Raw genomic sequence first — 288,358 nt, 5'->3', positions numbered from 1 at the left:
ATGTGCCACGTACAGCTGGCACCACTTTGCTCAGCAAAACAGTTCCCCAAGTGTACGCAATTTTCTCTGTAAAAAGTAGAGCCCTGACGCAGGAAGCTGGCGCAGAGCTTAGGAGAGAGTGAACTGAGGACTGCACAGCCATAGGGCACTAAAGTGCAACTACAGAGCTCTGGCTGCTGAGTCAATGACCCTCCAAGGAGCACCCTGCCCTGTCCCCACAGAAATGCTGTCTGATGGCTACTGCTTAACCAACACTGATAAGGCTGTTTTTCTCAACCACAGCTATCAGTTACACAGTCCACAAAGTACACACAGAAATGAAAACCTACAAAATTGACTCTGTTGATGCTGTAATTTCACATGAAGAAAAAAAAGAAGGCAACAACAAAATAATACTTTCCAAAGCATGAATGAATCCCATGCCTCCAGCTACTCTGCACCATCCTTTCTGTGCTTCAGCACCCATCCACACTCGCCATTGCTGTTCTTCCTGCTGCCAAGAGCACATTGAGAATTCATGAAAGACTTTGCAATTTTTATGTAATACATGTGAGTTTTTTTGGTTTATTTCTCCTTAAGTCTCTGTCACGTTTCAAAGTCCTGGTTCTCTTGGCCCAGCTTCCATTCTTCCTCATTGCTGTTGTCGATCCCCACTTGGGAACATGGGTGTGAAAGAGGGAACCATGCAAGGGCAAATCTGTTCAAAAGTGTATGTTTCCTAATGCCCCTAAGGAATGACAGGTTTCTTGTTTCTTTATTCAGTTGGAAAGCCAAGGCTGCGGTGTGAAGACACCTGATAAAGTCTTGCATTTTTAGGGGGCTTTGCATTTTATCAGATCTCAAAACTATTTTTAAAGCTGGGGGGGGATGGGGTGGGAAGGAAAAAAAGCTTCCAACAAATGTTCTGGCCTTTTGCTTCTTCTGAATTTATGATGTATAAAATCACCTTTTATTGGTGGGTGTCAGGAGGTTGGGACATCCCTTTTTTCTATTGTATTTAGCAACAGGACAAGGGGTAACAGGATGAAGCTGGAACACAAAATGTTCCATTTAAACATAAGAAAAAACTATTTCACTGTTCAGGTGAGGGAGCCCTGGCACAGGCTGCCCAGAGGGGTTGTGGAGTCTCCTTCCTTGGAGGTCTTCAAGACGCGCCTGGACATGTTCCTATCCAACCTGATCTAGGTGAACCTGCTGCTGCAGGGGGGTTGGACTAGATGATCTCTAAAGGTCCCTTCCAACCCCTACCATTCTGTAATTCTATGATTCTATGACTTGACACTTGTCATGCCACGCTGGTGCCACTCGGCCTTGCCAGTGTCCCAGGGGCTGCGGGGCCTGCCATCACTCGGGCTTGCCCTTCTCCTGCCACTTCCTTGGGCAGCTCAGACAGCTGCAAACACCGCAGGGAAAACTCCGCTGGTTCTTCAGAAAAAGCTCAGTTTGGGAATTCAAGCACCCTGCTCTCACGGAAAGCGGCCCCGAGGCCCTCTGAATGCCCAGCCACCTCCCGCGCCTGCTCCCCTTCACTCGGCCGCCGAATCAACCCACGCACCCCTCAGCCCTCTTCCTCTCCAGCCGCCCCCCTCAACCTGCCGGCGGCCAGCTCAGGCGAAGGGAGGAGGTCGGGTGCCCTGCTCCGCCCCGCTCCCCTCCCCTCCGCTCCGCCTTACCGGCGGGAGGGAGGCCGAGCCGCGGCACCGCCCGCCGCGCAGGGCAGCCGGCTGGGAGGGCGGAGGGAGCCGCCATCTCTGCCTACCGCCGTGCCGATCGCTCCTAGGGAGCGGGGGTGGGCGGGCCTGGCAGCCCGGGCCGGCTGAGGCGGGAGGAACGGGGCGGCGGGCAGGCCGTCCGACTGTGGAGCGATGAGGAGCCGCAGCAACTCGGGGGTGCGCTTGGACGGCTACGCCCGCCTGGTCCAGCGGACCATCCTCTGCCACCAGGTGAGGGCAGCCGCCGCCGCCGCGGGACGCCTGTGTGGGGCTGGGAGCCCTCGGCGCCATGGCGCCGGCCGGGGCGGGGGGCCCGCGGCGGAGCGGCTGGAGCTGCCGGGGCAGCTGACCGCAGCCTCAGTACGCAAGGGGTACGACGGGGCTGGCGGAAGAAAGTATGTCGTCTGGCCGGCGCATAGCATTGTTTCCCCTGGCCGAGAAGGAGCGCGGGGGAAGCCAAGGCGGTGCGGATCCTTGAGGGTGCTCGTCAGCGCTGATATGAAAGCAACTCTGAGCTTGCAAACAATAATACTGCCCGTAGAATGTGTTCACGGTCATATAATACACACCCACCCGCTGTAAGGCTATATGTGTACACTCCTGTAACACCGTTAACTCCCAGTAATGTTGCTCCCCATCGGGGCCTCTGAAATATGCCTGTCAGCATCAGCTCGTTGTGAGTCCAGGACCGGGTGAGGGTTCGGGGTGGTACTTTGTGCGGTATGTGTGTGCAGCCGTGCACGTCCAAGAGATTCCCGTCCCCGGCCTGGTGCCGGTACAGCTTGTGCAGCGTTGGGTTTAGCATAGCGACTTCTCCTCGTGTGACACTGCCCGGGCACTGGCTCATCTGGCAGGGCTGCCTGCCTGTGTGAGCAGTGAAAGAACGAAGATGTCAGGGCCGGTAGGGAAAAACTCTTGCCTCTCTGTGTTTTTTGGCCAGCACATTACGCATAAGCATGTAGCACAGTTGTGTTCTGCTTAGCGCTGTCTTTGCCCAGGCAGGCTCTGAGGACACAGAGTGCCCTGCAGTATCATGTTGCAGTCAAAACAGTCCAGTAAAGTTAAAAGATTCTGGAAGGCAGTGAAAGAAGAGATCAGGACCCAAATCTGCTTAGGTCGGTAAGATTTTTGTTGCTGTTGTTGTGCACGCAGGCTCCAGATACCAGTGTGTTAACGTTTGTGTACTAATTATTGTAAACTCATTAGAAACAAGTGTATGAATGTGGGATAGGCAGTGTGAGAAGATAATTTTGCTCTCTCACTGTGCTACGGTGCAGGAGATGCTTTGAGTTGTGCTGCCATCTCTGCCTTTTGTCTGTGGGATGACCTTGGATGTATCTCTTTGGCTTCCAGTGCCTGCCTCGATTTCCATGTTGATAGGATAAGGATGCTAATAACAGCCTCCATTAGAGAAGAGATGGAGCCTCTGAGATCCATAGATCAAACATGCCCCATGAAAGCTGTATGTTAATGACATTAATATTGTTAACAATAAGAAAAAAGATAATACAGGAGTTTATACAAGTGCCTTAGAATTTTGAAATTGCTGTTTATGCTTGGAGGTATGTTCATGATTCAGTGCTGCCGTTTCCACTAAGTGCTCAATGCTGGAGAGAATTCAGAGGTGGGAGAAAGAGATAAATGAGTTTTCTAGAGTGTGTGGAAAGCAAGTGACAGTCTAGCGGTCAAGGCACAATAGGGCCTAGAGGGATGCTGCAAGGCAGGTTTCTGGATTTATTTTCTCTACTTGTACTCTTTATAGTTTTCTACTGCAATGGACTGAAAATTACTAGTGCTTGCTTGGGCAAGTTAGGGTTGTTTTCTTTGGGCCACGTGCAGCCCTGTTTGTTTTGGGAGCAGAATAGCCCATGGTGAGATGATCTGGGCTGCTGCTTCACTGCTGCATGTGCCTTAGAATCATAGAATCACAGAATGGTAGGGTTGGAAGGGACCTTTAGAGATCATCTAGTCCAACCCCCCTGCAGAAGCAGGTCTACCTAGACCAGGTCACATAGGAACATGTCCAGGCGGGTCTTGAAGACCTCCAGGGAAGGAGACTCCACAACCCCTCTGGGCAGCCTGTGCCAGAGCTCCCTCACCCTCACAGTGAAATAGTTTTTTCTTACGTTTAAGTGGAACTTTCTGTGTTTCAGCTTCATCCCATTACCCCTTGTCCTGTTGCTAGCTACTATGGAAAAAAGGAATGTCACAACCTCCTGACACCCACCCTTTAGATACTTGTAAATATTAATAAGGGCTCCCCTCAGTCTCCTGTCTTCTAGACTAAACAGCCCCAGTTCCCGCAGCCTTTCCTCATATGAAAGATGTTCCAGTCCCCTGATCATCTTGGTGGCCCTGAGCTGGACTCTCCAGAAGTTCTCTGTCCCTCTTGAGCTGAGGAGCCCAAAACTGGACACAATACTCCAGATGAGGCCTCACCAGGGCAGAGTAGAGGGGGAGAAGAACCTCCCTTCTTGGTACCTTTCAGTTCACAGCCAGGGAGGGGAATTTAAGCCATAAGTTTGCTCAGGAGTAGCCTGACAGAAGAGCCAGAAGGCATTTAAGATACTTCGGAGGGACTGCCACTCAGCACAGGGGTGATGTGTGGCTGTGACACAGGCATGCCTTCTTTGCACATTTGGCACCTCAGCTGGTATCCTCTGATGGAAGGCAGTAACAAGCTTGTGTTCACAAGGGTGCAGCAAGGAGAACACATAGTGTTCTCAGGAACATTTTGCTTTGATAATAAGGTGTTTAGTAGACCAGGGGTCATGTTTCTTAATAGCAGCAATCGATCTGACGTTTATTCTGATCACTCTAAATCAACATCATTTTAGAGGCAAGTTTTACTTTGTAATATGTGTGCTGCCAAGCAGAGATCCATTCAAAGCACAGGTCTGGACCCCTCAACAGGGCTGAGTTTTCAGTTTGCACCACTTTGCAGGATGGATCAATTTCTTGTTTTGCAAGCATCGCAGTCTGCTGATCAGTCCCTGCAGCATACACAGTGATAGGGACAATCCTGAAAGGAGCTGTACAACGAGGCTAAGGCCAAACTACTGACTCCTGTCTTGTGCCCTTGAATCGGTTATACTGGTCTGCTGCGGCATGGGATCTGCCAGCTATTGTGTGTGCCTCTGGGGACAGGAGCCAGAGGGATGCTTTGATGCTGTAGCTGAGCAAGCACTGAAGAGCATCACCAGAAAGTTGTTCTCAGCTTCTTGTTATACTTGTTAATTTGAATAAAATTAGAAAGAATTGTGCATCTTAATCTTGTTGACAAAACAGCAGAACTTAATGTCTTATGCATTTTAAGTATTGCTGGGGTACTATAAGAGAAGAGCCTGTGGAGCTGATAAGGAAAGCACATCGGGCATACATTTATGGGCAGCCTCTGTTGTGTTACGTCTGGTTTCACACAGTCTATTTGCAGACTTTGCTAGAGCTTACATCAGTTTTCCTCTGACAGATCAACAAGATAGATGCAAATTAAATGGACTTTCAGGGAGATGCTAAACGTGGGCTTACTTGTACTGCTGCTTTGGTTTGAACCCTGCTATTTTTGTGCCTGTACTGCTGAAGTTCTTATTAGCCTACAAACCGGGATTATGTTATGATTTTCTTTGGCTCCAGACAAACTGATAGTCTTAAAAATGAGATCAGGCATGATACAACAATTTAAAGTCTTAGTCCAGCAACAAGCTTGCTATTGCAGTGCTCTCAGCTCACAGCGCCTGTGAGTGCTGGTAAAATTCTTTGCTCTGTGGACCAGTAATGTGCAGTGTGATTTGCAGGATGAGACACACTAGTCCAATTAACAGTCACTGTGTAGATGTAATGCTTTGAAGTACTGGCAGAGTGAAAACCCCTTTGACATCTTTGGGGTTAAGCACACTCAGTGTTTTTTCGGGTTCTTTAGCAATGTGTAAGGGTTGTAATTTTCATATGATTTCAGTAGCTATCAGAAGAAGAGTGTTGAAGCTTTTAAGAGTAAATATTTTCTAAAGAACCCTCCCCAAAAATGCTTAAAATATTAATTAATTTATTGTCTTTTTCTGCTAACATTCTGAGTGTGCTAAGGAAACCCATTAAAATGTTGTCAGTCCACGGCAACCAGCCCCAGTGACCCCCAAGAGCTGGGACCTTCTGTTAGATGAGCCAAAGACACTGAAATGGTGATAACTGACCTTGAGTGTGCTTGATGCAGCCTGTTGAAGGTAGGCACGTCCCTCCATGGGGACTGAATGGCCTTTTAAATTCTTGCGTGGGCTATTTTTCTGGGATTTCTGTCTCGGTGCTTGGGGCCATTTTTATTTTGCAAGTGACAGACAGCCCAGCATGGAAGGTGGTAAAAAACAAACAAAAATGATAGTTTCTCAGGCAGCAGGCCTGTCTCTACCAAGCCAGGGCTGCAGGTACATAGAAATTTGTAGTGCTGCATGGGAGGATGGAAAAAAAGTGCCCCTTAAAAATACTGGGAATGTGCTGTCTGCCTCCTGAAATCCTGGTTTTTGCAATGCAGATGCAGTGCTGAACTAGGAGTGGGGTCTCCTTGCTTTCACTTGCTTTTCTTCTGTAACCCCTTGGTGTGATTTTTCGAGTTCAGAGCGAATTTTTTAAGCTCTTTGGGTTCATATGTGCTCCTTACCCTAGCAAATAGATTAGTAGGTGATCCTGCTGTTACCATTTGGTTTGTGGGGACCGTGCTGAGGGACTGTTCCAGCAGAACTACACGTTTCTGCTCTCAGCGAGCCACTAGACATTGCAGTATTTCAACCGTGACAATAGCACTGACTCTGCCCAGTCATGTGTATCAGGCTGTCACCCGAGTCTTGTTCAGTTGTCACGTGCAAAGCCCAGGAGATTGTAGCTAAAGCTCCTCCCCCTCAGAACCTCTTTCTTCAAAGTAACTACAGAAGGAGGTGAGCGAACCAGTGTGAGAAATTGGTGTATGTGTTCTTTTTAATTTTACTTATTGTAATCTTTGCTCCTTGTCACACCAGCCCTGGCAACTGGTCTTTTTTGCCCTGGTGTTTGCTCTAAAGGCTTGATTTGATTGAAAGTTCTATCGACCTCTCTGCCTCTTTTTTTTTTGATAGTGAAGAACATAAAGTCTTCAAAAAACAATGATAAGTGATGGAAATTAGTGATGTAAAGAAAAAAATAATGGGGTATTTGGGATGCAAGAGACTACTCTGTGTGCTGCTTTTCAGACACGGCTACTTTTCAACACCCTTAGAATTTGTCTTTCTGTACGTTTTCCAAAGGAGGATATAAAAAAGCTTTTCATGCAAAGGCTTTAGCTGTCATAAACCAAGCAGGTAAGTAAGTAGAAATACTTTTAAAATTTTCTAGAAGGGAAGTAGTTTTTTTTTTACTTCCTCAAGATTATGCCAGACAGTTGCACAGAGAACAGCTCCCAGACTTTGTTTTTAACAACTCAGTACCCTCTTTTCCTTACAAATACATTTAAGTTCCTGTTTTCCCAATGTATTTCAAGTTTTACTCAGTGACTTAGCTAACAATCCTGTGTGGATGAGCATTCCCACGTGGGTGCCATAAGCTTTATACCCTGAAGTGTTCAAAGAAAGTTTGCATTTCACTTGGGTGAATTTGGGAAAGAAAGACAAGACTAGACCTAACTTCTGTTGCAGAATTGTGAGCAGCCACCGTATGCAATCAGTGTGAAATCATCTTTGCTTTCTCTTTGTTTCATTACACTTTGATAAGGATAGGTGAGATTTCAGGCAGTAATGTTTGTTCTTATTTCTTCTGACGTGGTTAGAATCCAGTCACGGGACTGCTTTCAGCTGGTACGGACCACAAGGATGCCTGGGTACGGGACAACGTCTACAGCATCCTGGCCGTGTGGGGGCTGGGGATGGCTTATCGGAAGAATGCGGACCGGGATGAGGATAAGGCCAAAGCCTACGAGCTTGAGCAGGTATGTCAAAGTCTGGTATAAACCAGACTTAAAACAGTTATGCTATTTTGTTGGTACAGTAGTGGTTTTGAGCAGTGTGTTCACATTACTGCTGCATCTAGGATCTGGCAGGGTTTTCCCAGCTTGGAGTGTGTGTCTTGTTCCTGTCATGTCAATATCCATGCAGCACAGGGTGTACAGCGTTCCCAGCAGCCTCCTGGCAAGCAAGATGTGGAGAACTGTGTCAGAGAGGCTAACATCTGAGTTAAAATGTAAATAAACCAAATACTTCTAGGCATCAAACTTCCATCAGTTGTCCAATTATTGAAAATCAGGCTTCTCATAGACTTTATGCAAGCCTCTCATTAAACCTTGAGGTCACTTGTGAGATGTATTATGAAGCAGAAAATCAAGCCTAGGTTGCTTGCATCCTAGGATAGCAATTTATCTGCTAGACCGTTCTTCCCCACAGGAAGAAACGTGCCAGCTAAAGTAGCAGTCTTTGAAATGTTCACTTTGTATCATCACATGGGAGTCATACATGGTGCATGGATAGATGTGATGGAGCCAGGCAAAGCAACAATCTCCAGGCTGGTAAGACTCACCTGCTGGAGAACTGAAAGGGGGAGAAACTGACATGGTTAGGTTTTATAATCTGCAGCAGGAAAGGGGGATATCAGAACTGAGAGTATAGAGGTGGGTTATATGGGAAGTGAGGGAGTGTTAGTGTCAGTGTCCTGTGGTTGTTTTGAAGGCACTGGCTAAATTTTATGCTGACACATACTGCTCAAACCAGGGAGGTCTGTGGTGACAGAATAACCTCGACTCAGTTTGCGTGATCATTATTTTGAGGCTATAATAGGTCTTGGTTAAAAAGATGGGGTTGACTTCTTCATTTAAGACAAAATCTTGTGCTTCTCTGTATGTACTTGCTGAAGGCCCTTTCTTTATGTTAGTTGCCTTATTTCTGTTGCACTGTATAAAAAGGGGAAGAGGTTCCATAGGTTTTCCAATTATGTCAATGTCTTACTGTCATCTACCAGTGTTCCTTGGATCTACCCCTCTAAAAATTGTCGTCATCATTATTATTACTCTTACAAGATGTAGCATTCCTCCTACTTCCTTAGCTGGATAGAAGGACCACAGGCTGTTATTCCACTGGTTATTGAGAGTCTTTGGGAAAAGATTTCTTTTCCTAGGTAGGAGTGTGGGAATATCCTTTGGCAGAATGTTAGTAGGGAACATGAACTTTGTCACTTTTGAATGTTGCTTGTGACATCTGGTGGGGTTGGACTTATGAGAGTGTCACTGGTCTGTTTTGTTCCTGCAGAATGTTGTGAAGCTGATGCGGGGACTCTTACACTGCATGATGAGACAGGTAACATCATATGTTGGAGCTGAACGTGTTGCATTTACAAAGCATTTAATCTGAAGCCTATATCCCTCGTGTTTTTTCTGTAAAGTGGGTTTTTTGTGTTTGTGTAGATGGTGGTGTGGGGAGTCTTTGCAAAACTCCGATCTTACTTGCACCTTTTTGAGATCATGCTTGTAGCAAAAAACCCCGTTTTTCCCTTTGCAAATGGTTTTTTACCAAGGTGCATACCTGTAACCAAGATCTGAACTCAACAAGGTAATTTTGCCTTACTCTTTCCTGAAGACATGTGGATTTAGCTGGAGCAAAAAGTCAGAATTGCGTTTAACCAACCTGATCAATCAAAATGCACTGGTGGGAGACTTCCAGTTTCTCCTCAACTAAGAAACATTGTTCATTTTGAAATAGTTTGGAGACTTTCTTTCAAAATGTTTCAGATTTGAGATTTGTGGTGTTTTTTAGGTCGGGAAGGTAGAGAAGTTCAAACACACACAGAGTACCAGAGACTGCCTACATGCCAAGTATAACTCAGCAACTTGTGCCACGGTTGTTGGGGATGACCAGTGGGGACATCTACAAGTGGATGCAACTTCCCTTTACCTGCTCTTCTTGGCACAGATGACTGCATCAGGTAAGCACAAGATATTTAGAAGATATTAAAGATATTTAGTTCTAGCTTCAAAGACCTTTACATAGTTATTACTCAGAAGAAAGTGATGTGACTTGAGATTTTATTTATATAGGTTTCTTCAGAGTGGTGGCATGCAGTCAAGTGCCACCAGTGGCCTCCGAGTTCCTCTCATTGCTGGCACTGTTTTGTCTTGTGCTCTTCTCCACTGTACTTCGCCTGTGAGGAGAGGATTTGTTTCCTTATGTGTTTTTCTGTCCTCAGAGCCCCTTGCATTTGAGTGCTGGTTGTCCTGGTGGTCCCTTGGTAGAGCGCCAAGTGGGTGGGGAGCTGCAGGAATTGGGATACATTGCTCTTGGAAGCAAGAGCTGGCTCAGCTTTATCTGCTTTGTAGCCACCATGTCTGAATATCACCCTCCCAGGAGTGGTTTTCAGTTGATCTTTGAAACCTGTGTGTATTGGTGGCGTTTGAAGTATTTGATCAGCAGTGACTATTAAGGCTTGCTGCCTGATTTTTTTACTTGTTCTTTTGAAACCAGCATGACTTTTTCCATAGATTTCAGTGGGAAGGAGCTAGTAGCAGATAAAGACAAGCATGAAATTCACTGATGAGAAAATATTTCAATTCTGATACATCATAATTACTATCTTCCCTTTTAATCAGGGTTACGTATTATCTTCACCCTCGATGAAGTCTCCTTTGTTCAGAATCTTGTGTTTTATATAGAAGCTGCCTACAAAGTTGCTGTAAGTAGTCATTTGTATATAAATCACCTGAACACTGCTCAGATGTGGGTGCAAAATAATTTATTGATGGAGAGGGCAAATACAGACTTCTTTTTCCACGAGAAGAAGGCAGAACCTGTCAGTACTTTACATTGTGAGCAGCATCTTTGGAGATGATGGGAGGACTGTGGAGGATTCGGATGCATTAAGAAGAGTGTAGCCAGCAGGTCAAGGGAGATTCTTCTCCCTCTCTACTCTGGTGAGGCCTCATCTGGAGTACTGTGTCCAGTTCTGGGCTCATCAGCTCAAGAGGGAAAGGGAAGTGCTGGAGAGAGTCCAGCACAGGGCAGAGCCACCAAGATGATCAGGGGAATGGAACATCTTTCATATGAGGAAAGGCTGCGGGAACTGGGGCTGTTTAGTCTGGAGAAGAGGAGACTGAGGGGTGATCTTATTAACATTTATAAATATCTAAAGGGTGAGTGTCAAGAGGTTGGGACATCCCTTTTTTCTACAGAAGCTAGCAACAGGACAAGGGGTAATGGGATGAAGCTGGAACACAAAAAGTTCCACTTAAACATAAGAAAAAACTATTTCACTGTGAGGATGAGGGAGCCCTGGCACAAGCTGCCCAGCGGGGTTGTGGAGTCTCCTTCCTTGGAGGTCTTCAAGACCTGCCTGGACATGTTCCTGTGTGACCTTATCTAGGTGACCCTGCTTCTGCAGGGGGGTTGGACTAGATGATCTCTAAAGGTCCCTTCCAACCCCTACCATTCTATGATTCTATGATTTAGAGCTGCCTGGATGAGGTATTGCTTTATAATGACTTTTCCTTTATTGAAAATGGATAATATTTCTTGGTGTCACTTTAAAATCTTATGGGCCTTTCCAAACAGAGCAGTGTTAACAAACTTTTTGGAAAGTGGTGAATTGAAAGGAACACAGGGAGAAGCATGCACAGGGGGAAGGATAAAGGACTTCTGTGTATTTTATGGAGACAGTGATTCATGATTGTAAACCTGATACTTCTGGGGTGTATTTTTATGTGCTGCTCTTTAAACATGAGGAGGGGCTCTTGGGAGACTTGGAGCTTTGTTGTTTGTTTGTTAAGGTAAATCATTTCATGCAGGGATCTGGTTTTGTTGTGGGACAAGGGAGAAAACATCAGTTTTGTATGTAATCATGCCAGTTTTTTCTTTATGATGTTGTTTTTGCAGGATTATGGAATTTGGGAACGTGGTGATAAGACAAACCAGGGCATCCCTGAACTGAACGCGAGCTCCGTAGGAATGGCCAAAGTGAGAATGTCTTCCTGACACCTCCTTCATGGCTGTTCTATCATACTGAAGGGTTCTCACAGACTTGATGGCTTCTTTTGCATAGGCTTCTTGGTCGCTGTGATAGTTAACCGATTGTATAAGACTCTTTCTTTGTGTGTGAGTGTATTTTTTAGTGTAAAATCCTTGAGATAATGACTTTTATTGAAGAACCTCAGCACAGTTATTCCAGAGATTGCAGGAAGGGTACCAGATTCACTGAGGCATGAATCAGATTCAGTGAGGTACAGTCTCATAAAGTGGCCTCTGGTTTTCTATCCTTCCTTCTTATTTCACCAGCCCTGGTATTACATGTGATATTTTCATGGTAAGATTAAATCAGATGTAAATTCTGGAAAACAGCAGAATATCAGTGTAAGAAATTATTCACAAGTAATTTAGAGAGAAAGATAAATTAACATATATTTTAAAAAAGCTATATATTTCTGGTTCCCCCATAGCACAAGGACACAAAGTTACTAAGTGGAGCTCAGAAGGCCATAAATGTAAATGTATAATTGTCAGCTACCTTTTCACCTGGTACCTGAGAGGCTTAAGCCAGATATCACTAAGATCAAAGGTGTAGTTGCATTTCCATGGGATTTACTAGTTACCAAGATTCTGTGTGTCTGCAAGAGGGAGAAACTGCTGTTCTTGGCCACAGTTCAGGTGAATAGTGATGGGGCAGTGTCTATGGAGGAGATTATTCCTTAGCTGTCCAGTGTGAGATATTTTGCACGGAATAGTCTGGCACAGGTTGCTGTGGTCTCTGCACAACTTCCAGGCATGTTGATATCAGGATGATGTGCAGAACTTGCCAGCTTTGCTTCTCTGTGACTCTGTGCTCAAGAAAAGTGCTGTTCAGGGTGGGGACTCAGGGAAGCAGGCTGGAGGCCCTGCTGCAGACGATGGGGTAGATGCTATTTTTGGAAATCTGCTTCAATTTTCCTTCTTAACATTTCTCTCCCATACCTGCTTTGCATGGCTACTTATGGCAGAAGTACAGCACAGAGCGTACGCCTTTGAGTGGATCTCAGTCCCTTTTCTGCACCATTAAGGCTGTCCATGATGCTGGCTGTCAGTTCTTCAAATAGGGCTCTCTGCTGCCATCAGGAACATCTGCTGCTCTTTTACTCAACTAGAGATGGGCTCTGCAGAGCCAGTAAACCCATGCTTGTGTTGGAAGAGGAAAAATACCCTTGCCTCTCTGCAGAGAGATAAGGCAAACCATGCTGTGCAACCCTTTCTTTGTCAGAGATTAATGTTACCATATATATATATGTATATATGAATATTCATTTCTAAGGCAGGCTCTGCTAGCCTGGCTCTGGTGGTCTGATCCTTGCTGCCTTCCTGCCACATACTCTGTGTTGTGCTGCACACCCTACTTCTGCTAAGCCAGGTTTTGTAGCCTACTTGGTTCAAGTTGGAGTGCCCAGATGGATTTGGAGATTGAGCTGATACTGTCTTCACTAGATGAATGGATAATGGCCATGATGGTATGCAGTGATTCACTCTTTGACGTGGAGCACAGTGTGCCTTGATTGACTGTGCAGATGCATCTCATTTGTCTTTCCTTCAGGAAGTGATAATATCAGAGAGATGGTTCTTGGGGCAGTGACCTCTGCTGGTTCTGGGGTGCCTTAAGCAAGCCTTCCTCTTTGGACAGCCCTTCAGGCAGGATGAGTGAAAGGCCGCTGAGTGGAGGTTATTTTGGAATGTAGGACAGGAGATGCAAGTACTTGAATATTTAGATTTTATCTCAGTGGAAGGCCAGCTCCCCATTGTTTTGCATTGTCTTTAAATTGTAAGAAGGATCACTAGCACATCAATCCTGTAGCTTGCTAGTGGAAAGACAGAAATACTTAGTTCTTCTAAAATATTGACAGACTTCCCTTTTCTAGATGAAGAACTGTCTGTGGAGCAAACTTCTGAGTAATTTACTTCAGAGAATAAGCAGAGGTGCTTGGCTTAAAAAGTAATTAATGATTTTACTTGGCATAAAAAGTAATTAATTATTTTGGGTTGTTTTTTGGTTTTGTTTTGGATTGTTTTTTTGAAGGCTGCTTTGGAAGCAATTGATGAACTAGATCTTTTTGGAGCTCATGGAGGACACAAATCAGTCATTCATGTTCTTCCTGATGAAGTAGAACATTGTCAGGTAAAAACTAGTCTTCTGTTTCCTTTGCTAGGGGAAAAACCCACCACTTCTGTGTTTTGTTTTTAAATTAAATATTGATTAACTGAACCAAGAACTTAAATGTAAGAAGGATGGCTTCAGACTATACTGTTTGCCCTGTTTCTGGGAGATCATGTGAAAGTGAGTGATGTGAAGCACTCTCATTCTAACTTGGTTAAAAAAATATGCAATGAGTTCTTTGTTTGCAAATAGTATAGTCTGTTCCATTTGCACTTGATATAGTCTTTTGCAGTAAGTAGTTTTACACCTTTCTCTTCTGTTCTTATTTTGCCCAGTCTATCCTATACTCCATGTTGCCAAGGGCATCCACGTCAAAGGAAATAGATGCTGGCCTTCTCTCTATTATTTCTTACCCAGCTTTTGCAGTGGAGGATCTAAGCCTTGTTAATGTAACCAAGAGTGAAATCATATCCAAATTGCAGGTGAGGATTTCCTTTATTTTCCAGAGGGAAAGCGAAGCAGAATCTTCCTTTCTTAACCAAAACTCCTAGTTAAACAAGCGTTGCCAGATGCCATTCATCTGTGCATGGAATAGGCTGAGAAAATTCCCTAAGTGAGACTTAAAACTCAGCACATACTTTTATGCCTGTGTTAGTCTGTGTGGGAGACCAGTATGTGAAGTTTCCTGTATTTTCCTCTTCTTTTTACAGGGCCGCTATGGCTGTTGTCGCTTTCTCCGAGATGGTTACAAGACACCCAGAGAGGTACTTCTGTTGTGTATTCTCAGTAGGCATTAGGAAGAATTTCATCTCTCATTTATGGAGATTTTGTCTAGGGAGCAATGAGTTCAAGACTGAATGTGAAAAAGAAGTCAAGAGACTGCATGGAAACTACTTCTGGTGGTTTCAGTGGTTTTAATTACTTGCATAAAATAGGCTGCTGTTATGATTGGAATATAAGTGACTAATTTACCACTGTGGCTACATGAGTATAATTGAATTTCTAGGATCCAAGCAGGCTGCACTATGATCCTGCTGAACTCAAGCTCTTTGAGAATATTGAATGTGAGTGGCCAGTATTCTGGACATATTTCCTAATTGATGGAGTGTTTAATGAAGACAAAATTCAGGTAAGGAAAGAATTTACTTGTGATGAAAATGCAAAACCGTTTACCCACAGTATTTTATTGCTTTGTGCCATGCTTATTTTGGGTATCAACTGGATACCCCATCAGCAATATGGAAGTAGTCTCCAGCCAATCTCACCTTCCTGGGAAGTTCATGATGTGGTAGAGGCTGCAGTATTGTGCACAGCAGGGCCTCCTTGCTCTCTCTCTAGCAGGTTGAGTGGCTGTGTTAGCTGGTGTGTTCAAAGTGAGCTGAATGGGATTTATTTGCCTGGTTTTGTCTTATCACCATCCTTGATGCTCCTTTCCCAGTTACTTCAGGAAGAGACCAGCTATTTTTTTCCCCCGACCTCTATGGCTTGTCTGCTGAGAACAAGCTTCGTAGCGTGTTCAGTCCTTTTGTATATTCAGGGAGTTTTGCAGTTGGATTATGAGGAGCCATTTTAGTTTTGCTGATTCCCAAAGCTGCTTCATTCCTTTACTGTGTCAAGCATCTAGTGGTCAGGGGAGCTAAATAGATTGTAGCCCTCCCAGGTTTATAGCAGAGCCTGGAAAGTGTTGGTGAATTAGAGAGCAACATGTAGCCAGGACTAAATGTATTCAGACCAGGATTTCTGTAGATTGATGGCTTGAAGGAAGTTGTAGGCAGAGGGACAGGAGGTTGCTAAACAACCCCTTAAAAATAAAATGGCATCAGAAATGGAATTTGAGTCCAAAAAGCCCTTTTTCTGTACCAGGTGTTATAAATCAAGTGAAATACTTACCGACACTAGAAATAGAAATTGCTTTCCTTAAGGCAGTAAAAATAACCTGGTGGAGAGAAAAATGGTGGCATTTCCTGAGGGGGAAAATCAGAAAGTTGATTGAAACTTCAGTGGTGTCAATAAAAAGCCACTTGACAAAGCAATCTCTAGAACTTAGTTGGATTGTCTGAGACAGTATGTACCTGGTTGCTTTTATGATGTGCAAACAGGCATTGCCAAACATAACTGAGTGAGTCACTGAGACACTCAGGTGAGTGTCTAGTCTTCCCTAATTACTGCTGCAAACAAGTGGTTGCAATGGCAGCAACTGTTGGAAAAATAGGCACCCTGAGGACTCACAAAGAGTGGAGAAAGGGCAGGCTATCAATGTACCATAATATAAGCCTGCGAATACCTTGCTTTGCATGTTCCACTCTTCTCAGAAAGGGATAGCAAAAATAGAATTTCAGAGGTGAGTGCTGGTAGTGCTTGAAAACAGCTTCCCTGTAAGTAAAAGCTTAAATGAGATAGTTAAATGGAACAAAATAAGGGATCTAGTAAAAAAAAAGTATGAACTGTCTGTTATTCCTGCTCATAAAAATATAATCTAACATCTTCTTCTGTTCCCTTTACTTAGCTATTTGTAAACAGTTTAAATCTATTTTAAGTTTTCCATGGGGCAAATTTTGATGCCAGTGAGTTGAGATACTGCTTTCCCAGTCCTGCAAAGCAGAATTCAAAAAATCATGGACAAATGTGTGTGGTAGAAAGCTTAGCAATTTATACACCTTACACTTTTATGGATATTGACAATCCTGACATTCATTTCACTGCACTGTCATCCGTTGCAAATCTCATGTAGGATTAGTTCTTGTGACTTCTTGATAGGAATATGTTAGAGGTTTTATGCTGTGGTGGTGTGTTATAAAGACGTGCATTGATGTTTCCGGGGCTGATCCTATTGAGATGCTGGAACAGTCTCTTAAGAATTTGAAAGGTGATCTTTCATCAGCCAGTTGTGATTTCCCCTCTAATCCTTTTTGTTTATTTGTTTTTAAATGAACTTGGAGCAGAAAAATACTGCTAGAAGGTAGTACAACTTTACTGTTTCAGTTTTGCTGGCTGTAATGTGAATTCTCACTCTCTCTCTCTTAACAATACTTTCAGGTACAAGAATATAGAGAGGCTCTGGAAGGAATACTTATTAGAGAGAAAAATGGAATAGTGCTAATGCCTGAACTGTATGCAGTCCCTCCAGAAAAGGTACTGTGAAAATGCAGCATCCACTTTGGTGTGCAAAGTTATAGATATCAAGATGAATGATGGTTTTACCATTTTCCTGTAGCTGATAAATCTAAAGCAGCAAGGAAAAAAAAAAGACTACTGCCTATTATTTAAAAATTAAGAGAATTCTCACAGCTCTGGCTGAGAAATGGTAAACTAGAGGCTTCAAAATGGTCACGTTTTTAACTTGGATATCTGGGTGCCTGTGGAAATGTTAGAGCAGGTCTAATGTTTTAAATCCTGAGAGCAAGACGTATATTTAAGACATGCTGATGCTGACTTAGGAACTGAAGCTCAAAGGAGAAATAAAGCATAGACTGTCTTGGCTGTCTAGTCTATTGATTGATGGTGCTTTCTTTTCCAGAGCTTGTATGTGAGAGAGAAACACATTTCAGATGGGTCAGGGTTTGGGTTGGGGTTTTTTGTTGGATTGCCATTACTCTTTACTTGATTCTCCCCTTGAGACAGAGAAATTCAGCTGAGCTTATGTGCCCTTTTTGCGTTTGTATCTCTCTCTGCCAAATTCTTAATCCCTTCCAGACTTCTCAGCCCACACTCACTAAGGATGTGCAGCCTCCTGGGTTGGTCTGAGTTTGGGCAGGGGGTGTTGGCAGTTGATGTCTTGTTCGTAGATCTGAGGTGGAAACTGAGTTGCCTTCTTAGTGGGAAGAAATGTGTGAGAGTTCAGAGCCTTCTTGAGAATTTCTGTATGGTTATGTGGATCTGATGAACCTGCCAAATAAACAGGGCAGATGTCACCTGTTGTTTATATGTTTTTAAATGGCTATGGTAAGATGTTGTCTAGGAGGGTTTTTCCCCTGCCCTTAATAGGTCTGTATAGTGCAAAACCAAGCCAGTTTTTCTAAATTAGTAACTCTACTCTTATTCCATTGACCATTCTTGATAACACAGGAAAGGTGGAATAGGTTTCCTTTCTGGAAAGCACCTGTCCTTCAGGAAGCTAGGTAGATGTCAGTGAAGTGCCCTCTTGCAAGGGGTAGAAGGCAGACGCACAATTACCTACAAGCTGTCCAGAGGGAAGGCAGCAAAGGTGTGGTGAGAAGAAAGAGGAAGTGCTATCACCGAAGCTGTAATTGCATGCAGAGTCCCCATTTAATCTCCAGCTTCAAAGGGTGTGGCAGTATACAGAATGAAAGCATGGTTCTTGTGCTGTGAGGTGCGCTGCCTTAGAAGTATATCTAAGAGATCTCAATGTCAGTGATAGTGGTAGGTTAGAAAGGGTAGATGATAGATCCAAGAGATCTCAATGTCAGTGATAGTGGTAGGTTAGAAAGGGTAGATGATAGATTCTTTTATGTTTTTTTTCCAAGTACTTCCATGTTATTGATTGTTCTTCACAGCTCTATGGTAATTTTTCTTTTTATTTGTTCATTTTCAGGTGGATGAGGAATATGAAAGTCCTCACTCAGTGGATCGTGTCCCAGTTGGAAAGTTGCCTCATCTTTGGGGCCAGTCATTGTATGTCCTTAGCTGCCTATTAGCAGAGGTAATTGCTTCTTGTACAGTAGGTGAGCTTGTATTTCATTTTATTTTGAGCTGGCTTGACCTTCAGTTACAGTTTGGTTGACAGCTAAGGGACAATGTTTTTTCCAGTAGAAACATGTATGTGAACCATAGAGGAGTGACTTTTTTTGTGTGTGTGTGTATAGGTATGCAATTGTTTCTAATCAAGCTGCATAGATTCCCAGATGGACTAGATATATGGTTAAGCTAGAGGAATATGCCCAGGCTGCCATGACTGTGCCACAGCCCAGATTTTGCAGTGTTTCTGCTAGGCTGTGCCTTACTGTGTGGCATATGATGCCTATGGAGTTGTCCCATATTAGTCATGGCCTTGTTAAAGGAACCACTGCATATCTCTGTGGAGCTGCAAAATAAGTCACCGGCCTAGCAAAACTGTGTCAGTTGCTGCAACTCTAAAACAGGGAACTTGAAAATGTAGGTTGTTGTCAGTCATAACCATTTTCTTGTTAAAAAAAAAAATTACAGCTATTGTTTTATTCAATATACTACTTAGTAGAGGGGCTAGACAAGCCAGATTTTAAGTCCTGCTCTCCTGATAAAATATAAAGATTGGGGAAGATTTCTTCTGAATGTCATCAGAAACCTTTTACTTAGTTTTTGTTTGTTTCTTTTCTTTTTTCTTTCTGTTATGTTTATTCCAGGGATTTCTTGCTGCAGGTGAAATTGATCCCTTAAACAGAAGATTTTCCACTGGATTTAAACCCGATGTTGTGGTACAAGGTGAGGGAGTCTTTTGATCATTCTGGGTCAATTGGATCACATGATGGCAAAGTCCCCATGTAAAGAAGAGAGGACAAACATGTTTAAAAGTAATGTGGATTTTTGCATGGGATGTAGATGCTTTGATGATACTGTGAGAAGGAGTATGGAGTTGTTTGCCTAGCTGCTTTTTTCCAGTAGGAAAGATGAGTTTTAACAAACTTTAAAAAAAATATATTTGTTAAAATTTTAGGTCAGTTTAGTTCGGTTTCTCTGCGTCTCCTTTTTAGAGGAACCGGAGAACAGTGACTGGGGAGGATCTCTGTACATAGAGGTGAGGCAGCCAGAGGTAGAGAGGCAGGGAACGGCTTCTTTAGTCAGTGCAGGAACACTCAAAACCAGAAAATTAAGTAGAGGGCAAGCACCAGCTAATCAGGGCTTCAGAGTTATTCAAGGGCCTGTATTGTTGTGGAAAAGCAATTAGCTTGTTTGTCAGATGCAGGATTTGTCAATGATACCATAATCTGGGCAGGTGCTTGTTTACTCCCTGCTGGTGTCTCATGACAGTGACATTTTGTTATTCTGAAGTGCTTGCTTATTTTTAGCATTCTTTGACAACTATTTATAATGCAAAGAATTCTGAATTATTAATCCTAAACTAGTAAGCCAACTGACATGAGGAAAACCTCAGACAAGACAACAGGATGGATCAAGGCCTGGACTGTAAAGTCCTCTGATTTGGGGACTATTTTTAACTACCTCTGCCACTTTATGGCTGCTGTTACATTTATTGCTCTGCAGGTAACAGCACCTGTTCCACCCTGACTCATCTGCGTCATTATACTGTTCTGTATTAAAACAATGGTAATTTTCAAGTTATGTTTCCTCTTCTTTTATTGGGAGAAAAAGCTTTAGCGGCTGAAAGAGACTGCATGATCCAAAGCAGTAGTACTGAAATAAATCAGAAGAAACTGATCAAGCCCCAGAGAACCTTGTCCAACCTCAGAGCTGACTGCTTTGAACAGGAGGTTGGAGCAGAGACTTCTTGAGGACTCTTGAATTATTCTGTGGTCCAAAGTGGACAAGAATGGCAAGAGGCATTGAGAAGCAGAGAGCGTCTGTCTGATGCCCTCTTGCAATCCCTTTTGATCTCACTGGCTCATAAATTAAGAAAGAAGTGAGGCCTTTTGCCTTTTTAATCAACTGAATGCATTTGAGACCGCATCAGAAATATTGTGTCTAGTTCTGGGCCCCTCAGTTCAAGAAGGACAGGGAGCTGCTGGAGAGAGTTCAGCGCAGGGCCACAAAGGTGGTGGAGGGAGGGGAGCATCTCCCTTCCGATGAAAGGCTGAGGGAGCTGGGGCTCTTTAGCTTGGAGAAGACTGAGGGGTGACCTCATTAATGTTTACAAATATGTAAAGGGTAGGTGTCAGGAGGATGGAGCCAGGCTCTTCTCAATGATGTCTGATGATAGGACAAGGGACAATGGGTATAAACTGAAACACAAGGAAGAATTTTTTCACTGTGAGGGTGATGGAGCACTGGAACAGGCTGCTCTGATGGGCTGTTGAGTTTCCTTCTCTGGAGACATTCAAAACCCAGCTGTTCAAGTTCCTCTGTGACCTACTCTAGGTGGTCCTGCTTCTGCAGAGGGGGTTGGACTAGATGATCTTTTGGCATCCCTTCCAACCCTTAAGGTTCTATGATTCTGGGATTAGTTGAGAGGTGACAGTAGAGACAGTCATGTAAAAAGAGGAGCATGTTGGTTCTTACTAGTGGTTTTGTTTTCTGTTATGCAGTAACTGTTTTGGCAGAATCTAATCAAATTAAGAATCTCTTGCAAGACCATGGCATCAATGTTCAGAGCATCGCTGATATCTATCCGCTCAGAGTGCAGCCAGCTCGCATCCTGAGTAACCTCTACACCATGCTGGGTAGGTGTTTGAATACGGAAGCCTCTCTCTAATGCTGTGCAAGGTATTTTTTTGAAGAGTAGTGGTTTGGTTCTTTTGCTTTTCTTGCTTCATTCACACTGTCTCATTTTCTTTGATTTATTTTCTTTTAAGTAAATTTCTTTGATTTTCAAAAAATGGAGTTGTACAAAGAAACTTAACAAAATTAGAACTTCTGTCTTAAGTAAGGAACTCCAAGAGGGGAAAAAAAAAAAAGGAAAGCCTCATTAGAAAAGGTGGCCAAAATGCAAGTTTCCCCATGCCCTTGGAGTTAGGCATGAACTGATGCTTTTTTTTTTTTGTCCTGCGGGAGCTACTTTCACAGAGAAACTGACTTTAGAAAAAAATGCCTCGAAAAATTCAGAAAAAAAAGTGAAATGTTTTTCAGAAGTCAGACTACTTCTGTTTTAAGGCTGGAAACTGAGCGGTGTGGTTGCCATTCTACTACTAGATGGCCTGGGAAATTTTCTGCTCCAAATCAGGGCAGGATCAGAATACCTTTGGTCTGTCAGGTTCTTGCTAATGTTCCTTCTGACCCTGAGTTGAGTCGAGCCAATGAAGCTCTCTGTTGCAAACCAGAAGCCTTTAGGACTTTTCTAAACACAAGACTTCAAATATGTTCCTCAGCAGTGGCCCTAGAGGTCTGTTTTACTGAGACTCTGGCACTCGAATGAGATAAATGCCCCAAATGTCCCACTGGTACTAGTTCTGGTTCTTGAATTATGTTTTTTAACAGTCTCTTTTGATAATCCTTACTGGAATGAATTTTATCTTGGTGAAAAATTCATTACATGTATTCCTAATGCAACTTAGTTTTACTACTTCAAGCATACCAGCAACTCACGAGTCAAAACTGTGGATGTTACTACAAAGTAAAATTGAGATGGGATAAATCATCAGTGGGAGATTCCATTACAGCATTGACTGGGGCAGCTGTATTGTCCTTCTTAGTCAGTCTGGACTTTGTTCTACTGGCAGTTTCGTTACAGATAGTGCTGAGGGAGAGCCTGAGGCTCTTCATAGGGTGGGCTTGTTTTTGGTTTTTTTTGTTATTGTGATGATGGGGTTTTTTGGGGTTGTTTTTTGTTTGTTTAACAGGATGTTGTTAGGAAGCCTTCAAATAAGTCTTAGAAAGTGTGCCCTTTACATGGAGAAGGGAAATTGCATGTGCCACTTTTGGAAAAGAGTCTTTATCACACAGAACATGAAACATTTGCAGGGCTTTACTGAAGCTTTCATTTACTTCAAAATAATTCATAATAGCTTTCTTTCACTAGTGGGAGGGTGAGTAGGCTGATTTTACACATTGGTATATTGTTTTTATCAGCGACTTCTTTGGGAATCTTCACGGTGGTATTTTTTCATGGTTGGTTGGCTCATATTCCTTATCAGACAGATGCAAGTCAGCTCCTTGCTCCTGGAGCAAAGACTGCAGTGCAGATCATTCACTAATAAGCTCTACTGAGAAAAATGGAGCTTACTAGCCTGATGAAAATCTGTCTTTGTATTTGAATATTGAATGAATGTGTTTGGATTTACCCTTCTGTGGGCAAAAACTGGTAAGGCTCTGCAGTGAAAGCACTGCAATTTCTGTTGTATGTTGGTGGCCTTGTTTTTGAAACGGCATTCCTAGTGTCTGTCTTGGTGGAGAAGCTTTGGATGCTGAGCTTTGGGTGTAATTCAAAGACCCCATCCCATGGATCATGAAGCCAACATTTTTATTTTTAATCAGACCTTTGAAGAACTCTGGCTATTACATTGTTGCTGGTTACAAAACAAACCAGTCTGTAGCATCTCATCCTGTTACCTGTATACTGCCTTGCTGATATCAATAAAGGAAACCTTCTTGTCTAAAATGATTGTTGTGGAAAACCACCCAGGAAATGTTAGGTGAGGCTTTTTTTTTTCTTTCTCTTTTTACAGGTCGGAACAAGAACATGAAATTGAGTGGACGGCCACACCGACATATTGGAGTGTTGGGCACCTCCAAGCTGTATGAGATAAGAAATCAAATATTTACTTTCACCCCTCAGGTGAGCATGTAAAACTATCAGGGAAATCACTGCTTACTTCATGGTTCATCATTAGTGAAGTACTTTGCTTTGACTTGTTGTTGCTCTACTTCAGATAGAGCAGGGCTGATAAAGCAGATGTGCTTTGCTTTGTGGAGTTTTATTTAAGAGTGTTGGGTGATGAGCAAGGGAGGACTGCTTATAAAGCTCTCTTCTGTCACAGAGTCTGGCTCCTGACATAGGAGAACACAGCAAATCGATAGTACAGAGTTCTTACTGATCTCTGCCCGAACCAATGTTCTAGCTAATGAAATAATAATTTCTCCAGAAATTGGTCACTTAAATCTCTTTCTACTGATTGGTTTGATGGAAAATTTCGTGTCACATAAGCGTGCCAAGTACTGTAACTCCCAAGAGACTAAAATATAATCTGTTATTTTATTGTTGAAAGGGTCAGTGACACTGAGAAAGGGATGTTCTATCTTTGTTTTCTATTTAGTGTCTTTTTGAATGTAGCTGTAAGCTTGAATCCTGACAGAATGAATGGCTCTTATTTATAAGTCTAATGAAATAAGACGCATATTCCTGTAGACTTCTTCTAGAAGTTGCTACTACAAGGCCAAGGGGTTACTTACTCCAATCATGTATAACTGGAGCAGGGTTAAAAATGCTCACACCCTCCTAAATGGAAGTTTGACTAGTGAAGTCTTTAATTTCCAGTGGATGGCATTAAATGGACTCCATAGATGGCTTCTCCATAATGTGCAAACACCATCAGATTTACTGCAAAAGAGATGGGATCCTTTCCTCTTCTTCCCCACGTCAATTGATTACAAGCAGCTCTAGAACACGTGGCTTGTTGTGTTGTTTCCCCAGACCAATTTTCACTTTTGCAAATCAGGAGAAAGTTCCTTCGAGTTGCAGGTTTTTTTCTAAATATCTCTTTGTCCATATCTTACTATGTAAGTAGGACCCAATATTCCAGCTGAAATCTTGCCCTGTATCAAGTATGGACGTACATGGTAATATATTCCAAAATGGCATTTATCTTTGCATTAGCAACACATTGACAGTTTCTGCTTATTCTGTGTTTGACTAAAACCTCCATAAATTTTTCTGTTGTACTTTGTAGCCAGAAATTTCCCCCCAAGGTCTGGTTTTTTTTGAGTGGGGTGGAATTAATGTTTAATTTCACATTAGCAGTTAGCTCATCAGTGTTGATCTTGAGTAACAGCTACAAATTCTGCGGGTTTGTAGTTTGTATTTCATCCTGTTCTCTAATAAAAATATTGAGCGCAAAAGGTGACCCCATTTGACATACACTTTTGGTCTGAAAATATGGTTAATAACTACCTTTTCAGAATTTTTCCAGAAGTTCTACCTCCTCATTTGTTTTTTTCTTAAAAAACCCTGCAAAATGTTGAGAGATGTCAGCTCCTTACTTCTACCTACCATCTAGTTGCTCCCAAAGAACAAAATTGGACTTGCTTGCAGAGATTGTTTTTGACGTGACTGTTTGGCCATCTTGCTGTATCATTTTGTGATTATCTTGGGAGTCTCAAATTGGCTTTGTTTTCTTGTGCTTCCGGGCACTGAAATCGGTTTGACTGTTCTGTGTTATCCTGGCTATTCCTTTTTAAAAAAGACAAGCAGTGTATTTGCTTCTCTTTGGATTTCTGGGACTTACTCTTCCTGAATTATCATAGAATCATAGAATGGTAGGGTTGGAAGGCACCTTTAGAGATCATCTAGTCCAACCCCCCTGCAGAAGCAGGTTCACCTAGATCAGGTCGCATAGGAACATGTCCAGGCGGGTATTGAAGACCTCCAGGGAAGGAGACTCCACAACCCCTCTGGGCAGCCTGTGCCAGGGCTCCCTCACCCTCACAGTGAAATAGTTTTTTCTTAAGTGGAACTTTTTGTGTTCCAGCTTCATCCCATTACCCCTTTTCCTGTTGCTAGCTACTATAGAAAAAAGGGATGTCCCAACCTCCTGACACCCACCCTTTAGATATTTGTAAATGTTAATAAGATCATGTTAATTATCCAAACTAATTGCAAGTAGCTCAGGGATTGTTTTGGCTAGTTCCTTTAGTTCTGTGAAGTAATTTCTGTGGACTTTGCTAGCTTGAATTTTAAGTGCTCACTCCTTCCCAAGGCTTATGTGCTTCCTTTTGTTGTGGCTGCCTTGACATACTTTCCATGGTTTGCCCAGCTTTTTTGGTTTCCAGCTCCTTAAACAGCCATAGTAGACTGTTAGTATAGTTCTTAGGTTTCCTTTGTGAGAATGTCCTGGATTCATCTGGGATAAGGTTAATTTTCACAGGAAGCTGGGAGAGGGCACAGTCAGGACAGCTGCTCCAACTAGCCAAGGGGATATTCTCTACCATGTGGTGTCCTGCTCAGGATATAAACTGGGGGAGCTGGTGGAGTTGGGAGAAAGGAAAGATCAGAGCTCAGGAGCAGGCTGAGCATTGGGTTCTGGGTCGTGAGCAATTACCAGTGAATATGTCACTCACTTTGTATATTCTTTTATTAGTATTACTGTTATTACTACATCTTCTCTCCTTGTGTTGTCCTATTAAACTACCCTGATCTCAGCCCACAGGTGTTTACCTTTTTTTCTTGATTGTCCTCCTCATCCCACTGGGGCTGAGGAGTGAGTGAGCAGCCACATGGTGCTTAGTTGCTGGTTGAGCCTAAACTATACCATGGGAACAGCACACTTTACATTTACATTTAAGGTACCTTTTTTTACCAGTAACTGCCAGCTTTTCTGTCTTCTGCTGGACTTTCAGATTGCTCCCAAGAGACATACACTTATTACTTCCAAGTCCCCAGCATGCACTTCAGCCTATTATTCATTTTGTTGCTATTGTTTGCTTTTTATTCCACATTTAGAGTACTTCTATCTTCCACATCATAGGTTGCTGTAATTCATCACTGGGAAGATTCTGCTTCATGGATTGGATTGTCTACTTTTTATCTGTGTAACGTACTTCTTTCACAGTCAGCCTACAGGTGTAAAAATGGACTCTGCACAAGCATGGATTTTTTTTTCCCCACAGTCATAGACCTTACAAGGCCAATTCATGGAGTCTGAATTGTGGACAAGAATAGTTCATACGACTTTTGTGAATAATTTAAGGGAAAAAAATTAATGGGGAGGGGGGGAAAGAGAGCACTGACAACTACTCATGTACTGTATTTCTCTGTTCTCTAGTTTACTGACCAGCATCACTTCTATCTGGCTCTAGACAATCAGATGATTGTGGAGATGCTCAAGACAGAGCTGGCTTACCTCACTTCTTGTTGGAGGATGACAGGGAGACCAACCCTGACATTTCCTATCACCCACACAATGCTTGGTAAACTTGATTTTCTGTGTTTCAAGCAGAGTAGATTACTGCAGGGGTGTAGGATGGAAGTCGGTTTGAGAGGAGACAGGTGACATGACTGTTCCGACATCTTTCTAACATCAAAACCTCCTCAAGGGAATGCTGAATTGTCATGATGTGGTAATATTTCATTTTAGTTTTACATCCTTACATCTCTCCATCATCTCCTACTATTCCTGTTCATAGATGTTTGATAGAAATCCCTTTGGAACTTGAGTGGGTTGGGTTTTGTCTTGAGAAATCCCTTTAGGACCTGTCTCAGGGTTATTTTTTGTTTGCCTGTTTGTTTGGTTTTTTTAATAACCTAGTATTGATAGCAGTTGTGGGTTCTGCTTTAAATTTGCCTGTTTTACTTTGTAGAGAACACTCAGTAGCCCACTCTGTTTGGACACGATAATTTAAGAATGTCTTGGTAAGCTTCAACTCTTCATTATTCTTTTTTAGTTGATGATGGTACTGACATTCATCCAGCAGTTCTTGCCACCATAAGAAAATTAGAAGATGGTTACTTTGGAGGTGCAAGGTAATGTCAGAATCCCCAAATGATTGTCTCCATGACTTTTAAAATTAAATCCTATACAAGCCTCAGTTTTGAACTTGTGGTAATGCACAGACCTTGTACTAGAACTCTGCATAGTGAGAAGTTTCAGCTTATGTTATTATGTTGTAATCAGATGGTAGCTGAACTTCAAATGCAATGGGAAGGTTCTGTCTCCTGAGAGGTGTATCATCTCTGACTGCACTTAATGGATAAGGAAAAACAAACCTTTGGAAATACAAAAGCTTGATTTTGGTTGGGCTTTTGTTTTTAAGAAGTGGTTATCTTTCACATGTCTTTGTTCAAGAACTCTCTTCAGATAAACATAGAGCAGCCTGCATAATTCAGCTTTGAGTTAGACCTGTACCATAACACAGTTGTGTTCACTTAGTGGCTGGAGCAGTAAGTACGCAGCTGGATCTGCAACTATTGTTTTGCATTTGGTGTTTTCGGTTTTCTGTTTCTGCTGCTTTGTAGTTACCAAAGGTGGATTTAACATCAGGTTTCATACATTTTGGAGAAGTTGTTGAAAGCTCAGTGAACATTAATCAGTATCAAAATGGTGGATGTTAAAGCTCTTTGGTGTGTATTCCTGTCTGCAGAGTGAAGATAGGCAAGCTGTCAGAATTTCTTACTACCTCTTTCCATACACATCTGAGCTTCCTGGATCCAGACTGTGATGTGAAACTGTTTGATGACAATAATGAAGACTGTAATAGTCCTGACAGTGAATATGGAGGTTATCCAGAAGATTTCTGTGAAAGAGGTAGTGTTTTTTCACTTTTTCTCTGTCAAGGTCTATCAGCAGAGCCTGACTCTACCTACAATGCAGAGTCTTATTTTTTGTGCAGCTGATAGTCATTCAGATTTCTCATCCCATCAGTCTGAGGACAGTACCTGCAAGACTTAATCAGGGAAGCAATTTGTGCGTATTCTTCCTATGACTGTAGTATGGCATTGACCAGTAACTGCTGCAATAAAGCAGAGTCTGAAGAGTTAACAGATGGGAGTGTGTGTGGAGGAGACTGGAGTGAGGAAGAAACTGAGGAGTTATAGACAAGAGCTTTTGTAGAAGAGACAATAGAATCATAGAATCATTTAGGTTGGAAAAGACCTTTAAGATCTTTGAATCCAACTGTGCTGTGGACCACTGACATGATAAAAACCCTTTTACTTCCTTTCAGAGAGAAAACCAGCTTCTTCATGTAACTGTTTTAAAGATGTCAAAAACTCTTTACCTTTTTTTCTTTCCATTTTGTTCAGTTTAAAGATCTCTTGCTTAGAATATTCTTGCATTTTCTTATACCTTGTCTATGTAAGCAAGAATAGAAGGGTATGTTTTAAAAAGAAAGCACCGATAAGTTCTGATTTTACCTTTAATAAACCTTTTCTTTTATGTATGTCACACTAGAAAGCCAGGATGAGTTGGATCAGTATATAAATGATATCCTGCAGAGTACAGCACTGAAGTCATACCTACCTCCCATTTCAAGGACTGCGAATCAACCACCTGTGTTCAGTGCAAACCATTCTACAAATGAGATACTGTCAATAATGGCCAAGACAAAAGGCTTGGAGGTTCCAGGTATTCCTCCCTAATATTTAATAATAGAAGACCTGGTTTGGATGCTATAAGGGTAAGGTCAAGTATTTCAAAATTCCACCATTTAAAAAGAACCAGTGGCATAAATGTGTTGTAGTTACCAAAAAGAAGAATGAGCCTGAAGCTGTTACTGCCATGTTCCCACAGTATCCCATGTCTGGGTGTATACGTAGATTACCTGCCATGAAATGTAACATAGTGTTATGGTAACTGCTACAGATTCTCAGATGGATAGAATTTTAGAGCCTGAATCAGGGAATTCATGTTTTTGGTCTCTATATAGAATATTTTTTATTTCAATCAACTTGTGGTGGAATCAAATGTTTCAATGCCAGAAAATCCTAAACATGCACATGTGCTTTTGAAAAAACAAATGGAATAGAGAGGGAGGACAGTATTCCTAACTATGCAATATATTTAATAGGCTGATTGGAGGATCTATCCCAAATTAATGCTCTGACTAAATTTGTAAATAGATTCCAATACATGCATTGTTTTGTATGTAGGCATGTAGTATTCCATGCCCTGGTTAAGGGAAGGCTTCCCTTCAGTATAGATTAATAACTTTCAAGGTTTTTTGTTAACCTTTTCTCCTGTCTTTCATGTGCCACATCATCTGCTGCTCTATTAAATTCAACCAGTGAAGTCAACACAGCATTAGCCTGCTTTTTGCATTGTCATTTTAATTAGGTTATCTTACCGGTTAGATCATTTTCTCCACATGCTTCCTGTTAAACTGTTTAAAACACTTAGCAGGGGCGAGTTGCTGGGCTGTAGGATCTCTGAGGCATGGGCCATTGTAAGAGGTATCAGTTGAGCATGGAGCACCTGAGCCTTTGACATGCTGATCTCAGAAGCCCCTGAGCAAGCCTGCAAAGAGATGAGGTTCAGAAAAGGGAGCTTGTTGCTAGGTTCCACATGCAGCATCTCAGAAGATTTGCATCTATACTTTGACTCTTGGAAGTATTTTTGCTGCTTTTGCCTAGTACAATTCCTTCGTGTAGGCATTTTCAAGTAACTGAAATGAACCTTTTTCTGGTGGCTTTGCTTTTCAGCTGTTTCTATGTCTCTTCCCACTGAAGTTCTGAACAGACACAGGAAGTCTCTGAATCTTGTTGATAATCCCCATTTCTTTGAGACAAAGGTAAGCTGTGGGAATTTTTATGCTGTTTTATGTTTTTAGGACCTAGTACTGTGGCCTTTCTGGTGTTTCCCAGCCAAACCCTGTGCTAGTTCTCATTTTCCTTCACAGATGAGCCATTCTGCCCAAAGCACCAGGTAGCTAATCCCTTGTTTTGGAATATTTTTGTTTGGCTAGGTGAAGGCTTTTTCATTAAACAGACATTATCAAGTGGAAATTTTCTAACTGTATGTGCCAAACAGAAAATGATGTAGTAGGTGCTTATTTTTAAAGGTTAAGTCATTTTATCTTTAGTTCTAACTGAACACACAAAGGGAAGGATGTGATGTTTTCATGGCCTTTAGAGACAGTCTAACTGGGAAGATATCCTAATTCATGGCCTTCAGAGATGTTCTCCAAGAAAAGCTACTTACAGTAATGTCTGGGCAGGAAGGAAGTGTATGAAAGGACAAGGATCTTTAAGGCACCAGCCAAATCCCACTACAAGGCATCAGGATGAGGTTGTGGTGGGAGCTTGTTTTGTCCAGCCTTCTGAAGGATTCTGCTCTGTAGGATCTGTTTGTGGAAAAGGTATTTTAAGACCACATAAATGACTGAATAGCTTATGAAACAAAACTTGTCTTCATCCAAGAACTCACCACAGGTTTATGTCATCTGAGTAGTTAACATGGTAACTTCATAGCCTTGGAAAGTTTATGATGGCTACATCTGCATTCATAACGCACCACATATATGGTGAGATGGAACCCAAAAACCTCTGAATTATTTGAACCTAAAAAAAAGAGGCAACATCTTTCTGCTTTTCTCCCAAAAAGTGACAGAAAATGACGGAAAGTGTGCAAATAATTTGTTTTCCTTGTTTGACAAAATATTTGTTTTGCCCAAAAAATGGCTTTCCTTGTTGATCAAACCAAAACCAGAGACAAAGTTCCATTCTGGGTGTTGTATCTCCTGAAAGTGGTCTCCTTTTCATGTCTGCAGTAGTCTGGCAAGAACTATGTGATGTGCCTGTATTTCAAGTGCAGAGTTATGTTACAAGTCTGTTATATTGTTTAATGGGTAGTTGCAATTTGAATTTGACCTGCAACTCTTTTTCAAGATCATCTCTTTGATTTTTTTCATCCATCAGTGTTATCAGGGCCGTGACAGTGTTTTGCACTTACCTGAAGATGCTCGTGGTGATTTGGATTGCAGGAAGCTTGTTGAGCAGCTGAAGGAATGTCCAACACTCCACGATCAAGCAGATATCTTGTATATCTTGCATATACTAAAGTGAGTTGCCTGAATATAAACTTCAGCATCTTTAATTTTGGTCACAACTGTCTGATTACTCTTGTGCAAAAGCTTTCCACTGTTGAGGGTTGTGCTGTGTGTTTGAGGGGAGAGGTTAAAATATTTTCTGCTTTAACAAGAATATGTTCAGTTACCTTGATTACAGAAATAATTTGGAATTTTTGCAAAAATTTGCAAAAATGCTGGTGCAAATTTCAGAGTAGAGATTTGGTGTGATTTTTATACACAAGAAGTGGAGGGAAACCTCATCTTGTCGTTTTCTAACTTAAAAGCAAATTGCACTATTAAATGTGCAGAGGGATTAGAGTTAAAAATACTGACTACTTATTAAGTGCACCCCTGGTTAAGACTTGGTGCATTTCAAAATCTTCCTGGGAGCAGTCTTACCCCAGCTGCTGGAGTAAATAAACAGCTGCTATTTAAATAGCTTTGGTAGGAACAAAATGCAAATACAAACCAACAGACTCGTCTTCTGGAGTGCACATATTGGGCTTTTTTCCCATGCAGGAGAGTCCTGCAGGAACCTGTCAGGAAGTTAGTTTTGGATGCAAAGACAAGTCTGTATTAATCACAGATGTTCTTCCTTACTGCCACAAAGATTGTGGATTTGTTTATTTCAGTCTTTGTCCTGTGAAGACCTTTTCTTTGATCTTCTTGATTTCCCAAGCAAAATGTTTAGCAGCATCTTTTAAAGATACATTCTGAAAAACAAAAAGTCATTTCGTTGTTTAACTACACGTAACACCCTTATTTTTCTGTCCTGGACTTGTTTCACCATGGGAGTCTGTGTTGGGCAAGCAGGTGGACTGCTGGTGGACTCTGTCCCTCCAGCAGAAGTTGAAAGGCTGTTCTATGATGCTGCAAAACGTTATCAAAGAGAAGCCGTAATGCAGTGAACTTCAAATCCAGAGGAAGAACAGAAGTCTCCTTTGCTTTTTCAATAATGGCATAAACAGTGTGGAAGCTCAGTTAATAGCTAAGAAAGAGGCAGGGCAAAATAACTTGGAGCACCCAGAGATACCTAAAAAATTGGTGTAGTCTTCAGCAGTACTGAATATGTTTCTGAATTTGGGTCTGAAAAAGCACCACATGGGGTGTTCCTCCAGCAAACTGTGTGCATGGTCAACTCAGAGCCAGGTGGGAAATCCATTGGATGGTTGTCTTGAAGTCACTGGCTTGTGGCTGAGTGAGTGCTCAAGTTCATGTGAAGGTTCCTGATACCAAGAAGGTTTTGTCCACATGTAACTGATCTCTGTGAAGGCCCACGTGTCCCATGGACTACTTAATTCTGTCACCAGAAGGGGCAATGCCATCAAAATCAGGCTGCTTGATGTGTGGTAAGGTTAAGTGGTACAGCATTTTAGGTGGTGACAATTAACCTTCTCTCTCTTTTCTGGCAGAGGTGCTGACTGGGACACAGAGCTGGACGGCCAGTACGGTGTCACTGTTCATTGCCTCCTCAACGAGCTCTACAGAAAAGCCGGCCTCAATCAAGAGTGGGGCTTAATCCGCTACATTTCCGGTATCCTCAAAAAGAGGGTGGAAGTCCTGGCTGAGGTATGAAACACAAACAATGCTGGTTCAGTTTCCTGCCTGAAAACAGAGATACAACTACCAGTATGCTAGTGGAGCTTGCACTTGCCCTTCTCCCAGTCTTACTTCACAACATACATAGTGCAGCTTTTGCAGTAAATGTTGCAGTAAACGTTGGTTGCTTTTCTGATCTAAAATCCTATTATGAGATCTTTACCTTTCATCTGTACTGCAAACTGAGCTAATGTTGGTGTGGACTGGTTGTGGAGGCTCAATTTAACCTCTGTTTGTCAGAAAAGCTTAATTATGTGCTTTGAAAGCTGTAGTTGTCATTGGGAATTGTCTATTGCTGTTGTGATAGCATGAACACTTTTGGAGTACCAGTACGTCAGGGCGCTAGCGATGATGCAAAAACGTGTTCTGCTGATTTATGTCCCATTGGGCAAACAGCCTGCTGTGTGCCTGGATGTTCAGAGGATGTTCATATCTGAGACTATTAAATGGTAACAACAAAGATCCACTGTAGGGGTAGAGATTAGATTTTGAACGCTACAGACATGTTTCCTCTCACATACTCTAAATTATTTGCCTTCAGACTTATTCCTGCATATTTCTGAAGAGCTCTCTCTCTAATTCCCGGCCATCTCCAAAGCTTTGACTGTCACACTTAATATGCCCTGTTTTAGTGACTGTCCTATCTATGGGGAGCTTCGTGTGATGATCTCCCAGTGTGTTGCTTCGTTAGGCACGTCACCTTTTCCATCCTTGAGACATGAGCAGTACAGACATGCTCACGGAGAGCCATGGATGGTAAATAGAGAAGATACTAAGAAAGAATTGGGAAGGTGGAGAGCAGAGATGATCTCTCCCTACCATGTTAAAGGAGGAGAAAATAGACTTTTCAAGTTCAGAGGAACATTGCTCTGTGAGGTCTTTGGGTCAGAATGCTAAAACAGATAAACTGAACAACCACTTTTAAAGGAGGTTGATGTAAAAGAGTAGACACTGTGGTACTGGGTGAAGCATCTATTTTAGAATTTATCGGAATGCCTGATTCAGGAATGTGATGCAATATGTTCAGTGTTTAAGAGATGTGTTATTCCACAGGATTTCTTTTCTTGGCTAGAACTGACATGTTTTTCATTGATTAAAACTGGGTTTTGTCTTAAACAAAGAACAAATAAGGATGATAAAGGTAAAGTCCTTTATTGATCTGCTATCTGCTAAACATTATGCTGCTGATTTCACTGAACAGGGAAGCATGCTTTCAGCTTAGGCAAACCATCATAGCCCTGATGACCTCAGGGGATCTTTGGCAACTAGTTAACAGCATTCTACTGGATCTGCATGTCTGGTAGCTAACAGAAATGCACTTAAAAGTTGCTAAAAAAAGAAACTTATTTTGGGGAATTTAAAAGCAGTAACACTTCCAGATGACTAAGAGAAAAGTGTCTTGCTTTCTGTTCTTTTGTGGTAGGCATGCACAGACCTTCTGTCACACCACAAGCAACTTACAGTGGGCCTGCCACCAGAACCCCGTGAGAAGATCATTACTGCGTAAGTTGGAGCTCTACCTCAGTTACAGAAGCAGCTTGCCCTTCATTGTCCTGCCAGTGCCCTTCTGCTGCTGTTATCTTGGTTTTATGGACAGGCTGGATCAATGGACCAAGGCCAGTAGCATGAGGTTCAACAAGGGCAAGTGCCAGGTCCAGTATTTGGACCATGATAACCCCATGCAACACTATAGGCCTGGGGCAGAGTGGCTGGAAGGCTGCCCAGAGGAAAAGGACCTGGGAGTGTTAAATCGACAGCCCTCTGAATGTGAGCCAACAGTGTGCCCAGGTGACCAAGAAGGCCAATGGCATCCTGGCCTGTGTCAGACACAGTGTGTCCCCTGTACTCAGTGCTAGTGAGGCCACACCTTGAATACTGTGTTCAGTTGTGGGCCTCTCACTACAAGAAGGACATTTGAGGTGTTTGAGTGTGTCCAGAGATGAGTAACAAAGCTGGTGAAAGGTCTAAAGAACAAGTCTTACGAGTAGCTGAGGGAACTGGAGTTGTTTAGCCTGGAGAAGAGGAGGCTGAAAGGAGACGTGATCACTCTCTACAGCTACCTGAAGGGGAGTTGAAGTGAGGTGGTGGTCAGTCTCTTCTCTCCAGTAATGAATGATGGGACATGAGGAAATGGGTTCATGATGTCCAGTCTAAACCTCTCCTGGAACATTTGGAAGAACTTTTTTACCAAGAGGGTTATTAGGCGTTGGAACAGGCTGCCCAGGGATGTGGTGGAGTCACCATCCCTGCAGAAATTCAAAATACACATAGATGAGATGATGAGGGATATGGTTTAGTTTAGTGACGGGCCTGGCAGTGTTGGGTTAGTGGTTGGACTCAGTGATCTTAAAGGTCTTTTTCAGCCATAATGATTCTTTGATTAAAACTCATTTCTCACCTTCAGAAGAAACAGCAGCCACCCAGGAAGAATCTTTGGCATCTTTGTGGTGCAAAGATGTTTCTGGGTGACTTGGTTGCGGTGCTTGTTCAAGAGATTAACAGCAGGTGCCTGAGTCACTCCTAACCGTGGTTTGCTTTCTTGCAGCCCAATGCCTCCTGAGGAGCTCACAGATCTCATTTATGAAGCCAGCGGCCAAGACATCAGCATTGCAGTGCTGACACAGGTACGCAGCTTGTATACAATAAAGAGCTCTTTCAGCTGTACCTGGTGTGGCCCCAGTGTGGCAGGGGAAGCCAAGAGAACCTGCCCTGAAAGGATGCTTTCATGAATTTGTCCTTATAGGAGATAATTATGTACTTGGCGATGTACGTCCGGTCGCAGCCCAGTCTGTTTGTGGAGATGCTCAGGCTCCGCATTGGTCTGATAATTCAGGTGATGGCCACTGAGCTGGCTCGAAGTCTGAAATGCTCAGGTAAGAGCAATTTTATCATAAGGGTGCTTAATGGCATTAGTTCTGCTTCACCTCAGGGGCTGATTTATCATTTATAGATGTTAAAGTCCTTTTATTAAGTCCTTTGTTCACAGCATACCCAGTTACAGACTTTGAGAGTAACTTTTTGACTGAAGGAAAGAGTCCTTTCCCCCATCCCCCAGTTATTCGGACTGAAGTGGATATTAAATGCTTAAGTCCCTTGACTTTCAGTGATTGAGGTCCAGGCCATCAGATTGCACATGTATCTGTATTTAGGGACCCAGTGTCACTAATGTCAATGAGAATTAGGACCCTAGATGTCTTCTGAATATTTGAACCTTTATTCATAGTTCCGGTCTTTTTCATTCAGAGTAACTTCTGATCTTCTTCCCTTTATGGGCAAGCCTTCTCCCCTTGAGTGTACTTAGATTTAAGCTAGTGATACATTATTTTGCCAGGAGGTCAGTAAAAAAAAATTCATAGAGGCTCCCAAGACATTGCATATGGCCTACAAAAGCCTAGGGAGTAACAGGGATTGTGGAGTCTCCTTCCTTCAAGATCCGCCTGGACATGGTCCTATGTGACCTGATCTAGGTGACCCTGCTTCTGCAGGGGGGTTGGACTAGATGATCTCTAAAGGTCCCTTCCAACCCCTACCATTCTATGATTCTGTGATAAGTAACAAACATGTGATGCATGGCAAAAATATTTTAAATCTCATTTTGGAAGAGAAAAAATGAAACTGAAATAATGATTGAAGAGAGATCTGAAGACTCTTCCTCATCGAAAGGGACCAGAAGTCTGAGGAGAGGAGCAGTCATGAAAAGTAATGAAGTTAATGTGACAAATATATAGTTAGATGCTGATGCTTAGGAGCGTGATCTGGGCAACATTTTGGTAGTTCAGCTGTTGTAACTGTTTCTAGCACACCTTAAAGGGGGATAATTTTGTGGAAGCATGTTTTCTGGTCTTCCTGCTTTTCACCATCATGGAGTAAAGAGAGGACCTGTGATAGCTGGTTAGAGGAATCCCACTCTGGATGCTGCTGCTCCTTAACTGGAATGGCCAGCTGCCACTTGGGAGTAGCAGGTTTTTCTCTTAGGGGAAGTTGGCAAAAGGAGCCAAACAATTTTCTGAGATACTTCTAGCTTTGTATGAAGAGTGTACAGAAAGGCCTTGTTTCCCCCAAACCTGTAGCTGACTAGCAGAAGCTGTTTTGTTCACAGTGCAAAGTCTTTCCCGAGATCTCTTTCATTATTCCTTACCATTAATTGCCAGATGCTTTGTACACTGCTCTCAGATACATTGCTGCCTTTTCCGTGTTCTCCTATGGAGGATTTGTCTGTGCATGTCTGCAGAGAGGGACCTGGGAGTCCTTCTTGATAAAAAACTAAGCATGAGCCAGCAATGTGCCCTCATGGCCAAGAAGGCCAATGGCATTCTGGGATATATTAAGAAGAGTGTGGCCAGCAGGTCAAGGGAGGTTCTGCTCCTCCTCTACTCTGCCCTGGTGAGGCCTCATCTGGAGTCCTGTGTCCAGTTCTGGGCTCCTCAGCTCAAGGGGGACGGGGAACTTCTGGAGAGGGTCCAGTGCAGGGCCACCAAGATGATCAGGGGACTGGAGCATCTTCCTTATGAGGAAGGGCTGTGGGAACTGGGACTGTTCAGCCTGGAGGAGACTGAGGGCAGACCTCATCCATACTTAAAAGAGTTTAAAAGGTGTATGTCAAGAAGATGAGGCAACACTTTTTTCTGTTGTCTCCAGTGACAGGACTAGGGGTAAGGGATGTAAGCTGGAACACAAAAAGTTCCACTTAAATATAAGGAAAATCTTTGCTGCGAAGGTGAGGAGGCCCTGGCACAGGCTGCCCAGGGAGGGTGGGGAGTCTCCTTCTTTAGAGGTTTTCACCTGGACACGTCCCTGTGTGACCTGATCTAGGTGAACCTGCTTTGGCAGGGGGTCTGGACTAGATGACCTCTAGTGGTCCTTTCCAGGCCCTGCCATTGGTTCTATGTGTGCTCGTGTCTATGTATGTTCTGTCTCTCTCTCACAGATGTGCTCCTTTAACCAAATAAAACACAATCTTTCCACATACATGCATTTCTTTCTAGCTCTCTAATGTAGATTTTACATGTCATCTGCTGCTGGGAAATGGCTATAATACCTTTCCAAGTGATCTTACTCTACAAAGGAGCAACTGCTTTCTCATCATCAACTGCAGTGAGATTTTGTACAAGCTGCAGCATAATATTCACTAATGCAAATAGTGTTGTTTCTTTGCAGTGCTTTTTAGTCCTGAAATGTATTTTCTTTGAAATGTGACACTACCCGTTAGCTTTTTTTAAAGGAAGCATTAGCCACAAAGGTAAATGTGAATTTCATTCATCAGCAGTTTTCCTTTTTTTTTTGTTTTTACCTTAACTAGGTGAAGAAGCTTCAGAGAGTTTGATGAATCTAAGCCCCTTTGATATGAAAAATCTCCTGCACCACATTCTCAGTGGAAAAGAGTTTGGAGTGGAAAGAAGTTGTAAGTTGTCCACTTGGGTACTTGTGTATGTTAAGTGGGAACTACAAAGATAAATTGTCTGATAAGTAGGAATCTACTCTCTCAGCATGTGAAATAGAGATATAGGTAATGTATTAATCATGAGTGGCCAGTACATGTGTATGTCCCTTTTTTCTATAGTAGCTAGCAACAGGACAAGGGGTAATGGGATGAAGCTGGAACACAAAAAGTTCCATTTAAACATAAGAAAAAACTATTTCACTGTTCAGGTGAGGGAGCCCTGGCACAGGCTGCCCAGAGAGGTTGTGGAGTCTCCTTCCTTGGAGGTCTTCAAGACCCACCTGGACATGTTCCCATGCAACCTGATCTAGGTGAACCTGCTTCTGCAGGGGGGTTGGACTAGATGATCTCTAAAGGTCCCTTCCAACCCCTATCATTCTATTATTCTAATAACAAAACAAATATAATAGAAGCTGTTGTGCACTGAAATAATATTGTGTCAGGTTTTCAGTGACATGAAGGCAATTTTTTTAAATGAAGAGACATTATGTGACCACAATGAAAACCATAAGAAGGTCCTATCTAACCTGCCTTCAAGAAGTACATCTGTGATGCACAGATATTCCTAACTGGAATATCAGCTGTCTCCTGGGTTCATTCTTAGGCCCTCATTGACTCACTGCAACTTTGACTTCTTTTAAAGCTACAATTGCTCAGTGTTTTGGAAAATCAGGCCCCGGTATCCAAGTATGGATCAAGGGCCCTTACTTGGTGCAGTCAAGTTTTAATTCTGGACATGATTTGAAAGGACACTGTCACCAAGAGCATCGTACACTTCTGAAAGGATAATTTATTTATCTTTTTACAATTTCAGATGGTTTTCAACCTCTATAATTTTTTAAATGTCCATTTACTTCTTTTAGTGCGACCTGTAGACTCCTCCTCTTCTAGCCCTGCAATTTCTATTCATGAAATGGGACACTCTGGAGCAACCAAAACAGAAAGAAGTGGTATTACTAAATTGAAGAGTGAGATGAAGCAGGTGAGGGTTTTCTGTTAATGCTCTTCAGAAAATGTGGCTGTTCTGGAACTGTGTTATGCTAGGTTTTGCTCTCTGTAAATGATAGAAGTTTCCAAAGGTGCTTTGATTTAAAGCTGATAACTAAATAGAAGGCAGTAAGAGGGTGTTTTGTAGAAAAGTGTGCTTCCTTTTTTGTTGTTTCACATGCTGAATACAGAAGAACTTGAACAAATTCTAGTGCATATGTGACATCAAGTTTAAAACAGCTCTTTTATCATCTTCAGCTAAGGAAAAGGCAGATGTACAAAGTGAAGCTTTCGTGCAAACATTGTTCAGTCCTGTACTCTGCCTAAGATGATGAAGCGATCCATCTGACTTTTGGAAAAGATACACTTGGAAAAGAGATCTTGTTTGTTTTCTTCTATTTTGTTCCTTCAGGAGTGGGGGATGATAACTGCTGGAAGAGATATATATATAATTTTATATATATATATATATAAAATTATATATAAATATTTAAGTTTGATACTTTAAATTACACAGCAACTGTGTATGTGGAGAGATATCATGGAAAATGCAAAGAAAATATTCTGAATGAATGTGACTGATGGTTTTCTTATGAGTGGTTTTGATTTCTCTACTTTATGTCTCTATTAGTAATTTTCTTTTGCTCTGCATAAGTAGGAAAGTATTGGTAAGCTAAAATCTGTTTAGTAAGAATGGTCCTGTGTTATTCAGCCTGTGTTATTCAGCCTGGAGAAGGCTCTGGGGAGACTTTAAAGCAGCTTTTCACTAGATAAAAGAGACTTTTAAGAAATATGAAAAGGTTTTGGTTTGTTTTTTTTACCAAGGCCTGTAGCAACAGGACACAGGGCAACAGTTTTAAACTGAAAACAAGTAGATTTAGGTTAGGCATAAGGAAGATGTATTTTACAATGAGGGATGTGAGGCACTGGAAGAGGTTGTCCAGAGAAGTTGTGGATGCCCCATCCCTGGAAGTGGTCTAAGTCAAAGTGAATGGGGATTTGATGATATTTAAGATGATAGAATCATAGAATCGTTTCAGCTGGAAGAGACCTTTGAGATCATTGAGTCCAGCCTTTGTCCCAGCCCTATCAACCGCCAGACCATTTCCCTAAGTGCAACATCCACCCATCTCCTAAACACCTCCAGGGACGGTGACTCCACCAGCTCCCTGGGCAGCCTGTTTCAAAACCTGACAACTCTTTCAGTAAAGAAATTCAGTAAAGAAATGCTCTTTAAAGCTCCCTTTCAAAGCAAACCATTTTATAGAAGAAACATACTAAAGACCCTGTTAGCACGCCAGCCTGTTTCATTGAATCTGAGGCCGCGTCTGTACAATTCTAAGGAAGCACTGGATGTTTTCCTTTGATTATATGAAACAGGATTGCTCCATAAGCCTTCAGGAAGGAGCAGCACTTCGGCTTGTTCTTGCCATGGAGCATTTGGTGACAGTAAAGCTGAGTTAATGATTCTGGTGGAAGCACAGATGCCTGGCAGTGGCGGCTGCCTGACAGGAGCTGGGCCGCTGCCTAAGCACGGCCCTGGGCCAGCCCCGGGGGATGGGAGAGGGGCGGCTGGGCAGCTGCTGCCAGCTTCCTCCCTCCCACCCCGAAGGGGCACTGGAGACTCAGCCTGAGCAGGGCTCGCAGCTGTAGGGCCGGTGGCTGCCTCCAGAGCCTAGAAGGACTGGGCACTGGGTGGCAGTGTGATTTTGGTTGAAGCACAGACATGAGCCTCAGCCGAAACACGGGCCTGTTGTTGGGGTTGGAGTTCCTCAGTCTTGCTTTTTGCATGAGATGGAAATGATTTGACACAGAGGAGGAGTCGGCTGGTTTTATTTTCATTTCCCCCCACCTTGCCATTCATGCTGCTTCCTGCCACCTCTCACTGCATTCTCTCAATAATTCTCTAGTTTAACGTCATTTTAACAACATTAATTTAATGCCAACTCTCTGTTACACAGAACACTTCAAATCCTCTTTGCAGCAGAGCATTGAGGGGCTGCAGCTCTCTCATTTGCTGCTGCTGATTTCTCAAGTTTGAACATCAAGCCTCTGCCTGAGTCTGAACCATTAACTCCTAATTAGGAGACATGGCTCAGGGTGGATGATTACCAAAAGTATTTTAAGTCTGAGGTGCTACATCTACATTTCATCCAAAATTTTGCCTTGCAGCTGTTTGTTTAGCACTGCCCAAAAGTTGACAGCCTGCAGCCTTTCTGCAGCAAGACCTTCTTGTGCAAAGAGAAGCTGCTGACATTGCAATGAATGGGAAATGGGGAACTTAGGGAACTGAGTCAGAGGGCAGCTTTTGCCTACATCTTAAATTGTGGTGGGATGTGTTGGCTATGCTTGGAACACAGAGGATGGCATGGGCAGGTCGTGGCTGCCCAAGGGGCTCCTGGCACAGCAGGTTCTGCGTCATGGTGGCCCTGGGAATTGGCAGCAGCTGCCCCAAAGTCAGCTGAAGTGCAGCACCATGAGGGGCCAGGGGCTGACATGGTTTTCCCCAGAGTACCTGACCTTGTTCCATGTTTCTTGTCTTTGCATGGATGGTTACTTAACCTTGTTTGTGTCCTGTTCTGTCATGGCTGTCTGTCTCACGTGTTGGTGTCTGTTTTTCTTTTGTAGTTCTTTCGTGAGGGCCACTCCATGTCCAGCAGCATGTTCAGTTCCACGGTAAAACACTGTCTGCAGCTCTGCACTTGCTCGTCACCCTCTGTGTGTGTGCAAGGCTCTTAGCTCTAGACACCTCCTGTGACTTCTCCTGTGTAAAAACTTGTTTTCAAACCCTACCTCTTTGTCCTATTCGTCTTTATTGGGAACCAATTCTCATTAGTAATCTAATACGGAGTTGAGTCTCGCATTTAGACCCACTTAGTTCTTCTGAAGCTTAAGCATTCGTAGCAGATAAAGCCCCATATCAGATTTAGCTGCTTCATGGTAGATTATAAGTGTTGTCAGTATTCAAAAGTAATGTAATGTTGATAAATGCTGGCAGTCTCTGCACACTAATGAACCCAGAACAGCTTCAGGTTGCTGAGACAGAAGTTTTATGGGCATGGGTGTCTCCTCAGGCAGTCATCTTCTTTCAAGGCAGAGAACTGTAGCTCTTCCTTAGGCTCTGACAGTTAAGAAGATAATTGATTAAGTGTTTTATCATCAGGGACCTCGGAAATTTCAAGTAAGTCCGAGGCTCCAAATCTGTCATGAAGAGACAAAGTTTGCAGCAGCATGTGTGCTTTGTGATTTGTGGTTCCCTGCATCTGTAGACTTGCTGCTGATGGCACAGCCCTCAGGTGTCCTACACACACACAGCTGCAGAGCACCAGAGCCCTGGGGCCAGGCCTGGCAGCTGCCAGGTGGCTGTTGCCTCTCTCTGCACACATGCTAGTGCAGAAAGCTGGGCTTCACCTGCGTGTTTGATTCAGGTGCACAGAATTGTTCAAGGAGATCTTTGCTTCTCTGAACCACGTGAGCAGACAGATTAATCATTGTATGGAAATAGATTTCTCTACTTTGGTGCTGACCTCCACCATCCCTTGGCTCTGTTTAACGTGCTGGAGGGAGTTCTGTCTTGGTTGGTGTGTTATGGAAAGGAATAGCAAGTATCAAGACATCAAGGGAACACCACTCATACCTCACAGACACCAGCAGCAGTGGAAATGCACTGTTATAATTTCCTGGTCTTTCTGCAGAGCTTCACTGTGTAGAGTCAGTGAGCCCCCCCATTGCAAACATACAGTTTTCAGTCTTATTTTCCTCCTTCCCCAGTACTTTGCTCAGGTGGTTTCTTACTCAGAAATGATGGGGTTCAGGGTGAGGCTGTCAGCAAAGTCCTTTCTGGGCTGAAAGTAATATATATGCAAAAAGGAATGAGGAAGCAGAAGAGCACAGTCTATGGGAATGCAGAGAGCAGGCAGACTGCCTGTGTGGAAGTGGGAACAAGAATTTGGTGGCAGTGCCACAACTTTGAAGATGATTTGCTACCTAATTTAGTCTCCAAGTCTGGTAGAGTAAAATAATAAAGCAATAGTGACCATAAAGGAAACAAGACAAGTGCTTACAGAGAGGCAGACATGATGATTACTTGACCACATGAAGTCATTTTTTCATCTGCTTACTTTAATAGATATTTTTGCGTGGAGCACCCTTCTTGCTGGACTCATGGACCTTTTGGTTCTCTTACAAGACTGAGCCTCAAGTCTGAGTAAATCAGTCTCACCTGCAAGTCCCACCATCTTGCACTCCAGTGACACTGACAGCTCCTGCTTGTTGAAATAGTCAGGCCTTGTATTAAACCAAGCAGTGAAGTTTACTGAGTTCTGACTTGTTGAGCTGCTTATGTGCTCTGCTGAGAAGTGATTGCAGTCCTGGAGAAGTGACAGTCATTGTAAAGGGCAGAGAAAGGGATCAGTCCTTCTTCATCATCTTGTATGACATCAGGGCCTATGTTTTTAGCCTGATTCCGAGGTAGCATTGTAACAGAATGATGTTACAGCAGGAGTAGCTCTTGGGGTGTTAGAAAGCAACTAACCAAGGCTTGAATGTTTCTTACAGAGGAGCAGTACTCCATCGTCTCCCACCAGTACTTCTCCTGCTGGTTCCAGTGCACAGACGAGCTGGGGTGACCGAAAAGGGCAGTGGCTGCGCAGAAGGAGGCTTGATGGGGCTATCAACAGAGTTCCTGTGGGCTTTTATGAGAAAGTGTGGAAAATCCTTCAGAAGGTGAGTGGGCAGCTGTGGAGGGCAGGAAGCCAGCAGGTTGTACGTGGTCACGTGGGGAGGCGGTGGTTTAGAGGCGGCCTGTTGCCAGGAGTCAAAGCTGGTCTTCACCTGGAGCAGCCTTGGAAACCAGACACTAGGAGAGTGTCCCCTGAACACAAAGAGGGCTCCATTAGCACAGGTTGATGTGTGTTTGCGAGAGTGTTTTACCTGTGCGACCACCAGTGCCGAGTTTCAGCCCAGCAGCTCTGTTCCACCATTCCCTGTGTCAGGTTGCCCCTCATGTTGTGGCCAGTGCTGCTGAGGGGCTCTGCAACACAGGGCAGGTCCTGGGTTCCAGGCCAGGAAGGCAGCAAGGAGTGATGTGGGAAACTGCTGGGTACAAGATGGAACATAAGAGGTTCCAAAGAAATACAAGAAAAAATGTCTTCCCTGTTCACGTGAGGGAGCACTGGAAGGGGCTGCCCAGATGGGTTGTTGAGTCTCTTTCTCTGAAGACATTCAAAACCCACCTGGATGAGTTCCTGTGTGACCTACTCTAGGTGGTTCTGCTCTGGCAGGGGGAATGAACTAGGTGATCTTTTGAGGTCCCTTCCAGCCCTTGAGATTTTGTGATTCTTCCAAAATGTCTTGTATAGTACGCATAACATTTTTGTTTGGTTGTTTTTCAATGAAAAGTAAGTCCTTGGCAGCACCTTTGGAGGTCAGTGGTACAGAAATGTTTTGAAGCAGCTCTCCAGCAAGGAAGAGAGGGGAATTACGAATTTTTACTGATTTCAGAGTGATTAGGCACATGTTCTGCTTTGCTGGATAAAAGCCAGCATTTGGGCCCTTGCAGCACCGAGCTGTTCATGCCCACACAGCTGTGTCACCAGCTCAGGTTGTTTTTTGGTTGACTTCCTAAAATTACTTACGCTAAAGACATTAGTGTTGGTGTCAACCAAGATGAGTCATTTATGACCTCGTGGCTATTTACTAATGGGATCTTTCACTAGAGTGAACATCACTTCTGTCCTGATCTAGCATAATAGCTGAGAGTATTGAAGTGTTTTTCTGGCTGTTAAAATCATAGAATGATACAGTGGTTTGGGTTGGAAGGGATCTTAAAGATCATCTAGTTCCAACCCTCCTGCCAAGGGCAGGGACAACTTCTACTAGATCAAGTTGTTCAAAGCTCTGTCCAGCCTGGCCTTGGGCACTGCAAGGGATGAGGTATCCACAGCCTCTCTGGGCAACCTGTTCCAGTGCCTCACCACCCTCACAGGGAAGAACTTCTTTCTTACATCTAACCTAAATCTCCCCTCTTTTGGTTTAAAGCCATTACCCTTGTTGCAGCACTACATGCTCCTGTAAAAAGTCCCTTCTCAGCTTTCCTGCACTCCAACTTTAGGTACTGGGAGGCTACTATAAGGTCTCTCTGGAGCTAGCTCTTCTCCAGGCTGAACAGCCCCAGCTCTCTAAGACTGTCTTCACAGGAGAGATGCTCCACCCCTCTGATCATCTTTGTGGCCCTCCTCTGGACTCACTCCAAGATGTCCATGATCATGTTGGGGGCCCCAGAGCTGGATGTAGGAGGGCCTCATGACAGCAGAGTAGAGGGGGAGAATCACCTCCCTTGACCCACTGGCCGCGCTGCTTTTGATGCAGCCCAGTTGGGCCTTCCGGGCTGCAAGTGCACATTGCTGGGTCATGTTGAGCTTTGCATCAACCAACACCCCCAAGTCCTTCTCCACAGGGCTGCTCTCAATCCAGCCTCCACCCAGCCTGGATTTGTGCTTGGGGTTGCCCTGACCCTCTTCAGGACCTTGCACTTGGCCTCGTTGAACCTCCTGAGGTCTGCACAGATCCCCTTCTCAAGCCTGTCCAGGTCCCTCTGATGACATCCCTTCCCTCCAGCCCCTCAGCCGCACTGCACAGCTCCGTGCTGTCAGCAAACTGCTGAGGGAGCCTCAGTCCCACTGGCCGAGTGGTGCCGACAGATGTGAAATAGCGTCAGGCAGCTGCTGACCACAGCAGTGGCCATCCAGCCCATCCCTTACCCACCCAGGCATCCATCTGTCAAAGCCACGTCTCTCCAATTTAGAGACAAGGATGTTGGCAGGGACATCATCAAATGCTTTGCACAAGTCAACATAGATGATGTTAGTAAATCAGTTATACTAATTTATCTTCAGTTATTTGTTCTTAAACTGTCTTTGGGCTATTCATAAAAGTTCTTCTTGGTGCATTTTTGTACATCAGATACCCAGGTGTGTCATTCCTTAGCCTGTATTCTCACCATTTAGGTTTTGACATGTATACCACCTGATATTCCTAACTTCACCTCTCCCCAGCCTCCACACACCACAACACACTGACAGCCTTGAGTTGTGGTGCCATGGAAAGAACACTCAACTAAATGTCATTTCAGCAAAAATGAAAAACAAAGGTCCTCACTTTTGTTGTGCTTTTGCATTCTTTTATTTCTACATCCTTTCCCACAGAATGTTCCCTTTGGTGTGTTTTCCTCTTGCCATAGTGGCTCTCTAAAGTACTTCCCTTCAGGAGCAGGACTGGAACACCGCACAGTCTCTGTGTGTCATGTCAGGCTGTTTCCAACATTTGCCAGGTTACACAGTAATTTCTTCAGTGAAGGGGAAAGAATATTTTTAACAGGTCTTGTTGATTTTGTCTGAGGGGTGTTGGTTGGGTTTTTTTAAGTGAAAGTTATTGCAGATGGGTGTAGAGCAGAGAACCCTCAGGTTTACTTGCAAGAACTGTAATTTCTGTTCATTGTCAAAATGTTGTTGTTTCAGTGCCACGGTCTGTCCATTGATGGGTACGTCCTTCCTTCTTCAACCACCAGAGAGGTACAGTAAAATGCCAATGGTTTTCTGTCCCCATGACTGGGTGAACCTGCTTTGGCAGGGGGGTTGGGCTGGATGATCTCTAGAGGTGCCTTCCAACTCCTGCCATTCTGTGTGATTCTGTGACTGAGTGTTTGGTTTGACAGCACGAGATGCTGTGGTGCTGCTGTTGCAGATCCTTGGGTTTCAGGTGGTTAAAAGATCTGGACCTTCCCCCAGGGTCCTCTGCCAGAGTCCCCAGGGCTGTGCAGCCGGGTTCCTGCCAGGCAGGTGTTGCCCTTTGCCTGCCTCCTGCACACCCTCGCTGACCCCGTGTGTGCACGCACAGAGCAGTGCTTGAAGGAGTGTGGCTGATGGCAGTCCTTTGCTCAGGGTGAGGGGAAAGCGCAGCCTCCTTGGAATAAAGCAGACACATTGCTTGCCACTTAGTTGGGGTTTTTATTTTCATATGCTGTAACATCAGCCAGTGTATTTTGGCATCCCAGTCTCAAAAGTAAATACCAATTAAGGATCATATAATTGTTTTGGTTGGAAAAGACCTTTAAGATGAGTCCAACCACTAACCTCACACTGCCAAGCCTACCACTCAACCATATCCCTAAGGATGATTGTTTCTAACCAAAGCTTTGACTCTTTAAATCCATAACCTTTCCTTACTTTTGCTTTCCTTAGTAGGATTGATATTTAGGTGCTCTGACAAGTTTTGAATTCACATCTATAAAACGACCTCTCATGAACAGTAATCTGTCAGAACAAGAGAAGTGCTTTTGTGCCTGAGACTGTCTTCCTGTCCAGTTCCCCCAGATTTGTCTCTGACTTCTCTTCTGAGGTGGTAACAGCTGAAGAGAGAAGCTGGTGTTTTCTGCCAAATTTAGACCCTTTTTTTCCCAGAATGGAGAGTTTTGTTTATTTCCATTGTGTAGATAAATAGACTTCTATTTTTGGCCTGTCAGATCTAGAGAGTATCTAATTTTGCTCTTTAAAGGAATCAAATGAAACAAGCACAGACCTCCTAAGGCAGCAGCCTTTCACAGAGCATCCACAGAGCCACGCCAGCGCAAATTAGGCTGCTCTACATGCAATACAGCTATGTCTCTGGGGGAAAAGATCATTCACTCTAAGCAGGGGGCTGTGTTTAAAGCCCAACAGTAATTTTGGCTTTGCAACTCACCCACATTACAAGGCAGTGTGTTTGAGAGTGCAGTGCAAAGAGTTAATGTGCCAGCTAAAAGCACAGTGGCCCAGTAGGTAACTCTGATGTGCATGAGGTGGATTGCAGGGCTGGACTAGATGATCTCTAAAGGTCCCTTCCAACCCTACCATTCTATGATTCTTCTGGAAGTTGCACAACTTGTTTGCAGGATCAGGGCCAAGCAACACAAAAGAGTTTCTCTAAGTGCTAAAGCTGCGCAAACACTCCATTTGCCTCCACTCACGTGCAGAGAGGAGCGCGTGCTGCGGCGCCTGCAGGACATGGGGCACCAGCCTTGTGGATGTGTCAGCCTTTTTTCTTTCCACTCAAACTCGCCAGATGACCCCGTGCGAAATCAAGTTTGCTGTGCACGTGGAGTCGGTGCTGAACCACGTCCCCCAGCCCGAGTACAGGCAGCTGTTGGTGGAAGCCATCCTGGTGCTCACGTTCCTCTCTGACATCGAGGTGAACAGCATCGGGGGCATCATCCACGTGGATCGCATCGTGCACGTGGCCAACGACCTGTTTCTGCAGGAGCTGGTGAGTTCAGATGGGCAGCGCTGGGAAGCCTCAGCGTTTGGAAACTGGCCCCTGCTCCTTTTGTTAATAAGCATGATGAGCTCAATCGTTTCCTTATTCTTTCCCTTCCTCTGATGGACCAAATCACTTTGGTATCTTCTGGAAATATATTTGGAAAACTAATGTTAGGAATTACCAAGATGATCAGGGGATTGGGGCATCTTCCTTATGAGGAAAGGCTGCGGGAACTGGGGCTGTTGAGTCTAGAGGAGACTGAGAGAGGATCTCATTGATATTTATAAATATCTAAAGGGTGGGTGTCAGGAGGCTGGGACATCCCTTTTTTTTTGATGGTATCTAGCAACAGGACAAGGGGTAATGAGATGAAGCTGGAACACAAAGTCACATTTAAACATAAGAAAAAACTATTTCACTGTGAGGGTGACGGAGCAGTGGCACAGGCTGCCCAGAGGGGTTGTGGAGTCTCCTTCCTTGGGGGTGTTCAAGACCTGTCTGGACACATTCCTGTGTGACCTGATCTAGGTGAACCTGCTTCTGCAGGGAGGTCGGACTAGATGATCTCTAAAGGTCCTTTCCAACCCCTACTGTTCTGTGATTCTATGAATTGTGGGTGATTTAAAGGGAGTAAAATTGTAGTGGCTGACAAGCTCCAGAGGAAGTGAGTAGACGCAAGTTTTGCCTTCCCAAGGCGTTAGAATTGCCAGTGTTTGAGTGATCCCACCCCCCAAAGGACAAAAATCTCTGAAGTTACGCGTTCCTCCCATGCTTACGCTGATCCTGTAATAACAATCCTGACAGAGGTTTCCCCGAGGGAAAGGAGAACTGCATCCAGTATTCAACAACAGTGTGTCGTGTTTTTTCCCAATGCATAGGCCTGCACACCTAACTTCTCCCGCTTCTTTGCTTGTGTCTTTCCAGAAATCGTTCGGAGCTACCGGCAGCATCTTGGAGAAGGACGCAGCCACGGGAATTTGCCACTTTTTTTACGACAGCGCTCCCAGCGGGGTCTACGGCACCATGACGTACCTAACGAAAGCCATCATCATCTATTTACACGACTTCCTGCCGAGCACGGGCTGCGCGGTGCAGTGAGGGGTGCCTCGCGGCAAGAGGGGAGGCTCGGGGAGCTCCTTCTGCCCCTTGCCGCGGCGCCAGACTCGCGCCGAGTTGCTGTGTGTGTGCGCGTGTGCCAGGCGCTGCCTCCCCATTGTGTGCCGGCCGCTGTGCCACGCACAGGCAGTGCTCAGCTGCGGGGAGCCGGGCGGCTGGAGCTTGGCCTGGGTTTAAGAGAGTGTGTGTGAAAAGCCCTGAAGTGCATAAATGTGATTCATATTAAATGAGCAAGAATGACGCTGGTTCTGCTGAGGGGAAACAGGGTTGCTCCGTGGAGATCAAAAGGCATAATAAAGCAAGGGAGCTGTATCTCGGGCATAAAGTGTCCCGAATAAGGGAGGTGATGGGATTCATTAATTTTTTTGCCCGCTGTGTGTAAATGTACATCATTGTGAATCACTAATGCGCAGCGTGAAACATCCAGAGAAAGGGAAATTAGAGGAATAGGGATGACTTGAAATAACCAGGTGCTGCTTTTAATACACGTTTATCCTGATTCTCATCTCATTGGCGCTGAGTCGGTGCAGAGTTAACGCCAGTAGAGACAAATGTCTTAACAATATCCCCTAATTTGAGAGGATTCCCCCTCTCGGGCAGCTCCATCTGTCTTAAGTCTGAATAAAACAGCTTCCTTCTCTGCCTCCCCGAGGCTTCTGAGGCAAAATCTCAAGACTCCAGCTTCTTGCCAGTGACAGACAGTTTTATGCCTGTAAATCCTTTCTTCTGAATGGAGCAAGATAAACCTCTTCCACGCAGGCATCCTTTCCAAGTCTCCCGCTCCTTTCCCTTGCAAATAGCCTCAGAGTTAAGAACGACACAGTTGCCACCCTTCTGGTGCAGCGGGTGTTTATGGAAGGCTTTGATGTTGCTCTTTTTTGGTTTCTTTTGAATTTGAAGTCACACTTGTTACGTGTAGATGGAGATGGGCTGCCTGGAAGTCTCCCTCCCAGGTTAGTGCCTGTGCCTTAAATCATCTGTCTACTGGAAACTAGTTGCTGCAGCTGCCCCGAGTTGCTGCAAGGGGAATAGGTGTGTCCTGTGGGGAAGTGGCTCTGTGGCTGTTTCAGCTGAAAACCGAGTTGCCTGCCTCTGGAGGGGAAAGCCCTGCTTTGCCCCAGCAGTCAGAGGCCAGCACTGCTGCTTCTGCTGCCAGCCAGCCTGCATCTGGCTCATGGCTTAGGAAGGTGGCTGCAGGTGCAGCCTCTCCAGTGGCCACGGGCTCCCTCAGCAGCATGGAGGTGTGCTGGCACTGCTGCCCGCAAGCAGAGAGGATCAGAGCGACTGTGGCTTGCCAGGTAGAGGGGAAAAGAGCAGGTATGGCTGTAAAAAGTGGTTTTGTGTGCCAGTAAGCCTGATAAGCATATTTCTATGAGGCCATCCCTCCCACTCTTTCAGAAGAGTTTTTCTTTTGGGCTCCCCAGCTCAAGAGGGACGGGGAACTTCTGGAGAGAGTCCAGTGCAGGGCCACCAAGATGATCAGGGGACTGGAGCATCTTCCTTATGAGGAAAGGCTGCAGGATCTGGGGCTGTTTAGTCTAGAAAAGAAGAGACTGAGGGAGGGATCTTATTAATATTTACAAGTATCTAAATGGCGAGTGTCAGGAGGTTGAGGCATCACTTTTTTCTATTGTAGCTAGCAACAGCACAAGGGGCAATGGGATGAAGCTGTAACACAAAAAGTCCCATTTAAACATAAGAAAAAGCTATTTCACTGTGAGGGTGACAGAGCTCTGGCACAGGCTGCCCAGGGAGGGTTGTGGAGTCTCCTTCTCTGGAGGTTTTCCAAACTTGCCTGAACACATTCCTGTGTGACCTGATCTGGGTGGACCTGCAGGAGCAGGGGAGTTGGACTACATGATCTCTAATGGTCCCTTCCAACCCTAACATTTAGTGATTTTATGAACATTAACTATACCATTCTTATTTGAAACCTGCTGTTTTTATAAAACTAGTACAGGGTGCTTTTGAGTGTTTTGGTTCCAGTTTTATACAATCTCTGTGGTACCTTAATTAAAAGGAGGCAAGTCCCTGTCTTGCCATCACCAGCACCTGTAGTCCCAGGGGAGGCCGAGCTCCTGCTCTGCAGAGGCACTTATGACAGGCTCAGGAAAGTGGAGGTGTGGGAGGCCCTAGAGAGACCAGGAAAGAGCAAGTGCTCTGAGAGGCAGGTATTGTGTTCTCCACCACAGAACTGGGGCTGTGGTTCAGGTACAATTAGAATTGGGAAGTCATTTGACTGGCATGGTGCCTGATTGTAGTTTTGCCTTGGTTATGGTGTTTTGTTGGGTTTATTTTTCCCTTTTCATATATATTGCGAGAGATCTCTTCCCTTGTTTCCCAGTAACTGACAGTAGAGTCCTTTGTCTAGTTTAAGCAGGAAAGTGTGACAGTGCAAAGTGTGAGCACACGAGCTGTGATGGTTTCTTGTTCTGTCCAGTATCATAAGAAGAGTCAGTAGCAGCAATTAATTTTGCTTATCTTGTTGAACCCTAGATATAGATGCAAGATGATTTTTCCCTCAGACTCTCACTTATTTTCCTTTTAGAGTGTGGTCTCATTTTCAGGAATGGGAGGGGTGATGGCCTTGGTTTTACATGCAGCTGCCTCAAAGTCTAAAGCAATCAACGGCCAAACATACCTGAACCCCCCTTCACTACTTTTAATGGGAGTATCACTGGTATCTTTAATTACCCCTTCATCATGTGACCTAAGTTGTGGTGTATCAATGATCATCATTGCCAGTTGTCCCATGGAGTGCAGACACTTGGAAGTATTTATGTGGTCCCTTGAAGGGTGCAGGTAGCTGGTGCTGAAGGGTGGGCTTGAGAAACACAAGGTCCCCTGTCAGGGAACCTCTTGTTACCTCCAAGTTAGGCACTTGCTGCTGTGTTCCTGCTCAGCCCAAACAAGTGTTCCCCTTGGTGGGTGATGTTTTAGTGCAGCCCCGAGTGAAGCACACGGGGCTTTGTACAGAGCCCCTGCTTCGCTGGGGATCCACCCACCATGTGCGAAGCTGTTGCAAAGCAGGGACAGCGGTAGTGGCAGTGAGGGGCTGTGTGCTCCCCGTTGCAATCCCTGACATGGTGCAGTTTTGGGGGGAGACGACGAGGTGGTTGACAGAGGTGCCTGCGGGGGGCAGCAGAGGATGACAGAGTCTGCTTTCAGGTGCCTTGGAACTCATCCATGTGACGCAGACCAAGGCAGACAGACACATCCTGTGCATCACAACCCAGGGCATTAACGAATTAAATGAGCCACCTGCCACCAGGTCTTTCCCATGGTATGGGACACAAGTTTGTCAGACTAGACAGTCAGAAGGGACATTTATCTTTCTCAGCTACTGTTCGTACAAGGAAGAACTTAATGATTGTGGTCCAAAGTTTGTCTGGCTTCTGTCCTGCTAATTGTGGTCTCCCTCCTTGGGGAAAGAGCCTTGCTTGTTCTGGGCAGGTGAAAGTGAGCTGTGCAGCCCTGGCACTCCCATAAAGGGGTGGTCTCTTTCTGTGCTGTGTAGTGCACCACTGGGGCGGCAGCACAGTGGGGCTGTCACCCCTCTGGCAGCAGCCAGGGGCCAGAGTGAAGTGAGAGTCTGGGCCAGTCCAAAGCCAAGACTGAGCCCTTTCTGGGGTGCTCCAGAGGTAGAACAGAGCTGCCCAGAAAATGGGAGGAGAGATGCCACCAGCAGTGTCATCTGTATGTATAGGGCAAGGGCTTGGGCACTTCGCTGCCAGGTGCTTCTGTTCCTGCTCAAAGGACCACTCATGGCTGTAGCTCGCAGCTGTAATGTCAAGTAGCTGCTGCATAAAATGGTGGGATGAAAAACAATTCAGAAGGGAGGGGGGTAGTATGGAAGAAGAGCTTCAGCTCAAGCCGTTCAGATCTTGGTACGAATCACCAGGCTGTCTCCTACTACCAGTTTTAGCCTTGAGTGGCCCTTATTCCTGCCATAAGATGTTTCACAGTTACTCCCCCTGCCACCCCCCTCCTTCTGCTGGGGGCAAGGAGGCTCCTGTGTGGTGCAAGCAGCTGACAGGGCAAGCTGCTTCCTTTTTGGCTCGGTGACTCAACTCCTCTGTACCTCAGTACTGTGTCCCAGAAAGCCTCTTCCAACTGCCCGTGGAGCATCCCCCGGTGAAGCGATCCCTCAAGGCATGCACCCCTCAGCCTCATGTCAGGAGAGCCGTAGGAGCCTTTCATTGGAGGGGGACATCACAGCTGGAGGCTGCCAGCTGTGTTTCTGAGTGCCCTCATCTTGTTGCCCACCTGAGCTGTGTCCCCTTTTCTGGACTGTCCCATTCCACCCTGTCACTTCGCCCCCAGCAAGGGGTCTGATGGTGGGCAGTGAGATCTCACCACACACTGTGGTGTTTGTCCATCCTGGGTGGAGCCTTTTTGTCACTCCACTGGAATAAGGTGGGAACAATGCACGTCGTATTCACTGTTCACTGAATCAGACAATATTGCTTTCCAGAGCTCCTGCCTGCCTTGGCCAGGCTCACTTGATAAGCAGGTGCGGCTGCGAGGACACAGGGGAGCTGGGTCTGGACCCCACTGCTGTCCCCTGCAGGGGCAGGTAAGGGAGTGGTGCAGGCCAGAGGCACTACACTCCCATCCTCCTGCTCCCATTCTCCTAAGTTCCAAAAACTCAATTTCAAAATGCCTCAGTTTTCACTTTACTTGGTAAAGAAATGATACTTAACTATATGCAAGAAGGTTTAGGTTGGGTAGTATCAAAAATTGTTGACTTTTGTATTTATATTCACCTCTTTGTTTTAGAGAAATGCAGCTGATCTGCAGGAAAAGGTGTGTTTGTTGTGCTCTGATAGGTGTGGGGCACCAAAATACAGGCCCAAAGGCACCATGCTTACACCTTTCTGTGACAGCGAAAGCTTTATTTTTTGCTCTGTTGGGAGTTACATGAGCGTGCTGTGGATTTAGCCTTCATGACAGTGACAAGTTACCACTTAGCTCCAAGCCCAAGCAAATGTAGGCAACAGTAACAGTGGCAAGAGGAAACAAGTACAAGTGTAGAGGCCTTTCAGCTGGGATCCTTTCAGTTGTGCCTGTGAGCTTCAAGGACAGATGGTAACCTGGAATGTTTTCATTTTGCTGCATCATGCAAAGAGCAAGATAAAATGCAGAACCACCTGTTGTAACTAGATGGTGGTTCCTCCCTATTTTCCTCTCCCGGATGGGGCAGGAGTGACATTATGCCATGCCCATAATGTCACTAGGGAAGAGGGTCTGGTATGTCCCCTGTGGTCACCAGGGCCAGTTCCCAGCTGTGGCTGAGGACTGCTGGAATAAACAGACCAAAGTGTCTTTTTTCCAGGGGGCTGCAGGCACTCCCTTGGCGGTGTGCAGAGATTAGACTGATGGGGGAGGATAAACTGCAAGGTACTGATGTGGCAGTGACACGTTAATACTGTAAGTGGTGGAGTTTTGTCCCTTCTGCCCCATTGCTATCAGGGGTAGCCCATCAGAAGGGACCAAGTAAAGCCTTAGACAGTGACTGTAGTGCTTACCTTATCGAGTGGCCCATTTATTGTCAGTCTGGACATGGGTTTCTCAGGCTGCTTATGAGTAAGGGTGGCAGGGGAGCTGCCAAGGCAGCCCACCAGGAGTTCTGCCTTTTCAGGAGTTTGCCTTTTTCTCCAGCCTATGAACCACATGAAAGGCCTCTAAAAATTCATTGAAGTCGATGTAGCCATCTTTGTTGTAGTCTATGCTGAGGACTAACTTGTCAAGGTATTCGTCACAGTCATCCATGCCCAAGTGAGATGTGAAGAGCTTCCATGTCTGGCCAAACTCCTCCAGAGAAATCAGACCTACAAAGACAGACAGAGGCTGCTTCTCCCAGTGCTGTTGCCCCCTCTTGCACACACACCCTCCTTCACTGCGAGAGGCACCCGCCTGCCGGGGCTTGGGAAGGTTGTGATTTCAGGGCTGAAGGACAGTTTTACTTCAGGTCGCGACATAACTGCTTTCAACAGTGGAACTGAGAAAGCAGTAAATGCTGAGAGTGGGAGAAGAGGCCCCCAAACAAGCCAAGCCAGTGCTGGAGATGGGGTATGTGAGAATTTTTCAAGTTAGGCTCTGTGCACTGTCCCTTATATGGTTACAGCCTGACTGCTTAAATTAGTCTTCACTAAACTGGAGAAATGACATCACTTTGAGTTCCTCTGTATTTAGAAGCCTTGAAGAGGAAAGAGAGTGGGGAACGACAACTAGTACAGGCTTCCTAGAGCTGGCCTTCTGACGTTACCTCGCCTTACCTGAGTGATCTTTGTCTATGACGTTAAAGATGATCTCCAGATCTCTTCTGTATCTGCACAGGGTATCCACCAAGGCTGGCTGAACCTGGTTGTGGAATCACATACGGGAAAGCATTCAGCCCCTGGTTTGAGTTAGTCTAACCAACAGAACTTGGGCCATCTGCATCTATTTTCCTAGTTTGTCAATTTCTTTATATATATATATTTTAAATCCTATGCTGGCCTTCACTGGAATGATACTTTGTGTGCTACTTTGTGCCTCACCCCGAGGAAGAAGCAGCAAAACGCTGTCACTTTCAGATGGCAGGGCAGCGGGGAAAGAGCCCATCCCACCTCCTACCTTCAGTAATTATTTGTAGCAGTAGGAATTATTTAGGGAGGCTGCTGTAGGGCCATGCACTCACACAAAGATACTGCTGTACAGCTGTGAATGGATGTTGCTGCTGAGAGAAACTGTGGTGCTGGCTAAGTATGGAGGCACCACACAGCCACTCGCTAAGGACTGGGCTTTCCACCACTGAGCTCGGCTACCGTTAAACATAAAAAAGTCCATCCACAAATGTATCTTCCTGCTAGAGGTGCCCCAACTGGCTCTAGAGCACATTTGGAAAGCTCCTTGCAAAGCTTTCGGGGTGCTTTGTCACATCTCTTTAGCTACGTTACGGAACGCCCCCTGAGAGGCAACGGGAAGGCAGCAGCAGTTTGAGCATGTGAGTCATCCAACCTATTTTAAGGCTCTACCTTAGCAGGGACGATGACTCGTACCCTGCCAGTGCTCGTTTCCCTCCAGTGACTATAAAAGGAAGCACGACAACCAGTTCAGCTGTAGATGTCTATGCCCGATTGGCCAAACCACTGTCTTGTGCCTCAAGCTGCTCCAAAAGCTGTTCCTCCAAGACTTGCAAGGCAGTGTTTTCCTCCTTACCTCTTTTATAGGTTGACCTATTTTCAAATCGTAAAAACATGACATGAAGTCAACTTCTCCATCTGAGTTCATCTGTGCTAACTGAGACCGCAGCATCCTCCAGGGCAGCTCCAGCTGCAGGACAGACTCCATCGCTGCAGCCCAGTCATGGACCGAAATCCTGCCTGCCAGAAGGGGCAGTTGGTGGTTACCAGCAGTATGACATAGCACACATCAGTCACCAGCCTTCTGCCCTTTTTGAGAAAGGCTGCAAAACATCAACGCCTTCTCCTAACCCTGGGGTGAAAACCTCTGTAACAATGAGCAGCAGGGTTGGACTGGATATTCCCACCGCTCCTATCCAACCTCAACAACTTGGTGATGCCATTATTATGTTCAGCATGTTTTAATACCGTGAGAGAACCAGATTACGCCATGAAGAGTACTTCAGATTTGAGCTGAGCTGTAGTTAGAGACACATATGTGGCTGAAACCCCAGTGAGACAGAAACACCTTAAACAGTTGTTTGGTGGCCAAAGAAATGGTGTCACCATGTTACTGATTGCCTTTATGGGGCACAGATGGCAACTCAGTTAATTAAGAAGCAATCATGAGGACAAGTTGTATTTTTGCTAGAAACCATTCACTCCTTGCTTCTGCATGAAAGATTCATGTATCAACCTACCACTGACTTCTGCTGATGGGTGTGTGTCTGCCAGTGGTATAGTCAGTCAGCTTTCCACAGGTATCTCCCAGACTCAAGACACTAGTTCTCCTTCATCTGAGACTCCAGTGCCCTGTCTGACATCTTCTGAAGACATTCCTAAGTGAAGGTGGTGACCTTTGAGCTTCTGGCACGGGATTTTCCCACCCAAACTCTCTGCTTTGCAACAAACACCATTTCCATAACTGCCTGTGTGGTCCACTTGTTTCCTACTTGCTATGCAAAGCTTCATTCCCTCAAGGCATTTTCTGGGGCTAAGCATTTGCTAACACCCATCCTCCTCTGTGGCTGGGAAGAGCATAAGATCAACTAGCCTCTGCTGCCTCCAGCCCTGGGCAGGACCCCTCTCCTTGGGGTTTGTCCCCTCTGCCCCCACACAAACACAGAAGCTATTTTCCCCACAGCAGCAGCTGGACAGAGAAGGGAGTGTTACCTGTGCCATTGGGGTCATACTGCATAAAGGCACTTGTGAGTTCAGACCTGTGAGCATAAATCTTCTCTCGTAAGGACCTTAAGGCAGATGATTCAATTGTACCCACCCTAGGAGGAAAAAAATGCAGAGCTGATCATGAAAGGGTTTAAATCCTCTAGTATTTTATGCTTTTCAACATTCATTATCATGTTTGTATATCCTTTAATGTGTAGTATGCTTAGGGTCATCCTAAAAGACAATACTGGCGGAAGGGGAAACCCAAACCAACAAAACAAACCAAGCCTCATAAGAATAATCTGAATTAATGTGATAATCGAGTTTATGCAGGTAATTCTAAGCTGCTTTGCTTCAGTAAATCTGACCACAGTGCTAGGCATGGCAAAGCTGTCATGATAAACTTTTTGGACTCAATTCATAACAGGATTTTTCCAGATTAAGGCTGTAGCCTTAAAGCAGACCTGACAGACGCAGGCACCTTGTAAGTCCCTGACAATTGTCTGCTCTAACCACTTACCATGTCTCATTACCTTTGGGAGTGTCTCAGGAAACCAAGTGAAAGCACTCAGAACATGTTTTGTCTGCTGTCTTTTTTTTTTGAAATTTAAAATAGAATCATAGAAGAGTTTAGGGTTAGAAGAGACCTCTAGAAATCATTTAATCCAATCCCCTGCTAAAGCAGGTCCACCTTGATCAGGTCACACAGAAACGCGTCCAGGCAGGTTTGAAAACCTCCAGAGAAGGAGACTCCACACCCTCCCTGGGCAGCCTGTGCCAGGGCTCCCTCACTCTCACAGGAAAGAACTTTCTCCTCATGTTCAAATGGAACTTCCTATGTTCCAGCTTGTCCCCCTTACCCCTTGTCCTGTCACTGGCCACTGGTGAAAAGGAGTTCGCCCCATCCTCTTGACACTCACCCTTTAGGTATTTAATAAGCCCTGATAAAGTCCTCCCTCAGTCTTCTGTCCTCCAGGCTAAACAGCCCCAGTTCCCACAGCCTTTCCTTTTAAGAGAGATGCTCCAATCCCCCGGTCATCCTGGTAGCCCTCCGCTGGACTCCCTCCAGAAGTTATCACTGTTGAGCTGGGAAGCCCAAAACCGGAAACAGTACTCCAGAAAAACAAGGAAAACCAAGGCAAATGGATGGCTATTCAGTTCTTCAGTCAGGCTATAGATTTGTGGCAGGTACTCACATGCTGAGTGAGTACACGCTCACTGCACACCACACAGAGCTTTACCTCTCCCGAAGGTTCTGCCTGCGCGTGTACTTGCTGACTTGATACTGTACGAAGCGAGGAATCAGCTCAGGGTTCAGTTTGATGTAAGCTCCCCGGTTGCTCCCCTCTTCGTAATAGTTAGAGGCAGAAAATATAGTGATAACCTGGTTGCAAGAAACAAAGAAACTGGATTGGCTAGAGCAACACTTCTTAAGACTGATTTCTGAAACTGGCCTTAGAGAAACATGCATTTGACAAAATTGTCTCCACATGAAACCAGAGATCAACAGCTATGATGTTCTAGGCCTGTATTTTTAGCTGGTCCCAGGAAGACCTCGGTTCAGAGGGCTGTGTGATGTAACATGCTGTTTAACACAAACCTCCTTCTAAGACAGACCTGCTTTTCAGGATTCTTGCTGGCCTTCTGATACAGCATGTCAGAAAGTAGGGCCAGAAGAGAGATTATTAACTGCTTTTAGAGCATCTCTTGCACTGTATTTACACATAACTCTCCTAAAGGGTTGTGTTGATGTTCGTTTGTTTTCATGTGAGTAATAGGCCAGTCCCCACTCCCTGAAGCTGCAAAGAATTTTGTCTGTCAGAACTGCACAATCTGTGCTAACATCTGCCTAGCACACGGTTTCCCCAAACCCACTTTAAAGAGGTCATTAATTTGCAGAATACAAATCTACTGTGGATGTGCCTGTGAAATTCACAGGAGAATTCTGCTTTACATGGAAGCATCTTACCTTCCCATCGTGACTGATCTCATAACCTTCTGGCTTGAATTCATGAGACCTGATGAGCATCTTCAGATTATACCTTTCAAACAGCTTGGCAGTGACATCGGGACCAAAGTAACAACCTCCACCTCGACACTTGTTTGGTGTACAGCCATTTTGGTTTCTTGGATCGCTCCAGAGAATGTCAAGGATCTATAAATAGCAAACTCAAGTGAGGACTGACAGTAGGTAAGGACTGACAGGCTGTGGTTGGCTAAAGTACCAACTACAGCAAAAACCCCACAGCACAGGGAGAAAACACCCCTGAGCTTACCAGGTCTTGTGTTTTCTTCCGTGCAGCAGGGCATGCTTTTGGGCTGAAAACTTTTGTTCTACTCAGGAAACAGTATCTATATTTTGGGTGAAGTTGTTTCAGATGGAATACCATTTCAGAAATGTGCCTCTTTTTATAGCTGAGATTTCTGGACTTGGGTAGGTGCATCAGGATTGGTACCTGAGCTACTTCAAAGAGAGCAAGAGCTGCCTTTTTGCAAGTAGGATCTTGAGTAATCAGCCTGTAGGGCTCAAGAGATGGATTTTTTTGGACAGTATCAGCATTCAGCTGCCAAAACCACAGCCCAAAAAAATGGTGCTCATTATCACCAACAACTGCAAAGCCTGACCTATTTAAACTGACAACCACGTCTGTACCAACAGATCCAACCACACGAGGGCATGCAAACACATTTCATACCAGCAGTTTCCTCCTAGGCTTAAGAAAAGAAAACACTGGGTAAATTGTAATCATAAGGTATAAAATCTCAAGCCTTTATTACCAAGTCTACAAAAAGCATCAGAATCATTAATAGCTGGCTTGTATACTCCCAAGACTGATAGGTTTCTTATTAAAGAGATGCCTCCCTCAGACTCAAACACACTGCCTGAACAGAGCACCTGCTTGCTGATTTTGTACAGGAGTGGTTTTGTACCAGCCTGTCTTTGGTTTCACCTACTTGTTTCCATTCCTTCAGGGCAGGGTCTGCAGACAAATTGGAGCCTGACAGCTCAGTGGAGCCGGGTGAAGAGATTTTTGTTTTCCCTCCAATATTCTGGTTGTCAATGTGTTTACCGAGTCTGGTTGTGGGAGTTCTCTCCTTCGCTTGGTCCTGTCTGTCTCTCACTGACTTAGGTGGCCGCATCAAAGATTTCAACTTAAAAAAAAAATTAAATGGAAAGAGTTAGCAGAACATGAACATTACTGAACATGACCAGAACTTGATCATTAGGGCCACCAAGATGATCAGGGGTATGGAACATCTTTCATATGAGGAAAGGCTGCGAGAACTGGGGCTGTTTAGTCTGGAGAATGGGAGACTGAGGGGAGATCTTATTAACATTTACAAATATCTAAAGGGTGGGTGTCAGGAGGTTGGGACATCCCTTTTTTCTATATTAGCTAGCAACAGGACAAGGGGTAATGGGATAAAGCTGGAACACAAAAAGTTCCATTTAAATATAAGAAAAAACTATTTCACTGTTCAGGTGAGGGAGCCCTGGCACAGGCTGCCCAGAGGGGTTGTGGAGTCTCCTTCCTTAGAGGTCTTCAAGACCCGCCTGGACATGTTCCTATGTGACCTGATCTAGGTGACCATGCTTCTGCAGGGGGGTTGGACTAGATCTCTAAAAGTCCCTTCCAACCCCTACCATTCTATGATGGTGATACAGAGGTGTCAGGTGAAAGGTACATCAGTTCCTGTTTCCTGTGTTCAGTAATGAACTCTTATAACTCACAGGTCTGATGGAACTCACAGGTTTGGTGGAAGCTGCAGGTGTTTGGCACTTGTGGAAATTTTGCTTTATAGCCATCAGTGACCAGCATCTTCAGAGCTGCTCTCACATTCTTAACCTGACACACAAGTTCATTCCAAGCCACAGTCAATCAAGGCCTCACTACACAGCAAGCCTCGTCCAGGCTCAAGGATGACACTTAAGAGCCCTGCTACACTGGAAACTGAAAATACACTTCTATCCTGCACTAACAATGAAATGACACTCACTACTCTTCTGATGCAGTAGCATGCTGCTCGGGTGATTTGGCTAAAATAAATGCATAATAGTGAAACTGATAACAGTATAAGGGCTTGATGTAATTTTTTAACTCGGACTCCAACATACACGGGCACTTGCTTTTTTGTAGCTGTGTGCTATGGCCCACAGAATGCCCATTAACACAGACTCTTCTCCAGGAAGTATAATTTCTTCTCATTTTAGATTTTGTACTAGCTTATTTCCAGAACAAAAAAGCCTCAACAACAAAACACACATGCCCCCGCACACCCCCAAATTCTATTCCTCACCAAAGAAAAGGGCTGATGCAAAGTGAAACTCACAACACCGGGTTACCCCCAGTGCACTGACCAGTGAGACCTGTCAGTTGCCAGCTGTACCAATTAAAATACACCAGTTGGCCTTGAGTGGTACCGCCCTGCATGGTGGCTCACACATGTCTCATTAGCAACACTCTTCCGTGGCAGCAACTCTGCCGGGACAAGGAGTAAGGGAAAGAAGCTGAAACACAAAAAGTTCCATTTCAATATAAGAAAAAACTATCTCATTGTGAGGGTGAGGGAGCCCTGGCACAGGCTACACAGGGAGGGTGTGGAGTCTCCTTCTTTGGAGGTCTTCAAGACCCACCTGGACATGTTCCTGTGTGACCTGATCTAGCTGGACCTGCTTCTGCAGGGTGGTTGGACTAGATGATCTCTAAAGGTCCCGTCCAAACCCTATCATTTTATGATTCTATGAATAGCAGGTTGAGCCCGGCCTTGGTGAACATGTGGGCATAACTAAAGCTCAGAGTTAAGACACCTACATCTGTACTTAGGCACCCAGTCTCTGTGTACAGTGTTACAGCCAATAGAGCCCAGTGATGACCAAAAGTACCATGTCTGAGTTAGAATGAGGTGGGCAGACCTCATTCTGCCAGGAGACCTCATTCACTAGGAGACTGGTGGAGGGGACCTACAAAAAAAGGCTTTCTCCAGAGGCAAGCAGAGGCCAGAGGGGACATCCCTAGGCTACAGGGTGTTTCCATGAACAGCACTGGAAATCTATGCCTAAGCAATGTAAGACCTGGATCTCCATCAGGTCTCCTGGATCTCCATTGATTATATGGAGCCTAAGCATCCCCAATCACAAACAGACATCTCAATTTAGTTGTCCAAATCAAGACTAAATTCCCACCACTTCCTACTGATTTGAAAGAGCTACATTTGCTCATCATTTCAGAAAAAGGGAAACATTTCTGTCTTCTAAAAATCCCTGAAAACCTGTAGTATGTGTTCTCTCAAGGCTAAGTCTTGAAAGTTGGACCTGCTGGAAGGGCTCTCCCACCTGCTGCAAAGCTCAGCTGCTGCCAATGCAGCGGCTCACAGGTGGAGAATTTCCCCCACACAATGGATGGCAGAAGCACAGCCCGAAAAAGCACAGACAAAAGGCTGTGCTAGAAGGATGTGACTCAATTGATTTCTAAAGTGTTTAGAAATGCCTGAGAATTAAGTACTTTTCATACTCTCTGGCTAATGCGCATCACTGCAGGAAGGAGATCTCTGAAGTGGTTTTAGCTATTTTAAAGTCAAAAGACCCACGTTATTCTACAACAGCCAAACAATTGGCTTTCCACACCTACGGAAATCTTCCTTTCTAAACTCTGATATTGAAGAAAAACAACTTATTTTTCCCTCGTATGCCATTTCCTTTCCTAATGCAAACAACTTGGATCTTACCATTTGTACTGCTACACTTTTTAAAGAAAACAAAATTACCCCTAAGTGAATATGATCTCTTACCTTATTTCTCTCCAGTGCATTCAAGAAATCCAAATCTGTGGTGTCTGAAATCCCTCCATGTAGGATAAGAACTTTGCTATCAATTATAGTGGCGAGGGGAAGCCAGCTAAACACGTCTCGCAGAAGACACAAAATCTGTTTCCCATGATCCTGTAAAATACACTTGTATTAGACTCTATTTTAGGCAGATTCTGTTGCTTCTAAGTTCCAGAATTTTCTGAAGTGTTTGCTGCAGTCTGGGTGAACAGCTCTGTCCAGGTGACACCCTGAACTGCAACACTGACAAACATGTTCTGACATTTACTGTAGGGCCATTTGATTGTCTCTGTAGTGTTCTGGTTTTGCTTCATGTTTACCTTTTTTAATAGTCTTGAGTGGCCTTAAGGATGTTATTTATTTCACCCCACAGATCCCTGAGCATAAGAGGCTAACACTTAACATTGTTCTGTCAGTTATGCCACTGATAAGCCAAAATAATTTCAACTACATTACTAAAGTAATTCTGTACTACACCTAAATAAACTGGTTGGAAGTTTTCTTGCTTATACAGATTCCATTTTACATGTGCAAGACTACAAAGAAAATATAAGGGAAGGAGCAGGAATCTTACCTTGTACTTCTTTGAAACTTCTTTTGTGAAGCCATACCTGAAAATAGGACAGCATCATGGACTGCTTTTCAGTATGCCCCCTCTGAATTTGTTTCTGTGGTAGACTGTTTGCCAGGAGGGTTTTAGCCCTCTTTTTTCTCCTGCCACTCTGTCCCACCTCAGTTTAAATGTGCCACCTTCTGCTCTGTTTCAAGAATTGAGTTAAACTGGTTTCTTGTACATACAAGAGATTAGGAACAGAATCCAGACTAATAATTACTAAGTGGCCTTTTTCCCACCTAAATGAAACAGCTTAGCAGTTTTACCTTTTAGATACCAGAGAGAAATTTGAAAGGAACCTAACTGATGATGGGTGAAAATTCCCACAAAACCTCCGCAGAGTTTTCATCCTAAATCACTCAACTTTATCAGACAATGTTGTCTATCATGTCTTTCCCCCTCAAAGGACAAAGATTTCAATACCTCATTCCTTCAACACCCTTGGTGCAAGGGACATTTTTACAACACCCTAAGTCTCAGCTTTCAAATTTACTCACTTGCAGCACTGCAAATCAAAATACCCAGCAGAGCCATACACCAGAATACATCTTTGCACTCTGTACTATCACAGATCTACTTAATATTTTCCACTGTTTTGGGTGGGAATTTTCCTACCATGTAGATACAGTAACTGATCTTGCTTTACATCCTGGTGGTTTGGGTTTTTTTTTTAAAATTAAGTGCTGAAAAATGAAGTATCATATGAAATTTATTCTCTTTGATACTCTGGAAGCTGCAGGGAGCCCACTGACTTCAGTGGACTGTAATCAGGTCAGAGACAAGACACAACTCCCATTCAAGTGTCTGTCTGTAATGAGGATGTTCTTTGCCCCCCTCACAAAACTACAGCTGAATAACTAATAAAAACTATTATTTCTGTTTTAGAGTGGCACAGTGGCTAAATCTGCATTCAAAAGCTCCAATATTTCTAATGAAAGGCAAGATACTCCCTCCCACCCTGATCCCTAAAAACCTACCTCAGGTTCATGATGTAGTCTTCATGGTTTCCCCTGTTCAGATGTAAATCATTGGGGTAGATAAGAAGAAATGCAAACAGGATTATAAGTATTTCCATAGAATTTTTCCCTCTGTCAACAAAATCACCATTAAAGACATAAGGGTTTTTTTCTGAAGGCAGACCATTCTACAGAAGGAAACAAAAACAAGGACATTTAGAGACACTGCTATGCTCCTGCAATCAAGGAAATAGCATTTAAATGATATTACATTGCTAGAAAAATCACAATACAGAGATCTAAAACACAGTCTTTCTTTCCTCTTCTTAGAACAACACGTATGAGCCATCAGAGATGACCTCTGTAGCCATTCTTACAATGCCATCTCTAAGCCTTTCCTCTAACTATTAAATTAAATTGAAAGGAACCAAAAGAAACATTATTCTTGTAATAAAGTGTACTTTTCTGTTAATGTAAATGCTGACAGGAAGGATAAATAGAATGGAGTAATTCATTTTGAAGGGAAGATAAGAAGTCCATGAAAAATTATCTTCTGAGACAAGTCTAAAGGCCCTTATGTTTCCTTACACAGTAAGAAGTATTGACATTGTTTGCAGTGTGTGCTTCCAAAATTCCTGAGAAAGACTACAGTCCAGAGGGCATCAGATCTTAATACAGAACTCTAAAGAACTTGATTCCAGTTGCTTTATTTCTGAAAGCATTCCTTAAATTTTACTCACATTGCACTTTGCCCTCACCCAGGGCAAAGACACACTTCATCACTAACAAACCTGAGAAGCTGTATATACAGGTATTTCTTGTTTTTTCTTTCTGAGCATACAGAGCAATGCTCTATTATGAATGGTGATTCATTAAAACCTAGTATTGTGAATTGATGGTATGTTTCATTAGATTAGTTATCAACATGTCAGTGGGTGCCATCAGCTTACAGAATGGCAACAACTATGCGTAGCTTCATTTCCAATCATGTGTATCAAAATTATTTCAATTTTGACTTGCCAGAAATGGGAAACCTTTGTTTTCAGAATTGGAAGTATCAACACAGGAAGTATCAATACGGCATCTATAAAATCACATTACAACTGTGGAAAGCATTCTTAACAGGTTTGGCAGCATCACAAGATATCCCACTTCCTGATTATACCCACTGTGTCAGTGACTGGCATTTCCTATGTACCTATGGCATTCCTGGTGCCATTAGCACCAGGGAAAGCCTTAGAAGGTGCATGATCTGGCCAGTGACTCAATTAAACATTTAATATTAATCCATTAGGAAATATCTTTGTCTCAATCTGCATCCTGTGCTGTTTTGTGCCCCTCGACTCCCACAGCAGCACAATCCTGACTGCAGTAAATACAGCTTGCTTGGATTTTACCACAGCCTCTCCCCAGCTCCCTCCAAGTTAATTTATGAGAGGCCCGTGGTTGCCCTGTTCTCACAAGAGTGTCAGTGACTCTGCTAATGCAGTGAGTTGTAGCAGTTTTAAAAGAGAAAGGACGGATTTTCGAGTGGAACAGACAGCAGAGACTCAGCAAAAACTCCTGGGAAGATGAACTAATAAAAGCTTTCCCTCAAAATCCATAGGCATGTGAATCATCAACAGATTGACAGGATACACATAGTCGCTCTAACTGAAGTCCTCATGGAATGGCCCATCTCCTGAAGCGCTCTCCAGACGCCACCATTCTTTTGGAAGAGCTTACCCACAACTCCTAGTTTCAAATGAGAATTTGTTTTGGATTTCCAACCCTAATGTGACATTTCACTTTTGTTCTACGTTCTTGCAAAGTTATTTCTTTTGGTGTGGTTTCAACCAACAAACTAAATTAAAGGCTGTTGCAGCCTCTGACATGTCAGAGGTAAACAAGGCCCACTAATGATCAGCAAGCTGCTGCTGGGCATCGTTACTGTATCTACTGGGTTAGTTATTAGCTCCCCGTTTTTGGTTTGCATTTTCTACAGCTTTGGGCTATTTCTATCCATAGCATCCATTTAACAATCTAACTTAGCAATACATAATCTAAAATTCAGGGGCTTCAAGGAATTTCAGGAAATGCTGTAATTTAATGGAGAGTAATGCAGGGACTGAATGTACCTTACAAAGTAACTACTGAGAAAAAAAGTAGCCTCACCCAAATCAGTTTTAAGAATTGTACACACTATTAGAACCAGCACTGTATCAATAAGCTGTAGATTCCTAGCTTCTGTATATTTGCTGCTGGCAGTTTGTAAAAGGGCTGTGATAAAAGTTCCCTGGGCAGAGCCCCATGCTTAAGGTGCTCAGTTTCCATGTAGGCCTCCAAAATGCTTCAGCAGCCATTTCACCTCTATGTGGCTCTGCCCAGACCTGAGGTCACTACAATCTTCATGGCACTTTTTAGGATTGTGCCTTCTTGCTTAAGGTTACAGATGGTTCATACTAACTTGAAGGAAGAAATCCCTTCCAACCAAAACAGTTAAGGAAACAGAAAAAATAGATCCCAGAGGCTGATTAGGTTCACTGATCTGAGTAAACTGCTTAGAGGAGACAGAAAATACTGTGCCATTTAATTTGTATATTTGTATTTAAATAACTAAGAAGCTCACTCATGTGCTCTCTATATTCCCAGCCACTTTGAAATGGCAGAATATTTGTCCATCTTATTCAGTTCGGCAAAAGGACTCCTCTAGATGCTTACAGAGAATGACTGGGGTTAAACTTCAGGGACTGTAGGAGTTTTTGCTCTGAATTTACTGAAGTCAGGATTTAGTCCTTGCTGAGATTTTTTTTTTTTTAAACTCTTTGTAAAATTCATGAAAGAAGGTTAAAAGGATCTTATTCTGTTTATTCCTGAAAGAAAAAAATTCAGGCTGACTGCAGTTATAAATACAACTGTATCTTTTATCTTCAAAATTGTTCTCTTTCCCATTCTAGGTTCTGTGTATGAAACCAATCTGTATCATACCTTTCCTCCAGTTTCAAAAAGGAAGATCGTGTAATTAAAATAACAGCTAAAAGACTACAAGACAACGACCAGTGATTGATAAATGCATTGATTGATAAGAAAAGCAGAATGGCTTGATTATAGTTCAACAGGCTTCAGGTATGCACTGGGCAAAACAACCAAGTTTCCCTTCAACAAGTGTCATTTAAAGTCTTAACAAAGTTGGAAGCAGGGGGGAATCACACCTTTTAAACACCTGGTTGAGCTCACTGAAGTCTCTATTCAGTGCAGATGAATGTGTAAGGGTCAGATAGAAACTCTTCCTCCCTACCCCTTCCACCCCTCCCATCCCCGGAAAGCTCAAATCAACCAATGTGTCTGCTAAATGAAAGGTGGTGATTCATGCTAAAGATAAATATGAAACTAAATACAGGGTATTTCCCACATCTTCAGTTAAATATACAATTGTGGAAAAGATAGCCTGCAGCTTATTTTTTATTTTCACATCAGTAAAAGAAAGCTATGCTTTCTTAAAACTAAGTGATCAGCTATTTGAGCACATGCAAACGGTGCCTATTTTGTGTAGACTACATGATTGCTTCCAAGACTTAAAAAGCTTTTAAACAGATAGCACTCTTTTTATTTCCTCTAAACAAATAATAATTAAAACCACTTTGCAGATATCAATGTAAGGCCTAGATGAAAGCTGCTGCATTTTTTCTAGAAGGCAACAATTATCCATGGTGTAGTGTTACATAAGGAACTAAGTTAGCTCCTGATTTTAGAAGACTTTAGTCAACATGGAATATAAAATAATGTCCAGACTTTGGAGACATTGCAAGGAACTTTACTAAGTTTTGTTTCAGGTTCTAGTTCAACATTTAGGCAGAGAAGGAAGTCCTGGATCTCCTTCACAGCAAACAGGAAGATACAGAATCACTGAGTTGTTTAGGTTGGAAAAGACTTTTAAAATCACCAAGTCCAACCATTACCACAGCACTTGACACGCCTACCACTGAACCACGTTCAGATGTACCACATCTACACATCTTTTCAATACCTCCAGGGATGGTGACTTTACCGCCTCCCTGGGCAGCTGTTCCGATGTTTAACAACCCTCTCAGTGAAAATTTCTTCCCAATATCCAACCTAAACCTCCCCTGACATAACTTGAGGCCATTTCCTCTTGTCCTGTCACTTGTTACTTGAGAGAAGAGACAGACCCCCACCTTGCCACAGCCTTCTTTCAGGTAGCTGTAGAAAGTGATCATGTCTCCCCTCAGCATCGTCTTCTCCAGATTCCAAACACTCCCAGTTTTCTCAGTCATTCCTCGTAAGACTTGTGCTCCAGATCCTTCACCAACTTTGGTGCATATCTCTGGACAAGCTCCAGCACCTCAATATCTCTCTTGTAGTGAGGGGCCCACAATGGAACAAACTGTTCAAGGTGCGGCCTCACCAGCACCAAGTACATAGTTACAGGGGTCCTGCTGGCCACACCATTTCTGATACAAGCCAGGATGCCATTGGCCTTCTTGGCAACCTGGGCACGCTGCTGCCTCATGTTCAGCCAGCTGTTGATTAATATCTCCAGGTCCTATTCCTCCAGGCAGCTTTCCAGCCACACATCCACAGGCCTGTAGCATTGCATGGGGTTGTTGTGGCCCAAGTGCAGGAGCCAGCACTTGGCCTTGTTGAACCTCATGCAATTGACCTTGACCCATTGCCCATGGATCCAGCCTGTCCAGGTCCCTCTGTAAAGACTCTGCCCTCCACACCGGCCCAACTTCATGTCATCTCCAAACTTACTGAGGATGCACTCGATCTCCTCATCCAGATCACTGATAACGATGTTAAACAGAACAGGCCCCAACACTGAGCCCTGGGGAACACCACTGGTGACCAGCCACCAGCTGGATTTAACTCCATTCACAACCACTCTCTGGGCCTGGCCACTCAGCCAGTTTTTTACACCATGCAAAGCCACAGGCAGACGGTTTCTCCAGGAGAAATATGGAGACAGCAAAGCTATGACAAAGACATATGGTCCAGGATTTGTGTGTGTAGTACATGTGCACTGCAGGTTCTAAAACTGATAAAACTATCAGACATAAATATGTGTTCTTAAATTGTGAAGTAAAAATGCTCCATCACAAACTACCTACTTACCTTATAGAATATCAGCAAAAGGTCATCCAGGTTTCCATGTAAATCCCCTACAGGAAACAAAATCATTACTTATTAGTCAGTCAGTTAGTCTATATCTCTGTTTATCTATCTATCTATCTATTTTCTCACAAAAAAAAGGAAAAAACTGGAATTATAAAATTGGATATTAGTCTTAGCAAGTTTTCCTTAGCAATTTGCCTTGTATTTGGATTAGCTTCATTTTAAGGTACATGCTGAAGATGCTTGTAAAGTCTGTCAATACTTAAAAGAGTGTACAATTGTCTTGCATAAAGTTTTTGTCTTTCCAGCTGGAACTGAAGATTAGACCAGTCACACAGCCAAAGGTTCACTCAAGGAAATAGGATGAACAAACATATTATGAACCTGAAAAACAGAAAAGTTCACTAAAAGACATTTAGAAATATACCTTTTACATACTAACAGGTTTAAATTTACTAAGCAGCCCACTATATAGAGCACAATTGAACAGCTATCTGATTCAGGGCCAAGGTTTGATTACTAAAGGCAGGAATTGATGAGAGTGTCAAGAACTCTCTATGTTTGTATGCCTCAGTGCTAAGGACACACAAATGAGATCTGGCCCTTTCTGAGAGGTTTGTTTTCATCCCAACACAAAGGGTCACTACAGCATAACTCCTGTCTGCATATGACTGAATTTCATGCTCATAGAATGAACCCTCTAACACCTGTGACTCACTACTACAAAGTCATAGAACAGTTTCAAAACATACCTTGTCATAATATACTTTCACCACCACCCAGTAGGAAAAGTACCCCAGCTACATGTTTTCTGTGCAACTTTTTATTAATTATGAGTCTGCTGAGGTCATTCTAAGGAATCCTTCAAGCTATGATGTTCAAGCACGTGTGTTGAATGCACACGTGCATATGGATGCAAACATTTCAGGTGTGTGTTTTACCTGCATTATTAATTTGAAATTAGAAGAAAATGGGGAGAGAGATACCTCATTTTAAGGAAATCCATATTTTTGACTAATTGTGTCTAGAAATTGGTCTTTCATCTTCTGCAAAGGATCTTTTTGGCTACAAAAGCTATTCATTTAAATGGCAGGAAAGGGACTCCTTTAGATGCTGCTTACATAGTGCAATACAAACATGAAGAATAAGAACATGCTTTGTAGCAAACATCTATGAATCTGTTTCCCTGGTTTGGAGAGGGATTTTTTGGTTTGGTTAACAAGTAATTGTTTCTACAAAACCTCACTTAAACAAACCCTTTCCAGGCAATCAAAGTAGGTGCCCAGTCACATTTTCAAAAACATCATTTGTTTTGCATGTGTCATAGTACTCTCCTTTATATATAACAGCAATACTTTACTATTACACACAGCACACACCACTGGCTGTCAAGAGTTAACGTCACCATTACTGTTGTGTTTTGTAGCTACTGTGTTCTGTGAGTGAGGATACTGCATCTCTTTATTCATAATTTACAAAAGTGTAAGAAAGCATAGATGGGCAATGAGCTCTTTGTTCTTTACCTTGTGACACATCATATCATTCTGTGAGACTAATTTGTTGGTTGTCTAAAGACTGATCTATCCTCTTGGGTCCCTTTAGAAATGAGGGGTTATTATAATTTCAATTTATTCTAGATAGTCATGCTGTCAATGAAAGGTCTTGTTTGCCACCTCTATTAAGCCCTCATTAAAATCATTACTGAGTAAATTATGATTGTAAAGTCTTTTTCTCAGTAAGAGGAGAAAGTGGTGAGACTTTAAGGCAGGGATCAAAATACTTGGTGGCATTTTAGAGACGGAAGTGCAGGAATATTTAACCTACATTACAGTTTTAGCTGAATTAATACTGACTCACTGTGAAATGTTTAATGAGAAAAGGAAAGAAAAGGTGAGAGGCTTTCCCAAAATATTCTTAGTGTGACTCAGCAACTTTTTTTTGGTTCTATTCTACGCATTTAGAGGGAAAAAAAAAAGGCAAAAAAAAGCATTGAGAACTTATTATGGCAGCAGTTGGAAATGTCTCTATCATTCTCTACCCACTCAGAATATTAGCTCGTAGCCCAAAGCAGTTATCTTCTCTGGCATCTTACCACAGACTGTTATCTCCTTGGAGTAGGAAGTTGAAAGATGGGTGATATTTGGCATTTCTTTGAGAACCCTCCTAGTTTCATATAGTAGCTGAAGTACATAGCGGGCATGAAGCAGCTGGGAGGAAAAAAAAAGCAGGGAGAAAAGGCAGACCTATTAGAAATAGCAATATGTCTGTCTGCTTTACTAATATCAGACATGTATTGCCAAGATTATTTATACTGCAGACCTCCAGAAATGATTACAGGCTGTATGGTTTAGTGGCAGGAATCAGGAGTGTTCATTTGCACTTGCTCACCAGTTAACAGATATAGAGCCCTTAATGATCTTGCTTTACATCTTTTCCCATTTTATTTATAGTGTCCTGATTCTACTCTTCCCATCTACAAAAAGGATAAGAGACTGAGTTACACAGCACTCAGATGCATTGAATAAGGTCATCTGTTCAAAGTAACTGGGGAAAAAAAAAAGAAAGATGTAGTTCTATATGTGAGTAAAAAAACCTCAAACGTAAACCAACCAAAAAAAACTCTCGAAGGCCATAAATAATATTTCAGGAAACTGCAAAAGTAATGAGAGTGAAAAAGGGAAACTTTAGCACGGATTGCCTTGTTAAGAGTTATCCTCTTGTTCATTGTGAAGATGTTATGACAATGCAACACTGAAGCTTCTGGTCTCTGCTAACAGGTTTTATAAAAACGTTGTCTGATGGTGATTTTTATGGCTTTTAATTCAAAGACAGCTCTGGAGGAAGTTTGGTAGAAGAGACAGATAAACTACAGACTGACTTTTCAAGATTCACATTTTTAGAGTGAACAAAAAAGCCCAATTACAGATAATAACTTCCTTTATAAAATGCCAACCATAGTAAGAAAAGAGAGAGCTGACAGTAAGGGGCAAAGTTTGGGTGGGCTCGTTTATCCTGTGCTTTATATTTTGTTACATCTAAGATTAGCCTCCACAGAAAATTACAGAACCCTGCCCCACCACCATTATCTAGTTAAATAAAAGAAGATGGACCCTTCTCCTTTATATACAGTACATAGTTAAGCACAAATGATCACAAGTTTAAACAAAGCTGTGCCATGCCTCCCTGTTCCACTCTCATCTTGCAAGTGAGCAGCAAAAGGCCTTGCTCAGGAACATGGAGAATCAGCAACAGCCTTCACAGCTGCCAACAGCAAGTGGTGGGGATTTGTGCAGTAATGGAATCATAGAATGGTAGGGGCTGGAAGGGATCTTTAGAGATCATCTAGTGCAACTCCCCTGCCAAAGCAGGTTCACCTAGATCAGGTCATACATGTCCAGGCAGGTTTTGAAAACCTCCAGAGAAGGAGACTCCACAATTCCCCTGGGCAGCCTGTGCCAGGGTTCCCTCACCTGAACACTGGAATAGTTTTTCTTACGTTTAAACGGGACGTTTTGTGTTCCAGCTTCATCCCATTACCTCTTGTCCTGTCACTAGATACAACAGAATAAAGGGATGTCTCAACTTCCTGTCACCTTCTTCTGCTACGTTAGTGATGCGTTGTACTTGCTCTTCTATTACAGTGGAGCCTTGCACATTGGAACAAGATGATTAACCTCTATACCTCAATTCCTCTACAAAGAAAAGGGTGGAAAACAAAAAAAGGACAACACAAAAACCACGTTAAACCCAGAAAAGAATGATCACTAGTTTCTAGGTTAGCTTAGGATACCTTCCTCAGTGCTACATCTTCATTGACAACCCTTGCCTTGCAGCTGCTAAGGATTCACATTTCATGATCACTCATAATCTCAATGTAGAAGAGGAGGTCCCCATTAGCTCCTGCTTCCCCACCAATGCTGGCCGTAGTGGTCACATAGCCAGGTGGTGGATCAAATCTGGGAACTCGTCTGTCTGAGAACTGTCTGCATTTGATTTTGTTGTGTTGGCTTCCAGATTGGTTTCCCAAAACAGATCACCATGTACCTGTATGATCACATGGTGCTAGCAGGAAAGAGTAATGGGATGGAAAGAAAGGGTGAATTACCTCCTTAGGCACTAGTTTATCCTTACATTGCGTCCAGCTCACTGTGCAGCTACAATTTGACAGACGTAAAAACGTGGGCCACTCACTAAAAGAAAGATGTTGAAGTGCTGGAGCATATCCAGAGACTGGGAATGAAGCTGGTAAAGTGTCTGGAGCACAAGTCTACGAGGAGTGGATGAGGGAGCTGGAGGTGTTTAGCCTGGAGAAGAGCAGGCTGAGAAGAAAGATGAATACTCTCTAAAACTACCTAAGGTGGTCATCAGTCTCTTCTCCTAGGTGACCAGTGGTAGGTTGAGAGGAAATGGCCTGAACTTGTGCCAGGGGAGGTTTACATTGGAGAAGTTTTTCACTGAGAGGTTTGTTAAACACTAGCACAGGCTGGGAGGTGGTGGAGACACTATCCCTGGAGGTATTCAGAAAATGCACGGATGAGGTGCTGAGTGACATGGTTTAGTTTAATGGTGGACTTGGCAGTGTGAGGTGAGTGGCTGGACTTAAAGGTCTTTTTCAATCAAAATGATTCTATGATTCTATGAAATCCAAGTAGTTGCAACTTACTTGTTCATTCCTGAAAGCATGAAGAAGAGCATTGGCATCTTCAATAGTGAGGGGGAATGAAAGTCGTGGTCCATAGTAGGAGTCTGGAACATCAATTTTCTTTTCCAATTCTGTTAAACACAAGCCTTCATCCACCACCTGAGAAACACCAGGGCTGGCGAACATATGAGAAACTGCAACAAGAGGGTGGAAAACCAGTAATGTAGAAATTCTACCAGTTCCCCATCGGGCCATTGCATCATGACCAGAACCAGCTGAAGGTAACTAATGCTTTACTTGCTGCAGAACTACAGTGGCTAACTCCTGCTTTGTAAAGTCAAAGAGCTCCAAGTCTCCCCATATTTCTTCAAAATAAAATCAACTAACCAACCAACCAACACCCCAAAATGAGCAAAAAACCAATCAAACAAAAAAGCTGGCAAAAACTGTCCCAACAGCCAGTAGCTGTGGTCAGGATGCAAAACACTTTGCACTTAAGTTGTGAAGCCACCTGCTGCCATAACCTGTTACAGACTTTCTTCCCCTTCCCCCACAAAGCAAGGAGATTCAAAAGTCATGACCCATTATTCAATATCCCTCTTCTGTTTAAAGTTCAACATTACACTTTTAATACAGGTTTTAAAGATTAACTTTTCTTGCTTTTATTTTATATGTACAATTTTTAGGCTAAATACCAACAGGTCAGCAATTATTTAAAAAGTCATAATCAAAATCCCACTTATTCCCATTGGATTGCAAAGCACTCCTTTCTGATACAATGAGGAGACAGTCTGGTCAGCTTTTGGTCGGCTGCCATAAAAACATTAGATGAAATAAAGTAAACAAAAACACAGCGGTAAAAGTAGAGCACAGCTTCTAATTTTCCTGCAACATAAAGAAAGCAGGAACATTGCCAGTTGCTTCAATCCAGTATTTGCTTGACATATCCTTGAAATGTAACTGAGGGAACAGCAGATTTCAGTGTTTTCTTCTTGCAGGTTATCTCTGGCAGCTGCTGTTGTAGAGTTGCTCTTGTGAGATGATTGGTGCAAAGACTTTTGGTTGGACTACAGGTAAGTTTTCTGTAACCTTGATTAGATGCAGCTGGAAATAATGTATTATTTACTGCTGGAGGAACACCTTTGGCTGTGACTCAAAACTCACAGCAGCCAAAATCAGCATGTGACCTCATAAGTTATGAGATTCACAAAGGCCAACTTGCTTGTAACTGTCTAAAATCCATATTAAAGAATTAAATACATAAAAATACACCTTTTTATCAGCTGTGGATGAAAAAAAACCCATCTTTTTATCAGCTCTTATGCTGTAAGCTGATTAGCATATTTAGTGTACAGCCATGTAAATGGAATAAGGCATCAAGTAACAGTAAGGTGCTCAGAGTTCACTGTTTCCACCAAGTACTGCCTGATTTGCAGTCTTCCACCACAGTTAAGCTTTGTCTGGCTGGACGGCACAACATCACCCGTGCACTGGAACTGCTTGTTCTCACATACTGGTCAGCCAAGCACATCTGCATGAAGCCTTGTCCCAGCTCTAGCAGCAGATTCCTGGACAGCATCTCCCTCTGTGCCCTATTTTCAGGAAGTGGGTGGCTGCAGACCATGGAGCCAGTTCCTCAGATCACCCAAATTCTTCCTTGCTTGCCTGTTATGGCCAGACGCTTTCCTCATCTGACACGACTCCTTCAGAACTAGCAGTCTTCTCAGCAGTTCAAGCCAGGTGGATATCTATCCATGCCTGCTCCTACTCTAGCCCTCCCTGCATGCAAGAGGCTACCCATACCCTTACCACTGGACATGAACCTGCCTTCCTCATAGCCTGGCTTCCTTTTTGGCACGCACCCAGGCTAGAAAACCCAATCTCATTCCCTGTAGGTCACACCTCTTCAAAGTACACCTCATTTTCCATTTCTGGATGAGCTGTCAAAAGCCAGCCATGGTTGTTAGCCTTACAGTGTGCTTAAGCCTCCTCAGGCAGTCTTTCAGATGGATTTTAAGGCTCCTGCCTCCACAGGATGACTATCTCATCTCAGAGCAGTCAGTAATGGATGCCCTAATGCAGCCCAGAGACTGGTGGCCAATTGGCACCTCAGCTCACCACAAGCACAGTACCACAGGCAGGACTACTTCAGAAGGATTTGGCACCCCTCTCATTTTAGTCATTCTCTTTCCACTGAAAGGTTGAGGGGGTATGCAAATTTTTTCAGGGAGGAAGGGAGAAAAGTGTAAGGTGATAAAGGTTTTAATTCTTACTTCTCACAAATCCTTTGAAAATAGCCTTTAACAAGAAGCAGAACAAGACACACAGCTATATAATATCCCAATCACAACTTAAACCGCACTGACATCTTAAGCAGATTGAGAGGATGTATAAAGCTTCAGAGTACAACAGATAAACAATCACATCAAAAGCACTGCTGTGTTAATGAGATGGTGGCTCCTTTCTTTCTTTGAAAAACATACTCTGAAAACGCAGATTAAAAAGAGGAAAGTGACAAGATGGGCAGTGAAGACTGAGTGGCTTATAATGTAAGGAAAACCACAGATCATAAAATATTAAGGTAGCTCTCTCATCACATACTGAGAAGAAAGGCAATCTATTCTCTGGTAAGAGTATTATACACTTCTTTTTAATTTAAGTGAAGACATTCTGATGAAAAAAAAAAGAGACAACATTTAGAAAATACTTGGGAATAGCAAAGCCAATTTGAAGCCTCTCTGCTTATGATGTTTACGCTCACCGTCGCTCACATCTTAAGAGTGTGATTCAGCAAAGTGGAAGCAATCCATTAAGAATGACTATACTCAGCACAGATTTTGCTTAAATCAGTGGGGTATGGATGCTGCAAACGTTACTTAGAGGGGTAAGGAATCAAGAGCTTGAAGTAAAGACAATACACAAGGAGCAGCTGGACAAGGATAACCACAAACCACGCAACACAAATTTGAGATGCAATTTCTCAAAAAAAACCTGAGGTCAGCTCCTTAACATAGGTGGCCTCAGTCATCTTTCTATTAAACACATACCTATGGAATCTTTCAGTTTCATTTTGGGTTCTCGTATATGTAACATGGGGTGTTAGAATGAGGGAAGTAACAAACCAAAACAAAAAATAAAGCCTTTGGAGCAGCTATCAAGTCTTCACATTTTCAGTCCTAACAGACAGACAAAGGGGAGCTTTACCACAAACCATACGTTTTAGCACGTGTCTCAGCCTTAACCACGTCTGCAAGTCCCAATATCTGCATGACCGAGAAACAAGTCACCCGCACAGTAGTGATGAGGGACAGCCCACAGAACTCTTCGTCCCTCCCTGTGCACAGGCAGGGCCTGGATCTTCACCTGCCCATGAGCAGCCTGTGAATGTAGCCGTGTGCTCTGTACCAGCCATGTCCTGAGCCCTGGCACATCACCTGAGGCAATCCATCTTTGCTCCTTCTGTCAATAGATATAGTTAATAAAGGTGGATAAACTGTTATCTACAATAAGCAGCTGTACATTCTCTTTTAATATTATAATGAACACAGAGATTAACACTTACTTTTCCAAATCTCAGATCTGGCTCTATTGTTTGCTTTCCCACACAGGTGGAAAAGCTGAACTGAACTGAAGTATGCTATCAGCATGTAGAAGTAGATTAAGTGAGCAGTGTCTAATTTTCTTCAAGTTTCCCAACTCCTTCCCAGAAAGTTTAATGACTGAAGCAGTTTGGGGTTTTTTTTGCAGGATGTGGTGGTAATGGAAAAAAAAAAATCAAAGGAAGGACTATTGTTGTCATCTTCCTTGGCTTTGGAGCAAGGCTCAAACATAATTTCTTCTGCAGAGCACAGAGAGCATCGGGTACTCTAAAGCACTTAAGAGAGAGAAATTGCCATTTCTAATGGTTGTCATTAGAATATTGAACCACTTAAGGTTTTGATGGTGGGTTTATCCTGCTATCAAAGTGTCTTGTGCAAATTTTAATTGGAATAATCTATGGCTGGACCACATGAAAGAGAAAGGACATTCTCTTGTAATTAAATAAGAAGAGAACAGCTTCCTTTTTAACTCCACTGGAATTAGATCAGTTCTCAATTTCTTCAGGGAAGCTGTGTTTGTTTTTCAGACTTAGGGATCGCTTTCAGTCTGTCCTTCTGTTGATCTTGACCTCAAAACTAAGTTTTGTCTGAGGATCCCAAAATATTTCAAAAATCAAAGGTTATTCTTTGAATAAGTGAGCTTTAACTGAAACAGTTTCTAAAGATTTATCTTCAGCAATTTAAATGTATTTAATTTTTAACAATTCACACACTAAGATATGTTTTGCGGTGATTTCTACAACAAATTCAATTCAAAAGTGGCTCGGAACTGCTTCAGGAAAAAAATGTTAAAAGAAAAAGAACAACCTCTTTGAATATATTTGCCCTAAACCAACCAGACAGAGTCCTTCTGCATAATCACATCTCATAGTTTAAGAGAATATGCATAAAATTGGAGTCAGGAAGACTACTATGAGAATAACTTAAGAGCAGTAACAAATAAGAAAGTACTCTGAGCACCTCTGAGTATTCTCATAAGGTTCTGCTTTGCCTCTTGATTTACTGAATAGATAGTAGCAGAGTCAATACTAGCCAGATGAAATTCTTATTATAGCATTCGGTAAATCAAACCTCAGCCCCAGCATGTGCCATAGACAGTAAGCAACACATTGAAAATTAACTTTCATCAGGTTTTTTCGGACAGAATCTCCACATGATTTTGATACTTATCCTTACCTGAATCAGGATGAGTACAGTGATCCAGCATGAACGTAAAAAAATTGGATAGCTGAGTATGGAATAGAAAACAAACACACACTGATCAGTTTAGGGGATCCACAAGCATTAACATTCTTTTCCCTTACTCAATTGCTGGCAGTCTGAGGTGATCTAAGACACTATTGTATGTTACCATAGCATCAGCTTGTGTCTTACTACAAAAATGGCTTACTCCTTTCTTTCTTTGCTATGAATTAGCAAATAGACACTATACGAACACATAAAAAGTTCCAGGACTGTATCAATGCTGCTGACATTTTTGGGTGTAATTCATTTTGCCCATCATAGAATGGTAGGGTTGGAAGGGACATCTAGATTATTTGTCTACATTTCCTCTGTGTATTGCCACAGTGCACCAAACTGACTTCAGACACTGGTGAACACAAAGCCCTAAAAGCTCCTGATTCCCTGTAATGACCCTAAAGGAAGCCTGGACTGACCTGGTGAGACACTGATATTTCTGTTGCACACATCTTGCCTCACAGACATGTTTAAGATCATCCACAGTGGGATGACTTGCAACCTCTGGCTAACAGAGATGTTCTCCAGGAACCTCTAACATAGATGTTGTTGTATAGGCAGAATGGTGCACTGCTGCTTATGTAGTGTTTTGCATATATATATATACACACACACACACACATATAAACACACATACACACAGAGCTTAATTAGTTCATATGTGAGGCAGAGAAGCAGTTTTATCACACAGGACACAGCGTTGTAGGGAAAAATAACCCCATACCCATTTTGTTTGTGCAACTTCAGTCCTCTGGGAATAACATAACTGCTTGTACAAGAATAATTGAAGATTACAAACCTGTAGTTGATCTTGCTCATCAGCATATTCGATTGACTGAAAGATACTCAGAGAATAGCGGCGCCTCATCTCTAGCCGGGCCATTGTAAAACGGTACCAATTCTGGATGAGGATAGCAGCTCTAATAACTGTCAAAACAGAAAGCAGTGGAGTACACATGGGTGCAGGGTAATCTACAATGGAAACACACATTCTACCTTTGCAGAATTTTGCAGACAGATGATGGCATGTTCAGTCCACTGTGCACAGTTGACATTAAGACAAAACTGTAAAAAGGAGACTGAAAAAGTGTCTTCTGATAATGAATACACGATGCATTTACAGTTACTGTCTTCAGGGACAGACCCCAAACTAGCTGACTTGCTCAGGCCTGTATTGTTTGAAACTTTCCCCATTTTATTGTCTTTAAGAGAGTACCCATGTAAGAAGTCAGCCATATTCAGCTGACAGGCAGTATATTAGTTTTGGGAAGGTGAGGAAAGGAAAAAGAGCAGTTTGGCCTACCAATATAATGTATTTCTTTACCAAGCTGTGGTAAAAAAACTTCAAACTTTGCAAGCTCTAACATGAGCATCATGTAATGACAGGGTTTGTAACGGCCTCTTTTAAGGGAAAGTTTTTGCCTGCACACCTATTAACAGCAAGCCATCAAAATTCAAAATGTCAACAAATGGTACTGAAGGGCAGAACACATTGCTTAAAGAGACATATCTTTGGCTAGTTTGGTGAACAAAAGAACACTCACCCAAAGAATTCAATGGGACATGTCAGAAGACTGTGTTGGACTACGTGCTGAATACATATCCCACTTAGAACTTTAAGAAGTTGTGTCTACTCTTGTCCCAGTCTGGAGAACTGCTGAAAACATCACCGAATATCAGTCAACAAGACTGCAGCCTACAGGCCCTAGTCAGACCACAGACATATCACAGTCTTTTATGTGCTCAGAACAACATCTGGTAGCACAAAGGAGTTCTAGGGTGGGCCTTGTCCTGTGGGGAGAACTTCTCACACCTATGTCAAACAGTGCTGTGTGAACAGTGGTTATTAGTGAGAGCTGTACAGGAGGACAGGAGCTCCTGGAACTGATGCACACTTGATCCTTCCCCCCCATGCTGACAACTCCCCCTGATATTCCTGATGCCCAAAGGATCCACGGTGTGAAATGTGGGTGGCAGTAGCACTGCCATCAGTAAGACAAGAGGAAAGGTGGGCAGGCATGCCCTCAGCATTACAGTTGATGGCTGCAGCTCTGACAGATCTGGAAGGAGGTGTGAAAGCAGAAGGCTGGAGGGGCTGTGCTCAGCCTCAACAAACCAGGAGCTTGGGAAAGGAGGAACAGATGAGCTCAGCACTACAGCAGTAATTGCTGCTGCTTCACAGAGCTCTGACTCTCTAGTGCTTTAAAGGTGCTTACCCAGAAAGATCCATCAACTTTGAGAAAAACATTCTTCACTTGTTAATTGTTCTTTTAAGATCAGCTAGAGAGAAATAAATGCACATTTTAGATACTAAGGGATATGTAAGTATGGACTTACAATCCAGAGGAGGACACAAAACCGGAACAAAAGCAGCTACTGCCTTGAAGATCAAGCTGCTGAAATAATGGCAAATTCAAATCTAACCATTTGCTTAAATTATGGTCAGAAGGGGACCGTGCATTGATATGCTTAGCCCTACAGAGCACTAATAAGGGTAGTCAGGAGGCATTACAGGCATCACTGCATAACAATTAAAGGAATACAGAGCACAGAGGTATTGGATCCCACATCTATCCCAATGTAACTATGTTGTCACCATCACATTCTTGCCCAGCAACAAAAAATAGAGCAGGGTAAGAGGCTTTTCTTTACTCACTTAAAGTTGAATATAAACCTTTCTTTCCTGGTTCCTTACCTCTTTTTTCCTATATCTTTTTCCCTGTACTCTCAACAGGATACCTGTAAATAAGAAGACCAAAAATGTCAAGCCATTGCCTCCAGCCCTGCAGCTAACACCTCATTTCAAGGAGCTTCCCAACCCCGTATAGCTCAGCACAGCACACAGGAAAAAGGCCTTATGCTTCTGATCCTGTGGGAACAAGTCAAGAAACTGCAGGGCCACTCTAGCAAAGGTACAAGGACTAAAGGAATACATTGATCTTAGCTCCCACCGCTTCCAAGAAGTGGAGCTCATTTCTGTACAGATGAACAAATGATCAAGAGAAGCACAGAAACCAAATGGACACGTTCTCCTGAATTCCAGAGGCTGACACAATCAACACTTCATGGGACTGCAAACTCACAGAATCATAGAATGGTAGGGGTTGGAAGGGACCTTTAGAGACCATCTAGTCCAATCCCCCTGCAGAAACAGGGTCACCTAGATCAGGTCACAAAGGAACGTGTCCAGGCGGGTCTGGAGGACCTCCAAGGAAGGAGACTCCACACCCTCCCTGGGCAGCCTGTGCCAGGGCTCCCTGTGAAATAGTTTTTCCTTATGTTTAAATGGAACTTTTTGTGTTCCAGTAGCTTTCCATTACCTCTTTTTCTGTCGCTAGATACAACAGAAAAACTGATGCCCCAACCTCCTGACGTCCACCATTTAGATATTCGAAAATATTAATGAGATTCCCCCTGCAGTCTCCTCTTCTCCAGACTAAACAGCCCCAGTTCCCGCAGCCTTTCCTCATAAGGAGGATGCTCCAGTCCCCTCATCATCTTGGTGGCCCTACACTGGACTCTCTCCAGAAGTTCCCTGTACCTCTTGAGCTGAGGACTCCAGATGAGGCCTCACCAGGGCAGAGTATAGGGGGAGCAGGACCTTCCTTGACCTGCTAGCCATACTCTTCTTGATGCATTCCAGAATGCAGCTGGCCTTCTTGGCCATGAGGGCACATTGCTGGCTCATGGTTAGTTTGCTGTCTACCAGCACTCCCAGGTCCAAATACTAACATCTTAACATGAACATTCTTCTATCTTATTGCCATTGCCAAGATAAAGAGTTGATACTGAAAACCAAACCAAAACAAGAAATAATGACCAACTCATACCAATGTGTTTTCTCCCTGACAAGCAGAAAAGAAAAGCTCTGTACTAGAGAGACAACAGTTTACACTAGACAATTATTTTTTCTGATCTGAAATACCAACTATTTTGATACTAGGATGAGTGGCAGCCCTGAGTGACAATGACTTTTTTCTTAAACTGATAATTATGCAGACAAATAAAGACTTCCATGGAAGAGTGGTTCTATTAATAAATGGGTAACATTAAGGAAGTTTTTTAATAAAAAATGATTACAGGTGCCATAATAGCATGTTGTTTGCTTTTTTCACTAATAAGTATACGGTAGAGTTAAAAGTGGTAAAGTTTCTAGTGCAGACAAGGCCAAAATCAGTAAAGCACCACACCCTACAGATATCAAATCCCTCCAAGAAAAATTCTTCTGCCTGAAGCAAATGTAATCCCTCTATGACTAAGAGTATCCTTTGTTCCCTACATGAACTCTCTCTTATTTTCTGCCCTTTCTGGAATTCCTCTTGACCACAGACCCAAAAGCCTGACACATGACAGCAAGGCTGCCATCAACTTTTCTATTTAGAAGAGTACCCCAGGGGCAAGGCACAGTCACCAGCACAGAAAGTGATTTCCAGCATCAGGACCATTAAACTTCCCATTAAAGCCCCCCTGGGTTGCTTAATGGTTCTAAGTACTTAACACAGCACAGTTTCCCTGGTATCACATATGGCAGATATATATTGACAACTACAGTTAATGTTGCAAATCTAATAGAATATTTCCTATCATTGTTTTTTTAATTGTACTTATTACAGCAGTGTTATTCTCAGGACTGTATCAGAACATGTTTTTCACACTAGGCTAAACTGCATCTGTAAAAGAAATTGTTATCAGTTGCAGAAGGTCTCTCCACCAGCAAGTACCTGTTAAATTCATGTTATTAATGCATTAGAGGGATGTACAGCCTCAGGCTGCAGATAGAATGACGGTTCAGCACCATTTGACTCCTGCTGAAGTGCAGAAAGAATACCACACAGCAACTGGAGAGGACAAAGCATTGTCAAACAAGCACACAAAATTGTCAGTCAGCTCTGGGGTAGCGAAGTCTGGCTCCACACCAATGTGTATAGATGACTGTAGACTGAGAAAGAATACAGCTCCTCATGTCCACTCCAAGCTTTTGCACCCTCAGAAATACTCCCAACTCACTCATCTCCCAGGACCTGCAAGGCACATACATACACAGCATGTAAAACCAAAGAAGAAGGACCGCTTCCCAATTACAGGTATGTCTTGGACTCCAGATATTTCCGTTCTACTTCCATTGCTGAGATACAGAACTGATGCTGCTGTGATGGCCAAACAGCGTACATACAGCTGAGGGCTACCCTTAAACCAGTCAGCTTGGATCTCTGTAGCCATGACTAAGGGCTCCTGCTTCCTAGTCACCTGTTTCCTGTTACTCATCTCCTGCTTTGATAGCTAAAAAGAGCCTTCCTTTTCAACCCTGGTTGTTCAGCATAATAATCTCCTAAGACTATGCACTGTGCCATGTCACATGGCAAACCATGTCACATGACAAATGTTGCAAGAGAACACAAAGGGTCTGAATTGAGTCTGAGCGGCTCCTGGAACCCACCTGCTAGTGCAAAGTCTGGTGTGTTCACACCAGGGTGCTGCATGATAAAAAAAAACAAAGCAGGGAAATGACGGATTAGACTTTTAATTGAACATTTAACCAAGTACTGTGGAGACATTCAACTGACAGCTTCAGTGACTGTCATTGAGAATTTCAGGCCAGGAACTTGGTATGGTAGAAAATTGATTCTGAGAGTCATCGTAACAGCTCTGCATTATTACGCTTGTTTCATAATCAGGGTCACAGAGTAGCTTGGAAATTGGGTCAGTTTGTACAGAAATCCTGTGTTGTAGAAGGCCCTAAAAGGCTCTCCTCAATACATTACCCCATATGCTTTGCCAGTGACAGAGCAAACACAGACATATCTGATAATTTAGCTTCTGTCCCAGATGCTGTGAATCCTTTTCAACCGAATCTGTAGATGTTAGAGGTGCTCTACAGTTGCCTCCTGACCTCAGCCAACATCTAAAAGCTATGCACTCCTTTAAAAAAGCAGATAATTTTCTCCAAACAAGTATTTTGACAACAGGACGGAATGGAAACATTACCTTGCAGTCCTCTTCTGGTGTTAGAGAGAGAACAACCACTGACCTTGAAGACAAAGACAGCACTCACCTTTCTCTGACCTTCTGTCAGCTACAGAACTGCTGCACCCCATGGTTCCAATGATGCTGCCATCAGTTTTAACTGCTGTTGATACGACGCATGTTTCTCTCAGCTGTTAGATTAACACGTTTCCTGTGCTGTTCCTTCAGTTATGAAGACTATACTCCTTTGGGTTACTCCTAAGAGGGAGAGGACTGGAAGAGAGGAAGGGAAAGGAAAAAAATAGTTAAAAAAAAAAAGTTTTTGAGAACACAGAATCTACAGCTCATAACAAATTACAGTATAACACATCCTACACACACTGGACCAGATGTACCATACTAGGTTACTTTTTGACATCTGATTGCTATCAGTTGCATTCAAGACAGACAAACTCAGTAATTAATACAGTTTAGTCCTCATATGTTAACTGAAAGTTAATGTATACCAGGGATTTCTTAATCTGAAACACAGCAATTTAAAGCTTTACTACTAGGGACAAGGGACCACAGAGGCATGCTATCTTCATTCTTGTGATTTGAAAATCAGAACTGCAGAATTTGAAGGACTGATACTACTGTTTAAAAAAACTCAAACATCAGCCTTCCTAACACTCTATTGATTTGAAAAGGTGCTCTATCACCCTACTTTATCCCTCAGCGTCACCACCACCCCACTTTCAAGGAGACACAGTGCCATAGCAAACTGCGTCATTATAAAAACTCATTTAAATAAAACATCCCATTTTCTGTTGCATTGCTACTGAAATATTCTAAATACATTTAGCTTCATTAAATAAATGAAGAAAGTACATTTTGTGGTGTGGCCTTTTGGGTTTTTCTCCTGGCACTTAGCTCATCACTAAATGGTATCATTCACTAATGCAATATACTTCCTAACCAACAAGTTCAAATGAATACAACTCCCCTGAGATAAAAAATGGGTTAATTTCTAAGTAACAAGAAAGTCACTGATGCTCTTAAAGAGGCTGAACTTTATTTTAGCTAAAGATTTCTTATATGATCCCACTGACCTCCCTCTCTCCCTGTCTCCAGGGAAACATGCTTCTCTCGAGCATGTCTGATGTCTAAATGATTTCATTTGCTGTTTTGTTTCATTGATATTTTTTTTCAACTTGAGATTTAAAACAAAGAAGAAAATCATCAGCATAAAATGAATGTTTAGCTGTCGTTCTTTTCCTTTGGCTTAACTAGCAGAAGTAGAAATAACAGGATGATAAGACAGAGGAAAACACCAATGCATAACTAGTCTACTTTTAATGTCAATAGTTAGAATACATCTATCATTGTGAGGCTATTTACAGTTTTATGTACATATTATGTCATGTCACATTAAGATCTTTATAGTTGTGTGGCTGTTTTTCAGGGTCCCACAGTACAAGCACATCCTACACTTGAGCTGGGTCTGCTATCTTCTGAGTCGGTATTTATTTCAGGAACGAAGGATTTTAGGGTTTTTTTTCCCCACAATGGACTGCTTTTCTTCTTTCTGAAGGAGCTATCTTAAAATCTAAAAAAGTTACATTGATTTTGAGCCAATCAATGGCTTTGACAGCATCAAATACAGCACTAGTATTGCTAATAGCTCAAATCTGTCTTCTCTCCAAATAATTGTTCTCCTGAATACCATTTCTTTATTTGCCCCCTTAGCAGAATCTATCAGCCCATTTAGTTCATTAGTCCAACTCAAACCAGCCAGTCATGATTTGAATTATGATCTAAAGACTAGGACTAAGAGCAAAATACAGCTTATTATCTAAGTTCTATTGCAGTGAGACCATCTTCATTAAAGGGCATGTAAGCGTGTACCCAGCAACTGGGCAACAGGAGCCCCAAGCAGAACCATCACACTTCTCAGGATTTCATCCTAGCCATAGCAAACAACGAGCTGACCTGAGAAATAGGGATCTGAATCACTATTGCACTCTACTTTCAAAAAACTTAAGGGAGAAACCTAGTAATCCCTACTCTTTCCTCCACCTACCTCTAAATTCATGTCCTTCTAGCACATCCTTGAGCAAAGAAATAAAAAAGATTTAGAAACAGGGAAGGAAATTTTACAGTGATAGCAGTAAACAAAACCTGAAACATACACTCAAAGCCTGAAGAAAAACTTGCACAAATCATACATCCAATCATTAAATATCTTTAAAAAGTCCAAATCTGGCCATCAAAGAATTAGTCCAGGGGAATAATCATCACCTTAAGTCCCAAATATCTGCATCGTAAAATGCTAACAATGAACATTCAAACTACTACTGCATTTCCTGATGGCTTCTCAGGTGGCTACAGAGCCATCCTGGCGGCCAACCTGCATGTCCAGACTCTGACCAGCCATACCTGTGGAAGATTCCAGCAAGCAGGATCTTCTCTCAGGTCCAGCAATTTCACTTTCTGCCCTTGTCCTACTAAAGAATTAAAACAAGGGGAACAAGCCACCATGGAAAGAGCCAGTGCATCCCTCAGGCCAGGGTTCTTTATTGCTCCTAACCAAGCAGCTCCAAAGGAAGAAATCATTCCCCTCCTTCCCACCAGGTGTGTTAGTTCAAGCCAACTCCCACTCCATGTCAAACCCTGCCTTCCTGGGCAAAGGCATAGAAAAATACCAGGCAAAGGCCATGATGTCCTTCCATGGTGAAGAAGGATGAAAACCAAGCATTTAAAACATTGATTTCTGTGAGCAGTCTAGCAGTGTTTGGCAAAGAGTCACTTGCCATTACAAAATTCCCCCAAATGTTGGCTGATGAAATGCAAAGCTGAGCTTTCACCAAGGTATTGAAAAAGGCTTTAGAATGAGAATTTGGGATATGATGCTGTGTTAGCATTCTGGACACTATATTCTTGATTCACACTTAAGAGAGACTCTGTCATGTTCACTAAAAACCAGGCAGTAATTCAATGTCTACGAGCCAGTCATCTGTCCCATTTTCAGATATAACTCCAAGAAATTGCTACATTTCTCTCACTTCAGCAGAAAGGCAAGTTTGTGATGGACTGGCAATGAGCACACCGTCCATCCACTGAAGCAAAATAAAACATCATTCCAACCATGCCAGCAGACATGCATCAAGCTAAGCTGGAGTGGCATATGCTGCTCTTTTTTTGGATAGGAGCCACTGAAGGTTACACTGCAGCAAGCACTCAAAATTTGGGTTTCAGAAGCCGAGCAGTTGAGAGCCTGATTTAAAGAGATAATGAACCAGCACCATTTGATCTGAACGTAATAGGTGCTGCCCAAAATCAATCATGCTTCCAGTTTGTCAGTCACGTAAAGACCAGGCTGCCTCAAAAATAATGGAAATCTTGTAGAGATTTATAGCTGACTTTTAATGAAATCAGGCTGCAGGTCCTTTGGGCAGAGAGCCATCCTTTCAAGCATATCTTACCTTTTAAAATTAGATGAGCTCTGCTACTGACAGAGAAGTGTAAGCTAGGTCAACCCTGAGGATATGGAATCCATATGAATGAGAGTTACCAGGCTTTAGCTTCCTTTTCTTGCTTCACTGCATTTGTTTCTTACCTTTGCTTAAAAAATGAAAGGCTCTTCTCCTTAATTCTGTTGGGATGGGATTTTCAGTGTTACACTACTTCGTCTACACATTGCTTTAACATCTAATTCATGCAATGTGCCTCCTTTCCCTACTCATCTCTTTCTTTTGTGAACAGGTAGTTATGATAGTAGAATAGTTTGGGTTGGAAGGCACCTTAAAGATCATCTAGTTCCAACCCTCCTGCCAAGGGACCTTCCACAAGACCAGATTGCTCAAAGCCTCATCCAACATGCCCTTGGACACTTCGAGAGATGGGGCATCCACAACCTCTCTGGGAAACCTGTTCAAGTGCCTCACTACTCTCACAGGAAAGTTTTTCCTTACATCTAATCTAAATCTACCCCCTTCAGTTTAAAGCCATTACCCTTGTCCTGTCACTATCTGCACCTGTAAAAAGTCCCTTCTCAGCTTTCCTGCACTCCAACTTTAGGTACTGGGAGGCTACTATCTCTCTGGAGCTAGCTCTTCTCCAGGCTGAACAGCCCCAGCTCTCTAAGACTGTCTTCACAGGAGAGATGCTCCACCCCTCTGATCATCTTTGTGGCCCTCCTCTGGACTCACTCCAAGATGTCCATGATCATGTTGGGGGCCCCAGAGCTGGATGTAGGAGGGCCTCATGACAACAGAGTAGAGGGGGAGAATCACCTCCCTTGACCCGCTGGCCACGCTGCTTTTGATGCAGCCCAGTTGGGCCTTCCGGGCTGCAAGTGCACATTGCTGGGTCATGTTGAGCTTTGCATCAACCAACACCCCCAAGTCCTTCTCCACAGGGCTGCTCTCAATCCAGCCTCCACCCAGCCTGGATTTGTGCTTGGGGTTGCCCTGACCCTCTGCAGGACCTTGCACTTGGCCTCATTGAACCTCCTGAGGTCTGCACAGATCCCCTTCTCAAGCCTGTCCAGGTCCCTCTGATGACATCCCTTCCCTCCAGCCCCTCAGCCGCACTGCACAGCTCCGTGCTGTCAGCAAACTGCTGAGGGAGCCTCAGTCCCACTGGCCGAGTGTTGCCGACAGATGTGAAATAGCGTCAGGCAGCTGCTGACCACAGCAGTGGCCATCCAGCCCATCCCTTACCCACCCAGGCATCCATCTGTCAAAGCCACGTCTCTCCAATTAAGAGACAAGGATTCTATGATTCTATGTTGGTGGGGACAGCATCAAAGTAGTCCGTCATCTCCCATAACATGTCTTAGAAGGTACATGTGCTGGAGAGGTGATGATAGGAACAGTTTTTTCCACAAAGATCAGATGGATTGTTAGGTGTATACTTCCAACAACAGGGTCTTTCCCTTTGATATCTTCTCACTGTCAATTTTCTAATTGTTTGTGACTGACAGACTTTCTTGAGAGTTGTTTTATTTAGGAAATAAGGACTGCAGAGAACTGAGAAACAAATACTATAACATGAGTTTACGATGGACTTGCTTCTGTGCACTGCTGAAGGAATAAAGCAGGAAAAGAACTCAGACATTAAATCATAGCATACAGTTTAGTATCTGTGGAGGGACAACTCTTCAAAACTGTCTTATTGCCAGAGTTGAGACTGTCAAGGAAGGAAATCTAAAGATGAGTTCAAGATTTCATTAGCTAAATGGCCCACCCTACAGAAACTGGGATGAAGCAGTCAGTCAACTAATAGAGGGAAAGAATACATGGCTATGGCACACAAGAGCTGCAATTTTGACATCAATGCTGAATTTGGTCTGCCAAGGGGATGATATGAGAACCCCAAACATAGGCAAAGCAGCACGTGTCAAAGTCTGATGTTTCACATCCATGGGACAAACTGACATTTCTATTAAGTGACTTTCAGTGATTGTATATGTATGTGAAAGAAAGGTACCTTTTTGTTTACAGATAATTTCTTCAGCCTGCTTAGAGAAGCAAAGCTAAGCTCAATATAGAACTGATGGAATAATATCTAGCAATGGCTCTTGATAGATCTTAGTGTTTGGGCCAGGAATCAATGGGGAATAGATATAGAAAGATACCAGAAAGCCAATAATGCCAAAAAGAGAACAGGCTGAAGCTACACCAGCTCATTAAGGTGAATTAGTACTCCTGACCACAAAAATGTACTGCAAAAAGAAATGAAAGCAAGAGCTACAAAGGTGTGAACATGCGGACACTGTTCAAGGAATTGTTGAGTCCAGGAACTGCATGCAAATCCAAACAGGATCTGTAGAAAAATGTTAGGGGAAAGACAGTTCATATTATTTACAATCAATAAAGGATAAAATTACACAAAACATTTGAGCTTTTATGGTGCAGATAAAAAACCAAAGCAAGTAGCCTCATTTTTTGTGAAGCAACACTTTGTTTTTAAAAAAGAGAGGGCATAGCAAACACAAGTGCAAACAAGGCGTTCATATCACCTTGAAGTATAAGCAAAGCCATCATACAGAAACATTAAATACCTCTAGAGGGAGATTCCTTCAGGAAGTAAGGAGAAAACTAAAACTCCTGAAGCAAAGTTAGCTCTAGTAAACTAGACCAAATCGGAGCATAAAAGTCAACAACAGTTGTAGCTTATTATCCTGCAGGAAAAAGAAAAAATCACACACTATCCTGCAGTTAACGAGCAGGGTCTTAATGACATCCCATTTAATTCTCCTTACTTGAAGGAGTAAAATGGTGGGGGAAAAAAAGCTTCAGAACAGTGAAAACATATGTTGAAATCTGAGCCAGTTTAAAAATGGAAACCATGCCTCAGCTGAAATTCTTATCGGTTGTAATAAAGTTTAAGTTAAGCATCAGAACAAGGTTCAAAATTATAGTTATAAAAATACTTTTTCTTAAACAGTAAATGAAATATGGCAGTCTCACAGCTATCTCATCTGAGAAGTTCTGGATAACTCATCCAGTCCAGGCCAAACTTTATAGATTGAAACACACCAAGTTTTCTCAGGGTAACATCATAGATAGTCCTATGTACATCTGTCATTCCCTTCACAGACTTAGGATGAAGTAAATTTGCTCTTTAAAAGCAAGCTAAATATATATATATATATATATATATATATATACACACACACACGCCCCACCCAAAGATATTACCTGTTTTTCCTTTCTGCGTCAGCAATACAGAGATGGAAGATTCAAGAGAAAGCAGCCCCTTTTTGGAAGCAGAACTGCACAGGGGGTGAAGCTCTGCAGAACAGGTGCTCCAGTTTTCTCTGGGGCTCTGGATCTCAAAACTGCAATTGCACTAGGTCTCTACCTATTTATACAGCTTCCCGAGAGGAAAATTCTTGAGCGCTGCTCTTCTGAAATAGTCAGGGGAAAACACTGTTTTCATCGCCCAGCCTGATGTGAAAGCTCATGGCTGCAGTTCTCCAGCTGAGCTGTATGCACGCTGCTGAAGAGCTGTTCCGTCACCATGCCTCCTGAATCTCAGGCAGAGGAAGGGATGGGCTGAAGTTATCTGCTTTGCATCTGAAGTCACATGATCTCTTCCAAGAGGAATGGCCTTTCTGCTGTGTTGAGGCAATGATTTGCATTTTAGCAGATCTAGCACATCAGACAAAAACACAAGGGCTGTCCAGGTACTTGGCTCTCTCCTGTGCCTGGCATGGTTATGAAGGCTGTTAGGGAAAGAAATACTGAATTTCCCATGGGGCACTGTATCTGCATGCTAGTGATAGAGCTGTTTTCCAAAACACTCACACTCAGATAATGGCATAAGTCATGAAGCACTCAAATCTTGCACTCAGAAGCACTGCAGTAATGCCTATATGTTTCATTCCTTCTTGTGTGCACACACATTCGCCTCATAAACATGTGACTGGAATTCAGTGGACCAAGTTGTATTTCGGCTCCTCTCCTCTTTGTGCAAAACTGTGAAAGGGATCAGACAAGCTGAGAACACTGCAGCACTGCTCCCCTATGAGGTCAGGAAACCCTGCTGCTACCTGCTTTGAAATCAAATTGTGACTTTGGCAGCAGGGCCCACACCTCTAAACTAGCTCCTCATCATGCTGACCAGGGCTCTCTGTCACTGCACAGGTGCCCAGGGAAGGGCCCAAGATGATTTGGTACTGCCCACAACAGCCCCTGAGGAATCTGCCACTCCTGGCAATATATTGGCAGCATGGGGATACTGCAATTTTGAACACATACACCACCAAACCAATCAAAATATGAGGTATCAGAAGAAGTATAGTATCATAATATAACCAGTACAGCCCTCATTATCCGTCATCCGCATGATGCTATAGGCTTGGGGCAGAGTGGCTGGAAAGCTGCCTAGAGGAAAAGAACCTGGGGGTATTGATTGACAGCCATCTGAACATGAGCCAGCAGTGTGCCCAGGTGGCCAAGAAGGCCAATGGCATCCTGGCCCATATCAGAAATAGTGTAGCCAGCAGGACCGGGATAGGGAGCAAAAAACTTCTGAGCACGAGACAAACAAAGCAAGATCTGCACTGAGCACAGAGATGAACAAAGCAAGATCTGCACCCTTCTAGCCCTGCCCAAAAGGTCTAATAATGCTATCTTTTCAGGAAATGTTTGCCATCAGTCTGCTGTCCGCTGACGGTTCTAAAGGCATCAGACATCACTGTGAAGGACAGAGAGATTAAATTGTCTTTTGGGACAGACAAGACAATGGCCCTTACTGTGAGAGAATGGATGTACTTATTAAAGTGCAAAAGATATTTACAGTGCCAAAGCAGCAAAGCAGGTGCTGTGTGAATGCACTGGTTTGACTGACTGAGCTAGTCCTCTGAGGTTCTGGAGTCTCAGACACAAGCCTCCAATTTTAAAGCTGTTCCTCTGCTGTGAGACGAGACAGTAAATGGCACACGTACAGGCGTGAGAATTCTGCATGACCCAGAAGGGTTTTGATGTTTGTTTTTCTGGCAGGATGCACTTTCCCCGATCAGAGTTACAGTAGCTAATCATTTATGTATGATCACGCTGTTCTGCCAAAATGCATGCAAGCAAAAATATATCACAACCTCTTTCCACTGCACTCTGGACACACACATTATTTATAATAACATTTACTGTACCTGATAAATTCATCCACATTGGCATTTACCAAGACTTCTGCATACTGAGAGACTATAGGGTTTGTTCCAATGACCAACAAATCCATCAGAAATGTTTCATGCAATATCAATGGGGGAGAGATATAAACATCAGGTTCTGTAGGACATAAAGTCTCCACTGCATCTTTTCTTTTGCTATTCATGGAATTTGTTCAACCCCTTCCTTAGTGGTCTGATGTGACCAAGCAACCCGATAAAGAGTCAGCCCTGATGGACCGAGTCACCTCTCCAGTTACCCATGGGGATCACAATAACATGCAACTTGAGGAAACACAAACATGCTTTTTAAATTAACCTTTCCTGTTCAAATCCAAGGACACAGGCTGTACCAAACAAGACCACTCTCCATTCTACATAAGGCAATGAAAAGATACCAGTCCCACCAACAAGGTCACATATACTACTGCCTTTTTGTTAAGCAGGCATGTATCACGAGCATATTTAAGTCACAGCAAAGGGTTTTAGCATCAACAGTTGCAACAGAAAGCTGGCCAAAAAATTCTGACAATGTGTTGTTGGGCAGTGTAGGATGACGAGAAAAATCCCAGTTATGTTGCTTGCGCAGAAATCAGGACATCCCTGTACCAAGCAGCCCTTCTTGATGTAATAGCACATATTCGGTTTTCCAAATACTGTGGAAACATTAACCTCCTGAGCAAGCCTCTGTGCAGGCGTTCCACATACATAATTCAAATTCTGCTTCAGGCCTATTTCTCAGAAGCACCCACTACAAAGTGATGTAACTGCTATTTTTCAGAAAGACTGAAGATAATAATAGTCAAAGTGAATGTGCTCCTTCTGAGTCCTGACCATGATTCCCCTTCTCTTACCCTACCAAGCTCAAAGAAGTATTTTTATGTGACATAACAAAGTATTTTAAAGTAATGTCCAGAGGAGAAGTCCCTGTCTGAGAGACCTGGACGTCTAGTCACAAACAGTCCAGAACAATTTTAAACTCTTCCCAGTCAATGAGATGACAGAAATCTGTTCTCACAAATAAGAGGGAGGAGGTCAATATGGGTGAACAGGAACAGAAATCTCCCCCCAACTGCCCATTCTGGGTGACATGATGAATAAAAGACATCAAAACTATCATCCTTGGCAAAAAGAACACAAAATCAGAAGTGTGAAGCAAAGGCAGCTGTGGGGCCTCCAAACTCTTGAAGGCCAAGAAACTAGATCAGAACGCTATGAAAGCATCAAGATATCTCCTGTAAAAAATAGAAGTGTTTTTTTTTTTAAAGAAAGATATTTCCCAAATTACCAGTTGAATGCAGATTATTCTAGGAAGCAATGACTCATGACCTAATTTCACAGTCCTACCTGACTCACAAGTTAGCTTCAGCCTCAACCTAAAAGTCTATAGAGATGACAGCCATCTACAGCATTCGGGTTTTGCCAAATCTTTGTGAAGCAACGTGAAGAGAAAGAAACAGGCACAAGAATTCCCAATGACAGCTTGATCTGCATTTTGTTGGTCTGGTGGACCATAAGCTTCACAGACAGTGCAAAACTTACATCCTGAAGCCTACTGGACTGCCTCTTCCCAAAAGGTGCCTCTGGGTCAAATCAGGTTTCCGAAGTCAGGAAGGTACACAGATTCAACTCACACATTAATGCACAGTATGCAGAAGGATTTTTTAAAGATTTTTTTATTGTTCTTTAAAGACTAAGTGCAGCTATAACATACATGACAAGAGGTCAGCAAAGTCTATAGAAGTAATTTACTTCACCTGTATTTTCATCTTACCCTTATTAATTTGCTTACAATGACAAAAATTTTCTACCTTGTAACACTAAATCATCTGCTGTTCTAGCAAAATACTATTAATTTCAAGAGCCAAGGCAACTACAATATTTAGCTAAAAACAATATACTGCTTTGCTTACAGGCATAACATGCTTCTGAAAATTTGCAAACTTCTCTTTTATATTCCAAATAACAGTTTCCATCTGTAACTTTCAACAGTGTACAGGTGCCTTAATTTTTATTTCTATCAGCCACTCTCTTTGGAATACGAGGATTTAGTATGGTGAGGACTGAGGTAATGTGAATAGTGCAAAAACCTGGGGTTCTGCATTCTTACCTGGGGTTATGCACTCTAACAGATGAAACAAGGCCATTTTTGTGTAGTGTAACAGATGACAAAAAAGGTCTCTAGGTGAATGAATACCTGATGCAGACGGGCACAGAACTGCACAGAAACAGCTGCGCAGCTCCATACCCTCATGAGCCACCATCTGCGGATGATCCACCACGAATCCACAACCTAAGTAATCTTGGATATTGCTAGATAGGAGCAGGGGGTGAGCAGACATCACGTGCAGCTCCATCCACCTCCCCTTTAGCAAAGACACACCTACAAACACTTAGGCCTTGTCGTGCTGTATGAACACGTCACAAAACTCTAATTTTTCCAAAAAAAGAGGGTTGCAAAGGAGTGTGATTCACACTCCGCCCCCCGCTAGGCCCAGCTGCGAAGCCCAACGCACTGCGACCCGCGGGGCGGTCGGTGCGCGCGAGTGCGGGGCGTCCCCTGCCGGCGGCGCGGCACCGTGCCGGTGGCAGCCCCTCCGGCTCCGCCAAGCACCCCGGAACCCCCCACCCCCCCTCAGGTACACACTGGGCTTCACGTGCTACAGGAGGAGGTGCAGCAGGGTGAGGGAAAGGTCTGCTTTTAGGTCCTCTGCCGTGCTCGTAAAGGAGAGCCTTCGATGCTGTGTGTCCTGTGCTTTGTCTGAGGGGATTAGTCGCAACTTTCGCCGATCCGTTTGGCACCGCGCGACCGCTTCGTCAAAGGGCGTTCCTGACACTGACAGACTTCAGGCTCTGCCTTCCTTTACCACACGCTGGTTTAAAGGCTGTCTCCTGTACCAAGGGAAAACATCTACGCCTTCCCTCTCTACTAAAAGAGAGCTGAAACACCCCACAGTAAGCAGTGGAGCGCCTTCCTCTGACTGATTTACACAAAATCCACGCAGCCAGCTTCCCTCGAAACGGGGGTGTGTTGGCGTGTGTCATGCTGCACCTCTCAACGGCATTCAACCTGCTTTTCCCACGCTTTGGTCAACCTGCTGGGTACCCTGATAGAATGCACCGACCCAACGATCTCTTATCCCCCGGGAGAACAGAGCAGCAGAGCAAATGAGAAGAGCAGCAGGATGCGCAGGAAGGCTCGCCGACCATTTCCGAAGCGGGGGTTTTGAGGTGACGACGTTAGGAGCATACAGGTTGAAAGCCAAGATGTACCGAATACATGCACGGGAAGGCAGTGCTCGTAGTTCTCACTAGAACGGGGGACCTCCCTCTCCAGGCTCATTAGTTGCGCCTCTGCGCCGTGTTTTGTGGGGCAGACCTGGGCCCGAATCTGCCTGCCAAAAAGCCCTAAGGTGCAGAGGAACGTCTGCAGTGCCTTGCACAAAACCGAAACCCCTTACCTGTGCTTTCCCATTGCGTGAGAGCCGTGAAGAGTGATTTACTCCCTTCACTGCACCTCTGTAGGTACCTATTTTGAGGGGTAGAAAAAACATTAAAATAATTTCCAGTTGCTATATTTTTAATTAACTAACACTTAAAAACAAAAAAAGAAAGAAAATAAAAGGGGGCGAGTGTGCGGGGGCGTCAGGCGAGGAGAGCTGTCCCGCCTTCCCTCACGACGCGTCCTCCGCCGCCTGAGGGCTCGCCGCGCGCCCAACGGCTACCCACCCACGCGGGCTGGGCGCGCGCGCGTATGTGTGTGTGTGGGGGTCGGCCGGCGGGTGGCAGGGGAGGGGACAAGAAGACTGGAGCGTCTCGTCGATAGGAGCATTGCCGCTGGAGTAGGTTTACGTGGCGGTTCCATAGTGTAGTGGTTATCACGTCTGCTTTACACGCAGAAGGTCCTGGGTTCGAGCCCCAGTGGAACCAGCGCCGGGACAACTTCTTTTTTCCAGCGCACCCTCAGGTGTTTTCTGTTGCTTTCTCCAAAGCGATGCATCTCCGGTTTCTTTTGTTTTTGTTTACCCATTACGGGTCACTCCCATAAGCACTTGAAGAAAGCTCGGGCCCTGCCTGCGTCAGAGGAGGAGTGGTATGTGGTGAGGAGGGAGCAGAAAGGCCCCTCAAACAGGAAAGCCCGGCCCAGCAGATCCTTTCCAAAGGCCTTGTGCAATAGCACGGTTTTCTAAGACTATGAATATTTAGGCAGTGTTGCTGCAGTGCTTGCTTTTTCCCCCTGAAAAGTTCTACAACAACATCAACCAAAATGCAGAGACGCCCAGCAAGAGCGGACTCAAGCCAGCACTGTGAGACACCAAAGCAGCTGTGTCTGTCTGCCCAGCATGGCTCTGCAGGGAAGGATTGACGTGGGTTTAATCTGGTCACTCACTGCAGAGACCTTACTGCCTGGGCAATATTTCACACAGAATCTTAAGATTCACACAGAATCTTAAGGGTTGGAAGGGACTGCGAAAGATCATCTAGCCCAAGCCCAATATTTTGTGATGGCAGGTAGCCTGCACACCTCTGATGTGGAGGCCTGTGCAGGGCCACAGGGGCCACAAGGCCTTGCAGAGCCATGGGTTGCCCAGGTGGAGAAGTGGAGCTGGAAGCCTAATAAAAGAGTGTTGCCTCTCCTTTTAAGCCTGTCTAATCTATGGGCTGTCATGGGCCATTTTGCACTTTCTCTGGGCCCCTTCTCATGGATCCGGCTTAGGCCTTGTGCTGGGTGCTGCAGATGGAGGCTCTCCATGCTGCAGATCAGAGGCTTCATCCTCGTGGGGCTGAATGCCACCTGCAAGAGGAGCCTTTCCCTGCAGGCAAGGAATCCCCACCTTAGTATAGTCCCTAAGCTGAGTAACCAAGGAGATCTCAGAGACAAGTAACAACCATGGAGGCAGTGGGGAGGAACTGTGACCTGTCTCCTCTCAAGCAGGGCTAAGGGCCTGCAAGCACCCCTGTGGTAGTGCCGAAAGCTGCAGCCCAGTGCATCCCCAAGGAGATGTCTCACCAGGGCATACTTGACCCCTGTTGCTTTCACCTCTGTGTTTGCAGAAGTGTCTTTGAGTGCTGGGAAAAGGCCAGCATGCACAGCTAGCAAGCACGGTTAACTCCATCCTTGTTTTCCCATGTACTCTGTGTATCCTTTTCTTTTATTAATCATGAAAGAAAGAGCCATCTCAGCTTGCCCTGGAGCAGTTTAACTTTTTAATTTGAACTTGTCTCATTTTGAAGATGCAAGCCTTTAAAAATTGGTAACCTCTGGGTATGGATGTTGTCACGGCATCTGTCTGCATGTGAGTGCCTTAATGAGTGCTGGGGCCAAGACATCTCTGCAGGAGGAAGAAGACAGTCCTTGGCTCCACTGAGAAGGAGTTGCTCTTTGCAGGATCAGAGAGGGAAGGTGTGATTTACCTATCTTAAAGATGAAAGAAAAAAATTGGCTTAACTTTAATCAAGGTCTTATTAAGAAAATTACCTTAATCATCATCATCTTAAGAAAACTATTAACCTTTGTCAGTGCTTGCTGTTACTAAAGAAACACTCTGAAGTATGGGCAAGCTGCAGTTAGAGACCGCAGTGCAGTGCAGGAATACCTGGGCCGCGTTACGAAAGCTCTCCTGGGTAGAAAGCAGCCATATATCACATAGTGAGACCTAGCAGGATAATGTCGTATCATTAAACATCATAATGACACTAAGGGCCTGTGTGTCCTGCAGCCTCAAAGTGCAGATGTACTTAGGTCTGGCCTTTCTCTGGTTAGCAGTGTGTGTGCAGCCCACGAGAGGTGAAGCCAAAGCAGTGTACCTCACCTCTTGGGTAAACTGTCTTCCACAGACAGGCTGCTTCCACGATACAGGCTGAAAGTTGAATCAGCTATAGCTAGACTTCTTCTAATGTAGGCTATGCAAGCCCTTGCTGCAGGTACTTCCTATCTTATAGGGGTGATGATCCCATGGTGCCTGCCTTGCCAACAACAGCCACAGCTCTCCCAGGTGTATACATTACAGGGAACAGGCCTGATAGTGGTGGCCAGACCAGGTAACTATCTGCATTGTGTTTTCTTACATTTAGGGAAAAGGCTTCTTTTCAGAAAATGACTTAAGCTCACACTTCACACTCGTGGAAATATTATTTGCTTTCAAGAACCAGATCTTTAGCGTGTGTAGATCATCATAACTCTATCCATTTCAAAGGGATCCAGCTCCTGATGGTTTGACTCAAGCTCTGAAAGCGCTGGCAGTCTTGCTCTCTCAGCATGTCAGTATCCTGCTTCTGAGAGATGCCTGTGGTTCACACGTACATGTATAAATGTGTATTTTGTACATTGCCTAACTAGGCTAAAACCAAAGCATGCCTGTCACACATTTGTGCTGAGACATTGCGCCTTGTGTGTGTTTCAGCTCCAGACACGTGAATCTGCGTGCACCGCTCTGATTTAGCTGTCTGGCACTCTGACTTTGGGAGTAACACGAAATCACTATGTGCAGTTGTACTTCTTTCTCACACCTGAGTGCTTTTGCCTCCTTCTTCCCCTTCAAGGGCATATGCACATGCTGCTGGTCGTCTAAGTGCCAGGGAGGGCTCCATGCCCATGTCTGTTTTGAGAGCTTGTGGATGAACAGCTCTGCCGTCCCCAGAAGCAAATTCATTTATCATAAGGAGAAAGCTGCAGGCAGAAAATGTTTAGTCTGTGTAAGTTGCTGCCATGGGACTTCTCAAACGGTGCTGAGCTATGTGTGTCTATATCTCTTAAAGCAAGGCCAAGGTACGGACTGGAGCAATGGCCTCTGGTCATAAATGCTGTTTAGTTCTTGGCAAACTCCTGCTAAAATTGTGATTCAGGCCAGCTAACACAGCTAGGGAAGGACATGTGCCAGGGAGCATCCACAGGCAGGGCGTTGCACAGTCTCCCCTCAGCTTTGCTTCCTCTGCTGCCATCCCAGGGGCTTCACACCCTTAAGTGCCACCATACCTTCATGTCACGCCCATGGCACCCACAAGCCATACTCTTAATTTCAGGGACTAAAAACATGCCAATGGTGTGAGGTGGCCTCGGTGTTATTTCCCACACCAAAATATCTGAGGGCCATGAAAACATACCAAAATGTGTTAAGGCCAATGAGACACGAGCTGGACCTGGAGAAGATGTGTAGCAAATAAAGTGAACCTCTCCAGGCAGGTCCTGCACTGACTTTACATAGCAGTGAGGATGTCACCAAACTCTCCTACTTAGATCATTTGTACCAGCCACGATTTTGTTCCATTATCAACACCAAGTGATTTTTTATCCTTTTTGAAAGTATTTTTAATATTTCTAAAGGGCAGCTATAGCCCTTTTGGGCAGTATTGTGTACTGGCCTTAAAATGTTTTCTGTCTTCTGTACTTGAAAGTATTTGTATGCTTGCTAGGAATTAACTATGTGATTCGTTTAGCAATGCTCTCTGCAGTGGCAGAGTGGTTTTGCTGTTCATGGTTATTAACATGAAGGACCGTCAACACCATTAAACACAGAGGGTCTGAACTGCGTAATATTTGTACAGAGACTTTGATTTTTAAGGCTCTTCTAGTCTTGATGCGAAGCAATTTGATTGATTCATATTGGTTCATATTTTTGAGCAAAGGCTGCCCTTTTTTTTTTTTCCTGTGGGGAAGGAATTTTATAACTGGGGAGTCACCAGTCTTGAGAGTGTCCCTTTGAACAAAATATTCTTTGATAGTAGCTGTGCTATTTCTAAACATGATCCCTGAGCTATTGCCGTTCTTAAAAAATAAAGACCTATTTGAAGGGTAGAGTTGTCCATGAACCAAGTTGATTTGAAAATGTTTGAGGTGATGGGGAAGAATTTGGTTTTGCCTTTTAAAAATTCAGTAGGTGTTTTTTGTCTGTGTGGGCAGCTCTGCTGTGCTTATGTGCCCTGTGCTTATGAGGCCATAAGGTGAGAGGCTGATGCCCTGGTCTTGTTTTCCAAGAGATACATGGATGAAGGTATTTAGGGATTTCTAAGCCGTGATTTTCAAGCCCATGGGATTTAGATACTAAGTGCTCACCAGTGCATCTTCAGCAGCTCTGGAAATCTCTGTGTCTGTGGCAGTCTGTTTTAGATTAGTTGTCAAAGAGAGAGAGAGAGAGAAAGCCTTGCCTGGTTATGGTATAGAGCCTGGAGTGAGATGCCACACTGCAATAGATACCCAGAGGCTGCCCTGGTACCCTCAGTGAGGTTCACATTTGTTCAGCTTCTGACTGGACCTTCTGGAGGGTCTTGCTGCCCCAACAGGAGGGCTGCGTATAAGCATGAGGCTGCCACAGAAAAAACAGGAGCAGCCCCCTGCCCTTTGGAAAATGGCCCCCTTCCTGGTGCCTGGGGCAAGCTGCCCTGCTTGCTCACCCTGCCGTGCACTGATGCTCCCCGGTGTGTGGGACAAGCTGGCTATGAGGATGGCTGTGCCCATGCCTGTGATAGCTTGCCCTCTCCCAGAGGGTAGTTTAAAGTGAGAAGAGCATCAGGCTGAGGGGGTTAAACTGCTTGAGGCTGAACAAAGCAGCCAGCCCCCTTGGCAGGAGAGTCATCCCATCCATGTTGCATGCCCTGGCAAGGCCAGGGTGCATTGGTGCTAGAGATGGGGATGCTGTACCTGACATCTCACAGGGTGTTCCAAATCTGTGCTTATCCAAAGGCAGGTGAGATGAATCCCACTCAGGCGACCAATTCCAAAAAGTCACCATCCTTGTTTGTGCCGTGTTTTTTGAATGGGTGTAGACCAGATGACCAGGGACAGGTCTAGCTTAATTCAACAGCAGCCCGTGTGATCGATGTAGCGCTTTAATCTGTTCCCTGTGCATACAATCCAAGATCATTTGAAACAAAGCAAGCTGCTTCTGAGGCAATTGCTTTCAAAAATCTCCATTAAAAATTCACTGCTAATTGCACATAATTAACAGAGATTGGAGGAGCTTGGATCTTGGGTGTAATCGCTATCAGTCTGTTGTTGTCTTGAGTCTTTCAGTCATTTTAAAATCAAATGTGCAACTCTGATGTTAACTGGTTGAGAGGATACTATAGGTTAGAACTGTTAGCAAAGGAAGGTTTACTTTTTTGGGTTGAGATTTTTACAGCTCAGCAAGCAAACAACTGAAATGAGCTACTTCTGTTTGATCTACTAATTGCAGTTTTCAGCCCCTTGCAATTAGATGACTGAAAAAGAAGTAGGGCCAGGACAGATTTCTACACGCAGCTATTATTAGGAAAGGCGTTGATAGCATAGAGGTAAATAATTGATGTGAAAGAGAAAGATTAGGTGAAGCACACAAAAGACAATATACACTACCTATATTTTATAAGCATTAGACACCTGCATTTGGAGGGGAAGGGTTATATGTGGTTTCTAGGTAGGTGTGTCCATGTTTGTTTGGACATACGTGTGCATACACAACCAGATTTGCAGCCCAGTACTTTTTTACCTTTTAAAACCTGTTACACATCCTCTAAAATGGAGCTTGACAGTAAGAATTATCTGGTTGGCTTGATGATGCTTGATAAAACGGTTAGAATGGAGGAGAGTAAGGTGCTTAGGCAATGCTTAAGTTAATCTGATGGCCTCCCAGCAAGCCAAGCAGCACACTAAGGAGCTATTCCCCAAAGAGGAAGGAAAAGATGCGGTTCAAGATGGGAAGCGTCCTGCTGTCTCTTCTTTTCTGGTACAAAGGTACGCACTTTGCCTCCTGAGAGGCACTTTCAGATGTCTCTCTTTGTATTTCTTGTTTCATTCACGTTTCTTTCTTTTGCCAGAGGCTATAGGGTACAGAGAAAGCTCTTCTCTGCCTTCTCATGGAAGCATAATCGGGGAAAGGCAAAATTGTGGAGGAGATGTGTAATTTATGTACATGAGAGAGCAGCGTTCTTACAGCTCTATGAATATTCAGTGGTAAAACTTCGTTTCACAAAATAATTGCAGTGTAAAAAAATTGCCATGTAATTTGTCAAAATATGAATTTGCAAAGAAAATTGTAGTGCAGCTGAGCCAGTGAGTAAATAATAATGCTGATTTGAGAAATGAGGTACAGTATAACATGAAAGACTGATCCTTCATTAATGAAAACTCTTGATTAACCAGGAACTGATCATTTGCTCTAGCTGCAAGATGTTGCTGCTGGAGATCTGCCTCTTTTTTAAAGGTTCTTTTAGGTATTTTGGCCCAGAAAAGACTTCCAAAGTCACTTTAAGAACAAAAAGCAATCATACGTCAAGAAAACAGGAAAAGCATTTACCAATTCTGAGGCTTTCTTGTATTTGCTTTTCAGAAAAGTGGCAACGATAATAGGGAAACAGAAGCTGGGAGAAGACAGAAAATTCAGAGTCAGGGTCTCCTTCCATTTTAATTAACCCAGATGTGGAAGGAGGAGATAGTTTTCTGCTTTGTGTTTGAACTTCATTGAAGCCAATGGCAAAGCTGCTGTTCGAGGTTGCTTTTGCTGAGTGCTAGGCAGTAGCTACTGAAATTACTGTGTGAATAGTTTGTGAGTGTGTCCTTTGTTCCATGTGAGAAGACAACTGGTGGCCCAGCTTCTTGGAAAGCTGTTTTCACCCAGACTCCAGCATTTTTTTCCCCCCCCAATGGGTGGCATAACTGCAGTTAGTCCTTGGAATGAGTTCATACCTTGCTCTCAATCCCAGACACAGCTTGCTTTTTATAGACACCCACACATCAGGATATTTTTGGAGAGCCTGCAGTGAAAAATGACTCGCAGGATCACTTTCCAGGCATCGCTCCTATGGCATTTCATTTATTTTCTTGATCTACATGTTTGTTTTTTAAAATTTACTGATTTTCTCTGCTTCATGGTCCTTTCTGGTTAAAGAGTGAGCAGCAATCCTTTGCTCAGATTCCCCTCACACTCCTGCCTCTCCCACTACAGCAAAGGTGCTGCTAGGTCACTCCTGGGAGCCACGTGCACCGATGCCATGATAAGCTCCTTAGCTTATTTTCTCTGGCTTAGAGGAGCACCTCCAGCCCCCACTCTTGGCCAGGCTTGTGTTTGCTGGGGACACCACGGCAGCAGCAGCAGCAGGAGCAGCAGCATATGGTGCAGCAGGCAGGCCCCTGGGCCCCCTCCATATGGTGAGGGGGAGCACCCTGAGCCCCGGATTGACGTGAATATGTTTTAGCACATTGGATGTGACGTGCCCGCGCGTTACTCCATCCGTGCTCACTGCCTGTCGGGGAATAAGCACTTCTCAGGAGTTTACAAAGACTGGATTTCTTCTTTTTTCTTTCTTTTCTCTCTATGGGTTTTTTTTTCAGCTTTGGAAAACAAAATAATCAAAATCAAAGGCCCCAAGCCATCTTCAGATCACCATAAATAACATCTTCAGTGCCGCCCTTGAGCATAATTGATACACCTAATGAAATTAATATGCAGGCAACGTTCTGCAGAGCTTTAGGCAGGAAGGAACAAGCAAGTCAATAAGAACAGAAATTGCCAAACGTTTTTAAAAGAACACTGTGGAAGAAAAGATAATTATATATGTATCTTAAGAAAGAAAGGGGGAAAGGTTGGGGTTTTTTTTCAAACTGTTTAAGTTTTTTTCATGTATTTTCACAGCACAAAAAGATATTGTGGAAATATTATAGAGACAGCAGGCATAAAAGAGAAATGAATACTAATTAAATAGGTATAATTGTCATTATTGAAACATGGCTTGTATCACTTTGAGATAAATACCAGCAAATATTAAACGAGACACGATGGAAATGAATGGAGATGGAAACAAAATTAAAGTCATTCAAATAAAGAAAAGGGAACAGAAAAGAAAAGAATAAACACATGAAAAGTCCCCACAAAATGAGTGAGGAAAATGACTGCTGACGAGAGCGGAGCTTAACTCGAAGCACAAGCCCTTCTCCCCTCTGCAGGCTGATGCTGGTGCTGGTTTTCTTGCCTTCAATCTCTGGCTCTGCCCATGTGCCCGTCAGTCCTGGCAGCCTGGTGGGTGCTGGGGTGCGGGTGCCCTCCTGGGGGTTGCCAGGGCCAGAATGTCATCTACAAAGCAAACAGGCGGGGCATTTGGCCCAGTGCTGCTTTAGGCAGTGAGAAGCCCTGGATGATGATCACCCTGCTTTCACTAGGCCAGCCTGGTTCCCAAAATCTCTCAGTGGACACAACTCTGTGTATGCCCCAGGGGTCTCAGTCTGCCAACACAGCTCGCAAGGACCATTGAAAACCTGCACTTTTCAGAAACAAAAGCAGCATTTACAGGACAGGGTCCCACAGACCATGGTCACCAAAAGGTGCTTGGAGACAGAGCAACCAGGAAGCTGGATGAGGAGGCTCTGCCTGCTGAGGGGACCTGGGGACTAGCCACAGCTGCAGCAGCGTTCCCCGGGGCCATCACCGCTGGCGCAGAGACAAGGAGGAGTGGGGTGCAGCCTGATATGAGTCACCTAACTTGCCTGGCACGATTTCCAGGACTAGGATGTAAAAATAGGCTAGGTTAATAATATAGCAACCCACAAACTAGCACCCGACAGGCACAGAGGTACCACAGTGCTTTTATTCAGTGTCTTGAGCCTCTGTGTTGCTTACAGACTGCCTTAGCTAACTCTGCTTCATGATACTCTCCTGATGTGCTCAAGGAAAACAGGGACTTGCAACAGTGTGCCTTTCAGAAAACATGGTAAAACCAGTGCCATTCATTCCAGTCACCTCTTTAATTTCTGTGACAGCTTTTCTGGGCCTCCAGTCACATTTCAGTGGTTTTTAAAGTGTTTTCCCTGTCCTACAGCCCAGATGTACAGAAGGGAAGCAGGTGACTATGCAGCAGGAGCCACCACGCTGGGAAAGCACTGCATCATGGAGTACTTTCCACTGGGAGATGCAGAGGGAAAGTCATTTTGCTTGTCTGTCTGAGCACTGAGAATGAGATGTCGCTTGCAGACATGAGAGACAAAATTAACTATTTTCCAGCTGAAACTTCTAGGCCCCCTGAATCGTAAAATCAATTCATAAACAAAGTCGTTAACATTTTCCACATACTTTGCCTGCAATCATCAGATTTATGTGAACTTACTCTGGTAAATTGAGTGACTGACATTTATTCTGTGTTATATTGTAGTCATTTTGTTTTGTAATCTGCTTCCTCGTGCTTGTACATCTGCCATCAACCCTAGACACGCTAAAAAAGGAGGGCTTGCTGTCACGGCTCTGTGGTCAGGATAAGCCATATGATTTCTCAGAGTGGACCTTATCAAAGTGCGCTTGGCCTTTGGCTGTGTTACTTCCACCCACACTTACTTTCCTCCTTTCTTTCTCTGGTTTAACCACATTCTTAATGACCCCAGGTTTTCTGAGACATGCAAGTACCTGTTCCTGTCATTAAAATGCCAGCAGCTGAGCCTCCTAGCTACTGCTTGCCCCTTACTTCCCCCAGCTGGCCCCAGGTTGTGGCTGCTGCTTTATCCCACTTCCACCTCTGGAACCTGTGTCTGGCACCTGAGGGCTACCTCTGCCATCTCTTTTCTTTCTCCTCCAGACCTGGGCCAGTTGCTGGGGTATCTCTCTCCATCATCCTGCTCAGCAGCTAGTGCTGAACAGGGCCATGCCAGGGCCTGTGCTCCAGCCCAGCCCTATCAGCATAGATGTGCTCGCACAAAATCATCCCTTGGTGATTGCTCAAGCCCCAGTCCCCAAATCCTGTGCTACATGGTTGCATTTGTGCATGGTGGTGCATGGGACGTGCCATGCTGCAGGGTGGGAGGGAGGCACAGGAAAGGCATGCGCCTTATCTCCCCAGCTCTCACAAGAACACACAGGTAATCATTTATTTCACTGAACTGATGGTTTTGCTGATTGTCCTGAGGCACTGTGGAGGCTGTAAATAGGGCTCTTTCCTTTTTAGTGTTTTGTGGTAGGTCTTTTTTCAGTTGTGTACTTTTAAAACAACAGCCCCCGGCGGCCGTGCAGGACTTATGACTCTCCCATGAATTGCAGCAATTCGTTCTGTCTGACCTACAATTACCAATTATCTTTGTAACCTTCCTTGAAGGCAAACACGCTCGCTGTAAAAGCACGCTGGCCATCACATTTTTAGACTATTGGCAGCCAGCTTTCCTCTTCATTTCCTTTGTAGGACAGGGCCCGTCACAGCTGTAAACACACCAATATATCAATTGCTACTTTTTCTGTCTGACTGCAGGCAAGGGCATCTTTTCGTCTCCTCTGTTCTCCCAACGCTAGGGGTTATCAGGCCATGCTGCCCAGGCAGTATATTTGGCCTGTCTGCTGCTGTGCTTACCCTCCCTTAGCTGTTAACCTCTTCTAGCTCAAAAAAGTAAAGCAAAGCTGACCTCCTGTTTGAGATGTTTAAACCATTGAGCCATGCAGCGAGGAGTGGAGACGCCCAGCCCAGCAGGAACAGACTGTGTCCCTGCCCTGGCACCGCCTTTGCGCCACTGTGTGCTACAGGGCTGACCCATTAACACATTGTATTGAAATAAGGGGCCTTTCTGCTTGAAATTCACACTCTTATTTCCCCTGGCAGACAACTCTAAAACCCCTAAAAGTGTCTCAGAAGCAAGTATCAATGGCTGGGTGCAGCCACCCAAGGAACACCAGGTCGACCTGGGTAGAAGGATCTATTCCTGGTGCTTAAGTTGGTGCTATCATGTACCCACCACCTGAAAACTATTCTTTTTTTCCTGTTTCTCTCACAGAAGTTGGATTTCCATCTGCATCTGTCAATGATGTGCTAAATTTTCATCGTGACTCTCACATACTGAGTCAGGGACTCAGAGTCCCGCTGAAGGGCTCAGCATGCACCCAAAGCAATACGTTACATCAGCCTGGTAGTTTCCATCCCCTCTCCCCACCGCAGGCACGTGGTGCACAAAAGCAGGCTTCACCACAATGCAGTCTTTCTCATGAGCAAGTGGACTGGATGCACATATAATCAAGTCTTTTATCCCTGTACAATGTACATTCATGTGCTGGTTTGTTTACCAGGTTTTCTCTGTAGCCCCTAAAGATACCTTAGGTGCCACAGAGAAGTCATGCAAGTATTTAGGCAGAGGTGCAGGCACCTTTGCTTTCACCTCTGCATGGCCCTTCTTGTCAGGTCACTGCCAGGCCAAAGTGCATTTAACTACCATAAGGAAAACAGGAAACAGTCCACAAAACTTTTTTCCTACAAAAAACAGTTCTCCAAAGATGAAAATAAAGAGGTTAAGAAACATGTATTGAGCACATATCATAGAATCATAGAATCACAGAATGGTAGGGGTTGGAAGGGACCATCTAGTCCAACCCCCCTGCAGAAGCAGGTCCCACCTAGATCAGGTCACACAGGAATATGTCCAGGCAGGTCTTGAAGACCTCCAAGGAAGGAGACTCCACACCTTCCCTGGGCAGCCTGTGCCAGGGCTCCCTCACCGTCACAGTGAAATAGTTTTTTCTTATGTTTAAATGGAACTCTTTGTGTTCCAGTATCTTTCCATTACCTCTTTTCCTGTCACTAGATACAACAGAAAAAAAGGATGGCCCAACCTCCTGACACCCACCATTTAGATATTGGGAAATACTAATGAGATCCCTGCCTCAGTCTCATCTTATCTGGACTAAACAGCCTCAGTTCCGCAGCCTTTCCTCATAAGTAAGATGCTCCAGTCCCCTGATCATCTTGGTGGCCCTGCACTGGACTCTCTCCAGAAGTTCTCTGTCCCTCTTGAGCTGAGGAGCCCAGAATAGGACACAGTACTCCAGATGAGGCCTCACCAGGGCAGAGTAGAGGGGGAGCAGAACCAACCTTGACCTGCTGGCCACACTCTTCTTGATGCATCCCAGGATGCTGTCGGCCTTCTTGGCCACAAGGGCATGCTGCATATGACTAAATAAAACTTGAGTGCCTTCAGCCTGAAGGAGCTGAGGCTGCAGCCCCATGAGCTCAGTCCTGCTCAGTGATTACTGGGCAATGGGGACACGCTAGGCTGTGCTGGCTGGAGAGATGCACTCTCAAATGATGGACTAACCAAGCCAACCCTTGCATCTGGAGCTCTCAGGGCAGAATGTCTGGCCTGCTGGGAAAGGCCACCACGTCATGGGCTGGAGGGGCAGGAGAGGTGCTTGCCAGCCTGGCTTCTATACCCCTGATGCCAATGCACGGACATCAAAGAGAGCACCAAGCAGTCAGGGGAGGCACTGCAGGGCTTTCATTGCCAAAGCCAGTACAGTTTTGATAGGTGGTAAAGGCCTGGTTTGCAGCATATCGATCTGATGACAGGCAGCATTAACGCAAAACCACCCTCACACTGGTTTATATTGATGTGCTTTGCCTCATGTGGCACCGCACAGAAGTGCAATGCACTGTGTGGCCTTGCACTTGCACCTCTGCCTTGGTTTTCTTTTTGCATGATGAAGTCATGGGGCTTGGCTGGGTAACATGTGCTGGGAAAGGTAGAGCATGGTGTTTTGCATGGCCCCCCCATCCTACACTTGCCAAGAGGCCAGATCCAGAGACATGCACTTATGTTTTCCTGATGAGCTTGATGGGGTCTGGGTGTCCCCTGCCTCCTCCTTGGACCTTATAGAAAGCCACATCTTTTTGTATAGACCAACATTTATTTTATCTGTCAGGGCCAATGCAGTGAAAGCTTTGAACGCCTCTAAAGCCTCTAAAGCATCTAAAGCCAGAAAGGCTGCCATGGGACAATGAAGCAAAGGAGATCTCTGCATTAAAGAAAGGATCGTTTTTTTAAACAAATTCTATATTGTTTCGTTCTTTGCTGGGGTTTTCCTTTGGACTTTATCTATTCAAGCTCAGAGCCACACTCGAGGAGCAGTTGCATTTCAGCAATAAGCAGAGTTTTGTATATCCTTTATATTTCAGCTGATTATAATTGCACAGTGCTTGTGAGTCTTTTGAGATGAAACTTGCTATAGAAATGCGAGCTGTAAATCCCCCAGCATTAGTTGGAGCTTCCTAGGCTCAGCAAAGTGACAGTGTACAAATGAATAAATCATAACTAGATTTCAGTGGATAATTCAGAGTCTAATTCATTTGGTGAAAAGATCCTCCTTTTGTATTCACAAAACCTCTATTTGGAGATGCTGGGTTTCTCACGGCTCCCGTGCACGAGCTGTTACCTGCTCAGTACCTTGGTCTCGAGTGCCTTGCAGATTCTCTACTGCCATTGAAAACACCCTGCTTGGCATTTGGCTTGTGTTTTGATGAGTTATCAGCCGTCATGGGACTATTTTTTTTCATTATTTTATTTTCATAGCTGTCTGTGCATTACTGCAGCAGTCCAAATGTTATTAACATAGTCTGCAATGGACTTGGCTGTGATGCGAGAGAGCCCTTTCAGTGAGGAAAGGGCTCATAAAAAAGCCATTACTCAGCTACAGGCAGGAGATGAAACAGATCAGATGTTCCAAAAATAGCAACTCTTCCTCTATGGCCACAACAACTGGTTTTCTCTAAGAAAGAAAAAAAACTAGGGAGCTTTGTATGTCAGATGGATTGGGGAGACCTAGATAAATTTCATTTTCCTCCATTCTGCTCAGAGAGGGTGATCTTGGGCCAGGCACCTCCAAAAGTGTCCCACATCTTCTGAAGGCACTGGGGTTTTGTGGTGGTGCCAGGCTGAGATTTCACCTTTGGAGGTCATCAGCTCACATATATTAAAGGCAAAATGGGTAGAGGAAACTATGGGCCAAGAAGACAACAAAAAGAGATAGGGGCAAAATTAGTTGTAAAGCAGAGGCTGAGGGGGCCAGTGTGGGTTTCTCCTCAAGATGTTTCAGGACTATGTGATCAGAAGGCATCGAAAGAAAATGCAGTGGAGTAGCAGCACCAACATGGGCACACACAGCACCCTGATCCTGCCCAATTCCTCAGATTTTCCCCGGGCAATCAGCTTGGGGAAACATGGTAGATTTATCTCTCCTGCCTCATTTGTCTCCAGCTCAGGGGACATTTGTTTATTGCATTTTCTGACATCTGCTCGCAGCATTTTAATTTCTGATCTCTCTTTCTCTTCTTCCCTCCACACTGGCTGTCCCAGCTGCGATGGCCCTCTCCCCAGGGGAGGTAAGTCTCTCTGGCTGATTTGGCTGCTGGGTGACTGCTGGGGGTCTGGCACTGCCCAGCTCCAGTGCCTCGAGGCAGAAAGAGGAATGGTCCATGGGCCTTCAAGCCCAGGCACGTGCTCTGACCTCTGAATCCCAAGGGGGAATCATCCTACATTTCATGTCAGGCTGGCATGAAGAAAGGGGGTCAGAGAAGGTGCAGCAGCCTTGGGAGATATGAGTGTCTGTCTAAGCTTCAGCTTAAGGACTCTGATTTAGCCTCATGTCACCATTGTCATTAACTACGTTGATTTCTTATTGTTTTTTTTACTTTCCCTTTAGGATGAGAGACTGGAGCTGTGGCACAGCAAGGCTTGCAAATGTGATTGCCAAGGAGGTCCTAACTCAGTGTGGTCCAGTGGAACAAACAACTTAGAGTGCATGCCAGGTAATGGCCCAGTGTGCTTTTAGCTGTATGTGTCTGGTGACCCTCAGCAGCCTCCCCCACTGCACCCTGCATTGTGGAGGTGGCACATTGCAGCCATACTTGCTCCAAACTCAGCTGCCAGTGAGGTCAGGGGAGCTGCACTGGTGGGAGGTGCACGGTGACTGCATCACCAGGCAGAGGGGTAGCAGCAGTGGGGGCCATGTATGGGCTGTGGGGGTGGCCCAGGCTGGCGGCTGCTGGTGGGCACTTACCTGCCCTGTGCCTACAGCCCTCCACACTGGTGCTCGTAGAAATTGCCTGGGGCAGCTACAGCTGTGTGCGGGATTTGCTGTAGGAAACCTTTTGTATCACCTAGGCTTATTCTCCCTTGCTGTAGTTTAGGTCATGACATCTTGGCCTCTATCCAGGGGTCAGGGAAAACAGTCTGCAACATATTTTTAAACAACAAAAGACCACAGTTGTGTTTCCTTCATGTTTTCTCTGGGCTGCCCCTGCTCAGCTCCTTCAGTCATTCCTCATAGGTGATGTTTTATAGATTGCTGATCAATCTCTTTCCTTGTTATATTCTCTGCAACTGCCAGATTTTCCCTGATGTGTTATCCCACAAAGGTTTTATTGGTGATCCTCAGGTTTAGCTTGTGTATGCCACAGAAGCTGTCCTCCTGTTCAGGCCTCTGTCACACAGGTGTTCAGCTCACCCTGGGGCTGGGTGCCAGAGCAGTACTTGCCTCATGTCCGCTAGCAACCGTCTCTTTCCAGCTCCTGCAAGAGGTGTGTTTTGCTGCCCCGGGGTTCCCCAGGGGAGATACATAGAGGAAAACAGTCACCCCAGTGCTCAGCATTTGGCATGACCGTCCTTAAGGAGGAGATAAAATGAGTTACCTTGGAAGGGCTCTGAGTGGAAGCCTGGATGGGCTAGAAAGCAAAGAAAAATGTATTATTGACAAGAAGATATGACCTACATGCTTTCTTGCTCTTTAATGGTGTACAGTTTTCCATCTGAAGTCTTGCTACAGTCTGGTATTATCTTGCTGTTGCACCAAGGTGTCACAGAATCACAGCATAATTTGGGTTGGAAGGGATCTTTACAGATCATCTAGTACAACCCCCCTGCCATGGGCAAAGGCACCTTTCTTCTACTAGAGCAGGTTTCTCCATCCAACCTGGCCTGGAACACCTCCAGGGATGGGGCATCCCCTTCTCTGAGCAACCCACTCCAGTGGCTCATGGTCTGCATCATAAAAAATTTCTTCTTTGTATCCAATCTAAACCCACCCACTTTGTGTTTAAAGCTATTGGCTTGCTCCTTGAAAGAGAAGGAAAGGAGACACATCAGTTTTGATTAATCAGCCCGTGACTGAGGGACACAAGTGTGAGGGGAATGGTTCTAGGTTTTCTGTCCAGCTTAGCGTTAGCATTATAGAATCATATAATTGTTGAGGTTGGAAAAAACCTTTAAATATCATTGAGTCCAGCTACTAACCTCACACTGCCAAGCCCACTGCTAAACTAAACCATGTCCCTCAGCACCTCATCTACATGACTTTTAGGTACCTCTAGGCATGGTGACTGCACTGCCTCCCTGGGCAGCTGATCCAGCATCTAACAATTATGCAGCTGAGTAATGGATGCCTCTTCCTTGATTAATGAAAGCTGAATAATAAATATTGTCACCATGTCTCCCAGCTGTCTGTCTGCCCAGCCAGAGAGGCTCAGCACTCTCCTCACCTGGCCTGGCGTGGCCCAGCAGTGTGGCCTGGTCTCCCTGCTGCCTGGGGAGGGTTTGCAGAGCAGCCATGCTGAGGTGTTGCAGGGCTGTCTATGGCACTTGCAACTGCTGCAGGAGTTTTCTCCAGGTCAGCAGTGATGGTGTTAACTGGCTTAGATGGTTCAGCACCAAGGGGTGGTTGTGTGGGCCCTGGTGCATGGTGCAGCTGGCTGTGCCAGAAGGTGACCTGCGAATTGCAGTTGTGTGGCCTTGGATTAGTGTTGCTAAAAGAGAAGTTATCTGGTGTTGAAGATAAGCCTGCTGAGTAGCAAACACACAGGGCCACTCCAGCCCAGCAGCCCTCTTGCACAAGGCGAGCAAGGGTTTTAATGTGGTGGAAAAAAATGTGATGTTTCCATGCCTAGAGGAAGGTTGGGGGGGGTGGGGGGGGTGGGTATCTGTTTTTGTGGGGAAAGGCATGTTAATGAGGTGCCAACTGAGCAAGATATGTTAATGAGATATCGATGCATATGATATCAACCTAGTGCAGCTTGCTAATGAGACATTGACTGTGCGGCTGCAGCACTGGGCCGCGTTTATGCCAGGCCCTGGGCATCTGCTGCTGCTCCCTGTGTGTGGGTCATTCTTAACATGAGGCACCACATTGGTTGGTCAGGCATGGCTAAGGCAAGGAAACATCATATCCTCCTGGGAAGTGGCACAGAGCTGCACCTGCTTCTTTAATGCCAAAACCCTTAAAATGAACTAGACTGAGTGGGGGGGGATCTTATTAATATTTACAAATATCTAAATAGTGAGTGTCAGGAGGTTGGAGCAGCACTTTTTTACAATGGTATCAAGCAAGAGGACAAGGGGTAATGGGATGAAGCTGGAACACAAAAAGTTCCATTTAAATATAAGAAAAAACTATTTCACTGTTCAGGTGAGGGAGCCCTGGCACAGGCTGCCCAGAGGGGTTGTGGAGTCTCCTTCCTTGGAGGTCTTCAGGATCCCCCTGGACATGTTCCTGTGCCACCTGATCCAGGTGAATCTGCTTCTGCAGGGGAGTTGGATTAGATGATCTCTAAAGGTCCTTCCAACCCCTACCATTCTATGATTCTATGATTCTGTGACTTGGAAAATGTGACAGAGTCACCCTTAGCACATCTGCTTCACAGGCTGAAAAATCAGAAAATATTGCCCATGAGATAGATGTTTGCTCAGGCAATCCCCACCTGATGCTTCTGAGCACCTTCTTCATGTCTGTCTAGATAAACAGTGACAACCTCATCCGAAAAAACATGAGCATAAATGAAAAAAAATCCACAGCTAGGTCCAGGTAGCATGCAGGCACTCTGCATGGCAGTCTCACCAAAGGCTTGCTTTCCAGAGCACTGTGTGGTGACTACCATAGAAAGGTTTCATGCTGAATGAGGTTTTCTACCCATAGTGGTTTTTCAGCCAGCAGGAGTCTTGTTGAACTTCTCGCTGCCTCAGAGGACAGCTGTGGGGTCAAGTTTTGTAGCCTGAAGATCTGAAGGCAAAAACTCAGATGGAGATCCCCAAGCCTTTAGCAAGGCCAAGCATTACACCTTACTGACACCACAGTGCCTGCAGGTTTTCCACCGGACAAGATCATCTCCAGATACAATGTGACCCCATACCAGAAAATGCAGAAGGTCTGAGGGTGGAAGGATGATCAGAGCTGCCTTGGCAATTTTGCCTTGTAGGCATAGCCATAAATCAAGACAGTGAATGGAGGAGCAGAAGAAGACAAAGTCCAGCAAGAAAAGCTGTGACAGACATTTCTCAAGGACGAGGCAGAGGCTAACAGCCTGGAGGCCAATGCATCCAATGTGTATCTGCTTCTGCATGCTTGTAAGGAGATTCGGACTGCAACATCTCAATAAAACCATTGCCCCAAAATGTTGCAGGCAGCACAAGTTTAGTAAGCTTGAGAGAGAGGAGTCAGAAATTCACATAAGAGAAGTTAGAAATGAAGACTCCATGGTCCCTCATCAGCAAATACTGCAGAGGCTGAGGTCTGGGTATAAGAGCATCCCCAGCATCCTGTCCAGGAAGAGAGGGAGTGGTGAAACCACAGGGGTTGGCAACAACAAGCATGCAAACTCACCCAAGAGCTAAAGCCACTTGTGTCCCTTATGGCATTTTTTCCCCTCATTCTGCAGAGTGTCCCTACCACAAGCCCCTGGGCTTCGAGTCTGGCGCAGTCACCCCTGACCAGATAAGCTGCTCCAACCCCGAGCAGTACACGGGGTGGTACTCCTCCTGGACGGCCAACAAGGCCCGCCTCAATGGCCAAGGCTTCGGGTGAGTCCAAAGATGCTTCCTCAGGGGGTCGGTGGGTGCAGGGGGCTGCACAGGAGGGTCTGCCCAAGAGGGCAGCGGCAGAGGCTGTAGTAGGGCTGGCCATGTCTCCCCAGGTGCGCGTGGCTCTCCAAGTACCAGGACAATGGGCAGTGGCTGCAGATCGACCTGAAGGAGGTGAAGGTGATCTCAGGGATCCTGACGCAAGGCCGCTGCGATGCTGACGAGTGGATGACCAAGTACAGCATGCAGTACCGCACCGATGAGAACCTCAACTGGGTTTACTACAAAGACCAGACCGGGAACAACCGGGTTGGTGGGCTTTTGTGCTTCAGTGGAGGAGGGGTGGGTGTGTTTGGTGACATGCATCAGGTCTTGGTTGGGAAGATGCCCCAAGAGTGGAGTCTGTTGGGAGCAGCAGGGTGGATAAGGCTCAGTGCTCACCCCACGTGCAAGGGCAGCTGAGAGAGGGGCATCCCTGCTGTGGTGAGAGCAAGTGCCAAGCTGACCAGCCACAGAAAAAGGAGGTACATTTTTTAGTGTTTTCTGATGATGATAGTGCAGTCCATGAAGCTATGAAGCTGGGAGGTATTTGCTGTCAGCACCTCCATCACAAAACTCCTTCCTCAGTTGTGGCCACACAACCCCAGCCATGCCTGGGCACTACAAAATAAGGGCTCCTTTTCTGCAGTAAGTCCAGGGCTTGCACCTGGTGATGATGCAGAAAAACATCGAGACAAAATCTACGACTCGGTAGATCACAACCCATGGAACTGTTCTTGTGCTGCACTTCCTACTGGCAAGTCTGGAGTGGAAAATTGCACTGAGGTGACCTTATGGTGGTGCTTGTGGTCCATGTGCAGTCCCCTCCAGACGGGCTGGAGGATGCCACAGCCACTGCTTCTGAGATGTCCTCAGTGTTCATCTATGGGGATGTCTCTCTTCCAGCATGGGAGGCTTTGGTGTCTTTGCTGAAGTGCCCATTCCTGCAGTCCCAAGGAGATGCTGAGCTTTCCTCAAAACACAGGTCATGGCAGCAGGAGATGTGGCAGCATGGCCAAGCAGGGGAGAAAGGGCCCTCAAATAAAGGTTTTGTTGATATCCATGTGTCTGGGATCCCTGTTCATGAACTGCAAACAGTCAAGTGTCAATTACACTCACTCTGAACATATGGTGCCTTGCTGCAAGTGACAGAAAACGGGGCAAGATTAAGTCTAGCTCGAGCAGAACAACTGCAAGAACATTGAGGGGAGACTGACTTAGAAAATACAGTTGCTGTTATAAAAATTGTCTATGCCTGGCTATTTTTAGTGTCTTTTACTTTGGGCGTGGAGAAGAGGGTGCCTCCTTCTCCTCTGCTCTACACAGGCAGCCTGGACTCCCGGGGCAGGATTCCCAGCCCCCTGACCGCCTGCCCTCACCTCTCTCCGCAGGTTTTCTACGGCAATTCGGACCGCTCGTCCTCGGTGCAGAACCTGCTGCGGCCGCCCATCGTGGCCCGCTACATCCGCCTGATCCCGCTGGGCTGGCACGTGCGCATCGCCATTCGCATGGAGCTCCTCGAGTGCCTGGCCAAGTGCGGCTGAGCGCCAGCCGCAGGGCTCTGCCGGCGCAGGCATCCCCTGTTCCTCACTGCCCCGCCGTGTCAGTGCCCAAACTGTAAAGGCAAGGGCCGAGTCTCCAATAAAATGTTGCTTCTTCACACCACGTCTGGTGATGCGGCTGGGGAACTGATGGGTGTTTCTGGGAGGGTTCACGGCTGAGGCTTTGATCCCAGGAGATGAGGTGCTTCTAGCTCTGGGAGTTAAGTTGGGGCAATCATTGTCACAGCACGCTGTGGAGGACAAAGAAAATACAAGTGGGGTCCAAAAGCAGGGCGTGGGCTGTCTCAGACAGGGCAGGTCTGCACTTGACTATTTGTCCCCAAGTCTGGGCACCTCCTGCGGCCCCACTGGGGCCAAGGAGGGCTTTCGTGACAGGGCAGATATCTCACTCTGCTTTTCCTCCTGCTCCTGCTGATGGTCTCTGCCATGCTTGAGACAGGGTTGGGGATAGATCTAGCCTGTACCCAGCATGAGGAGCCCCTGCCTGTATCTCACACTTTTAAATCACCTCATGTCCCCTTGTATCATGTCCCCTCTAGCCTGAGGTGCTGTAGCTGTTCTGGTACAGGCATCAGTGCATTGTGCACCAGGTGGCAAGACCTTCTCTATATCCGCTCTGGTTTTCCACTGACACATCAGAGGGAGCCCAGTGAGCTGTGCTTCCTGTGGTTTGTTGAGCACAGGAACAGGGATTCACTCTCATTAACTGCCTTGATCTCCACAGCCTAATACTCAGCAGTTGCAAAGTGTCTGAGGAGTTTGGGGCATGCGGAGGCTCTGATGATACACCCATCTCCCTGGGGTGACCAGCCAGGTGCCACAGCTCATGTCCCTTGCCTCTGCCTGGGAGCTGATGCTCAGCATGGCCCTAGGTGGGAACTGCAGCCCCCACAACCCCATGCGGGAGGGATATGGGGGTCTCTGGGGTGGCAGCTGCCACCTTCCCTGGAGGCACTGCACATACAGCAACAGGGAGACAAGGGCACTCCACCAGCCATCATAGCTCTTGTGTTAGTGACACCAACACTGAAAGTTGAAGCATTTCCAGGTCCTGGACATGGTTGCTATCATATTAACAAACTACTCTCCTTTTCCCTAAAAGCAGCATGGGCAGCTCTGCTCCATGTGCTGGTGGACGGTGACTAGGGGGGAGGAGGCTTGGTGCTGTTGTTTTGTTGCATGACTGAAGACTGGTGTGGTGGGTATGGAGGGGTGAAAGGATGGATTGTGCACCAGCTGATGAATACTTGTACCATCCCAAAGCAGTTAAGCTTGACTTTGACCACCCAAAGCCTTAGCTGTGACTGGCCTCTGAGCTCCCACGCCCAGTCCAGGGTTTTGCAAGCTCTCTGGTTTTAGAAATGTGTCCTGTGGCAAGGGCCAAGGGTTTCTGCATAATTGAAGAGCTGTTAGGTTTAATCTACAGCCTGAATGGATGGACTAGTTGCTATTATACACCAAAGCACTACACTAAATTATTTCTCTTCACATGACTGATCCTACATATAGGACTTAATAAAACCTTGGAGGGAGAAAAGGCTGTCTTGGTAGAAAGAATCTGTGCTACCACTCTTCCCCCTCCCAGCTTCAAAGAAGTTACTAAACCCTTTTTCCAGATGGAAATGTATAGAGACAATAAGTGGAACTAACTGGCATACAGTGCATTTCACAGTTCATTTCCTTCTTGCCTCGCCCTGTCCTTTGCCTGGAGTTCACCTCTCCAGCTTGCATGGGGAAGGGATCTACTTCTGGCTTTCATCTGCAATGTCTAAATGGTTCCTGCTGAAGCAGGAGTTTCTGTTCTGATCCCATCTATGAAGCTTGCTCGCTAATCGACCTTTAGAAATTCACTTAACCTCTGCCTCTTGTCTAAAATGAAGAGTGCTGAGAGGCTTAATTAATAAAGTGGTCCTAAAATGCTTTTAGAATTGCACTTGACTTCAACCTCTGCATAAATACAGCACATCAGTATAAGAGTGCGACTGAGGGCGTTATGAAAGCCGGATAAGAACCATCCAAAATGCAATTGCAAAAATACAAAGCTCTTCCTCCTAAAGTCTAACTTTTCTGAGCATGTCGTTGACATTTTAATTTACCATCACCAATCACAATTAACCAGAACAGAACCAGCAATTGAGGCTGCAGAAGATGTACAAAGGAGTGCTGAAAAGACCTATCTTCTAGGAGTGAAAATCCAACAGGTCTCTTTACCTGCAGATGTAGGGAGACCAACAACTTTGCAACTGTGTAAAAGGCACCAAGTTTGAAGAGCGAAGGCATGACTAAGAGCTGCCTTCAGTGCTGTGTCCTGAATTTTTAGTGTGGGGTGCTTACAGAGAGAAGTGAGGGAGATGTGCTAAGATGTCAAGCTTGCACAAAGACAAGCTTGCCTCATAAGAAAGTGCCTCAGGCCTCCAGGACAATCACACCACTTTTAAGTCAATAGCCTCTTTCTTCTACCGGGTACATGCAGCAATTTCCCCCTCAGTTTGGTTTAAGAGAACAATGCCTGCCCCCACCAAGTTCCATTTCCCACAGGGGGCCAATGCTGACTGTACTGGGGCTGCCACAGCCAGGTGCTCAACTTCTGACCTGGACAGGCTGGATTGATGGGCTGAGGCCAGTCGCATGAGGTTCAACAAGACCAAGTGGTGGGCCTGCATTTGGGCCGCAACAACCCCGTGCAATGCTACAGGCTTGGGGATGTGCGGCTGGAAAGCTGCACAGAGGAAAAGGATCTGAAGGTGTTAATCAACAGCCACCTGAACATGCCCAGGAGGCATGTATCAGACACAGTGTGACCAGCAGGGACAAGGAAGTGATTGTCCCCTTGTACTCAGCACTGGTGAGGCGGCACCTCAAGAGCTGTGTTCAGTTCTGGGCCCCTCACTACAAGAAGGACATTGAGGTGCTGGAGCGTGCCCAGAGAACAAGTCTTATGAGGAGTGGCTGAGGGAGCTGGGGATGTTTAGCCTAGAAGAGGCTGAGAGGAGATGTGATCACTGTCTCCAACAACCTGAAGGGGAGCTGTAGTGAGGTGGGGGTTGATCTCTCCAGTAATGAACGACAAGACATGAGGAAATGGGCTCAAGTTGTGCCAGGGGAGGCTTAGATTGGGTGTTAGGAAGAACTTTTTCATTGAGAGGGTTGTTAAGCATTGGCACAGGCCACTCAGGGAGGTGGTGGAGTCACTATCCCTACAGATATTCAAAAGACAAATAGATAAGGTCCTGAGGGACATGGTTTAGTTTAGTGATGGGCCTGGCCGTGTCTGGTGACTGGTTGGATTCCATGATCTTAAAAGTCTTTTCCAACTGTAACGTTTCTGTGATTCTTCAAGGTGGTGTCCACTCAATTTTCTGGAGCTCTGCTGAGGGTACAGACAAGGGCACTGAACACCTGGGGTCAATACAGAGAGATTCTTGAAAGAATAAGAGCACAGGGAAGTTGTAAGAATAAAGCTGAGTCTCCAGGGAGCAAGGCACCTCAAGGGAATGGGCCTTTCAAACACATTTCTGGCTGGGACTGTTGAAACATTGGACAGCTTGCCCTGGCGGAAGTTGAAGCCATTAGCTGAGGCCAGCAGTTCCCCTGTTTGGGAAGTGATGGGTGCAGCTTGGTAAAAAGAGCAGACAGCAGCCTGGTGTCACAGCAGCTGTGGCTGCAGCACAAATCATCCGGTGGCTGTTAGAGAAGGATCTGAACAGACTGCAAGTCATGGCTCTCAGCAAGTCTGCTGCTCGAGCACAAAGGGAAAGAAGGGAGCCCAAGGTAAAGCGATCCCTATTCCTCAGTTTGTTTACAAATACCCTGAAGAGTGAGAGACCAGCAGAGAAATATGTAAAGTTTTTTAAAGCTGCACACAATTAATTAAAAAAGTCATGGCCAGGACATGTTAAAGACTGTATCACAGACATAAAAACTGTATCACTGCCATCTTAATGTTGTCTGGAAGAGTCTCAGTTTATGCATGGCAATGATGAAATGGCAAGGTGCTACTCAAATGGCAGATCTCCTTCTGCAACAAAGGCCATTTAAGGGCTGGAAACCTTCAGGGCCTTTTAATTTCTGGGTAGTGCCTGCTGAGCGGACTGGTGGGTTGATACTTTTCAAAAGAGTGAATAGCAGAGATTCTCACCCTGAAAGGAAGAAACTCCCTCGAGTGTCTACAGTGAGACTACCGGAATGGTGGACAACAAGGTGCTTCAGAGCTATTTAGTCTGTGCTCCTGTGGAAATGTTAAGCTTGGGAACAGACACAAAATGGTTTCTCCGATGGGGAGTTCACCAGGACCTGTTGGGCCGAGGAGTCCTGGTGCAGCTCTGCTCATCTGGGCCAAGCTCACCTATGGGGAGCTGCTCCTGAGGACACAGGTCAGGAATGAGATCAGCTGTTGAGCAATGCCAGTGTTCTAGTGCAAAATCTGCATTTTTATTAAAGACATATTTTGGAAGGCCCATTCAAAAATACATTGTACTCAGTAAAAATGAACCATTTTCATGCTGATAATTAAGATTACCACAGGATTATTTTTTTTTTCTCTTTTAGAATATTTACAGCAACAATAGAAATTGTACAGAAGTTAAGAATGGAATACATGCCCAAAAAAAATTTGGTAAGGTGTACCAACAACATGATACAAAGGGTTGTATACAAACACTTTACAAATGGTTTTATTAACTTGCATGAAGTCATCCTTAAATATTCAACACATTTTAAAATCAATTTGTATTCCAGGATTAAAAAGGTTAACAGCACGTCACATCCCTTCCACAACAAAAAGCATGGTAGATTTAAAAGTTTGTGCGCTTTAGATTTCTAGTAGCTGTTAAAAACATCGGGGAGTCTTAGCCATACATTTAGAAGTTTTGAAAGCTACCTCTCCAGCCTGCTGTTTTTGGAAGAGTCTGCAATGGCAGATTGGGAATAAAGCTCACATTTTTCTATAACCTCATTTGTTCTTTCTTCCTTCTCCAAAATGACACAAATCCAGAATCCACCATTTCACAGTGGAGATCTAAGCAGTCCTGGAAGTCCTTAGCAGATTAACCAGATTTTAAAACGCCCGCATAGAATTTCCAACAAAATGATGTTTCAGAGGAGATTTTAGCTCATCGTTCTGGATAAACCAAACATATGTCCACGTTACTGCTTTCAATTAGACACATCCTTCAGTAGTACGAGTCTAAGATGTGCACCAACAAAAAAAAAAACCCAAGTAAGAAGAAAAGTAAAGTTGAGACAGTTACCTACATTTAAAGTTTTGCCTTGTCACTAAACGGTTAAAAGCTCTGCCACTGGATTTACATGTCAAGAGTTTACACCAAGAGGTTCACATCCCATAGGAAACTTGAATAGCGGCTTCCACCTCGTGCTATGAACATGCTTTAACGTTGCTAATGGAAAGCTCTGACAGCAGTTACTTCACAATGCATTTCTACGCCTGTACAGTTAAGATGCCACCTTGCATTTCTCAGAAGGGATCCAGAGAAACAATGTCCTGTGAAAACAGAGACCTGGTGGAAGGAAAAGCCTGGCAGGCAGCGTGTTTTGGTGGGGGTACAATGAGGTAAGGTATCTCACCCAGATGAAATGGAAAATTAAAATGAAGAAAATCCTGAGCAAGTCTAAGGATAGCTGTTTGAATAAAACAGCAAACAGGGTAGAGTAGTAGATAAGGCCTCTAACTCCCTGATAATTTGCACTATAGAAAGAACAAACAAGGCAACTGTAATATTTGAGAACCACGAGAGGAAGGGCAAGGGAAGACTGCAAAGCAGTGCAAAAGGATGGCGTTGGGATTCTAGAGGGAGAGCTCAGATGGCTTGGAGGTTTCAGAAGTAAATCAGATGAAGGCCCATCAAGATTTTATTACTTGGTTGCTAACAGTACCTAGAGGAAGAATCTTTTTATACATCTCTTCAAAATTTGGAGTCCATAATGGGCTCAGAACAAACTAAACCTCAACCACATTCTGCAAGAGAGAGGAGGTAGATTGACCTGCAGATAAGACAAGAGATGTGTAGAGTCACTCTTAGCCTAAGCCACAAATTCCGTGTTCAGACTCTCGGTCCACATCTTCAGAGTCATTGTTGACCAGCTGCATATTTCAAGTTATGTTCTTAAAGAGCCTGAGTAGCAATCTGATTTGGTGGAACGAAAGCATCCAAACACAGCAGGGATGGGTCCTCTCACACTTCTCATGCATCTTCCACATAGTTTGTCAAAAGCCAGCTTTCTGCGTCAAGTAAGTGGCTGTACACAAGGTAACGAATAAGCATCCAAGCAGAACTCAGAGCAAGTGAAATCAAACCTTACCCATCAGATTGATCTATGCTGTCTCGTACTGCAGTAGCTGTTAGGACAGTCCATTGAGAGAACCAGATGACCTACCACAGCTTTTCTCTTTCAATTGGAAGAGGATCTCTTATAAAATATGCCTCGTGACTGCAAAATGAGAAATCCTCAGTTTCAGTACAACATCTGAACCAAGTGATGTGCACAAGCCTTCACTTGCCTGATGAGCCTGAGCATTGATATACTGCTGCTGTTTGACCCTTTGAAAAAGAAGCCAAGGTCTAGAACTTCCAAGCTGTGTTACATTAAAAGGGTTTTCTCAAATGCTCCCTTTTTCATGAAGGCCCAAAGTTAAATGGCTTTTCTCCTCATTCACTACAAACCCAGTTAATGAATGGTTAATATCACGACTCCATTAGAAAGAGCTGCATAGGGAAAGGCACCTGTTCTTAAATAGTGTCTTGATTCAAAGGTCATTTTAAAAATGGTTAAATAGGGCACATCACCATTCCAATCATCTTCTGTGACACCATCCCATTTTGAATGGTGGGCCTAACTTCCATGAGCAACAGCCCAGATGCATGGTTTATGATATAACCCCATTAATAGATGTATTATGCATGCTAGCTGGAATGGAAGAAAAAAACATTCATTGCCACCCCACGATTTGCAGTATATCATATATGGCTGTCCTTTTTCATACTCTGACTGGGATTTAAATACTCTCCCAGATCTACTCTAACACTGTTGAACCCATAGGGAATTAATTACATGCAGATATTTTTGAAGCATGTCTCCCTACCAAATTCACTGGAAGACAAGAAACAACTGCATTGTGAATAAAACCCTCAAACACTTCTGAGAGTGTCTCCCCTCAAAAGTGGCTGGGTTTCACCCTAGTTAAACAGATAACAGCAGTGCTTTCAGAGCTAGATAATCTGTGTTCCCATTCCCATAAGGGAGGTGCACACCAAATTGTTGAGAGTACATAGCTTTTTTTGAGTGAACACAGGAGCCTGCTCAGCTAATACCTAAGCAGCTTTTGAAGAACAAAGACAAGGTTGGTATGTAGCTTTTTACACCAGTAAGATTCAGCTGCTAAGAGACGTAACTGCATTGACAAGGAATGGCTAAAAGCCCATCACAGGACACTGCTTCTTGAAGAATCACTCCAGGTTTGCTCCCAGAAACAGGCTGGTGTAGCAGAGGGAATGGCGACAAGCCTAAGGAAGACCTGAGGGTGGGTCGGACGATTGGAAGTCTGAATCCTTTTTTAACGTTGATCTAAAGGAGAGGGTATCTGTCATAGCGTGATGTCAGGACCCACACATTTAGGTGGGTGTGACTTGGTATCAGAAATCTAAGTCTGGAATCAGTCCCAAGCCCTCTGAGACGGGGAATGTTTTAGCAAGAAGGGACTGAATCTGGGGTTGCTGACTTCCTGCCAAGAACTCTGCCCCGTGCTCTGTGCCGGCGACCTCTCAGAGGAGCAATGAATCTCAGACTGCAATATACAGAGCAAAGAGCACCCAATAGCTCTAAAGGACTGTTCTCTGTGGTCAGGTCTGCTGAAAAAAAATACGTTGTTCTAGGTTAATACATTTACATGGCAGTTTAGAAGGACAGCATAAACACATACACAATTTCAGTTAAGATGAGCTTAAGGTGCTGCTTTTCCAGTTAAAAAGAGCTCAAGAGCTATAATAAAACCACACAGACGAGTTTAGGCAGCTTGAGTGCTGCAAAGGAACTATAATTCATTTCTGAAACTTAGTTTGTTTTCTATTCACGCCATTAATGATGCCATAAGGCAAAACAGATTGCCAAAGAACAAAATGCAGTTTAACTAAGATACTTTATACTAAGTAAGTCTATAGAACACGTAGCACAAGACTCACAGACCAGTGAAGAGGAAAGCTCACACAAAATCATTTGCTCTGTAATTCTCTTCCCCTTTATTGAGCCAGTAAATCTCAGTCACTGTACGAAGACTCCTTTGAAAACCTCCGCAGAATTACATCAGCAATACTCTAAATATTGGGAAGTTAGACCAGGTTAAAAATACACAATTTATCCCAGCACCAGCTGGCTGAGCTGCTGGAATTTCTTTCCAACGGAAGGAAGAAAATACTACATACATTCAACACAATTTAGTACTCAACTGAAGTCTACTACGGTTTATTGAATTCAAGAAGAAAATGCAATATGAAGTAGAAACAACTTTCTGTAAATATGGGCCACCAAATACTTGAACAATCCTTAGGTCCCCCTTGAAGCTTTGCTAACTACTTTAAACAGCTATATGTACAGTCAAGAGATTACCCTGGTTTAACTTAATGGGTACTGAGAAAAAAAAAACCAAACCCTTGGAAACATTTTTCCTTGCTAGAAATCAGAACAGCCATGTACAGCCCACTATCGTCATTATCGCCAGCATGAAGCTCTTACTAGCAAGCTAAGAGCCTTGCAGAGGCAACGGGATATCCACATATCCATGAAGTACAGAAGAGTCCAGTCTGAACGCTCCCTCGGGGACTTTCAAACTGCACTGCCTCAAGCCCCAAACTGCCTAGAGCCCCACGCTCTGACACTGCTTCTGTCAGGGATTTCAGCGCCATCAGTCCATTTCAAAACAGGACCAACAGGACTAATCTAGTTGTGACCAATCTGTGAATCCCAAAGAAATTGCTAAAATATGCTGCTAAACTCTGAGAGTGGTGGCTAGTGAATATCACAATGTCCTTCCTGGATGCCTACTGAACTTACCAAAAACTATATCCTTTCATGTCTGCTGTATCTATATATGCTATATATATGATATATCAGCACAGTGTATATCATATATATCTAGGTATCATACATCTCTATAGAAAATCACATGCACATTTCTTGCAGGCAATAGACAAAGAAAAAATTCTTATGTTGTAATTTTTCAAATTTTCGAGACTGACTTTTATCCCTGGACAAACCTGATGTAACATCCTCCCATATTGTACTTTCTGGCAAAGATTTTTAGAGTTGTGGTGCCAAATTTGCCATTGTTGGAACTTTGATACGACTCGAGAGGTACTGAACAGCGTGCCTTACCTGTATTGTTATCCAACTAGCTAAGTTTAACTCTTACTGCCTGACTGCTTCTGTCAACTACACCTATGGCTAAATCATCAAATTTACATTCAGATTAATCTCTTTTTGGAAAAGACAATGTATTTGCAAGTACAAGTGTCTTATGAGGACAGCATCTAGAAAACAATCTATGCTGCAGAGTAATGAGAGAGTTGAACTAATGTATTTAAAAAGGAAAGATTGTATTGTTCTGACACTACAGGCCTGGCTCTCTTCTTATTGCACAAAATTTAGACTGGCGTAACTCTCTTGACTCCTGCTGGCTCACTTTTGATTTAGTTTACAGGTAGCAACAGAGGAAATTGGGCTGTGTATTTGCTACACTCGACATTCACCAATGTAAAGGCAGTTCTAACAATATTATATAGGAGGCTGGAACCCAAGATCTAGTATTTTGCTGAGACTGGTAACTGAACTGTGTGCGGGAATATTTGGATAGTGAGATCTAAGGAGAAATTAAGCTGCGTGGCAGCCTTCTCCCTCAAGATCCAAATATCAGATTTGTAGCTTTAAATACATCCTGAAATATATAATAAAAAGTGCAAGAGTAGTTTAAATTGAAGTACAGTGTTTATATCTTATTAGTTACTAGGTTGCTAAACAAGATGTAAAATACACATATGCATAAAAGCTTATACCATGATCTGCAGTGCCATGCTATACATAAGTGTTAAAGTTTGGCATTTCACTTGCAACTCATGCTATGTTTCTTTGGTTTTCACCCCTGCTATTAAGTGGAAGAGCACCTGCTTTAGCTTGTAGTCGTGGGGCACTTTATCTCTTTAGAGGAAACAAAAATTTAGTACTGGGGCTCTGTGCTCTTGATGCAGATGCAGAAATCCCATTAAATACTACTAGGAAGGCTAAGGACACAGGGGAGAACATACCACATTTAGATTACTGTACAGTTCTGCAGTCTCTTGCATGTAGCCAATACTTCCATCAAAATAGCCCATCATAAAGCTTGGAATCGAATGTTGTCTTCTGTTTGTTACCAATAATGCCTATAATACCAGGCTTTCATAGCTGAGCAAGATTCATACTGTTACAGTCAAGTTTATATCCACATTCAACTTCCTTTTATTAGAAGTATAATACTGCACTTTATATCACAAATGTATAAAAATATGGCAGATAGTGTCATAACAATACTTTTCTTTTAAATGAGTATATTTAAAAAACAGACAGTTATTTTCCATTTATATATATTTATATATAGAATAAAATACTCCTGATGCAATATATAAATGTTACCGTTAGTTTTTTATAGAAACTACTGTAGCTGTTGCACCGCTTCACAATGTTTCAAACAGCTCAAAATAACTTTACCTTATAACATAAAAGATATGATTATAACAGTACGATATTAGGTCATCATAAATAAATATTACAAATCCTATCAAATATGGAAGTTTAAAAAACAAATTTAAGACATACGATTTAACTTTAAACCCTTAACGGGGATACACTTTTATCACATAAACCCCACTGTTTGAACTAGGCAGCAAAAAATGTAGTAAGGGCATAGGTCTAGACATGAATGTTTTCACCCTTGTTAAGTGCCAATACATACCAGAAGTCTCCCAGCTTTCAGGCAGAGATGTGCACCAAGCTGGAATGTAAATGAGAGAAAACAGCAGTGTGTTTTTCTCCCTGACCGGCACACTCTGCCTGGCATCCAGCGACATTCCCGATGACTGGTATCTCCCAATTCAACTCGTTGTACCGTAGAATCCCTGACTCTCACTGTGGTGCCAAACAGCATAGCTCCACATGTACATATTGCACACCTTTATAAAGCTGAAAATGCAGTCTTGCCACCACCACCAGAACCGCTACCACCACCACCACTCCCCTACGCTGACCTCCACCTGAAGCGGCCTGTTTTCTGGAGTGCAATTACAAGGCCGTCTCTTTCAAATCGTTCAGGTTTGGCATCCGCAACCGGTTTGTTCGGTTATAAGTGTGCCCATTCTGTCCGCTCTTGGAAGGCAGCTGGTCGGAGTAGGGGGGTCCGTCACTCGCGCTCCTGTTGACAGGGGAGACGTGCCAGGTGGGCTCCAGCTGGCTCGGGATCTGCAGCGTCGGCCTGCTCTTCGCCTGAGGCTCCTGCCGCACGTTGCTGCTGCCGCTGCTGGAGCTTTGACTCATGGGGTGAATTCGCACCTCTGGAAAGGAAGCTTTGGCTGGCTGACTTGGTAAGGGCTGGAAACGAGGCTCAGCTGGGACAGGGTGATTTGAAGAGGAGAGGTGTAAGAACTTTCGAAGAGATTTTAATGGCTGGCTCTGAAAGACACATGGAAAAGCACTTAACCTTCTGCTCTCTGCCATATCAGACTTCCTATAGCGAAACTATCATATCCTAAACTGAACATCTTGAAATTCACAATACTTCTTCACTTTTAATTTGTGTTCATTTGGAGTATTTAATCCCAAGCTATGACTACACACCTGAGAAACCGACAGAATCACAGAATCTTAAAGGTTGGAAGGGACCTTGAGAGATCATCTAGTCCAACCCCCCTGCCAGAGCAGGATCACCTAGAGTAGGTCACACAGGAACTCGTCCAGGTGGGTTTGAATGTCTCCAGAGAAGGAGACTCCACAACCCATTTGGGCAGCCTGTGCGAGTGCTCAATCACCTTCACAGTGAAGAAATTCTTCCTTCTGTTTCTTTGGAACCTATTATGTTCCAGTTTATACCCATTGCCTCTTGTCCTATCATTGGATATCACTGAGAAGAGCCTGGCTCCATCCTCCTGTCACCCACTCTCTACATATTTGTAAACATGAATGAGGTCAGCCCTCAGTCTCCTCCAAGCTCAAGAGTCCCAGCTCCCTCAGCCTTTCATCATAAGGGAGATGGTCTGCTGCCTTCATCATCTTGGTGGCCCTGTGTCGAACTCTCTCCAGCAGCTGCCTGTCCTTCTTGAACTGAGGGGCCCAGAACTGGACACAATATTCCAAATGTCTTCTCATTCTGATTCATTTATTAGCTACCTGAAAAGATGGAACCTTTTCTACATCAGGAAAAAAAAAAAAAAGTTTTCATTAATTATTTTAAGCTTGTTCCCTAAGAAAATCAAGGTATAGATAATTGCATTAGCTGTCCATCTGTCACTACTCCTGCTTAGTAATGCAACCTCAGCCACATTTTAGGAAGCACGGATATCTGAAATACGAAGTTCCTAAAAATTTTGTGAGCGTCAATTAGGGGTTAGAGAGAATCTTGAGTAATCATCTGCACTGACATAAGGGCTGGCAGAGCTTGGCACTTTCATATTTTGTTTCCTGGCAGCTGAGTGATAAAGCTGCTCTAGTCCCCCACAGTGTCTTTTGAGCGGGTTGATTGAAAATGGAGACACGGGATTACCAAAATGGGCAGCAAGAGCCTGGGAAAAGCCTGAGAATATCAAGGGGTATGAAAACATCCTCATTAAATTCCACAGCTTACAGAGCAACTTGCTGCGTCAAACACTGCAGCTGCAACAAACCCTTTTCTTCAGTCTTCAATGTTGCAATGGCAACAGAGCATGATAATGTTGCAATGGCAACAGAAGTTCCCTCCCAAACCCTGCCCCCCTCAAGCTGGCTTTGGAACTTGAGAAAATGAAGCTGCGTTAGCACAGTGCTATGCTCCCATAATGTAGCCCATGTAAATTGCAGCCTGTGCCAGGAGAGCCACAGCCACACCGGAATGTGGTCAGGATGCTCTGGTGACCCCACCAAGTATCTAACTGGGCCAAGCAGCAGCCCACCCTCAGGTTGCACCAATTCCTTGCAGAGGTAACTGCTGCATAGCTACCACAGATGTGCACCGAAATGTTGCTTGCCTCTAGTAGAAAAACATAACCAATATTCCAAAAGGCTCAAAGACTGACATGAGGACATTAGTCTCTCTTCTTTTCCTTGTCATTCATGTCTAGATTTTCAAGGAATTACACAGAACTGCAGGCACATGATTTTTTTACATTGAGCGAGAGGGGAATGGGAAGGTTGGGAAATACTGTCAAATGCAATTTCTCTACTCACCAGAGAAAAAGCTGTCAAGATATCTCAGTGATGTTAAAATACAGGGAAATTGATAATGCTACTTACATGAGGCTGGATTTCTGTCATCTTCTCAGGATGCCAGTCCTTCTGCCTGCTGCTCTGGTGATTAGAAGAATGAATGGCTTTCTGTAATGCTAAGAGATCCTGACCATCGCTGCTAGGCATCTGCAAAAAAATATTAAATACCTATCTCCTAATGTATTCTTACAAATTGCTGTAAATCATTTACCCCAGTTAATCACAGAACAAAAGCGAAACCCGTTACCACAGTAGAATTGCAATGACCTTCCAATATTTTTCCCCATAGTAAGAACAAGTGGCTGTGGATATCATGCAGATTTGCTATACCCTTAGCCCTTAAAGCATTCACATGCTGTTAGTGTTAATTGCTGTAAGAGAGAGCAGTTAAACAAGGCTTCAATATATATATACATATATATAAAAAAAATTGTTGAGACTCATCTTCATTTAAGAAGCATTCCACACTGCAGTTAAGACCATGGATCAGTTCTATAAATTTGTTCTTGAGTGAAGCAGACCAAAATCTCTTTCTAAACTGGTCTCTAGCTGATTTTGCCATCACAAAACCAAGAGCTTTTGATTTCCTCGTCTCTCTCCTCCTCCACAAATAACACATAATAAAACAAAAATTAAGGAACTTCCCCGCTACAGCTGAAAATCCAATAACATTTGTGGAAGAAAGATATTTTAAAACTTTTATTTCAAGAATTCTAAGTGAAAAAAGAGGACAGTTAAAATGTAATCTACTTTTAATGCAATGTCTTTTATCACAAACAATCAGGACAAAATAAATACAGCAGAGGCATAAGCTAAAATTTAGTTTTCAGATAATCTGCTGTTAACATTTGATTAATTAAATATAAATATAAAAGAGTAATTTGCATTAGAAAATGTATTTTCAATATAGCTATAAAACAAACCTGGTTTTTTTTTCTGATTGAAAAAGAATGAGACAGTTTGAAATTAAACATACATGACTTCACAACTATTTCCCTCCTTTAGTCTTAGTCCCAGAGCTGATTCTCTCTGGAACTGTGTACATTTACGTTTTCAGTATAGCAAATCCTAAAAAAAAAAATATTTAGGGATGATTTATTTCAATGAAACTGTCAATTTTACTTAAATTTATGGAACTGGCCCAAGATACTTAACTGGCAAGAAGAGAAAGTGATCCCATGAAAATAAACACATGCTGCTGTAGTCAGTAAAACAAGTTTACTGGCATATTTTACAGTGCTACTTTACTTAAAAATTAATACCATGGGTAGGGTGACTACAGGAAGCTTTTTCAAAGAAGAACTATGCTTTAAATTATTCTTTGAATTAAAAAGAGGAAAGAGGGATTTCTTGATGCTTGGATTCTCCCCGTTGGTTGAGTCTGTCTGCAACATAAGATACAAAAACTAAATGCATAGTATTTCAATTCAAGAGATCTGTCCTTACTATATATATTCGTTTTCTTTCAAATTCCAACAATATATAATATCAATCCTATAATTTGTTTGGGGAAAATAATAGTGATTGTAGGAGAAAAGCATATGGAACAAATTCAAGGAATTCAATGCATATAAAGCATGGGAAAAGAGATCAGTACACCTATTCTTATATCCTTGTTCATTAGGAATGCAGAGCGTGTTTCAAAGCCTTTTGGAAACAACCGGTAGGTCTTGCTCACTTTATTGAGCTTTGCACTACATCCTGTAATTCCAGCAATCATTTGTTACTTACAATAACGACCTAAAGCAGTATGATATTTCTTATTTCTATATAAATAAAATATCAAAGATACACTAACAATAATAGTAATAGGTTTCAGAATGAGCAGTTGATAGCTACCTCCTGAAGCAATAAAAGTATTTTATTTTTAACTTGTACAAAGAACTAGGGCTCTGAGATGAATTATTTCAGTTCTGACAAAAATAGGCCATCAACAGCTTCATGTAAAACTGCAAAGGCACTGGCTGTTTTATTTGAATTTCTCTAACAAAAGCAAAGAGCATACCAATGGATGCATAAACAATAAACAGAAATATGAAGAGTTAAAATTATGAATGGGCCTATTTCTCTCCTGCTTAGATGCAAACAAGCACAGGACACACCCCCTGCGTGCAGCATTATTCTGCCTACTGAAAGAAAACGTTATCATAAAATACCATGATTATATGACTAAAGAGAACAATGGGTGCACTACTAAAAGTGAGAGTTCTCAAACAGCTTTCTCAGCTTCTAGATTCCATCCAAGTTAATGAAAGAACAAGTCATTAATTCACATAGGAACTTTATGGTCAGAAGAATTTGCCATTTAAAGTTCAGCAAATTAAAAGGGAATCATAGCATTGCTTTAGGAGAACTCCTCACCTGCAGTTGTTTTTTCCAAAGCAGATAATTTCTTCAGACCCATAGCTTGCAACATGTGCCAAAATCTGCACAACTCAGGTTCCTCTGAAGATAGGGCCTATTGACATTGTGTACAACCCTCCCGGACATCACATTTTTTGGCGGCAGAGGACAGAAAAAAACTGTGACTCTAGCAACCCTGAAAATCTTTTGCTACGTTACTGAAAGACTCTGAATAAGATTAAAAGAATAGATATGAACAGTTCTGCAAAAACATTATTACAAAGGATTCTCAAAGCAGGCACTAACAATTATTATCCCATGAGGAACTTTACTTGGAGAAATCTAGGGAGAATGATTACTGGGAAAAATTCTGCAGGAGGAAGTGTCAGGAACTGGGATCAGTTCTGGGCTCTCAGCAATTTTGAGAATGACATTATTAAGAAGATGTCTTCAATCCAATTTCAGATATCTTTTATGATTTTTATGGTGATTTCCAGCAAAATGAGACTTGTCAAAGGATATCAGAAGTAAATAGTAGCTACCTATGATGTGCTTCTCAGCATTCTGACAGTTCTCAAGTCTGTTATTTGCTGCAGAAAGTCTGTGTCAGAGGAAGTAAGTGGAATTTCATACTTCTAGGACTCTGTAAGAATTTTAAGCCTCAAAAAAACTCCAACCCTTGGATAGTCACAAGTTATCTGTTAGAATTTTCATATGAACTTGTAGAAAACTTTATTCATGTAGCTGATGAGCTAGTGCTTTTAACAGCTCTTACTATGGAAGTAAAATTTGGTGGTGCACTGAAGGCAATAATTTTGGTTTGTGCTGGAAGCTGCTAATGAACATCCCAACCCTCATTAGGTAGATGTCCCCAACTAACAGCCAAAGAACAAAGAACAGTTTCCCAGCCACACACTTGTACACACATCAGTGAGTATGGTCTATCAATAGGTACTATCCTGTTAAACAGCTGCAAGTAAAAATAAAATAGAGGTTTTTCAGTCTCTGTCTGGGTCCAAAAATTAAGTTGATGTCAGCAAGTTTCTATCTGAGGACGCAACAGTTTTATCACAATCTTATTTCACTAATTTAGCCATCTTCCTTTTCTAACTAGTCGACATAATTTTCCCTTTTGCAAAACCTCTCTCTCTTTCTCTCCCTTCCCTTAAGAGTGAGAAGAAACAGAAGCAATGATTATGCATAATTCTGTCATGTCTTGTAAATTGTGATGGTTTTGGCAGCTGTAGATCAAGGTACTTGTGATTCAGATGTTTCGTGACAGATTATGAGGTGTAACATGTTCTAGTCTATATTTCCTTCACATAGTTTAATCTGGAAATTGCTGATACACCATCTATCAGCTGGGTTTTTAAAGTGTCCCTTGCCACCATGTCTGAACGGCTGGAGTAAGAGCAGACTAGAACAGTGCAAATTTGACACCTTGTTTTTGTTTTTAACAAAAAAGGCATCACTGGAACCAATGGCATTAGATGTACTTTCATGGATATTTTGATAAAAACAATCCCAGAGTTATAATCTACACATTTTGTTCAGTTGTGTAATGCAAACGATCATATTTGAACGGTGTACAGGTACTAAAACAAACAAATTCAGAAGAAAAGGTAGATGGATGCCACTGCTCTAAAATCTGCCCAGCAGGAAGGTGAGGGGCATTTTTGAGTGCCAGTTAGCACACACATGCACATGTTCCATACAGCTCAAAGAAACTAGGGGGGAAAAAAAAAAGAAAGAAGGGCATCTCACCCCAATTTTCTACAGATCAGCCCTCCAGCAACACCCAGAGTCATGCCACCTCACCTGTGACGGTAGATATTTTGATTTAGTTGCTCCTCTTTGTCAGGAGTGTAAGTGATTTACTTCATTCCGAGAATATACAAAACTATAACAGCAGTTACACTTACAGAAACATTGCAACCTTCTGTAAATTAAATTTTAAACATTTTACAGGTTCCAGAACTGTCACTCGAGATGAAGTTTAGGTTACTTCAGCTCTTAGGGAGATTTTCATTATAAAACTTTGTGAAGGGTTCATATACCACTGCTCTCTAATAAAAAAGTTCTTTCTCCCTCCCAAAGACCAGATGAAAATGTAACAATGTATAAAAGAAATCAAAGTCTTATACCAATCAAAAAAGCCACAATCCATTCCCCCAACAAATCATCAAATGTTAAGAATGGTTAAGACACATCATCCTTACTGCAGACACAGGGTGCAGCAAGAAGATGGAGGCTGTTAGCAAGACACTGCCACAAGAAAGACTGGAAGGAATTTTCATTTATAACAGTTTGATCTCTTCCTAGTGGGTGCCTGAAATTATTAAAGCTCTGAGGACTCACAATAATACATTTGCTTAGAGTGATATATATATTCTTGGAATGGTATCACCATATCCTGCAAACAAACTTGCTACAACATAAGCTAAAAACTTACATCAAACCTTGCTCTCAAAGGGTCTGAACGAAAAAAAGGTGCGCAGCAGCACTAGTAAGTGAGGAAATGCTTCAAAGATAAATAAGCTTTCAAGAGGAAAAGAATGTGACTTTCATATAGTGAAGAGAGAATAGAAGAAGAAAAAAAATACACATGGGCATGACCATAAGTAATACAAAGGTACTTTACTAATCCAGTATATTAAAATGGTATAAATCAAAACTGGTGAACATATTATCTGTTAGAAATACTGTTTACTTACAGTTTGAGATTTCTTCTTTTTCTTTTTTATTGCCTTGAAAAAACCTTGCTTTTCTTTCTCCTTGAGCTGTTCTGAGTGACTGTTAAGGTTTTCAGGACTTTTCCTAAACATGAAATAATGTATTGTAAGAGAGATTTTATTTTGAGTCATGTAGACTCTGTGTAATAATGAGATCTCATGCCAAAGTATGCAAATTATTGATTAAGGCAAAAAGATTCTTAATGTTTTAGCATTCATTGGTTCAAGGGTTACTATACAAATACCGGATAAATAATCTTATTAAATGGGATTAGGAGGAACACACTGTTAGGCTAAAATGATTAGCTCAAACCAGTGAAGAGTTATTTAGGGAAAAGGAAAGCATGCATGACTTGTCTTTTTTTTTTTTTTAAGCTAGAATTTAATAGTCAAACCAAAATATCACACACAAGGTCTTTTAGAAAAATGAAAATTGTATCTGAGAAAACATACAAATGGTGATGAGGTATAAAAGGACAGGTCCAGATTATCCATTGCTTGCTTGAGACCCAGGAGTTGCAAAGTTCATCAGAGAGAACCAACTTCAATCAAGCTTCCTGACCTTTGCTGTCATGGTTCCAAATTTATCATCAGGGAAGCTAGGGATCTATTGTTGTCCATTTCAACTTAAAAACTTCAGTTAGTTTGTTATGCATGAGTGAGACAGTGCTGGCAAAAGAAGATGACCCAAAAGTGGAACAGATGACTTGCCAGAAGACCAAATTTCCACCTTTTAGCTTATCCACACAGCTGAATTAGCTACAGCTGAGAAATAACACATTACTTTAAGTACGTACAGTATGCTATGTAGGTAAAGTACTGATATGTGGTAAAAAGATGGTTTACATAGGACATTGGTGAGATATAACTGCATGAAGTTGTAGTGTCCTAAAAAATAGTCTGAAAATTTGAAATGGTGCAGGAAAAGTGTCACAGAAACAATTTCAGAGATAGAAAGAAGAGTCTACAATGAAAGAGTCAGAGACTTCAACCTCTTTAGTATTTAAAAACCACAGCCAAATCAGACACAATAATTAGTTTCTTTGATTGCGGCGCACAAGGACTTAGTCAGGAAGAAATTACAGAATACCAGAAGGAACTTTAAAGGGCAAAGATGTAATAAGAACAAGTAGGTGGACGATGAAGCCAGAGAAGTCATATTAGAAATAAGGTCCTGAGTTTAAAAATAAGAATTATTAACCACCAGAATAAAGTCCTTAGCGAACAGGTGGATTTCCCATCTTTGACATTTCAAATCAAGGCCTCATACTTCTCTGGGAGACACACATTCATAAGGGATGCAATCGGGCCAGGACCACAGAGAATGGATGGCATTTAAAGGCAACTAAAGTACAGAAAATCATCCTGGGTGATTTAATAGCCCTTTGTTACTCTTAATTGGTATGGAACCAGAAATCAATTTATTCCATTGTCTTGATGGAAAAACTAAAAGAAAGTCACAAGTCTAAGGCTTCTGGATGACAAATAGAAGCTGCTCTTCTTGGAGCAACTGTAATGTAGCAACACTTAGCTGTCTGCTGTAGTTATCTTTGGCTTCTAATTCTGGCTTTAAATGCTATGCTATCAGTTGGTGATTCAGCTGCTACTACCAACCAAGCTGACATTTTTTTACAAGCAGATGTGAAACTCATAATTGGGGTAGGAATCACTGGAGTCATCCTCCTTATCAATAAGAATATCTTCACTTGTATGGGTGGCTTCATCAATTCCTCAATTTCTATAAAAAACCTCACCTCAAGTTCAAAATGCTACCGTGTTCTAAACATAACTGCATGTAGTATTTAAACACTGTAATAAAGTGCAACTGTTGAGTAAGAGAATGGGCTCAGAGGAAAGATTCATAGGCAGAAAGTATGGTGGAAATTTCCCTATAATTTAGAACTTTGGAACTCACATCTAGATCCAGGAAACACATTCAGATATAAAACAACAACATAGATTTAATGTGAATATTATAATGCTATGGGAAAAATCTCTAGTTTAACATAATTATTAGATTTATAACATATATTTCACATATATAAGATTGCTAAGGATTTCTCTTTCTGTCACATCCCTGTATTAAGTACAGCAGTAAGGCAGTCTTGTATTAAAGTGCTGAGGAGAAGGCCTGAGATGTAAAAGACTACTACTGACAGTTTACAGAGTCTATGAACTCACAAGACTGAGTTAACACAGACAAAACACCTACCAAATGATTTACTAAATGGTTTTTACTTAATTTGTTAGACAACTTGGAGGAAAGTGTGCACCACAAGTATCCTGCTTGTACTCTGAAAATCATGCAAATGCTGCTGAGAATGTTCTGAGCTTTTCCCCAAAGGAACTGATGTGTACCCGTACCTGCAGTCATACACCAAACCACAGCCCAAAAGCAAATTACCAACCCAGCGACTACATTGTCTGTCAAGAAACCAGTGTCAGATCATATGGAACTTCCCATGTGCTTACTCTACATTGTCCTTCCATATGTTTTAATGTTTTGCGATGGCTTTTCTGTTCCAAATGTATTCCAAAATGGAGAGGCTGTATTTTTAAAGGTGAACTTAATCTTCAGAATAGAGCTTGGGAAAATTTTTGCCATATGTTTAGACAGAGATTCACTCAAATGTGATACTTTTCTTTGACCCAGTGAACTTGGATGAGAAAACTGTTGCCTACAGCGGATGAACAGAGAGGAAAGAAGTGAAATTCTCTACCAGCAATTCCTCTTTCTGACTACAGTGACCAGACAGAAGAGGAAAATAAGGGGCTGCAAAGTCTGCTCATTTTCAATTGCTGCTTACCCAAAAGCCAGTGGTTGTACACCGACTGGTTTATGTCATTAACTCCTATGACTCATATTGCAGTACAGTTGTCTGAAAAAGCATTGACCTTGAAAAGTGACTGCTTCAAAACACATGCTGATTATGTGAAGAGAGTGAACATATATATAGCATTATAGCAGGAAGTTTCAACACCAGGATCTTGTACTCAGTAAAAAATAGAGCAGAACATTTTGATCGATGAGATAAAACACTAGGATATTTTAGGTATCCCCAAAGATGATTTTCAGACAATGGACAGTAGAGATAAAAATTAGAATTATCAGAAAAAAATCTGCATGGTATAATCACTCAGTCCTAAACTCTTACGATATAACTGCAAGTATCTTGGTATTTTGCATAAAGCTTCAGCTCTTGAAAGCAAACAGCTCCACCAGAATCTGTATGCAGTGTCTCTGTTACTAGCAAGTAAGACTAGCCCCAGACAAGAGCCTTCACTCAAGAGAGCTCACCCTCAAGCAGAAACCAAAGGCAAAATGCGCTGTTTGCTGTTATTTTACCTTTTTTCCTGCTTAGGACATACAATGAAGATCCCACTGATTATTCTGGTCTGAGACACTTGGAAAAGGAGTAAGTAGGAACTCTGTGATTATCACTAGCATTTATTGTCCCTGGAAGGAAAAGTATCCAGCTTCATGCAGGTACAATGAGTTGTAGCAGAAGACATGCATGGGGCAGGCAAGCTGATGTGCTTCAATATTAGCTACAAAGAATAAATGGGAAGCATGCTGCATTCTTGCTGCCACAGACTGTGAAGCAATTCCTCATGCTTGTTTTGGTTACTCTTCAGCAACTCTAAATCTCAGCAGGTAGCCTGGCTTGGAAATTCTCTAACTGCCAACATACACTCCCTTTACTGAACTGCTCACACATATGCAAGTAAGGTTTGGGTCTAACAGAGGAGTTACTGAAATGTCTAAAGTTTCCTTTGGAAAATAAATGAACAAACATTAATTCTCCAAGTTAGCTTTTGGTTTGCTTAAAGTAAAACCCTTGACAGTTAAAGAGTTACCATAAGCAAAGGCAAGAAAATGTCAGAAACTAATAAGGCACTTCAAATAGATGTTTTACTTAAGGTAAGAATCTCAGTCCCACAAGCTGAAGTCCATAGGGAAACTTTTTGGTCTAAAAGCCTGGCATTGAAAGCTTAAAAATCAGAGATCAAATCTGAACTTTGTTTGGAGTTGCATTATTTTTTTTTAATGTCATGTGGAAAAGGACAATTTATTAGCTGGAATAAACCCCAGACATATTATCCTATATACAGAATACCACGTAGAAGCTACTAAAGCTGCTAGATCACCTGAGGTTATGACATGACTAAAAAGAAGTATACCTATAAATGTATATATTCAAACAAAGTTCCCCCTACCCCCTGCCAATATTGTTAAACATCAGGAATCATATAAATTTGGAAGTGGCTGGTTTTGTAAACTTATACAGTGTTTACTTCACAAGGATTATTTTTTAGACAGAATATTGATGACTACAAATTCTGGAAAGCTTCCTTGCAAATAACATCAGACTGCATCATCTAATTTTTAGCAAAAAACAAACCCACAGATAGTGGGGAAGGGTAAGGGAAGAGCCGCTGGTTACTAGAAGAGACTGGTAGGGAGGCTCAGATGCTTGCCAAACATATGAATAAAGCAATTATGTTGCATGACAATGCATACACAAGAGTCTTATGCAGGAAATGTCAGAGGGAAGCCTGTATGATTAGGAAGGTGAACGTCTTCAAGCCATCCAGAACAGATCCCTAAATCCTCAATCAGTGTAACACACAAAGGTGATTTTTAAGCTTGGAAGTCACAAATTTGAAATTTCCTGATTTTTTACAAGCTCAAGAATTCTGTAAGTGACCTGGGAAGTATTTACAATGCAGTAACAGCTGTACTGCAGACATAGATGAACAAGCTTTAAACCAGCTTGCTCAGATATTGGTAACCTTTTAGTTTCAGGAACGTTAGGGGTGACTGCAACATTACACTGACACTTAAACAGTGATATGGCCAGTCATATTACGTTTACAAAACACTCTCTTGGTTTGGGGTCTTGAAAATCAATTGTAGATAATTGTAAACCTTTGATACTCCTAAGAGTAGGATGTTGAGTTTTTTGTTCTTTTCTTGAATGACATAGCATGTGTGTGTTTATAGATATTATATACATATAAAAGAAAAATAAATATTGTACATACTTCCCCTTTTTATTATTTTTGCAGAAAGGTATGACATATGCTAGAGAAGATACCATAATCTGTCTGTCATAGAATGAATACATTTATATGGACATAAAAGATTTAAACAACAAAGCTTTCAAGAAGCTCCCAAATATCTTGTAAGCAATCAATGCAAACACTTCCAGTCTTATGTGAGATAAAATACTGCAGGTTGGAGCTTATTCCAAAGAGATACTTAGAACTGTAACAATGGTAAAGATAACAGAGGCCAACATTTTGGCACGCTGACAGAACAATGTTGAGCATCTTGGCTAATACCTACTGATTTTGCCCAGCTCAAAACAAAGCTCATACCAGTGAAAGAGGGAAACGTCTACTCTTGTATCAAAAAGGAAAAATTGAGCCAAGTTCAAGGTGATTTACAATAAACTAAATTCTGGCAAAGTAAAGATTTTATAGAAGGATGAAAAATATGCCCTTTTTCAAATCAAGTTGTGTAAAGTTCAGAAATGGTCTAGTAATTTAAGAGTAAAATCTGATGACAAAAGTCGAGTTTATAACATCTTTATTTTTAAGAGGCAGGACAGTGGGGACAGAGTGAAGAAATGCACACAAAGACAAGGGAACATCTGTGACAATTCATTCTAGCAAGCATTCACAAAATCTTTGACAGAAGAAAGGCAACACAGAGCAATATTATGAGAGAAGCAATATTTTACAGTAGCGGCAAGTCCAGATCAAATACATGTCACTCGTAATTCGATATGAACTGTCATGTACCAGTTACGTATGTCAGTCAAACATCAAATATTTACTTCATCATAAAATTGATGTAAGCAAAAATCACATTCCATTAGAGCTTTCAACATTTTCATAGGCATTTACACAACTTGTATACAGAAAAATAAGTAGAGGAACATAGACTCTACATCACTCGGGAACCTGATTAAGCTGCATTTACGGCACAGAACAATTTTGCAACAACATTAGACCATTGCCAGGACAACTTGCACAGAGTTAACATGTAGAGCTGGGCAGGAAACATTTCAGGAAAATAGGGAGTAGGAAAAGCAAAGAGAAAGAAAAGCATGCCAAAAAAGCAGTAACTTCGTGTTGTGGGCACTGCCATTCCTCCCATAAGAAGAAATGCTTATTCTTCTATGGTTTCTTCTCTCAAAGAAGTTGTTCCTCTTTGTGAAAATGTTTGACTACATTAATTGGAGCAAGGACTTAAATCTAACTGTCTCAACCTTAATGAAAGTCCTTACTCATTAAGCCATATTCAGCATCTCTGTGGTCCTCTCAATGTTTCAGCAAGATGAAACAACTTCAGGAGAATATATTGAGGGAAACAGAGAACATGGTTCCAGAATAATCTCTAACTTCTGGTCCAAAGCGTTCACTTGTTAGATCTAAGATATTCGTTCAAGCTTCTGGTTTAAATAATGAAGAACAAAGGCCCTGCACTCAAACTGCTCACATTACAAAAAAAAAAATGCTGACCCCAGAATATTTGTTATTATGAGTGTCTCTCTGGTTTTGACAGGCAATTTCATCCTGGAGTTAAAGAATACTCCCAATAAAAGATTAGTGGATATAAGTCTGTTCCTTTGAAAAGTTTTGGTTTTGATAATTTGGCATTGAGAGCAAAAAAAAAAACCCTTAGTAAAAATATTCCCAACCAGCTCTAACAACATATTCTATTATTTCAGTTCAGAGTTAATATAATATTACATGTTTCTTTGCAGTAACCACATAATAAAAGATAATATATTGCCAAATGATATGTAAAGCAAAACAAGATTCCAGTTGACTTATATGCAAGATAGAAAGATTCAGATATGAAGGACAACAAAATATGTTAAAGGGTTCAACAGTAGGAATAAATACCTTCTTTAGCCACATAAGTCACAACATAAATGCCACCTTTTTACATAAATGACCAGATTCCTCAGCTAACTTCCACAAAATGGATGTAGGTGGAGCTACTGAAGGACAGGAAGCAAATTCTAGTGAATCAGAGCAGGTGACAAGGGTTCTGGAGTAAACATCTTCTGTTACTGACATGGGTACATAACCTGAACATAAGCTGAAATACCAGCTGTCCCCTGCTTCCCCCCTCCCCCTTATTTTTTAAGCAGATAATTCACAGGTTGTTCATGTGAAAACACATTATGTCAACAAAACACTGAAACAGTTCTTTAGTTAGCTTGATTTTATCTCACTTTCATCAAACAGTATTTCAGATAGTGGTATAAAGCATAGTTCAACCATACAGTCCATTCCTCATGCTAATCCTTGGAAGCTCCATTTGCTTATTTTTATGCAGTGTGCTTTATTGCGATTGAACAAAGTAGAAGATTAGTATTTTAGAGCTTAACAGCTCTCAAAGCAACAAAATTAAGATATTCCCCTTTCAATTCTGCAAAGCTATGTATATGCTGTCATCCTATTAGCATAATTAATAGTTAACTGTTCTATGTTATATAATGGAGCCATGTGATGCTTTTAATCTTTTAAAATCAATATTCACCACCAAGATGTTGCTTAGTCCATTTTCCCATAGAATGTACTAATTTCCTTCTGTGGTGCATAAGCAAAAAAAGCAGTAGTTCCCATTGTAGGGTAAATATTATATCCTTCATTAATACAGTCCTATTTCATACAAGGAAACATGCATTTAGGGGTTTTTTTTCTGTCACACAATTCATGCTTCTGGAATCCACAGATGAAGCTATGGCCTTGCCATCCCTACTATATGCACACAAGGACTTCGTATTAATTTTAACCAAACATTAATAAGGGGAAAAAAAAACAGGAAAAAACTGGACAAAAGTATATAATCTTTAGTGCACTTGGTGTGATAGTGTAATTAAGTATTTCTTGTTGCTCAAAAAGGGACAGAAAACATGCAATGCTATGTCAGTATAGCCAGAGGAAGCAACTAAGCACATATACACAGTTGCAAATTTTGGGAAAAAATGTGGGGTTTTTTTCCCTCCTTTTAAAAATATCTTTTTTTTTTCCTGCCATTCTCTACATATCTATGTAAATAACAACTCACCAAGTATCAAAGGTGGTTTGTCTCTTTGAGTGGTTTGCCACCGTGCTGCTGTCTGCTGGTAACACAGAGGCTCGGTTTGACACATTGTTTTCTATGTACGTACTCTCTGGACGCGGAGATGGAACTGAACAGAGAAATAGCAAAAAATGTACACTGACTCTGCCAAAAAGCCCATCTTTCAGTTGTCTGCTTCCTCTCTATCTCTTTTATAGAAACAAGAAAGTGAATACACAGTTGTGCTTCACGTATAATTGAAAAAACACATACTTTCCTAACAGTTTGGAAAGCTATTTGGTGATACTTGCAAGGTAATATTACTTGTAAAATGAGACCATCACCAGAACTTGGCTAAGTTTGCAAACAATTTGCAAACAATTTATCAGTAGGGAGCCACAAATGTGATTGATATGCAAAACCAGGAAACAGAATAAAAGGTTGGAATACTGTTATTAAAGACATGAAATACTACAGTTTACTTTTTGTATTCACTTAGACCTTAAAATATAAATGTGTACTCATCCTGAAAAGAACTACTTTAGACTTTAATATGAAAGATTGCTGACTAAAGGGATCAAAATTGGATAGTATGTATTTTTTTTCAGACAATTGGACTGTGGTTTTGAAAACAGATTGATTACACATGCCTAGGACATAAATTTATTAGAATTATGAATGTTACAAGAAACACCTGCACTGGATTAAAAACTGATTAGACACTAGCTGCAGCGTTATTACATTATGACATTATCATGTGTATCAAAATTGAATCTTTTTTGTTTAAGCCATAGTAAAAAAGTACGTGCTAACTCTTCATATTAAGTCAGTACTTAAGAATCGCATAAATATGGATTCACTTTTTTCATAGTAAACTTTTCTTTCAATAGTTTTTGCATATGCTATTCTCAATGTATTATTTAAATAGAGTATCATTCTCCAAAATCAATAATTAAATCTATGAATGAAAATTTGTTTCATAGATATAGCTGAAATGGAAACAATCTCTAGTTTACAATAAGGAATCAAATAAACCCCAGGCTTACAATTTCCTTAGCATATTATGGAAAGTCACTCTTCCTTGAAACATTTGTTTCACTATGTATTAAAAAAAGACAATCTGTATCCAATTTTGGGAGTGTTTTAAGGACTAAAAAATGTCTTTTGGAACTGCAGATTGTTAAGGATTCTCTGATGCATGCACAACAAATCCTTACATTCAAGAACATTGCTCAAAACAGTACAAACTTCAATGTTGCTCACAGGTTTTAATATTGCAATGGGACACTTGCAAGGATTGGCAGATTTTAATATGTCAGGTCATCAGCCAGCTGATCAACCTGAAGAGGATCAGAGGGAGATTTGTGACTCTACTTAAGGTTATTAGGAGACTCATAATCGAATTTTAGCTGATTGGGACTTCTTAAGGTTCAGGGGAACCCCAAAAGCCTCCTAACACTTGCAAGACAGTAATTAGCTTCTTATCATCCCTGTCTTTTTCAAAAGGATTAGCCAGGTTTAGCCATAAGGCAGCTGCTCAAATATCACCATCTTTTGTGTACTGATAGAATAATATCTATTTGTATGTCTATATACATTTACACACATGTACACATATGTGTGTACATATATACACACACATACACATATATGCATGTAAACAGCCTTGTTTTACTATATATTCTGAATTGGAATTATTTCAGTGTGCTTTGCTTGCAGGAAGCCCTGATCTTTATTAAGTCTAGTGAAAAGAAATTAACATAGGTTTCAAGCAATGAAAAACTAGCATTACGGTTCCATGCACCACAGTATCTTGAAATAGATCAGCAAGTACGCCAATGTGTTACAAGTTCAAAGGCATTTAGATATGGTGTTAATTCAAAATGGGAATTGAAACCACGAATGAACTGCTTACTTTGGTAATATTAATTTCTTTCATTCAACACTCCTTATAACTGATCTTCTGCTTTACAAGGTACTGCGCTGGATATACTTTTCAATAAACTTTTCAATAATAAAATAATTCGCAAATAAATAATATGACCCTAATACAGTTCCTGCATACTGCCTGGCAGGTCACTCCAGTCTCTGAAAGTGGTGCAACAATTCTTTTTCTAAGAAACTTTTTTAGCTGTTCATGTCAGTTCTCCATATCCATTTCTAGTACTTAATTTATATTCCATGTCAAAATTGTTTATTTTTTTAAAGATCCACTATAGAATTACCTCTGTAAAAGCTGCCAACTCTTCTCGGAACAGGGTCATTATACAGAATTCTATTTTCCTTAGTAGATGCTCCATCTTCTGTGTGTGGATCATGATATGCTCCACCCTAAACAAAAGAACAATCAACTATTTAAAATGAAAGATTATAAACTGATTTGCAGTTTTTAACCAACATGCAAAAGCAAGAACCCCTGAACTTAATCACATATAATTTTCCTTTGATGTTGTTAATAACTACCAATATCAACTCATAGACTATGTAACCAGTAATTATTTGGTTTTGCTGCTTCCTTGCCATTCCCAAAATAATAAAAATGGCATTAAAAAAATGTTGCTGCTTAGCTGTAATTTTAAAGACTTGAGCATAATTCAGACCCTCAGTTTTTTGCTGTGAATGAAGTTGTAACACCTCTAGAAGAATCTTTTACTGGAGGCCTTGTTAAATTAATTTTGGATGGAATCTAGTCACTCTGCTACCAACAAAAATAAAACCAAAAATAGGCAATGCCTGTAATTTGTGAGAACTGCAACACCAAAGCACTATCCCTTATCAACTGTTACATAGTAGTACCTCGGGGTACCAACAGTCACATACAGTAGATTTTACTGTATGCAAAATAAGAGGCAGACCCTGAACTAAGAAATCTGTAAGATAAGTAGCTTAATAATCGCTCCAATTTATTCTATTTTACCAAATACAGTACTTTCTGGAAGTGCTTCAAGCAAAAGGTTAAGCTAAGCCTTTAGAAACATTTATATGTGTGTAATTTGCCACCAAATATGACTTAATGCCACACAAATGAACCTGAATGCTGCAATTTTTCCTGCAGTACAAAATTCAGTGCTGTCTACAAAACCCCACAGGAAACTGTACTGAAACTCCTATTTGAATTCAAATACAAAATATCAGACAAGTACAAAGATTAAAAAAAAGCAAACCCATAAAAAAACCCCAATCAGAAAGAAAAATTTGGATTTTAATTCACTATACGAGTGATTTGCAAAATCTATTTTGCCTTTAATTAATGAAGATCTGACCTCACTGCCACAGATAAAACAACTCTTGAAAATGTGCTAGGACGAGAGTGCAGCTAAAACTGCTTTAAATCACAGTTTGATTCTTCTAAAATTAATAATGGCTGACGTATTTGATTAAAATACTACTTGTGCAGGATACCTATTGTTTGACTGTTTGTCAACAGTTATATTGCAAATATATGACAGTAACAGCAACAGCAACTTGCACTTGATTTTCTTCTGCTTGCTCCCTTTCATGTACATTTAGCTTAAAATTAAAAAGAACTCTTAATACAAAAGTGTTATACTGAGAATTGAAAAGCCCCAAAACTAATACTGAATGTGATCCTTTTTATTCTTTTTTTCCCCTCTTTTTATTTTTGTTTTTTTTAAAGCAAGATTTAAAGAAATGTTTGTGTTTAAAAAGACTTCATAGAGCTAAAGGCAAAAATCAACGAGAAACTAAAAAACATGTAAATGAGGAAACTTCAAAAATATCGATAGAAAAAGCAGGAATCACTAGAAATGGCTGTGAAAATGATGAATACTTATGTTATTTCTGGTTTTTTTTAGTTCATTAATCCAGAGGGAAGGGAAATTTTCTGATTTCTAATGCAGAATGTAAGGGAAAGAAAAAAAAATAAGACCTCTTTATGAAAAAGCCTTTACGAGGCATAAGAAGAAAAACAATTTCATTCTGATTGGTTATGGAAAGTAGTATAAATAAACAAAACCAGCTTTATGGATTTAAAGACTTGCTATCCATTCCAGAAGAGTATATTTCCTTTTAGGTTTAAGATGGTTGAAATACAGATTGTAAAGCATATTTATTGAAAGCTTAAGTTTAAAAACACTGACTATAAAAGATAAGGCAAGTCCTTTATGAATGATTAAGTATTCCAAAGAAAACAGAAATGGACAAAATCATAAACATTAAGATACACATCAATTTTTCTAATTAAAATTTTAAAATGACAAGCAATTGCCAGAAGACAATTGCCAAAAGATTAATAAAAACAATCTGCATCTACACAATAGGAAATAAGACTAAAATTGCTTATAAAATTAAAACACAGAAAAAGATCCTAATGTGCTAAAGAATACAAGGTAGTGTGAGCTTTTATAATCAAAAATTCAAATGCAGGTGTTATTGCCCTTCTGCAGTAACATATTGAAGAGTACGTAAAATTTAACTGAACTGAAATGATAGAGAAAAATAACTACAGAAAGAAAAAAACAACTGTTTTTGACATGGATCTGCTCTAATCCCTTCTAAGTATGAGCCAGCAATGTGCCCTTGTGGCCAAGAAGGCCAATGGCATCCTGGGATGCATCGAGAAGAGTGTGGCCAGCAGGTCAAGGGAGGTTCTTCTCCCCCTCTACTCTGCCCTGGTGAGGCCTCATCTGGAGTACTGTGTCCAATTCTGGGCTCCTCAGCTCAAGAGGGACAGGGAACTTCTGGAGAGAGTCCAGCACAGGGCCACCAAGACCATCAGGGGACTGGAGCATCTTTCATATGAGGAAAGGCTGTAGGAACTGGGGCTGTTTAGTCTGGAGAAGAGGAGATTGAGGGGAGATCTTATTAGCATTTACAAATATTTAAACGGTGGGTGTCAGGATGCTGGGACATCCCTTTTTTCTATGGTATCTAGCAACAGGACAAGGGGTAATGGGATGAAGCTGGAACACAAAAAGTTCCACTTAAATATAAGAAAAAACTATTTCACTGTTCAGGTGAGGGAGCCCTGGCACAGGCTGCCCAGAGGGGTTGTGGAGTCTCCTTCCTTGGAGGTCTTCAAGAGCCACCTGGACACATTCCTGTGTGACCTGATCTAGGTGGACCTGCTTCTGCAGGGGGGTTGAATCAGATGATCTCTAAAGGTCCCTTGCATCTCCTAGCATTCTGTGAAAAGTAAATTTTCATTTTCATACTTTTCTCTGCATCATCTCACTCCAATTTGGACCAACAGTACAGCAATCTAAAAATGCTGTCACGTTTACGTATCTGACGTATAAAACTATAGATAATTCAGAAGTGTTGTGTAAGAAGTGAAAATTAACACCAGAACTAGCCTTTCCTCTACTCATTAAATAATGCTCACAGTAAAATATAACAAGGTAATCACTGTGAGGAGGCAATTTGCCAGTGGTGGCTTCAATGTAAAACCTCTAAACTACCACAGTTATTTATCATACTAAGCTAAGATACATAGTTAAGATAAATATTGCAAGTTTTGATATTCCTCTAGTAAATTACAGCACTTCAGAAATAACATCCTGCTAAAAGTTAATTTCAAAAGTTAATTTGAAAAGCTAATTTCAAAAATTAACATTAGCATTCACAACAGAAACTCATACAAGGAAAGCTAAACAAAAACACAAATAAGAATGTTAAAAAAGCAAAGCAGTATGATAAAAATGACATCTGACAATACCACTAATGAAATGTCCACTTTAGAGACATATTTTTCTGTTCTCTCATTTCAGTACTTTAAGATAATGGTATTCATAGCCCATTTTTTCAAATAGTCTCTCATTTTGCACTTGAAATATTTAGCCCTTATGAAAACAACCCCTACACCCTTTGCCTTAAAACAAGACAGATAAAAACCTGCAAACAATCAAACAGAAGAGACAAAGCAGGATCCTGTTCCCATATGAAGTAAAGAGAGGAAGGTAAGACTTCCATAACGGGCAATAGATTGAACTAACCCTATTAGTATCTTCCGTACAGTCTTCTCGTGATGAGCCAACAGATCTTGTGAGTGACTTATGCTGCACCTGTGGAGATAACAGTTGCAGGCTGTTTGCTCTGGCTGCCATCCCTTGCCCTATGCTTAAGCCACCCTCTGAGCCCTTTGACCTCACTCTGTCCCGGCTCACATACATAGAGTGTCTATGAGGGCGCTGCTGTGAAGAAAAAGGACTGGTATAACCTAGACCATAGGAAAAAGATTCATGTGGAGCAGACAGAGAGTGGGAATGGCTTCCATCCATGTGATCTGGCAGTTTTAACTCCTCCATTGTTTTGGAGTGTCTTGTTGATGGTCTTCGTGTGTCCAGGGTACCCTCGCTGCGGTTATTCCTCCCAGACGGACTGAGCAAAGTTCTATTATCGCCGTGTCGGGGAGCAGTTGGACTGGTAGGAGAATTCAAGTCCATACAGCTGGATGGAAAATACCTACTGCTGTTTGGTTCTGCAGCTTGGGCCCTGGCCTCAGAAAGGTTGCCCACGGATTTCGAGTCTGTCAGAACCCCGTGGCTCTTGGACTTTGTCCGATATGAAGGACTCTTTGAAGACTGTGGGATAGTATCAATATAGCTGTGGCGACTGTGCTTGTCGCCGGCTTGCAGTGTCCCAGTTTTGCTCTGAGAAGTTTCCATGAATGAGTGCCGATTCTGTTGAGATCTGGTGTTAGACTTCAGGTACTTTGTGCCTGAACCATCAGAACTTTTTGGGTCCACATTAAAATCAAATTCAGTTTTTGCCTTTGTTTCCTTTGGGCTGAGAAGATGTGGCATGTTATTATTGGCTAGATCCTTGTTGCCAGACCCAGGTGTGTTGCTTGACTTTTTTGTATGCATTGGACTATGTGCAGCTCCAGAAAGGTTTCCATTTAAAAAGCTTTCATTTGCTGGAAGACCTTCTTCTCTTGGCCCGCCAACCCCTAGAGTCTGTATATCCTTGCTGTTAGATCTGTGGTGTGACTGCAAAGCAGAGCTTTTGCTGGCTTGATTTCTACATTAAAATGCATAAAGAAGCATTAATATACCAGATTGCACACTCATGTGTTAATAACTTCAACAAAAGTACACACATTTCAGAAAGGAGTTGCCATTTAAAAAACACAAAATTTAACTGCAGTGAGATCAAATCTGCCAACTAGGCATCAGAAGCTCCACTAAAATAACAGATTTGCACATGTTAGTACATTGTTATTTCTTTCTGGTATATCCTGATGGACAAACTCAGCTTTGGTTAATGGATTTTTCTGACAAGAAATTGAGATATAAAATCCACTCATAGAAATTCCAACAGATATTTTACACATTTATGTATGTGTGTAAGTAATATACATGGACATCAATCACATAAGCACTGCATTACAAAATGAGCTGCATATTCATTGAAAAAAAAAATCTTAAATACACCTGGCATATCAAAGTGAAGGCAGAACAACAAAGTATGTCAGAATTGCCAAAACCCTCTGATACAATCAATGCTCCAGGCCATCAGATGTACATCTGATTTGAAGGAGGAGGGGAGAGGTTATTGTGCTCATAAAGACATCCTGATGGAGTGAGCCTGAGCTCAGTGCAGCAGAACATGCCCTGTAGCACCAAACCCAAAACCAAGTCAACCACAGGAACTCCAGCTTTTGTGGGACTTGTCACTATCGCAGTTCTTGGCACACTAACGCGTCCCCAAAGCTGCACCCAAAATGCTCTGCACCCATACTGACTCAATTCAGAGCTGCCTGCCGATGTACCTAACCTCTACTCTCCAGCAATCCTGGGTTTGAGACTGCAGGACCAAGACATGAATTGGTTCTGTAAACACTCAGCCTGAATTTGTTTGAGGAAGATTTATTATTTCAGGTTTTCTAAAACCAGTTCTGCTTCTGGACTTACGCTGGCATTGCAAACTAGCTGTGACTGAGCAGCACTGCAGCTGTACTTGTTAGCCTTGATGGACCTAGGTGGTCTATGAGCAGTTAACTTCTTTTTGTATCAAACCTCTGATAATGGAACTCAGATATATTACTGAGGGATAAAGTAAGAGCTCATAGACCAGTAAGATGAGTTTGTACCTTTGTTGACCTCCTTGATAATTATAATTGGATCCTGATACCAATTTTATACCTAGGATTCTTGTATTATCCACTTCCAATGATCTAGTCCTGTATTCTATCAGAATTTCTAGAAATTTAGAAATTTTAATGCCAGATAAAATATTTTTTAGTTAAAAGGAAGTATATTTTGTAAAACTTACAGATAGAAGGAACCTAGTAATTTAAAATCAAGCAGGTAGGTAAGCATATTAGACAAGAAGTTGCCCATGAATCTAGGTTTTCCTTTCTTATGTCATATCTCTAATGGCAAAACTCCTATCCTAAAGATCTATTAAAGAAGCTAGAACATTTGTGTGTTTATCTCTGAAAGAGTAGAGATTGTAAATGTCAGTATCCCAAATCATAAAACGAGCAGTAATTTTTTTGAGTCATACAGGAAGAGCTAAAGAAAAACATGTCTAGGATTAAAAGCCACTATCATTCTGCATACTCCAGAGGAATGTCATGAAGCTTTTTGTACTGAAGTACTTTATCCACCAGTAAACCTTGTTTGTTGGATGTATTAAAGTGGCTACTCTCAAGCTATGTAGGTCCAACAAGGGAGTCAATAAGCAAACAGATAACTGCAACTGCAGACAAAATTGTGTTCATTCCCAGTTTGGAGCATGATCACAAATGCACACAATTTTCAGGACATTTAGCTGCTAAAAATCTACATAAATTTTGAACTTTCAAATATCAAAACCTTGGACAGATTTGCACATGTAGACTCATGGTAGCATTCCAAAGAAAAGAGCATTCCTTTGGAATCTTAGGCATCATCCAAGCCACAAATTTCTTACTGTTATTCAAGAAAGAGGCTAACATTTCTTTAAGATGGGTAAGACAACTTATTTTTCCTTTTTCGTATGTAGAAATGTCTTGAACATTGTATTTGCTTTTCTTTTTTTTAAAAAAAGTGTTCAGCCTGATGAAGAAAGTTAGCAAAAATTTCAGCTTGAATAGCTATACTACTGTAAAACTGCCCACTTCCTTTATTCAGAGAGGTAACATAGAACAGTACATATGTCTCAATGTGCCCACACTGTCAAATGACTCTTTTTCTTTTCTTGTAGACAATGTTGTAAGCATGAGAGCAATTCACTCATTGGTGGAGGAAATGACAGTAGTGACAGTGACATGACTACGTTTACCTGTTAGACAATGTGTTGCTGTCTACGTGGTAAGGTTTTCTCTTAGCTGACCGTGAAGGTGAGCTTCCACAGCGATCCAAGAGTCTTTGGGTTTGAAACGAAGGATGGTTCAAACATTGTTCTGTCAAATATCTATCTGCTGGATCTAACTTCAGTAAGTTCTTTGGAAGACAAATCCCAAAGTTTAAATGTTAGGATCTGGATTTACATCAGCAAAAATACAACAAAATCAAAAGTTTCTGTGATTTCTGTAATTTCATGTTCCATTGAACTACATATGATACAGTATAAACACCTATGTTCTACTTTAAAGATGGAAGACCTCGAACTGACTTACTATGAAACACATCCTTATGCTATATGTATGTAATGAATATATACACACATATAGTAACAGAGGTGTGCTCAAAATATGTTTAAAATACAAAAGAATCTAAACATTTAAAACTATCATTTATGTACATAGATACACATGTTTAAAAGAAATGTATTTTAAACATATTATTTGGGATAGACGTTAAAATGTTTAGAATGAAATATATTAAATTTACCACTAATAAAACACGACAGTGAAACAGTCTTTATAAACAAACAGAACAAGCATATGGGAACATTCTTACACAAATAAAAATAGTCTTTTAAAGTTAGTTGTTTTCAAAATACGCAAATTTTGAAGAGCTCTGTTTTTCTCTTCTATCTTTCAAATCCACCTATATTTTTAAAGGATAATCTAAACTGTTTACAATGCACTCAAGAGTAACATTTGCCTTATAATTCCATTAGATCTGCTGTGATTCTAAACAGACACTTTATGACACTTAGAAGGTATTTCATCTCAAAATCAAAAACCAGTAGGTTGGCTATCTTGGTAAGTTTGAAAGGTTTCTTGCAGGAAGAGGGCAATACAAAACCTAGAATATTTGAACATGCACGACCGTCAGCAAGGATAAAATTTTGACTAGCTAATAAGTAAACAGAATAGCTATTTTAAAGGGTTAAATACTCGAATGTGCACAACTGTCAGCAAGGATAAAAGTCTGAATGGTTATTAAGTAAAAACAATAGCTATTTTTAAAGGTTAAATAGATTGAATAGAGAACAACCCTATGTGTATATATGCATATGTACACACACACACAATGCAAATCGTATATGCATTAACATGGTATTCAGTCATTTGACACAAAACTGGTTTTCCCTTCATACATTCTCTGCACTTCAAACTGGAAAATGCTCAGTAAATAAAGTGGTAAACTACACTCCTATGTAGTTTAGTCATATAGTATATGGTATTTTCCTTTCTCAAGGGCCAAACTGTGTACTAAATCTTTTCTTTCCTACTTTTTTTTCTGGTGCTCATCACTACAGTGGATCAAATGGCCAAACAAACATGAGAAGGTCACATATGACTTCCACATTCTTCCTCAGAAGACAAGATATCCAGAGGCTTCCCTCAAGTGCCTGTATACTAACTTGCAGAGCTTGGACCACAAGCAAGGAGAATTGGAAGTCCATAGGGAATCACACGAGGCTGTGAACCTGCCTGGCATCCCAGCAAAGTAGTGGAGTGGGGCCCATGCCTGAGGAATTTTCACTGATGGGTACCCCACAGCTGGCTTCAGAAGAAATGGTGCAGGGAGAGAGAAGAGTGGCACTCCACCTAATTGAGTTTCTAGATGGTATCAAATACCAGTATGAAACAGAAGGTATATCCATTGAAAGCCTCTGAGTCAGCAGTAGAAGTGAAAGGAATATTTGTGATTTACGGTGGTAGTTTGCTACCATCCATGCAGTGAAGAGCATGAAGAAGATGAGCACAACTCTCTGCAAGAACAAGCAGAATTCTCCTAATCACAGGTGCTCGCCCTCATGGCAGGATTCAACTATCCAGACATTCAGTCTGTGTAAATCATCCAGGATAGTTCTTGACAATGTTGGTGGCAACTTCCTAGTGCAGCTGCTGGAGAGGCAAATCAGTCAAGGGCAGAACTTCACTCTACTTGACCTCTGCTCACCAACATTAAAGTACTTGTGACAAATCTAATCAGAGAAGACAGTCTGAGCTCTAGTGACCATGAGATAATTACAGTTTTGGATTCAAAGGAAGAGGAGAAAAAGAAGCATCAGGGATAGGACACAGGACTTCAGGAGAGCACACTTCAGCTTCTGTAGGGAATTACTGGGCAGAATCTCATGAAAAACTGCCACAAGAAGATAAGTGTTCGGGAGAGCCACTTGATTTTTAAAGAAGTTTCTTGAGAGTTGGGGAACAAAGCCTCTTATCGTACAGAAGACCAAAGCAATTTTCATATGGTCAGGCAGGCTAAATGAGAAGTTTTTTAATGAACAAAAAGGAAAATAGGACTGTGTAAGAAGTAGAGTCAAAGACAGGGTGCAAAGGAGGACTATGAAAGCGCTGTGTTAGCACAAAGGGTAAGGTCAAAGTCCAGTTGGAGCTAAAGTAAATGAAGAACACCAGGGGTAAAAAAAAAGGGTTCTGCAAGTATTCCAGTAGTAAACAGAAGCTAAGAGAAAATGAATGTATGCTGCTGAATGGGGGAGACAATTGAATGACAGGTGATATGAAAAAAAGACTGAAATACTCAACACATTTTTTTGTCCAAGTCATCAAATGCAAAACCAGCTCCCAACTGCCAAATACATGCTTGCAAATCAGCATGATTTGTGAAAGGGACAGGAGGAGAGAAGGAACAAAACAACAAGGCCAAATGAGTGCCTCTTCATTAATCTAGTCTAGTAATGTTCTCAAATTAGAGATATAACAATAACTCACTAATTTAGCTGGCATAAATTGAAATCTGGGTTATTCAGTAATCTAGTAATCAGACCGGAGGTCCTTGGGAATGCAGATAACGAGGAACACACCGAGCATGGACATGTGTCAGACTGCCCAGTGTTTGGAGAAGAGATAGGCATACAGCAAAGTACGGGCAGCGTTTGTAGCATGCAACTTAACCACAAGCCTCTTTTTTTCTCTTATTGTAGTCTTTTGCTCATTCTAACAATGTTCCAACTCACAAATTACGTCACATAGGTAAAGCACAAAATACCGCTTCTACAGAATCTCTGAGCTTTCCCACCTTGTAGGGAGAAATATGGACAGAAAAGTTGAAAAGAATTATGTAAAGCGAAATGGAATTATTTGGAAATCTGTTTCCCTAAAATTCAGTTGCTTCATGTCACAAATTAGTAACTTTTAAATCACACTAAAAGAAAACAAAAGATATGGAGATATACCATAAAAATGAGGATAAACTGAAAATAAACTCTGCTCCAATATGTGTAACAACGGTTAGAAGAACGATCTTGAAATCATCATGCAGCAATATATACACTACTACAGCTTCAGTTACACCTAACTATGATGCTGGGAAAAAAGTTTCTGCTAATTAGAAAATGGAGGAGAATGTATACTACCAAAACAAGCAATTACATGCACTGAGGTACCTAATTTCGTGGACTCCATGAAATCAAGATAAAAGCTATGATGATGCTCTTTATCAGGCAGGAAGAGCAAATGAGTGATCTGGATGAGTTGTGTTGAAGAAAAGAGTAGAGCAAATTTGGTGGATTTCTGCTGGTTACATAAATACTGCTAAAAGCAAATAAACACCCAAGTATACCCCAAAACAGCCACTCTCTGGTTTCCAAGACAACTGATGCAGATGGGCTTGGGACCACAAGTTTCATTTATAGTTGATAGCCATAACCATGCTTCATATTTGTCCCAGATCACTTTTAATTCTTAGGCGGTACCCCAGTGATTCTAATTTTTGACATTATGACCTTTCTTTTTCAGTTTACTTTGGATGAAAAAATGGGAGAGTTGTACTGTAGCCTACCATGGTGATTTTTTATAGTACAGTGATAAGGAAAATATACATATTGCAAACCTAGGAATATGGTATGAATGCATAGCACAACACTTTGCAGTGTTTGGCTATTTTGAAGGTAGTCAGCTTCTCCTGCTCCCTTGTAAGAAACTATCTTAGGACTATGTTTAGGGGGCTGGACTAGATGATCTTTAGAGGTCCTTCCAACTCCTACCATTCTATGATTCTATGAATATCCTACTTTGTCTATGGGTAACTAGCTGACTTGTTCCAAAACAGGAGTGAAGAGTAACTTAAACATGCATGCTGTGTAGAGGTGAGTGATAACGGGCAGATCAAGGGCTCAGATAAAAAAATCCAAACAAATAAACCTGTGCATTAACTTTGACAACTGTCCACATCTTCATACTTATCCAACAACAAATGAACAACTCTCTGTAGATTTATCTAAATTTATTATGGGTTGAGAGCTTGTACTCCAGCATTACAAAGTTAACCTGTGCATCTTAATAGGTCAGTGTGCATGCATATTGCTGCAAATTATGGTGACTGTTTTTTCTGGATCATGTAGTATTTGTCAAATCAGTCATATTTGAACAGACTCTCCTGGCACTTTATTTTCCTGATTCTAAGGAAACATCAAGTCTTGCTACAAACAATGCTGATATCAAAATGTCTCAAAAGGAAGTTCACAAGTACTTTTAAGATGTATTACATTAGGAAACAAAGACAAAAAGTAACTTACATCTTGCCCTACACATTGTAGATGGAAAATAAAATACATTTTCCTACCTTCATAAGATCAAGCAATACACCACTTAAAATTCCCAAGTATCTTCTCTCTAAAGACTGTGGGTGATTGACTGCTGGAAACTGTAGAAATAATATAGTATAACAAGAATTTAAACAAGGTGTGTAAATAATGGGAATCATATGCATTGAGAAAGTTAATTGTTTATGAAACATTACAAAACACTATAATGAAACAAATGACTTTCTGTATGATATGCATCTAGTCAACCAAAGAAAGTACTCCTGATTAGCAGGGCAGCCAAGGAACCTCTCTCAAATGAGAAATAATCAACTTAGATTTAAAAATATATTTGTGACGTTATGATTGGCAAGTGGTGGGAAGTTTAAAATAGATTCAGAAATATGATTTTTTTTTAAAGCTTTGAGAGAATATAAGAGTGCAAATACAGTACTAATTAGATACCACAGACTAATAGAAAATTCCAAAATGGTTTTAGTGAAAAATATCAAAGCCCCAAAGTTTTAGGTCTCAGGACTGCTCCTGTGGTCATGTTGCAGTAAGAATTGGCAACACTGTGAGACGCAGAGCACACTGCTGGAAGGCATCTTTTGACAACTAGAGCCTGGACAAAACCTGATTAAGGCAGTATTTGAAATAAGTCTTGCCTAGAAAGAATAGGACATGCAGGGATGGTGTAAAGAAAAAATAAAGCACAGAATTGTGGTTTTTTTGCTTGCCTTGTAAACAAGGCAAGAGTCATGTAAAATTAGGACAGAATATTTCCTTTTTATCAAATGAAAGAAAAGTTGCTCAATATTCTGTTGGTATAATGTAATGTCAAGTACAATGAGTTGAGAAGAAACAGATAACAAAGATCCGTTTCCAGACTGTGGCATGTCTTGAACTGACAATCAACAAACATATAAACTCATTTCAGTGAGGCAATTTCAAATTTAAGAACTGAACAGATATTCCAGCGTTTTCAGAAACAGAAATTAAGTCTGGATTTTGAACAGAGGCATAAAAACCCTCATGGATCCAACTTATGCTGATTTCAGAGAAAAACACACATTTGAATACCAGAAAAGCCTCTGGAAAAACACAAACCAAAACAACAATCAGCTAGCCTATTGACATTAATCACAGTTTATCCAAAACTATGCAACTGAGATCCAGACACTTTGTTAGCAGTTCCCAGAGTTGTGGAACTTGCATAATACTGTGTAAGTGTTTCAATTGCAGCCTGGCATCCACATCCTATGTGTTTTCTAAAATGTCCTCTGAAGCTAACAGATCAAAGCAAGAATATTGACAATAGGAAGCATGTATTGTTCTCATCCACTGCTACATAAAAGTCCTGACTATGTGTCCAAATGGGCTCAAATAATACATAAAATATACCTCCATGAATTACTGAGTTATAGTTAAAAATCACTGAAAAGATAAGAAAACAATACAAATCAAATCAGTGATTAAGATAGACTATAGCAACAAATGCCAACAAACATTTCATGTGGAAGCTTGCTATAGCATAAAAACATATGAGAACATATGTTTGGTATAAAACAACAATGAGCAGGAAATCTTAAAGACTATTGTCCCTTACTTTCACTTTTCATTTTTCAGTTCTCACATATAGGTAATAATGTGCAGTTAAGTGCATATATGTTCACCTTCCTCAGATTAAATACTAGCATCAAATCTACACTTTGAAGAGCAATCGAGTGCAACAATTCATTTCCAAAACCACATTTTATTTGGAAGCAAAATACATTGAATGTGCATTATATGTGCATAAGTGTTAGACCACTATGAATTGGTGCCCATTGTAGTGGCATTACTTTTCATAATTTACATTATGTGAGCATTGAAGGAAAAGGAAAAAAAAACATTAAATTAAATGTGTTTGTTTTTGAATGGTCTCTGTATTTTTCTTTTTACTTTGCTCTCTTTGAAGTGGTTTACTAATGATAAAAAATGTAGTCCAAGTCAATCACATTGATTTTAGATAGTAACTTAGGTGAATCAAGGCTTCCGTGTTTCATATTTTATATGAATCAAATGGCAAAAGTCTCATCTACATGTAGACATCATAAAGAACATTCTACATTTGTAACGATCAGGGCAACGGGAAAATATGTCAAAGCCATGCAAAGCAGTAATAAAGAGATTCACTGCAATTGTTCAGATTCTCCAACTTATGTATAACTTATTTGTAGAAAAATCTTTACACCCCTACCACTCTTATTTCTTCATTCTATGATTCTGTGATATTTTCCATAAAGAAATGAGCCTTGGTATTTTCTGATCTCACAGTAATTAATTTATTTGGCCTTTCAACATAGTACGGATGTTTTCTTTCTCAAAGGTTTAACAAGGACAAGTGCAGAGTCCTGCACCTGGAAAAGAACAACCTCGTGTACTAGCACAGGCTGGAGCTGACCCACTGGAGAGCAGCTCTCTCTGCAGACACCTGGGAGTCCTAGTTGATAATAAACTGAACATGAGCCAGCAATGTGTCCTCGTGGCCAAGAAGGCCAATGGCATTCTGGGATGTATCAGGATGAGTGTAGCCAGTAGGTCAAGGGAGATTCTGCTCCCCCTCTACTCTGCCCTGGTGAGGCCTCATCTGGAGTCCTGTGTCCAGTTCTGGGCTCCTCAGCTCTAGAGGGACAGGGAAGTGCTGGAGAGAGTACAGCACAGGGCCACCAAGATGGACAGGAGCACCTTCCTTACGAGGAAAGACTGCAGGAACTGGGGCTTTTTAGTCTAGAGAAGACGAGACTGAGGGGGAATCTCATTAATATTTACAAATATCTAGATGGTGGATGTCAGGAAGTTGGGGTATCATTTTTTTTCTATTGTACCTAGTGACTGGACAAGGGGTAATGGGATGAAGCTGGAACACAAAAAGTTCCACTTAAACATAAAAAAAAAATCTATTTCACTGTGAGGGTGATGGAGCCCTGGCACAGGCTGCTCAGGTAGAGTGTGGAGTCTCCTTCTCTGAAGGTTTTCAAAACCCGTCTGGACACGTTCCTGTGTGACCTGATCTAGGTGAACCTGCCTCTGCAGGGGGGTTGGATTAGATGATCTCTAAAGATCCCTTCCAACTCCTACCATTCTATGATTCTATGAAACCTTGCAAGTGAGGAGAACTCTGTGTGTGTATATATATTCATGGAAGAAATGAGCAGAAAGACAGAAAATTTGCAAATGTGCATCTGGATGCATGTGCCTCTGGTAATGGAGTGTTCATTTTAGAATTTTTAAAATCCTGTGCTACAATACGGTAGTACTCACAGCTATGGTAATATAGAAATTCACAAAGCCTAAACATATGAATGAATGATTCCACACTATGGGATAGCTTTATCTTATGAATATCCAGCACCAGATCCAGCTTGTAAATAATAATTTGCATGATGACAGCTTACCTTATATTTGCTATGCCACAAAAAACCATTCAACTATTAAACACTATAGTCCATTCAGAAAAATGTACTTTTAAGCTTATCTTATAGCATGGAATAATTTTCTCCCATGAATTAACTAATTAATGTCACATTCAAAACAAATACTTTTGTAGGGTTTTTCATGTTTAAGCCATTATTCAGACTTTACTTCAGTATTTGAAACCTACTCTTTTTTAGAAGGCATATGGTACTGTCTTTATCATTAGTATCATGACTTTACAGATGGAGCTAAGAAGGCAGCAACATATCTGAGGCCAAGTAATAATCCATTGATCTAGGATGAGAACAGAGACTCATAACTCTCAACTGTGTGCTAAGCTCATTAGGACACTGCTGTCTTCTTGAATTACTGTATTTTAAAGCCACCAAACACAGATACCTCATTCTCATCCTAAGACATTACAGAGCACTTATCCAAATAAGATTACACTGCACAAATAGAACCACTGTAAAATAATGATGAAGAAGCAGTGATTTATTTTGCTCACAACTTTTAAAGTGCTTCTCTCCTGATAAGTTTTTTTTTTAACAGAAAGTCCCATCTAGCCCACTGTTATGAACAGGATAAAATACAAACAGGAATTTGCAAGAAATGCTTATCTGATGGAAATTCGACAGACTTCAACAAAAGCACGTAGGAATTAGCTGTCCTTGTAGCTAAAATAATTTTCCTAACACCTTAAGCCAACTATTTATTTTCTTATCTTTTTTTGCTAAACACATTTTATTGCAACTTGTAACACTTTTTAACACAACTAGGTTGCCCTCTTTCCCAATTCTCATTCTCTAAGTTTTCTCTTTCAGAGTCTAGCAAAGATCAGGTCCCTTAAAATCTTTGTATGTCTCTTTATATGATTTTACACTAACAACTTGAGATCATCTATTAAGATCATAAAATCCCCTTCTAAAGCAACATTCATTAATTAAAAAATTGACAATGAAATTACAAGAAAATATGAGTACAATCACTGACCAGGTATTGTTAAAGATAACACAGCTATCATATATTGATTCCCAACTCAAGTTGCTTCTCCACGCTAGTAAGCCTCTGTCATTTCATGGTACTGGCAAACCCCTGAATGAGGAACAATGTTGTCAGCATGGAGAGCTTTTATACTCACGTGGCTTACATCAACGTAAGTCCAAAGGTAAAAAGCTCTTCTGCCATGATAGCAGCATCTATGGCTCAGATTTTTCTAACACAGTAGCCTGAAGACAGCGGGCATGAATTTTCCACATCCTGAACTGACATAGCTATGCCACTAAAATTACAGTGCAAACTCATCAGGGTAGTGCTAAGCTGGGTATAAATGTTAATCTGCATGCTAAAAAAAGTCAAAGAAATTAAATAAAATCTTTACTCAACTTTTAACAGTAAAACAAATTTATCTATAAAACTCAACAGTGGTGTAAACAGAATTTTACCTTGAATTATGAATACCTTATAATAGAAATATCTTACACCTACACAGAAACACATGCAATAGATAATGCACAATATACATGAAAATAACCTTCACAGCAACAAAGACAATACTGTAGATACTGTGTGAGGAAAAAAAACCCAATCAAAAACAAAACAAAGCTTTCTCTTACCCGCAAGCCATGGAAGCGTGGGTTGCTATAGAAAAGCTTCATCTGCTCGGCTGGCAGAGGGCCTAGCACCTTCTGAATGGTAAAGAGCTGGTCAATCTCACTCTCTCCAGGAAACAAGGGCTGCCCATCACTCAGCTCCCCCAGGATACAGCCTACAGACCACATATCCACAGCCTTTCCATAAGGGGCTCTGTAAAGTAAATGTGGAAATGTTTTTCACCGACTGACACCATCTTCTCACAGAGTTGTTTCAATTTATTTACCGTATTTCCCATGGTCCTCTTCCTTACAACCCTTACAACACAGAAACTTTGATATGAAAGAACTAGTTAAAATACCAAGCCTTCGATTGCCTGATGTATCATGGCTTGAAAAGGTAGGAGACGAATTCTCAAGTAATTCCAAAGATCTGGTTACCTTTGTGAAAATTCTTTCCTACAAGAAAGATCTTTTTGACTGCAAAGTTGTTACCATTCACAGTAAAACTAGCACTAGCTTCCCTTCTCTCCAGGGGTTAATGATTGTGCTCTATTTCTGCATTACATTTCTTTTCCCATTGTGTTTAATAGGTGGGTAGGCATACTGGGTCTGGCAACTGGACAAACAGAAGTGATGAAAAATCTTTGTTTCCACATTCAGACAGTGAAATTTTAATTAGAAAACAGAATGCCCCTGAAAGCTATTCCACAAAAGACAGAGGAAGTCATGAAAGCGTCATAAAACAAGTAATAGCTGTTTTGCAGCAAAGCCACGGGTGGGGTTTTGGGGAGAAATTCTGATGGGTGGTCTCTGTGTGTGCTGGGGAGGATGGCACCTGGTATTTTAAACTGCAAGAAGTTAGGTCAGCAATAAAGAGGTGTAGGGAATTCATCAGAAACAAAACCAAGTGGTGTGAGTGTTACACCAGCAAGGGCTATACTAGTTTTTCTGGAGACTATATACATGGATATTTAACAGAAGAAGAGGCAATATGGATACTCAGGTCAGCAGAGAGTCTGACCTTGAGGATGATTTGTAAGACATGTCTGACACAATCAGAATGTAGAGAATGGAAGTTCATGTAAAAAAAAAGAGTGACAGACTACTGCAACGTTAATTCTAAAGGAACAAACACTGAAGAAACACAGAATCCTTTTGGACAGTTTCTGATTTTCACTCTAAGGTTCTGTTTCTTGACCAGCTTGTTTAGCTGACTACCTCAAATGTGCAATAGCTAACGCATTACACACTTGTGGATTTTCATTGTTTCTACTATAGATTCAAGCAACTTCTTTTCTGTATACCCAAGTTCTTGTTTGTTGAATTTGTACATTTTTTTTGTAAACATTTAACTTACTTTAAGAACCTCTTCTAGGCATTTAAGTTTTAAGCAGAATGACTAGAGAACTCTAGTCAGGTCAAAGAATAAAAAAGAATTAAGATTGGAATAAAGACCGACCAGAAAAAAAATATTTCACTGAGTCTTTTCTGAGTCCTTTTGAAACTTGTAATTCAACAAAACCTCTGTTTCAAGAGATTTTTAAATTAAAGTTGTCTTGTCTATTTCTGGAATAAGACAACATCAAGAGTTGCAGGTGACATCCTATCCTAAATCTGTTCCCTTCACTCCTAGGCAGACCTGCTTGAGCAGGGAGGTTGGACTAGATGATCTCTAAAGATCCCTTCCAACCCAACCATTCTGTGAATCTGTGATTTTCTCCTTCCGTATGCTGATGATTAAAGATGGTTACAGAGAAAATACTCTCAGACTAAAGAAAAAAAAATCTGACTTTTCTCAGCTGATTATTCATGATTATTTTTTTCACTTTATGGGGAGGATACCTGGCCAGAGATTGATTTAGTTAGTGATGATTTAGTTAAGTGAAGGTGTAAAACTATTTCTAGCTAGACAATAGCTTGAGTGAAACCAAAGGCCTTCTGAGATGCCTCGTGCTAGAGTCTATGGTAGCTAGGAAGGCTGAAGGAGGACACCAAAATTTCAAGAACCATTTGCCTTTCAGAATCTGCCATGAGACACTGCAGTCCTTTCACAACATCAAAGTTTGTCTGACTGGAATAGACTGATGACAAGGAACCACTAGTGGCAATGCAAAGAATGCCAAAACTCCTGAAGTACTATAACTATTACAATGTCTCTGTGGGTTAACCACACAGCCTTACTAATCTCACATAGTGACTACCTGTGGACTTGCTGAGACACTCAATGTTTGTCCTTTCTGTGATGCTGCTAGTACAACCTACCCATTTGGTTAGGTCTGAGTGCCAAGGGCTAGTTTTTCACCATGCTGCAAAAGGCAGTACAGGCAAGAATAGACTCCAGAGCCACGGATCTACTCTTAAGATATCAGCCTGTAATGGAAAACTGAGGCTCTATAAACAAAAGAGTTTCTGAGTGTGCCACTAAAAAAAAATTACCTTTTTGTTATGACAGAAAGACAAGCCCATCTTTATTTGCAACCTCAGTAATAGGCAGGTTTCTCTACTACAAACTGAAATAGGGAAAAGGTTATAAGGCTAGGGCATTGGAGAACAAGCTAGGGTTACAACTGAAGAATGGGCTAAAACTCCTTAGAGGTAGAGACCATTACCTTTTCTTGCTCACAAGAATAAAGGAAATTGGGTCACAGTTTAAGAAGTTTCCACTATTTTCTCTGTAGTCAAATAGAAACAAATCGGAAAACTCTCATTTCTTAAGGCAGTGGAAGTGTAAACTGCAACTTTTTTGTTTTAAAAGGCATACTCAAGACTCCTGTTCTGCTGACTATCAGATCAGTATTGTCAGATCACAACATGCAAACAACGCAAGAATGATGTAGCTCGATAAATGAAAGTCCTATAGAAGAGAGTCCACAAATCAGAAGTACTACAGTCTATACCTGCACAAATTACATTCTCTAAATGTTTTTGTCTAGTAATTTTATGTGACTTAAAATCTATAGACTTTTAGCAATATTCTGTCATTGAAGGATATAGAGTACTCCACTAACAGTTACCTGAGGCTCTCCCAAAGTGAGCAGATTTTGGATGTTCTATGAATTATTAGGCAGCAATTTCTTTCCTCTCCTGAAATTTAAGTCTTGAACTTTACCACAAAACAGAAACCTCTCTGGGACAGATTTAAAAACTGAAAAAGTAAAACTGTATTTGTTAAAATGGATAGATTTAATATTCCTGGGAAGTCTTTTGAATATTAGATGCTTATGAAGACTTGGTAAATGCAGGGGAAAGGGTAAGATGAGTGTCTGGGAAATAGAACAGGATTTCCAAGAAACATACACCACTTTGTGCCAGAAAAACTTGGCGTCAGGAACATACACCACCAATGCTGAAGTCATACAAATTAAATACACAGAGTCCCTCTCTTTCTTTACAAGCTAATCAAACAAATTTAGTCAATTACAAACAGACATGATTTCTGCTAAATTTCCTTTGGTTTTGAAAACTGCATGGCAGATTAATACTACTTTTGCCAAGTTTTTCATGTCTTTCCTTCTAAAGCCTCATTACTACTATAGACAAAGAGTAACATGTTGTGTAACTAAAAAGGCCACAATTGATGCTTCATTCCAACTCTTTTTTTATACTTATATATACACATACATACACACACTTTTCTGGAAGCTTAGTAATATCTGTTTTCTCCAAAATATGAAAATCTCATTTTGAGGTTTTTAATAGCAATTTTAATGTACTATTTAGCATAGAACAATGCAAAATAAAATAACTTTAGCAGTGTTGGTTGGGAGTATCTGGGAATGAAAACCAAATCATTCCCAAAGGATGAAGAGCACTAGGCACATAGTATGGCAAAAGTTGTGCTGCCATTGCTGCGTGATGTCCACCACAAGGTTGATGGCACATTTCAGGCTGTAGGACCATGGAAACTTCTGAATTGAATGGAAGGGACAGGAATCTGAAGTACATTTGTTATTACTCAGCTTCATATTTGAATCAGTTAAGCACTGCTCAGATCAAGATCAGTGAATATGTCAATGATCCATGCCAACTTCTTGGAAATGAACAAAAATTAATGTAAATCTGGAAGTCTCTTGAAATCTTCTCTTTAAATCAACAAGTGATCTCCAAGGGTAAATCTTAGAAAAGGTGCTTGAAAAAATGTAAAGAATCAAAAAAGATTTATCATGGCAGTTCTAAAAACTTACCCAAGCAAGAGTTCAGGGGAGCGGTACCATCTGGTAGCCACATATTCTGTATAGTTAGCATTGCTTCCTTCAGAGAGATTACGAGCAAAGCCTGTCAAAGAAACAAATGGAAAGATTATATTCTAATTTAAATATAATATGCATATCTCCGCTGATTTTGACAGTAAAAAGTCATGCCTATTTATATAGAAGCAAATTGTTTAAAACTCCTAGTGCAGAATGATGACTCCAACAATTGTTTGTCTACTGAAATGCAAGCTTTTATTGATATGCAGTGAAAGTCAGCATGGCTGCTTTAATGACTACTTGCATACTCTCCTCAGAAGTCTACAGGGTTTTGCTATTACTTATCATACTTTGCCATAATCAAAGCAGAATGGTAAGAGTTACCTGTCAGTATACCAGGCAAGCTATTGAACTATTGCCACTAAATTTCACTGAGCTGCTGTTTACAGAAGATTCACAGCATTGCAAACATACTACATGCATGGATTCTCTTCCAGTCGATCCTAACCACTACAGTCACACTGCACTGACATTTTTAAAGTGGTCAAGAAACTATGTATCATTTTCATTTAACAACATTCCCTCCCTGACTTAGCAAGAAACAGAGTCATCTATCAAAAGTACGAGAAACAAGAGTCTACCAAACTGCTTTATAACTGCATTTCTCTCACTTCGCATGTGTCAGCTTCCCATCTGCTTTAGCATCACATTCATAATAAGGCTCTGAGTGAATTAGGATCTGAAATCAAGTCCAAATTGACTTCCTTCTTCCACATAATTTTAATAATAATAATTTTTTTAAGTATACTTACCTGCAATTGTACCAAAATTTCCATCCTAAGGCACAACAATCAAGATCACTGACTGTCACAAAAAAAATCCCAGACGTAGGAATAACTTATAATTTAGGTTTTGTTCTCTTCCATTTATATAAAAAGTCAGCTCAACACCACAATAATGATGTAACTGAATTCTTTATGTAGAATTACTCTAAGACAGATGCTGACAGTGTCTTCTGAAAAATATCAAGTGCCTTAGTGTTTTCAAAAAGATAAATAATATCAAGGTGAGACTGAGGACAGAGAGATCTTAACAGCGAGACTCCAGATGAGTAGGTATCTTAGCAGAACTCAAACTGAGAGAAGTTTTTGGGACTGAAACGTTTTATTTGGGGATGTGACATTAAACTCATTCCAAAATTCACCTCAGTGAAATCACAATGGTCTTTCCATTACTGCATGAATGATGAAGAAAGAATAAAATTTCTGAAGTGCTGCAGAGGTATAAAGCATAATTTCTTTTTTTTTAAATAAATAAGTGCTATTTAAATGCTATGTTCATTTATCTTTATATCTGAGTGCCAAAACTGCTTTTCCCACACAGCTACGCTTGTAAGGTCATACTTTTATTTATTTATTTGTTTAGCATCTTGAAAGTTTCTCTCATTTACCAACTTAGTATGAAGGAACCTAGCCCTAGTCACACCTGCAAAACACTCCTTTACTCCAAGCTGAAGTAAAGGTTTGGATGCAGATTATTATTATTATTAGACTAGTGATCTGAGAAAACAGTGATAAATTTGTTAATGCAATAGGTTACAGTTGATACTTTTTGCAGGATACTTTTAAGATTTAGTAAATAAAAGGCATGTATATTGAGGAAAAGACATTTCTAAGTTGTCCCAAAATAATAATAATTCTGATCTGTTCCCGTAAAATCTAATGAACATTACTGAGGCTGCTGGAAAAAAGCTGGAAATTTTTATTTCTTCTAACATTGGGACTGAAAAAATTTCTAAACATTACTATATTTAGAACTGCTTAGGCAGCCCTGTTTCTGTTTCAAATTACATGATCTGACAAAACTTGTCAGTGAAAAATCCTTCATTCATGTGTTTAAAGAGAGGGAAGATAATCAAGGAGCTACGTTGAAGAAATGGGACAGATGAACAGTGGGAAGCCTCAGATTGAATGAGTGTAAAAGATAGAAAGACAGACAGAAAAAGGTGGCACATGATACAAATAAATACATGTGCTAATGTAATGCACAAGCCTGGCAGCCGACAATCCACGAGCACCAGAAGAATCAACAAGGATGCATCCTCCTCCCTCCTGCCAAGTCTATTGGAACTTGGTCACAGTTAGGAGCTATCATGTGCAGAGATTAGCAGCAGCTACCATAGTCTGAAAAAAATCAACCCTTAACTTTTAACTAGGTGCAGCACAAATTTGATGTGGCAAGATAGGAAATAATATTATTGACAGGGGTTTCAATGTCAAAAATAAGAAAAAGTAAGAAATTTCAGGAAAGGACTTTAAACAACTCAGAACATGGTAGGAGACATGTCAAGGAAAAAGGTGTAAGGAAAAGAGAAGATGACTGTCAGTCTCTCACAGAAAAATAAGACAAATTTAAGTTCAGCACAAATCATTCCAACATTAATGACACGTAAATATTTTAATAGATGCCTAGGAACACTAGGGAACTTCCATTATTCAGAGTTTTAAGAATAAGTTAAGTGAACACCTGTCAAGAATGCTAAAGACATACTTAATCCTTTCTTTGAGTACGAGAAAAACTAGAGAATGTCTTAAGGTCTTTTCCAGTCCCGTGTTTCACAATTTCTATGCTTACACATCATACAGAAATTAAGAGATTGCTAAAACAAGTAATTTTGAAGCCCTGGTGTTGAAACAGCAAATGCACTAGACAGAAAGCCTATTTCCAACAGTCAGATGCATTTGCCGTAATTGGCATTTTGTACTGTTCTCTTTTTCCACTTCTATGGGCAGAAATGACACCCACACAACATGTGTCCAGGCAAGTACCACATTCAATCTCATTTTTATCTAGCACAATATGTACAGAACACATGGCACAAGGATTATGAAGAACTATCATGTTAAAAATTCATGAACTTTTCTATTCAGATTGCTTTGTCCACTGGGCTATTCAGAAATATCCAATTACTTCAATACCTGTATTGAGATGCAGGCATAGACCTTTTCTTTGCATTTGTTATCACATGAAGAAGGTGACATTGTATGTGACAAGTACCTGTGTTTCAAAATATGAATCAGGTAGGCAGACAGCATATCTTGTTAAAAGGCAAATTCTTATGCCCTAATCTGTACACATTCAGGAAATGTTTGTGGCTAATACTGTTCTGATAGTCATTTTACAGCAATAGCTTAAGCTTAAGCTACTAGCAATAATGTCAATTAGTAAAAAAGGATAAAAAAAAAAAGATTGATCCCAAATTATATGAGTTGCTTGGAGTTTTAAATTCAACTAAATCTGAAGAATTGACCAAAATTCAAACTAACCCTCACAAGCAGAATAACAGAAATTGTCATAACTTAGTTTGCCTTCCCTGAGATTGTACCTAGCAGCATGAGTACACTGTGCCTACACATCTCTTCCAACAGCAGGAAGAGAATGTGGCTCAAGCCAACAGTACATCACTGCCAGCAGAATTCACATTGTCTGTATCTAGTGAGGAAAAGGACATCTAGAACATGACTGGGACATTTGTCCAGCTTTTTATTTTCCTGTGATACTGCCACACAGTATCAGAGGATGCTGACACAAGTTCACATGTAAAGGCTTGTTAGCTGATGGCAAATGCCAGCTCTAACGGTGAACCTTACTCTCTGGGAGGCCATCCTTCCCCTGTCCTCCTAACAAACCCATGGCCTGTGAGGGCCAGGAGGGGCATTTCTGCATGGCCAGGGAAGGAGGTGGGCTGAACGGGACCCACTCAGGCCCCCACTGGCTGCTGCTGCTTGCGATGCCATTGCCCCAGTTGGAGCACTCACTGGTCAGGGGCAGGCGCTGCCCGCTGACTGGCTGTTAAGCTCTGCGCACAGCAGTGATTAGGTCTTCTGACCACTCACATTTGGCGTGGGGGGGCAAAGGGGTGGAGAGAGAGCAAGGTGGATGCCACATCAGCCTTCCCCCATGGGAGAGCCCTGGCCTTCACAGACCCAGGGAGCTCTGCTTTGCAGGGGTAAGGCCCTGCACAGGGTAAGGGCAACGGTGCCAGGGCAGCCTGGGCACAGTGGTGCAGACAGGAGGCCTGGGAACAACAAAAAGGCAAAGGCACAGAGGGCAGCAGCACACCTTGGTGTTCTGTCAGAGCTGTGCAGTTCCTTACACTGCAGAATAAATTGCCCTGCATTCAAAGAATTCATATGGACCAAACCTTCTCAGGCTTCTTCTAGATTGCTACTGTTTCTGAGTCCTTAAGCAAAAATGCCTTTAGGATTAAAAGAAATAAGAAACACTGCAAATGACAAATGGCTGTTCCTAAAAAAACTCCCTATTTCAATCCATGTTTTTAGCAGTTCTTTTCATTCAAAATTGCAGAGGTTTGAAAATAACAGCTTTCAAATCACTCTGACTGAAAAGTGCCCTTGGGTAGCACTATGCGATTGAGTGTTATTTTCCAAGTCAAACTTTTTGTAAGCTTTTTAGGGGGAACAATATTTTATTCTGTGTTTATGTACTATTTAGCATAAAAATACAGACTGTTGGAACAGAGTACACTCCACCCTTTTGTCTTCTAGGGATTACTCACATGGGCAAAGTTCACCTTGTGCTTGGGTGCTGATTTTTCAAAGCCTTAGAGCTGACATTAAACAGGTATTGATATTTCAGGAAGCATCACAATTAACATTACATGTACAACTCTTGACTCTAACCTCCAGTCATTCAGTCATTTATCATATACAGACATGATTCCTTAATTAATAACAAAAGTTGACCCATAACTCCACACGTAATAGTCCACGAAAGTCAGTGGCTCACAAAATACATAAAAAGTCTAAGTTTATTGTGTCTTTACTGAACAAAGAAGAATTATCGTTTAATACACAGGCCAGATAAACCTACAGTTTTGCTAGCATTCTAATCGGCTTATCATCTGCGCTGTTCTCAGAAGGGTGCCACTAACACTGCTTAGTAAAAGCCATGTTGAATATAGGAAGAGATAAATGCAGCATTTCTATTGACATTTTAATACAGGTATGTTGTGGTTTGACATAATGCTGTTTCTGGCAATGGGTAAGGGGTTGTAAAGATGGCTCCTGTAAGAAGTTGCTTGAAACTCTCCCCAGCTCTGAGTCAGACCCACTGCTGGGGCTGAGCCAATTGGAAGTCTCCACAATCACTTTTTAAGAAGAAGCCAGAAGAGGAGGGTTCTTCCTGTTCCTTCCTTCCTCTGTCCCTTTTTTTCCGGCTAGTGGTGGTGCAGAGTGGGAAGAGAGAGAGAAGCAACCATGTGGACCCCAAGGTCAGTGAAGAAAGAGAGGAGGAGGTGTGCTGGCGTAGAGACTCCCCTGCATCCTGTGGAGAGGCTGCAGAGAAGCTGAGATTTGTTTGCATTTTGTTAAAGACTCTGCATCAGGGGCAGTGATGCTCTTCGTTAAAGACCCCGCACTAGGGGTAGTGATTCTCTTTGTTAAAGACTCCATGCCAGGGACAGTGTCTATGGCCAGAGGAGGCTGTGTCCTCTGTGAGGGACCCCATAGTCAAAGAAGCTGTAACTGTGGGGAGGAACCCACGCCAAAGAAACTCATTAAAATTATGCCCAGAAGAGGCCGTGTCCCAAGGGAGGGACCCTGTATCTGCAGAAGCTGCAACTGTGAAGAAGAAACCGCAACAGAGATATTCACTAAGGACTGCCTCCCGTGTGAGGGACTCTGTATCGGCAAAAGCCGCAGCTGCTGGGAAGAACCCATACCAGAGAAGTTTGTTAAGGACTGTGTCCTGTGAGAGGGACCCCATGTTGCAGTAGGAGAAGAATGCAAGGAGGTGTCCTCATCTGAGAAGAGAGAAGCAGCAGAGCCCATCTGTGAGAGACTGACCACATCCCCTATTCCCTGCCCCCTTCAGCCATTGAGGGGGGAGGAGGTAGAGATATCGGGAGCAGTGAGCTGGGCCAGAGAACAAAAGATGGATGGGAGAGGGAGATCTTAAAGTGCTGGTTTTAATTTTCTCATCATCCTACTCCCTTTTTGCTTTTTGTTCTGTTGTGGTTTTTGTAGGTAGTAGAATAAACTTTCCTACTTTCCTTTCTCAGTTGAGTACTGTTTTGCTCAGAACCATAACTGTAAGTGAGCCCTCCCTGCCCTTGTCTCAATCCACAACATCCTTGTTTGTTTTTTTTTCCTTCCATCTCACTGTGGCCTCTACCATCTTAACGAGGGTAGGAGTGAATGGGGGGCACCAAGTGAGAGACTGTCATGGTGCTTCATTGCTGGCTGGGCAAAACCACAACCCAGGGTATGCATATTCAGCCCAGAGATCTTTCAAATTAGCCATAAACTTAAATAGTAATTAATTTTTACCACTGAAAAAGTTTTAAATGGTACATACTGTAGAACTATTATAAGAATATAGCAAAATTCCAATGCAAAAAAAAAGCTGAGCATATAATAAAAAAAGTTAAGCAGCAGGTTACCCATCTATTGAACTTACCAAAGTCACACAACTTCAGAACATCATTGTGGCTTATTAAGAGATTCTCTGGCTTGATATCTGGAGTATTAGAGTGAGACAGAGAAAAAAAATGCTGTTAACTTCTCTTTTTAATTTTGAACTTTGTCAACAAATATTATTTCATTATAACGTATTTAGAGATATTCATGGAATCATAAATGAAGCATTACAAGAGCAACCGCTGAAATAGCTTCCAGCAATTCAGTTTGTGAACATGCAGAATTAATTTTCTGCCTTTTGAAGTCTTGTAAAGTGTTTCCCAACAAAACATGAAGATAAAAGTTGCTTACAGATATTCCTGGCCAGCAAACCAATATACAAAATATTACGTATTGCAAAATAATACTAAGAACTAATGTTTAATTAGCCGGTTAACCAATGAAATGTTAAATCTGTTGTGCTCAACATTTTCAGTAATGATTATCATCTTTATCACCTCTTGTCATTTTTTAGAAAAAAATGGATACTGTGGTAACCATATTTGGTATATTTTTCAAACTATATTTTACAAAATATTTTCAGAGTTCTGCTTATGTTTGCTCAGTCCTAAATATAAATCACATATCGATGAGAATTTTAATTTGTTGGAAACATTAATTAGAAATATTATTATATCAAAGTCACAGAGCAAAAGACCATTTTATTTAATTTAGATAAAATACAGAAAACTAGATAAAGCTACATATCAAGATATATACTCTCAGGGCTTGAAGCTTGGGGGACAAAGAAAATACACAGAGCTTAACTCTGCGAGCTGGGGAGGAACCAGCTTAAGTAGTAAAACACAAGGGAGCAAGCTTTGAGTTATTTTTTGCCTAATAGTCTATTATCAAATTAAAAAGTGAAATGACTGAGTGCCATGAAATATTTTTTTAAATTCCTTTTCCTTTGGTAAGGTCTGTACTGCAGTTTCACTTTGTTGTGAATGTGATACAATCCTTGTACAATACCCCAAAGACAGTGAACAGCAAACCTTATTTGTAGATGAATTTTGTTTTAAAAATATCTGAAGTCACGCAGTAGACTTAAGACTGAGCCAAATGTGCAGATTTTTTTTCCTGTTGATATAAAGCAATTGCTTCTATTTATGTTAAATGCAAATTACTTCAAGCTGTAACATCTTTCCCTTTAGAAAGCAGATTCCTACTCAAAGCTTATTTCCATGTGAAGTTCTCCACACTTACCTCTATGAACAATATCATTCTTATGGCACCAATGAATTGCTTTAATTAGCTGGTAGATATAGCTTTTCACTTTTTCTGGTGGAACTCCATTTGGCATTTCTTCTAGCAATTCAAGCATATTCTAAATGTTTAAAAGACACATTAGTTAAAAGATTTATACTGTATTTGCTAGAAGACAACATGTCTTCAGCATTCTGAAGCAAAATACTTAGGCCACTGAGTCTGGCTATGCAAAAGTAGTCGTTTAAGGACTGTACTTTCATCATAAGCATACTATCTTTTTTCATTCTAAAGGAAGCACTTGTGAAGACAGTAATCCTTAAAGGTCAACCACAAATATACTGTAATTCCTTGAAAGACTATCATCAAATTACTTATCATAAAACTTCTGAGAAGTCATTTAGTTACAAAAAGTTGCTTAAACAGAAACATCAGGTCACTGTGGTTATATGAGAAGTTTAGTAGAGCACAGCATATGTAAATATCTGATTGCACTTTAACATTGTTTTCTTCATTATTAAAATAGTTGTGCTGCTTTGACATAGCAGGGCCATATTTCATCACAAACTATGTGAATGGGTATGTGAATGGCTTAGTGCAAATGAAGCAACAGACACAAAAATGCCTCATAGGGGCATAAATAGTAACCTAGGGAATATCCTGTAGCTATATATTAGCTATATTGACCTTAGACATATTTGTAGTACAGTATCTATGGCCATATTAACTGTTATATGGATACACCTAGGGAAGCAAGTAAATTGCTTGTTTATACTAGTAAATTTTTTCTTTGAAAAAGGACACTTATATTCCCATTATGTTAGCAAATGTCTCCAATTTTGCACAATTATAAGTACAATGGAATTTATACTCTGAATCCTGAATGAATAATGGCCAGCAGCAGTCCATTTGAAGACAGAAAAGTCTTATTTACTGAATACTGAAATTTTTGGCTATATTGGCTTCCACAACTAATTTAATTAAGGATTTCAGCATAATCAGATCTTTCATTTAAAATAAATTTACCTTGTCTTTATCAAACATTTTGTTTAACTGGATAATAAGATTTTTGAGGTTTGTCTTGTCAGATTTTTTTTTAACACAAACATAAGACAAAACAAACGGTGACTGATAATATTTCAAACCATTTGTAAGTTTTGGAATCTGTGAATAAATACCAGAAATTACATGCTTGAGTGTAAATTTCCTTAGAAATACATTTCAGATCGGAGAAAAAGAATTTTCTGTTAAGGAACCATATTGATTCTAGTTAGACTCTTGTCCACACAGAAGCCTGTGGATCTGAGTAAGTCCAGAAGTTAGTGTTACAAATATAAACCAAAATAGTAGCCTCAGTGTAGTGAGACATAACCCTAATTGAAGACATTAACTATGGGGATTAAACTAAATGTGAATTTAAGTAATCTGGATTTAAGTACTGCAGAGCTCCAGCTCTCTAACGCCTGATGCAAGGTGCACCACCAGTTAAAAGAAAATTCCTTCTACCCTTCCCCCATCCAAAAATACAGAAATCATCTGGGTTTTCAAAAAAAAAACTGTCATAGAAATGTTTTGATGTATTTGAAAGTGAGAAACATTCACAGAAAACAAAGGTGATCATTAATATAGAAATTACATCAGGTATAAACTGCAACTTTATCCTTACATTCTTTTATTCAGATGCAAATCATGTTACATATTGCAGCATGGTGTTTTTACCAATATAAATAACTTTTGAAGTACACATCAGACCAATTAAGTGTCTTTTACTTATGCTGCTCTTACAATCAACTACTTAGAGCTTAGCCAATTTAACTAGAACAGAAAATTCAATCTCTGTTCTAAGTTGGTGTGCAATTAAAGACATTCCACGTGACTGGAACAATTACAAGACACATGTGTGGAACAAGTCAAGCTTTGGATGTTAGCTATAAGTAAGAGCCACCACGGTAGAAGTTGCTGATCTGCTGGTGAAAATCAAAACTGGTGATTTCTGCCAAATTGTGAGCTAACACAGGTCATCTCACTTTATGCAATAAAGTTATACAATGTACTAAATTGTAAACTGAGGTAAAGGAGACACAGTATTTACATTGTGGGATCTTTGCATGAGGGAGAATTCACTAACACAGGATTGGCACTCAGACTGCAACATCACACTGGCAGGATATTAAATGAAAATTTCAATCAAGCGAATAATAACTCACAAAAGCTGCAGAGATATATGTTTAAGCTTGTGTTTACTTTTACCATCTGTATCTGAATGCCATCTAATTAATTCTATGAAGAAATGCTAAATGGTTAGAATTCAGAGGGAAGGTCTACCATCATCACAAAGGTTGCAATAATGAAAGACCGATCTGTTCTAGGTTGTTTCTCCCTGGAAATAGACCAGAATGTTTGGCAATAGTAGGCCATTCTAAGAAAATTTTGGAATAATTTCAAATGAGGTCAGGATTGGAGATAATGACAGTGATCTTTGCCAAATCCCTTTAAGCAACTATTGATAGTGACCTTGTTACAAAAATAGGATTTGTTTGTGTATTTCTATCAGGGAAGGATGGAGAAAGTTGAAACAGATTCCTAAGTCAAAAGTCTACGATCTTGAAAAACTATGTCAAGATTCATTACACAACATAACATAAGACAGTGAATCAGCTTTATAGTTAAACTGGACTATAGAGTTTGGATGGAAGTTTTTCTTCAAATTTTATATATTTCAGTCTACATAATTTGAATGTTTTTGTTCATATATGGAAGAACTTTTTTTAAAAAATACCAACACATGAAGTAAAAACAATAGTAAAGTTATTAGTGTTGCCTTCTCACAATAAATGTCCGATTGCAATAGTTCAGATTGTATTAGTTTTTGCAATTCCTCTTTATACATCAGAATAGCTTAATTTTTAAAATAAAAGTAATTTTAAAGACTTTTCCAGTAAGCTGCTGATTTAACTGTGGCAAGTATAGTGCAAACTCAACTCACTTTTTCCACATATTCAAAAACTAAGTATAATTTTCCTCTTCTTCTGAAGGCTTCCTTCAGCTCCACTATGTTCTCTTGTTTCAAAGTGCGAAGCATTTTAAGCTCTCGTAAAGTGGTTTCCTTGACTTCTTCATTTTCTAGAGTGCAAAGTAAGTGACAGAGTAAAACTTATTAAAAAACAAAAACAAACCTTCAAGTAACAAGTGTTACAGATATTTATTTTGAACTCCTAATTATCTGTTTCTAGATATTACAGAAAAAAAAAGGCTTATTTTCCAGCATGGATTCTCTCTGCTTCCTGGATGCTTCTGCACTGGGACAGAGTGACTGGTGACTGTGCTACCATTATGCAACCCTCACAGACTTCCCATCACTACCATCTAAGTTCTCAGTGGCAGAAAAAAATCCTATTAACCACAAATAATTTGCATTTCTGTTTTTTCATTATGAAGAACACTAATACGAGTTAAAAAGAAAGACATACATGTGTACAGATACATTCTCCACAAATGTCACAAGCATGAAGCACTGGCAAGGTTAATGTGTCCTCAGCAGAAACATTGGAATGCACAGCTCATATTTGAAATCTAATTTAATATTTTTTTTCTCCAAAAGCCATGACAAATTTTAAGACCAAAGTACAGATTTGTAAGCCCTGTAAGTTTCCCCACAAGGCTTTCTGTGGAAATTCAGCAGTACAGATCCGAGTTGCTGCTACAGAAGGCAGTAAAGAGAATATTGATTCCAGAAAGCCTTGTTTCTGAGAAGTGAAGGAATTTAACTCTTGGTTTGACAATTTAGTTGTCTGAAAGTCATTCAAGACAGCAGGAGGGTTTTACTAAAGCTTTGCACACTCCTTACCACCAAGGGGCTCTGAACTGACTGGGTTTGAAAAGATACTACCAAGGAAACATCAAGTAAACCAGATTAACTTTGGTTTTACTTTTCATGTAGTAAAAGTCATTAATTCAGTAAATTTGCCTATGCACAAATTGAAGCACAATTCTTAATCTCTTAGAACAGTTTTCTACAACAGAGGGATATTAAATGGAATATGATTGCATAAATTTCAAGATAAATCACATTTGCAGGTCTCATACCACAAAGACATTCAGAGACGGGAAGAAGAAACTGTTTTTACCAAGCAAGGAAAAGGCAAAATAGAGGTTTGCAGCAGAGAGAATAACACAGGTTCTGAAAACACACATAATCATCACCAGAAGAGAGGAAAAAAAAAACACCCAAGGAGAAGGGAAAAGGAAAACAAAATACTATAATCAAAAATGTTTTGATTAAAAATATGTAATTTAGAGCAATCTAAATCTTTTCATTTTAAAACTGAGTGCTTGGTGTTGGCCTGCATCAGCCTGATTACACGATCTCATCTGTAACTAGATGTAGACTTTCCAGAGCATTTAGCATGCATATGTCAAACAACAGTAAAAATTCAGTGGAACAAAAATGGCATTAGAAACAATTACAGTATATTCAGATTTCTAATGAACTACCACATTAATGAGACAGATGTGAAATGGGCTGAATCAAATGTGTGAAAAGAACTTCTGTCATATTTCCAGATACTTGTAAACAGCTAGCTAGAACTACGAAAAGTAATCATTAGTCATGTAAACTGATATTATGTAATACTCTTGGAAAGACAGAACTAATGGCAATGCTGTCTTTTTTTTTTCATTTTTTGTTTTCATTTTTTTATCTAGACAGGCTAATATAATAATCCTGTTTAGTGCTTAATACTGAGATTATTCTGGGATCTGTACTGAATAGCCATACTGAGTTCCAAAAAGCAATGCTGAAGTACTCTCATGATCTGGTCAAGACGGCCGCAACAATGAACTGAACTCCTACATTTTTTAACAGGGATTTAAAACATATTTGTGAATAGCAGTATAAAAAATTCATCGAATAAACTCTTCAAGCATCTGGCAAGATCAGCTGTAAAGCAAAGAGTTTAATTGCACAAAACAACAGATGCAAATCAGTCTTTGCTGTGTTTAACTGAAAATTACAGTTCTTGTAATCAACCGCACCTCCATTGCCACCAGCAATGCTCTAACAATAACAAAAAAGAAAAGTTTATTTTAGCAAAGTGACTGCTTTTTGTTTAAATCACATTGTAAGCTTTCAGCTGGCCTTACCTCAGACCAGAGTGACTCCTCTTATCACTTCATACTTGGTCTCTCCTTCTGTTTGTGATGGGCCATTAGGGATCAGGATTAACTTTTGAAGTCTGCAAGGCAGACAGTTGCTCTCATGGTTGATTGCAAGTTTTGCCTGTGATAGGCTAATGCAATTCACTGTCCCCCAACAAGCACAGATCAGAAAGTCAGTCTTTTTTTGTACAGATCTTTGGTTTCCTTGCTGCTGGATGAGGGATAGATATGCGCAGCACTGGCAGTAATTTCCATGTCCTGCTTTCTGCCACCCACTTGCCAGCAACAGTAAAACTTGCAGGAGTTGGCTTTTCCCCCCATCTCAGCAAACTCAACACTGGAGAGAGAGTACACAGTGGCTGCTGTGAGGGAACAAAGAGCAAGTTTCCTTTGTAGAGTATAGCTTGCTGAAGGGCAGGCAGAGCTGGTGCCTCACCACCTAGATTCTTGAGAGCTCCTCAATTCCTTTTTGTAGCACTGACTGTCTCAGTGACTTCTCTGTCTTCTCTAGTTATCCCTTGAAATCCCCCTAATGTTTAGATCCCCTCCCCTACAGATGAAGGGAGATAAAGCCCAAACACTCTGACAGTCATTACTACACGAAGAGTTTTTGCCATTTTTTGATCACATCTAGTCTCCAAGTGGTAGATCTTACATGTGGCACCACAATCTCAGGTATATTAACACAGATGCATCAAGAAAGAAATATAGTTTGTGGCTATTCTGTGGCTAGTAGGGTTCCACAGGAGTCAGTTCTGAAGCCAGACTTATTTACCATATTCATCAACAACGTGGATGAAGGGAGGGAGCATAACCCTCAGCTAGTTGGCTGATGACACGAAACTGGGAGGACTGGATGATTCCCCAGAAGGCTGTGCTCCCATTCAGCAAGAGCTTGACTGGCTTAGAGTTGGGTAAAGAAGAACCTCATGAGTTCAACAAGGACAAGAAAGAGTCCTACACCTGGGAAGGAACAGCTCCATGCACCAGTACAGGTTGGAGATTGACCTGCTGAAGAGCAGTTCTGTATAGAGAGACCTGGGAATACCAGTTGATAATAAACTGAACATGAGCCAGCAATGTGCCCTCATGGCCAAGAAGGCCAATTGCATCCTGGGATGCATCAAGAAGATTGTGGCCAGCAGGTCAAGGGAGGTTCTGCTCCCCCTATGCCCTGGTGAGGCCTCATCTGGAGTCTGGGGAGCCAATTCTGGCCTCCCCAGCTCAAGAGGGACAGGGAAGTTCTGAAGAGAGTCCAGCACAGGGCCATCAAGATGATCAGGGGACTGGAGACTCTCTCTTACAAGAAAGGCTGCAAGACCTGGGGCTGTTTAGCCTGGAGAAGACCAAGGAGGGGACCTTGAATATCAAGAGGATGGGGCAACATTTTTTTCTATAGTACCCAGTGACCAGACAAGGAGTAATGGGCACAAGCTGGAATACAAAAAGTTCCACTTGAATATGAAGAGAAACTTCTTTCCTGTGAGAGTGATGGACCCCAGGGAGGGTGTGGAGTCTCCTTCTCTGGAGATTTTCAAAACCCACCTGGACGCGTTCATGTGTGACATTATCTAGGTGAACCTGCTCTAGTGGAGAGGTTCGACTACATGATCTGTAAAAGTTCCTTTCTAACCCCTGCCATTCTGTGATTCTGTCATCTAGCTGAATTTATAATGCAGTTCTTAGGCAGGTATGAAGGATCAAGTGTCTTGAATATTTACAGAACTAATAAATCATTATCATCCTTTTAAAATCATGTCTTGATACATGTGACTTCTTATTTTACCTGGAGAGGTATTAACAACGTAGTAATTAACATGAAAGATTATGCATCAGAAAAGGTTACCTTCACTGTCTTTGAATTTCTTGATAGCCACAATTTCATGTGTCTCCTGTAAAACAAAAGCAAAGAAAGGAAAATGAGAAAGAACTCATTTTATTGTGGTTTTTTTTTACCCTGAGCATCAGAGGAAGAAAAACAAACAAAAATAAAGAAGCCAGAGAAATTTTACAAGGCAAAACTAAATTAATTAAAAATCTGGCAAATACCTCAGTGATCAGGTCAAATGCAATACAAAACTACATGTAGCAAATCCATAACAATTAAGAATCTCAGTATGAAAAAACAAAGTCCTGGTTTTGGTTGTGAGGCACTTTGCTTCCCTGTATTTTAAAAAGGAGGGAATTGGTGGAAGGACAAGGATCACTGCTTGGGCATTGGTCACTGGGTGTTAAGCATTGCACATCACTTGGGTTTTTGTGGTTGTTTTTGTTTGTGGGTTTTTTTTGTTTTGCGTTGTTTTGTTTTTCCTTTTTTCTGCTTTTCTCTCTCTTTTTTGTTACATTCCTTTCCATTACTATCACTATTATATATTTTCTTATTATTATTGTCACTATTCTATTTTATTTCATTTTCATTTCTAAAGTGTTCTTATTTCAATCAATGAGTTGTTTGGGTTTTTTTTCCTGATTCTCCTACCTATTCCCTTTTGGGTTCCAAAAGTTTTTAGGCTTCAAAATTCAAATATCCACAAGGATCATGATTTTAGGAAACTAAACTCTCTAGGCCTCCTTGAAATAAAGTTGTCATCTTAAGGGAAGCCTATCCAAAACCAGAATCACAAATTGCATTTAAAAGGGTTAACCTGTGCTTACTATACTGTCATAGGTGATAACTTCCAAACACTTGCTTGCATTTGCATTCCTCAGGTATTCTCTGTTCTCACCAAACCTGACTATCATAGGTTACATTTTTCTCTTTTGACATTTGTCTTGTCATGTACATAGGTATGGATTTAGCACATGGCCAAAATGTAGCCAATATGACATGATTAGTGCAGGTCTGTTAATTTTAGTAACGTGATGGGAAGAAGTTTTAATGTCACAGAGAAAGGGCGTGTGAGCAGCCAGACAGGCTATGTGGGTTACTTGATGAGCTGGATTCTAACTTACACACCTTTTCTAAACACCAGAGTTTAAAAAACACCCAAAAACTATACAACATCCCACTATTAATAGCATACACAGGCTGGATGGATATCAGCAATAAAAATGTCAAGCCCTTCTGGAATACCTGAAGACCTGTGCATAGCGAAGTATCAAATAACAAACATTTCATAGAATCATACAACGGTAGGGTTAGAAGGGACTTTTAGAGATCATCTAGTCCAATCCCCCTGCAGATTTACTCTATTTTTCATTTCAAATTGTCGTAACATGTGAACCTGTGTTCCTGATCCCACTTAAAATAGAAGCACCTGGAAAGACTACTGTAGATAGTGAATTATGCCTTTTACAGTCTTTAAATGAAAATAATACTACTATGAATCATTTCTTCTAACACCTAGCAGAAAAAATTGAAAGCATTATGTTGTATATTCATTTAGGTGCCCAAACTATATCTGCCTCCCACTGAAGAAGGTTAGTTCAGTAGCACATGCTACTAACTCTTAGAGAGGACTTGCCTTGCTTTGCCATTACCAAAATCTACTCTTCATATTCACTGGTCTAATCTGAAGGCTGATACATTACATTAATTCAGCTGAGATGAACCAAGGAGGTAATACGTGTTTCAGATTTGCAGTGATTCTGAAAGGCTTTGTCTACAGCTTTTATGATAAATACAGTTCCTAAATATTTTTGTTTCAGGAAAATTACAAACTGAATGGCCTAAATTAACAGATTACTTTAAAAATTACATTGCTACCACTTAGTTATAGTACTGTTGTATTTAATAACTCTAATTAGAATAATAATTGTAATAGTTTCTATAATAATTTGAAGGAACATTGTTAAGAGACATTTAGCTTATTTGACTTCTGGTATCTACTATTAGATGCTCTGGCTAATTAAACTCCTGAAAAGTTTTTCAGAAAAGGAACACCATAATTGCCCTCAAAAGCCTCTGCTGACAGTAACGTTCCTATGTTTAGACGATATGCGTATACCACTTTGCAGGTGAGACAAATTTATCCATTAGCATTACATTCGTATTTCACATGAAGAAAAAAATAATGGAGATGTTTTAGCAACCATCGAAAGGTTGTATTTTTATTCTCAAAGTAACAGCTCAAGTACATTGAAAGAAACGTAGGAGTTAAAAGCTGTTGCCTCACACAGACAGCAACTCCACCATTCAAGAAATCTAGTCCATGTAGCTTCTGTGCCATATGCTGCTGTCCTTGATGTGTATAATGAATGTGATTACTTTTGAAATTAAGTTTTAAAAGTTCTTGGGTCACAGTCTTGCAAAGACTTATGTAAGATACGCTATCAAATGTCCTGCAGGATTTTGACTATTCAGTGTATTTAAAGTGTGAGTGGCTCTATGAAGAACAGGAACATAAAGACTTCAGCAACATATATTATGAAAGAAAAAGTTACCCAAATAGTTAAAAATACTATTACATTTAAGAAATTTTAATTTCAAAGGCTTAATCACTTGCATTATTTCATTAGACTAATTAATAGTGTCATAATTAAGTAACCAATAATTTATACAATATATAAACCCTAATAAACAATGTCTTTAAATAATTTGAAGTGAAACACTACCAAAATGAGACCAGACGATAGGTGCTTTGAGGAGTTACACTAGTAAGATCTTGCTCCTACTTAGGAAGGTACATTCTTGTCTAGGTTTCTTAAGGCACCTCATCCTGTCTAAATAATATTCTCTAGGAATCAGTTAGTGGTGAAGTAGTCAAAACAAAGCTAAAATGGATAACAAAGACACTGAAAATTACTATGTCTATATTTTTAAATATTATACACCCGCTTGTCAAAAACTACTCTATGATGTGGAACACCTCACGAACAATATAGTTTTGGAATGTCCTACCAAGCAGAACAGAAAATTGAAGCTGAGTGAATGTTTCTACATTCTTGGTCAAGGGCTCTAAACCAACTAAACAGTTTCTATGAGGTGATACAAAAAAATAGTAGCTCTTCATGGATCAAGCTTTAAACTAGTTTCCAAAGGAAGAATCTCTGAAACAGCCTGTTTCTTTATTTGATACCACCACTATTAATTTTGAACAAGATATCTAGTTTCAACCAAATTTTACAGAGAAATGCAAGGTTTAGAAAGAAAAAAAAAATCTCAGTTTTGTCAGCCATACATAGAATATTGTTTCTTGGAGGAAGAAAGTAGTAAGAATTCAATCTCCTTTGCATTGTACAAAGTTGCACACAAGCCATATACGTAGACTGCAACAAATTAGCACACGTAGATTTTGATCAGCTGTTGATCATTTATGTCAACTAATACAGAATGAGGTTAGAAAACATGGAATACATTTTGTGTATGGACCAATTCAGCAGGCATATAGAAGTATGTTAAGAGTATGCTTCCTGAATTAGAGGACTAATTGTGGAAACCCTCCTCAGACAATACCTCAATATCCAACTCCCAGAATGGAACATTCTCACATCCAATTAATGTATCATCTAGGTAGATAAGCTGTTACTAGTTGATTCAATGTTTGAGACTTCAATGAATGTCAAAGAAATAAAAAATTAATATCAACCTAAATATTCTGTGCTCTTTATGTAACATAGAATATCCTTTCTGGTCTCTACTGCTTATTACCATTAGCTTGTATCATGAAGTATGAAAATTTCAGTTCAATTAGCAGTAGTTTTGCTTCATACAGCTACATTTATTACTAAGCATATCATTATCTTATTTTGCTAAAAAAATTCTGGCCTGAATATTTAATTTTACATTCTGAGGCAACGGCAAATTTGCAAATGCACAAGTCAAATCTCTCTTAGCATCAGTATTACCTCTGCTTGTTGAGCATGTATAATATAAACATTCAGTATTATAAAACTATAGGAAAAACACTGTTTCACATTTAAGTTTGTAACAATAGAATAATGTTACTGAAAAGGTCTTTGTGTAAAAGTTAAGGATGTACACAAACTTGTTATTCAGACTTGTTATTTAGACGTGTCTAAAGTAGTGCAAAATGCATCTCTTCCTGTACAAACCTACTAATAGCATTTAATAACAGTAACACAAAAACTTCTTAATCCATGTCTGTTCCATTTGCTTTATATATAAATAGAGAGAGAAGGAAGGAGACACTTGTTCAAAGGAAAAGGGATATCTCCAGTCCTGGAGATGGGAAGGACTTCATACTAGGGCTCAATTCTTTACCTCAAAATATGCATGGGAATTACCTTTGGAGAAAACATGAATCATAGAATCATAGCATGGTAGGGGTTGGAAGGGACCTTTACTGTTTGTCCACTTAGGCACAGATGAGAGGTGAGTATCCTAATGAGACCTGGGCAGTTCTTACAGCTCTTCCGCTAGCCATCCAGAGATTTCTCTCCCGGGTTTCCTCACAAGCTTGCAGCACCTGGGGTTTCCTGGTATCAAACTAGAAGAGCTCCCTCATTCAGAAGCATTTCATTTTCTCATTTAAATGATGGAGGTCTCTTTCTATTGCCTCTACATAATATACAAGGCATGACAGTACTTTTCCAAAACAGTGCAAGAACAGATCTCTGTTGTTTTCTAGAAAAATCTGTGATGTTAATGATAAGAGTACTCAAGGAAAAAAAAGGTTGTCCTCTGCATAACTCAAGATGTTAGAGCTACAACCATTCAACCATTCTTCTCTGGAAAGAGAAACATGTTCTACTTAACTATATGCTGTTCCTAAAAATATGTGCCAAAAAAATATAGAAAATCTTCAAATGTTTGTCTCTGTTTCGTTTCAAAGGTTTCTGGTTGGTTGGTTTGTTTGTTTTTTCTTTTGCATATCCAGGAAATTTTGACATGAAGCACAGGTATACAAAAAAAATCTTGAAAAATAGATAAAATTATGTCCTTTACAAAGCTACATCTCAGCCACAATTTTACTGCCTTACCCTATATGAGTACAAGAATTTTTCAGGCACCAATTTTTAAAGTAATGGAAAGATTGTTTATAAAAATCAACAACAAACATGAGTAGAGATAGCAACAGTTGACAGTTAGCATGTGTCATGGAGAAGCAGTATGTTGCTGCCTTTACTCAGGCAGAGCTACTCAAGCAATATCTAGTACACCACATCAGGGCTTTATGCTGATATATCAAGTGGCATATTAAGATGTGATATGGCATGCTCTGTGATTGGCTCATGTTTTCCACCTGTGAAAGTATAAAGCTATAATGCCCCAAGATAAATACATGCTTAACTTCTACTAGAAAAAATAAATCAATCACATTTTCTACTCATAGATAATATTTCATTTTATAAAAGTAATTTAGAAGCCAGCAAAAAAATGATCGGATTCTCACTGATCCATAGTTACATTCATACAATTTAGTTTCCCACAATAAAGACATACATAAAAATTCAACAAAATTCAGTCAAACATATCCTATGGCTAATATATTGTCTGAACAAGCTAATACGCTTTTACTTCAACTTCCATAACCTTTATTATGTTCTTCAACATTTAAGAGTTTAGAATAGATCTTTCAATAATTTTGATACTAGCAAAAAAAAATAAATCACAAAACATTAACCAATCACCAGCAAAGTAAAAGAAGTCCATGAAACCATTACAAGAGAGTAAAGTATTTCTTTTTCATGAATCACTTGAAATGAAACTTTTTAAAAAAAGAGTAAATCCATTTTTCAAAATTACTCTCTAAACAAGAACAGGAAATGTTCACATTTTAGTCAACATTGAGGAATATATCAAAAATGCAATATTTGTCATTACAAAAGTCTTTAAACATAGTCCAAGCTACCTGTCATGCACATTGTGAGAAGGTACGTGCATTATTGTAGGTTGAAGGTACATGTATTGAAGGTACATGTAAATCAGGTCGTTAAGACATTGTCCAGATGCTCAATTGACTCTATTTGCATTCTGTCTTAAATCACTGCTACCTTTGTACAATACTAACAGATCAGAATACAGCTTCCTGTATTCTTAAGACTTCTAACATTAGATGCTGGCAATTTTGCAACACTGTGTTCAAAATCTAGTGAAGTATCTTAGAATATTCTCAGTAGAAAAAAAAAAAGATTTACACGATGATGGACTATTTCTTTTTTCAGACATTGGGAAATGTAAGTCATAGCATTATATTTTCTTGTACACTTAAAATACTTTGGAAATATTATCTCATAAGTTTATCTCTGATTTAATCTTCTGTTTCTCCCTTGAGAAAAAGTCAATTCTCCTATTTTTCAGTTAAAAAACACCACACTTGGTTTACCTGTGAAATACCAGCCTTAGCATAGGTGAACTTTCAGGAAATTGCTTCCTGATCCAAAAGTCCTATTTATTTTTTAGGAAGAGACAGACCCTCTGGTAAATAACGATATAACAATATGTCTGAGTTATCACAATGCCTTATTTACTGGAAAAATTATTAGAATCTTTCCAACACATAAAGGTTACAGTGCACTTGAGAAGAAGCATCTAGAATGCACCACTACAAATAAATTTTATACCTCTTGAGACCAGAAAATTATTTACTAACCAGATAAGTGTAGGAAAAGACTCTTAAAGGAAAAAAGATTTATATACCTCACATTTTAAAGAAGATGGCCACACTGTCTCCTAGTTGAGGGAAAACAAAAGGTAGACTAGAGACATCTTAAACCACTCTGGACTCACTAGAAAATTTCCAAGGAGGAACAGCCATAAAAGGCTGAAATCTGTAGCTCCCAGTTGGTCAGATAATGACTAGTAAATGTGTGCAATGATGGAAAAAGACTTTTTTTTAAAAAATGCAAGCAGATTGAAACAGTTTCTCTGATTTATATGTGTCTTTTATAAACAGTTGCAACAACTGTGTTGTCTGTTCAGGTGTTAGGGTAAATGTTTGCATTATGAAGTTTACATGTCATTTAAGGGAATCATAAGCAGCAAGCATTTCTGACCCAATTGTCAGATGTATCTGAAAGCCAAATGAGTGGTCCACCTGTATTCACAGGTTCACAGGTTGAAGTCTCAATAGGGATCAAAGGCTTTCCCCTCTTCTGGTGGCAGAGGCTCTCCAGATGGCAGTAAGTTTATAGGCTCGCAGGACAGTTGGGGCTGGAAGGCAACTCTGAACCAAACCTGAATGTCCTCATACCTGGAGATAACTTGAATAGCTTTTGAGATACTCAAAATCCACTAGGACAAGATTTGGAGCAACTTGGTACAGCTGATACTGCTTGGAGCAGTTACTAGTTTTACTAGTAGGAGTGCATTACAACATATGCATTTTATATTGTTCAAAAACTTGAAATCTCCCAAGGCCTTTTCTCTTCTACTTTCTCTAAAAGTTACAGAGACATAGCTTAGCCTTGCAGGCTCGTCCCTCTCCCTTCTATTTAAGATGGGCAGAGGCGCACAGAATCACTAAAAGTTAAGGTGCTCTCAATCACCTCTGCAGAAATGGAGGAAGTGATTTGCCTAGACTCCCAAGGAAGCCTAGGGAGGCTTGTCTCTAGACTGAAATCAGCTCTGGGCAGTCTCCCTGCCTCTTTTACATTATGCTCAGTGTGGCTCATCATAAACATTGGGAATTAGTAGTTTCTTTAACCCAAGGTTATATCATTAGTATTTGAACAGTCATACAACTCTAAAATACCACCCTGAGAAAAACAGTTGAAGGAAGTGAGCCCACTTAGTACTGCTAACTGCTTCGGTTGATGATAGTGGTTAGTACTGTCATTGTTCCAAATGGATTTTTCGTATTTATCCACAATTTCCTTCAAGTAAGTAAATATGTATTCCCAAAGAATTTGTACGATATTGTAATGAAAAAGATCTGGAATAAAAGCAGTTTTTAAATACTATAAATGCAGCTACTCTGGCTTTTCATGGTAAACTAGTATTATTGTAGCAATTTAAAAAAATAATCTGGCCTTCATTTAATCCTGTGGTAGCACTAATCTATACAATTTTTCAGCTTGACAGTACTGTTTAATCCCAATCCTAAATGTAAAACAGAACCCTAAATCAGTAGATAGCTATAAATTTTTTCTGATACTGAAATTAGTCATTTCAGTTTCAGACCTCTGTCCTCTTCCACTTCTATTTGATTTTTTTTTTGTCTATTAATGCTAGAAACTGTGAAAATTTGGGGAACAAAAATATTGCTATTTCTAAAGAGCATAATACTGACTTGGGCAGATACCAGCATTATTTAATTAATTCTTATAGCATAATCTTCATACTTGGAATATATGTGATAACGAAGTGGAAAAAGCAGGTTGACAACCTGTACTGCCTTTATGGCTTTCTTGAATATATTGCTGACTCCACAGACGCAGAGGTCAGCAAGACATTGCATTTCTTAATTATTTATATTACTAATATAACAGTCCTTCCCTGGATACCTTGTAACTCAATAGTAGGTAGAACTTATTGGATAATATTTCTGGTTTGTTTGTTTTTTTGAAATATGCATCAATGCCGAAATCTTCAGTGTTGTTATTCCAACTTTGAGCAGCAAAGTAGTTTCAGTGTGACTGGATAAACTTCTGAAGTTCTCTGTATTCTGGAGTGGGCCTTAAGCTACCAGAGGTGGCAGTTATCTGTTCAGATACCAAACAGCCACTCCAGATCTGCTCTGAAGCAGAAGAGCGAGCCATGGTTGAGGTTTTTTTTTGTTTTAGTACATTAATTTGAAAGAGAGTTTATATTAGTAATGATAAGCTTTCCACATATCTTCTTGTATAGAATGTATTAAAATTTTCTAGTATAGAATCCCAGTGATAAGAAATTTTATATTTCATGTTTCCATTTAAACAAACCCAGTTTTAAACTGAAACTTGGCTTATTTCCCCATTCTGGGCATACAAAATAGTAAAACACTGTCTTGTCCATGCACTTCCGTAAGTAAAACGTGTTACTGAATGTAACCAACACCTTTGTTAATCTGGTCTCAGCTCATTGATAGGTTTGGCTATAGAACATTTCATAGATGTTTACACTAAACCTAATAATCTGCCAGTCTATGTTCTCTCTGTCTTATGTCATCTCCCTTCTCCTCAAATAGTACAAAGGAAGGCTCAGAAATATCCCTTTCACATCTTTCAAATGTTCAATAACATTTTTGTGTTGCTCTCTAGGGAAGGGGTGATACCTTTGAACTTCATATGCCACCTGTATTTTGTAGCATTACTTCTTTGACTTACATTAACAACAGTACAATGGAGAGAATTGCCAAAAAAATATCTTTTTACTTTCTAGGTCCATTCCACAACCCTCCTCCCATCAAGAGCAAGAGCTATTTTTGCTGACATTATGGTCTTATCAAAGCAAAATTTTAGGATATATTATAACAGGAAAAGCTCATTAGGTGAAAGTTGCTACTATTCTCGTCCTCAGTTTTTACATTGTTTTAGCATAGAGCAGGATCATTTTTTCCTGATGTTTTATAGATAATTTCTCCTCACTTCTCATTCTTTCCCTTCTGATCTGATACATGCTCTACAGAATCTTAAATCAATGTTCTCTCTTACTTTCTTTTCAATTTTCCTATTTTTTAAAAAAGCTTTTTTTCCATTCTATATATTGACATGGGTTTCAGTGGCCACCATTTCTTTTCAAATTTTATGCATTCAAATTTGCAGAGAATGAAAGGCTTTTATTCTCTAGTCTTATACAGACAGTGCATTCTTTAGATAATAAGAGAAATTGTTGCCTTGTAAGAAAGCTGCAATTTTGCTCTGCCAAGCATTTTAATTTTATTACAGAATAGTATTAAGGATTAAAATTCAATTCAAACTGTTTAAAAAAGACAGAAGGCAAGATTCATACCTCAAACATATACAGATTTTACTGATCACTGCTGCAAAGGTCAGAGGAACAGAAGGGTTTTCTCTACACAAGTTGAATGATAATTTAGCTAACTTGAGAAGCAGAACGTACACAAGGAAATAAAAGAATCTGCATTCAAGGAAGACTTCTCTTACTACTAACAGATGACGAAAAAACTGCAGCTAAGTCTCCATGAAGTAGCATTTCTATAGATGAAATTCCAGTTTGAGAGCTAAACTGACAGTTCATGAACTTATTTCAGGCAGTTTCTGTAGCATCCAAAGACTTATAAGAGAAAATACACTGATCTAGTTACATCTCAAAAAGGAGAAAGAAGTCTAAACATCACACCAATTCCAGGAAGATTTTTTTAAAAAGAGCCATTCTAACCAAAATGGCTCCTAATGATAAGAATATCTATCACATCCCACATTTAGATCTTGCACACACACATATGTCCATTTGAGACTGGACAAAAGTAGAATTTAGGTTCACTGTGAAAGCTGGACTAAATGTGACAAATGAATACTCCTTGGAAAAAGAGGAAGGGAAACACAGTCTTGATCTCACCAAGGTTCTTGTACCAAATACTGAAAAGAACATGTGGGGAGAGGCCATAAAAGAAGTGCAGAATATCAAGCTGAGGGCCAAGGAACACAGAGAGGCTGAAAAGACTTTTCAGGCAGACTAATGCAGTCTGAAAACAGATTGGAAGGGAGAACTGGGATAAGGCACATGGACTCAGGAGTTCGTATTAAACCCAGTATAACAAACAAGCAAATGAATCTGTAAAAAACTAAAACGTTACTGGAGCCCAATTTTACTGAAAGCAGAGAGAGAACTCAGAAATAGCTGCAAACCTACTAAAACCACAGATGAGTCTCATTCCATAGCATTCTGGCATGCATGGGGGTTGAAGGCAACAGGTTACTAACTACATCATCTCAAATACTCAAAGCTGACAGCTGCATGACAACTGCGTGGGTATCCATATGGCGTTGTATGATGAATTTTGTATTTGAGAAGTTTAGAAATTTATATGCAAAAAATAAGTTTATCCTAGTGTATATAAGCAAGGCAGTATTTGAGGGGAAAAGGTAACAATCTTTTATTAGAACTACCGGTACACACAGAAGAAACTGAAACCCTTCTCCAAGCCTAAAATAGAAACATCACTCTCCAAAGCTAAATTTAAACTGAGAACAAATGCATTCTGTATTTAAAAAGACTCAGTAAGTCTACAGAAAATCTCTAATATTTCCTAAGGTAGAGTCCATCTCATTTAGCTTTAGTCAGCTACAAGTTGTACACCCAACATGTGTTGTCAAGGCTTTTCCTACAGCAAGTAAGAACAGGGGAGGGAGAAAAAATTCAGCCAGAAGGTTACTGATTTTAATAACTTCCAGATGGTAAGAATTGCTTTTCGGATGTTGGGACTCTCTCAATTTATACAAACTACAGAGACTGGTTATGCAAGACCTACGCACCAAAACAGTGGGTGAGATTAATTCTGCCCAAGTTACTTGACTTGGCAACCCTTGTATTTTTTCACGTATGCACATGTTTTTAAAGGTACTTTTCAGAAATAGTGATCAACAATGGTAACTGTCTGACATTACCATCTCTGTATCAGTATTTGAGTGCCATTTCTACATTAATATCATAGTCCATTTGATTATGTTTGTAATACAAATGCTTGAAACTATACAAATAAAGTATTCCCAACTGTGCTACTGAAGTAAGAACATCGCCATTGCCAATGTAACTGTGCAGCATCAATTCTCACATCCCACAAAGCAATCTGGCACATATAGCAGCAAGACCAGAATTTCTGAAGCTCATGCTTCTTCTTTAACCTGCACATTAAGAGAATAAAGTTCACGTTCTTTGGTGAGAATCTTCATGAAGCTATAAATATCTCTGCTATGAGCTTTGCACTTCCTTTTTCTGGTACAGTTGAAAGTACTCCCTGATATGAATAAGGCCTTAAATAAGTTGCAAAGAAGGTCCTAGTAGAAGTAGTTCTTTTCTCATATTAAGCTTCCAGGAGAATATTTCAGGCAAGATCCTTGAGTAAGTGCACAAAGATCAACATGAGAGGTGGTTATAAGAAAAATAAGAACTTCGAATGTATGTTGTCCCCTACAGTCATATTTCTCCCAGTTCCCAGGCACTACAAAGATTCCTTTAAATGGAACTGAAAGAAAAAGTAATAACTGCAAAAGCTTTAAAATTCTTCATGGAGAAAAAGGTATCACATCTTTTACTGATTAAAATCACTCATTAATATTTAGTAACAAAATTGTTTCTTCAAATTTGATTAAAGGGATGAAAAACAAATATTTAAGATGACTGCAAAAATCCAAAAGCTAAAACAGTACAAGTAAGCTTAGAACTTCGTTGCAGTACTTGGTTTAAACTAGATGCAAATACGGAAAACAAAGCATTTTCAGAGGATAGTTGCCTTCTGTTCTTTGTAAACTGATATAGTAGCAAGCCTTCTGTTAGTACAGAGTGTAAACAATAGCTCTAACAGCAGTTTGTTGACTAGCATTTGTGTTTGAATGTACTAAATCTGACTTGGTTTCATTATAACATGGGTCTGAATGTGAAAATTTATTTATTTGTTAGAAATGACATTACAATACAAGATTATGTTGCCAAAGCTCTGGGCGTGATGAGTAATGGAAAAGAACGTTAATAAATGAATCATAAATTATTCTAAATCCAGTTAAAACCCTCATTGAAAACAAATGAATCTGTCTCCTTACATTCATTTCATTCAGGTAATACAGTGTCAACTGTCAATTATTGCCACTTCTTCAAAAAAAAAAGGTGGCCTTGCAAAAGGTTAATCTTTAATCTACTCTAACCTAAAAATCAAAAGAAAACAAAACCATAAGTGAATCCATGGACAAATGATACCCAAACCTAATTATTCATTTACTTTGGTCTTTCCACAGATCTATTATTTGCAAGAATAAACTATGTCCTCATAATCTGATTCCTAGCAAGACATTTTCAGAAAACGCATGTTCTCCTATTGAAAAATTCAGGGACTTGTTTACTGTAAAAATAAAGCTATCAAAATTAAACAGACTCTTCATTGTCACTATTTTTTAATAGCTCAGAAGTGGTAAGATTGCCTTCCTTCACACAAACATGTTTAGGGAAAAAAGTACACGACGTTTTCTTTAGCAATGAGGATAATTTTTCAGAAATTCCCTGAAACATGATCTTCAGATGAACAAATGAGTGCAAACTCAGAAAATATGATCACAAGATCCAGTTGAAGTTTTTTATTCAGATTTTGGTTAAAGACTTCTACACTCCTGCTAATTACTTTGATAAAACAACAGAATTGCTGCCATTCATATTTCATATTGAGGCACAAGAATCCAGTCCTCATATTCATGAAAAATAAAAAGGATCAAGGCAACAGTGTGCCAACTGGTACATACAAAAATCTGCTAAGAGGAAACAGAAGGAATGGGCTAGTATCAGTTTCTAAAACTGACCAGAAGAGATCACTTACTGTAACTCATTAACTAAACCAAGGTGCATATGTAAATACTTGTGCATAGCTCTGTACAGGTACGTATGTGAAATTGAAAGGATGTTGGTCAAGCAGCGTAAGCTAACCTTCAGTAACAAAAATTTTAAAACTATCCATTTCATTGAGACCCAGAGTGAACAGAAAGCAAGAAATACAAGCTGATGTCCTTTTTCTTCTCTGATATTGACACCACCTGAGAGATCTGGTCTGCAGTCTCTATTCTATGTGATGTGGGAAATGTGGAACCGAGACACTACATTCCAGAATTTTTAAACAGAAATACCACTCATCCCCACCACCTCTGCCTCCTTGAGCACATGGTATAGATATTGTTTGGCTTCTCCTAAGTCTTCCCAAAGATCACTAATGAAGTACTTAGTGATTTTCTTTTGCTGCTCAAATATTTTTGATTCCTGAGCACCACAGAAACATTTAAAGCAGCAGAAGCATGAAAGACCTACAAAATTAGAGCAGGTACAGAGTCCAGGTTGCAACTTCACCAGATACTATCTCGTATACATTCCTTAACACCTTTCTTCACTAGCTGATGCTTTGAGGGGGGGAAAAAGAAAGAAAGAAAAAAAAAAAGGTACACACCACTTAGATGAATTTTTCACACAAACAGTCACAGGAAATTTGACCCTGTAGAAGAAGCAGCTAGTCAGCTTTACTCTGCAGATGGCATTGCCTGTAGCATATTTCTGTGCACAAACATGGCATTACTCCATCTGTGTTGGAAATGTTAATTGATTTCAAGAAGATAACTTGCCTCCTGGTCAAGATGTGTACCATCACAAGAAGAGGTAGGTGTAACCAGCTAACCAAGGTTTTTTGGTCCCACAGAATTTCATCTTTCTACACTTCAGTGCCTGATTAGACTTATAAATGTAATCATAGAATGGTAGGGTTGGAAGGGATCTTTAGAGATCATCTAGTCCAACCCCCTTGCAGAAGCAGGTCCACCCATATAAGATTGCAGAGGAACATGTCCAGGCAGGTCTTGAAGATTTCCAAGGAAGGAGACTCCACAGCCTCCCTTGGGCAGCCTGTGCCAGGGTTCCCTCACCCTCACAGTTTAATAGTTTTTTCTTATGTTTAAATGGAACTTTCTGTGTTACAGCTTCATCCCATTACCCCTTGTCTTGTTACTGGATACAATAGAAAAAAGGGGTACCTCAACCTCTACCTCTGTTGTACTCAAAAACCTCACAATTTAAAAAAAAATTGGTAAAAAATTGATAACGGTGGTAACTTTGTGAAGCAAAGGTTAACTCTACAAAAATGGCTTCACAATTCATTTTCAGCACACTGGAATCTGTAGTAATCTTCTGGTATTACAAGTGTGTTTTACATGCTTCATAACAGATATTTTCAAAGGAGTTGTTTTCAATACCATAAATGCTGGTTTTGGACTGAAATTTTTGGAGATCTAGCACCACTCAGTTTTCCTTCTCAAAATATTTTATGGTTAACTGATACCTAGTTGCTCAACAAGGCAACACAATTTCATACTAAGAACTGAAAACAGAATAACAACAAACTTTTAAGATAATGTATGCATTTGTGCACCTTGTTACTGCTGCACAAGTATGTAACAGATCAGGTATGAATAGGATATTGGGGGAGGCACCGAGAGAGTATGCATAGAAACATGCACAAGCATGAGATGGAACTCTCCAACCAAAACCTAGACACAAGGTTTCAGGAATAATTTTTATGGATAAAACTGTTCCCAGGATGGTGTTCCAATAGGAAAATTGAGTAAAACATTACACAAAGTCCAGAAGGTTGCAGTACAGCTGACTCACAAACAGACTCTGCATCCTAACAACAGGAGGATGGCAACAGGGTTGCAACTTATAACATATACCTGCCTTCCGCCTGTTAGCCCATCAGGAAAACAATTATAGACATACATTTCAAACACAAATTCCAAACAAGGAAAAAGAGCTAATGGACTCATGGAAGCTGAAGTAAACAAGACTGGGGCTAAAGATCATACCATAACAACAGACAACTTTGAAACGTAAAATATATACAAAGATCTAAGTACTAGTTTGGCATCAACAACATGAGGAACTACAGAGATGTAGCAGGACTTGACAGCTACTTATCCTTGTCCTCCATCCTACACATTGGAGATACTATCCAAATCTGATACTGGTCACGTGGGCACACACCCCCCCTTTATACTTCTAAGACTGTGGGTATGATGGTACAAGTTAAAGAAATTAAAACAGAATGGGTGTGGGTGAGTACAGTCATTCCACTCCAAGATCCTGCAAATTCACCTTCCCGTTCTATAGGATTTATACTGAATTTTGCTACACTAATCTTTCTATGCTGCAGTACTCTATGGAAATTAGTGTGTACATGGAGGAAGAAATAGAGTATGCTTTATCAAAGTTTTTAATGCATAAGCAACTATAAACTGGAGAACAATGTTGGTATCTGTTTCCAACGAAGAGTTGCCTGCACTGTTAAGAAACAAATCCTCATTTTGCTACACATCTGGAAAAAATTAAAAAAAAATAATTTGATATAGTGTGTGATTTTTCTTAATGGGCAAAGTTAAACCATTATGCTGCAAGGTATTAGGATTTAAAAGGGCCTTACATGAAGACTGGTGCAACTTAGCAGTCTAAGCTAAAATAATTCAGAGATGATATAACAGAAATGCAAATACTTCCATAAATCCAGAGGGTGTTTCGGTTTTCCTATTAACCTAGAAGCTTAAATAGATACCTTCTAGAATAGGAAAAGCAGCATGAAATTGGACTATTCTATTCCAAAGGCAAGCAGCAGACTCATTGAGCTTTACTGTCCAGGTGCCGGTAAATACAGTCAAACAGAACTATGTGTTCTGGAGGCTTTCAGAAGTGTAATATACATACAAAGGGCAAATAACATTAAAAAAATGCTTACAGTCTGTGCAAATCTGTAACAATTGCTAACAGTTGAAAAAGACTGAGCACTATGCTACCTTAACAAAAGAGGTTCTGTTCTACAGCTTGGTGTGGCCTCCCACTGTTCCAAAAATTTCTTGATCACCATACTCGGATGCCAGGCTTGTCTAGACCCATAGGTTTTTAGCTGAGATCAAACACCACATATGGTAGGTGCACTAAGTTCTTTGCATGAAATTATACAAATTTGTACACATTTCAAACAGCTGTAAAGTTATAAATGGAAACTACTTTCCTTTTTTCCCCCCATTTTTTGTTATCCAGGCTTTGAATGAGCAGTAAATACCACTATACTTGCAGTTACATATCTGAAGAATTTTTATTAAAAAAAAAAATAGAAAGTTTATTATATTTTTTGGAGGGCATTCCATCAATTGTTACAGAAAACTGAATAATCGTGAAAATTAAATTACTTTAACCAAGACATTCAAAAGGACAACTTACTATTTAAAAGCAGACTGTAACCCTTCTTGATTAAAAAAAATATGTGCCAATCTGAAAGCTGAGCCTCTTCTTAAGTGAAATGCTAGGAAAGTGAAATCCTCCACAGTCTTTTCTTTTCTAGACTAAACAGCCCCAGTTCCCACAGCCTTTCCTCATAAGGAAGATGTTCCATTCCACTGATCATTTTGGTGGCCCTGCACTGTACTCTCTCCAGAAGTTCCCTGTCCCTCTTGAGCTGAGGAGCCCAGAACTCGACACAGGACTCCAGATGAAGCCTCACCAGGACAGAGTAGAGAAGGAGAAGAACCTCCCATGACCTGCTGGTCACAATCTTGATGCATCCCAGGATGCCATTGGCCTTCTTGGCCACAAGGGCACATTGCTGGCTCATGGTTAGCTTATTATCAATCAGAACTCCCAGGTCTATCTCTGCAGAGCTGCCCTCCAGTAGGTCAATCCCCAAGGGTGTACTGGTGGATGGAATTGTTCCTCCCCAGATGCAGGACTCTGTACTTGTCCTTGTTGAACCTCATGAGGTTACTCTCTGCCCAACTCTCAAGCTGGTCGAGATCCCGAGTACAGCCTTCTGAGGAATCATCCAGTCCTCCCAGTTTGGTGTCATCAGTGAACTTGCTGAGGGTACACTCTGTCCCTTCATCCAGGTCATTGAAGAAGATGTTGAATCTCATTAATATTTACAAATATCTAAACAGTGGATGTCAAGAGGTTGGGGCATTCCTTTTTTTCCTGTTGTATACAGTGACAGGACAAGGGGTAATGGGAAGAAGCTGGAACACAAAAAGTTCCATTTAAACATAAGAAAAAATGTGAGTGTGAGGGAACCCTGGCACAGGCTGCCCAGGGAGGTGTGGAGTTTCTAACCTTCTTTGGAAGTCTTCAAAACCCACCTGGGATGTGTTCTTCTGTGACCTGATCTAGGTGGACCTGCTTCTGCAGGGAGGTTGGACTAGATGATCTCTGAAAGTCCCTTCCAGCGTCTGTCATTCTATGATTCTAAAGAAAGTTTTCCTATTTTTGTCCTCCTATTACTCTTTTACCCATACTGTGAAATGTTTCTTTTCCAGGACTTCCGGCTTAAGAAAATGTTTTAAATTCACAGGAAGAAAAAAAAAAAAGTAGTAAGAAAAAAGTTAATATAATCGGAATGTTCAAGATAGTTTAGTGTAGTAACACTTTAGATCAACTTGGCTTCTACAAAACATTTTGAAAGACAGCTTCTCAAACACTGAACTGTTCTATCTTTTACTGGCCTTTATTTAAGTACTTGGAGTGTCCAAAGATTGGTGACTAACCTGGTGCTCTTAGAGCTGCTCACATAGAATCATAGAATGGCAGGGGTTGGAAGGGACCTTTAGAGATCATCTAGTCCAACCACCCTGCAGAAGCAGGGTCACCTAGACATGTCCTACAAAAAAAGTCCGTAAGAATCCCTCACAGGAACAGAACTAGGCTAATACTCACACTTTTCTTTGCATCAATTACATTATACAGTAATCTGTAATTTGATGACAAGACTAGACTGGAATCCAGTATTACTACAGATGTAGTCCCATAATTAGCCATATGTTGTTACTTCTCCCATATATTAATTTGCATTAACTATAAATTTCCCAGCCTGCACCACTACATTCCTAATGATCCAAGGCTCTATATCAGGTCCAAAATCCTCATCTATTTAAATTTCTTCTGCTGCAGCTGCTTCTAAGAAATACTGCAGTTGTGTTCTTTTCAGCATAACATTTTCAACTTTTAACAAAAAAGAATAATTTGTATGGATAGTCTTGCTTTGTGTGCTCATCACATCTGCACTTAAAAATAAGATTTCACTTACAAGTACATTAGAATAAGATATAATACTACAAGCTATTTGCAATTAAGAGCCATTAGGGGCAGCCACAGAACACACTGCTGCAGGTCTGAATACGATTCCGGTATTATTGCAAATGTAATGATACATAATCTGTTTGCAGATGGGAGTATGCAGCAGCTACTAAGGAGCGTGTTTATTTATTGGCAATACACCAAGGAAAAGTGTTATTTGTGGCAAAACCAGTAACCTTTCACTTAGTCAAACCAGTACCCACAGCAGGAATTCATGCAACATATTATGTAAAAGACTATCAGAAAAACATAATTTCTTTAAGAAACAAAAGAAAGTGCAACAGATGTCTGGTTAATCTAGAGCCACTAGTGTGACAAACTGCAAGAAGCTGTGTGACTGAAAGAAATACTGATCTGAGATACCGTGGGTATAACAAATTACATTCATTTAATTTAAATTGAAAACCATCAGTAAACATTTTACACATCCTTCCCAAGGTAAGATGAACCACTCTTGTTATTTTAACATAGTCTTCCATGCCTTCTTCAGTTATTTGTATTATTGGAATATAAGACTTTTCACCTACTTCTCTCCCTCCGTCTTCACAGAATCACAGAACAGTAGGAGTTGGAAGGGACCTTTAGAGATCATCTAGTCCAATCCTCCTGCAGAAGCAGGTACACCTAGATCAGGTCACAGAAGAATGTCTCCAGGCAGGTTTTCAAAACCTCCAGAGAAGGAGACTCTGCACCCTTCCTGGACAGTCTGTGCCAGGGCTCCCTCATCCTCACAGGAAAGAAGTTTTTCTTTAAATTTAAGGGGAATTTTTTGTGTTCCAGCTTTTTGCATTATCCCTAGTCCTATCACTGCACAGAGAAAAGTGTTGTCCCATCCCTTTGACATCCACCTTTTAAATACTTTTAAGTATTAATGAGGTTCCTCCTCAGTCTCCTCCAGGCTGAACAGTCCCAAATGCCTTTGAGTTTTGAAGATCTCATTGCAGTACCAGGTCCCTCTGCATCCCAGCTTTGTGCTGTATGGAATTCTGTTACTCAAAGTTATAATGGCCAAGCCAACTTAAACCATCCTAATTTGTGGTATGAAAGAAGGTTCTTGTATTGTACTGCTTTTAAATTCAGCACACCCCCCAAAAAAAAACAACCCGAAACTCTTAGTATTCCCGTCCTCAGCAAGTGAGCTTCTCCTCTCTGAAAGCTCTCTCTCATCCTTTCTCTGCCTGTTCCATTTATAAATTGACCTTTGGGGAGGAAGGAGGGAAAGAATCTCAATTCTGAACACTGAATACCACCCACATCAGATCAGGGTTCATAACATGACAAACAAAGAAAGAGGTAATGAAATGGAGGGACCTTTTGCATAGCAGTCTTGATTTTCATAAAAGACTCATAGGGAAACCACACAACGGCAGACAGCGCTGTTCCATTGACATGGCTACAGACAGACTGACCAATGTGAATAATGAAAACCACTACATGTAATGCATTTGTTTGCATGCCCACTTTGTGCAAGCTGGCCAGGTACTCTTAACAGAAATCATAGCAAGAATTCACATAAAAACAAACACAAAAACCTTTGAAACAAAGCGTATCTTAGCAATTAACAGCAGAAGACAACACAATGCAACAAAAGCTGTCAAAAAGCTACCTGGGACTATCTTACTTTATCCTCTCATCCCATATGGCCTTAAAAGCATGAAAAATAAATATTTACTTCAGTTTTTTTCCCCATCAGAGAACATAAGTCATTTTAGAGTTGGATATCTTCTCCAAAATTAGTGTTTCAACGTCTTTTCTTAAAAGATACCTTATGAAACAACTATTTTTTTAAAAATGCAGAAAGACAGAGACTTGGGAAGAACACTTTGAGGAAAAGAAATACAAGGCAGCAATCTTGTGACACAGAGAATATTAGAGCCCACTGTGGGGGTGTGAGGAGAGACCAAATAGTTATCTCTCTCCTCAACCTGTGGGATCTGAACAACTCGGTTTCTACCCTTCAACTATCCATTCTTTGGAGTGGTAACAGTACACATACAAATCTCCTACTTTAATATACATCAGGACTGCCATCAATGACATCTAAAACATTACTATAGTGCGATGTGACTCTGTTTCCCCCTGCCACAGGGAACTGACAGGACTGTAATAGAGGCTTACATGCAGGTACACAGAGAAAAAACACAATTCATCAATGAAAAATTAAACTTAGAAATTTAGGAACTTTCAATACCATACTATCATCTACCCTGCAAAGCAAGCAGTTATACAGGTTCATTTTATGTCATTTATATATACGTATAGGAAAGTGATAACTGAACTAAATTGGTACTAATCAAGTCTGCTTCTCACTGCAGCATTCAAGGCTACATAATGGAAGTAGATTATGGAACTCCATCAAAGAAATAGTATATGCCTCGCATTTCACACCAGAATTCTGTAGGGAATTTAAAAAGTTATTCATTGCCTTATGATGCAGTTGAAGTAAATTATTATTAAAGAGTTAATAAGATTTTCAGCACTACAGCTTGCCTAACAGCTCTATTTTCCTCACATAATACTCAAAACAGATTTCAGCTCTGACTACTGCAAAAGGTAATGGCTTTGGAGAACTAGTAGCTGGTACAGAGCTATGTTTTGGACTTGTGCTGAAATTAGTGTTGATAACACAGGGATATTTTGGTTAATGTCAAGCCACATCTGCACAGTGTCAAGGCCTTTTCACCTCTCACCCTGCCTTGTCAGAGAGTAGGTTGAGGGTGGACAAGAAGCTGGAAGGGAGCATGGCTGGGATAGCTGACCCCAACTAGTTAAAGGGCTACTCCATATCACAGAATGTCATGTCCAGTATATAAATTGAGTGAACTTGGAGGGAGAAGCCAGATCACTGCTTGGGCAATGGTCAGCAGGTGGTGAGCAACTGCATTGTGTATCACTTGATTGTTTTGTTTCCTCTCTCTTGTTTAATACATTACTTTTCATTACCATTATTGTTAAATATTATTATTGTTATTCTATTTTACTTAATTGTAGTTATTAAAGTGTTCTTAGCTCAACTCATGAGTTTTACTTTTTTCCCCAGTTCTCCTCCCCATCCCACTGGAGAAGGCAAAGTCAGAGTGAGCAGCTGCCTGGTGCTGGCTGGGGTCAAACCATAATATAGGTGGACAGTTGTATGTAAATTGATGATACATGTTAAAGAATTCAAAAGGACATAATACACATTATACAGAGTATCAGTTAATATTTTAAACAGTACATACAGATAAAGAGCAGACTTAGACAGCTTTAGGCATAGAATAAGGAAATATTTTTTTACAATATAGCTCTAACATAATCTGTGCTGGAATACTATGGTCATAATGACTTTCCAGTAGCACTGTACCAATGAGCAACTGTGAATACTGTGAGGAGTACAATAACATGCCTGCTCTATTCTTAATTGTGCTTACCTCTATCAAAGTAACTTCTAAGGTACTGGGCTAGGTGAACTCATTGACTCATAATGACTATTCTTGTGTATATCAGGGTAGTAGATTGGAAAAATTCTATACATTACTCAGGCTTTCAGCTTTACTTCAAAATAATAAAACTGAGTGCTCAAAATACTCCTAAGATAACTCAGATTTTATTGGAAGGTTCTAATTTTAAGAAGTCAGTTATACCTGAAGAAATAGAAATATCTAAAATACATTTCGCCTGAATTGAATCACTTGCCACAATGCTAAGTGCTCTGCATTACTATCTTCCATTGTTTAGCACCGCAGGCTGTACTCTATAACTTTTAACAGCAGTACTTTCCTATTTAGCTTCAGATCAGCCAGTAAAATGTTGACTAGCAACCCATTATCTATTTTGGTCAAAAGCAGATAGAAATACTTGGCCTTAAATTACAGTATTTAAAAAAAAAAAAAAAAAACAAACAACCAAACAAAAAATCCAGCATAAAAAAGTGAAATACAAACACCAAGAACCAGAAATTGTCACAGAATCATAGAATGGTAGGGCTTTGAAGGTACCTCTAAAGATCATCTAGTCCAACTCTCCTGCAAAAGCAGGTCCATCTAGATCAATCAGCACAGTGTTAGTATTCTGGGAACAGTGCTAGTTTATTCTCTGAGTAGTCAAAAATCTGAGATTGGCTCATACTACCTCCATTATATAAAAAGTTGTAACACTGAGGGGAAAAAATACAGATAACAATCAGTACTCATAATGATAACTCAAATTTTGCATTTACTCATTTCATTTCTCAGTCATCCAAACGGAAATTACTGTCAAATCAGTCAAATCTAAAGCAAAAGAATAAAATAGCTGCATCCACTTCAGTACAGAATACCAGAAAAACAAGTCAAAGAGAAACTGCAATGAGGACTGTATTCTTCAGTCCAAGCACTTGACTTAACACACATTGGAGAGCTAAGGAACCCTAAAAGCTAGGCCTAAAGCAAAGAACGTCAGAAAACACAACACATTGAAGATAAACACAGCTTTTGAAAGGTAGTTGTAGTTGTTTGTAATTTTGACACTAAAGAAAAATTCATCAACATAAAAAGAAGGGTTAGCCGATTTTCAGTGAGATGACTATGACAATGTTAATAACACCACCAGTGATTAACATCACAGTTGGAGAAAGGATTCTAACACGTACGAGGCAAATTCAGAACTCTGTTTTTATAACATCAGAGACACACCAAATTTTCTACAAGTATGGTGTTCTCAATTCCCCTGTGAAAGCAGCATGACCGAACCCCAGGTGTCTGTACACAAAATGCAAGCATCAAGGGATATAAACAGGAGGAGTCAGGGGTTGGGGCAGTTATAGAGCTATGTATTATCAGAACTACCCATCATCCCAGATGATGAAATTACTCCTTAGGATTATAGAAAATGTGGTGGGATAGCTTGCATGACTGTGGCAGTGCTCCAAACATACACATGATATTTTTAGGACAAGGCAAGGATATAAGGAGTTAAGAAGGCAAGGAGACCCTTGCAAAGTAAAGTGAGGCTTGAATGTATGGACATTTGCTTTGAAACAAGTCAAAAGTGTTTGCACAAGGGTTAGAAGATAGAACTACAAAGGTGATATTAAGGTGAATATCTGCTTCAAAGCACCTGATCAAGAGAGCAAAACAGATAAAGATTTCTAAGTCTTAAAACAAAGTCCAGTTTTTGCAGAGGACTTAGAGCACACTTGCAGTGGATGTTAGAGCAATGCAGTATGACTTATTCAAAGCACAAGAGTGGCCCACTCCAATAACCAAAAGCTGAGAAGATTCTTGAGTTGGACAGCATTGTTAAACAAAGAATTCCTGACTGAGGTCACAAATAGTGCAAAATGTGCAAAAGTAGAGATGGGCTACCTGAAGGAACAGAGAAACATTCGTTTTAAAGGGAGAACTAAGAAAAATATGATCCTGTTGGTCAGATGGAGATCTAGTGATAAAAGACATAGAAAACACTGGGATATTAAAATGAAACCTAATGATTCTGCTATATAAGGATATCCATCCTATCTTTTAATGAGTAAACTATACCTTTCCTGAGACACAAAAAAACTTAACAGAAGACAATTTGAGAATATTACTGGATGCTCAAACAAGACAAAATTAAATATGAGGATAAGAGAAAATTGCCTGGAAGTATTAAAGCTATTAAAAACATTATTATTCATGGTTCTTCAATGAAGTTGCTAAATTATTCTGCAATGTACTGTTTCTTTTTGTTTGTTTTCGGTAAGGGTTTCATTGATATTTTTCTTAAAAGGGTCTAAAAATATCTCATACTATAAATGCATACAACTTATATGGTGTATATACAAGAACAATTGGCATTAAATTTACAAAACATTACACTGTATTCTCTCAGGCTCTCCAAAGACTCAGATAACACACAACATATAGCAAGAAAAAGGATAAGTCTAGGAGCTCCCTGGACGAGGGGACAGAGGACCCTCAGCAAGTTCACTGATGACACCAAACTGGGAGGACTGGCTGATTCCCCAGAAGGCTGTGCTGCCGTTCAGCAGGATCTCGACTGGCTCGAGAGCTTGGCAGAGAGGAATCTCATGAGGTTCAACAAGGACAAGCACAGAGTCCTGCACCTGAGAAGGAACAACCCCATGCACCAGTACAGGTTGGCGATGGACCTGCTGAAGAGCAGCTCCACAGAGAAGGACCTGGGAGCTCTGGTTCACAGTACAATAAGCATGAGCCAGCAATGTGTCCTCATGGCCAAGAAGGATAGTGGCATAAACAGTGTGGGCAGCAGGTTGAGAGAGGCTCTCCTCCCCCTCTACTCTGCCTTGGTGAGGTCACATCTGGAGAACTGTATCCAGCTCTGGACTGCCCAGTTCCAGCATGATAGAGAACTTCTGGAAAGAATTTGACTAACCAGGTGACCAAGGGCCTAAAACATCTCTTATGATGAAAGACTGAGACTTGAGGTGTTTTAGTCTGGAGGAGAGAAGACCGAGAGGGGACCTCATCAACACTTATAAATACCTAAACAGTAGGTGTTGAGAGGATGGGGAGTCTTTTTACTGTAGTGCCTAGTGACAGGACAAGTGTTAATGGGATGAAGCTGGAACACAAAAAGTTGTACTTGAACATGAGCAAAAATTATTTTACTGTGAGGGCGAGGGAGCCCTGTCACAGGTTGCTCAGGGAGGATGCAGAGTCTCCTTTGCTGGAAGTTTTCAAAACCCACCAGGACATGTTCTTGTGTGACTTGATATAAGTGAACCTACTTTAGAGAGGGTTGGGCTAGATGATCTCGAGATCCCTTTCAGCTCTGAACATTCCACAAATTCATTTATTTCTGCTGTTCTTTTACAGAATTTGCATCATCACACACCTAGTTAACCTAAAAAAAACCTGTAATTTTTTTACATACAGATATATGTATATAGGCATGTTCTCTTTTGCAAATTTTGGGTTGCTTTTCCTGAAAGTTTCTGCCCACTCCCTATACCAGTAAGTCTAAAAGTGGCAAACCATCAGCTATCACATTTTGTTATTTATATAGTGATCAGCTTTACATGTTTAAGGGTGTTTCATGCTCGTTTCTTAAGATGCAGTCTTAGGTTTCTTAAGATGCATGTTTTTTTTACAGACTTGCATCTGCATCCTCCTCAAATGTTCAATTGAACATTGATAAAACCCTGGTCTGCTAAAGCAAATCACTATGCATACTCTGTGGATGGGAACTAAAGCTTAAGTTAGAATCACTGCTTTCAAAGCATTAGTAGAACAGTTGTGGTTTAACTACTTGCTAGTACGCATCCTTCTTTCTCTTCAGCCTAGCCCTGCGGTGAGGTCTGCCTCACTCCATCAAATGACTCCCTGTTCCAGTGTCAACATCTTGTCTACCTACATGCAGTTTCCACTTCTCTCAGTGTTGTAGGCATCCAGACGATCTCAGGTTGTAACGTGAGAGGTGGAGAGTACAGAAGAGGTGGGCACAGGGTGGAGTGAAAGGAGGTGCTTGTGTTAGCAGATAAAAGCACATGGTGTAAACAATTAGTTGGAATAAAGCATCATCCATACTGAGTATGCAGTGATCTTGGCCCCTCAGTGGGGGTGGGCTGAGTGATCCATGCAGGCGGCCTAGTGATGTTGCTGGTAGCGGCAACATCTCAGTTGTCCAAGGATGTATTCAGCTAATTTCTATAAACACCTACTTGCAGCTACAATTGTCAATGTTCCCCCCATAGACACAATTTATTGTCTTATAGTATGTTAATAGATTCCCTTTTCACACTTTCATTTCGAGTTTTTCCTCACTACTTTTTTCTTCAGTGTGCCTGTCTTTGGATACCTACATCTTTCTCACAGCATCCTCCTGTCATTTTATTGATTTTAAGTCATAATATTGTCATATTAGCCCTGTATTTGATGTCAGAATCATCCTAATATTTCTGCCTAAGTCCCTGTTAGCAAAGGATAACTCTGCATGAAGCTGTAAGTCTATGTTTCAGAGGGAAAATATTTGAACAGTCTTAAACATAAGCAAAGACTCTTCTCAGCCATGATCTGGGATGCTGCTGAAAAGAAAAGTAACTTCAACAATTCAGAAAACATAATCGAGATCCAGTAAATAAGCCAAGACAGCCTATTTCAATAGTTTGTGAATGTAAAATCTATTTCCAGTATTTTCAAATACTATGTACTCCAGTACCTTCCCTTATGAAAAGTCCTCTCATTAAAATAGGGAAAAAGCTTTCCAGAACATCAGATCTGCTGTATCTCAACATTATTTGCATTAGCTTCAGAAAAAAAACCCCTCAAAACAGATAAACAAGTAACCTTTATGCACAAATCTCAATTAGCAATAAAGGACTTGTGATAAAAACATGCTGTATAATAATGGTAACACTGACATTCTAGAGGACCTACTTCAGCTTTTCTGATAATCTTCCCTTAGTAAAGAAAAAAATGCATGTAATAATAACAAGGTATTGCCGTGCTTTCCAATTTAAATCTCTATACACATGCCAATGAAATGCAATGGGGCAAGAAGCTACATATTTATTGAAGGACTAGTGGATTATATAATGGAAAACTGTTGCAATTAAGGTCCGGCTCCTCATTTCATACAAAATTTACCCTCTCACCAAAACTGTGGAGATACATTGACTTACAATAGCTGAGAATTTGATCTTGTCATGCTACCATTACTTATAAAGATGATTACAACTACTTCTACATTGAAATTCTTGGACATAATTGCTAGCTTGGCATAGAAAGAAAAGCAGTACATGTTGAGGGAATATAACTAAGGATGGTTTGGCGTATAGCATACATACTTTAAAAATGCTACTACATTCTCTAGTTTTTTTTCTGTTTCTGGACTTCTGTTCTGGTGCTGAATAGATTACTATGTAATGCACTCAAAATTGAACTGTGCTACCTGCAGACATATCATGTGGAACAACATATTACTTTTTTCATCCATACTAAAAGAAATATGTCCATCAGCATCCAAACAATAAAAACCAAAATCCTTGCATTTCCAGGTAATTCTGTTAAGACCTCATAAATGTGAATTAAATCTTTGTTTTCTTATACAAGTAGGAAAGTTGTATTAATAAAACAGTTCTTAATCAAGAAGAAAGAGTACAAATATCATCCTGCAATATGGTCTTTTTTTCCTTTGTACAAAAACAGATCATGCACTAAGAAAAGTTCTCATTTTAAGTTAATTAGTAACAGGTTTTAGGTCTCACTTAAAGCCCATCACATTAAGTTTTAACATTTTTGACATCACAGGACTTAGAATTTTCTCCCCTTCTTGTTCTCCCTTCCCATTAGAAGAGTGTTTCTCTACCACTTCAGTTCTATCACATTCATTCTAGCTGAGGCATACAGACACCATCTTTTCACATCTTCAAGCTCCAATTCACACTGTCCTTCCAATCATCGTCATTTATAGCCACTTTTCCCCCATATTTAAAAGGAATAAGCCAATTTTCAAAAGTATTAATAAGAACCTAGAAACTAGTAAATAACTATATTTATTATGACAACTATAATTAAACTTGAACTCTTGTGGTAATTATCTTGAGGTAATTAAAGGAAAAAGTTAAGAGAAACAGGGGAAGGATAGGAAGAGAGATGTATATCAAAATTTAACTTTGGAATAGTTACTCTTTTTCAGTAAAACAGATGTCCCCCTAAAGTCATCTTCTCTTAAAAGCTGGGTGCAGTTTGTTTTAAGTAAGTGAGAATCATAAATTAGTAAGTTTAAAAGAGCAATATATCCCTCCATTTATTCAGATATCCAAATACTGTAAACTCTACGTTTTAGCCAATCCACTTGCCAGAAACTTAAATAAATACCGCTTTGTTTTAGAACTTCAATATAGCTGCTTTGATTAAGCTTGAAGCTGCAGGGAAAAAGAAAAGGTGCAACTACCTAAAGTTGTTAAAGAAGTTAATAAAGTTAAAAAGTTGTTAAAAAAGGTGCAACTACCTAAAAATTTACATCCTCACAAGCAATTTGGCATCCTTACACAGGCTGTATGAAGAGGCATCTCCCTCTGCTAAAGGAAAGTCTTTCCTTTCTAGACATCTGGTATACTATAAGGTATTTTTATAGGACTTCAGACAACAGATTATTCTGCCATTATACTGTACTCTCGGAGTACTGACATCTTTCAGATGACAACAGAGACATGCAGAGATTAAATTTCACTCCACAATGCAGAAACTTCTTGAATTTTGGTGAGGTTACCTTCGACAAAGATGAGAGCTGCCTAGTATAAACTGTTTTGTCTCTACTCAGATGCTCTCAAACTATCTACCCTGAATTATTATTTTGTAACTATCAAAAAATATGATATTTACCAAACCATTCTATGGAGTCTCCCCCAAGCCTGACAAGGCTTCAGTTTGACATAGGCTCTTTCCAACTCCCAAATTTGTTTTCTTTTTTACACTTTATGTCAGTGTAACAGTATAAGCCACTCTGAATGTTGCCTGGAAAAGTCCTTCTGTGTACATGCTAAAAGCCACTGCAGGAACTCAACCTACCTGCACAACGCTAATTTTTTCTAGAAATAGCTATGAACTACATGCAAGAACTTTCATACATTCTTGGATCATTACAAATAAATCATTGTATGAATCTGAAATGTTTTTCTTCAGAGAAGTAGGTTTTTTGCTATATGACTACACTGCAGCTCCAAAGCCTGTTAAGTAGTGCACATCTATTCTGAGTACCCTGTTAATGGGCAGTAAGTTCAGATACACCCAACTTACACTGCAGTTAAAACAGTGTAGACAGGCTGCCAGACTTCATTTTTGTCCAAAACAGGGCTTTCTTTCCTTTTTTTACTTCTCTCACTTCCAAATTAAAATTCAACAAGCATAAAAGTCAGTAGTTTCTTACTGCAGTTTGATTGCCCAACAGTTGTAGACATTCTACATGGATATCCCTCCCTCTTCCTCCCCAATACAGAGAAGTGCTTATACAGCAGTATTTCACATTTAGACATTTTAATTGAGACTGCTTGAGCAACAACTGCATTCCGAAAGAACTTTTCTTTTTAAAAAAATATATAATCTCAAGTAATAGAGTTTTTTAAACATAATACATAAGTAATAATATAGAACATAATACATAGTAATACTTCATGTATTTCAGACAAATGCTAAACATTAAAAAAAGAAGGAGGTTTGGTACTAGTTGTAGCCATTTCCTCCAACAGCATTGCAATTTAAAAAATGAATAACTGAATGCAAGGAAAAGCCCAACCCTGCTGCCACATCTCACATATAGCAACATCTCGGTTCCCATCAAAAGTCACTGTTTCACCCAAATAACAACACTTATATCCGACTCAAAGCAACTTACCTTGTGTCTGCATTTAAGTACAACGCCATAGGCTCCTGAAACAAAGAAGAAAAGAGATAAAACCACCTCGAAGTAGGGGAAAAAAATCAGTAAGATAAAATACTCTTCAGTCACTTCCTGGTTAGAGAAATAATGCCTTTTCTGTGTTGTAATCCAGGACTGGCACATACAGGTACTCTGTCAAATTTCTGTGCATTGAAACAATTTTACAAAAATCTGCTTGATAGCAAATGGATTTTTGAATGCTGAAATTGTTTTTCTTAAATATCCTTACAGAGAAGTTCAGTAACTTGCATCTCCCTAGTACCACTAAAGAGAAATTAATATAGCCAACTTCAAAGAAAAAAAATCAAAAAGCCCAAAACCACAAAACAATCCCATTTCCAAACTTTATTTACCATCTGAGAATAGAATTATACGGAGATGTAAAGAATAAACTGAAGTTCGTTAAGATCTCGATAGAAGCAATATTCTGCAAATGAAAATTTAATACCATCAAGAGGACTAAGTCAAGTCTATACAAAATTCAAATTCATTTTTTATTAAGATACTACTTACCTTCACCTACAACCCCAAGGATCTCAAATTTATTCATCACATTACCAATGTTAGGAATCTTCATCAAGACAAATTCCTCTTATGGTGAGAGCCACAAAACATGGCACAGTGGGGAGCGTCCAAAGATTTTGCAAAAGGCAATTGTGGAAAGGCTGTAGGAAAAATAAATCCACCTTGATAGACCAGACTTCTCACTCTCTTTCTTAAGTAGCTTCCTGGGGAAAGAAGAGAAAACAATGTAGTTAGTATTTTGTTTTATTTCAGGAAGAGCGTGCTGGGGTATATATACATCACACCAATATTGTCTAACAAATGTAACAGTCAACTAATTTACTTCTACATTTTATGATGGAAATAGTTTAGCAGCACGTATAATGGACAGAACCTATTCAGAACGTATACCTGACAGAATAGTTCGCCTTGTATTCCCATACTTAGGATGTCTATTACAATAATAACTAATTTACATAAAATTATTTGTCACAGGAAATAAATGTTTATAGGAAGTACCTCAGTGAGCAAATATACACTTGTAAATACCTATGTTCTCAGTTCAGTGTATGTTGACAAATAGGTATAAAACCACATTGTCATTAGTCAACTTATTACTTGTTCACTGTAACAACAAAAAATATACGGTAGGACAAAACCACTAAACAACAGAAAATATTCTACTAGTATTTTCTATGATTGTAAAAAACAAAAAGGAAATTATTTGCTAGACCAACTAGAAACGAGATTTAGAAAACTACCTCCATTATCAGCTTATTTAATATTAAAATAATAAATAGCAAAAAAAAAAGTTTTGAAAGGTTTTTTCCATGTTTTACAAACAATGAAGTAATTTGTCAAATCAATAAACCAAACACAAGGAAAAGAACAAAGGTTTTTGTGTCTGTCTTAGACTCACCACATCTCTCCTATAATCTTTGAAGCCTGGAAAACCAAACACACTTAAGTTTGGTTTTGCCAATTCAGACTGAAATTTTCCCCCTAATATTAAAAACATACATCCTACATTCAAAACTGGGCAAACAGCTGTAAGGGCTTCTGGAAATAGAAATATGTAATTTCCTCAGTTCAGTGCTCTAAGAATGGAATTACTCACAAGAAACAAGATGATAGGACAGAAGGGAATTAACCTGATTATGTGTAACGGCCAAGTGTGATGTAGCAACACCAGGTTCAGCTCACACAAATGGGAGGCCTAGTTGCTATTTCACTACAAACTAGAGGTGCTGGCTGAAAGTCCTCCATTGAGGATGACTCTAGTGGAGGGAAATCACAATGACGCCAGCTTCAGGAAGACACAAGCAGGTAATTTTGAGTGTTTTCTTACTTTAGAGGGAAGTTCAGAGTTTATCAACCACAGTATTTCCAAAATAAACTTTGAAAATAAAGCAGAGACTTACAAACAGAAGGGATTTTTGTTTAGCTTTCATTTTAAAAATGCTACCCACTCTCTAATGGATTAATTCAGTGGCTTAATTTACTGTGTTCATTATCTTTTTTCTTCACCTGTGAATTGTACAAAATACTCTTTCTTTTCACTTCCATATAGTCTCCTTCTATCTTGTTTGGCACCTTCTTTTTCAGAAAAGCCTTTGTGCTGTTTGTCCAGGCTCTCTGGTTACAGTAACAAACTAAAAAACTATGAGCATTTGAAGAAGCAGGAACGTCTGCTGAGTTGCACCCATGAACATGAGAACAGAGCCCACACTGAGCTGCTCTGGCTTTCTATTGAAACAGGCTGGTGCCAGGAACATGGACACAGCTGGGTGTCCCCACGCTCCAAGTGAGTGGCACAAATACCACCACAAAGACCTTGAAAGAACCATTAATTCTATAACATAAGCAAGATAAAGAAAACCAGTCAGCCACCTTTAGAACTGAAAAAATACTTGCCAGAAAGAAACAAACAGCCAGTAAACTCCACAAGAAATTTAGATGCAGTTTCCTCTGTCCCTCATTCATAACTTCTACATTTGTCATAAATTACTTCTATACAGGCCTGCAGCTTGTGATCCACTATTTTAAATTTTCTGTTCTTCAGAGTTCTGCAAGTGTATTCAGTATATATCTTTTTTGTTGTTGTTGTTCTTGTTGTTTGGGAATAAAGGTTACATTTGCAAGCTGCTAACTACTCCTTTCTGAAATACAGTACTACACAGTTTTCCGTCCTGCACCAGTGGTGGCTTACCCTTTTCACTTCATTAAAAGAAAGAGCCACAGAAAGATGATCTGCTTTTTACACTGGCACTCCTGGATGCATGGCATCTAGAACAGCATTCAGTAATTCCCTAAGGGTAAAAGCCTGTCAACTCACTCCTCGATATTTATGCACCATTAATGATATGCTTTGACTGGCCCAAAGAAACACACAACCCAGCTTCTCAAATTCTCCCCAAAGTACATCATGATTGACAGCAAAGGTAATATTGATGCACGTACAGGGCTACTCCCATAAGAAAACTGAACTTGGGTGACCCATCTCTTCTGTGCTAGCTCCAGAGTCATCTTTTGTGCACAACTCTGCTAAGCACTTTATGAGAACCTAATCTTGAAATGAAAAGGACAGCTAATGAAACAATGACATGCATCAGTAGTATGGGCTCATATCCAAATACTTTTTGCCCCAGGCCTTTTGACACATCTCCTTAAATTGGGTAGTAATTCAAACTAGTTATCTCATGCAACCTTACTGAACTCAGAGTAGCTAGACCCATCTAATTCCTAGACAAGATGTATATATTTGTAACCTTTACCTTCAAAAGCTCCTGAAAGATTGAAAAGAAACTGCTAGAAATACTTGCAGTAGTCACTGAACTTTGTGATTTTTTTCTGCTTTTTGAAAGGCACTGGCCTTGTTAAAACTGTTTTTTAAGTCACTAAGTCTTGCATGGAATCTGGTAACATGAACTTAAACTCCATGAATGTCAGTCTTGTGAATGGCACAGTAACTTTTATAAAAACAAAGAAAAAATAAAATCTCAAAGTTTTAACAAAAAAAAAGTAATTTAATGAAAGTTTTTCATAGTAGGAATCACATCATTCTGTAACTTAGTGAACACAATCTGGATTCTTTCAAGCTGAACACTGGAAATAGCAAAGAAAGCCACATTAATAGGAACCACAACTTTGTCCTTTGCACTAGGAATCATGCAGGTCTGTTTTAATAAGTTGCCTGCTGACCAGAATGATAACCTTGCAGAAGAGGAAATAAGGCCATTCTTTACTTCTTAAAGGTTCTCAGTAGGGAAATAGCCCTTATTCGCTTAACATCCCTTTTCTGAGACAGCCAGATTCACAGTCATCAACTACTCATGAATCAAATGAACAGATCTCTGAGATGGTCTCCATGTTACCAAGACATTCTACAAAATACAGATCCAAATCAGCAAAATGAAACATAATGAAATGAACTAAAATAAATTAGCTTTTACTTAATCCAGAACTATAACAGTGTGAGATCTTAATACAAAAGGAGTATAAAAGGAGTTTTGCAATAGCATGAAAGCCTTATATGCAGAAATGTAAAGTTGTATATATGTGCTGGAAGTGACCATATAGACTAATACAGCATTATGATATCCCATAATTTGTGTATAAATTAAAACAACGAGGAAAAACTCTAGCTCTTCCACAATTTCTTTTCCCTTCATTAAGAATTCTACAGCATCACCCAAAAGCATCCAACTTAACCACTCACTCCAAGGTCTCAATCCTAAACAAAAATGTTATTGTTTAATAATCATAACTGAGTGGAGGGGGTAGGGAAAGAAAAGCACCTTTCATATAGATTTCAGTAGAGACATTCAATGAGAAATATAAAAACACTTGAGGTAGACATTTATCTTCATAAAATTTGGAGAAATAAAGCTCTGTTGTGGACACAGAGTTAGATCATGTCCCTAAAGCAAGAAGCTAATATTTTTATTTATTATTTTTACTCACTGAGAAGACAGAACTAAGAATTTCTACAGACTAAGAACACTGTCTGATCACTAAAAAAATTGCAGGTCGGCAAAGAAATGTAAAGACCCTACAGAATATAAGTATCTTTGATGGTTACACATTAATCCAAACCCTGGCACACCTTCTGTCTTGCAACATTCCCACATGAAAGGAAGTATTAACCACCTCTATTAGTCATGATGTATCACTACTACTGCATCTTTCCTTCTACTCACCATCAGATCTCCAGTTTTATTTCTACGGATTTTCCAGGAAAGCACTTGATTCAGTGTCATGGCAGGGTGACATGGTTAATGGTTTTTTTTTTGTTCCCTAGATTAATTGATCCAGAAGAGTGTGTCAGGAATATTGAGGAATTACAGATTAGGATGAAAAAATTCAGTATTTGAAGAACTGTGTGGAGGAAGCTAGTAGTAATATTCTGACATTAAGAATGGAGAGGAAAAAAACCGCTTTGCAAGTGAGGTTTTGCCAGTCTCGCTCCTGCATTTGGAAAAAAAATGCCACTTTCTGGTTTTTTATGTTATGGAGAGACAATAGACCTCCTAATGGGGCAAGGTTCTGGAAGAATAGCCATCAAGATTTCATATGATGAAGAAACCCACACAAATCATTGGAACTTGACTCCAGTGTTGTTGTTTTTTGGAAGAGTCATTTTGCTTTTTTTTTTATATATATAAAGCTGTTGATAAACTGAAATCTGTAAGCTCATCTGAATGAGTTCTTCATCACAAGTCTAAGAGGAAGCGTGACTTAGTGACAGCAGAGCCAGCGGTGTAGGGGAACAGAACTCCAGCACACAGCAAACACACAACCAGCTCTAAAGATACCTGTTTGGTTAAATTCCTCAAGGAAAACTGAGCTTCAAGATCAGGACACCAAAACTGATTTGTTTTGGTTTATCTTGTTCTGTGAGTGATCTTTGTTTTCTATGTAAGTACAGATTCAAAAAAAATTCAGTTCATCCTGGATACATTAACTAAATTCACTTATCAGAGTTAAAACACAGGATTTATGAGCTTCAACAGTTGTGGCCAACCCAAAAAGAGTGGGTGCTTAGCAGCATGCTGCTAAGACCATAATGACAAATAAGCAGACTGATTATTGAAGCACTGAACACAAAAGCAGTTCCCATGAGTCACAACAGAATGACAGGAAAGGCAATTTTGTTTCCCTTTTAGTCTTCATCTCCAATAAGAACCTTAATAAATAAGGCTATTGTGGGTATGACAACTTCTTACGCAGTTTATGTTGGTTCTTACGCTTGAAGGGCGATCTTTGCCATACCTGTGGCAGCTCCGCAGGAAAATTACTGTTCAGAGGATAACACTCTCAATGGCAACCTCTTAAATCTAAAGTCTTTGCAGTTCCATCTGGCTCAAGAAGCCTGATACTTACGCATTCACTTTTATTGCATAGAGGTGTCTAGTGTTTATAGTTGAAGTAAAAGCACATTTCTGCTTACTGAGATACCATTAGGAAAAGGAAGGCAAGGATTTTTTTTTTAAAAAAGGTCTTATTTCATAACAGAATTATCTTCCTGTGTAAGAAGTTAAGATTTCTTTACCTGACACAACACTTCTAGAGGTCTCCTTATTAGTTGGTTTCCTTCTCTCACCAGAATACCAGTCTCCAGTAACACTATTTAGTCCCATACTCTTTTTTCAACTTGACATGAACTTTAAATGCCCAAGCTATAAGATAATATTACAGGCATAGCTTTTTCACCATTAATAATTGAAAAAAAAAAAGGCTACTATTTTTGAACAGTTACACATTAGGACTCACTTTGTGACTCAATTCCTACATTTATGTTTGAAGATTCATGCTTAGAAGACGAAAAAATAATTAAAAGTGCTGAGCATAAGTCTTCATCCTCTACCACACAGAAAAGAAAAAAAAAAAAAAAACAACACAAACATATTCAAAGTCTTGAGCACAGAGTTCCTGTGTGAGAAAAGTGTAATATATCTATCTTTAAGGGAACATGTTAGAAGCACTGAGCAGCAAGTCAACTGAAGGACTGCTCTAAAGGTTGAGCCCAGCAGGTTATCTCTAGAAAGAAAGGGCCTCTCAAGTTCTTCCATCACACTCTCTGGTCCCTCTATTCTCTGGTAGACTACAGTCAGAAAGAGCTCTGCTAGGTTCCTCTGCACAATGGCAGCAATCACTGACTGTACACCAGTAAGCCCATACTGCCACGTAGTCAGCAGAAAAAAACGACAGATGCAGAATTGCTGGCCTCTTAGGATGAAGTCCTCTGATGCATTCCTAACTGGATCAGCCACCAAATCTTTCACACATGCACACACAAAGCATACTGTGGATTTCAAAGGACTGTCTCCAAACAAAACAAAGAAAAAGACAGAAAGTCTTCTCATTTGAAAAACTTCCTCCCTCCTACCAACCTAGTTTTGCCTTCATTGTTCTAAAAATAACTACCATTCACGTGCTTAAAGTCAGAAGTCCCTCTCTGCATTGGCGTTGGCTGGGATGGAACTCTTTTATAATAAGAGAACAGAAAAGTAAAGGTGAATATAACATATTTATAAATAGCAAATGAATACTGAAATTAAATTCTGTGGACATTCTAATACAGATAAAAATAACCACAGTGACTACTCTTCCTTGTAATCGTCAAACATATCATTAAATACAGATTACTGGTTCACTATCTGAAGTAAATAGAAAAAAAAAAAAAACCACAAGAAATCACTTTTCTCCTTAAAAGGGCATGTCAAAAATATGGAAAAATTTAATACTAATGTAATAAGAAAATACATTACATGCAAATGAACAGAATTATATTCTAACTACACCATAAAAATGATTTTATTTCTTTTTGATGTGTTTTGCAGGTAAGGAGTCAGAGGCATTTTATTTAAACTTAACCTTGTAAAGAGTGACATCAAAAGTCTTCACTAAAGGACAAAAAGAAGCCACTTGACTACTAACTGCCTAAAACCCAAAGACAGTCATTTCAAGACTAAATTTATATTAGTATGCAAACATATATGCAGGAAACATTAAAAATAGAAAACTTAAAGGCTTGTTCATTATTGGTTCTTCTTTCACAAAAGTTATTACATGTTATTAGACCAAATGGTGAGGAAAAGAGCGTACAGTGAGGGTTTGGGGGGTGGGATCTTATTTTTTTATTGTTTGAGTTTGCTTTTTCTTCTCATTAATTAGGAAAAGATTCTAACTTTATCAACCTCAGTGAAACTTGGTTCAGAAAAAACACAAAGAAACTGAAACCTACAGAATCATCTCTCCATATGATGCTTCATCTGAATTTTAAGATATTGCTACTATTTCCGTGTGTGAATGCTTATTACAGCAGATTTGTTCCAATTTTACAGATTTCTGAGATAACAGTACTATTCTGAAAATGCATGAATGTGCTTATTTTAATATTTCCCATATTATTTTTTCTTATGATGGCTATTATTAGAGTAACTGAATACTAACCATGTTTAAATAAAAAGGGAGTTTTGCCACACTTTTCAACTGCCAATAACAGTTGCAAAAAAACTGCTAAACTTACAGATGAATAAAACAATTAAGTGAATCTCAAGTCACTCCAAAGTGGCTTAGAACACATCAAGACCTCATGGCCACAACAATAAACTGAATTTCACTAAAAAAAAATATTCACATTCCAGAAAGATGGAAAAAAAAGAAGAAAAAAAATGAAAAAGAGATCCCAATATGTCCTCCAATTAACATAAGCTTCCTTGAAACAAAGGATGAAAGCTTTGAGTCTTCTGGAATACAGCATCACAGAATTAGCTGCACCAATTCATCAGGTATCAAGAGCAATTCTAGCAAGAGCTCTGAATATAAACCAAAAACCCCCAAACAAACTTTGTGTTTAGTGTAAATCCACTGCAGGGAAAGTATAGCAACAGAGCAATCACCTTATGCTGTTATGACAAATGCCCTCATGCTGAGCCACCTAGATCTTCAGGTAGGAAACTTCAGTTTGCTACGTAAACCACTGCAAAAATATTTGGAAGATGTATTGAGGTGACCAAGACAATTTGCAAAAAGTGTAAATAGCTTTCCAGTGGAGAACAAAAATACAGAAAGAAACCTACAAATTTAATTTAGTGATCTCATCTGAAAAGCAGCAAAATTTAACTTGAAATCAGTGAGGCAAAAGTAACAATGAACAGAATATTTGTTTTGCACAAGATCATCACAAGATGCTTTCTGCATCACTAACTGCATCAAGTGAATGGATACTAATGAAGAGTTCATATGTAAACAAGAAAAAACACACTGGGAGTAACACTTACTCATACTCATTCAAGTACCATTTATTTTACCTAAACACAAAATTTAAGTTCTATTGAAATTATAGTGAAAGTGGGTAGTGGTGGTGAAAACAGGCTGCTGTGATTTTGATCTGTTTTTTAATATCTGTACTGAAAAAATCTCTCCAATGATCAAAAGATCCATTTTCATACAGCATGAAATAAAACTACTACAGTCAGAACAGTTCAGAGCTTGACAGCTTAAAAATTACAAAATCTAGAGACAGTGGATTTAAAATAACTAAAGCATTAGCTAAAGCTGTAGCTGATTTTCAGAAAGAAACACGTGAGCCACTCCTGTGCTTCAAATTGGAAAGTTTCAAGGCTTGGAGCACTGGAAAGACATTCCCTCAGAGACCATTTGTGAACACTACTGCAAATCATAGACTTCCCCCTGTATACTCTTCCCTTTACACTCTGAATTTAAGATACAGTGAGAAAATTATTTTCCATTTCTAAACTTGACATCTCTAATTCTATATTAGAATTCAATTGTTAACATTTTATTTCTCAAGCACAATGCACACCGAACTCCCTACTATGAAACTACATTGGGATAGCATGGCAAGGTTTTGATAGCAGGGGAGCTTGCAGGGTGGCTTCTGTGAGAAGCTGCCAGAAGCCTCTCCCCCATGTCCAACAGAGCCAATGCCAGCCGGCTCCCAGATGGAAGCCTGCTGCTGGCTATGGCCGAGCCCATCAGCAATGGTGGTAGTGCCTCTAGGATAACATATTTAATAAGGAGGGTGAAAAATCCCAGGGCAATTGCATTAAAATAAGCAGTTCTGAATCCTGTTCTTGATTAGATGTTAAGCTCTTTGATAGGGAAACTTTTTTGCTATGCTAAAGATCTGAGTGGTGGTGTAAAATTACTTAGAGCTGTAATGTTTTAAACCATACTATGGTACTGGTTCTTTGCATGAACAGAATTTCTATGGTAAAAAAGGAGTCTTGAGCTAAATGAAAGTATCACCAGATAACTCAGGAAAAAACTTCAAAAACATTAGGAAGCAATTTAATTAATCTCTGGAAACAGGATATGGAAATATTTTTTTAAATGGCAGTCTCCATAATAACTTTGAAAAACAATTTAATCAAGTAATATTTTCTCTAGATGTTTCAGTCTAGTAGTTTCCATTTAATAGAAGAAAATAAAAAGATTTTTTAAATCTCACATAACATGAAAATTATCCTCAGAGTTAAAAGTATCAATGTTCAGACGAAGTATTTGTTCTATATCTTCATCCACTTCTACCAATATACTGACAAAACATACAGATCCAACAAACCATGGCTAACTAGTATTTTTGTCAAAAAGTTTGGTATTTAAAATAAAAGCTCAATGAAAGAAGGCCATAGTTCTAGTCAACATTATTATTCTGGAAAAGCTGTCTCTACGCTAAATAGAACACATGAACTACGTCCAAAACAACAACAAAAAAATAAGTGAAAGACTAGTATTTACAAGTTAGTCACTATAAACTAAAGTGAAATATCATCCAGATAAGAAGTTTATGTATCAAAAAAAAAGAAATTAAAGGTATATAGGAAGTGGCAGGTGCACGGCCTTTCTCCCAATAGCTTCTCTCTGGTATGCTGACTCCATCTTGTATGGGGGATTCCCATGGCAGCAAATGCATGTCTGGATATGTTAAGTGACCCAAAAGAGTACCTGAAAAACAGGTCTTGAGAAAAAGGAAGACACATCTAAACAGTAAACAATGTTGGCAGGCCTACCAAAGGAAAGGTAATAAAAAACATCATAATCTTCACATTCATCCTTCATATACTTCCCTATCCTTTGAATCCTCTAAGTTTAATTATAGAGTGGAGAGAGTGGTAGGAAGAGAATGGGGAAAAAAGAGACAAGGCAACGCCCCTGTCAAAAAGCAAGAACGGTGGCTGAGGGAGGAAGAGAAACTTACTCCAGGGAGTCACAGAAGACAGTGAAAGGCTGGCCTATAGGGAAGTTCTGGAATGAAACCATGAGATTTGAGATTTATATGAGCTAACAAAAAAATACAGACTTGCAGCACCTCAAAAAAACCAACCAGATCCAACATTTGCATAACTGACTTTCCTGTTTCTAATATATCTACATCTTATAGAAAAAGTCTTGTAACAATTAAAGGGAAATAGGTAATTTGGGAGATCTGAATAAAAGAAAATCTACTCCCAGCAAATCATTGTTATTTATATAATGTAAAAATAAAAAACCCAAGAAGATAAAGACTGGCAATAGTAAAGGGCATACCATACCTCAGAGGATTAAAAAGAACTTCCTGAAGTTCAGTTACACCTGGTAATGGAGGCTGCTAGGGAGATTCCAGGATGAAAGGCCTTTCAAATAAAAACTATGAAGTAGCTGTCTCATTTGCACCAAGCAAGTTATACAAAACTATGTTATAAAGACAGGTCTAAATACTGGTCATCAAGAGGTCGGAATTGAATGGGTGCATATCAAGACATGTCCTCCGCCACAGGCAGTAATCACAAAGCAGCCACACACTGGCCCTATGCCTAACCTGGCACACGCAACCAAAGAAGCCACTGCCCAACATGTAGGGAGACAAAGTGCAAGATTACAGTTTTAACTTCACCATATTATTTCTTTCCACTAACGTTTTCTTTGTGCCTTTCCAACACTGAAAGAGTGATCTCCACTTTCCTTTGTAACCCAGGAAAAATTAGAGATACATTATTTATTCAGTAAAAAAATAAAGAAGTCAGAAATAATGCTGGTAATATTTTTGGGATTATAGCACTTGCTTTGCTGCTGAGAGTACATACTAAACCAATTTAAATGCAAGCTCAACACCTATGTCTGTTGTGCTAGATACATATTTCCTATTCTCATCTACTCATATCTCAAATAACCTCAACCCAACCAAATCCAACACACCAAAACACTAGTTTACAGATCTGAATACCTACTGCTAGAGAAAGATTTTTGTAATGTACAGGAAATGATCCTCTCACCCACAAATAACATAACTAATATACAAGTAAGAGTCTCCATTCTGAGATGGAATTTCAAACATGGACGTTAAATATATTTTGTAGTCTATATGCATCCATTTTTCAACTGATTAAAATACTTAGGGGGTTAGAATAACTCCATTTCTCTGCTTGCATGCTCAGATTTTTTTAAAAAGCAAAATACTCTCAAGATAATTTGCACACCAGTGTTTTGCAAGAAAACACTGTTAAAGTACTTTTTCCCACTGCAAGATATTTACTAGACGGCAGTAATTCTCTTAGCACTTTTAAAGCTTGAAACACACCTTCTGTTGAATGCTATGAGTCAGTTTTAATGACAGTGTTATGTTCTATTGCTCTGTAGCTTATGCAAGAGAATGAATTTGCATTAAGTACCCAACTTTAGAAGCCACCTTCTCTTCCCCATTGTTAACGCTGAATAATGGTAAAAAATAGGCTATATTCCCTGCCTGCTTTCTTATTGTTTTAAAAAGAATAAATCAAATTAGCTGCCTGTAATGGAAAATGGACATAAAATTTATTATTATCATCTTACAGATATGTACTTTTTTTCCCCCCCAGAAAGACAGTACACAGAAAAATATAAAGAGTAATAAGAATGTTCATATTTAGTAAAATTTTAGCCAAGGGTTACCTGATTAGTGATATTCTTCTCCCTTACCCTGTTCATAGGAGAATTTGAAGTACTTTGTCTGGAAGAAAGCTAACAGTAACTTCACAAGGAGGAGGATAAACCAGTCAAACATGCTAATTCAAGAGAAAAAAAATGGCAGCAAAAAGTATCAAATAGTTTATAAATTAAGTTTTGAAGACTGTCACCACTGTCATTGGGGAGAATGCAAAACAGCTTTGCCTTTCCTAAAGAATTCAATAAAAGAAAAGATATAACACAACATCTCTTGCCATTGTGGGTATTTTAGTCCAAGCAATGGTCCAATCTAAACATGCTTTTGTTTCATTTGCTTTGCCTCCTTGTTTAAAATCCTCTAAGCCCCCCACCTCCCTGGAACAGTACATTAAACTTATGTTTGGGCTTTTGATCTTGTTGTTGAAAAAACAATTACACTTCACTCAGTTTGACAAAATGAGGGTTTTGTCAATTTATTCCTAGAAATATGACTGGTGATTTTTTTAACTGGTTCTTATGCAAATCAATGGGGCCAAAACCCCTCAGAAATACATGCACAAGTAGCTATACAGACATACAAAGTTAATGGGTTCTTTTAACTCGGTATATACACACAGAAAGGTACATGTGCACACATCTACTTCTAATGACAGGGGACAAATTCATAGAATCATAGAATGGTAGGGGTTGGAAGGGACCTTTAGAGATCATCTAGTCCAACCCCTTCAGAAGCACGTTCACCTAGATAAGGTTGCATAGGAACATGTCCAGGCGGGTCTTGACGACCTCCAAGGAAGACTCCACAACTCCTCTGGGCAGTCTGTTCCACTGCTCCATCACTCTCACAGTAAAATTGCTTTTTCTTATATTTAAGTGGAACTTTTTGTGTTTCAGTTTCATCCCGTTACCTGTCCTGTTGCTAGCTACAAATTCTCCCTTCCAGTATATTTATTTTCTTAGAACTACAGCTAAAGTATTGTTTCTTTATTGAAAATGAGTGTGAATAATTGGACTAGTTCTTCTAGATAGTAGAGAGAGTAGAAATTAAGCATACAGGAACCAAAACCTTCCTCAAAATCAAAACTTGCTCTCCTTTTACACAGATCTCAAGTTGCCCAAGCAAGGAAAAAATAATTTACTTAATATTTTTATTACAAGTTCACAAGTTGAACTCTAAAAAGAATGAAACAGGTCTGATACCTGTCTTTCTCCATGGCTGGAAGATCTGCTATAAAATCCTGCTAAGCCATTACAGTAATAACTGACACTGTCAGTGCAGAAAAAGCACCAAAAAAACCCAAGAGAAAAATCAGATCCCACACACATCTGTGGACTGTAAGACCAATACAGACAACTGCTTTCTGAAAGCTGTACCTAGAAAACACTTGTAAAATAAAGCAACAAATCCAAGTAGAGAAATGATACATTTACAAACCTCTAAAGGCAGCAGTTTATAAATTAACAAAGGAACCACACCTGCATGAGGGTATAACAGATACACAGATCACCACAATCTGCTAGAATCTGAGTAAGAGGTTGTCCAGCATATTGGAGAACATTATTCACTTTAATGAAGACAAGTAAGGAAAACTTTAACTGTCTCCAGCAGTAAAAGAGGCAATTTCTCAAAAGATGAAGTCTGTCATTATTGCTCCGAGATGTAAAAGCAGATTTTTTATTAATTTGCAATTAAAAACAGAGATGCAAAATCTAACACCATTCTCATCTTGTTTGGGGGTGTGAGGAGGAGGTATCATCCCTTTTCTTTTACTTATGTAAAAGTAAGGTGTTTTTTTTTCCTCCCCTTAGAGAACTTCTTCTTATAGTACTTGAATCTGCTCCAACAATAAGCTCTCAATTCACTTCAGAAATATATTGTAGCTCTTGAAGTTCATTTAATTGGAGGTAGGGAGGGAGGAATACATCAGCACATTTCCCAACTATTAGAGACTTGTTTTTTGGCAAGTAATTTTGTGCCCTTAGCTCCAGTAGTGGTGAAATGTAATGATCTTACTTCTTATTCAGCCTCTAAAAACAAAATGTCAAATGTCATTACTAGAAAGAAATATACTTGCACCTAAAAACCCAAAGCTGTGGAATCTTGCAAGTCTTTTTTTCCAAAAGCAGAAGTAAAAGATTTCTTCACCTGCTTTTTAAATGCACCGTGCCACCAAAAAATAGTCTGCATCCTTTTTTTCCTAGAAGGAAATGGAAATCCCATCCCTTGACACACTGTATACAAGCAAACTCTCCTCAAAGCTCTTTGTAAACTTGTGCCTACCTCCTCAGCAAACACTGAAATGAATGTTCAGTAAAAATCAAGAGAAGAAACAGTGTTTAACCTCTTACTGAAGTGGCAAACCTTTAAACTTTCACAGTTAAAGAATTTAAGAGACCAGAAGTTTAGTCATAATACAATACTTAGTTGCAACAAAGGTACTGTCAAGTGCCCACTAAACAAATGTAATTCATACAAAAACCCAGGGCTAATTTAACTGATGTCCTTTTAGCAGTTCCTTCCCTGATTTAAACTTTTCCAGCTTAGTTTACATAAACTGGACACAGAATGTGCCAGTTTCAATTCGGCAAGGAAAACATGCTTTTAATACATAAAGTCTGATTTATTTTCATTTCTAACCTGATTAGTTAAAAAATATGTTTTGTGATGGTAGATTTGAACTTAAAAAAAATAAAAATCTAAAAATCACTATTTTCCCCAATAACATTTATACAATATTTAAAGATATATGTATATTTTTTAAAATAATGCTGTAAGAAGCCAAATCTATCTAGTTTTTTTTAAAATAGTCTTTATAGTAAGATTATGGAAACTATTTAGAAGAAGCCTACAAACCAAAACTAACACAATATAAAGCATCAATCACTGCAGTTGCGTTCCAGTTCATTCACAGGCATAGAAAAGTAGCCACCCCTGTATCCCCAAAACCTTGCCACAAGAACCTACTAGCAAGCAACTTACTCACAAGAGTAAGGACTCCTGTGCATCCACCCTCTGCCAAATTATACAACTCTGTTGATCTCAAAACACCATCTATCCTCACTCATAGAGCTTTCGGTGCAAATGAAAAACCTAAAATTACTTCAGTTCTTCCTTTAGATCTAATCCAAGTCAGTTTTTGAGGTGATGAAATTTTTGAAATTTTTTATTTTAGAAACAAAATTTAGTATCTAAGAGTCTTGTACCAGCTCTGCACATCAACTTGCAAGAGATCACTGAAAATTGATGAGTAAAGCACAGCAATGTCACTAGAAGCTCTAATGTCTATTAAATTCCACACAGAAATGAAGCTAAAATGCTGGCAAACTTCCAATTAACACCAATTAACTACCACATAGCAACTCAAGACAACAGCAAATAAGAGCACAGGACTCTAGTCATCTCCCTTGCCTTCTTCACTACACACCCACAGTCTCAGTCCCAACATCCTACTAGGGCTCTAAGCTCCTTAAATATTTCTTGCAGTGAGGAAAAACAACTTCAGAAGCCTAGCACAGAGGAAGCATACAATCCTAATATTCCCCCCAATAAATTACTTCAGAAGTTAAACAGAGATTCTGAGTGCTGGGAGTACAACAGCAGTAGCATTTTACAGCAACTTTAGAGATACTGTCCAATCTAATTTCATGTCATTAGGGCACAACAGATAACAATCTACCATTTCAGTAGATAGCTGCACACATTGTCTCCAAAGCAACCCAGGAAAGTCTTTCTAGTGCTATGCATGTGTAGACACAAGAAAAGGAAAAATAGCTGTGAGACCACACCAGAGAAACATTAATCCGCCAAGGACATCTTCACTAGAAGTAAAACAAGTATTTATGTTCATGCTTGTAATCACAACACTAAGCTTCAACCCCTTGTCTCATCTGAAAAGAGTAGAAAACTCAAGAGTTCTTACAGATGTAAGGAAGGAATCAACATTTGCTAAATGCTTGGCTTCCAGAAAAGCTACAACAACAGTGACCTTGTTTCAACAATCAGCTTTTGCACACTCATAGGTTATGGCATCAATGTGTAAACCAGCCACATTCAAATGTGCTATCTTAATTAAAAATGCTCACCTTTATAACATGGAATTTAATTAAACTGGAAAGCACTCACCAGTTTACTAACCAGCTTCTAAATGCCCATAATTGTAGCTGCAAGTATCAGCTTTCATACAATAAACTCTTGCTTTTATATAATAAATGCTTGACTTCACGTAACTTGTCAAGACAGTAGAAGCAAAAACTCAGGAAGCTCTAGATACATCAACCAAGTGTTAGCAGCCAGAAAGGCACCACTGGTCACATATATACAGTATATATATTTATATACATACCTGTATATTTATATCAATATATACATATTGTTACAGTATACACAGTTATAAGGAAAAATAACAGGAGAGAAAATGTACAGAAGCATATTTCTCTGAGAATGTCTGGATGGCATACCAACAACCACACCCAGCCTGCAGGAAAAAAAATAGGTCTGCAGAAGCTGGCAGCAGAGATATAAACGAGGTACACCTGATGAGAATCACAGACTATTTCTGGCTAGAAGGGACCAGAGGACATGCCTGGTCTGCTCTTGTTCAAACTGGGACAAAGGCACTCAGTCATGTTGCTCAGGACTTAAGTCTGTAATCTTGATTAGGACTGTTGAGCATTTCTAGCAAGACAAGCTAGAAAAACATGACAGAAGTGCATTGACTGTAGTACCTGAAGCACAAAATAATCCTGTGTCACATTTACAGCCAAGTCAGAAATACCAAGAAAACAATCCACGGAAAAACAGATAATTTTTCAACAGTTTCAAGGGAGGTTGGCTACTCAACACTCCTGTATTCACACATGCACATTTTAAAAATAGCTCATTCAACTGCCTAAAGTTTGTTGGTTTTCAGTTGTTTGGATTTGTTAGCACTGTCTCCGAATACCACACCAACCTATCACAACATGCTTTTGTTAAATAAAACTGAAGTCTATGAAAGTATTTCTAACCTTTATTCAGTCTCCTCTTAAAAGATTCTCTAATGGCACCCAATCAGTCCTGAAAAATCTCTAAAGGAAAATCACATTTTTCTTCTCTGCAGTGAACTGAAATGGAATCTCATACATTTTCTTTAGTGTCATTCTGGCCTATTAGCTTTTTTGCACTTAGGTAAGACCTCAGCTGTCAACTGGGAACACCTCCAAGCCTGCAAATTAAGATGCAGAAAGGAAAAGTGTTTGTCAATCCCCAAAATTACCATTCTAAAAAGCCCTGTGCTTACTTGGTTTCTCCTGTGTAAATGAATTCAGCACACAAACATGTTCCAGAAGGAGAAGCTAGAGCCCAGATTAATAATCAAACAAGATCAACTGAGACTGTGGGATGCCTTCCCAGGTGCTTCCTTCACTGCTAGCAAGTTTTCCACAGAACTCACAGCTCAATCCATCTAAAAAAGCCACAACAGAAATGGATGACTGGAAATTCTGCAGTTAAGATTTTATAAAGCCTGTACTTTCTTTAGGCCCAAGAAAAAGAATTTTCCTTTAGTATTTTCTTGTTGTTCAATCAAAAAAACAAGATATTTTTTAAAGATTATATTTTTGACTACTTAAAAGAACTTTTAAGAACTGTACTCTAAAAATAAGTTCGTCAGTAGCTAGAACAATGACTCTAGTGAGGAACTAACAGTCAATTAAATTAAACATGTAGAGTAAGCATGATAATTGCAATGGTAAAAATCATATCTTTTGAAAAAAAAAAATTAAGGGAATATTTGTGTTCCAAACAACAGTGATCAGCTTGGAAAAAGATTAAGACAGAAGTACTTTTTTTATTGCTTTTTCACAGCTACAAATGTGTTTGTCATGCCACATTCTTAAATCTGTGTATAACATTACTCCGTACTGTTTAATTCAATGCCTACAGATACTAAATATAGATCATTAAGCTACAGTGATGAGAGAACTGGAGCAAGCAAAAAGCAAATGGAACAACTGATCAGCAACTCCATAAATCTCAACAAGAATATGTGTCTACAAGGTAAGTATCATGAAATGCAGTATCCATCCCTCACTTCGTTGTGTAAGGGATAAAAATATACTACCTCAAATACTAGAATAATGTTAAGTTCAATATTGAAAACTCATAGAATGATATAAATACATTTCTCAGGATGATCATAACACTTCAAATACATATATTTTGTTTTCTTAAAAACCCTACAGTGTTCAAAGAAGTAAAAGCTTTTTTTTTATTCATTTGTGGGGAATTATTTAAACATTTGAAAAACCTGTATTGAGACCCTCAGATATTCAGTTTAACAACAACAACAAAAAAATCCCAGTACAGGCAAGCTATCAAGGAAAAGTCTAATTTCCTGAAAACCATCTTAAAAAAATTAAATTATCTTTGCCCTCCCACTAATTAACTGTACTCTCTAATAAACAAAGGAAGTCAGCAGAAATAAGCCAGTTACATGGCCAGAAATTTTCTGGAATTAAGTTCAAGAAGCTCAAGCACATGACAAACAAGTCAATAAATTTAATTATTTCTAAATGGAGTGCACTGATACTCCATAAAACAGATGCTACCAAAAAAATCCCAACTGTACAGCATGGAAAAACTGTTCAGTCATTCTTTTCTGGGTTCCCATCTTGATAGCTTAAGGAGACTTTTCCGGCATGTACACCACTCATGGATTCAATTTATTTCAAGAATTATAAAACCTGAATGTTTTACTGAAATACTAAATAAAATGCTAAAACCCAAGACACCCAAAATAAGATACTAAATATTTAAAAGATGCTTTAAAGTTTGTGTCCAGTCTGCTCAAAAGGGGAACAAGAACCCTTCCAAGTATAACACAATGCTTCTGCCATAGAGTGATGAAGACACTCAGCCTATGACAAAGCAAAACTAGCTTTGCAAACCCACCTGGACACATTCCTGTGTGACTTGACCTAGGTGGACCTGCTTTGGCAGAGGTGTTGGACTAGATGATCTCTAAAGGTCCATTATAATCCCTACCATTCTAAGATTTTGTATATTCTGCATGAAGTTTTCCACTATGAGGGAGACTGAGCCCTGGCATAGGTTGCACAGGTAGGTTGCAGTGTCCACTAGTTGAAGATACATGAAAGCTACCTGGATGTGGTCCTGAGCAACTGACTCTAGGTGACCCTGCTTGAGCAGAGGTGCTAGACTGGATCAGCTCCAAAATTCCCTTTCAGCCTCAACCACTCTGTGATTTTCTGAAGAAACAGGAGTAGAAAGACTTGAGAGACATACTTTGCCATCAGGGTTCACAACAGGAGACTACCTTCCATAATTTAGCATTCCAGCAGACTCCAATTACTACCTTTTTCTCCCAACTTCGTTCTCCTCTATCCCAGTCTCAGTAATCTAACACTTCCCCAAATACCTTCTCCTTCCCCTCTCCACACCATTATCCTATACCTTAAGCCCTGTCTCCATATCAAGTTGGATCAATTTTCATCTTTGGAGTCAGGTAAGTACTAAATTCCAAGCAACAATAAGCACATTCTTATGGTAATTTTATCTATATATGGGTTCTAGTTTTTCAAACCTACCCAGGTTTTTACCCTTATTTGCGAAAACTTGACCAAATGCACAACAACGTGAAGGTGACCCATCCATTTCTGATTAATACTGTAACAGCACCAAAGGTGTTTAAAAGAAACCTTTTAATTTTTCATTATGAAGTAGCTTGTCTCTCTATAATTAACTGTTTTGGTTTGAATTAAATGAGAGTCATAACCAAACCACATGCAAATCCATAAAATAACTAGGCTGAGATAGTCATCCAGTACAGGGAAGATGGAGACAAGAAAAAAAAGTCAGACCAGACACATTTGGCAAAAGTTACAAGCAATTTAAAAGCTGGGTTTTAAAGGGGAAGCTTTGGTAAACTTAATTATGGTAATAGTTCCAGACCTGTCTAATAAAAAAAAAAATCCACCACAATAAAATACCAACCCAACCCTCGCTCTCCTGCGCTCCCTCCAAGCCAGTAAGACAAGATGTTTCCATTTCTTAATATAATTGTATTTCTTAATTGTAGAATGCCAGGGGTTGGAAGGGGCCTTTAGAGATTATCTAGTCCAACTCTCCTGCTAAAGCAGGACTACCTGCAGGATCTCACCTTCTATTGCAAATCTGTATATATCACAGGATACCGTTACAGTATTCAGTTATCAAATTTACAAATTTCAAGCTGACAACCATAATACTGGTGAAGGCTTTGTTCCATTTAGAGCAGAGATCTGAGACAAAAGAATGGATTCAGTATGTTGTATGTAGTGTGGAACTGGTGGTTCCCTCATTTAGTGACAAAACCTACACTACAAGATAAACAAAAATCTGACCTAAATGCATATGCTTTAATATTTTTTAAAAAGTTCTTTAAAATGAGCCTAAGGATTGCAAATCCGAAATAGAGCAGACAGAGGTCTCTAAAAAAAAGGAAAGAACTAAAAAAATTCACATCTTTGCACAAATATTCAACCAGGATCTGGGTGTTTTGTTTAAGTTGTCATTGCTTTAATTTCTTAAACTGTCTTCTGCTCTTGCATAAGTTTAAGACAATATCAAGAAGCCTGTATCAGTTACCCAAGCACTTCTTTCCTGCATAATACTGCTTCTTCAGAAGTCTCATTTAGTGAAATGAAATAAAACAAGGGTTAAATCAAAAGAGCGGTTCATATAAAATTATGGATACACTAGACTTCTAGATCTAATAAAGGAGAGACCTGCAATCAAGAACAGATGAGTTGCTGCTGGTCAAACAGGAAATGGTGAAATAAAGGAGAACTGTAACAAAACAAAAGCTCAATAGAAAAAAAAAGAAAAAAAGAGAAAAAAATGGAGGAAAGGTAATGGGGCTACAAAATAAAATGCAATTACCCAAGGAACGTGGTTCAAATCCTACATATGGGGAAACACTCCCTTCTGCAGTACTGCAATTCATTAGATATTGCATGGGTGTAATTTCTTTACCACAAAACTTAGATCAGCAAACTGATACAGACTTAAACCAGATGTGAACATAATTTAACTTGAATACTGCCAATTGCTTACTCAGTAGGACATTTTCAGGATTACCTGAACTGAGCTGAAATTCCATTAGTAAAACTGAATGGCAACTGGGACAAACCTCCTCAAACCCTAGCCTTCTATATCCATTTTTATTGCAACTTCTTTTTATTTGGGCTCCCCAAAGTGTTTGGTATTAATGTATCTTTCTGTCAAAGAAAATTAAAACTCTACAGCTTGAGAAGTAACATATTAAGCAATTAATATTCTTTTGTACCAAGTAAGATATTTAGCATACTCTAACCACAGCTTTCAAAACTCATTTCTCAGTGATGTTATGGTGTCTTTTCACTACCATGACAAGCATTAACAAATTCTGCTTCCTGGATTAAAGCTGCAGATTAATAGTAACAATTGGAGTTATATATCTGCCAAGAAAACAAGATTCATTCACAATACTTATTCCTCTTAAGGCTTAGCATCACTCACTGTATCTATGTGATTAGTAGGGGCCACATAAAAGCATAATTACAATAAATGAACAAATTAAAGAAATGCTTAATTGTGACAACACATTTTTCCTAATAAAATCTAGAACTGCCACCTGTAATTGTAAAACTTTGTATCGGAATTATAAAACTTTAAAAAGTTTTCAAATTCAATTTTGGAGCTACTTTTGTGTTCCTGTAAAGATGTAAACATTACACAACTAATTAAAGAATGGTATTTAGGGCCAGCATCCTCATCAGTTAAGTATTGCTTAAATATAGATCATAGAAACTGTTTTGCAGCTTAGTTAAACTGAAACTAGAAATGAAGCCTTAAGAGAAAAGCAAAGGATATTTGATCATACATGCCAGTCAATTACCAGCAATACTGCTTTCTATGAATCCAAATTTCAGCAAAATCCTGGGTTTCACTTGTACCTCAAACTGTGTCTCTCAGTTCCTATCTCCTTGGGCCACTAAAATTTGGTAGGCAAATCAGTTTGTATCAGAGCAAACAAGAAAAGAGCAATAAGCCTGCATTGCACTTAGTTATCATTTTTTATAGACAATCCTTCAGCATTCATATTTTAATCTACACTGCTTTACCCTGAAAACTAAAATTAATTGAAGGATCCTAATAATCACCTGTCTTCTTAAAGATAACTACTAATTGCCCTGCTGTGGCATTATGTTCACCTTTAAAATGCAGTATATAAGAATAGTCAATCAACTCATGAAATTCAGTACTGTACATACCGATTTTCAAGGCCAAACTATAAACTTGAGAGAAGATGTTAAGATTTCATTAACTTGGATATTGTTCATTATAAGAAACCAAATCATTTTTAAAAGGCTTGCATCTCTAGAGCAGGTGCTGAGCTTGTCTATACAGAACAATAACAGCAGATTTTATAACACACACAATATTATTCCCCACCATAACTCAAGCACAGCCCTATTTAAGTCTAACTTGTTGCTTTTCTATATATTAAACATTTTTGCTGTATTAAATGCCCTTCCATATGATCCAGTTCCATACATCTTTAACCCCTACTTTAGGGATTACACAGCAGAACACTGCAAGAATAAGTGGATATCTCAACAGAATCATAATGCAATGTTGCAATCAGAGTACCAGGAGTTACTTCTTTCTGTACCATCAGCAACAACTGATAAACAGAGTATTTTTTCAATCTATACTATCCCACACTAACAGTGATCACTGTAAATATACTGTGGTTTGTAGAGAAACACAATGCCTTCCAAGTCTTGTGATAAAAGACAAGACCCCTGCAGAGGCTGCTCAGGTTACCTAGTTACTCAGACATGAACCAACACCTGCAAACTTAAGGATACTCCATAAGCTCCAATGTTAGCAATCAACAATTAGTCAAGTTCATACTGTTAGGTGTCAAAATAACACTAGAGCTACCATGTTCTGCCCTTTGCAGTTCTAATAATAGTAGAATAGTACTGACAAGATATAAAAAATTCTGACAGCTTCAGATTCAAGGGATTTCCCAAATTTCCCTTTTCTCCTAAGCTCATACATTGAGAACAGGTATTTCTTTGTTGTGTGCAACAACCTACCTGATCACCATGGCAATCTCAAAAAAATCACATTGCTTGTCACGACTAGAATCTTTAGCAGCTCACACTTCTCACACAAAAAAACCAGCATTGAAGACCATGCTGCTACACTAACCCAATTTGCTTTCATCATCATGATCATGTCAATAAGATTGTGATGTTCCTCATTTTGTTAAATCAGAACCCCACAGAACAGAAAATCATTAGAGTTTACCAATGAATTACAGAGGAACTGCTTAAGATATAATCAACCAGCTGCAGGTTGAATTTGTGAGACTGAAAGGGATACGGTAGCATTTTGTGATCAGATTACAAGCTGCTGAGCAACAATGTTTGTAACTGCAAAAACAACATCTGTGAACCCCACTGATGGATGAAAAATAAAATAAAAAAAGAAGGCTCAACACTCTCAGTCATTCAAAGCACTTTCAGAATATAAGCAAGACTAGGAGGGTTCATCTGAAGTTGGAGACCACATTGTTTTTGCTTTAAATTTGAAAACCAAATGAAGTATAGCAACCAAATCATTGATGTCTAGATGTAGATAACTTTTTGAGGTCATTTGGAAAGAATTATCAGATTTTGTGCAGTATTTATATGCTATTTTCAGTAATATTATTAATCTTGAATTTTCACTTTTGAAAACACCTCTTCTTAGACAGATCCATACACATAATAATGAAATATTATTATAGAAATTTTGTTTAAGAATTGAAACAGTCAAAGTTTTGATTAAAAAACCTAAGAGTGTGAATTACAACTACATGAGCCCTCAACTTGAGATGGTGCAATTGGAACTCCAGGAATGCTTAAGTCTTCAGGGTGATTTTATTAATTGCCACTCTCCATATTCTTGGGGTGCAAAGGACTTTGGCCAAGTGACGAGAGCAGGGACTCATCAACATTTTAAGTGTCTGATGGGAGCGTGTGGAGAAGTTAAAGAGATATTATTTTTGGAGATGTCCCTGAAAGGACAAGCAGCAACGGGCACAGACTGACACGAAGGAAGTTCTGTATGAGCAGAACAAAACACTGTGACAGCAAGGAGGGCTGATCACTGGAGCAGGCTGCTCTGAAAGGCTACAGAGCCTCCATGTTGAAGAAACTCATAACATGACTGGACATGGTCCTTGGGCAACCCACTTGAGGTGGCCTGGCTTGAGAAGAGGTTTGGATTTACAGAAGTGCCTTCCAGTTCTGTGATTCTTTGACACTTTTGGAGTTACCTCAAACTATAGCACAGGATGTGTCTGAGGGTATTACATGTCAAAAGGCAGGCATTTCCCCAATTCAATAGGATAAATGCAAAAAAAAAAAAAGTTAACCCTTTCTTTTTACTACAGCATTCTGATCCATGGCTAACTTAACATTTTCATTTACCTTAATCCTCCTTAGCCCTGAGATATTCCTTTGCTCCTGCCCCACTTCAAGGGAGCTAGCAGTTTTCTAAACATTCTTATCCACAGTCTCTTCATATGTGCCCAAATTAAGACAGTTCTTAAACTTAGTACTGCTAGTCTTGGCTCAAATGCCTATTCTGTCAAAGGTGAATTGCCTGTTCTGTCTTCCAGTGCAAAGAGAAGTGTCTCCTGAATTTTAACAAGATGTCTTTACAGCTTCCTATTAAAAAAATAAAGACAGGAGAGAAAAGAAAGCAAGCAAGACAAGAGAGAAACTTCAGTTTCCCTTGAAGATGCTGCACACAGGCCAAAATGACTCTTTACAACATTCCAGGTTACTAGTGTTTGCCTCATCAGTGGATTATCCCTTCTTTGTGATTTTATTTGTATAAGAAGTAACTTATTAGCTGCTTAAATTCTCTCGTTCATATTACAAAGAGAAGGCTGCCAAATCTAAAAGCCATAAAAGAACACCATGAAGTTTAACTTGGACAATACTATGATACAATGCTACAAAACCTCAGACCTACAAGCAGGGCACTCAAACCATAAACTAAATATATAAAAAAATGTGTCACCATCTCAGATTTTCCTTCAGATGTTAGGGTTTTTTATTTGCACTGAAGATGCAGAGTAACAGGAAAAAGTTTACTACTTTAGAACAACAGAGAGGAGAAAAGTGAGAGGAAAAGAGGAGAGGAAAACTTCAGTGAGAAATTACTGAAAGTCACCAGACCATGTATCTTCATTCCCTCAAGAACAAGTGTTTGTCTCTCCGTTGTTTGCTAAACTCTAAGCATACTTATGATCTCTCTGGAGTGTACCAGTGCTGACAAAGCAATAGTTGTTCCAAGGAGAAAAGACAGCCTCCAACCATCAAGGAAAGATGACAGGATTCTATTCACTCCTACTCCTCACACCGAGCAAGTTGGGAATCTAGAAAAAACTCTTAGCTTACAAAATTCCTTCTCTCTAATATCCCTTCCCCATTCCAGCATAAGAGGATAGCCTGTCTGGCACTCAGTAAGAGACACAGCTTTAAGAAAACAGATTAAGTTTCTTAACTCTATTTTGAAGCTGGTGCGTGCACTATTTGCCTCTTTGATTAGTCTGCCAAGGCACGATTCAAATGCTAACAAACCACATCTACCCATCTCTTCCTCACAGCTGAGCACTCGAGGAAGAAAAAGCCCAAATAAGCACACTATTCACAGACATCATCATGTACCTGTTATAACTTTTAATGCTACATCAAATAAAACAGTATGAACTAGGAGAGAGATACTGTTTGTGATCCTTTTCTCAGACACATAATTAGAATATAACTGGTATTAAAACCATTGCCTGTGACCTGCTTAAGGCTCTTTCATCATTATGATATAATGTATCACAATGGATTTTAAAAAAATCTTTTTCTCATAGTTCCTGAAATTTCCAGAAGCCTCAAAATCCTTCATCCTCATGACATGCTCTAAATGTTGTTAGACAAGGCAATGCTAAGATCAATTATTTTAGCATATCCTGATTCAATAAAAAACAATGCATGAGCAGGTAGAAGCACCAAATAAGAATCTTCTCTCATGATCATCTGCCCACAATTTATTAATCTGTCCAAAACATATGGCTTTATTCCATGTATATACTCAGTTTATGCAGTATGCAAAAAAAAAAAAAAACCCAAACCAAAACCAACCAACAAAGCAAAAATAGAAAAAACACCCCAAAAATCACAAAAAATCCTCATGTAACAGTTAAACCAACTTCAGTTAGTGAATTCCTTACCTAGAATTGCTTTAGAAATTTTCTGAAGGCTGATATACTACTTCTCACCATTAGACAGTAGGAAATATCTTGCTATCACATTCAATCATTCAAATATGTGAAAGAGATGGGCACAAACACCCAGATCTTCCCATTTAAACTGTCATAAAACCAGTAATTCACTGTGAACAGTCAGGTACAAGACTTGCAGCTTAAGCAAAGGTTAAGATCAGTGCTTCCCAACATCTTAATGAATAAAAAAACCCAAAACAGCTATTAATTGCCTGCGTTCCAGTTAATGAGCAAGGAAGGAAATGTTACATTTTCCTTCTCTACTTACTTGTAGTACTGGTCCTTCCAGCTTCCTTGAGTCACTTTGTTTTTTACAAAGTTAGAAAACTTCCTTAGAGCTAACAATTCAGATTTTGAAGAAAGTTAAAATCCTATCTGTAATACTAAAAATATGTTCATTACTAAAGGACCAAAAAGCATGTGGCTTGTTTAAAGAATCTAGTTACACCCAAATGTCAAGAAAAAATTAGAAACCCAGAGAAACTAATGAAAAGCTATAGTATTTTTCATCTACAGTAGCTTACATGAAGACCAGAAGTCTTAGAGCACTCTATTTCTACCATGTCTTTGGATTGCTTCCACTGAATCCTGAAAACAGTGCGAAGTAGTACCTATCTGACAGAACTCTGGAAGCTAGAAATTTAAAAAGTTATTAAGTTATAGTTGTAGTCATGACTTATCTGCATTCTTAAAAACTCTATCTAGTCAAGAGTGATTGTTCTCACTTTATCCATCATTGCCATTAAGCATAACAGTTCAGCTATACTGATGAAAAAGAACTTTTACTCCAAAAAGGGAGCGGAACAGGTAGGGAAAGAAGAGATAATAGCACACATTGCACACTTCTGTAAAATTGTTTTTCAAGTCAGAAGGAATTCCCTTTCTTCTTCTCAATTGTTCAAAAATTCAGCAGACTTTAATATTGTGGAATTCTCATTTAAGTTTACAAGCAGAACATCCTTTTATCTTCTTGTAACTTCAAAGAATTCTTCTGTCCCTTTGGTTTTTACAGTTTTGTAATATTGAAACAGTAACAGCCTTTTTGACCTTTGTCCTTTGAAATACTCTACTGTTCAGCTGATAGAATAGCTATTATGTGTAGTATCCCATTTTAAGTACAGAATCCTGACCACTAACATCAAGTTGGTTCACAGCAGCAGTGCTATTTGTTCCTCTTTGTCTCTACATTCATTTCATCAGTTTAAATGCAACTTGGAATGTAAACTGAATAGGGTGTTTTCAGTACTTTGAGAAGTTTAAATTACTCCATCTCCACGTGCACTAAGACTTCTAATTAAACTGCTTTAATTTCTATTTCTACAAATATCGTGGTTTATATTTAGAAATTGTAAACAAAACATATTAAAGTCTTCATGAAAGAGACAATCTTTCTCATTTGAAAGTGACTCCAACGAATACAAAAGCAAAGAACAATACAGAGTTACCACTCCCCTTACTTTCTGATCTCCTTCAGTGTATTTTCATTAACACACAAACCTGTGACATGAACAACAGAACACTCTACTGACAACCAAAAAAAACTGTTTGTCTTGTAAAGAGTTGATTCTAAATAATACACATTTTTCTTTGCTACAACTTGTATCTGCCATAAATATGAATGAGCAAGTATTATATAGATCCAGTTGTAAGACACCATCAGATGATCTTATGCTATAAAACAAAACACATAGGCAGTAACAGTTAATTTTTATTCTCAGCCAAGTAATAAAAAGTAAGAATTCATATGCATATGAGTTCCAGTTATGAAATACACTTTGATAAAAATTAAACTGAGAACTTTTAAAGGCTGATGATAGTAATCTCATTAATACTATCGTGTATTAAGATGTCAGTCACAGGAAAGTACAGCAGAGAAGACCACTAACAAAGTAGAACTCGCTACACCTAATACCCACTAGTGGAGCTTGGTAAGTATCACAGAATCTTAAGGGTTGTAAGGGACCTCGAAATATCATGTAGTCCAACCCCCCTGCCGCAGCAGGACCACCTAGAGTAGGTCACACAGGAACTCATCCAGGTAGGTTTTGAATGTCTCCAGAGAAGGAGACTCAACAACCCATCTGGACAGCCCGCTCCAGTGCTCCATCACCCTCACAGTGAAGAAGTTTCTCCTTGTGTTTCTCTGGAGCCTCTTAAGTTCCAGCTTGTACCCATTGCCCCTTGTCCTGTTGTTGGACATCACTGAGAAGAGCCTGGCTCCATCCTCCTGACACCCGCTCCTTACATATTTGTAAACATTAGTGAAATCACCCCTCAGTCTCCTCTTCTCCAAGCTCAAGAACCCAAGCTCCCTCAGCCTTTCATCATAAGGAAGATGCTCCACTCCAACATCTTTGAGGCCCTGCGCTGAACTCTCTTAGGCAGCTTGCTATTACATATATGTATGAGTCATCCAGAGACGAACTCTCGCATGTTCGCCATCTTTCAAAGCACTTGATCAATGCATTATTGTCTCATCTGAAACAAAATGGAGCACCCATTTTCCCAATCAATTTGAGATAGACTTTCTATGCACAAAATATGATTTACTATTAGAGTGCCTTGCATCATTCTCTGTTTTCACGGATATCTGACAAAAAATAAGACTTTGAGGAACAGGTCTTGTTCAGTATTTTATTATTGTCACCATTGTGTGTAAGCTATCATAGGCACATCTTTAAATGAAATCGGTAAGGCTGTTGTTTTTTATTCTTAAAAATTTGACTGTGTATTTTAAATACCCAAAGGTAACTGTCAAAAAAGCAGCAGGAATAAAAGACAATTAGCTACCTCGTATCAGTTCTTTTTAAAAAAATTAAAAAATATATATATCCAATTGATAAATCATAGTCCATCATAACTTTCAAAAGACACTTTCTTAATATTACATCTGAAGAGCTTTAAAACCATATTTGGGGATGAAAAGTGGGCAGTGTAAGAAAAAGTCAACAAGAATTAAAACCAACATACCATACAAAAGCCTTCTTCGCTTAAGATCACGTTTCATTTATGAACTATACATGTAGTATTTCTGTAGCATAAAAGTAGACTTTTTGTAAGAATTTAACTATCTAATTTGATAGTGGGTATTGCAAAACAAAGCAATTCTACTTAAGAGTAAGAATAAAAAGGAAGAAAGGTAGAGATAACTTCAGAGTGACAGAGAATGTCTATCTTTAGAGAAACAGAAATGGATTAAATTGAGTGTATATGTGTATTTTTTTGCTTTAGTGAAAATGAGTGTATTTGCAGTGCAGACTGACATTTTTTCTGTTTCAACTTGACACTGCACACAACTGGCGTCTAAGCATAAAATTCCTGATTTTATTGCTGAAATAAACACAGAAACTTTGAGTTTGATATTTCACCAGGATTTCTTTTCCCAACCAGTACTTTCTTGTCTTCCTCTGCCTAGTTTACTGTAACATTTACAGAAGTCCCAAAAAAAACCCCTTTAGAACTGTAGAAGACTACTGAATAGGTTAACTCTTACTGGAAAATTCAAGAACTACAGAGATTAAGCTGTCTGTAAAACAGATTGTTAAGAGCAGATCTCACTAAAGATATATTTCCCACTGTTGAAAAAACAAATTAGCCTACTTTTCCTGAAATAAAATATTTGTAAAATCTATTTATAGCAGCACTACACCAAAACACCTCCCCCTCTTCCTCCAGTCTTGCAAACAATGCTTCCAGTGATGGTATTTCCACATTTTATCATCATCTCATTCATTAATTATTGCTTAAACCCAAATGCACACTACCTGCATATTTTATAAAGAAGATCTACTCTTTAACTTAATTTGGTTTATTTTCTAATATAAAAGAGTACAACTGAACTGTAAAGCTAGAAGTGTAAAGTTTATGTAATTATGACTTAAAAACTACCAAGTCTTTAGTCTTGAAGAGGAAAATATCAAGATCATAGAGTGGTTTTGTGTCCTAATTAGAAGAAAAAACCCTAATAAATATATGTCCAAAAAATGCAACATGCAGTTGAGTGACTCACACTAAATGACTTTTTTTTCCCACCACTTCAACAAATTCTATGAAGGACAGCTCAGATTCTGAGGTCTCACATACTGCCTCTCATAGCAAACCACATTAAACAATTATCTTGTTAAACAACACAGGGTTACAGAAGAAACATTTACCTTTTCAAAAGTAAGAGTATTGTAACCTAAACTCCAGATGAACAAAAACTTTTGAATACTATATGGATTCCAGACTTTCATTTTTTTTTTCTTTATGGTGCTGTGATTGCTATTCCGTTTTGCAAACCAGAAGTAATAAATCTCTTAATCTCTCTCAGCACAGAGAATGTGGGTCCAGAAGAACTAATATATCCAACAGTTATTAGAAAAGAACTCTGTAGAAGTTGTGGTCGGTATTCACTAAATAGACATTACAACATGAAGGATAAAGTCTTACAAAAAAAAAAAAAAACCAAAACAACTTAGAACCTACTAGGTCTGCTTATTCTCTAGAACAGCAGGACTATTATTCACAAATTCTCTTCAACAGTAATTCATCGTTCTTCATTTTTAGAAATCAATGGTTAAGCTTCTGAAAAGCACATAAAAAGCCATAATAAATAAAATCAGAAAAATGTGACAAGTAAATAACTTCATTCTTATACTCAAATAATTGTTAGTAGATAAAACAATCCCTATTCACTTCCAAAACTTACCCTATTCAACATCTGACCTCTGTGGCAGGAATCCTAAAACAGAATCATGATATGAAAAAGGACCATTTCTACCACTGATCTTCGTCATACATCCTAGAGGTTCTCTGGAAAACCTACCAAAGCCCCTAGAAATAGGCAACTTTTTTCAACACAACTCACAGCATAAAATGGTAACCTTCACTAAAATGCATCACTAAGCAGTTAGTCATTCATAATTTGGGCAATATTTCCCAACAGAAATGACAGCCTGCAAAATCCTATGAAATTGAAACAGGACAAAAAAACCCACAAAACAACTTAAAACAGACTAACCACTAGCAAAATCCCTGAAGCACCATCCTAACCTTTCATCTATTTAATACAAACCGACAAAACAGTCAAGGACATATTACTAGAAATTCAAGGGAGAAACAACGATTATCATTAAGCAGCTCAGCATACTTTGGTATTCTAACTTACAAGCTGTCTACAACCTCTGCAGTCTATTTTTGTTTGCTTTCTATTTAGTATCTTGAATGCAGAGTTAAGAACTCTACAATCCCTATGATTCAAAAAAAAAAAAAAAAAAAAGAAAGAAAAGAAAATTAAGAAGTTCCAAACAGCTTCCCAAATACAAAGACAGGAGCAGTGACACTTTGAGGTCTGCTCAGAACAGCCCTCATGCCATTGACAAAGTTGCAAAATTTACATTAAATTCCTTCTTAGCAGCAAAACTCATTTCCACTTAAGCTCTATCTTCAGATTTCATAAGTAGATTATAGGAAAACTTTTTCTGTTCACATCCTCCAGCTCCAATTAAGTTGTACCTCAACTGTAAGGAATACATGACTTATGGCTTATAGTATTACCACACAACTAGAAGGGTGGAACTGTTTGTTATTTTGCATAAGGGCTACTTGATGATTATACTCTCCAACTACAAGGATCATCACATCAGTGTTAAACACCGACCACTTTTCTACCTGAAAATTGTAGAAACAACAGCACATGAGTAATGGTGCATAAAAAAACAAAAGCACCACCCTGAACAGAGCCAAGCACCAAAGGTGAAAACCAGATAGCAAGTTCAGATAGAGCCCAGAATGTTCACAGTTTCTACCAAAAGGCATAAACATGCTATAGATTTGTTTCCTCAGATTTTGCTCCAATTTCTATTTAGAACCATTGAATACTTTAGGTTGGAAGTCTAAGTGCTGCATCTACACCTCTTGAGTATCTCCAGGGATGGTGACAATCGCTCCCCTGAGCAGCCTGTTACAACACTTGACAACCCTTTTGGCAAATCAATTTTTCCTAACATCCAGTCTAAACCTCCCCTGGCACAACTTAAGGCCATTTCCTCTTGTCCTGTCACTTCTTACCTGAGAGAAGAAACAGACACACACCTCCTACAGCCTACTTTCAGGTAGTTGAGCAATAAGGTCACTCTTCAGCCTCCTTTTCTCCAGGCTAAACAACTTCAGTTCCCTCAACCACTCATTTTTTAAACTAATTTCACAAACTTCTTAAGATATGAAAACAAGCCAATTAAACAGGTCCATTCATGCACCTCACAAGTATTGTTTCAGGTCATGCTCAGTGCAACTCCTTATAAAACACATTTTTTAAGCCATGTTTATTTTTCCACTCTTTCCAAATTTAATTTGTTTGCTCCACTTAATAGTTTTAAACAGCTGGTCATAGTCATTTATACCATGGCACACAAATTATTATTCAAACTCCTTAGAGGCACGAGGGCAACTTAAAACAACAGATAACTATGCTTACTTGATGTCCCATGGCTTTGTGATAACATTTTAAATAAAAACCTGAGACTACTTGCTTGCAAAGACTGACTCTCAAAAGTGCTAATAGAAGAGATATAACAAATGCAGGTAAATAATTCTTAATTAGCTGGCAGTTTAATTAATCTGTTTCATACTACCCAAAGACCAAGTCTTACTTTCACCTAATCCTTCTGTTCTTAAAAGGAAAGGTCATTAGAACATATACTTAATAGTGTTCACATTTTAATTCAAGTATGGTATGTTCACCATATTTTAGAGGCATGGTAATGAACCAATGGCTGCACACTAGAACTCTTACTCATCTGGAGTTTAGTCCACTTGTTACCTTGACTTACATTCCACTTTTTTAGCACTCCAATCACAGCTGTACCATATATAGCTAGCACTGCCATATACAGAGTAGTCTCTCACTGACAACTTGAAATAAATTTGGAAATTTTTGCCTGTTTTTCCTTCAAGAGAATCACATTTCTCTTGGACACCACAGTGAAATTGCTCAACATTTGCTTTCATCCTCTTTTTAGATTAGTTTGAGCTGTATTTCTCTTCCTCCAATGATTTGGCTTTCCTACTCATTAAATGGCAATATTATTTTACTCAGATGGAATTATTAGAAAGCACCTTACTGAATTGTAAGAACTATAACACTGACAAGCACAACATTCTCTATTGTTAAGAAACAATATTTAAAAGAGAATGTCTACTTGTCTGTCTTCAATGAGAGAAAATGGAAAAGGCTTTATCTAACTGAAGAAGTTAGTATTAAAAAACCCAATATAGTATGCACCTTTTAGATCATTTCAGTTCATGTATTTTGAAGACATATTTAAAGGACAAGAATTTCAATAACCTATAGCCTTCAGTTTTCTAAAAAAAACCCAAACCCCCAGGAGAAAATTAGCTGTTAGCATGGTATTATTTTCCTCTGTTCCTTAAATATTTCACATCAAAGGCATAAAAGGTATATTCCTTGTACTGTACAAAAAATTATAATCTAGTATTTTCCTGTTACCAGCACATCACTGTTGGTAATCCACATAAAGAAACATAAAAGACTACAGAAGTGATCCATGTGAAAATTCAGTGGCACGCAGCAACATTAGAAAGAACATCAAGATATCCCTAAGAGCTACTCTTTAGCCAAGCTAGATAATAAAAGAAGGCTCTTGTAATTTAAAATCTGATTTTGTAACAAACAATTTAGCAGTTTAATTGATAAGAAAAGAGTATAGCATTAACGGTATACTTTGCACATTTTTGTATTCTTAGAGTCAATCTTAAGACAAGCATCACAAGAAATTCTCTTGCCTTACAACACTTTTGTGCCCAGCTTCTTTTGCTGTTCTACCACTAGCCTTATAGAACCTAAACAGAAGCATATACTATGCTACAATAATATACTTGTGTTTTTTCTTGCAAAATGTAATGGAAGTATTTTCATGTAAGTGTTATTACATGTTAAAAACAATCTCAACTTTTGCTATTTTGCTTCTAGATTTAAACTCCAAGTTAAAGCATACTGTAATGCCACTTCTGCTGTACTATCATGATGAAATTCTGTTCTAGACAACTACCACCCATTGGCAGACATTAAGCAATTCATATCACGTTCAAATTTATTTCTGGTTTTCAGCAGATGAACTTCACCACCAGTATGCCATATGTAATGAATATGAAAGCCTACAATTTCTTCTCATCTGCCCTGCAGTTCCTCAATAAAATGGTAAAATCTATCAGACAAGGAAAAGAAATTTAGGAAAAATTCACCGTCCAGCTCACAAATGTAATTGATTCTGGAGGTCCATTTTAATCTTCATCTATCATTGCACCTGAAATAAAATCCAATTATTTCAGCTTCACAGGTAGACTGGATTTTCAGCTTGAGAGGTATGAATGATCCATGAAGTGATAAAAAAGCCCATAAATTAACATTGCACAAATATATATGCCACATACAGAGCTGTCCAATGCCCCACTTGGAACACTAAACTGAATCCACAGCTCCCCAGTTTGAACCTTTAGCAAGGCATATCCTCTCAAACATCAGCAGCGCAGCACAAAGACTACCTTCCACTGAATAATACGTCAGCAGTATAGCTTGTCCAGGCCATGTTTAACCTCCTGCAGGATGGCTCAAGGATAGCAGGAGCCCTATCTACAGGGTCAATCTCTTACCATAGTCTTGTGCCAGCTAAGTCTTAATCACATGGCCCAGCATAACGCGCATAGTTTTCCATAAGACACAGCACACAGATCTCTCAACATCAGGGCTCCACAGCAGATGGAAAAACTGTATACATGATCAATAAAATACTCTCGTTCTCACAGACTCGCAGAACCACAGAATGGTAGAGGTTGGAAGGGACCTTTAGAGATCATCTAGTCCAATCTCTCTGCTAAAGCAGGTCCACCTAGATCAGGTCACACAGGAACATGTACAGGCAGGTTTTTGAAAATCTCCAGAGGAGAATCCACACCCTCCTTGGGCAGCCTGTGCCAGGGCTCCCTCACCCTCACAGTGAAATAGCTTTTCTTACGTTTAAATGGGACTTTTTGTGTTCCATCTTCTTTCTGTCACCCCTTGTCCTGTCACAACAGAAGAAAAGATGTTCCCCAGCCTCCTGACATCTGCCACTTAGATATTTGTAAATAATAATGAGATCCTGCTTTAATCCCTGCTGCAATCCAGCTTCCACTACTTAATTCTCAGCATTATATACAAACCCAACTTTAAGGATGGGAAAGAATCCATATTTTCTTTTCTAAGTTTTAGTTACAGGTAGAGGAAAGCGGAAGTGATCATTGATCTGTATAGTAACTTCCATAAGCACAAATTAGGGTGGGAGTTCCATCATACAGCCCTTACCCTCAAGATCTGACAGTACAAAACCACAATATTATCTTCATGAATTGCATGCAATATACTATCACCCTTGGATATTTTGAACTACAAGTCATTCCCCAAATTTAGGAGTATGTCTGTTGGATGGTAAAGGTGCACAGGGATTGGCAGCTTGCACACTTTGCTGTGGATCATTCTGTTGTAATTATTGCTGTACTGCACAAAGCAAAAACAGATAAAAAATAAAACTAATGGCCAAAATGAGGAAGTGAGCATGAAGTTATACTAAATCCTATGCAATGTAAGAAAAACGCAGAAAATAGTTTGACAGTCACAAAGCAAAAGTTAAAACCATTGTTAGTAAATTCTTTAAAAATCTAGGATTACTAGATTTTAGACTACTATTAAAAACCCCACATTTATTATAAAGTGGGAAAGTAAATTTACTAGAGTAAAACTGTGCATTCATATCGTCTATAATAGAACAATCTTTCTACATTTGCACTTAAATTTTATGTCATCTAATTACTTAAGAGACATCATTCTTCCTCTTTGTTAATTTCTTTGAAGAGCAGCAAGCTAACAAGCTTGATCTGCCATTCCATTTTCAGTGAAATAGCCAACAATAGCTCAAATGTTATTTTAAGTGAATATAACTGGAACAGTCAAACAAAAGGTCACCCATTTTACTGCTGTGGAAAAATACAGGATAGGCATCCTAGCCTCCCAGGGCTGTTCAGCACTTGTATGATCGAAGGTGAGCAGACTTTCGCCTAATATAAGTATCTTCCTATGTCCCCTCAGCCATATATACTCTCTGCAACACAATTTTAGTCACTGTATTTTATCATGACTTGTATAAACAGGTTTGATTTGTCTCACAAGGGAAAAAAAATCCCAAATATCTTCTGATATCCAAACTTATTGCTAAAATAATCTTAAGTTTCAAATACAGTAATTACAAATATACATGGTTTGGTTTTGTGAGTTACATCACATAATTTGAGTCAGTAGAAGCAAGTGAAAACCAACTAGGTTGACAGAAATAAGGCTATGAGGTTTTTTTTTTTCCCCCCAAATATGCTGTTCACTCCCAGAGCTTTAGGCAACAAAGATGTCAATGCCTATAGAACTTCCCGAGACAGATTTAATGATCTCCAAATGATGGGAATAGCTACGTCATTAGAAAAGCAGAGTCAAGGTTCACTTTCTGAAAATATTGCTTTGTTACTATTACCGTGGGCATCCCACACTGTCATCTTCATATTCAAATCTAGTTTTTATCTATAGTAGTAGTAGGGTTTTTAACAAAAGCTGAACAACCTATTTGTTGTGTTGAAGCTTTTAAACTGAACACAACACTTCAGCCCTCCAAGTTTTTCAAGAAGTGTTTCAGTGATTTCAATTCATTTTCCTGTCCTTTAGTTCATCTCTTTAATCCCTCTCTGTTCTATACATGAGACTATGTTTGAAGTTCCTGGTTGGTTGTCACTCTTCTTCCTGCATCAAGTTCATACTTCTGTCAGGGACTTCGTAAGATATGTACAACCTCTTACCCACGTACATCAGATGACATGTTTTCTATTCCACCTACAATTCTCTCCATTCTCCTTGCTCTTTCTGATAGGTTTAAACCAAGCAGCTCTTCCCCCAATTCTTTTAAAGATGGCAAATTCTTTAAAAACAGAAGTTACACTTCTGCATAACCTGCATCAGGCACTATCAAACAAGTCTCTCACTCTGGGTCCCATGTCCATCCATGAAAGCACTCCTACTTACCTCCCAGAATAATATCCCCAAATTATTGCCCCCATGACATCCCCTCTGTTATGCACAACGCTTTAACCTATCACCATCAGCTTACTGTCTCTCACTTTCCATTCTACCTTTCCTTTGCACGCTAGCTTGGCAAAAGGCAGGGGATGCCCCGATAGGTGTTACTACAGGCTGACCACAGGGACACAGAATAGAGTTCTCCCCGTTTCTTGCCTAGTCTCTTCTCTAACCTCCTGCCTGTTTCCATAAGACCTGTCCATCTGCGACACAGCTGCAGAAGACTATCCCTCTGCAAATATGGACTAGAATTTGAGCAAGTGGTTCAGAAGTTACCAGCAGGGTGGGAGGACGGGCTAATGGACAGATGGACAAACAGATGGAACAATTGCATAAGCAACCTTCCCTCAAACTAAAATAAAACTTATAAGTCCCACCTGTTCCACAAAGCATCTCATCAGCACTAGCCACTCCCCATGTTAAGGTTTTCTGGTTTATAATAAGCTATACTGCATAAAGTAGTAGCTTTAATGTATAGACTTACCGGCTCAACACATTACTGACTGTACATCACGATGTACAGCTACAGCACTCCATAAATAACTGTCTTTTAAACACAAGCTGTACTCAAACAAGAAATCACAGTTAAGCAGAAAAAGAAATGGTTGCATAAAAACATTATAATGGTATATAGTTTTAAACATCTTTCGTAATAAAAATGCCAACAAAAAAGAAAAAAGGAGAAAAAACAAGATTTTGGGGTGGGGTTCTTGGGGTGTTGTGGGTTTTTTTTTTGAAGAACTACAAAAAGATGTGGAAAAGTAAAAATAAAGACTACTACCAATTAAAGGATCTGCAAAGGCGTCTTGCATTTCAACAGCCTAAAATTGTGTGAAGGGATAGAGAAGAAGCTGTGCTAGATGAACAGATGGATCAGGGAAGTGTGAAGAGTTCCATAAGGTAGATTCAAGTTTTTAAAGCATGAAACTTCTGAAGCAAGCATAGGCTTATTGTAGGTGTTTTCATATAAGAATTAGTTAAGGCAAGAGATTTCGGGGTTTCTTTTGATTCTTTTTTAAAGCTTATAGATGTAGGTAGATCACAGCATACTACGTGTGCTTGTCTCGAGCGGTTGATTCGTGGATATTGCAATTCCATCCTTGTCTGACAAGTAAGGCAAGGAAGACTGGAAGCATTTTTGCAGAGGTTAAGCAAACAACCAGATGGCAACATTGTGAATGTGGCAGATTAAGAGTAAAAACAAATAAAAAGAAGATCAAAGTCAAAGGGGGGTGGGGGGGGGGGAAGGGGGGGAGGCAAACCTTCCTGCACCAAGACTTTTCCTTCCTTTTAGCTTGAATTCTCAAGTCCTCAAAAGAATACAGTAAAGCAGTATCATTAAAATGAGTTAATGTAATGAGGGAGGAGGGAAAAAAAAAGGTGCCCTGGAAAGAGAAGAATAATTTAATTTTACACATCTTATTGCTAGTGACATTTTAAGAATAAATATATTCTTAAGAAAACATTGCTATTGAGCAGAAGGTCTAAGTAGACAAACTCTTGAGGTATCTCTTCCATCAATTATCACTTTAAAATACCCTAAGCCATTCTATTAAAAATAGTAGCACAAAGGTGCAGAGGGAGTTTTCTATATTTATAAATAGATTCACTCATCTTGCAATACAAGGATATAAATAAAGTGTATGTTCTGAAGTTCACAACTGAAAATTATTCCCATCTATTGTCACTGCTATGAAAATTGACTACTATTTGACTAACAGTAATCCAGTTTTAACTTTGGGATTAACTGTTCTATACATAAGTAACCCATGAGCAAAATGAACTTAAAATTTAAAAAAATCTCACATAGTACATAACATAAAAACCAAACTTGTTTCAAGTTATCATAAATAGGGGATGGGAATAGATTTTTTTTTTATTCCCAGAGTATATTCTAACACCACAGAAAACACTTAAAAAATTCCAGTATCAAATTGTCTGAACAACATGAACTTGAACTATCGTTTCACATGCAAGATCAAAATCAGTTTCGTATACTATATGAAGTGTTGTAGGCTTTGACAGTTCTAAGGTCACGTCTGAAAGGGGTCACATAAAAACAAAAATCAAATCAGCCCCAATGCTGTATACACTTATCCATAAGCAATACAACCGAAGTTAAACATATGTTTAACTTATTACATGTGCACAAATATTTGTAGAGTGTTTAAGTGACTCCAGGGAATAAACAAAATTCTGCCAAATGTTCAAAATAAAAAACAGAAGAGGAAAATTTTCCTGCAAGTTATTTTCAGCTACTGTAAAGTTTTTACTGAATACAGCAGGTTAACAGGATTTTAGAACAAGTGTAACAGCTCTGACAAGAAGAGCTTTATGAAGAGCTATGATGTATATTTACCTTTCACGCACATCTGTTTTGCTATTACTATTTCGGATAACAGTAAAAAATGCAATCTACAAAACCAACACCATCTTTGAAGATGCAGAATAATCATTACACAATACATTTATGCATGTTTTAATGAACCTGCAATTAACATGATATGCTGCAGCATGCAAGATACTCTTACCAGGCATACTGACATTTGTTGTACAAGCTATCAGAGGGTAATATCCAAATACTTCCAGCAAGCTTTTGAAGTTTGACTACTACAGGATTCTCATCAGAACACAGCTTCCTCTTTACCATCATCTAGGAATGTTGTCCAGATGAAAAGGGAGAGGACACAAAAATTGCAGTGTATACCACCAAGCATCACGAGTCTGCAACATTCAGGGCACAAAGGATCTTCTGCTTTACCACCACTAGCATAATGCTGATGCATAGGTAGGTAAGAAGAGGGAGTCTGTGAGATGCAAATTGCACACACAAAAAAATTTACCTTCCTTACATTAGGAAATGTAGCAACAACTACAAAGCTTATAAAGACAAATTTACCATGGTCTCTAGATACCTTTAAAACATAGAAACTTTGGATTTAAAGACCTAAGTACAAAGTCCCACTTGCTGATACAAAGCTTAAAAAAAGTTACCAGCTGATAGTTATTTTGTGGCCATGAAATCAGATTATTCTAATAAGTGAAAATAGCACATAGTCTATAACATATAAACCAAATAGAAAGACCTACCTTCTCAAGGTCAGAAAAGGATGAGACTGTAAAGCATTGAACTGATGTACTTTCAAGTAGCTATTCACTTACTTCACATGTAAGTGGAACTTTATAGCTTAGTAGTTGCTCACTTTGTAAGCACTGAACTCCCTCAAAGTAAACCAAACCTACTGAAAAACTCTGAGTCATTTTGTGCCATATTTGTTACCCCAAATAAAAATAAATTCAGTAGGAACTAAAAAAAAATTAAAAAATCATTTAAAATTTACAACTTTTAAGAGTTTGAAAACTAAGGGTTTCCCCACAAACACAGGGGCTTCACAATTAATTGTTAGACCATGAGAACAACCAAAACACAGTTCTGGTGAACTAAGCTAAATGAGAATTCTCCCCTACAAATAAATCATTGTGTTTACCATTTCCCTCAATCCACTGAGAAATGTACAGTTCTGACAATACATGATGACTTTTAAACACTGACACCTAATTATGAAGAAAAAGTGGAGCAGAGGATGGAAAAAGATGGTATTTTTTCATAGTCAAGCTCTAAGAAACATATTTTTTTGGTACTTACTAGCAGAAAAAAAGATTGTTTTTACTGAACCTTACAGCCACATTCTCCCTTGCCTTCAGTTGAACCAAGCAGTGTGTTACCACTAACACCTGTACTTAGAGTCATCTGTAAGAAAAGGTTAACAGAAACAGTGATACAATTCACCATAATAATGGAGCTCTATGTGGCTGGCATAATGAGGATTCAGTTAAGAACTGATTCTCATTTTGTTTCATCAGAGAAGAAAATTGGGTTTGGGGGCTTTTCACATCCCTTCCCTACTTTTTGTTTTTTCGAGATTGACAGGCAAGTATTTCTCATGAATGCCACCTACAGCAAGATTCTTTTCTTTTTCCAAAACAAGTGTCAGTGTTAAATTAAGTTACTCTATTGTTAAAAAAAAAATATATTGACCAAAGGATTTACTTTCAAGTCATTAACAGGCAACCAGTTCAGATCAGGAATACAAATCTGAAGCCAAACTAGACACATTAACATTTCCTCTGAAGTAATGCCAAAACAAAAAAAACCTAATTGCACTAAAGCTAGAATTAAAAGCTTATGGAGACCTAAACACTTCAGTATCACAAATAAGTTGCATAGAAAGTCATTACATATTAACTATAGCTCTTTATATCACAGATTTGCCTCATTTTAAGACACAGCTATAGATTTTTTTTTACTCCAAAGCAACTAAACATAATTACCAATTTTCATATGAGCAGAGAAATACAACACAACTCCAACTTGAGAGTCCATACATTCATTCTGGAAGTTATTTTTCCTAAAGGAAATAGGCATGGAACTTCTCTGAAGGCTAGCCTATTCCTATGAAATTATCATGGTTGCCTCAGAGGAAGGAGGAAAAAAAAAAAAAAGCAATATTTCTATAGCAACAGTTTGAGACACGTAGAACATTTTAAATTTATTTTGTTCTTTCACTGTGATTTCATCGATATATTTAACACAATTATTTCTGCTATGTTAAAATATCTTATTTAACACACTGACAGATACTATTGTGTTCTAAGTAAGAAAACTCCTGTTTTTAAAAACTGAATACATTAGTGTTGTGAACATTCAGAAGTTTAACATTTTTCCTTCATCCATAGTTAATATTATGAAACTGCATTGATTCAGCAAGAGGGCTGATGCTGTAACCATTATTTCATCAGTTTACTTATGTATTGGTTTAATGCCCATTTTAATTTATACTATGAAATTAATTCTTACTGCTTCTGATGCAGAAAGATAGTATTACCATTTACAAACAAATCTCCTTTGAGATACTCAAGTGTTATAGTTAGAATACAGAATGTGGGACCAGGAAATAAACTCTATTACTCATTATATTAAATATATTCTCTAGTGATAGCAAGTCATTGATCACTCTCATCCCTTGATGTTCTAATGAAAAAAATCAAGATAAAAATATAGAGTTTCTAGGTTTAGCTCATGAGTGGTGTTAAAATCCTTTAAAATTCTCAAGTAGATGTTATGACAAACGCAAGACATTCTTGTTCTTTTCACATGATGAGCATACAGTTCACAAAGACTTCATTTATTCTCCATGTCAACATATTTTCAGGGTAGCTCCCTCTCATTACTGTTTCATGACCCATGTTCATGCTCTGGCCAGAATAAACATACAGGCTCAATAAAATTCTCATGAATAAGAATTAATATCTTATCCACAGATTAAATAATACCTAGGAAAATTGCTGGATTATTTTTTTTTCTTTCCAGATTTCTACTGTTGAGTGTTGTATGTAGGAGAGAGAAAACTAACGCTTATACGTGAATGGTTTTCAAGAGCATCCATATATAGTTAGTATTATAAATAGCTATTTTTATAACAGCACTGAACTGGCTTTTTGTTATATATAGAGAGAGGGTGTTTTCTGCATACAGAAATTATTCTCTTATTCTAGCTTGTACTTGCAGTCTTAGCTCTCCTCCCACTCACATAATTCTGCTCCTAACAACAGAAATAGCCGCTGCTAGTGTCAAACCATGCTGGCACTATAGTTCGCTTGGAAGGGATCTCAAGGATCATCTGGTCCAACCTTTCTTGGCAAGAGCACGGACTAGACAAGATGGCCCAGCACCCAGTCCAGCCAGATCCTACAAGTGTCCAATACTGGGGAATCCACCACTTCCCTGGGGAGATTATTCCCATGGCTGGTTGTTCGCATTGCAAAAAATTTTCCTTATGTCCAATCAATCTTCCCAAGAGTAACTTGTACCCATTACTCCTTTTCCATGCAACTACTTGTAAAAAGGGAGTCCCCATCTTCTTTGTAGCCACCCTTTAGATAACGGAAAATGGCACTAACTGTACAAGTGTTCTAATAATAGTTTCCAACAGACAAGCCCAAACCTCTTTATAAAATCAGGTTCTCTATACTGACCATACTTTTTTTCCTTTTAATACTTCCCCGTAGCTATTTCACTAGTAAAAATGGTTTATGAAATTGATATTCAAGTGGTTTGTTAGGAATATAGACATACAGTAAACTTTCTAATATTTGAATATCACAATGTATTTTTTCCTTACCACTATTAAAGTAAACTGAAAGCATCTATGAAACAAAGAAATTGCAGATCCAACACTTAAAAGTTATGAAAACCAAGCCAGAGCAGATCAACTACACTAACAGGTTTGTTACACTCCTTAATTTAAAGTCAGACCAAAGGAATTGAAATAGATTTCTGGTTTCAGCTTCCATAAAGGTGACATCTAAATTTAAAAAGTTTTTAACATAAACCAACCATATGGATTATATATCAGAATCATTAAAATTGTCAGCGTTCAACTGAAGCTAAAAATCGGGCATAATGCAATATTTTCTGTATGTATACTTTTTAATGACAATAACTGCTTTCAACTGCAGGTCTAAGCACTGTCTGAAATGAATTCAAAAGACCTGATTCCAAAATATGGTATAGCATTTGCTTCTTGCAGCACTTGATTGATACAGTTTTAGATTTCTCCCCTTTCCTACAAACTATGGTCTTTCAACACTGTAATATAACATCCATTTTTTCTGCATGTGAGAAAAATCTAAGGAGCTAAGACATAGCAATAAAGACCTTGAAACAATTTTTATTTAAATCCTTAAATACTATAGTTTTAGGTAAATACTGACAAAGAAAGACATATTCCTGAGAGTTATTCAGTGTGGAGGCTTCTTTAGGCAGAGAGTTCTCTCCTTACAGAACATCTTGCCCAAAGTACAAAGGGGGAGATTTTCCCTCACATTGCCAAATGAGCAAAATGAGAGAAATTTTAAACACCCACACAATTAGAGGTAGTATTTAAGTCTGTACAATAGAAAAAGCCAAGAATTCTATTATTCAATCCACGTATTAAAATGGCGCTTCGTGTTTCTACTACAGGCAGGTATATTTTATGAAAAGTTTGCTTTTTTTTTTCAACTGCAGCTCTCTTCCCTCTTAAGTCAGCACACACACACACACTAAGATAGAAAAAAAATCTTTAAGACTGTGTTGTTTCGGACAAATCAAAGATACTATTTCAAATGTTAGATTTTATACCCTTACACTGAGATCTGGGAAAGAAATAATTCATTGTCTTCCTAGACAGTAAATTGAAGTGGGAATTGTAGGTTGTCCTAGCCAAGAAACCACTATCAATTGGAAACAAACAACTTGATCAGTGGTTACACTGGAAGCTGTCAGTGTTCAACACCTCTCTGAAAAACAGCAGGAAGATACGAGGATGACAAAATAAACTAACAGGACAATTCAAAACTTCTTTCCTGCAATACTGCAGAACCTGAAGGCCATCCACAATCTGCATCTATCGGCATGCCAATGGATTTTCCTAGCCCTCCTCTGTTTTATATTTTCCCACAGCCTATTTGAGATGTTCCAAAGCTTCGCTAAATAAATATGCATTTGCAATAAATGAGAACTCTTCCAGATACAACTGTGACTAACGTATTATCATTTTGACAAGTCTACTGAGTAGAAGTCAGGAAAAAGCTTCCCTCACCCAAAGCACAGTACACAGGCATTTGCATGATCATTACTAATTTCACTATGGCAGTTTCACGCTGTTGCTGCTTCAGACAGCTACCTGCCGCAGCAATGGTAGGCAGTACACGATGCAGACAGAAGGAGGATCTCCAAAAGCAAGGCTGGAGTAGTTCAGCAACAGCACACAGAGTCCTCACATACACCAAAAAGAATGGATAGGAACAGTGCTTCTTGCTCCTCCAGCCCAGAAAGAGGCATTGCTGCAAACACACAAAACGCTGTTTGAAAAAAAAAAAAAATCCTTTTCCCTTCTATATGACGAACTCTAAGGATAGCAATAGAGCTTTCCCCGCTCATTGACCGACATAAAAGAGGCAACCTGAGACCAGAATCGCGGAATAGCCCAGCAACGGGAATCCCGGCATCCCTCCCCTTCCTAGCGGTTCAAACTGAGGAACAGCCTTCCCTCCAGGGTGTTGTCCCCTCTGATGCTCTCCATCACCATCGACATCTACCTCATAACAATTACTGTATTTTCTCTTAACAATTACAGTATTTTCTCATAACTGGCCCAGAGAAAAATGCTCAAATCTAACAATAGTGCGAATTATTTTAAAGGGGGGGGGGGGGGGGGGGATAATTAAAAAGCCCACAGAAACACTCCTTCCCCCAAATCACAATAACCTAAGGAGCATCTTGTTCGAAAAAGCCACGATCCCTTCCAGCCAGGCGGAAGAGGGGAGAGCTGGCGCAAAACAAGGCACACGGGCGGAATCCCACAGGCGGCTGCCCCCCCGCCACCGCCTCCCGAGGCGCCTCAGCGAAGCCTCGATCAGCGGGACCCAGGCGCGGCCGGGACCGCGCCCGCGAGCTCTGCCCCCGCCAGCCACCGCAGCCTTGCCCCCTCCCCTCACCCCCCGCACCTGAGCTGCGAAGCGGAGGGGTGCGGCGCTGCTCGCCGGTGGAAGAGCCCACCGGCCCCGCAGCCGCCGCAGCAGCGCCCAGGAAACGGCTCCCAGCGAGAGGGGATGGGACGAGGCGGGGGGGGGGGGGGGAAGGGTGGGCGGCGGCTGCCCAACGGCGAAGAGGACGCGAGCAGCGAGAGGATCGCGCGGCTGGCCGGTGGCAGTGCCGGGGTGGGGAAGGGACAGAGCGTAAGGGAACGGGGCGAGGCGCGGGGCTGCCCCGCCGCAGCAGCAAGAGCCAGGGAGGTGACAGGTGAGGACGGCGGAGGGCAAGGGGCGACCTCCTGCCGCTCGCCCGGCCTCGCGCTGCTCCCCTACCTCCGCTCCGGCGCTGCCGCTGCTCTCGTTACACCCGGCGGCGCGCGTTCCTTCCTTCGTTCGTTCACTCACTCGCCCGCCACCGCCCCCTCACTCCGCTCCCCCGCCCGCCGCTGTCCCTCCCTCCCTCCCTCCCTCCCTAGCGCGGCGCTCAACCGACACCACTGGTAGCCCACCCCCGCCCCCAAGCCCGTACTGACACCTCCTCCCACCAATAGCAGAGGACAGAACTGGCCTTGTGCCACGCCCGTGCCCTCTTGAACCAATAGAAGTTATCCGTGCTCCTTCCCTGTCCGTCCCCGCCCCTCCCAGCAGTGCCTTCAGCTTCGGCACCGCCCTTCCTCGCGCCCGGTTCGGTTGGCTCGTAGCTCGCCGAGCAACGGGGTGCCGGGCTGCAGTGGGCCCGGGGACCAGGAGTCGTGCCGGGGAGAGGTGACGGCGACGGCGGCAGGCAGTAGTCCGTAGCCGAGAGGAGGGCTAGGCAGAGGAGCGTTGGCAGCAGTGACGGGTGACACCTCCGCTGCAGGCAGGTGGAGGTGCGAGGGGCCGGCCTCTAGCAGCAGGGCAGGGCTCTGGGAGACATGACCCTCCCGGGACAGGGGCAGGTGGCTTTTCGTTAAGGGGGATTTCACGCAACGGATAGACGTTTCTTTTCCTTTTTGGGTTTTTTTTTTGGTGTGGAAGCTGGTCCACGCCCGAGGCAGGCAGAGCCGTTAGTCACCCGTGTGCAGGAGGTGGAGGAGGCCCTAGCAACTGCTGCTGCCATGGATGGATGGATGGATGGATAGATAGATGAATGAAGGGCAGCGGTGATGTTTATAGTCATCTCTCCTTTTATCAAATCAGCTCCCAAAACGGTGAAAATGTCTCCAGCACCCAAGCATTTCTCTAGCCTTTACAAAACCATAACCTCAGCTGGCTGAGCCTGTTGTTGGCACTCATAAGCCTTGCGCTTCCCACCTTTGCTCACACAAATTAAAAATGTAGTTCAAAACTAAAGCCACTTTCAGCCAAATGTTGAATATCAGAGGTATCATGACAAAACACAGTTGTGCAAGTTATGGATGCTTGAACTTGGTTCTCATTTCCTCAGTATGCTTCAATGGTTATTTAAATTCGAAAAACATTGTGAAGCTCACTGGACATAGCATGCCATAGGACTTGGCAATGGTTGAGTATTGCTAATCTAACACTAGTATAATCAAAAGTATATTTCTTTTGTAAGGATACAAATCTTAAAAAGAAATATGTGCAGGCAGATAACAGAACTTAAGGCATTGCAGTGCATAAACATCAGGCTCCTCATTTTTGTTTCTCATTCCACACAAACTGCTTGGGGCACTTAAGCGTTTTAGTTTGAATCAAGGATGTGCTTTTGAATGAACTACTGTCATAATCTGTGCTTACAGTGCTTTGATTCACAGTTTGGAGTGGGTGTTGAAGTGCACAAAGTAGATCACTTTTGGATGAAGCTAAACTGGCAGAGGTGCTCCAGGAGTGTACCTAATGCATCCCAGCCACATACACTCAGTGGGACTCACATTGAACTAGTCAAACGCTAGGAATCCTTAAAATACAAATAGCTTGGAGATCAAGCGCTTGGCACCAACTGTTGAGCTCCACAGGTTTTCTGTTAGGCCTTGGGGTTTGTCAGTGTAGTCAAAGACCTGAAGCTTTGTAGTTCATAAGGAAGGTCCCAGAGGATTTCTAATGTAACACCTGAAAGACCTGATTCATGGTTCACAGCAGGCTATCAAACTGATCTTCTGAAACTTTGATGTTTAAAAGTCTGCCAAACTTGTGATTTTTATATGGATCTTCCCATATTGTGGTGTCAGAAGCACCTTACTCACTGCTGTAAGGATAACCTGAAGTTGCAACACTGTTGTCTGAAGAGTAGAAAATGTGCTACCAATGTTGCTAGTCCAAATACTGTCAATGGCTTTTGTGGTCCTTAGTTATTCCCCTATGCCTTTAACTGGTTCCAGGCAGTGGTGCTGCAAGTTAAAAAGTAAAATAAATTAGTAGGTAGTACTTTAATGCTTAAAAAGAACTGAATTAATTTCAGGTAACGTATACTAGCAATTAAAACTCTTTTCCAATCAGTGTGTCTTGTAATTTTATTATGAGGTCAGATTTTAAGTGCTGTAGTACATGTTGAATTTTTTTGAGAAGACATACACAGAAACGCTGCTGTGGCAAAATCTGAATAGAGAACTGTGGATTTTTTGCTATAATGTACACAAAATCAATGTCCTTTACCTACAGTGCTTCTCAAAAGTAACCAGTTTCATACACTAACATGATGCAGTAACTTTTTACTGAGACTGTTCACCTCTTGGATGTTTCTCATAATATTCTGAGTGACAGAAGACTTTATTATAGACTTTAATCTTGAGCTTTGTTTCAATAAGAACAACAGTCCATAATTTTACATGCCTGAAATCAAACATCATACCTCACTTGTCTTCTGGGTTTCTTCAGTATTCATCCCAGTGTTTTTGTCACTCATCTTGTGGTTGTAACAGAAATGTTAGAGTACAACATATTTTTGTTTATTGCATCCAAAAGTTGAAGGCTAATTTAATCCCAATTAAAGGATGGAATTTTATAATGTGAACCCTTGTGAATCAGGCCTGGACGTAGAGGCCAAGTGCTTTTATTTCTGACCTGGTCTATAAAAGTGATTTTGTTTTAAGAAGGCAGGTCTCATTAATAACAGAGTACTATTTTGAGACATTTTTCCCATAAAAAGGAGGGGAATCACCCAAGTTTGATCTACCTAAGTGTTTTTTCCAGTGACTCCTAAGATGGTTGTGGAGTGATCCAGGTTAGAGACAAATATTTGAAGATTGTCTTGGCTTCCTTTTTTTATTTTTGGTCTCCCACAAACTCTCTGGCTCGGTGTCAGGTTGGCCCTCCAGTGCAGATGAGAGCAGTCTGATCTGTTCTGCTGGAAATGGTGTGAAGTGCCAAGTCCTACACACGTCTCCTCTTGGAGTGCCTCTGAGTCATTGTCTCAGCTAGGCATGCAGACAGCTACCAGTTGGACAGCTAACCAATATCATACAGTTTGGGTAGGAAAGGGCTGCTTACCCACTGCAGCTGTATCAAGCCACTGACATTAAGAGCAAAGTAGGAATAAATTTGACTGAGCATCAGTGGAGGTAGATGGCAAGAGGACAGCAGGTAGCATTATCCATTCAGTTTAGACAGGGGTTAAATATAAATACTATCACAAGTGTTTTACTTGCAAGATAGAAGAATACTATCACAGTGTTTTAGAGGAGTCTTTAAGCTGACAAAAATCAATGGGAGTTTTGCCTAGCTGAAAAGTGCAGAAATTGGCACATGGATAGGAGCAAATTATTCTTTTTCTCAGTAACATTTCATTACATACAGAAGAAACAAAACCCACGAAGAAGTGAATAGATATTGCTTCTTTCCTAGGGTCTTGAGAGGAAACAATGCAACAAAAGGGAATGATGCTGGGTTTATTGCTATTCTCTACAAACTGGCTGTTGCTTTCCCAGGAACCAAGCCCTCAGTTGAGCAAGCAGTAATTTGAAAAGGATTTCCTATACAGTGTTGCACACTTAATAAGTGCAATAAAAGCTGACAGTCACAATGATCACATAGGTAGGTAGAGTTTGCTATAACTGCACTGACATCCTTTTACAAAGCTTATCTTAAAATGTGTATTTTAAAATATGTAATTTGCAAGTGTTGCTCTTGAATGAAATAATTTGATTTTGAAGATTGGACTCATGATCAAATAGTTAGTGCTTTTCTTGCCCCTGTGAGAGCTACAAACCAATTTTTTCCTCCTCCATTTGGTGAGTCCTGTATCTATCCTTCACTGAAATGGTGAGTGTTTCACTCCACAAGATTTCCCTGGTATGGATGCTTGTGGGGATTCAGTAAGGATGAGGGATTTCTGCACATCCCCACCACAGAACCAATATCTGGTCTGCCCAGTACTTGTGAGCCAAACAGAGCCCTTCCAGAAATAACAGAAGCAGTGCTTGATCTGTAAGAAATAGTTTTACTGTCTTATTTAATAAGACTTGTTCAGGCTATGGGAAAGTACCAGTGATCTAGAGCTTACCTACTCTCTGCCTCTTAGTTTAAAAATAGGTTTTCTGTGCTGCTTAGCCACCTGCTGTATTCTCCTCTTATGCATTACCACTGCCCTTTCTTCTGGCTTCCAAAACATATGTGGGTAGACTGCAAGATACACATTCTGCCTTTACAGAGACAGGACCCAGCCTAATTATAACCTGCAAGATCAGGATGTGACTGTTTTGACTTGCAGAAGCAAAGATGAATAATTGAGTTGTTGACATTTAATTTGTTTAGATACTCTGAACTCGGTCCACTTTTTACTGTAACTGTGTTTATAACAGTGCTGATACTTGATGAAAACGACCTATGTGTGCACACCATCCAAGCTTTCCATCCTATTTTCTGGTGAAGTAACCTGACTTTTAGAAAAGTAAAAACACTTCTGTTGTTCTTTTCGTTGTTATTCTAAAAGTCAATGTGTTTTTACAAATTCCCTGTAGTACACAGAAAAAAAGTGAAATAGTCTTTCTTTCCAGACAACTGTAATTCAGAAAATCTGTCATTTCAAAGAACTTTATTTCAATAATAATGGCCAGTTATGGTTAATGGATTTCATTCATTCTAATATGTCTTACTGTGTGTAATTGGCACCTTCAGGATGCATGTAGGTAGTTTTAGCCATGAGGTATTTCATCCTTGAGCATAATTCATAGTTTTATGTCAGCATCTGGTTTGAACAAGATAGGAGGTAAGACAACATGATTGCAGGGTGCCTTTTTTTCTTGCAGTAGTCTATGTCTTAAGCTCTGAGGGCAATTCCTGTATGTCTAGACCCATCAACGCTGCAGTCCTCAACTCCTCTCAGAATAATGGTACTGACATACATCATTATACTCTTTTAGATCACATTGTCTTCCATCCTTTTTTTCCCCCCCCATGGAGCTCTGGTGTCCCTAGCAATGATGTCAGAATAAAAACAGATTGGATAGGATAGCTCACATATTTTTCTGGTGATTATTTTCTTAACATTGGTTTTGTTTTCAGTGCATTTGTAGCATTCCATAAACAGTTTTCCAAGCATACTCCTCTCATTATATTTAAATACTCGGTTCTCTGACTTTTCGCTCCTACTGCTTTCTTGCTTGATTGCATTTAAACTTTACTTAGTTACTATAGTTTTCACCTATACCAGCAGTATCTCCTTCTTGGAGCTCTTTTGACCTATTTTGTAAGAGAATAGGTTTCCGTGGAAAAGAGGAATCACCATTCCTCTCTAGAGAACTTTATTAACTGTCTTACTAAGGCAAACCTAATGGAGAGCCCATGCTGCTACATTTAGCACCTGTATACAGAATCCCCAAACTTTATGTATGAAATACTGAATCTAGGCTGACATTGTCTCACTAAATGTAATCTTCAATTAAATCAAATATATAACTTGATTTTAATGTTTTTTTAACAAGGGAAAAGATGTGTATGGTTTTTTTGTAGCCTGACATACAGAAGATTATGCTTTAAAATATTAATCTAAATATAGCAGAGAGAAAGGTGTTGCACAAAAATATCAACACAATTGAGATGATATAATTTCTACCTATTGTGACATAGACTGTCATCACTGTTGCACTTAAAGCATCCTACTCTTGGACAGAATTCTTACTTAGGTGGATCAGGTGTCATACACACACAAGAAGATGATCACTGCCCCAAAAACCTTATTGTAACAGAGGTGCAATAAGAGGTAACAAGTGAGAGAGTATGGGGAAAGGATGAGATAGTTCACACGGCATGATAGACATCCCAATCTGTACATTGTGGCAGAGCTGAATTTCAAGTAGAGATTTTAAAGGAAAACACAAAAGTGGCTTTGTTGATGTTTATGACAAACTCAGCAAGAGCACATGGGAGCAGTATGGAAGACATACCTGGAATTTTGACAAGCAAGTGATAACTATCAATCATCCTGGGTAGACAGGATGTAAGAGCTTGAGAGAGGACGTGGTAGGGATAGATAGAAAATGGACTTGAAGAGAGTATACACTGTGGGGGAGAACAAAGAAAGAATTGAAAGAGAGGAAAATTTAGAACTTACCATCTCCCTGGATGATGATGAATTATTAAGGTAGAGCATGGCAAGGGTAAGGAAACAGATGTTGCAGCAATCACTGTGTGGCATAATGAAAATTTGGATGAGTTTTTAGTATGCAGATAAATGCAAAGAGCCTTCTACTAGAACTGCTAGAAAAAAAATTCTTGTTAGGATTATGGCATAATTTGGCTAAGAGGAAAAAAAGATGGAGGTGGAAAGTGCAGATAAGTGGCAGGCTAGATATGATTTGTCACAGTGATTGCAAAGGAGATGCAACTGAAAGTGTTGTTTTAAATGTACAGTTCTTGGGGTCACATCCCTGAAGAACAAATATGAGCCAGATTATTTTTAGGCTTTCTTTTGAATAAAAACAGGCAGATCTGGAGTGAAGAGATGAATATTCAAAATAATAACTAAATCTTCATAGGGTTAGATCATCATAAATGCTGGAGAAGGATCTTGGAGGAACTCCAAATGGCATGAAGTGGTAATGGGCAGATACACAGAGGGAAAACAGAAAAACAAGACAGTCACAGAAACTTACGTAGGACAAGGTTTCAGTGATGTGTCATCTTTCAACTTTGGTTCAGTTAAAAACCAGAGACATGGGAAAGAGCAGCTTATGTTGTCTTTAAGGGGAGAAGGTTAGTTTACAGAGGTTCTGGGATCAAACCAGAGAAAAGGTATGTTTAATAAGCCTGGAGATGGGAAAGAGGAGCAGAGCAGCCTGTGGCTGGTAAGAAGAGGAATCAGAAAGAGAATGTTTTTGGTGGGAGAGTGAGAACTGAAGGAGGAGTGAACAACAGTTTTCTCAGGATGGAAGAACTATGGCAAACGGAGGAGTTGGAAAAGGATTTTTTCATATGTGACATGGAGGAAGGAAAGGAGTTACAGAAAGGAGAGTGATGGAAAGCAGATGTCTTCATGTAGAAGACACTGGTGAGATCCCAATGTGGAGAGTGAAGGAGATACAGGAGCAGGGCGAGAGGGAGGATGATTCAGGGTAGCAAAAGACCTACTTGAGATGACAGATGTTCTTCAACCAGGGAATGGAGAACTACTTAACCAGGAAAACTGGAAGAATTGGAGATGGATAAAACAAACTTGCAGTGGGGAAAGACAGCTCTTGGGTGAAAAGGATGAAGGGTGAAGTGGGTAGAAAAATGACCTTGAGACAGAAGGAGGAAGGAAAGAAAAAATGTGGGACAAGAGAGAGGGGACAAATACTGATAAATACCTATCAACTGGAAATTGTGAGTGACAAAGCATGAGGGAGAAGAAGATCTTCAGTATGAAGCTGAAAGATATAATTGTTTAAAAGGGAGGAACACAACATCAGGGATCTGAGAATATGGCTAATGAAAATATCATATAGTAAGCTTTAGTATAGGATGAACTGAAGAAGGAACGCGAATTGAACACAGAAGGGAGACATAGGATTCTTTAGCAAAGGGAATGGATGGATCAACAGACTTACATGGGATATGGTGAAAATAAAAGAATGGCTTGAGTTGAAATCAAGAATAAGGCTGGAGAGAGCTGCTGCATAGAAAGCAGACAGCAAGAAAATAATAGGGAGAAGTGGAGAGGGTAATATTTAGTGCTGCTAAAAACTCAGAAAGAGTATAAGGGATGTAGCCAGGGAGGAACATAAGCAGGGAGAGAGCAGAAGCCCAGTGTGACTGCCATGAAATGAAGCTGGGGAGAGAAATGTATAGAAGAGAAACATCTGAAAGAGAGGGAAGGGAAACAAAAGGATCCAAGATTTGATGTGGCTGAAGGAAGTGACATATAAAGAAGTCATGGATGACAGGGGTTTTTTACAGAGACAAAGAGAGTGGGAGGCAAGAAGGGTGTGGGTGTGAAATTCGAAGCTGTGAAACAAGATAGGTAGAAACCACAAGAAAGGAAAATATAGCATAAGGCAGGACAAAATTTTCAAATTTGGATGTTAAAAATAATGGTCCTAAATTCTGTTTAGCCATCTCAGTAGAAAGCAGCTTTAAACCATAGTCCCTCAAAACATTTTTCTCCTTTCTTTGCAGAGATCACCTGCAAATAGTTGCTTGAATGTGTGGGCTTTCCTCTGGGGAGTACAGAGGGAAAGGAACTACTGATTCCTATTCCCTCCTCTTCAATGTGTTCATTAGGCTGATAGAAAGCTGATAGAAACCATATTTAATAAAGTAGCAGGTGATTATTTTAGCTGAGAGAAAGCATAGATGTTAACAGCATCATTCCCACACAGATTTAGATCTTTCTTTGTCATCATATTTGGCAAGTCTGGTTGGATGATGTCCACACTAATGCAACCTAAATGGCTGAGACCAGGTTTATTTCAGCAGCGGCAATGAGGAACTTTGCTGTTTGATAGTGGTGCTGGTTTCTATCTTAGGGACTTTCTTGTTTCTCCATCTGCTTCTGCAAATTAGCAGTGAAAAATTCTTTCAGTGTGAGCTTCGCTTGGAAATGGATACCTTTTTTGCCTGGATGCCAGCCTTGCCACTACATAAAACCATGCCCAGAGATCAAAAGGGATCTTCCCCATGTGAGCATAGAACACTCACTGACTGAGCAAGTTTCTCCTAATGTTCCCGGCAGGCAGCCTTGGCTCCTGTGAAGTTCGAAGTGTGTGTTTTTACACGCATTGTGAAGCTTTGGGACAGGATCTGTCTCGTTTGAATACTCCTTGTAATAACTCAGCAACTGGGGTTCTTCAGGTGAAGAAGTTCTGCTCTCTCCTATACAGGGCAAAGGTCTACTGATCTCATGTCTTGTGAGCTCACCAAGGCACTCTCGATCAGTGTTAGTATTTCAGACATTATGCCCACAAAAAAGCCCAAAGATATAAAGCCTGTTTCCAAGATAAGCTTTCTCCTTCCTGTTTTTGAGAAGGGATTTGGTTGTTAGGCTAGGGGAGCTGCAGCACACTGCAGTTCTGGTTTGTTTTCTAGGAATGACTAAGAGAGGAGGAGTTTGTACAGGCTGACTAAATTCTGATGACTTTGTTAGCAACCACATTTCTTTAACTGTACTTGAGCTTGCTGAAAGTATGTTTTTAATCTTGTAAAACCTTCCTCAGTTTCTGATGTTTCTTCTCACAAACATCCTGTTATTTTCCTCTTTCAGCTCCAGTTCTTCCGTGTTTGACAAATTGATATTTCCAGGAATATTTTTAAACAGATTTTTTCAACTTAGTAAACATAGTACTTTCAATTTTTTCCACTGTTGGCCAACATCTGAAGATTGCTTAAGTAAAACCCCTCAACCCTGATTAAGAACACTTTGTTTTACAATGCAAACAGCCAAGCCATCTTAGGAGAGAAATACATGAAAATGGAAAAAATGAAAGACTAATCTGGTAGACATTTTGCTTTTAAGTTCTAGCAATAAATGCAGAGAAAGAGTTCAAATCTTCATCAGAATAATGCATACATGAGGTTAAGGACTTGATTGGAGGCTGCATCAGAAAGAAGGCTGTGATTTAAGTCTTCAGAAGCAAAATGAATGAAGCACATGAAAGCTGGTTTTGCTTCAGAATGATGGCTGTCCTAGATAAACTTCCCTGATGTGACTTCAGATGCATCCAGCCATGACTGTGAATAGTTTCTTGTGTTTGATCCCAAACAAGAAAAAAAAGCATAAGAAAATAATTTGGATGTAAGGACTGATACTCTTGTGCTGCTGAAAATTGGAAAGCGTGAGGTTTCAGTTCTCCTTTGTGGACCACTCCCTGGTGAAACTATTATCCTTTTCCTCAAAACTGTGCAGGAACTGGTTATTCTGTACTGCAGTGACATCTACTGAAGGAAAGCAATAAAAGCCTTAGGAAAGCAGCATTGGCTTCTCTCAAAGGTAATGCAATCATCAAAGCTTGGCATGTATTTTTAAATACCAAGGGGTTCTGTATTTTTCCCTTTGAATATTTCAGAGCTGTTATTATCTTCTCATTATTCAGTACCCATCATCATGATGTTTTCAGACTTCCAAACAAGCACATACTGAACGAATGTACTCTGCAACCTGTTTTGTATGCAAATATTAATTCCTGAAAGACTGTGTTTTAGTTTTAGTTCATTTTCCATTTGCAGATAGAAGTGAATGGATGTTTTTTTCACACTGAAGGTGGGGAGAGATCAGAATTCTAGGGGCTGGCAAGTACACAAGGTGTTCAGACAGAGCTGTCTGCAACCTGCATGCCTCAGTAGATGAGGAGAGGTGCAAAGGACAAAAAGAATTGTCTCTTCTGCTATTACAGTGAAGTGTTTGTATTTGTCTTACATTAGGTAGAGCATATTTGATGGGGTCTTTTATTTATGTTCTCTTCCCAGCAGGCACAGTTTTCTATTGGAAATGAAAATGAACCTCTGTTTTTATTGACTAATGACTTATATTATACACAGGCACTTGCAGGGAAGATCTGCCTCATTTCCTGCTGAAGGTTTGTGGTCTGTAGCTGCCCCACCTGGATACTTGAAAGACCTGAAAATACTGACAGGGAGGTTTTATGATTCTGCTCTCTTCTGCAGTTTTTTTCTAGTCTCTCAGCATGCAGTACTTACAGCCTATAATTAAAACAGCTTGCTGCTATTTGCATTCTCATCAAAGGAGCCTCTTCTAACATCTATATATCACTCTTGAATCTCTTATTTGATATAGAGTGAAATTTAATTTCAAGGCTTTCCTCTTTGGAGATCATTTAACTCAATGGCTTTTTAGCCTAAATCTATCTCTGCTTCTGTCTGTTTCTGTCTCCCTCCCTCCTCCTCTCTCTGTCTCTCTGCCTCATTATTTGTTCACCTTTAAGCCATTCCAAAGCTATTGGAAAGACAGATTGCAAAGACAGAAGCCTGAATTTTGCTATTATGCTCAACAACTCTGGCATGAGTTCCTACACATTCTGATTAAAAATCTGTCTGGAGCTGGAAACCCGGTGAAGGAAAAATGGTCTTCTTGTTATTTGAATAGTTCTGTACGGTACTATCTGTACATGGCAGTCGTATTTATGGATTTAGATGAAACAGGGGAGGAATAGTACTTGGCATGATATCCCTGGAAGTGCTGAATTTAAGAACATATATAAAATTAAAATACTGTGCATATTGCTAAGTGCTAGGTACTTTGTGCAATACAATTGAGTAAGGCATCCCTTAGAAAAGTAATAGCTACAAGCAAAAGGTGTCTAGCAAGTGGAATTTTCTGTTGATTCTCTCATTCCCTTCCTTATCTTTCCTTTTCCTGACAGAAACAGATGGAATTTTATTTTCTCTCAATTACTATGATCTGAGACTAACAGCTCCAAAATTGGCAGTGAGGAGGTGGAAAGGTGTGGAAAGAAATAAAAACATGCAAACACTCTGAACAGTGAAATGTGGAAATAAATCTTGTAATATGAATTAATCATGACTGGCCTGAGGCTTGTGGATTACACCCAATATGTAATGATCCATCAGCTCTTCAAATAATGTGTGAACATTAAACAATAAGACAATTCTGTTGTCCTTCTACTGATGGTTAGACTTTCCAAACTATTATGAAAAAGAGGAGCCCTGCCATGTTATTTACCTAGTGTTGAGGCCTGTAAAGCTTTTTTTCAGCTTTGAAATTGTTGTTTAAGTATGATCTGTATGGAAGCCATTGACTTGCCTAGAACATTTCCTTTAGGTTGCTGTTTGCCCAGTTTTCTCTTTTCCTAAACTCTGTATTTTCTTTTTGTGATCATTATGATCTCTAAAGATGGATGATCTCTAGATGATCTCATAGATGACCTCTAAAGTCCCTTCCAACCCCTACCATTCTATGATTCTCTTTTAAATTGTATTTTTTAATTACAGAGGGGGGCACAATGGTAGTAAACTCAGTTTAAAATCTACTCCACCTAGCATATAGACATCTTCTGAGAAAGCAGCCACTTGATTTTCTTGTAAGGTAGTTGTGGTGATAGTCTGGACTTGCCCTAGGTACTGACTATGATATGATTGTTTGACACATGCCCCAGGAGGCACACAAGGACTTTCTGTGCTATAGCTATCTTTAAATTTAAGAAAGATGTTTGCATAACTTTGTTGTTTCCCTCCCTTGCACAAAATCTCTTTCTTTACTGCTTTTCAGCTGAGACAATATTCTCACTCTGAATCCCTCATGCTGAAGAAGAACTCTTGCTCTGGCTCAGGCAGTGTGCATTCCCCACTGTGGGATCAGGTCCCACATGTGAGGAAATCTGCATAGGCTATATGGAAAGATGAGGATAAGTAGAATAAGTGGAAGCTAATGAAATGTCGTTTTATAAGCCTTAGCTGAAGTGTGTGAGAGAGAGTCCTAATCCAACACTCAGTTTTGTTCCTGAGGAGGATCCCAGTGCAGATTTCCTCACGTGTGGAACCTGATCCCACAGTGGGGAATGCACACTGCCTGAGCCAGAGCAAGAGTTCTTCTTCAGCATGAGGGATTCAGAGTGAGAATATTGTCTCAGCTGAAAAGCAGTAAAGAAAGAGATTTTGTGCAAGGGAGGGAAACAACAAAGTTATGCAAACATAAGCATCACAAAAAGGGTCTAAATCTCAATGAATGTCACAGACAGATCAGACAACAAAGAAAATCAACTCAGGAACTACAAAGCATAAACTAATTTACCTGGTTATTATGAGAAGCCAAAAATCACAACGGATCACTTCCTTTTCCTGGTGAAGATGTTTTGGATATTCTGCATTTCCTAATTCCAACCCCAGTCTATTACCACTGTGCCACTAAGACAAAGCAGTAGTCCCAAAGCTGGTGCCTGCTGGCATGCCACCTTTTCTGAAAAAATGTGATGACCTTGAGTGCAGAGTCCTCACTGCCATTCCTTCTCCACATACTCATTTTTAGAAGGGCCGGGGAGAGGAGGGCTCCTTCAATCCTGAGGGACTTGACCTCAAATACAGTTGAGATATGTTTCAAGCTCAGTTTTGGCTTTGCTACAGAATGAAGATCATGCTGGTCCTGAGTACTGGTTATGTGTTACTCTAAGATCAGTAAATTCATTTGGATATGATGGACTTTGCAATTGATACTGATATTACTGATGACTTATTATTTCAATAACTGGAGGTCTCAGAATTCTTGATATTATCAATGCCAAGTGATTAGGTATGCTGCCTCTGGACTAACATATGTATGTTTCTTCCTCTTTGCACTCAAACATGCTTGATTGAGGTTGTCTAGCACTTTGCTTGGCCTGCAGTGTAAATCAATAGCCCCAGAGGCTGTCAGTGATTCCTTCTCATCACTGAGGAAGCTGAAATACAGAGGTTGCTGATGGTTATACACCTTAAGCTTACACATAGCTTATGAGAACATGACTGTGAAGCATGGGATAAGAGATGAGTACATTAAAATTATTCAGCTACATATTTTCTGCCAAGAGGACCCTGGAAGTTCTGGGAGGAATGCCAAAATTATGCTGGTAGATGAATGTTTCTGAGCCATCTTGATTGCATGAAGACAGAAGTGTTATTGGATCAGGATATTTTTTATAAGGCTATATTGTCTTTGTTTTGTTTTTCATCATATGGAGTCATGTTAAATACCTGATCAAAATTATTTTACGGTGCCTTTCTCACGTCAAAACATATGCTGGATGAAGCTTTTATCTATGCATAGATTGTGCCTTATTTATTTTGTGGTTACTTCATACCAGTATCATATGCATATTCCTGGTTTTTCTGAGTTTTCATTGTTTTGTTAATTCACTGCAAGCCAGCACAGTGAAAACGCATAGTAACCTTGTGAACACAATCATCCTGATTCACATTCCTTATATTGTGTGCTTATTTCATGGAACATCCAACTACAGTCTGCCTCAGTTTATACAGCTGTGAAAATGTTGGCCTAAGTCATATCTGAAACCTCCTCCTTGGGCATTTGCTCAACAGGATTCTGCACTGTATGTTATGTTTTGGATTTGCACCTGTGCCTAAAGACAGTGGCTATTGAAATTTTTACCATGATGACTCCTTTATACAAAACTGGCCTTTGAAATACGGCTTGTTTGATTTACCCAACTATTTTTTTTAACCTAAAAAATTTAAAAAATCACTGCCACAGTTACTTTATGATTGTTTGAATTAAAACCTTTGCTCCTGGTAACTTTGATGAGGTTGTAATGTTTCTAGATAATGATGTATCTTTGCTAAGACCTTTTCAGCTTTTGGGGTGGGGGTTTTTTTTGGTTTTTTGGGGTTTTTTTTGTGGAGTCTCTTGAGGTTTTCAAACTCATCTGGATGCGTTCCTGAGTGACCTGATCTAGGTGGACCTGCCTCAGCGGAGGGGTTGGACTAGATGATCTCTAGAGGTCGCTTCCAACCCCTGCTATTCTATGATTCTAAATTCCTACTATTATTTTTGTCAGTATTACTATTATTATATTTCTAGAGCTCTCTTTTCTGTTCAGCACAGCCAATGCAGAGAAATTTTCACTTTATATCTGCCATTTCTTTCTGACATTGTAACAGGAAGATTTCTTACTATTTGACTTCAATTGTACACTGATTGATGTTTCTGATGCTCTCTTTCATGTCTTACTTTTAGGAATTATAATGGTACCTCAATGGAAAATTCATTTCACATCAGTTTCTTGCACTCTGGCAAGATTTTTGCAGTGATGTGGAAAAAAATAATCAAAAAGCCATTAAAGAAAGATTATCCAGACTAAAAATTTTTTAGTTCCTTTTTGAAGTCTTTTCTAATTTTTGACCTCTGTGAGAACTAAAGTAGCCAAATCAAGTATATATTAAATTGTTAAGCATTTTTCTTCTGTCATGTATTGCTCTGTGAATAGAGGGAAGAAAGTATGCAGGAGCATCCTAACACACAGGAGCCAGTCAGCATGTAGTAATAAGTGTCCAACTTAATCTGCACAACACTGGATTTAAAGCCATTGTTAAGAATTCTGGATCATATATGACATTAATAGCTCTGAAGAGATATATCTCTATCTGGGGTTTGCAGATTTGTTTTAATATGCTGGGTATTATGCTCTGAGTTGAAAGAAAACCCATTTGCTTAAGAGTAGCTTCAGAAATGGAGCCACTGCTGAAGGACAGAGACAAACTTCAGGTACTGTCTTCAGCTGAGATGGATGATGACAGCTGAAAAGCCCATGTAGAATTAGGGGACAGCAAAAAAAAAAACGCTGGTACCTGACAGAGCCAGGAAGCTTTCTCAGGCTGCTTTTGGGAAAGGCAGCTTGGAACCATGGAGACCTGCCTCCTCCTATTTGACTCCTCCTATGTTCAGGGCAGTAGGGATGTGCAAAGAGATTCTGTAAATCGCACCAAAGAAATGCTTACGTAATCAATGACTGATGTAATCAGCTTCCTTCTTAGTGGAAATATCCAACAAGGCCCCAAATACTGAGTAGCCAAGTAATTTACAGGTCAATATAATAATTTTTCAGCCCTAAGAATGAATGGAGCACGTTGTTGTACAAAGAGTAGCTAACAAAACTATGAAATGTCTTGATAAATATAATAAAAGTGTTGATAGACATAAAAATCTGCTGTGGCACACACATTTCAAATGAAGCTAAAGGGAAAAGAAAGCAAGCAGGAAGGAAGGAAGGATCATGTATAAATCTATCTCTTTTTTTTTATGGGTTTGATTATAAGACTGAGGTACACTGAAGGTGGGGTCATCAGGACCTGTAACATCACGCATGTCAGAGCTGATATTACGTGGGAGTTGTTCAAAGCAGTGTGATTCAGATTTAACGTTATTTGAGGCCATGTTACCATAGTCCTGACTCACAAGACAGAAAATTAATTTTGACTGGATTTTCTTATTCTCCCTGTGAATATATCTGTGTCGGAATAGAGGGGTGTTTTTTTTTGATCAAATGTGGTATTTGATTTTCAATGCAGCTCTAGTTTACCTTTTTTTTTTTTTAATATGTGCTAAGCTAGAGTGGTGGCTTTCCAAAGCTGCAATACAAAAACAGCAGCTCCCTTCAATTCAGTTCAGTCTGCTGCTTTTTCCTTCTGCTGGAGCATACACCATCTCACAAGAGCTTGTAGCCCGATCTTAAGGTTCAATGTTTACCTTCCCGTTTTCTTCATAAATGCTTTGGCTTTTTTAGAGTAAGACAATTCTATGACCTACTGCTATACATCTTTAGATTATTGTTTCCTGAAGCTCCAGAAACACCGAAAATGTGCACGAAAGGGCAAATCTCATTAAAAGGCAGCACATGAGTTTAATCACAACTAAAAGAAACGAAACCACCACTTCTTTGTGTCATCCCAATGCAGGAGTCATTTCTCCAAATGCCTTGGGCATCCTGGACCATCGGTTTATCAAACTTGGCTCAGTGAAGAACACTAGAGCACCATTTTGCAAAGAATGTTTTATGACTGAGATAACATAAAGAAACATTGAAAATAAAGGTTCCTGACTTTGTATATTAAATAAACTGAGTTTGCAGTCTCTTCAATAGTGAAAATTTTATATGTTCAAAAGGAATTTCCTGTGACCGGGACTGGATAAAGTAGTGATAAATGGATGGAGACAGTGCAGTGGCATTATCATTTTCCCATGCCATGATCTCATAAGCACTACTTGGGCATTATAGTTCTCTCTTTATCCTTCAGCATTCTTCCATTAGATAGATACATTGACTCAAATGAGAGAAGTCAAACAGATAAATCACAATTATACATTATTTCATAATGGGCTCTTTACAGTTGGAAGCATAAAACACCCGTAAATGTGGACTCAGGTCCACAAGAAAAAATTATCACAGTTCCCACAACTTCTATGGGCTAACATCCCTCAAACATCCAGTATGTGTGGAATTTTATAAATCTGTTTAAGGGAGAGCTTTCAGTAAAACACTATGAATTATGAGGGTCCTGTAACTCCACTGTTGCTGAACAGAGCATCACCACAGCTAGCTGGCCGTAGCCAAAAGAATGGCAGATGGCATGAATATGGCAACAGTGCCATGAACTGTAATGCTTCACTGTGAATACGTCAGGGACATAGAAGGCCCTCTTCCATGCAGGGAAACATGCCAGTTTGTAAATGAAAAGCAAACAAAAAAGTGGGGGTTTTAATCTTCAAATGATTTAGGTGACCATATACATTCAGTAGTTATTACAGGGCTGGTGGCAGCGGACTGGTGAGGAATGGAGGGTTATGTGAAATCTTTTGGAAATCCAAAGTAAGTAAATTTTTCACTGTGACAAAGTAGTTGTAAGTCAGACATTAGTAATATACTGTTTATTTACAAGAGCATTATGATAGAAAGATAATTTTTAGCCTATATAAGAGAGAGAGAAAAAAACCCATCAAAATCCTCTGACAAAGTCTGTCCATGAAGTGGTGTGACATTAGCTAAGTAATCCATGTCTTGTCAGTGTAGTACTCCAACTTGTTCTTCATTTGTCACAGTTAGTAAAAGAGGCCTTTGTCTTGTGCAAATAAAAAGACATTTCTGTATTTCCAAGTACAACTTTGAGAGTAAAAATATTTGCTTGAGACAAACAATTGTTTTGTGACAGAACTATTTCAGATGAAAAGAATGTAGAAATCTGAGCAATATGTCTCTGGTGTATAAACAAATGCCCCCTAATTATCTTTGCTAAAAGTGGAGGTAATGATGTTGAAACAATAGACTCCATTGAAAAAACAAATGAAATGCAGTAATGTGATAAATGTGTAAGGTCAGATGAACTATTTGAACAGAAATATTTTTTCTTTCCTCAGCTACTGGCACCTTTAATCTAGGAAAGAAGACGTCCAGAAATTAACTCTATGTGTTCCATAGAGGTAAGAAAAGACCTATAACAGGAATAGTATCACACCTGCAACTTCACGTAGCAAGAACCCCTTCAGTGCATTGCCTCTTGACTGGATTAGACAATTCCTAGCACAAAAATGTCCAAATTGTGTTCAGACACGCTCAGCTTCTGCTAAGATACTTTCACACAGATGGCTGGCAAGACTGATGAGACTGATGCATTTCTGACCAGCTTGCAGCCAAGGGGCTAATACTTCACATTCCTTCTAAGAGGCTGGGGTCCTTTAAACACCTAATGGGCAAAACTCTCATGTACATAAAGAAATGCCACATAAGTGAGTCAAAATCTCCCCTCAAGCTCCCATCTGGAGAGTGCAGAGCAGTAGGTAGTTAGAGTTTAGGGGTGCTTCGATAACTCCTACAGCTCATACAGATTGCCATAACAGGTAAAAGTAGCTAACAGCCTCCAACAGGCTGCACACAGTAGGAGTGGAACATAGATTTAGCACTGCAAAACTAGTCTTGTATTTATTTCACATCAGCTTACACGGTCACATGGTGTAGTCATTCCATACTTCCTCCATTTCTCAGTTTGCATTTCACCTTCCAGCCATTCCCAAATCAGATCTCTCCTAGCTCCCTCCAATTTTATGTTTTATGTATATAAAATACTATATGTATTACAGTGTGTATTCTAGTATCTGACATGTACGTATCAATATAGCACTGCTGTGTCCCAGGCGGCAGCAGCATCCTGTCTTAAAGAGTTCTCCACCCAAGCACACAAGTCAGTAGCAGAGCTCAAGGTTTCTTATTGCATTTTTAGAAACTTTCCACTTGTGATGGGAACATCCACCTCTGCACTTACAACCAGGTGCGAGTGCAGAGGTCTTCATTTGAAAAAAGGTTTTGGCTCTTGTCTCTATGCTTATATCCTCCTTTACTCTGAATGCATGAGAATTTTTCCATTAGAGCTCACTTTGGGAAGTTATTTTGGGGAATAACTTCACAAGCAACTGAACGAGAATAATGACATAGTACAAGAATAAAGACATAGGTAGTGAAAGAATAGAGAAAAAGCTGTTAATGCCAAGTGTGTAAGAACTTATACTCACAAACAAGAACTACTAGAAACAGAAACACTATGTTCTGATAATTCAGATATTTGATCTCTTTCTTCTTATGTAACTCATTTTCTTTGCATCCCTGGTGTTTTCATTAGAAATATGATTCTCCTTCCCTGCCTCCTGTTCAGCTGGTATTTTTGTCATGACAGTTTTTCATCTTTAAGAACAAAGGAATTTTTGTACTGTATAAGATCAGAGGTTCGTGCAGTCCCATGACTTTAACAATGACAACCCGACTGATTGCAAAAAAAGTACGAACAAGTGTTATAGCAAAAAAAGATTTTTTCTTTCTTACCTTTAGCAGCTGTCAGCTGCAAAAGAAAGACCTGAAGAGATAGTCTCTATTTAAAATTATTTCTATTATTATCATCATAAGATGTTCAGGCCTATTTTAACCTCCACAGGGCTGTTCCTGTGTCATATACTTTTAACTCTTGATAGCAACGTCATATTGTAGTAAGGGGTTTCACAGATCATTCTATTTTAACACTTCACGTTTCCTGATATTCAACTTCAGTATGTTTTTTATGTTTGGAATACAAGACTATATGAGTTAACATTCTTTGTACTTTTTTCTTTTTGCTAATGTTTATTTTTTGCCACTCATTCATCTCTACATTAAACAGTCCCATGTTACATGGTCTCTCATATAAAAGTCTCGAGAGGATTTCTCTTTTGTTTCATCATCTGTTTTTGAAGTAATTTTATTTGCATTGTTTTGAGACAGAGCAAATAAAAGTAAAACACAATATAAAATATTCCTCTGATTTAAATAATGCTCATATATTGTTAATGTTATTTTCTATGTTGCTTACAGGCCTTTCTTAATAAAGATCCTTTTATGCAGATACTTCCAAAGGATTTGCCTTAGGGACCACTGACATCATTGACCCTTTGTTGGTAAATGTTAAAAAAAAAAGCTTTGGCAGAGAAAGTATTCCTAACAAGTTCCCGAGAAGTATCTCTTTGTTTTTACCTAAGAGTGGGTATGTATTATTTTAGCAGTTCCATCATTTATTTCAAAACTCTCTGAATGTACTATTTAACCTGGAGGACGTGTCCTTCACTTTTTCCTGCCGTTTCAACACCTCTCCCTTCGATTCCTCAATTGTCATCCTTACTACCCAGAGGCAGAACAGAAATGGTGTGGACCTACTCTAACATTTTCTTACTGTTTCGACCTCCCTTCACATCTAAATTTTACTCATATTCTAAAATGCTTTTAACAAAGAACATTTACATAATTATCTTTTAAAATATGTAACACAAGGGAAAATCTTGTTAACATTGGAAGATAGCTAAAACAGTTGAAACTCTTCATTTGCATCAGCCAAACGCTGAAAACTGAAGGTAATGGGGTATATTTGTGAGAACAGAAAAGCACATTATTTTTGTATCCTTGTAAGAAATACTTCAAGTGCTGTAAAATTATTTCTTATATTAACAAACTAAACTGTGTATTTGTTTAAAGCATTCAGTACTTATGTTTCGACACAGAGAAAAGAAAACCCCATTACTTCTATGTACTTCTGATTTGGGTTTGTCTATTATTAATTCAAACAGCTGCCTTGGGAAAAATAATCCTTACCTATGAATATTAATAAGAACACTCCATTTGGCACTCTTATTCTGCTCCACAGCTTGAGACATTCCCTCTTCCTCCCTTGCTCGATCTCATCACTCTACAGATGAGGTGCAGCTCCAAAGCAGGACAGGGACGTGTGGCAGGAGATGACCACTCTTGCCTTGTGAAAAGGGAAAGATAGAAGTGCTGAAAACCTTTGCTTATGCCCTTGTCCTACTCCCTTTCCTCAGCCACTTGCCCTTTTGTTCTCCCTCCATGATCTCCAGCAGCAAGGCTACACCCTGGGGTCTTCTGTGCTCCGTGGAGCTTCATCCTCTGAAAGCTGAGAAAGGCTGTGCCTGGTAGAGGCCTCATGGGCAGAAGCATCTATTTCTACTGAAGCCAAACAAAATAAATTATAAATAAATGAATAAATAAAGGATTGAGAGGCTGAATAAATGAAACAACACTTTATGTACTTTATTTAAAACAGGCTGTTATGTTGACAAAGAACAGCGTTCTAAGGAAAGCAGAAGTCACTGGCACTTGTGAGCTTGCAAGCCGAGAGCTGCAAGCAAACTGCCTCTGCCATCATTGAAAGCATAATGCTGACAGATTTCTGACTTGATGGTAGCACTAAACAAGATTAACCACTTTGGCATCTCAGGTTTCATTGCACTGAAATGGAAATAAGTGCCGTTCACACAAAGCATGGCATTTGTCATATTATTCATGCCTGCGGTAGCCTCTCGGGGTGCACATGGTCACTTACATCCTGCCAAATAACGTAGGACTTGAAACTAAACTTTCAAGAGTGCTTTGTGTTATCATCAGCTAATTTTTCTTTTGGTCTTAGGGTACTAATTGAAAGAGATTGCAACCTGTCTGAAACACCCTGATAAACCCAGCTTCAAGAAAAGCACAATTTGGGGACCTGCTTCTGCAGGGGGGTTGGACTAGATGATCTCTAAAGGTCCCTTCCAACCCCTGCCATTCTATGATTCTATGATTATGCGGTGCATTTTTTAGCAGTACTACCCATGGCACTACCAATCACCTGCACTTCATCTGGGGCATGTTCACCAAGGGATACAGGACCAGCAGGACTTACATAGCCATAATTCAGAGGCCTGATTAATTTGATGGTGAATTTGGGATATCGTTGCCAACTAGAGCGGCTCCTTTCCCTGGCTCCCCCTTGTCACAGCTGCCACTCTGCCCCAAATGGACTCCAGACAGTGGCCAGCTTGTGCTTCTGGCTTACTCCCCCTCCCCACTTGCCAGCTGGGCTCCCCCTCTTCACTCATTTGGCACCGTGGACCCCATTTGCCTCTCCCTGCGTCAGCAGAGTGAAGGGGGCCAATAGGAGCTGCCAGCAGGTGCTGGCAGGGCAAGGAGACAAAAGAAAATATCAGGGAGCTATCAATAGTAACTGGCAAATCCCATGGCAGAAGTGCTCCATTTGGTGACATCCCAGAAAGTGTACTGGATTTGGAAGCTGTGGATTATGAGGTTCAAAGGCTGTGTACAAGAGGAATTCACCCAATACATACTTGTAGGATTGTGTCAGATTGCCTATAAATACTGGGAGTCAATGATGCATTTGCTTAAATTTGTTCATTTTCTCAAAGCTTTCCCACAGCTAGAAGAGCTGGATTTTTATTTTGTGTTAACCACTCAGAGAGCTGTCAGACCATGCCAGACGGATCTCCCCTCCCAGTGTGCCTGGAACTGAGTTGGGCACAGATCACCCCTGACAGCTGGATAAGCCTTAGCAGCAGGGACATGGCAATGTTAGCACCAACCTCTGAATTCAAAGGAGGAATGATTAGTACTTTGTCTTGTTGGCTCTCTGTCTTAGGGAAGAGGATGCTTTATTTTACTTGAATTTCCTTTTCACTTTTAAAGGGCATCCAAAGGAGAAATGTTAGTATGTTAAAGGAGGCCTTTCTTTTGGTTGCCAAAACGTGAACCCAAAGTCAGAATAGTTCCTTTTTAGTAACTAAAGAGCTTGACCGTTCATTACCCTCCTGTTGGATGATAGTTGAAGTACCCTTTGAAGAGATTAATTCTTACCTAGACATGCAGAGAAACCAACTGCATTAAAAGAGGTAAATTATGTCACTTCCTATACTATTTGTGGAGCACCTCAACCGAATGAGAATAATTAATCACGAATTTTAACTGTTGTAAAATTATTTGGAATTTGGGTCAAGTGCTTTTCTAACATATTTAGTGGAACATCGAGATGTGTATTATAGCTTTTGTATTTGGCCTCCTAATACAAATCACTGATCTCGATTATTGCAAACCAGAAGTTGCTGTTTTGTTTCCTGGTCCTGATGCTTTATTTCAAATCCCACGTTTATACCCATTCCATAACATGTTTTCTCCTACGTTATTCATATGTTTTAGACTAGTTGGAAAGCTTCCTACTACGTTTATGCATGTTGTTTTGCTTCACTGAAATTGTCTACAGTAAAGGGATGATTTTTCTTCCATTTTCTTGCATTCTTAGACCTCTCCAAGAAAAACCCGCAAATCCAAACAAAAAAAGTTGGATATTTTAACTCATGGATATTTTAACTCTCAAATATAGGATATTCAGAGCTAAAAGTTCTGAAAACCTTTCATTCACAACATTTCAATTCAAATATAATGAAATTTATGTGAAAGCAAAGAAAGGCTGAAAAAGGATGTTTAGAAACACTGAAACTGACCACTTCCTTCTACTAAAACAGTTTTACTCACCTTAGGAACATGTTCAGGTTTTTGTTATTTCATCTCTGGAAAAAATACCATAGAAACTGAAAATTCAGAGCAACAGAAAAACAATTTTCTGTCCACCTATGCATATTATTTACCCAGCTGAGAAGAAGCCTGAAGCTCCAGGGAACTTGAGGAATGTCAGACAAAAAACCCATTCCTCACTTGAAACCTTCTCTTTTTTGGTACCATAAATACATTGCAGGTTTTTGTCCCCCACGTTTTGGGAGTATGCACTTTTTTCTTCTTTCTGCTTGTCACTATGCAGGAAGCACTCACTTTAGGTAATACAGAACTGAATAAAAATAATCTCTTTTCCCTTGCTGGGGTTTTAACCACTATCCATCCAACGGCAAAAAAGATCACCCTTAGCTTAAGTCTATCTTACCTGAAATGGATTCCTTATTGCTTTTCCCATATAAAACAATTATCAAATGGTGTGGCCAATATTCTGTTCTCACTTATTTCTGAGCTTCCTGTACCTCAGAGAAGTTATTTTCAGGTTTTCAGCCACGCAACTGAAAACAACTTTTTTTTCTTTCAGTGTTACCAGCTTGTACATGCATGTCTAAACACCTTATGTATATACTGTAATGTTACAGCACCAAATGAAATTGCTTTAGAATGTCTGAATATTTTTAATATAGTTGCCGGGAGCGTTCTTTACACTCATCAGCTGTAATTGTGTTCTTTATCTCCACAGTTTTAAAACTGTGAAGAAGGTGATGGCATTTCCTACAGGCAAGCAGAAAAGACAAAAAAAAAAAAAGAGGTTATTAAAATAATATGTCATTGTCACACTTCAGGCCTTGAAGGACTTCTGAGGCTGTTCTGGAAAAGGCAAACTTAATTCTTGAGGAAGAACAAAATGTTAACTTGCTGTCAGATCTGCAATTTCTGTTGAATTCAAATAACCAAGACTAGAAAGTAGACTTATTTATGTATAAATTACAGCTCTCTTCAGGTACTGAAACTGTGCATCCTCTCATGTATCCATAATACACTTAGTTGAATAGGACAATCATATTGCGACAGCTTGAAAGGAGGAGGACTCAGAAAATAGGAAGGCAGTTTAAAATTCTTATTGAAACAATTTATTTTTGGAAGCTAGCGGCATGCTCACTGCAGAAACAACAAAATCCTTTCTCTAAGGGAGCTGATGCTTTCCAAAGGCCTTACAGAAAGCTTACACTCATTGTACCTGTATTGTACCTGCTGGCAGTGACCATCGAAGGTGATTGAGTCCACTCTGCCTGAGGGCCAGTCCACCTGTGCCAGCTCTGACTGACAGTGTCTAGTTCTTCTTGAAGAGTTGGAGGCTGCACAGTCACAGAGCCAATCTTCTAATCTATCCCTATCACTTTTACTCTCTTATCTTTCATGATATGTTTGAAAGCTGTTCTCTCTTCACCCATCCACCATGGAACTGGAGAGCAAATTTATCCTTTTGTTTTTACATGAGTTTTTCATATATTTTATATACATTCACTTATGTATTGTACAGCTATGGATGTTATTTTCTCTCTGTTATTTCTCTCTGACAGATTTTTTTTTAAGACTTTCTTTGTAGAGCTTATTTTATAGATATTTGACCATTGAGATTGTTCTATTTGTTCTCTTCGTGGGCCATATATTTACTGAAGCCACCTAGACCATGGCTGTGGAGCTCTTCTAGGAGCATATAAATCAGGCTTTTCCACAAAGAGCCTGTGCTTTTCTTTCTGTATTGTTTCATAGGGCTCGCCTTTCTCACTGAAGCTTTTTGACATTGTCCCCTTTGTATAGATTGTGATTTACATAACCATACATCTGTTTATCTTTTTCTTTTTCACATAATTGCAGCTTTTTTTTCCCTGTAGAACACCAAGTAGTTCCCTCATTCCTGTTTGTACAGCTGATCATTATCTGCCTCTGCCCAGCAGCATGCACTTATCCCTATTAAATAGTACCCTCCCTTTTTCAGACCCAATCTCTGGTGTGCGAAAATCCTTCTATGTTTTATCTCTGTCCTCCAGCATGTTAAAGCTTCTCAATTTGGTATAATCATCTGCAGTTATGTAAACACGTTTTCTGAACCATCGCTGAGTTCATTAACATCCTTCTGACAACAAGCTGCTTGTGCCAGCTCCCTAAATATCTTCATCGACATTGTTTGCCTTGTTTACTTACAGAATATCATATGAAACAATGTAAAAAATCTTAATAAAGTGACATCCAACATGAAACCCAATGTTTCTTCCAAGGTTGACAATTCCTCTTTGTTGCAAAAGAGATTAGATTTGTTTGACATCTTTTGTTCTTGACAAAGCTGTGTTAGCTGCTACTTGTTGTATTTTAAGCTCTTAAAAATAGCCTGTTTACTTGTTCTCCTAACTTTTCTGGGCATTGAAATGAAATAGACTGCTAAATAACTTCCCTTTTCCTTTCAACAATACTGTTTGTCCCTTTCTGTCCTATAATATCCCTCTACTGTAAATTCTCAAAGACAACCACTATGAAGTGAGATTTCATCAGCCAGTCCTTTCAGGCCAGCTAATGGGAAAGCAGCAAATTTTGCCAAAATAGTTTCTCACTTGGTCCTGTGATAGTCAAGTATGAAATCAGTCTATTTCCCAAGTATTGATAATGCCTGCTTTATTTCTTTTTTTAAAGCAAAATTTCATGCAAAAATATGAAGTTTGGCTTTCTCAGTGCTGCCTGTCAAAAACTTTCCATTTCTGCTTGATACTGCAGTAACCATTTGCTTGATTCTTTTCCACTTCTGGTAATGTAATTAAAATGATTTCATGTTACTTGAGATATTCTTTGCTAGTTGTGTCTCATTTTTTGTCACCTTATCTGATTTTATCCCTGCAGAATCAGGCTATGCTTTTCTAGCTCTCTCAAGTAACCTGACCCTGCTTCTCTCTTCTGGATGCTTCATTCCTAGCTGCGGTTCAGAAAGGGCTTGTGACAGGTAGGCTGATCTTTTACTGTGCCCCTTACGTCTTCTGCACAGATAGTTCACTTACACTCATAACGTTATTTCTTTGAGGAACTGACAGCTCTCTTAAACATCTTTTGTTGACAGCATCATATAGACCAGTTGTATGAGTTCATTGGAGTCTACCTCCACGAAACATTTTGTTTGGATGTTGTTGCTTCTTTTTGAAATCACGGAATCTCTCCACAAAAAAACTAAGAAGCCACATATATATAAACATATGTAGGTATACATATCCATACACATTTATCTTTCTGAAGATCACCGAGAATATAAAAATTGGCTGGTTTTTCTGACCAGTGTAATACCTATAAAAGAAAATGAAAGGTGACGAGTCACTAGAAAACAAGTTCATCGTTCTGCTGGCAAATGGAAGCAGCCAGGACTTCTTACTCCTTTTCTGATAATCCTGTAAAGAAATTGTTTGCTTTACATCGGACACAGGTGAAAGCATTACAGACACATTTGTCTCAAGAGTTAGAAGATAGTTCTATTTAACATAGTTCTATAGTTTAAGATAGTTCTATTTAAAAGTTCTATTCTGCCTTTTTTTTTTTTTCTGGGGACGTCTCTGTGATCTTGTAGACACTCATGTCTTGTTTATTTTCAGTTTCACCACGTTAAGGGTCTATGAAGCAGGATTAATGCTGTCCAGGCTTCCCGATTTCAGACCCCTGGGGAAATTACAAGCAGGTAGAGGACTGCACCAGTTCACATTTGACAGGTTCTGCGATGAGAACTGTAGAATGGTGTGGTGTCCCATTGGCTCCCAGGGAGCAAATTCCTCAGATGTTGTATCTAGCACTGGCTTGGGTTTAAAGGAACTCTTTTAAAAAACGTTTTTGTTCTCTCCTTGTCTTTTAACACTTGGCAGACTTCTGTGTCCATCTCTATAGCGAAAACGATCTCCTGTTTTCCTAAAAAAGTTCAACATGCCAGAAAGGGGAAAATATTTCAAATTAAGCTGCACCTATTACTGGTCATGAGCATACCATACCTGGCTATATAGACTTTCTGTAAGCACGTTTCAGTGTTTGTCTTTCTCTTTTACAGCTTTAATCACTTGTATTAGCATATTTTACTTGATTCTCTCAAGTTGCCTAAATATTTGTAACTTACGGCAAAGACTAATTTTCCTTTTTTTTTTTAATTGTTAGTACTAACTGCCAATACATGTAGGACGCTAAAGTGAGTTGTATGAACTTCACTTCCATAGAGGAGAGTTCGAGGGGTTTTGGAGGGTATGTATTTCATTTTTTTGATTTTCTCCAGTCAAAAAAAAAAAAACCCCAAACCCTCCTCCCAGAATCTCATGAGTTTAGCTTAGTTGTGAATTTAAAATTTCACTTGCAAGTGGTGTAAGTGGGGAAGACTAAACTTGGGACATGAAAAGCCCTGAATATTGGTAGTACTTGAGATGATTTCTAGCCAGATATGCCTACACGCTTCATGGGGGCTCAACTAAAATGCCCAGAATTTATAAAACAGGAATGTACTAAAAAGCCAAGGAAGTGCTTTTCAGCTACTACGCATTATTTTTAAGCGTGGATCTCTGCATAACAACTGCCTAAAACCGTCTCGTGTAGATGTGCGCCAATTATAATACACATTACAGAGTTGTACTCGCTTCTGCACGTGTGTATAATGCGGGGCATCCTTTAAGGCAGCGATCTCGGTCTATGTAGCTGTACCTGACGCTGACGGGGCACGCAGCACCCAGGTGTAGCTCACAGCAGGCGCAGGTGTCCACTACATCGGCTGCCTTACGTTTTCTAGCAGGAAACCTCGCGCCTTTTTCAGACATTAACTGCTTACCCCTAACACTCCTCCTTCATACCCCTGCCACGGCTTAATTTCTACCCCCTCCCCTGCAAGGTGGTCCCGCTG

The 288,358-nt window shown here is 40.3% G+C and overlaps 4 protein-coding genes and 1 non-coding gene across 8 annotated transcripts; 3 read left to right on the top strand and 2 right to left on the bottom strand.

Moving 5' to 3' along the window:
* The first annotated feature begins 1,808 nt into the window (after window positions 1–1,808).
* Window positions 1,809–49,887, top strand: PHKA2 (phosphorylase kinase regulatory subunit alpha 2). Of its 2 annotated transcripts, XM_061988577.1 has the most exons (32): window positions 1,809–1,943; window positions 7,498–7,656; window positions 8,966–9,013; window positions 9,470–9,638; window positions 10,300–10,382; window positions 11,579–11,659; window positions 13,740–13,838; window positions 14,153–14,299; window positions 14,528–14,581; window positions 14,824–14,946; window positions 16,854–16,949; window positions 18,370–18,477; window positions 19,157–19,235; window positions 21,014–21,148; window positions 23,090–23,199; window positions 26,402–26,546; window positions 27,021–27,099; window positions 27,717–27,880; window positions 28,526–28,699; window positions 29,773–29,861; window positions 30,988–31,130; window positions 32,552–32,708; window positions 34,162–34,241; window positions 35,284–35,362; window positions 35,482–35,611; window positions 38,038–38,139; window positions 39,042–39,160; window positions 41,794–41,841; window positions 43,723–43,890; window positions 46,683–46,736; window positions 48,265–48,465; window positions 49,384–49,887. In XM_061988577.1, the coding sequence occupies exons 1-32, from the start codon at window positions 1,866–1,868 to the stop codon at window positions 49,555–49,557; spliced, it is 3,675 nt and encodes a 1,224-aa protein (XP_061844561.1). In that variant the 5' UTR covers window positions 1,809–1,865; the 3' UTR covers window positions 49,558–49,887. The 2 variants fall into 2 exon arrangements, with proteins under 2 accessions (XP_061844561.1, XP_061844562.1); XM_061988578.1 differs by lacking the exon at window positions 41,794–41,841.
* A 5,305-nt stretch (window positions 49,888–55,192) lies between these two features.
* PPEF1 (protein phosphatase with EF-hand domain 1) lies at window positions 55,193–86,041 on the bottom strand. The gene is made up of 16 exons (XM_061988576.1): window positions 85,951–86,041; window positions 80,698–80,825; window positions 79,836–79,887; window positions 75,082–75,254; window positions 72,511–72,625; window positions 70,419–70,465; window positions 65,325–65,491; window positions 64,309–64,345; window positions 63,699–63,848; window positions 60,864–61,061; window positions 59,878–60,063; window positions 59,150–59,292; window positions 57,915–58,021; window positions 56,779–56,942; window positions 55,854–55,938; window positions 55,193–55,406 (listed from the first exon to the last, which is right to left on the bottom strand). Exons 1-16 carry the CDS (start codon window positions 85,991–85,993, stop codon window positions 55,213–55,215), a joined length of 1,989 nt encoding a protein of 662 aa, XP_061844560.1. The 5' UTR covers window positions 85,994–86,041; the 3' UTR covers window positions 55,193–55,212.
* Window positions 86,042–98,375: 12,334 nt separating this feature from the next.
* TRNAV-UAC (transfer RNA valine (anticodon UAC)) lies at window positions 98,376–98,448 on the top strand. The gene has a single exon. It is a non-coding gene; the product is annotated as a tRNA-Val (tRNA).
* Window positions 98,449–104,175: 5,727 nt separating this feature from the next.
* On the top strand, window positions 104,176–118,650 carry RS1 (retinoschisin 1). The gene is made up of 6 exons (XM_061988575.1): window positions 104,176–104,227; window positions 112,577–112,602; window positions 112,923–113,028; window positions 116,926–117,067; window positions 117,181–117,376; window positions 118,498–118,650. The coding sequence occupies exons 1-6, from the start codon at window positions 104,176–104,178 to the stop codon at window positions 118,648–118,650; spliced, it is 675 nt and encodes a 224-aa protein (XP_061844559.1).
* Window positions 118,651–129,990: 11,340 nt separating this feature from the next.
* On the bottom strand, window positions 129,991–260,180 carry CDKL5 (cyclin dependent kinase like 5). Of its 3 annotated transcripts, XM_061988572.1 has the most exons (18): window positions 260,102–260,180; window positions 213,758–213,972; window positions 213,200–213,234; window positions 183,089–183,134; window positions 179,072–179,208; window positions 176,086–176,206; window positions 174,881–174,940; window positions 168,395–168,485; window positions 164,232–164,421; window positions 159,198–159,278; window positions 154,552–154,712; window positions 151,278–152,304; window positions 147,549–147,654; window positions 145,330–145,453; window positions 137,220–137,322; window positions 133,425–133,547; window positions 132,190–132,309; window positions 129,991–130,377 (listed from the first exon to the last, which is right to left on the bottom strand). In XM_061988572.1, exons 2-18 carry the CDS (start codon window positions 213,819–213,821, stop codon window positions 129,991–129,993), a joined length of 2,976 nt encoding a protein of 991 aa, XP_061844556.1. In that variant the 5' UTR covers window positions 213,822–213,972; window positions 260,102–260,180. The 3 variants fall into 3 exon arrangements, with proteins under 3 accessions (XP_061844556.1, XP_061844557.1, XP_061844558.1); XM_061988573.1 differs by lacking the exon at window positions 133,425–133,547; XM_061988574.1 differs by lacking the exons at window positions 129,991–130,377; window positions 132,190–132,309 and having other exon boundaries at window positions 133,431–133,543.
* Window positions 260,181–288,358: the final 28,178 nt, after the last annotated feature.

Source organism: Colius striatus, chromosome 1, assembly GCF_028858725.1.
Source record: "Colius striatus isolate bColStr4 chromosome 1, bColStr4.1.hap1, whole genome shotgun sequence".
In the NCBI taxonomy this organism is placed as follows: Eukaryota; Metazoa; Chordata; class Aves; order Coliiformes; family Coliidae; genus Colius; species Colius striatus.
This window is presented reverse-complemented; position numbering and strand designations above follow the sequence as displayed.

What these genes read in the sequence shown, in the direction of transcription:
- PHKA2 (XM_061988577.1), top strand. Translation starts at nt 1,866, where the DNA reads ATGAGGAGCCGCAGCAACTCGGGGGTGCGCTTGGACGGCTACGCCCGC. An exon ending in AAGCCTACGAGCTTGAGCAG is followed by an intron (nt 7,657 to 8,965) that starts GTATGTCAAAGT and finishes TTGTTCCTGCAG; the next exon opens with AATGTTGTGAAGCTGATGCG. An exon ending in AAATCATATCCAAATTGCAG is followed by an intron (nt 14,300 to 14,527) that starts GTGAGGATTTCC and finishes TTCTTTTTACAG; the next exon opens with GGCCGCTATGGCTGTTGTCG.
- PPEF1 (XM_061988576.1), bottom strand. Translation starts at nt 85,993, where the DNA reads ATGGGGTGCAGCAGTTCTGTAGCTGACAGAAGGTCAGAGAAAG. An exon ending in TTTTGCTGATATTCTATAAG is followed by an intron (nt 65,492 to 70,418) that starts GTAAGTAGGTAG and finishes TTCCTTCTGTAG; the next exon opens with AATGGTCTGCCTTCAGAAAA. An exon ending in AAGTTTCAAAGAAGTACAAG is followed by an intron (nt 63,849 to 64,308) that starts GTAAGATTCCTG and finishes TGTATTTTACAG; the next exon opens with GATCATGGGAAACAGATTTT.
- RS1 (XM_061988575.1), top strand. Translation starts at nt 104,176, where the DNA reads ATGCGGTTCAAGATGGGAAGCGTCCTGCTGTCTCTTCTTTTCTGGTAC. An exon ending in TCTTCTTTTCTGGTACAAAG is followed by an intron (nt 104,228 to 112,576) that starts GTACGCACTTTG and finishes TGGCTGTCCCAG; the next exon opens with CTGCGATGGCCCTCTCCCCA. An exon ending in ACCAGACCGGGAACAACCGG is followed by an intron (nt 117,377 to 118,497) that starts GTTGGTGGGCTT and finishes CTCTCTCCGCAG; the next exon opens with GTTTTCTACGGCAATTCGGA.
- CDKL5 (XM_061988572.1), bottom strand. Translation starts at nt 213,821, where the DNA reads ATGAAGATTCCTAACATTGGTAATGTGATGAATAAATTTGAGATCCTT. An exon ending in TTTTTGAATATGTGGAAAAA is followed by an intron (nt 176,207 to 179,071) that starts GTGAGTTGAGTT and finishes TTAAACATTTAG; the next exon opens with AATATGCTTGAATTGCTAGA. An exon ending in CTGTAGTCACCCTACCCATG is followed by an intron (nt 132,310 to 133,424) that starts GTATTAATTTTT and finishes ATTTTTTTGCAG; the next exon opens with ATGCCTAGCAGCGATGGTCA.